The sequence below is a fragment of the Cannabis sativa genome, chromosome 3 (assembly GCF_029168945.1).
Source record: "Cannabis sativa cultivar Pink pepper isolate KNU-18-1 chromosome 3, ASM2916894v1, whole genome shotgun sequence".
Lineage (NCBI taxonomy): Eukaryota > Viridiplantae > Streptophyta > Magnoliopsida > Rosales > Cannabaceae > Cannabis > Cannabis sativa.
In genome coordinates this window covers 48,295,198-48,583,555 of record NC_083603.1, presented here as the reverse complement: position 1 = coordinate 48,583,555, position 288,358 = coordinate 48,295,198, and the positions used below count along the sequence as shown (strand labels likewise).

Genomic DNA, 288,358 nt, shown 5'->3' with positions numbered 1-288,358 from the left:
ACATAGTCTACACAGAGTTATTAGAATTATCAAGTTCAAACTAATTTGAAGCAATAACCCCATACTTATTTTTATCTATGCCTTTACTTGGGCTTTTTGAACTAAGATGAAATGAACATTTTTAAGTGTATCACCTTTTTTGAAGTGATAATCATCTTATAATGGAGTTCACTATTTTTTGGGCTTATTGAAAATATTTCGAACAGTAATAATATTTTTCTCTCAGTTATATTTGTTTAAAATTTTAAAATAACACCGATATAATTAAAAAAAAAATGTCACGCTTATAGTGTGTTTTTTAAAATAAAAATTAGTGCACTTTTTTTTGCTCAAGTTTTTTAAATGAATATTTAGTACTTACATGATAGTTACATACTACAGAAAAAAAAATAATAATTGAATGATAGTCCTAAAACATCGAGCAATTCGTAAAAAAAAAATATTTTTTAAAATAAATAAATAAATTAAATTAAAGAAACCCACCATACATGCATGAGGCATGTAAGGTAAGCCTCCACTTAATATTTATTTTTTAATAAAATTTAATCTGAAACAGAAATACATTACCTAAAACAGAAATACATTACCTAGAACAAAAACTAAATATAACAATACCTTCAAACTATCTTATTTACATTTTAAATCTTTATATATTAAAATTTAATTTGAAAAAACTTAAAAAACAAAAATAAAGTAAAAACGTAAGAAAAAGGAAGATTTAAATAAGATAGTTTGAAGATATTTTTCAATTAATAAATTAATAATAAATAATTATTAAAATTTCATATAATTAGAATATATATCTATTCTATCTATTTATATAAAGTGTCCCTATATAACAGAATTTTTGGTTTTTGAGAAATTTATGGACGACTTTTTATTTATATTAAAAATAAGATGGTTTATTATTAAAAATAAAATGGTTTATCAGAAATTCATGGGTCACTTTTTATTTATATATAATAAATTCCATTAAATCCAACAGAAAAATAGGGTTCTAGATTTTCTTTAATTACCATATTTCCAACCCTATGGTTTATTATTAAAAATAAAATGATTTATGAGAAATTCATGGGTCACTTTTTATTTATATATAATAAAATAAAAATAAAATAAATCCCATTAAATCCAAAACAAAAATAGGGTTCTAGATTTTCTTTAATTACCGTATTTCTAACCCTATTTGATTATTTATGCCTCTTTTATAAACCCTATTTGATTAAAGTTAAGATTATAAGATTAATTCAATTAATAATTATTTGTCACATAATTATTAAGTGTTTTCCCTTTAATTTTCCTTTTGTTGATGATGCTAATTTATTCATATTTTGATTTCTACAATTTTTGTGTTCAGATCATTAAGGTAGTGTTCTACTAGGGGATCTTACGAGTTTCGCCCCTTCGCTAATGACCTCTAAGAGTTCAAATTCCAGTATTGTATAAATCTTCAATTTGTTCTATTTCTTATATTAACTGAAATTTTGCTACTTTCTTTTTTTTTTTTTTTAGTTTACAACTTTATTGTTTATATCTTATTAGGGACATTCATAGAAATTTGGATTTCTTTAAAATATGCAATTAATGAGCATTACTTTTTGATCATAGTGTGTTTTCCATGGCTGAAAACCTCAATAGTCTCTATCATTTGATATCAAATAAAATAAAATTATCATGATGTATACATTATGGTTATTTAATGAGTAATTAGTGTGTTAAAATTGTCAAGCTGATATTTAGAATTGTTTATAATTGAATTGTTTCTTTGTCAAAATTAATATTAAGTATATTTATATGTTTATAGGTTTATCTATTTTCTCTTAGATCAATCATGCTCATATAGCAAAAAAATCATACTCATATAGATATGTTATTTTCATTTTGTAATTTAAATCTTCTTAGTCATTATAGTTCACTTAAACTTTTTCCGATTATGGTAACTGAAGTTTTTTTTCTTTTAGGTACTCTATTACAAAGATCTGTATTACATGTATTATTTATTTTTGACTATGAGGAGGTGGATTTCTTTATTGAGAAACATATAGCGTGAGAAATTATTGTTCATAAATTGAATAATTATTTTTGATTAATGAGATTCATATATATAATTGTGTATATTGAATTCTTTATTCGAATAATTATTTTTGATTTTTACGTGATTATTTATTGTTCATATATCTAGAACCCTATTTGATTAAAGTTAAGATTATAAGATTAATTAGTTTGTGATTTCTTCCTATACACATAATAATAATCTCACCTAATAACTTATAATATTTTTTCTTTAACTTTTAATTGTATCACTTTCAAATAACATAGAAAAAAACTAACATAAAATTTAATATACGTGCCTCGCACGTAACTATTTACTAGTAATAGGATATATGTTAGAAATTTTTATAAAATAGATTAAAATTTTAAAAAAAATTTACAAAAATACAACAACATGGAAGTTTTTTCATTTTTACTCTTTGATTTTTTTATTTAAAAAATATCTTTTGTAGTAAAAACAATAAACTATTTTTTAATTATTTTGTAGTTTATTTATAGTTGTATTATTGTTATCATAAAATAATTTTTTTAGTTGTTTTGGTTGTTTTATAGTTGATTTATAGTTATCGTGAGGTTGATTTCAAGTTGTATTCGTATATTTTGCTGATAAAAGTATATTTTTGTAATTTTAACACTTCAAAAGACTATTTTTATAAATAAAAAATTTAGGTCGTAAAATTGTAAATAACATTTAAATAAAGAATATTTTTGAAAATTCCTCTTAAAAAAATATATAGCACAATCACTTTATAAAATAAGTATTTTGGTAGATCCCCATCTATTTAGGCATCTAAGAAAAATAAAAGTAATCCAATTTTTTCATAATCATGTACATTGTAGTTATTTAGAACTATTTGTAAAAAAATATAAATATTTTACAGAGTCGATATAGAAAAATATAGTCACACTTATAACAAAATATTTAAATCTTATTTTTTTAAAAATTTATAGGTAGCTCTAAATAACTACATCGTATGCAACTATAAAAATTACTTAGACACTTATAATAAAACGTTTAGATCTTATTCCTAACTCAGAATTCTGTTAACATAAATGAGGTTTTTAGAATAAACATATAAAAATAATTGTCAAGGTTTCGATTTCACCCTAAATTAGTTATGATTTTAATTATTAATGTGCCTAGATTATTCAAATATTTTTAAGAACCTAGAGCAATATTGTATAGCTTTCGAGTACCGCATAAAGAATGTGTAAGTGAATAATAGCTTATATATCTATACCACCATTACACCTCACATTCATCAAGTTGTTGGGTTTTGTGCCCTAAATAAAACCCTTTACAATCTGATTAGTTATCAATATAAGAAATTTGAAGTGATTTATGTTTGCATGAATTTTACATGCTAATGGTTTAATATGTTTATTACATATACACACAAAATCAGTTAAGTCCAGATCATATGTTTATTCACAATTACAGTATCGTCAACACAGTGGAATGTGATTGTGATAATATGAATCAAAAGACTAAGTCCCTGTTTCATCAGTGTTTTGGATTTACACTAATGTGATAATCAGCGATGATGTGTACTTACACTTGGAGTAAGTGTTATGTTCTTTCCAGGACATTGGTAAAGTATACTAGTTTCGAATGTATGGAGTATACATTGGACTGGACCGATATTGCAACTTAGTTAAGATATTATAAACTTACCGTCATATCTTTCCAAGTCAATATCAGTAGTTGATCTTAAGATTAAAAGAATCTAAATCCTGATATGCTTAGGCTCAACTCAGGAGTGATATTCATGTTCTTTGATTTATTAGTTAAGCCTACTTTTGGGTCAGGGTGATACGTATATTTTGGGAACATGATAGTATGATTGAGTGGGAGTGCTGAACATAAATATGGAATCTATAGCTTCTACTGGTGTATAGAAGTCAAGTGATGATTCCCTTCGAGCTTAGCAAATAGAAGTAAATGGATGAGCTCTTGTTTAACTGACTAATTATTAGATCACTAAACACCATTTACAGGTAGCTAAGTGTTTTAAGGGGCAAAATACATTGAGGGGTGAGAACGGTAAAGAAATCCCTTCCCTTCGAGCTTAGCAAATAGAAGTAAATGGATGAGCTCTTGTAAATATGTTTTTAAAACCATAAAATATTGTAATTAATGAAGAAAAGATTGTGAGTGGGAAGATTAAAAAATAAACGCAACTAACTAACAGAGAAAATGTTTAGCAAAAAGTGAGCAAATGATGTAGAAAAAAAAAAATAGGTGGCAATTAATTATTGGAGGGACAGGAATGGGATAGAAAATTGGGGACAGGTGATTTAAATGTTTCTATGAATTCAACGGTAAAAAAATTTCAGTTGACTGGTATATTTGAATTCATTATCACTGTTTCCTTATTTCTTCCCTCCTTTACAACTTACAACAGCTGTATATATATGTACACCAACAACACTCTTCTTAGAATCCATTATCAAGAGTTGTTTCCTTAATTTCCCTCCCGCCTCCTCTTCCATTTGAAATCCCCCAGAAAGAAAGTTGTTATCTTTGGCTTCCTAGTGACCGTTAATTTTGAATTTTAATTTTACAATGGCGGCACTGCCTCTGTTTGATTGTCATTACGACATAAACGTGGTCTGTAACGATGGAGAAGCAGTCTTACAGCAACAACAGCAGCAACAACGGCGGCCAATAGTGACGACGAATGATAAATTCATAGCCTTTCATGTCAACTTTCGCCACATACTCCTTGATATCCACCGCCTCATCGACAGTCGTCACTACTATACGGTGGTTCCTTTTGCCCAATACTTATCTGATTATTTAGCAATCACTGAATATATTCTGGCTGGAGTAATGGGCACCCCTTCCATCCAAATCCCATCTTCATTAACTTCACGAATTGCTACTGCTTACGTTTTGCCCATAATTCATGATTATTATTCTAATAACTCCCAAGCTTTGGGTCTCAATATCTGTCTCGATATCACTGCCCTAACTGCTAGTATTGAATACCAACACCAACACCAACACCAACAACAACAAGAGCAAAATCAGGAGAATATAAATATTAATGTCAATATTCCTGCAGCGAAAGACTCCGTAAGGGCTCTCAAGGAGTTAAACGATGTGGGTTTGATGAGTAGTTGCAATTGTACCATATGTTTCGAGAAGATGGTGCCGTCGTTGGGTGATTCGTGTGATGATGATGATGATGATGAGATTGAGATGAGCAGCAGAGTGGTTGTTGAGATGCCTTGTTCTCATGTGTTTCACAAGGATTGTATTGTTCGATGGTTGGAGACCAGTCATTTCTGCCCTTTGTGCCGTTACTCAATGCCCACTGCCAATTGATTTCATCCTCTTCATCCTAATCCTAATCCTAATCCTAATCCTAATCATAATCATAATATTACCGTTGTCTATAGCTACCTACTATACATACTGATCAATTTTCAATACTATATCTTTGTGTAATTTTCAATTTTGTCATGATTAACACATGAATTGTTCTAATATTAGTCCTCTTCTAAAGGGAAAATGATAGTGATATCTTTTATTGGACAAGAATGTATGTGTTCACTTACTCATTTGAATATAAGTTTGATTTGTTATGATTCATTTACTCTGTTCTTGTACTTTCAAGGTCCAGAATTAAGAAATTAATGTCTGTTGTGTGTGCAAATTTCAATGATTCAATGTAGTCTTTTTCTTAGTTAGAAAAGGGAAGATGATAGTGAAAGCTTTTCTTGGCCGAGAATGAGTTTATTTACTCATTTGTAATGAGGAAACAATCATGATGGAGAAAAGTTTGAATGGATAAAGATAGGGTAATGAATAAAGGTTTTGTTTTTTCTATAATTGTGTTGATTATGATTAGTTTACTCTGTTCTTTCACTTTCAATAAAGTTTAGAATTAAGAAAACAATATAGTCCTTTTCTTAGTTAGAAGATGATACTAAAATCTTTCCTTGGACAAGAATGTGTTTATTTACTCATTTGTGAGGAACAAAAGTTTGAATGTAATAAGTTAGATTGGATGAAGACAAGATGATGAATAAAGTTTTGTAGTTTTGTTTTTCTACGACGACCACAACGACCCTCGAAACCTCTCTCTTCTCCGCTTCAGCGCTCTATGGGAAGCCTATTACTGCCCTGACTCTCTTCTGGTTTTTTCAACTGGAAGATCGCCCAATTCTTTACCAACTTTTAAGGGCCGAGAAATCCTTGTTAACCCCTGATATCACTGTTATGTCTGTGGGAACTGAGATTGCATATGGCGAATCTATGGTGCCCGATGTTGGGTGGGAGAAGTTGCTGAGTCAGAGATGTTGTGGAAGAAACCTCCAAGTTTCTTGAGCTTCTTCCTCAGGTTAATTTCTTCGTTTGATTAAACATGTCAAAGATTTGTGACCACTAGAAAGATTGTTAAAATTTCAGCACTATTTTACTCAATTGCTCATTGCATTGTAGCAACATAAATTGAATTTCAGCAATATTTTCTTCTTATATGAAATATTGGCAAAACAACTTCTGCAAGGAAGAAATCTAAGAAGACTTGAAATGAAATATGAGATTTTTGTTGTAATGGTTTGATTGATTTTTTTTTATATTTGGAACTATTTCTTGAAATGAAATAGTGTTATTTTTTCTGATTTTGATCAATTTTCGGCTTAGTTAGATGTAAAGATAATCCATAGTAGTTGGATAGCTTTGGACGTTTTACCAAAAACTTCCTGCCAATAATGCTTGTTTGTGGTGATTGTGACAATGATGCCGAACTGTTGAGAATTCGTCAAGTTTATGGAGTAATGGTCTGTAGACATACAATCTCATGTTTCCTGAGTTCATTATTAGTTTTTGTCATAGTTCTAAATTGAATTATTACGATTCAAAGCTTTCTTATTTCTTGGGCATGTAGGTCAGTAATGCACAAGAAGAACTGTTAAGAGTGTATTCGGAAAATAGGTCACACATTTCTAGCCTATAGTCTTTCATGATGTTTCAATCATTTGAGATAAATGTATGTTGAATACAGTAATTGCTGTAAAGTTTTGTTAAGGGTTGATCACAAAGGAATATAGATAAGCCCCCCCCCCCCCCCCCCCCCCCCCCCCTCTCTCTCTCTCTCTTACTAAAATCTCTGTTTTTATCGATGGCGGCTTCCCCATCTCATTCTCAGTCCGATGCTCAACAGATCAAAGCTCATCCAGAACCTGAATCTCAGCTCTCATCTCTCGTCTACGGTCAGTTCTTCTCGCTCTTACTTAGAATCTTGCGCAACTCGATTCTTAAACTTTGTAATTCAATTCATTAGGTTTAAATGTTAGATAAATTAACAATTAACCCAAGATCATTTGTATATAACATAGAACACAATAGTAGTATATGATAATTGAGTATGTGTACCTGATTGATCCATAGCAATTATCTATGTTTGATCCACAGCAGTTACTCCAATTTGATAGTGCAATACTATCAACTAAGTCTTCCTCCCTAGATCTCTAAATCAGAAGCAGTTTATTTTCTCTGATTATCAAAAGGTATACAATTGTGATGAGACAATATGTATTTATAGAGTTAGGGAGGGGACTTAGCTACAAAACCCTAGTTGGGCTGGGCCTGCTCATCAAAGGCTTCAGTCAACTAGAAAAGCCCACACTTCTGCTTCACCTAGACTTTACTCACAGATGCTAAGCCCATTAACAATTGATCACCAACAATGTAACGCCCTAATGCTAAGGCACGCTACAGTGCTTTTTCAATAATTGTGCAATCTTTGCTAATCAAAGAAATTTCTCGAAAAACGTGTCAAATTAAAACTTTTGCATTAAACATTAAACTTTGAAATTTAATAAAATATTTACAAGTGCCGGGATCCCGATTTTTAAAACTTTACAAACTTTACTTTTTAAATATACATTCCAAAATATACAGATTTACAGGTCGCACAGCGACTTTCAAAATACAACTCCCAGATGTCCCGAGACCGAACACTCGGAGTCGCGCCGCGACATGTACAATCTCACCCGAGCTCGGGTTCACTCTGTTCGGCTTTCGCCTTTCCTTTACCTACACATGGAAGCGAAACCGTGAGTCAACAGACTCAGTAAGAAATGCATATAACATACCATATAATTTCCGACCTGTAAATAGGCGCCCATACACCTATTTACAGAGCTTAACAGATGAGCATGAACGTTCAATACCAGGGTACAACCACTATACCACATACACAACGTACCTCGCTGTACGAGTGTTGGTAGGGTTTATCCCGATCACTGAGTATCACTGAGTGATGTACCACACACCTTAGCATTTTCTATACTTGTGTTGGTATCACTGTATCGTACTCAAATTAACAACAATCACTGTACCAATACACTCACACAAGTGTTGGTAGTGTTTAACATAATTCAAGCATGCATATATAAACACATATACACACATTCAGATAATCACATCATACATTATACACAGTTCTTACCTGTTTTCCGAATTCAAGTGTCTTTGGCGACACGAACGGAATTTACGTGCTAGATGGATGCCCTAATCACAAGAATGATAACACAGATGGGTGACTCGCCAAATCACTTTCCGGGACTTAAAACCCGAAACTAAATGTTCCCCTAACAATAAACCTCATGGCAATACCCTATATTACTCAAAATTGGCCAAAACTAGGGTTCAGGAAAAATCCCCAACAGGCGAGGCCGGATCCAACGGCATCCGGTTACGGGTCACCAACCGGTCGGCCAGGTTGGTACAGACCACCCGAACGGAATTCGGTTCATGCGAAATCCAAAAACTTTCCCCCTTTGATTCAAATCAATCCCAAACTTTACCAAACTTTCCAGTATACCTATACAATGTATAAACATCCATTTCCAATCAACAAATCACAGAACAAACCAATAATTCACATTATGCCATTAAAGCTCAAAGCTTGAGTTTCAAAACTCAAGCTTGCTTAAAATCATTCTCAAGCATTAAAAACAGCAGCTAGGGACTTCAATCAACTCAAAATAACTCTAGAATTCGAACCCTAAGCAATTCAAACCTTAACAGCTCCTAACACCCCAAAATACCATTTCAACCTAACTTAAAAACTTAAAAACTAAGAAGGGTTCATTGAAGCTTACCTTAGATTGATTATCTCCTAAGAAATCCTTGCTGAAATCCAACAAATCACAACAAACTCCCTTGGTTTGTCTCAGCCGAAAGCAAGAAAGAGAGAGAGATTCATGAACAAAGTAATTTTCTAATTTTTTTCCTTTTCCTTGGTTTTTTCTTCAAATGAGACAAAAGGGTTAAGTTAATCCCTTGCTGAAATTAACTAGATTAGGTGTCAAAAACCTAGGGCAGCCACCTATCACTTATTATTTTTAAATGACAAAAATGCCCTTTAACTTAAAACTAGGGTATTTTCAAAGCTAGGGGTAAAATGGTCAAAATCCATAACCCCGCTCAATCCCGATAATTATTTTCTCTAAAATATTCCCCACTATGAAATAGGGTTCTAAACTTACCCATGTGATCAATCTAGCCATCCATCGCATTTTCCGTTGTCGCCGAGCAAAAATTACAAAATTAACATATTTCACATATAAGCTAAATAATACCCCTAGAGTTTAATAAAATCTCCAGAATTGAGAAATTATAACTCTAATATTTATTTCTAAATATTGGGGTCCATATTCAAAATTAATTCACAAATAATACTAAAATAATAAAATAATAAAAATTAGTGCTAATTGCCTTTTCTAATCCACATTACTAGAGCGGTCATTACAATTATCCCCCCGTTAATAGGATTTCGTCCCCGAAATCTAACCTGAATAGCTCTGGATGTTGAGTCCTCATATCTGACTCCAACTCCCAGGTGGCTTCTTCCACCTTACTATTCCTCCAGAGCACCTTAACCAGTGCAATAGTCTTGTTCCGAAGAACTTTTTCTTTTCTATCCAAAATCTGAACAGGTTGCTCTTCATAGGATAAGTCTGGTTGAAGTTCAAGGGCTTCATAACTCAAGACATGAGTCGGGTCTGACACGTATTTCCTTAACATAGAAATGTGAAATACGTCATGAACGGTGACAATCTTGGTGGTAAGGCTAAGCCGATACGCTACTGCCCAGACCTTCTCAAGTATCTGAAATGGCCCAATGAACCTAGGGCTTAACTTACCCTTCTTCCCGAAGCGCCGAATACCCTTCATGGGTGAAACTCGCAGGAAAACATGTTCCCCTGCCTGAAATGTGACATCTCTACGCTTCGGATCAGCATAACTTTTCTGCCTGCTTTGAGAAGCAAGCATCCGAGCCTTGATCTTATCAATAGCTTCGTTGGTCCTCTGCACTAACTCAGGACCCAGGTACTTCCTTTCTCCTGTCTCGTCCCAATGAATAGGAGAACGACATTTTCTACCATATAACATCTCATAGGGAGCCATCCCTATTGTACTTTGGTAACTGTTGTTGTAGGAGAATTCAATTAAAGGCAAGTACTTAACCCATGAACCCTCAAAGTCCATGACACAGGCTCGTAATAGGTCTTCTAAAATCTGGATAGTTCTTTCTGACTGACCATCAGTCTGAGGGTGAAAGGCTGTACTAAACTTTAACTTGGTATCCATAGCCTTCTGAAGACTCACCCAAAACTTCGACGTGAACTTTGGATCCCTATCTGACACAATAGATTTAGGGGCTCCATGGAGACGAACTATCTCCTTCACATACAATTCAGCATACTGATCCACTGAATAGGTAACTTTCACTGGTAGAAAGTGAGCCGACTTTGTAAATCTATCCACAATGACCCATACAGAATCATACATCCCTGTAGTTCTAGGTAACCCAGTTACAAAGTCCATTGTGATGTCCTCCCACTTCCATTCTGGAAGGATTAAAGGCTGCAATAACCCCTGTAGGCCTCGATGTTCGACCTTAATCTGTGGCCGGAGTTAAACACTTGGACACATAGTCCACCACATCTCTTTTCATCCCATACCACCAGAAGTAGGGTTTCAAATCCTGATACATCTTGGTGGTTCCCGGATGCAATGAATATGGAGTGGTGTGAGCTTCATCCAGTATTTCTTTCTTAAGCTCATTCACACAAGGAACACAGACTCGAGCCTTATATAACAACATTCCACTGTTCGAGACTGAAAAACCTCTAGGCCGACCGGCCACCACTTCATCTCGAACTTTAACTAGCTCGGGATCTTCCAGTTGCGCCTTTCTGATTCTTTCCAACAGATCAGATTGGAGTGTTAAATTATGTAATTTCCCAACCACGAACTCAATTCCCGCACTAACCATTTCTGAGGCTAGTTGAGGAGCTATCATAATCGTAGTGCACACTTGCCCGGGACCCTTTCTGCTCAGAGCATCGGCCACAACATTGGCTTTCCCGGGGTGATATAATATTTCGCAATCGTAGTCCTTAACTAACTCCAACCACCTTCTCTGCCTCATATTCAAATCTTTTTGGGTGAAAAAGTATTTAAGACTTTTATGATCAGTATAAATTTCACACTTCTCGCCGTAAAGATAATGTCGCCAAATCTTTAAAGCAAAAACCACAGCAGCGAGCTCTAAATCATGAGTTGGATAACGCTGCTCATAATCCTTCAGTTGACGAGAGGCATAAGCTATGACTCTGTCAGCTTGCATCAGAACGCATCCCAGACCCTGTCTGGATGCATCACAATACACAGTAAATTTCTCTTGATCTGATGGCAAAGCTAACACCGGAGCTGTTATCAAACGCTGCTTCAACTCCTGAAAGCTTGATTCACACTTGTCTGACCACACGAATCTCTGATTTTTCTTAGTCAATTCGGTTAGGGGCATAGAAAGTTTAGAAAATCCTTCGACGAAACGTCGATAATACCCTGCTAACCCGAGAAAACTTCGAATTTCCGTCACAGACCTAGGCCTCGGCCAATTCTTCACTGATTCCACCTTGTTTGGATCGACCATAATTCCATTCTTTCCCACAATATGACCCAGAAAAGATACCTCGGACAACCAGAATTCACACTTTTTGAACTTGGCATACAGCTTATGATCTCTAAGTCGCTGTAACACCATTCGAAGATGATGCTCGTGCTCCTCTTCTGACTGAGAGTACACAAGAATGTCATCGATAAACACTATAACGCAGTTATCGAGGAAATCCTTGAATACCCTATTCATGAGATCCATAAAGGCAGGGGAGCATTAGTCAATCCGAATGACATTACCAGAAACTCATAGTGCCCATATCTGGTTCTAAAAGCAGTCTTCGGTATGTCCTCCTCCCGAATTCTGAGTTGATGATAACCAGACCGTAAATCAATATTCGAAAACACCGTCTTTCCTTGAAGCTGATCGAACAGATCATCGATCCTAGGCAACGGGTACTTGTTCTTAATCGTCAGCTTGTTTAGTTCCCGATAATCAATACACATTCTGAGGGAACCATCTTTCTTCTTTACAAAAAGAACCGGAGCTCCCCAGGGCGATACACTGGGTCGAATAAACCCAATATCAAGCATCCCCTGAAGTTGTAACTTAAGCTCCTTGAGTTCCGCTGGAGCCATTCTATATGGAGCTTTAGAAACAGGTTCGACTCCAGGTGCCAGATCAATTACGAAATCAATCTCTCGCTGTGGCGGCAATCCCGGCAATTCCTCGGGAAACACATCAAGAAAATCTTTCACCACCCGGACTATCTCAGGCCCAAGTGTTTCAGGTCTGCTGGAGTCAAATACTACCGCTAGAAATCCTATACAACCATTGCATAGTAAATCCCTAGCTCTCAACACAGAAATAACTGGGATCCGAGACCCCTGAATCGATCCAACATAAACAAAGGGATCTTCACCTTCCGGCTGAAAAATCACCATTTTACGTCTACAATCTATACTGGCCGAATACTTGGATAGAAAATCCATTCCCAGTATAATATCAAACTCAGTTAATTTCAATTCTATAAGGTCAGTACTCAATTCCCTATCTTCGATCCTAATCGGCATAGACCTAATGCGCCTATTAGAGATAACCAATTCCCCGCTAGGCATTAGGGTTCCAAACCCTCTTTCTAAAATGTCACAAGGTCTACCCAAAAGATCGATCACCCTTGTAGCCACATATGAACGTGTAGCTCCCGAATCAAATAATACTGTAAATAACAAGTTGTTGACGGGAAGCTGACCTGTCACAACAGAAGGACTGGCTGCAGCATCAGCTTGGGTGATGGCAAACACACGAGCAGGAACCGGTTTCACCTCAACTTTTGGCTCCTCTTTCTTAGCCTGGGGGCAATCTTTCTTGAAATGTCCCACCATGCCACATAGGAAGCATGTCTTCCGGTTACACTCTCCCGGATGGTGTTTCTTGCATCTTGGACACTCAGGATAAGAGTAACCCTGGCGTCCTCCCCTGCCTTGGTTCCCACGGAACCGCTTGCTTTGCCCCGAGCCACCAGAAGCTGGAACAACCTTTCTTTTCTGCTCAGTGGTGGAGTCACCACCATCCCTACCATAAACAGGGGTAGGAACAGTGGGGGTTCCACCAACACTCGGAGTCACCCGGGGCTCCTGAAGAAATTTTACTGCACCCTCGGCTCTCAAAGCCTTTTCAACCATATCTGCATACGTGGTTGCTTCGGTAGTGGTAATAACCAGATCATGCCGGATCTTTGCACTCAAGCCCGCTAAATATTTTTCTTTCTTACTGAAGTCCGTGGGTACAATTCCTGCCGCCAACTTAGCCAACCGATCAAACTTCGTTGTATACTCAGTGACTGACATACCCTCAGTCTGAACTAGATCAGTGAACTCTTTCCGCTTTGCACTGCGGACCGCTTCATTGTAATACTTGGAGTTAAATAACTCCCTGAATTCTTCCCAAGTCATCAGCGTGACGTCCCGTGTGAGGGTTATCAATTCCCACCACACAAGGGCATCTTCCTGAAACTGGAAAGTGGCGCAGGTCACCCGATCATTTCCAACCACTCCCATAAAGTTGAGAATACTCTCAATCATCGAAAGCCATTGCTCGGCCTTCATCACATCAGGGCCTCCCAGAAACACTGGAGGTGCCTGCTTCCGAAATCTTTCATACAACGGTTCCATACGGTTGCCAACAACAGGTTGTTCTGCTGGCACCGCTGGAACTGCAACGGCCTGAACTTGTTGAGGAGGCACGGCAGGAGGACCCTGCTGCCTCAACCTCTGAATCTCTTCATCTTGCTGACGAATTCTCTCTTGCATTTCAGCAAATCTTTGCTCCCAATCAGGAGGAGCTTGAGGTGGATTTACAGGGCGACCACCCTGAGCTCTGCCACGGCCACGGCCGCGACCACGGGGATTTTGAGGATTCCCCTGACCGCCTCCGGTCTCAACCATGCCACCCTGACTTCTTGTATTTCGCGGGGCGTCCATTTAATAGGACTTAGCCTGCGAATCCATAAGCCAGGCAGGTTAGACAGCGATCAAAATTAACACCGCTCTTTAATAACTTAAAGGCAACACACTTCTTTTCTTTTAAGAAAATATATTTAATTTAAATCTAATATGCTTCCTAACATGCTTTTACATCACATTTATTTAAGATACTAAACAAGTACAGGCTTACTGAACCGTGAACCGAGCTTTCTCTGATGAAGATTGTACATATCATAGCAAGCTTCGGTAGACAAACCTGGCGGCTCTGATACCAAAATTGTAACGCCCTAATGCTAAGGCACGCTACAGTGCTTTTTCAATAATTGTGCAATCTTTGCTAATCAAAGAAATTTCTCGAAAAACGTGTCAAATTAAAACTTTTGCATTAAACATTAAACTTTGAAATTTAATAAAATATTTACAAGTGCCGGGATCCCGATTTTTAAAACTTTACAAACTTTACTTTTTAAATATACATTCCAAAATATACAGATTTACAGGTCGCACAGCGACTTTCAAAATACAACTCCCAGATGTCCCGAGACCGAACACCTGTGTCGCGGCGCTTGACATGTACAATCTCACCCGAGCTCGGGTTCACTCTGTTCGGCTTTCGCCTTTCCTTTACCTACACATGGAAGCGAAGCCGTGAGTCAACAGACTCAGTAAGAAATGCATATAACATACCATATAATTTCCGACCTGTAAATAGGCGCCCATACACCTATTTACAGAGCTTAACAGATGAGCATGAACGTTCAATACCAGGGTACAACCACTATACCACATACACAACGTACCTCGCTGTACGAGTGTTGGTAGGGTTTATCCCGATCACTGAGTATCACTGAGTGATGTACCACACACCTTAGCATTTTCTATACTTGTGTTGGTATCACTGTATCGTACTCAAATTAACAACAATCACTGTACCAATACACTCACACAAGTGTTGGTAGTGTTTAACATAATTCAAGCATGCATATATAAACACATATACACACATTCAGATAATCACATCATACATTATACACAGTTCTTACCTGTTTTCCGAATTCAAGTGTGCTGGCCGACCTGAACGGAATTTACGTGCTAGATGGATGCCCTAATCACAAGAATGATAACACAGATGGGTGACTCGCCAAATCACTTTCCGGGACTTAAAACCCGAAACTAAATGTTCCCCTAACAATAAACCTCATGGCAATACCCTATATTACTCAAAATTGGCCAAAACTAGGGTTCAGGAAAAATCCCCAACAGGCAGACCGGATCCAACCGGCATCCCGGTTCTGGGTCACCAACCGGTCGACCGGTTGGTACAGACCACCCAGAACCGGAATTCCGGTTCATCTGCAGAAATCCAAAAACTTTCCCCCTTTGATTCAAATCAATCCCAAACTTTACCAAACTTTCCAGTATACCTATACAATGTATAAACATCCATTTCCAATCAACAAATCACAGAACAAACCAATAATTCACATTATGCCATTAAAGCTCAAAGCTTGAGTTTCAAAACTCAAGCTTGCTTAAAATCATTCTCAAGCATTAAAAACAGCAGCTAGGGACTTCAATCAACTCAAAATAACTCTAGAATTCGAACCCTAAGCAATTCAAACCTTAACAGCTCCTAACACCCCAAAATACCATTTCAACCTAACTTAAAAACTTAAAAACTAAGAAGGGTTCATTGAAGCTTACCTTAGATTGATTATCTCCTAAGAAATCCTTGCTGAAATCCAACAAATCACAACAAACTCCCTTGGTTTGTCTCAGCCGAAAGCAAGAAAGAGAGAGAGATTCATGAACAAAGTAATTTTCTAATTTTTTTCCTTTTCCTTGGTTTTTTCTTCAAATGAGACAAAAGGGTTAAGTTAATCCCTTGCTGAAATTAACTAGATTAGGTGTCAAAAACCTAGGGCAGCCACCTATCACTTATTATTTTTAAATGACAAAAATGCCCTTTAACTTAAAACTAGGGTATTTTCAAAGCTAGGGGTAAAATGGTCAAAATCCATAACCCCGCTCAATCCCGATAATTATTTTCTCTAAAATATTCCCCACTATGAAATAGGGTTCTAAACTTACCCATGTGATCAATCTAGCCATCCATCGCATTTTCCGTTGTCGCCGAGCAAAAATTACAAAATTAACATATTTCACATATAAGCTAAATAATACCCCTAGAGTTTAATAAAATCTCCAGAATTGAGAAATTATAACTCTAATATTTATTTCTAAATATTGGGGTCCATATTCAAAATTAATTCACAAATAATACTAAAATAATAAAATAATAAAAATTAGTGCTAATTGCCTTTTCTAATCCACATTACTAGAGCGGTCATTACAAACAACATGGGCTAACACAGCAAAGAACTATCCAATCAACCCAAGTTTTAATAAAACCAATAAAATTTAATGTAAGCCCAAATAAAAGTCTAACATTCTCCCACTTGGGCTACATTGATTTTAATACATATATATTATATATCAAAATAATTTTGTTTGAAAACGACTCATGGGTTGAACAACAGGAAAACATTTGTGGCCACTTTAAAAAATGATAGTTCTCTGATAGCATCTCAACATGTCTAATTTAACCTTTGATAATGAACTATGACAGTCATATTGTTTTTAGCTCAACAAAAGACATTCATAATCACAAATACCAAAGTATTAAATCGACATGGTCAATAAGTCTAGTAGTGTGGTAAGGAATTATGTTCAACATGTGATCAATTTAAAATAACATAATATCCTTATCAGTCCTCAATTTCACTGATACCGTGATGCTTAATAAATAAGCCAGTGAAATTAAACATACACCACTTAAAATAAGTAAGTGTCACTAAACTTGCTTAAATAATTAAGCCAACAACATATCATTGTCAATAAGCAAATAAATTTAAAAGACAATGATCACAACAATATGAACCACATGCTTTCAATTCAATCATTCTCGAGAATATAACAAAACATAATTGAAAACATATCCATTCAATAATAAAAAAATATTGAAACATAAAATGTAGTTCATAACTTTATTCAGAAAATTATAAATAATAATTTCTAAAAACAAACAGAAAACAAAACTCCCACTAACCCAAAAGATCAAAAGATTCTAAAATGCCCATATTAACAACATGTTTATTAAACAAAGACGGCACTTAACCCTTTGGTTAGAGGATCAGCTAACATCGACTCGGTCTTGCAATTTTCAATAACAATGTCTCCTTTCTTGACCAAGTCTCTGACAGTGAGATACTTTATTTCCATATGTTTAGAAGCACTACTAATCTTGTTATTCTTTGAAAAGAAAACAGCAGCATCATTATCACAATAGATTAGCATAGGTGTGGAAATAGAATCAACCACTCGTATCTCCGAAATAAAATTCTTCAGCCACAAAGCTTGCAAAGATGCCCCATAACATGCAACAAACTCAGCATACATAGTAGATGACGTGATCAAAGTCTGTTTGACACTCTTCCAAGAAATAGCAGCACCTGCCAAGGTGAAAATATAGCCAGAAGTTGACTTTAAATCATCTACACAACCACCAAAATCTGAATCTGAATAACCAACAACTCGAAGATTGTCAACATGCTTATACACAAGCATAAAACTCTTCGTTCTTTGCAAATATCTCAAAACTTTCTTGGCTGCAACCCAATGATCAAGGCCAGGATCAGATAAATATCTCCCAAGAACATTTACTACGAAAGCTATGTCAGGTCGAGTGCAAACCTGAGCATACATCAAACTCCCTACTACACTTGCATAAGGGATGTTCTTCATTGCTCCTCTTTCCAAGTCGTTCTTAGGACATTGCTGCTTAGTGAACTTGTCCCCTTTCAGAATAGGAACAGACCAGCTTTACACAAATCCATGTTGAACCTTTTGAGCACACGATTAATGTAAGCTTCTTGAGATAAGCCAAGAACTTTTCGATTCCTGTCACGATGGATCTCAATCCCCAAAACATAGGATGCCTCTCCAAGATCTTTCATATCAAAATTTGGAAGACAGAAAATTTTTGGTCTCATTTAGTAGTGACAAATCACTGCTGGCAAGTAAAATGTCATCTACGTAAAGAACAAGAAAAATATAACGACTCCCAACGATCTTCATATAAATACACTGATCAAACTTGTTCTCTACGAAACCAAACGATGTCACAACCTTGTCAAACTTCAAGTACCACTGGCGAGATGCCTGTTTGAGACCATAAATGGATCGTTTCAACTTGCAAACTAAGTGTTCTTTTCCTTTCTCCTTGTAGCCTTCAGGTTGAGACATATAGACTTCCTCATTCAATTCTCCATTCAGAAAAGCAGTTTTAACATCCATTTGATGCAACTCTAAATCAAAATGCGCAACTAAGGCCATAATAATTCTGAATGAATCTTTAGTGGAAACAGGTGAGAAAGTTTCAGTGTAATCAATACCTTCTCTTTGAGTAAAGCCTTTAGCCACTAAACGCGCTTTAAACCTTTCAATCTGTCCCTTTTTATCCCTTTTAGCCTTTAAAATCCACTTACAACCTATTGGTTTAAAACCATCAGGTAATAAAACTAGCTCCCATACACCATTTTTCTTCATGGAGTCGATCTCATCATCCGTAGCTGCTAACCATTTTGAAGATTGTGGACTATTAAGTGCTTCACTAAAAGTGACAGGATCCACAAAATGATCAATATCATATTCTCCTTCTCCAAGATAAACAAAATTATCATGACACTTTGTTGACTTCTTTTGTCTCTGAGATCTTCTTAGAGGAGGTACTTCTGGAATAACTTCTCTTTGTTGATCATTGTTTTGAATAACATCTTCCACAACTGGAATTTCTTCAATAACAGGATTCTCATTAACAATAGGAGCTTCATCATTAATAGGCCCTTCATCAATAATAGGACCTTCATCATCTTCGATATCGGGAGCAATATATTCATCAACAATGGGAGCATTACCAACTGGAGTAGGATGGAGACTACTGTTATCATATCTTGAAAATGACATAGGAATACAAATTCCTTTAGAGGACTCCCCCATTTCAAGAGATGTTGAAGGAATTTTTTCAGCAACATCAAATTCCAGAAATTTAGCAGTCTGAGATTCAAAAATTCGCGTACCACGAGTGGGACAGTAAAAGCGATAGCCTTTTGAGCGCAGTGGATAACCAATGAAATAACAGCGATTTGTTCTCGGATCTAACTTTTTCAAATTAGGATCATAAATCTTTACTTCAGCTGGACAACCCCATACTCGAAGATGATTAAGACTAGGCTTCCGCCCAGTCCATAACTCAAAAGGGGTCTTGGGAACAGATTTACTGGGAACACGATTTAAAATATAAGTTGCAGTCATAAGTGCTTCACCCCATAAAAACTCTGGAAGATTTGTTCTACTCATCATACTTCTAACCATATCCATGAGAGTGCGATTTCTCCTTTCAGCAACGCCATTTTGCTCTGGTGAACCAGGCATAGTGTATTGAGCAACTATACCATTTTCTTGTAAGTACTCTGCAAAAAGCCCCATGTGTTGTCCAGATTCTGTATAACGACCATAATATTCTCCTCCACGATCAGAATGAACAACTTTGATGACTCTTCCTAATTGTTTCTCAACCTCATTTCGAAAAATTTTGAGTTTATCAAGGGCGTCAGATTTTTCTTTAATTAAATAGGTGAATCCATAACGAGAAAAATCATCGATAAAAGTGATAAAATACTTGTTTCTGCAGAACGTGGTGGAATAAGGACCACTGATGTCTGTGTGGATAATTTCCAATAAAGATTGACTGCGGTTTGCAGTCTTCTTTCTTGTTTTAGTCAATTTTCCACGAGTACAATCAACACAAGTATCCCAATCAGAAGCATCAAGAGGAGGAAGTATTTCAGATTTAATTAAACGATCAACCCTTTCTCTGGAAATATGACCCAATCTTTTGTGCCATAACAATAAGGATGTTTCCTTAATATGAGGTCTTTTACCCACAGTATTCACAACATTAAAAGAGGAATCTAAAGGAGCCAATGACAACTTGTAAAGACCATCAGAATAAAAGCAATTTCCAATAATTCGAGAGTCAAGCATAATGTCAACATTATCATTTGCAAAATGAAAAGAATATCCTTGTTTAACCAAAAGCGGAAGCGAAACTAAATTCCTTTTAAAAGTAGGAACATAAAAAGTATTGTTCAGAATAATCTTATCACGAGACTGTAATTCAAGAATAAATGTTCCAACATAGATAACGTGAACTCCAACATCATTGCCCACTTTAAGCTTGGACTCCCTCTCACTTGGCTTCCTGAGATCCCTTAGCCCCTGTAAGGAAGCAGAAACATGAACAGTAGCACCACTGTCTAACCACCAAGAATCAATAGGAACATCAACTAGATTAGATTCAAAACAAACACATGCCAATGGATTACCTGATTGTGCTTGCTTCTTTTCTAACCAAGTCTTAAATTTGTGACAGTCCGTTCTCCGATGCCCCAATTTTTCACAAAAGTAACACTTCACATTAGAGTATTTGGACTTTCCATTGTTATTCTTCTGTTTATTCTTATGCTCCTTACCATTACCATTCTGTTTAGTAGCACCATCATTTTTATTCTTGAATTTTCCTTTTCCTTTGTTGGGCTTGAGGTGAGAAACATAGTTAGCAGATTCATTCTTCTCCCTTTTAAGCTTGCTTTCTTCAGCTACACACTGAGAAATTAGGTCGCTGATAGTCCATGTTTGATTGTAAGTGTTGTAGGCTGTCTTGATCACCAACAACATGGGCTAACACAGCAAAGAACTATCCAATCAACCCAAGTTTTAATGAAACCAATCAAATTTAACCCAAATAAAAGTCTAACATTAAATTCTTGAACATTTTGACGATTTTTTGTAAGATCGGGTTATCTAAATGTACGCTTTCAGATTTCAATTTGTTAAAACCGTGAATTCATTTGCGAAGTTGTTTGATCTGAAAATTTATTAAATGCAGATATGTCACAGCAAGTCCAAGGGGTCATGGAGAACATGCTTAAGATGATCAAGTACGAATACCGTCCATGTTTGTAAAAATGTGTAGTTTTGTGTAATGTGTTTACTTTCATGACCTGTTTTCGCAAGCATAGATAGTCCGTAGCTCTTGACTGCTAAAATATATCTTATGTTACTGGCTTCCACTCAACTGAATCTGCAGTGAAATTGACGAAAACTCTTCTGGGATAATGGAGTATATAGAGAAGTGCAAAGAGTGCTATTGATAGGAAGAGAGTCTTAGAGGAAGAAAGGGTACGTTTTCAGAAAGCTGCTTTCGCTGTCTTAGACATGCTCAACAACGGAGAATAGATGCGGTAAGCTTAATATTTTCTTGCCAGTAATTGGTATTTCACTCTGGATGTGTGGATTCAAGCGTTTTTTATTTTATTTTTAATTGCTGGTTACTTCTTCTGTTAATGATTACATGGTTTATAAGTTATGTTAGATTTTTGGAACCGGATGGATGGTTTACTTGCTATTGATCTAGTATATTTGTCCACCTTTCTACATTTAAATCTGTTCAAATATGCAATTACTGAGCTGCGAAGTGACGAAACCAAGGTCGGAAACAGCGGAAGCATTGGTCTTTAGAGAAACTCTAATGGATGATGATGAGTCCACTTTTGGGAAGAAAATTCGAGTGGAAGTGTTTCCAGAAAAGACTCCGAGAGTGGTGGAAGCAGCCCTTGTTGAGGTTGGTAATGAGAAGAGAGTGGTTGTTGTTATTGGTTATCTCTCAATTCTAAGGCCCATTTTAAATCACATTTATTACATAAATACACAATAAATTCGAAGTTTACAAAATTAAATTATGATAGTTTAAAATAATTAATTTTATTGAATAAGAAAAATCATTTGAAAATGATGTCGGTGAAATATCTATCTTTTTTTAAATAAAAATAAATTAAAAGTTAAATATAAATCCTAATTTGAGTATAATTATATTAATGATATTCTTTATATAGATAAAGCGTAGGTGTAAGTGTTAATTAGAGAAAAGAAAAAAATTATTAATATTTGAGTGTGTGTTGAAGTTGAATTAGTAATTAAGTATGGAAACAAAAAAGGCATCCTTTAGAGAAATCTTGATGGTGAGTAAAATGTTCTTCTTCTATTCTTCTTTTTTTCTTCTTTAATTCATTCATTCACGATTTCTTCATCTATTATTAGTGAAAGAGAATTAATTAACTTTAAGAGAGTGAAGTGATGATGAGTGAGATATATTAAGTTTAACATATATACCCCAAAAACAATTAAACCAAAGTAATAATTCTTGTTTTCTGTATAAGAAGGAAGAAGATGAAGAGGAACTGTGTCAATATGGGCTCCTCTCAATTCTAAGACCCATTTAACATCACATTTATTTCATAAATACCTAATAAAATCAAAGTTAGTGTAAAAATTTATGATAGTTTGAAATTATTATTATTATTATTTTAAAAAATCATTTGAAAATGATGTCGGTGAGGAGAAAATTTGATAAAATATCTATCTTTTTTTAAATAAAAATAAAGTAAAAGTTAAATATAAAACCTAATTTGAGTAGAATTATATTAATGATATGGTATATATAGATAAACCGTAGGTGTTAAATGTTAATTAGAGAAAAGAAAAAAGTTATTAATATTTGAGTGTGTATTGAAGTTGAAGTAGTAATTAAGTATGGAAACAAAAAAGGCATCCTTCAGAGAAATCTTGATGGTAACTAAAATGTTCTTCTATTCTTCTTCTTCTTTCTTCTTTAATTCATTCATGAATTCTTCATTTATTAGTGAAAGAGAATTAATTAACTTTAAGAGAGTGAAGTAGTGAGTGAGATATATAAAGTATAACATATATACCCCAAAAGCAATAACAAATTAAACCAAAGTAATAATTCTTGTTTTCTGTACAAATTAAGCTCATGACTTTATAATTACAAACGAAAATGGATTGATCATATATATGGCTACTTTAATTATGCTTTGTACAAAAAACTAGATTGGAAAACTTCTTATCAGTACAACTTAAAATTTGAGTTAATTAATTCAATAACTTGATTAAGCAAAATTATGACACCACCATTTTTTATTAATTATTAATCTTGTTATTTTAAGATTTTTTATTATTATTATTATTTTTTGACCAATGACAGTTCATTTTTTTTTTTTTGATTGGAAAATATATGATCAATTCATTGAAAGAGAGTAATTTATAAAAACTAATATTTTTTTTTCTTCTTTTGATATAGGGAACTCCATCAAACCAACTAAAGCAAATTACAACAGAAGAGAAAAATTACTCTCAACAAGATTTTATAATATGGGAAAGATAGGAAAATTTCAAGGTAACAAAAATTCTCTAAAAAATTTCTTGGAACATTATTTAAAATAAATACAATATTAATAATTTGTGCAAATCATGTCTTATAGTAACGTTTGGATTATTAGATTAACAATAACATAGAATTTTTTTTTTTTAAATGAAACTATTGTTATTGTATTAAATTCATAACACAACTAGCTAGCTATGAGATTCACATATATATATTTTTAATTATGTTATGTATATTTATGAATGAGTTTTAGAGTATATGTATAATTCATTAATAAATTTTTGTTAATGATTACAGGAGCAAAATTTAAGTGAGTGGTCATCACCACTAAAATTATTGAGTCAAGATAAAGAAGCATTGTTGAAAGTTCCAGTTTTATTTGCTTCCTTCGATCAAACGAGCCGATTAGCTTCTGGATACGGCGCTTGTTCCGTGATAGCAATATTCATTGCTCACTGGCTTCACTGCAACCCAAAATTAATGCCCACAAGGGTACAATTTGAATCCCTAATCCTCGAAGGCTCTTCTGAGTGACAAGCACTCAGCAACGAATCCTCTTATTGCCAGAACAAATTTTCTAACAATCACTTCGATATAGAGACTGTGATAAATGCTGGTATCAAACCAGTCTCTATTTGCACAGATAGATCAGTTACGGGGATGTTCGGGGTTGAAAAAATCAACTTGTTGAAAGATATGTTCTCTTTAGACAATATGTGGGAGACCATAACTAAAGATTTAACAACAGAGCCAAAAAATTTCGTCGTGGGTTGGAACGATCACTTCTTTGTCTTAAAACTAGAACTTCATGTTTGTTATATTATTGATTCATATGGAAGTAGATTATTTCGAGGGTGCAACCAAGCTTATATGCTAAAATTTGACGATTCAAGTGTAATTTACAGCACCGATCAACAAATTCTTTGCACAGGCAAAGATTGCTGCAAGGAATATATGAGAATGTTTTTAAGTAGTAATATTGTTATGAAACTGGAGAAGGAATACAAGAGGGGATACATTCAATTACCTTATCTATATGAGAAGTTGCAAGTAGACATGAGCTATATGTGCTTAAATGCTCCATCGCCAGTATCATCTTCATCGACGTCTTCCTATGATGCCCCATCTTCCCTTCAATTGTGATGATTGTTCTTTTATTAGTGATGCTCATCTTCCTAATGAAGAGCAAATAAGAGTTGTGTGTTATGTAAATGTTCAATTTATATGTAAATTTATTTATTTTATTATTTTGTGTTTATGTAAAGATTTGATTAATATGTAAATTTATTTATTTTATTAATTTTAATGGAAATGTTTAATAAATTTAAAATTTAATTATATGTGAGGAATTAAATTTAATTAGTACTTCAAACAGTCTTCAATAGTGACTAATGTACATCATCACTTTAATCTAAGAAAATAAATTAAAGTATATGTAAATAAATATTAGCATTTTGCCTCATAATTATAAATAAGTTAAGTTTGATATGATCATGCCTAATAACGAAGGCCATATTATATCTCCAAGGAATAAACATAGTAAAGTATTTTTCGATATTCAAAAGCTATTTATTTAGCCAATTAGTATACTAAAAAAATTTAATAAACCCAACATGTTCATTTTGAGTCTAACTGCCTTAGTATGGTAAATAACCTCCAATAAAAATTAATGTTAAGATATAAATTCCAGTTTGTAAATTACATGGATGTAAAACAACACAACAAAGATTTTTACAATAATTTACCTTAAGATCTTGATTAACCAACCAAGATTCTCTCTTAGATTCGAAGACAAACTTCCCTTGCTTCGATTGAGTTAAAATCCTTTTAGCTATTTGAACATTAGTGTCAATTAACTAAGGGCTAAATAAATAATTAACTACCAATTTAAAATTAAATTGCATACTACATAGGATATAAATCACTTTGGTGATAAGTGGAATAGCTCATGTTCTTATATATGTAGGACAATGTTCTACAATATTCCTCCTTAAGTTCCATGAACTCAAGCTTGCTTTTTCACAACCAAATTCTCAATTAATCCACTTACAGTAGCTAGCAAATATTAAGGATTTAAAACACATTATCAAGCATTAAAATCCAGCAACAAACCCTCAAGAATTCAGATAGCAAAATCACTTTAAAATCATGCATATTCATGGTACTTTAAGCTCTTGAACAAGAGCTTCAACTTCTATATTTCAAATAACTTCCAGCCAAGAAAACAACTCAAAAATACATGATTCTAAGTTAGAAACTACCTTGCAATTATAATCCATGCACAACATCACAAATTATGCAATTTATACTAAAACCCACCAAGATTACCATTCAAAACTATGAGCATGCAATCCCACTACTCAACAATTCAACATATGCTTTTCTAAGCTTTTAACACCATAAATTCAATAGGGAAAACAAAATTAAAAACAACAAGAGCTACCTCAAACAAAGCTTGAATTTTCTTAACTCTAAGCTCCAAAAATCTTCCAATCCCAAGCTTCAAATCAACGAATTACCAAAGCCACAAAAAGAAATTTTAAGAGAGGTTTGAGAGAGGGAAAGGGTCGGCCAAGAGAGGGGTAAACACAGCCAGAAATTAACATTTCATTTCCTCAAAAATCACATTTTCCAAACATAGTAATTAGGGGTCAAATGACCAAAATGCCCTTAGGGCTTAATATTCACACCTACACCCTCACAAGGGTAAATAAGTCATTTCATGCATAAATAATTCACAATAATTTTAGATTATCACTCATCAAATAAAATGCCAATTAAATCAATCCAATTTACATTTCGGGCCCGAACCCGGTTCCGCTCGAAATTCCCAGTTGTGACTATACCGTGCTAACCTGTCAAAACACACGTGAAAAGACAACATAGGCATACTATATAATAATATAGTTCTATTAAGTAGGTAATTAAATTAATTTCATCATTTTACCCTTCTCGGGTCATAATTACCAAAATGCCCCTGGCTCACCAACGGGGTCTTTAATATATTAAAATTCATATAAATCACATATATTGAACTATATAATAATATAATTCCTCCATTATACATAATTATCTAGTTAGGGTTTTGCTAATCCGTTTCTTAATTCCGGGTATTATAATTACCCCCTCCTTATAGAAATTTCGTCCCGAAATGTACCTGAACAACTCCGGATATTTCTGCTACATATCCGTCTCGAGTTCCCAGGTTGCCTCTTCTACCTTCTTGTTCTTCCACAAGGTACTTTCACCTGCCACCGTCACCGCTTCTCAAGACTTTCTCTCTCTATCAAGTATACCGCCTTTGGTTGTTCCTCGTATGACAAGTCCGGCTGAAGTTCCAATGCTTCATAACTCAGAACATGGGACGAGTCTGAGACATACTTCTGAAGCATTGAAACATGAAACACATTATGTACAGTTTCCAGCGCTGGGGGCATAGCCAACCTTTATGCTACTTGCCCTATCCTCTCAAGGATTTCAAAAGGTCCAATGAACCTCGGGCTAAGCTTTGCTTTCTTCCCAAAGCGTTTTATGCCTTTCATCGGAGATATTCGGAGAAATACCATGTCCCCAACCTGAAAATCAATATCTCTGCGCTTTGGATCGGCATAACTCTTCTGCCTACTCTGAGCCGCGAGCATTCGCGCTCTAATCTTATCAACTGCCTCACTTGTTTTCTGAACAGCTTCGGGACCCAAGAACTTTCTTTCACCCACTTCATCCCAGTGAATAGGTGATCTACATTTATGATATTCACATTTAAATTTACACAAAAAAAATATTATAAGGTGCTTTTACAATGTATTCATCTAAATAAAAGAGTCACGCAACAGAAATTTTGAATTCTATTTTCGGCATGTTAAATTTTTAAATTTTGCAGGATGTTTTAAATAACTATAATGTACACGACCATAAAAAAAAGACTAAACAAGTCTCCCGAATGCCGAAACAGGTAGGAGTAAATCAGTGGACCACTTTTAAAGAAGTGCATTATTTTCGGCGTATTAAATTTTTCTAAATTTTTTTAAATTTTACAGAATGTCTTAAATAATTATAATATACACTACTATATAAAAAAAAAATAGACTAAAAAAGTTTGTCGGTGCCGAAATAAATAGGAGTAGATTCGTACATCACTTTTAAAAATGTGTATTAAAAAATTTCTCAAAAAATAATTCTTAATTTACAAATATAATAATATAAATATTAATTAAATTATAAAAAAAACTAACAAAAAAAAACATGCCGTGACTACAGTGCACGGCATATATGTCGTGCACTGTAGAGAAACCTAGAAAATGATGCTCAATTTGCAGCCTCCTTGGAACAAATATATACACCATACTATCAATTTGCAGTCTCCTTGGAGCTGCTCTAATTATTTATTTGATGTCGATTTTTCTATTTTTGTTCCATCTTGCTGGAATTAATGGTTGTTTTCAAGTTTCTCGTATTACTGGGGTAGTTATGTATGTAGGTGTGGAGGATAGAGGCTTGGTATGTGATTTTTGGCATCTACAGTATAAAAGGAAAAGAAAAAGACAAAGACAGCATAAATGTAATTTTTACCGTGTGACAGTAATAATGTAAACAATTAATCTAAAATGTGTCATATCCCACAAAATTTAAATGTTATGTGTTTAGAGAAAAAATATTAGGTGTATGTAAGTATAGAAAATCAAATTTCTCTTTTAAAATTATTTGATCAAATTAAACAACAAAATGTGTATGAGAAAAAATTATCTTGAAATAATTTTTTTTAATAAAAAGTAACTAACTGATATATTATTTACATCAAAAGTAACTAAAATGTTGCTTTTTTAAAAAAAAACTTGCAAAATACTGAGCTTTCTGGAAGCGAGAATTTTTAAGTTTCTTCCATTTTCGATAATAATTTTGAATTTCGGTATTTATGCTGACGTGACACATCAGTATTTGTGCAAATAAATTTGTTAAAAGTATTTTTACAAATAAAATTAATTTTAGGGATAATATTGAAAAAAAACTCTTATATTTTAATGGAAATTCTTATTATAAATGTAGATATAGATTGATGAGGAATAGAATCAATCACTCTTTAATTAGGTTGAGTAATTACAGTTTACGTCATCTACAATGTATTATAATAAATAATAATAATAATATAATAATATAATAATATAAAAGGTTGTACAAAATACAACGGTAAATACAGAGAAAATAATAAATACATATAAATAAATTGATGAGAAATGGAATCATTTACAAGCCACGTCATCTACAACATATTAATTATTAAGTCCTAGTTATATCTTGTTTCCCTATTCTGTAATAAATAAAATAATAACATAATAATAAAATACAACTGTAAAAAAAATTATTGTGATATACACGCAGACAACTTACAACGGTAAAAAAATACAACGCTTCTTTTCAGTTGACTTGTATATTTATTGAAAGTATTTTTACAAATAAAATCAATTTTAGGTATAATATTTAAAAAAAACCCCTAATTTTAATGAAAATACTTATTATAAATATAGAAATAAATTGATGAGAAATAGAATTAATCTGTTTAATTAGTTTGAGTAATTACATTTCACGTCATCTACAATGTATTATTCTATAATTTGTAATAAATAATAATATAATAATAATAAAAAAAAGTTGTACAAAATACAATGGTAAATACAGATAAAAGTGTTAAATACATATAAATAAATTGATGAGAAATAGAATTACTCGAGTGATTACAAGCCACGTCATCTACAACTTATTAATTAATAAGTATAATATAATTAAGTCCTGGTTATACCTTGTTTTCCTATTCTGTAATAAATAAATAATAATATAATAATAAAATACAACAGTAAAAAATTATTGTGATAGAATAACGCTTCTTTTCAGTTGACTTGTATATTTAAATTAGTTTGAGTAATTACAATCCACGTCATTTACAATGTATTATTCTATATTTTGTAATAAATAATAATAATATAATAATAAAAAAAGGTTGTACAAAATACAACGGTAAATACAGAGAAAGTGGTAAATACATATAAATAAATTGATGAGAAATAGAATCATTACAAGCCACATCATCTACAAAGTATTAATTAATAAGTATAATACAATTAAGTCTTGGTATACATTGTTTCCACATTTTGTAATAAAATAATAATATAATAATAAATACAACGGTAAAAAAATTTCAGTTGACTTGTATATTTGAATTGATCATGACTATTTTCTTATTTGGTTTCCCTCCTTTACAACTTACAAGGGTATACAGCTGTATATATGTATATATATACACAGAGACACAATACAAGAGTACTGAACACCAACAACACTCTTCTTAGAATCCATTATCAAGACTATGGTAGGGAACTTTTGCTCGGTCCTACCATAGTCTTACCCTATATATCTATATATATATATTTAACTTTAGATACAAATTATTAATATTTTTAATATTAATTCTTATATAATTATGTTGATAGTTTTTTTTTTTTTTTTTTAAGAATGTTGCATATTAATTGGGTAGCTCAAACAAGTGAGTTTTACATAATTATATAATTATGTGTTTAATATTAGTTATTATATATTGATGGTTTCTTAAGAGTGTAGGATATAAATAAGGGAAGTTGAAAAGATTTTGAATTTTATGAAGATATATTGTAAATATGTTTTTAAAACCATAAAATATTGTAATTAATGAAGAAAAGATTGTGAGTGGGAAGATTAAAAAATAAACGCAACTAACTAACAGAGAAAATGTTTAGCAAAAAGTGAGCAAATGATGTAGAAAAAAAAAAATAGGTGGCAATTAATTATTGGAGGGACAGGAATGGGATAGAAAATTGGGGACAGGTGATTTAAATGTTTCTATGAATTCAACGGTAAAAAAATTTCAGTTGACTGGTATATTTGAATTCATTATCACTGTTTCCTTATTTCTTCCCTCCTTTACAACTTACAACAGCTGTATATATATGTACACCAACAACACTCTTCTTAGAATCCATTATCAAGAGTTGTTTCCTTAATTTCCCTCCCGCCTCCTCTTCCATTTGAAATCCCCCAGAAAGAAAGTTGTTATCTTTGGCTTCCTAGTGACCGTTAATTTTGAATTTTAATTTTACAATGGCGGCACTGCCTCTGTTTGATTGTCATTACGACATAAACGTGGTCTGTAACGATGGAGAAGCAGTCTTACAGCAACAACAGCAGCAACAACGGCGGCCAATAGTGACGACGAATGATAAATTCATAGCCTTTCATGTCAACTTTCGCCACATACTCCTTGATATCCACCGCCTCATCGACAGTCGTCACTACTATACGGTGGTTCCTTTTGCCCAATACTTATCTGATTATTTAGCAATCACTGAATATATTCTGGCTGGAGTAATGGGCACCCCTTCCATCCAAATCCCATCTTCATTAACTTCACGAATTGCTACTGCTTACGTTTTGCCCATAATTCATGATTATTATTCTAATAACTCCCAAGCTTTGGGTCTCAATATCTGTCTCGATATCACTGCCCTAACTGCTAGTATTGAATACCAACACCAACAACAACAAGAGCAAAATCAGGAGAATATAAATATTAATGTCAATATTCCTGCAGCGAAAGACTCCATAAGGGCTCTCAAGGAGTTAAACGATGTGGGTCTGATGAGTACTTGCAATTGTACCATATGTTTCGAGAAGATGGTGCCGTCGTTGGGTGATTCGTGTGATGATGATGATGATGATGATGAGATTGAGATGAGCAGCAGAGTGGTTGTTGAGATGCCTTGTTCTCATGTGTTTCACAAGGATTGTATTGTTCGATGGTTGGAGACCAGTCATTTCTGCCCTTTGTGCCGTTACTCAATGCCCACTGCCAATTGATTTCATCCTCTTCATCCTAATCCTAATCCTAATCCTAATCCTAATCATAATCATAATATTACCGTTGTCTATAGCTACCTACTATACATACTGATCAATTTTCAATACTATATCTTTGTGTAATTTTCAATTTTGTCATGATTAACACATGAATTGTTCTAATATTAGTCCTCTTCTAAAGGGAAAATGATAGTGATATCTTTTATTGGACAAGAATGTATGTGTTCACTTACTCATTTGAATATAAGTTTGATTTGTTATGATTCATTTACTCTGTTCTTGTACTTTCAAGGTCCAGAATTAAGAAATTAATGTCTGTTGTGTGTGCAAATTTCAATGATTCAATGTAGTCTTTTTCTTAGTTAGAAAAGGGAAGATGATAGTGAAAGCTTTTCTTGGCCGAGAATGAGTTTATTTACTCATTTGTAATGAGGAAACAATCATGATGGAGAAAAGTTTGAATGGATAAAGATAGGGTAATGAATAAAGGTTTTGTTTTTTCTATAATTGTGTTGATCAGGCTTGTTTATCTCTAACTTATGATTAGTTTACTCTGTTCTTTCACTTTCAATAAAGTTTAGAATTAAGAAAACAATATAGTCCTTTTCTTAGTTAGAAGATGATAAGATGATGAATAAAGTTTTGTAGCTTTGTTTTTCTACGATGACCACAACGACCCTCGAAACCTCTCTTCTCCGCTTCAAAGTTCTATGGGAAGCCTAATACCGCCCTGACTCTCTTCTGGTTTTTTCAACTGGAAGATCTCCCAATTCTTTACCAACTTTTAAGGGCCGAGAAACCCTTGTTAACCCCTGATATCACTGTTATGTCTGTGGGAACTGAGATTGCCTATGGCGAATCTATGGTGCCCGATGTTGGGTGGGAGCAGTTGCTGAATCAGAGGTGGGACAGAGGCATTGTCGTGGAAGAAACCTCCAAGTTTCTTGAGCTTCTTCCTCAGGTAAATTTCTTCCTTTGATTAAACATGTCAAAGATTTGTGACCACTAAAAAGATTGTTAAAATTTTCAGCACTATATTACTCAATTACTCATTGCATTGTAGCAGCATAAATTGAATTTCAGCAATATTTTCTACTTATATGAGATATTGGCAAAAGAATTGGCAAAACAACTGCTGCAAGGAAGAAATCTAAGAAGACTTGAAATGAAATATGAGATTTTTGTTGTAATGGTTTGATTGTTTTTTTGAACTATTTCTTGTTTTCAAGTGTTATATTTTGAATATCAATTTCTACAATTATTTACAACTAGTTAAAAAGGTTTACAAAACAAGGTTAGCTTTTAATGTAGAGAAGGTTAAAGCGCTCAAGATAATTGTTGTTCTATCAGAGCGTTTAAAGAAAGGAGGGGTAAGTTAAGAGATTCATTTTGTTTCTATACCTTATCACTCTATAGTCTATAGTCTTTCATGATGTTTCAATCATTTGAGATAAATATGTTGAATACAGTAATTGCTGTAAAGTTTTGTTAAGGGATGATCACAAAGGAATATAGAAAGCAGAAATAAGAATGACCTAAATAGTTTTACACTGGATGTGTGGATTCAAGCGTTTTTTACTTTATTTTTAATTGCTGGTTACTTCTTCTGTTAATGATTACATGGTTTATAAGTTATGTTAGATTTTTGGAACCGGATGGATGGTTTACTTCCTATTGATCTAGTATATTTGTCCACCTTTCTACATTTAAATCTGTTCAAATATGCAATTCATGCACACTTTTATTGAGTGATCTTGATACACACCAGAAGTGTATCGATCCAAACCAGAAAGATATATAGAGAAACAGAGAGTATTTACTGAAAATAAGAAATTGCCCAGACATTCGAGAGACCTGGTTTCTCTCCAAAAGTCTAACCTATTTTAATTCTCTAACTTTCCAAACAAAGCTAATCACAAAAACAGAAACAAATAATTCCAATTAAATCATTAGGCAAAACAAATCATAAACTTCCCTAAATAACTCATCTCAATTACTGTTAGATCTTCTAGCATAGGTATACGAATTGATGGCTTATTTTTACCTGCTGCCCAAACTTTCACCTTGTCCTCAAGGTGGAATTATGGGAATTGCTGTAGCAAGTTGTTGTAGTTTTCCCAAGTAGCTTCAAACATTGGCAGGTCCTTCCATAAGATTAAGACCTCCATTTCTCCCATTCCATTAGATTGAGTGTTTCGTACACCTAAAACTTCAGCTGGCTCAACTGTCATATCCAAATCAGGATTGAGTTATGGTGGTAGTAATGAAGAAGAGTGAGTCACCCCATGAGCACGCTGCAACTGTGAAACAAGGAACACGGGATGCACCGAGGAAGTGGCTGGTAGTGCAAGCTTATAGGCAACAGTCCCTATTCGTGCGAAAACATCAAATGGTCCATAAAAACAAGGTGACAGTTTCTCATTGCGTCGGGAAGCCAAGGATTTCTGTCGATAAGGTTTGAGCTTGACAAACACCTTTTTGTCAACTGAAAACTGTTCATCCCTTTTGTTTTTATCTGCCACATCCTTCATTTTCTGTTGAGCTCGAAGGTAAGTGCATTTTAAGGTCATCTAGCTGCGCATCTCGCTCTTCTAACATTTCATCCGCCGAAGACACCGGAGTAGCATTCTTTTGGTAACGAAGAAGCACTGGAGGATCACGCCCACAAGGTTATAAAATTCTAACTGTAACCCGCAATTAAGAAAAAAAAAAATAGTAACTCGCCCGAAATTAGTCGGTTTGGTCGGGTTAACCCGTCCAAACCGACCACTAATATATTTTTTTTATTTCTACATTCCATTGTTATATTTTAGTTAAATGTAATAATGAGACAAATATATATATATATATATATATATATTGAATTCAAAGTTCAAATCAATCACCATAAAAAATCATATTAGTTTCAACTTTATATTTTTTAAATGGTCATATAAATTATATGATATATAAATATAAATAATAAATATATATATATAAAAAAAACTCTCTTAATCGTGTTAGTCGGGTTAGCTCGGGTTGATTGGGAGGGTTAGTATTATTTTCAACCCGCCTAATATAAAGATTGGACGGGTTATATTTTTGTCGGGTTATCTCGATTTGGTTTGGACGGATTATTCGGGTTTGGTAGTTTACAAAAGTTTATGTACAACCCTAGTGTCCATGCCGTGTGAACGGGGTAACCCTTCTATGAAATCTATAGTCAGTTCATCCCAAACCAGCGAGGGTAATGCTATAGGCTACAACAAACCCTCAGGAGAAGTATTCATAGTCTTATGTTTCTGGCACACTTCACATTCTCATACCCAATCAACCACCACTTTTCTCATTCCCACCCAATAAAAATCAGAAGCAATCCTACGAAAAGTTTTATTCTCACTTGAATGTCCACCCAAATGGTGGTATTCTCGCAATATAGTAGGAATAAGTGAGCTATCTTTGGACAATATCAAATGCCCATTGTACATTAATTTCCCATGCTCCAAATAAAATCTAGCTGCTCTCGACCTCCCCTGTTGTAAATCAGCAACCATTATAGTTAAAAACGAATCTTTTTTCACTTCATGTTGCACTTCTACCCATTCAATACCTTGAGAAACAAGCAGATTTTTAAATTCAGCTGGTTGGTGAACTCCTGATAAAGCATCACGAACTCAGTTTCCCACCCCTGGCTTGTACTGAATCTCAAAATCGTACACCATGAGCTTAACCATCCAACGCTAGTATTCTGGGGCAACAATACGTTGTTCGAGTAGGAACATTAAACTTTGCTGATCAGTCCACACCACAAACTGTCTTCCCAACAAATATGGCCCCCATTTTTGGATTGCAAATATAATTGCCATCAACTCCTTTTCATAAATAGGCTTCAACCTTGCTTGATGTCCCAAAACTTGACTGTAATAAGCCACATGTCGCTGGTTTTGCATCAAAACAACCCCAACGCCGTATCTTGACGCATCAATTTCCACTACAAAGCGTTGGTCAAAATCGGGCAAAGCCAGCACATGCACCATGGTCATAGTTTGCTTAAGTGCTACCAAAGCGATAGTTGTAGCCTCATTCCATCCAAATTTGTCCTTCTTCGATTGCTCCCTCAATGGCCAAGCCATTTCACTATACCCTTTAACAAATTTGCAATAACCTATTAAGCCCAAGAAACCTCGTAACTCCCTGATGTTCTTGGGTTCAGGCCACTCTAACATAACTTGAATCTTGGATTGGTCCACCGCTACTCCTTCCCTCAAAATTATGTGACCCAAGTAATCCAATTTTTGATGAGCAAATGAACATTTTTTGAGATGAGCGTAAAGCTTGTGTTAGGACAAGAGTTGAAGAACTTTGGAAAGGTGTCGCACATGATTGCTTAAGCTGCTACTATACACCAAAATGTCATCAAAAAACACTAAGACAAATTGACAGAAATGGGAACGAAATACCTCATTCATCAATGACTGGAAGGTAAGGCTGAACATTAGGAGTGTTTACCGGGTTTCGGGTTCGTAGGTTTCGTGTTCACGGGTTTCGGGTTCAAAAAAATGAAACCGAACCCAGACCCGAATAGGGCACAAGTTGGCGGGTTAGCGGGTTGGCGGGTTTCGGTTGACTGGGTTGATCGGGTTGGCGGGTTGACCCGGTCAACTCGGTCAACTCTTTAAAAAATTAATTTTTTATTCAAATAATTATTTCTTTTATTTCTTTTATTTTTTTATTTATGAAATTAAACATATATAATATAACAACAAAATATTACTATTATAATATACAAAACATGCACAATATCAAATACTATTATAAACAACAATACCTTCATATATATATATATATATATATAATTTGGTGGTTTAATTTTGTAGTTTCTGCCAACAACTATTGAGTATTGACACATAAACAGAATAATGAGAATCAAATTCAAACACAAAAACTCACAAAAACTATATATAATAATTTGGTGGTTAGTGTTATCTTTTAGGTTTTGTTTTTTTTTTAATTAATAATTTAATATATATATATATATAAACTGTAATAAAAATAAATAAAAATATATATAATATATTTAAATTGCGGGATGACAGGTTCAACCCGAAGCCTGGTACCCATAAAAATCCAACCCGCACGAATATTTTTTTTTAAAAAAAAATTGCGAGTTCACCAGTTCAGGTTCGGGTCAATCCCGCTCAAAATGTTCATTCCTATTGGAAGGTGGTCGGGGTGTTAGTAAGACCAAATGGCATTTCTAGAAACTCATAATGTCCATCATGAGTCCGAAAAGCCATCTTAGGCACCTCGGAAGGCTTCACTCTGATTTGGTGATCTCCCGATTTCAAATCGAGCTTCGAAAAGATAGTGGCTCCATGGATTTCATCTAATAGCTCATCAATAACAGGAATTGGAAACTTATTGGGTACTGTCTCACAGTTCAAGGCACGGTAGTCCATACAAAACTGCCAACTCCCATCCTTTTTGCGAACTAACAACACCAGTATAGAGAACGGGCTGACGCTCGATTGAGCAATGCCTGTAGCTAACATCTTCTTCACCAATTGTTCAATGACATCCTTGTGGGCTTGTGGATACTGGTATGGACGAACACTTATTGGCGATGTACCTTCTCGTAAGACAATAGAATGCTCGTGGCCTTGAAATGGTGGAAGTCTTGTTGGCATTTCAAAGTTTTCTTTGGCCTCACTCAATACTTTTTTAATTTCAGTAGGTATTTCATCATTCCCGTTCTCAATGGAGGCAGCCCCTGTTGGAAATTATTTTACCAGGATCTTAGATCTACTCACAAGTATGTTGATTAACACCCTAAATATGAACTTTCTAAAACGATGAAATAAACACATATAAAGTTTAGTAAACCTTACATTGGGTGCAGCGGAATAATATGACTCCTTCCGTTCAGATCTCTAACCCTTGTATCCTTTCTGTCGCAGAGTATTATCAAGATCTGAACCTGGATCTCTTTTCTGATTCTTTGGTGCTGAAACTCCTTCTTGCTGAAAGTCTTTCTTCACGATCTTCCTCACTATGATTGAGGTATCACTTGCTGTGTGTGGGCACTACTCTAATCACTAAGTGTTTCGAAATCTTAAGGAAGAAGAGAGAGAGAGGAAGTGGTCGGCCAAGGTAGAGAGAGAGGCTCAGGTTTTTCTGAATGAAAAGTGTAATTTTCCTGAAGCCTTCACTGTCTATTTATAGCATTCCACTAGGGTTAGGTTTGAATTATTTGACATTAAAATAATGAAAATATCAGAGGATAATTCCTATAAAAGTGGTCGGCCATCGCAGTATGGATTTGGGCCTCACTTTTTGCAATTTTGCAGTTTTATCACTTTTGCATCTGATTTTCTCAAAAATGCCAATTTTCTAATTCAACCATTTAAATGCCAATTCTAACTATTTAATAACTATAAATAATTATTAAATAATATTGTCATTTATCATATTTATTAATTGAACCATACAAAGTATCATAATTAACAAATATGTCCCTATAACTCTTTCTTTACAATTTTGCCCTTACTTAGTGAAAAATTCACAAATAGACATAGTCTAATTTGAGAATTATAATTGATTAATCAAAACCAATTACATGAGTCTTACAAGCAATATTATCTCAACTAGTGGGGGGACCATGGGTCTATATAACCGAGCTTCCAATAAGCAGATCAAGAATTTATTACCTAAATTCACTGACTTATTAATTATTCGTTGAATCCACGCATAGAACTTAGAATTGCACTCTCAGTATATAGAATGCTCTATATGTTCCACCATATAGACACATCATTAGTTATCCATTGTTATAATCCTAATTTGATCAATGATCCTCTATATGAATGATCTACACTGTAAAGGGATTAGATTACCGTTACACCCTACTATGTATTTTATCCTTAAAACACTTGACCCCGTATAAATGATATTTCAGCTTATGTGAAATGAGTACTCCACCATTTATTTTCGTTTGGTCAAGCTCGAAGGAGATCATCCTTTGCTTACTATTCGCCAGATAGAAGCTATAGATTCCATGTTTATGTTAGCGCTCCCACTCAATTGCACTACCGTGTTCCCAAAGTGTACGTATCACCCTAACCGAAAAGTAGGCTTAACTAACAAATCAAAGAACACGAATAGCCTCCTGAGATTGAGCCTAATCATAACAGGATTAAGATCATTTGATCTAGGATCAACTAGGCGATATTGACTTGAATAGATTTTACGGTAAGTTTAATAAATCTAAGTCAAAGTTCAATATCGGTCTCTTCCGATGCATACTCCATGCATCCAACCTGAGCTTTACTTTAACAAATGTTCTGGAAAGAACATAGCATTTCTCCAAATGCAAGTAAACTCTTGTTGTAGATTATCATATCAGTAAAACCCTGTGTCTGATAAATCTAGGAAACTTTATTCACATAGTCATGTTTACTTTCCAAAGTGTTGACAACACAACAAATAGGATCAAGTATGTGAAAAGGGTTTCAGATGAATTTATAAATCAAATAGACAAGCAATTGATAAGTTGAACAAAAACATACACAAATGAATGAAAAATACTTATGTTTCTTTATTGATGTTGAATAAAATAGATTACATTGAAATGGAGTTTTATTTAGGGCATAAAACCCAACAAACTCCCACTTGCACTAATATAAAACTAATCAGTACATATCAATTAATCCTAAATTCTGACGGTGCTTTTCAAATGCAGTCACGGCCAAGACTTTGGTGAATGGATCAGCTAGGTTGTCCTCTGTGTCGACTTTCTCAACTAGTACATCCCCTCTTGCCACGTATTCTCTGATAATATGATTCTTCCTTTCAATGTGTTTGCTTCTCTTGTGGCTTCGAGGTTCCTTACTGTTAGTTATCGCTCCATTATTATCACAAAGTAGGACCAGAGGCTTTTCCATTTCAGGTACGACACCGATGCTGGTGAAGAACTTTCTTAGCCAGACAAGTTCTTTAGCAGCTTCAGTTGCAGCTATGTATTCAGCTTCCATAGTCGAGTCCGATATCGCGGTTTGTTTTGCACTTCTCCAAACCACTACTCCACCGCCAAGAGTAAACACCATCCCAGATGTAGATTTCCTGTCTTCAAGACTTGCCTGGAAATCTGAATCAGTGTAGCATATGGGACTTAAAGCACCACCCTTGTAGACTAACACAAGATTCCTTGTACTCTTTAAGTATTTCAGAATATACTTAACTGCATTCCAATGTTCCTGTCCTGAATTAGACTGATACCTGCTCACGATTCCCACTGCATATCAGATGTCAGGTCTAGTGCATAACATTACATACATTAGACTTCCAACTGCAGAAGCATAGGGAATTTTCGCCATGTCCTCTATCTCTTGAGGATCAGTAGGAGACTGTTCCTTAGATAGAAGAATACCATATCTAGAAGGCATGTTTGCCCCATTGGTGTTGTTCATGGAGAATCTCTCTAAAACTTTGTCAATGTAGGTTGTTTGAGAGAGAGCAAGAGATCTGTTCTTCCGGTTTCTGATAATCTGAATACCAAGAACATAGGCTGCTTCACCTAAATCTTTCATATCGAATTGAGTGTTGAGCCATTCCTTCATGTGAGTCATTTTCTTGATATTGTTTCCAATAATCAAAATGTCATCAACATAAAGGACCAGGAATACTACTACTTGGTCTTCCTTGAGTTGGTAAACACAAGGTTCATCTTCATTTTGAAGAAAGCCGTAGGTCTTGATGATTTCATCAAACCTTTTGTTCCATGAGCGAGAAGCTTGCTTAAGTCCATAGATAGACCTATTTAGTTTGCAAACTTTCTTTTACTGCCCTGGAAGAACATAGCCTTCTGGTTGCTCCATATAGATGGTTTCTTCAAGTACCCCATTAAGGAAGGCAGTCTTGACATCCATTTGCCAGATTTCATAATCGAAAGTAGCAGCTATGGAGAGAAGAATTCGGATGGATTTGAGCATGGCAATAGGACTAAAAGTTTCCTCATAGTCCACGCCTTCTCTTTGGGTATAACCCTTGGCTACAAGTCTAGCTTTAAAAGTTTCGACTTCGCCTTCAGCTCCTCTTTTCTTCTTGTAAACCCACTTGCATCCTATCGGATGATAGTTGTGAGGTGCGTCTACATATTCCCAGACTTTGTTCTTTTTCATGGAATCCATTTCTGAATCCATGCTGGCCGACCATCGTTTCCGTTGCGGACTAGCCATTGCCTGTTTATAGGTTAATGGATCGTCTTCAATACCGTCACCAACGACCATATTGATTTCACCATCCAAGCCATAACGAGCTGGTTTTGTTGAAACCCTCCCACTACGACGAGGAGCGGTGATCTTCTGAACAGAAACTTTAGCAGTAGTTCTCTCAGTTGGTTCGACTGAGGGAGTGGGATTGTCCTCTTCACGAGTGGAAGAGGACGGAACATTGGAAGGACTTAGATCTGAAAGCATTTCCTCCAACACTACTTTACTTTGTGATTTGAAATTCTTAATATAGTCATCTTCAAGGAAAGTTGCGTTTGTAGAAACAAACACTTTATCATCCTTGCGACTATAAAATAGTCCACCCCTAGTCTCTTTACAATTTCTGACAAACATGCAAACATCAGTTCGTGACTCAAGTTTGCCGTATTTCTTTCTTAAGACATGAGCAGGGCACCCCCAGATTCTATAATGGCGTAAAGTAGGTGTACGACCAATCCATAGTTCTAAGGGTGTCTTAGGGATTGATTTAGATGGAACAACATTTAAAATGTCGGTTGCCATCTGAATTGCATATCCCCAGAAGGACGTAGGTAGAGTTGAAAAACTAAGCATGGACCTAACCATTTCCAAAAGCGTGCGATTCCGTCTTTCTACAACTCCATTTTGCTGTGGAGTGCTAGGGACGGTTAATTGGGATTCAATTCCAAGTTCAATTAAATGATCTTTGAACTGCATATCCATATATTCTCCACCCCTATCAGTTCGCAAGATCTTTAATGATTTACCTAATTGGTTTTGAGCCAATGCATGAAATTCCTGAAACTTTGCAAATGTTTCAGATTTCTTATGCATAAGGTCAATATGTCCATATCTAGAGTAATCGTCAATGAAAGTGACAAAATACTCATAACCACCTCGAGCTTTTACATTCAAAGGTCCACAGACATCGGAATGCACTAACCCTAGGGGTTGTTTGGCACGCTCTCCCTTTGCAGAGAAAGAACGTTTAGTCATTTTTCCTTCCAGGCAGGACTCGCATACTGGCAATTCACCTAAGACGACATTTTTCAATGGACCGTCCTTGGTTAGCCTTTTGAGTCTATCAAAGCCTATATGACCTAAACGTAAATGCCATAGATATGTTTCATTATCATCATCGATCTTTTGCTTTTTGTGGTTTCTAGGTTTAACTACTTTAAAAAGTTCGTTATGTAGGGCAAATGGTGTTTCTGGTCTAAGAACATAAAGCCCCTGTTCCATGGATGCAACACAAATTTGAATGTCATTTCGAGAAATGGTAGAACCAGAACTCGAAAAATCTAATTTGTATTGTTGCAATTGTAAGCATGAAACAGAAACCAAGTTTCTACTGAAATTTGGAATGTATAAGACATTGTCTAATTCCAAAATTCTGTTTTGAAACTTGAGTTTGGCTTTTCCTCTAGCTCTAACCGAAACCATTTCGCCATTACCAGCTTTAAGTTTCAACTCTCCGGATTTCAAATGATTCCAATTCTCAAGCAATTGTAATGAACAACTTACATGGTTTGTAGACCCAGAATCAAGAATCCAAATGGATTTATCATTCTCTAACACACATGATTCGAAGACTGAAGCATTACTGCTTATTCGTTTGTGATTTGTTGTTCTTGATTGTACAATTTGTTGTGAAGTATACTTGAGGACGTGGAATCACTTTCTCTTATCTTCTCAACTAAGCTTGAAGTAGTAGGATTTATGGAGTTATGAACTATTTTCTCTTCAGAGTGAACAATTCCCAACTTACCTGCTTTTTGGAATTTAAAGTCCATCATGAGCATATGTGAAGTATTACTCTGACAAGGAGTTTATAACTTCAAGTTCAATTGCTAAGATATTAACTAGGAGTGGAATGGGAAGAGGGTTATTGGCACTACAACACATCAATAAAACAAAAGTAAGGTTTTGGTTCAAAATTCATACACAAGTTCAGAAAATAACAAATAATCACATATGTTATAAAAATACTAAATCTAACATAGTTTATTTTCCAAGGTTTCCAACATAATGAAATATAGTGTCCTAGTAGGCGAGAATCAAAGATAACATTAGTTGAATAGAGTAGTCAGCTCATCTAAAATTAAACATTTTAGCAACCTTTTATTCAATCAAAATGAGAATCCAACGTTGTCCCGGTAGGCGAGAGTCAAGGTTATTCTCATTTTATGAGCTTCCACCATTGTTTCATGTTTTATGAGTTTATCTCTAAGTAGTCACCGTAGGGGAGAGTCTAATAGAGACGAAAACTCACAAAACACTTATCAAATGAAATCTTACAGTGTTAAAAGTGTTCAACGAATAACCATCCATAGGGGGACGAAGTCTAGCGTCTCGAGGTTATATTGAAAAAATTTAACTATTGTAAGACCAACAATGGAGATCGAATATCTTTTGATTAAAGCTCATTATTTAAAAAAAAAATATGTATTTTATTTAATCATCTGTTCCATATTATAATAATGAAAAATTACAAATTAAAGTTGGTTTAAATAAAAAATCAACTTTAATTATTTAAATTCAAAAAATAAATTCGAATAAATATCGAACAAGTTCCATATTATAATAATGAAAAATTACAAATTAAAGTTGGTTTAAATAAAAAATCAACTTTAATTATTTAAATTCAAAAAATAAATTCGAATAAATATCGAACAAGTTCCATATTATAATAATGAAAAATTACAAATTAAAGTTGGTTTAAATAAAAAAATCAACTTTAATTAAATTTCAATTATTATTTAAATTCGAAAAAAAAATTCGAATATAATGGAACAAATTTGAAAAATATCTTGTTTAAGTTGTTTTAGAAGAATCTAAGAAATCAACTTAAATATTTTTCAAATTAGACTTAATTAAATTAAAATTAAGTTGTAACCACTTAATTTGAAAATATTCCATTTTAAGTTAATATTTGAAAAAATATCAACTTAAAAAAATATCTAAAGAATCTTAATAACCAATGCCTAAAATTCCTCAACTTAATTTGAAATTTTAAATCCAAAAGATATTCAGATTTAAGTTGGTTAGTTATAGATAACTAAATATCAACTTAAATAGGAATATTTAATGAAAAATTTAAATTAAGCTTCAGAAAGAATCTAGATGTTTATAATTCTATATCTAATTAAATACAAGAAAATACATATAGTTTAGCTTAGAATATAAAATTCTTTAAACTATGGTTTTCTTAAATTAATTTCAAAATAAATGAAATTAATTATGTTGCTAATCAATTTTATTAGGTTAAACTAATTTAATTAACCTAGTACAGTTATTCAAATGAGGCAAATGGGCCTTCACAATTGGGGTGGTTCATGTGAGGGGGTGCTGGGTTCAGAATGTCGTACCCACTGCTATGGCTCCCAACTCTCACACAAGGCCCAAAAGAGAGGAATTTAACCTTAAAATGAACAACTGTTATTAATTGAATAGGCCCAAAAACTAAGTGGGCCTAAATAAAATCTATCAAGAACTATGATATTTTATTTAGCAACAACAACCTATATGCATCTATAATAAAATTAAACACATAGCCTCACACAGGCACACCATTTGGATGGATCCTATCATGTTGCTAGGTCATACACAGATGAAAGAAGATTGTAAATATACCTGTTACAAATTATTTACTTGACCAAGGGAGCCATGAGTTAAAATCAGATCATTGGATCTGTCAACAAGTTAACCATGACTATTTGCAATCAAGCAGTAATAGGTTTTAAAAACTTACAAACAAGCTAAAACATATACTTCTCCAACAAGGTTAGCTGGATAGTTGGATGTAGGATTTATTTAATTTTAAATAAATAATTTTGAAAAATTAATTAAATAAAAAAAATTTATTTTCGAAAATAATAAAATAAAATAAAATTTAAATATTTTCGAAATTAATATAATAATATTTAAAATTAAACCTACAATTTTGAAAAATTATGTTTCAACCAACCTAAATATTATTTCAAAATTTGCTAACTACTTTTAAAAATTTAATGTTATTTTATAAATAAAAATTAAATAAAAATTAAAAAAGATAAATAAATATTTTTTTGAGATGTTATGATTTAATTTAAATATATAAAATAACAAAATTTAAAAGTTAGCAAAATATCTTACATCTATTTAAAATTACATGATTATAGTTATGTTATTTTAAATTTAAATAAGGTCAAATTATTTTTGAAAAAAAATTAATATCTGACCTTAAATTAAAAAATAAAATAAGATATAATCAAATTTAAAAATAAGATAGATAATTAAGAAAAAAGATAGATATTTAGTATTTTTCAAATTCAAATTACACTAAGATCATGAATTAATTTAAAAAATATTTATTAATTTAATTATGATAATTAGAATTGAATTAGGAATAATAAATGTATAAATACAGAACTACACAAAAAATCGGAACTTAAATCCATGAAATAGCATGAAAAAACGAAGAAAAAAAAATGTGAGCTGTACGGACGGTATGCTGTGCATACACGTCCGCGCGCTATAGGGTTGCTTGGGCGAGGGGACACAGCGAGGGAGGAGATTGCATGATTTCCGCGCGTGTCCCTTTTGCTCAATCTCGATATTTTTCAAAACTTTAAAAAATCATAACTAATTCAAATTAAATCGAAATTGAGTTCTGTAAAAAGTAACTTGCTTAATTTTTTCCACACTATCTAATAAAAATAATTCCAGAAGCAGATATTCAATTATTTTTCACGAAAATTCACAAACATCAATCAATCATCATATAACACTCAATACAACATGATACCATCCAAAACATCAAACAATCGTTTTAAAGTCCAAATTTATTGCAAGAAAATCAATTACCATGGCTCTGAGGCCAGTTGTTGGAAATTATTTTACCAGGATCTTAGATCTACTCACAAGTATGTTGATTAACACCCTAAATATGAACTTTCTAAAACGATGAAATAACATATAAAGTTTAGTAAACCTTACATTGGGTGCAGCGGAATAATAGGACTCCTTCCGTTCAGATCTCTAACCCTTGTATCCTTTCTGTCGCAGAGTATTATCAAGATCTGAACCTGGATCTCTTTCTCTGATTCTTTGGTGCTGAAACTCCTTCTTGCTGAAAGTCTTTCTTCACAATCTTCCTCACTATGATTGAGGTATCACTTGCTGTGTGTGGGCACTACTCTAATCACTAAGTGTTTCGAAATCTTAAGGAAGAAGAAAGAGAGAGGAAGTGGTCGGCCAAGGTAGAGAGAGAGGCTCAGGTTTTTCTGAATGAAAAGTGTAATTTTCCTGAAGCCTTCACTATCTATTTATAGCATTCCACTAGGGTTAGGTTTGAATTATTTGGCATTAAAATAATGAAAATATCAGAGGATAATTCCTATAAAAGTGGCCGGCCATGGCAATATGGATTTGGGCCTCACTTTTTGCAATTTTACAGTTTTATCACTTTTGCATCTAATTTTCTCAAAAACGCCAATTTTCTAATTCAACCATTTAAATACCAATTCTAACTATTTAATAACTATAAATAATTATTAAATAATATTGTCATTTATCATATTTATTAATTGAACCATACAAAGTATCATAATTAACAAATATGTCCCTAAAACTCTTTCTTTACAATTTCGCCCTTACTTAGTGAAAAATTCACAAATAGACATAGTCTAATTTGAGAATTATAATTGATTAATCAAAACCAATTACATGAGTCTTACAAGAAATATTATCTCAACTAGTGGGGGGACCATGGGTCTATATAACCGAGCTTCCAATAAGCAGATCAAGAATTTATTACCTAAATTCACTGACTTATTAATTCTTCGTTGAATCCACGCATAGAACTTAGAATTTCACTCTCAGTATATAGAATGCTCTATATGTTCCACCATATAGACACATCATTAGTTATCCATTGTTATAATCCTAATTTGATCAATGATCCTCTATATGAATGATCTACACTGTAAAGGGATTAGATTACCGTTACACCCTTATATGTATTTTATCCTTAAAACACTTGACCCCGTATAAATGATATTTCAGCTTATGTGAAATGAGTACTCCACCATTTATTTTCGTTTGGTCAAGCTCGAAGGAGATCATCCTTTGCTTACTATTCGCCAGATAGAAGCTATAGATTCCATGTTTATGTTAGCGCTCCCACTCAATTGCACTACCGTGTTCCCAAAATGTACGTATCACCCTGACCGAAAAGTAGGCTTAATCAACAAATCAAAGAACACGAATAGCCTCCTGAGATTGAGCCTAATCATAACAGGATTAAGATCATTTGATCTAGGATCAACTAGGCGATATTGACTTGAATAGATTTTACTGTAAGTTTAATAAATCTAAGTCAAAGTTCAATATCGGTCCCTTCCGATCCATACTCCATGCATCCAACCTGAGCTTTACTTTAACCAATGTTCTCGAAAGAACATAGCATTTCTCCAAATGCAAGTAAACTCTTGTTGTAGATTATCATATCAGTAAAACCCTGTGTCTGATAAATCTAGGAAACTTTATTCACATAGTCATGTTTACTTTCCAAAGTGTTGACAACACAATAAACAGGATCAAGTATGTGAAAAGGGTTTCAGATGAATTTATAAATCAAATAGACAAGCAATTGATAAGTTGAACCAAAACATACACAAATGAATGAAAAATACTTCTATTTCTTTATTGATGTTGAATAAAATAGATTACATTGAAATGGAGTTTTATTTAGGGCATAAAACCCAACAGCGCCAAGTTCAATAATTAATCCATGGCCCTCTCATTTAATTTTTCGCATCATAGCTTTTAAAGACACAAGGGTCCTATGTAAAGTTGAGTCTCCTTGTAAACTTACTACTGTGTTTCCCACCATGAGCATCATAGAGTGAGTCTTCCAGTTTGTGTGAGTCACACCAAAAGTTTCCAACCACTGTATACCCAAAATTATATCAGTATTGCCCAAATCCAAGGGAATAAAATCTTCAATTTTTTCCATCCCTTGCATAGTGAGTGACACCCCCTTAGATATGCCTCGAGTCTCAGTTGATTGTCCCGTACCCAATATGACATCGGGAGTTGTGGCTGAGATAGGTAGTTGCAAAGTTTGTAATAGAATATTCGAGATAAAATTATGAGTCGCCCCACTATCAATGAGAACCACCACCGACTGAGAACTAACGTGTCTCCGTAATTTAAAAGTTTTTGAGGATGTCAAACCAATAACAGAATTAAGGGAAACCTCTACGACATGATTTTCCAACTTGGTGTCTTCTTCTTCAACAACCTCGTCCAAGTCATCTATGTTTCCTTCTCTTTGTTTACTGAATTCTTGAACAATAATGACGTGGAGTTCAATTTTTTTTTTTTGCACCGATGACCAGGGGAAATTTTTTCATCACATTTGAAACATAATCCCCAACCTTCTTATGCTGAATTTCAGTCTCCTTGAGCCGTCAAAATCCATTCCCAGCTGGCCGACCTTCATCTTTAAAATTTGTTGAACATGGAACGAAGCTACTCACACCACTTCCAGTCAGCCCTCCCCGGAATCTTGAAATAGAGCTTCGTATAACAGATTTTTTACTTTTGTTGGGCCAACAACTTCAATTTTACATTTTAGACTAATTTCATAACTTGTTCCAGCCCACTTGGGCCCATTACGGTTACTTCATACCCTATTTTTTAGTTTAGCCCATTAATAAAAGAATATTCTAATATTTGTTCTGAAATCCCTTCTAAAGAAGAAGCAAGCAACTCAAAACTCTTACGATATTCACGTACAATACCTTCTTGTTTGAGGACAAGGAATTCTCGATACATTAATTCAACGGCAGAGGTCAAAACCTCCAATTCATCCGCATCTTCAAGTCCTCCCAATTCAAAAATGGTCGTCGATGATGTTCTCATTGAAACCAAATCAAAGCCTCTCCCTCCAAGCTAATTACAACAGTTTCCAAACAGTCTTGATTTGTCATACGATGAATGGAAAAATACCGTCCAGCTTTCAGTAGCCATCCGTCTGAGTTGTCACCGTCAAACGTAGAAAGTTCAATCCAATGAGGCCTAATATCCCATCGTGGGGTTACCTGGTTGTTGCGAGTCCCACTGTTGTCTCCACGACTTCCCCCAACATCCATGGACACTCCCCCAGTCATGAACGGATGACCACGTGTCATAAGTCGGGCGCCACCATTAGTTGTCGATGCCTGGTCTCGCTCCTCCTCTATGGGCGCCTTGTGCCGCTCCTCCTACTTCGTAGAAATTACCTAACCGATGTACCAGGGTAGTGATTCGTAATGATTTGTGATTAATTTGATAATACTTTACTAGATTATTTAGTAATATAATAATTATTTAAAATTAATAATATATATTTATTTTTCAACATGTTTTGTTTGTGTTTGCAAGTATACTACTACTATGGAGTGATTTTGAATTTTTATTTTTCTTCTTCAATTCATGTACTAAGTTACAGTAAGGTGACATTTGGTTGGAGATAATGAAATAGAATAGAATAGAAAGGAAACAATTTTTATTCCATTCATTTATTTAGTTAAAGTATTGGAATGTCATTCTAATAGAATATTTTTTCCATTATTTTGATGGAAAGACTATTCCATTTTGAAATTGAAAGAAAGACCATTCCATTGCAAGATGAATAAAATTTTAATATTTTTTTTTTCAATTTTTTTGAAGCATTTTAAACATAATTCTATTCCATTTTTATTCCCATTCTTATATTTTCATTCCTTCCAACTAAATATCACTTAAATTATTTTCTATTCCATATTTAGACGTCCCGTTTTGAAGAGAAGGGAAGTTTTAATTTAATTAAGTTACTATATTTCTGCTTATTAGTACCTTTTCCTTTTGAGGGTAATTTTTTTTTTTAAAAGTATAATAATATTGGATTTTTATGTCCTAAATAAATCTCATTTCAATATAATCAATAGAAGATTATAAGTCATTTAAGTTTACATGTTATTTTCATGTTTATAGGTTAATATAATTTTTTTGATAAATCTAGAACATATAGTTATTCACAGTTACAGTGATGTCATCTTAGTAGAAAGTAATTGTGATTGTATGCTTCAAAGTTTAAGTCCTATGATTTATCAGTGCACTGAATTTATATTGATGTGATAATCAGCGATTAAGTTTACTTACACTTGGATAAGTGGTATGTCCTTTCTAGTGCATTGGTAAAGTATACTAGTATCAGATGTATGGAGTATACATCGAATGGGATCGATATTGAGCTTGGATAAGATATCATAAACTTACTGTTATATCTTTCTAAGTCAATATCACTTAGTTGGTCTTAGATCAATAGATCTTAATTTTGAGATGATTAGGTTCTAGCTTAACTGTATTATTTGTGTTCTTTTGACTTATTCGTTAATGCTGACCAAATGAATCGGTCCAATACTTACATCTTGGAAACGTGGTAGTACAATTGAGTGGGAGCGCTAATCATAGATACATAATTTATAGCTTCTATAATGACATAGAAGTGGAATGATGATTTTCTTTGAGCTTAGCTTAACAGAGATAAATGGAAGAGCTCTTATTTCATGAATAATATTAGTTTACTAAAATATCATTTATAGGAAGTTAAGTGTTTTAAGGATAAAGTACATTGAAGGGTAGAATGATAGATTTGTCCCTACTCGATGTAAATTATCTATAGAAGATCTTTGATTATTTGGATTATAACAATAGATAATTAATAGCGTATCTATATTTGGAACATGTAGAGCGTTATATGTAATTAGGAGTACAATTCCGAATCCATAGTGGAGTAAGAGAGTTGTAGTATCTCGGAAAATAATATAGTATTTAATTGGGCATATTTTATTGTTCTTGTTGTTAACACATAGCAAACATCAGATTTATACTGTAAAGCCCGCTTAGTTAATTTGAAAATTAGCAGTTGATCATGATTATTTATGAAATTATTTATAGCTATTTAAATAATTTATTATACTGTTATTTATGGAATTCAGAAATGCATGGTTATGTTATTCAGTAGTTTGCATATTTTGCATTTCCGGTGCCCGGTATTTTGGAACTCGGCGTTTGGCTCAGTAGAAATCACAACTTAGCATGTTATTAGTTTGGGACGGTTTATTGGACATTGGGAATGTCGGGAATGGCCGGGAATTTAGAAGTTCCCAAAAATACCCTTTTAGTGATTTTTATGTGATTTTAGTATGGAGGGGCAAAATGGTCTTTTTGCCCCAATGACTTTTTGTCTTTTGTGATTTTATGAAATGGAAAATAAATGTTTATTTGATTATTAGTTGGCTGAATTAAATTGATAAGTGGATTTTATTTTCATTTATTCATTTTTACAAAAAAATACAAAGTTAGAAAATAGAAAACTCTCTCAAATTCTCTCTCTATTTCGGCTGGGTGCATGGGATTCAAAGGCTGGGTTTTTCATCAAATTTCTAGCTAGATTCTTCATAACTTTGGGTACTCTTGATTGTGGTATGTATTTCCTAATTGTTCTCCTTTGTTTTCTTGAAAAAAATAGTGAAATATTGAGTGAAATGCATGATGTTTTTGGTGTTGTTACTGCTGGTTATTGTTGTTGTTGTTCTTTGATTAAAATGTTGAAATAAATAGGTTTAATGAGATTGTATAGCATGCTTGAGTTCCTTGTTCTAGTTGGTTAGATTTTCATGTATAAAGTTATGAATTTTGAAGAAATTGTTGGGAAACTGTTGCTGTGATGTTGCTATTGTTTTTAATTGTTTTCAGAGGCTTAGTTAAGCTTGATTATGTAGAATTAAGTTGGTTTGATTGCATGCTAGGTAGTTTTGCTCAAGTTTGAGTTTAGAACTCAAAGCTTGAGCTTTAATGGCATTTTTCGTATTTGTGGTTTCTGGGTAGGTTTGATGCCTTGGAAATGTTATTTGGGATATATGGAATAGGTCTGGAAGGTTGGAATCAATTTGGGGTTGATTTGGGCAAGATATGAAAATTTGATTGTTGCTGCCTGCGAGGAACCGGAATTCCGGTTGTGCATCCGGAATTCGGATGAGGGTCTGAATTTCCCGTAACCGGAATTTCGGTTGGGCAACCGGTCTAACGGTTGGGGAATTTTCAGAACCCGTGTTTTTCCTCGTTTTTATGTTTTAGGGGGTATTGCCATGCTTTTTATCGATAGGGAAACTTTTAGTTCCTAGTTTAAGTCCCCGGGAAGTGATTTAGCGTGTCACTTATAGTGTTGTGATTTTTATGGTTTAGGAGCACATGTAATCCGCCGCTCGGCTAAAGTTCCGGTCGGGTTGGGCACACCTGAATTCGGAATCCAGGTAAGATTAGTATAACAGTATGCATATGTAGATTACATGTTTAGCGTGCATGTAGGAAGCCTATTAGATTACATTAGTTATGTATGTTGGCTTCGAACCATCCAACCCTGTCACGTCGGTAGACAGTGGAGTATGACCAAGACGGCGGAGTATGACCGGTTTTGACCGATCAGCCGACACTTGGTTGGTGGTTCCGTACTATTGACGTATCCCGTCGGTACAGCTGGAGTATGACCAGCGGCGGAGTATGACCGGTTCGACCGATCGGGAGGATATAGTAACACGTCGGTACAGCCGGAGTATGACCGACGGCGGAGTATGACCGGTTCGACCGATCGGGTTGTTACGTGTCAATAGTACCGTCCCTATGAACGTTCGTAACTCGGTACCATGTTGGACATGGCGGTAGTGGCTCGATGCCGTGTTGGACACGGCGGTAAGCGGGACTCGCATCGTGTTGGACACGGCAGTTAGGGTTATGATCAGGGGTATGGGCGTCTGGTCATAAGCGGGATTATGTATGAGTATTATTATGCTTTTCTTACTGAGTCTGTCGACTCACAGATCTACGTTTATGTGTAGGTAAAGGCAAGGCTAAAGCTGATGGACCGTGAGCGAGCTTGTGAAGATTGTACATGTCGGGGCGGTTAGGCTGGAGCGTACGATCATCGGGACAGCGAGGCCGATTTTAGAGCCGGTCGTTAGACGACTTTTATTTTTGTAACGGTTAATCAGTTAAATCTTTTTGCAAATGATTTTATAATCGGGATCCCGAGTCTTTTGTAATATTGTTTTATAAGTTTAATTAAAAAGCAAAATTTTAATTAATCACGCTTTTCCATAAACCTCGTTGATTAGCAACGAGCTGCACAAAGATGTTTAAAAATCACGTAATACGCCTATGTTAGTTAGGGTGTTACAATTTGGTATCGTAGCCGCGGTGTTGTCTTCCGAAGATCGTCACGACATGTACAATCATCATCGGCGGTTAGCTCGTTTCACGGTTCAGTAAGCCTTTATTGCTTTAGTAGTTTATTTTATTCAGTTATGAAAAAGAAAAGCCTGTTAGGAAGCATGTTAGTAGCCTGATAGTAGAATAGGCGCATGTTTCGTTTTTAAATTTCCAAATTAAGCGGCATTAGTAAGCTCTCCTTGAATACGACCTGATATGCCAACTCTTGGTTTCGCAGGCGGTTCTAATCAGATGGACGCCAGGCGGACCACCAGGAGTCAGGGCAACTCAGTGGGGTCGAATCAAGGTCAGGGAGCTCAGTTTCCCCCACCTGTTAGGGGCCGAGGTAGAGGTCCCCGAGGCAGGGCTCGTGGTCGGGGTGATGAGAACCCACCACAGGCTGCCCGAGCTCCCCGGCCGATCGGGGAGCCCGGGGTGGGAGTTACGGTTTGCGGAGATGCAAGCCCGGATCGAAGAGCAAGACCTCGAGATTCGAGAGGTTGAGACGACGGGGTGCTCCTGCGGTTTCGGTGCCGTAGTTCCGGTGGCACCCGCCCGCCGCCTGTGCCGAGATAGTGGTGGCGGCCCATAGATTGGAACCTCTGTATGAGCGGTTCCGGAAGCAAGCACCTCCAGTTTTCCTGGGAGGTCCGGACGTGATGAAAGTCGAGCAGTGGCTGACGGTGATTACCAAGATTTTGAACTTTATGGGTGTCACCGGTAACGACAGAGTGGTGTGCGCCACATTCCAGTTCCAGGAGGACGCTCTGGTCTGGTGGGACATGGTGTCTCAGATCCATGACGTCACCACCATGACCTGGGAAAGGTTCCAGGAACTCTTTAACGCAAAGTACTACAACGAGGCGGTCAGAAGCGCCAAGAGGAAAGAGTTCACTCACCTGACCCAGCGTGAGAATATGAGCGTCACCGAGTATACGACTCAGTTTGATCGGTTGGCGAGGTTAGCCTCGGGAATTGTGCCGACCGACTTCAGCAAGAAGGAGAAGTATCTGGACGGGTTGAATGCCAAGATCAGGCATGACTTGATGATTACCACGGACGACAGCACCACCTATGCTCAGATGGTGGAGAAGGCACTGCGAGCTGAGGGCGCAGTTGGGTGTATGTCGGGAATCGGCCCGGTACTCGGTGAGTGGCGGGGCTCCTACCCCTCTGCATCGGGCTTTAGCGGGGGAGTAGTGGTTCGGCCATTGATCGGAGGAAGAGAGCACCCACCGCTTCGGTGGCTCGAGTCGAACAAGAGGTTACGGGAACCGAACGAGAGGGAGTCGTCTGGTGGTGCCGAGACCCGATTCTCCTATCCCGAGTGCCCTAGCCGCAAGAGGCACCATCGGGGTGAGTGCAAAGGTCGGGGATGCTTTCATTGTGGCATGCCGGACACTTCAAGAGGGATCGTCCCCGCCTCCGATCAGAGGCACCGAGAGCTCCAGCGATACCCACTCCAGCCAGGGTGTTCGCTATCACTCAGGCTGATGCAGATGCCAGCCCATCAGTTGTCACAGGTCACCTTTCTATTAACAACTCGCTATATTCAGCGCTGTTTGATTCTGGGGCTACACATTCTTATGTGGCGGCCAGAGTCTTTAGTAAATTGGGTAGACCGTATGATAGATATGAATCAGGGTTTGGAACCCTGTTACCTGGCGGAGAATTGGTTATCTCCAATAGGTGGCTTAGGTCTATGCCGATCAGGATAGATGGTAGAGAGTTAAGTGCTGATCTGATAGAGATGAGTTTAGTCGAATTCGATATTATTTTAGGAATGGATTTCCTATCTAAATATTCGGCGAGCATTGATTGTAAAAGGAAGATGGTGATCTTCCAACCGGAAAGTGAAGAACCGTTTGTATTTGTTGGTTCAGTTCAGGGATCTCGGATCCCGGTGATCTCGGCTATGTCAGCTAGAGAATTGTTGCACGGCGGTTGCTTAGGGTTTCTGGCCGTGGTGGTGGACACCACTCGGCCAGATTCCATTCGGCCAGAGGACATCAGGGTGGTTCGGGAATTTTTGGATGTTTTTCCCGAAGAACTTCCAGGGTTACCACCTCAGCGGGAGATTGATTTCGTGATAGACTTGGCACCAGGGGTGGAACCGGTTTCCAAAGCCCCATATAGAATGGCTCCAGCTGAACTTAAGGAATTAAAGATTCAGCTCCAAGGGTTGCTTGACATAGGGTTCATTCGGCCCAGTGTGTCACCCTGGGGAGCCCCGGTTTTATTCGTCAAGAAGAAGGATGGATCTATGAGGATGTGCATCGACTACAGGGAGTTGAACAAGCTAACGGTGAAGAATAAATATCCATTACCTAGGATCGATGATTTGTTCGATCAGCTTCAGGGGAAGACGGTCTTTTCTAAGATTGATCTCCGTTCGGGTTATCATCAGTTGAGAATCCGAGAGGAGGACATTCCGAAGACGCCTTTCCGCACTAGGTATGGACATTACGAATTTCTGGTTATGTCATTCGAACTAACCAATGCTCCTGCAGCATTCATGGACCTGATGAATAGAGTATTCAAGGATTTCCTCGATATCTGTGTGATTGTGTTTATCGACGACATCCTCGTGTACTCTCAATCAGAAGAGGAGCATGAGTTACATCTTCTGATGGTGCTGCAACGGCTTCGAGAACATAAGCTTTATGCCAAGTTCAAGAAATGTGAGTTCTGGCTATCTCAGGTGTCCTTCCTAGGGCACATTGTGAGCAAAGATGGGATCAAGGTGGATCCCGGGAAGATTGAATCCGTCAGGGATTGGCCGAGACCGAAGACAGTGACAGAGATCAGAAGCTTCTTGGGTTTAGCTGGGTACTACCGTAGGTTCGTCGAAGGGTTCTCTAAAATTTCAATGCCCCTAACCGAGCTTACAAAGAAGAATCAGCGATTTATTTGGTCAGACAAGTGCGAAGCTAGTTTTCAGGAGCTAAAACAGAGGTTGATTACCGCTCCAGTACTAGCTTTGCCTTCGGACAAGGAGAAGTTTGTAGTATATTGCGACGCATCCAAACAGGGTTTGGGGTGTGTATTGATGCAAGCCGATCGGGTCATCGCTTATGCTTCCCGTCAGTTAAAGGATTATGAACAGCGATACCCGACTCATGACCTAGAGTTGGCCGCAATGGTTTTTGCATTGAAAATTTGGCGGCATTACCTTTACGGGGAGAAGTGTGAGATCTATACCGACCATAAAAGTCTCAAGTATTTCTTTACTCAGAAGGATTTGAATATGAGACAAAGGCGTTGGTTGGAATTAGTGAAGGATTACGATTGTGAAATCCTCTATCATCCCGGAAAGGCCAATGTAGTGGCCGATGCCCTGAGCAGAAAGGGTCCCGGGCAAGTAGCTAGTATGGTTCAGATCTCACCTCAGCTAGCAGAGGATATGGTTAGATCCAGCATTGAGTTTGTGGTAGGTCAGCTTCACAACTTAACGCTGCAATCTGATCTGTTGGAAAGAATAAAAGTCGCTCAGATGACGGATCCAGAGTTAGTAAAGGTCCGAGATGAGGTGTTGGCTGGTCAAGCCAAGGACTTTTCAGTGTCAGACAGTGGGATGCTTTTGTATAAAGCCAGGGTTTGTGTTCTGAATAGTGTGGAACTTAGGAATGAGATCTTTGAGGAGGCTCATTCTACCGCGTATTCTCTGCATCCCGGCACCACTAAGATGTACCAAGATTTGAAACCGTACTTCTGGTGGAGCGGTATGAAGAAGAATTTGGTAGAATTCGTATCCAGATGCCTCACTTGTCAGCAGATTAAGGCTGAACATCAGAGACCAGCAGGGTTGTTGCAGCCTCTAACCCTACCAGAATGAAAATGGGAGGATATTACGATGGATTTTGTGGTCGGGTTACCTAGGACCACGGCTTTATTTGATTCCATCTGGGTAGTGGTGGATCGATTTACGAAATGTGCTCATTTTCTGCCGGTTAGAACAACATTCACAGTGGATCAGTTGGCAGAATTGTATGTTAGGGAGATCGTGAGACTTCACGGAGTACCGAAGTCTATAGTTTCGGACAGGGATCCGAAGTTTACCTCCAAATTTTGGCAAAGTTTGCAACAGGCAATGGGTACAAAGTTGAAATTCAGTACAGCATTCCATCCTCAGACAGATGGTCAGTCCGAAAGGACAATTCAGATATTGGAGGACATGTTGAGAGCCTGTGTTATGGACTTTGAAGGCTCATGGAATAAGTATCTACCGTTGATAGAATTTTCTTACAACAACAGTTATCAGAGTACGATAGGGATGGCTCCCTATGAACTATTATACGGTAGGAAATGTAGATCCCCTATCCACTGGGATGAGACAGGGGAGAGAAAATACCTAGGTCCAGAGTCAGTGCAGCGGACCAATGAGGCAATAGAGAAGATAAAAGCTAGAATGCTTGCCTCACAGAGCAGACAGAAGAGTTACGCAGATCCGAAACGCAGAGATGTTGAGTTCCAAGTAGGGGAACATGTGTTTTTACGGGTATCTCCGATGAAGGGGATTAAACGTTTTGGGAAAAGAGGCAAGTTATGCCCTAGATTTACAGGACCTTTCGAGATTCTCGAGAAGATAGGTCAAGTGGCATATCGGTTAGCATTGCCTCCAGCCTTATCAGCAGTTCACAACGTATTCCATGTCTCGATGTTGAGAAAATACGTTTCAGATCCCTCTCATATACTCAGTTATGAGAGTCTTGAGCTACAGCCAGACATGACTTATGAAGAACAGCCAGTGCAGATCCTGGATAGAAAGGATAAAGTCCTTCGGAATAAGACCATAGCATTGGTCAAGATTCTCTGGAGAAACAGCAAGGTGGAGAAAGCCATCTGGGAGCTAGAGTCAGATATGAGAGCTCAATATCCAGAGTTATTCAGGTTAGATTTCGGGGACGAAATCCTTTTAAGGGGGGATAGTTGTAAAGCCCGCTTAGTTAATTTGGAAATTAGCAGTTAATCATGATTATTTATGAAATTATTTATAGCTATTTAAATAATTTATTATACTGTTATTTATGGAATTCAGAAATGCATGGTTATGTTATTCAGTAGTTTGCATATTTTGCATTTCCGGTGCCCGGTATTTTGGAACTCGGCGTTTGGCTCAGTAGAAATCACAACTTAGCATGTTATTAGTTTGGGACGGTTTATTGGACATTGGGAATGTCGGGAATGGCCGGGAATTTAGAAGTTCCCAAAAATACCCTTTTAGTGATTTTTATGTGATTTTAGTATGGAGGGGCAAAATGGTCTTTTTGCCCCAATGACTTTTTGTCTTTTGTGATTTTATGAAATGGAAAATAAATGTTTATTTGATTATTAGTTGGCTGAATTAAATTGATAAGTGGCTTTTATTTTCATTTATTCATTTTTACAAAAAAATACAAAGTTAGAAAATAGAAAACTCTCTCAAATTCTCTCTCTATTTCGGCTGGGTGCATGGGATTCAAAGGCTGGGTTTTTCATCAAATTTCTAGCTAGATTCTTCATAACTTTGGGTACTCTTGATTGTGGTATGTATTTCCTAATTGTTCTCCTTTGTTTTCTTGAAAAAAATAGTGAAATATTGAGTGAAATGCATGATGTTTTTGGTGTTGTTACTGCTGGTTATTGTTGTTGTTGTTCTTTGATTAAAATGTTGAAATAAATAGGTTTAATGAGATTGTATAGCATGCTTGAGTTCCTTGTTCTAGTTGGTTAGATTTTCATGTATAAAGTTATGAATTTTGAAGAAATTGTTGGGAAAGTGTTGCTGTGATGTTGCTATTGTTTTTAATTGTTTTCAGAGGCTTAGTTAAGCTTGATTATGTAGAATTAAGTTGGTTTGATTGCATGCTAGGTAGTTTTGCTCAAGTTTGAGTTTAGAACTCAAAGCTTGAGCTTTAATGGCATTTTTCGTATTTGTGGTTTCTGGGTAGGTTTGATGCCTTGGAAATGTTATTTGGGATATATGGAATAGGTCTGGAAGGTTGGAATCAATTTGGGGTTGATTTGGGCAAGATATGAAAATTTGATTGTTGCTGCCTGCGAGGAACCGGAATTCCGGTTGTGCATCCGGAATTCCGGATGAGGGTCCTAAATTTCCCAGAACCGGAATTTCGGTTGGGCAACCAGTCTACCGGTTGGGGAATTTTCAGAACCCGTGTTTTTCCTCGTTTTTATGTTTTAGGGGGTATTTCCATGCTTTTTATCGATAGGGAAACTTTTAGTTCCTAGTTTAAGTCCCCGGGAAGTGATTTAGCGTGTCACTTATAGTGTTGTGATTTTTATGGTTTAGGAGCCTGTAATCCGCCGCTCAGCTAAAGTTCCAGTCAGTTGGCCACACCCGAATTCGGAATCCGAGTAAGATTAGTATAACGGTATGCATATGTAGATTACATGTTTAGCGTGCATGTAGGAAGCCTATTAGATTACATTAGTTATGTCTGTTGGCTTCGAACCATCCAACCCTGTCACGTCGGTACGAGTGGAGTATGACCGACGGCGGAGTATGACCGGTTTGACCGATCAGTCGACACTTGGTTGGTGGTTCCGTACTATTGACGTATCCCGTCGGTACGTGCTGGAGTATGACCAGCGGCGGAGTATGACCGGTTCGACCGATCGGGAGGATATAGTAACACGTCGGTACAGTGGAGTATGACCGGCGGCGGAGTATGACCGGTTCGACCGATCAAAGTTGTTACGTGTCAATAGTACCGTCCCTATGAACGTTCAGAACTCAGTACCATGTTGGACATGGCAGTAGTGGCTCGATGCGTGTTGGACACGGCAGTAGCGGGACTCAGTATCGTGTTGGACACGGCAGTTAGGGTTATGATCAGGGGTATGGGCGTCTGGTCATAACCGGGATTATGTATGAGTATTATTATGCTTTTCTTACTGAGTCTGTCGACTCACAGATCTACGTTTATGTGTAGGTAAAGGCAAGGCTAAAGCTGATGGACCGTGAGCGAGCTTGTGAAGATTGTACATGTCGGGGCGGTTAGGCCTGGAGCGTACGATCATCGGGACAGCGAGGCTGATTTTTGGAACTGGTCGTTAGACGACTTTTATTTTATGTAACAGTTAAATCTTTTTGTAAATGATTTTATAATCGGGATCCCGAGTCTTTTGTAATATTGTTTTATAAGTTTAATTAAAAAGCAAAATTTTAATTAATCACGTTTTTCCATAAACCTCGTTGATTAGCAACGAGCTGCACAGCATGTTTAAAAATCACGTAATACGCCTATGTTAGTTAGGGTGTTACATATACGGCCCCACTGTCGGTTGATTAATTTTTGAGGTCAACAATGTACATTATGATTTAAAATGACATAGTTTCTCGTAAACTTTTATATTTATATGAATCTAGTCATTCTATTATATTTTGTCTCATTATTCCATTTATATGTTGACAAGTCTTTGTAAATTAGCTACTTTTCTCTCCGAAACTTTGATAACTATCGAATCGAACCTCCTCAAAACGAAAATGAAAAAAAAAATTAGTATTTTTTAGTAAATTTTAAAATGTTAATTTAGATCTTAAAAATCATTTGAATTATTAAGAAAATTAAAAAAAGAAATTAAATTTTAAAACTAATTATGCGAATTAAATATGAATTATTTTTACAAAAAATCAATTTAGATTAAAAAAAAAAAGAAGAAATATAACCTAACAAAAGAGCCTTATGTAATTGTTGAATTTTAGATAAATTTTTTAACAAACTTTATATTTTAAGGGTAAGATTAAGTAGTGTGGAACATTCATAAAAAAAATGTTAATTATTCAATTATAAAGTGTAAAGATATATATATATATATATATTAAGGATTTTTAGTAAGTGAGAGCATTACTTTTGCTCTCATCTATGAGAGCATTTTTTTTTTTATTTTTGATTGGTTAAGATAGTGAGAGATATAAAATTAAAATGAGTTCGTGAACATACAATACATACATTAATAATGTTAATATTATTTATTTTTTTTAAAAAAAAATTGACTTTATTAAAGAAGTTAGTGGGATTTTTTCCAAAATCAAAATAAACTTCTCAGATGCTTATTTTACAGAGTATAAGTTTATTTTATTTTGTTTTTTTCATCATCCCCAAAAGGCTCTTGATAGCCACCGTCTCCAACACATCATGATCATCAGAAAATTTTCATACTTACATTCAATGGAAAAGAGCAATACATTATCGTGTTGAGTCTAAATATCCCTATAATAAATGATAATTATTGATCCTCCCAATATAATTTATATAGCTTTCAATAAGTGCGGGTAATTATATAAAAAGGAAATCGTGAGCAAGTTTTTGTGTTCATCTTTGCGTATAACCTATCTGTACATCTGCAGGGAAATTTTATGTTATATATATGATAAATATCAATATAAAGGGATGAATATACATACATACATACATACATACATATATACATACATACATACATACATACATACATACATACATACATACATACATACATAAGTATAATTTAATTATAATAACTAGCCAGTCATAAACTTGAAGGACATTGATGCCATTTTAGCTATATAAATATTTTGTTGCTTTGAAACTACTAACATTCCCCCTTTTTTTATGTATTTACTTTTTTTGCTGGTTCGGTCGATAATCAACATCTAAATATTGAATGACTTTGACAGTGGTTTAATCCCACAAAGTTTGATATTTGAATCCTTCACAATCATCCACGTAGAAATCACTATTGTTCTCTGCTCCCAAAATAATGTAATTGTAGTGTCCTTGTTGGCAACTTCGGTGAATGAGGTGGTGGTGGCAGCAAAAATGAGTCTGGATTTTTTTTCTTTTCCTTACAGTTACCCAAAAATATCACGTGGGTAGAATATAGATGAGTTAAAAATAAATAACAATGTGATAAGATACTACAAAATTTTACTACAATTGGATTAAAAATTAAAGGCTATAAAAAAAAATGCTTTTACTTGTAAGAGCAAAAGTGATACTCTCACATAAGGAATACGCTATGTTTTAATAGAAATACTTACTGATGAGAAATGAAATCATTGTTAAATGAGCTTGAGTAATTACAAGCCACGTCATCTACAACGTATTAATTAATAAGTACAATACAATTAAGTCCTGGTTATACTTTGTTTCCCTATTCTGTAATAAATAATAATATAATAATAAAATACAACGGTAAAAAAAATTGTTGTGATGAGGAATACTTATTATAAATATAGAAATAAATTGATGAGGAATAGAATCAATCACTGTAAAATTAGTTTGAGTAATTACAGTTCACGTCATCTACAATGTATTATTCTATATTTTGTAATAAATAATAATAATATAATAATAAAAAAAGTTGTACAAAATACAATGGTAAATACAGAAAAAGTGGTAAATACATATAAATAAATTGATGAGAAATAGAATTACTCGAGTGATTACAAGCCACGTCATCTACAAGGTATTAATTAATAAGTATAATACAATTATTAAGTCCTGGTTACACATATTCTGTAATAAATAAATAATAATAGGGGCTTAATGTAAAACTTCACTTGAGTTTGAGGTTTCACATTCCTCATATGAGACAAATAAAATTAAATTGTAGCAGTAGGTAATATAACTTGCTAGAGTCGGTTTAATAACTTGATGGCAATTTGTTGTCAGAAAAATAATATTTTATTTTTATTTTTATTTATTTGAAATTAAGTCATCTTTTAGGGGTAGAAATGTAAATTAATCTTATTAGCTAGTTGTATTTGCATCTAATACATATATATCTTGATAGAAAGAGATTGTATGTTCTAACGTGTTGATAAAAGAAACGTTTTTTTTTTATTATTTTTTTGCTGAGCTAAAGAAGATTAAAAAAAGTCTCTCTGTTGTATAATAATTGGTATAGCTCCCCACAAAAAATAAATAAATAAATAAATAATAATTAGTATTTTTAAACTTTACTGATTTTTTTGTGAATAATAATAATAATTAGTATTTGTGTCATATCATATATATATATATATATATCTATTTTATATAAAGTGTGCCTATATAACTGAAATTCTTGGTTTATGAAAAATTTATAGGTGACTTTTTATTTTTATTTACTAAAATAATAAAATATTATTTATATATAATAAAATAATAATAAAACAAATCCTATTAATAGTTGAACTGATATTAAATATTCGCTTATACATCAAAATTTGCACTGCCGATGCAAAGCTTTCGTTAATATACTGATGTCGTTTGCGTCTGTCATCTTATACTGTAATAACCAAAATATATGTTACTATTCTTAGATATCTCGACCTGGACTAGTAATTTTCTTGCATGTCAATTCTTTGCTAGTGATAATAGAAAGTAGTATATTTCCATATTTTATATAAACAGGTGACATTTATTTAAAGTTTTGGCCTTTATAACTTTGTCTACATTGTTAGGTTCATGTTGGCATATTACAATTAAATTAGTAGCTCAAAATCCTAGAACATGTAACATGAAAAATTCAATTATTAACTTAGAAATTTTGAAGAGGTAGATATAGTTAGTGGACCACGTGGCAGTCAAGGGTATTAATGGACCATTTCTTGTAAGTTATATGTCATTTGCATTTAAGGAATAAATTATGTGAGGTAAAAGAAGTTATGGAGCAGTGTGCAATGTGTGCATGAAAAATCAATAAGTACATTCAAATTTTAAATAAACCAAACCTAGTCTAAAGGAGAGGAGCACGTGGGAATTTTTGGAGAGTAAATATCTCAACCAACAACAACTAAAGATGATAGGATAGCCTCTCACTAGGAAATTCTATTGACCGAGTAATAAGAGAAAATCATGGCTTTTTAGTTGAGTATTTAAATATTTTTTTTTTTGTGTGTGTTAACCCTGAGTACTACGGCTAGGTAAGGTTAGTAGAGGCCTATAAATAGAAGCTATCACTCACACATCTTCTCACAAAAAGCCAAACTAATTTTATTCTCTTTCTTGCCCAAGTCCTCTGCCGAAGTCACTTTTTTTATACTTTCCTTGCATTCATCTTAGACCAAAGCTACTACCCTCTAGTCCATAATAGAAGTTATAATCTTTCATACTTTTCATTTCAAATTGTCTTCTTATTTCATCAAAGACTCTCCAAGTCCTTGTTGTGTCTACCATCATTAATTATCTCTCTACAACATCAACACTATCATCCTTTCTCATATATATATAAATATATATATATATTTCATCACATCCGCATCGCCACTCCATTTTCACATTCAAGCTTTTTGGTGTTCTACTAAATTTTCTTTGGAGTCTAAGGTATCATTTTATTTGTAGATTTAAGATTAATGTTTTATATATATATATATATGTATATATGTAATACGTATACATATACCATTATCATAAATTCTAATTAATAAGTATGAAATTTAGGTATTTCATAAGATAATTATTTTTCAAGGATCATTCCTGTTGCAATCAAGGCTAGGACTCCACGTTCGAGGTAAGGAAATTAAGTAGAAAAAAATATAAGTTTTCTGTATGTAATAACATTCATAGGAAGAGTGGGAATAATAAAAGGGAAGTTAACTAAGGTCTTCTGCCTGACTCTTTATTGTTTGTTATTTATTGTACTGTATAATATATATTTAAATAATATGTTTATAAGATTCATGTTATTTATGTATGTTTACAGTATTAGAGCATGGCCATTGCTAAAGGTATATATTTAAATAATATGTTTATAAGATTCATGTTATTTAAGTATGTATGTAAATAGTGTGTTTATAAGATTCACATTATTTAGTTATGATTGTTATGTTATTTAAATAATGTATAGTAGTTTTGCATTATTTAAATTAGGCAGATTATAATTTATGTGACCCTCCGCCATTTAGTCCAATAGCTCGAGTTTATTTGCCAAAATTGGACTCGGGCATAATCATTATTATGTGATTTAGCTTAGAACCTAATTATTAGTGACTAGTGATATGATTAAGTTTATGTTTTGCTATCTGCCTAAATATTTACATGTGCATTTTAATTAAGTTTTGTTTTTATTTATGTGACTACCTGACACACATTTCCTTACTGAGTTTAGTAACTCACCCTTATCAAATTACCATGTGCAGACCAAGGTAACTGAAAGTTTAGAAAGCCGGTGGCGAGTGGAACTTTGGATGCTTGTGTGTGTGAACTCGGTGAGGGCCATATAACTGCGGGCGGTCTAGGGCGCTCTGTTTATTAATTTACGTTATTAAACTTATGTCGCAATTATTTTAGTTATTAATTATTATGTTTTATTTTTACGAAAACTGGCCAGTTGTGAACATTTTCAAGTATTAAATAAAAATGCGACATTATGATTTTCCGCGTTTAACGCTTGTAAATAAAATTAATATTTTAATAAAAGTACGGGCGTTACATATACCAGCGACCATGGTTGGTCAAATTAATGGTGATAAAATCAAACAGTATATAAAATCAAGTGATGATCCCGCGGCACCATTATGAGTATGTCTTTCTGCCTTTGTAATCGATTTTTTTTTACTACTTTGGTTTGAGTGTGGATCATTGAGCAGCTTATGATTTAGGGTTTATGAGTAGTTTGTTGTTTTCTTTTTTTCTTCCTTATACTTGTTTTCAATGGTGATTTGATTTTCATCATGTTTGTTTATATTTGGTGCTGATCGCTTTCAAATCATGATTTTCATCTTGTTTGTTTGTATGCATAATGTTCTTAGTCATATATGTTATTTCTTACTGTTTCTTTATTAATCTCTCTTTCTTGAACTTGTTACATTAACTATTTCATAATACTCTTCAATTACTGTTTTACTTAACTGCTATGAATCTTTAATCCTGTTTACTTCCTTAATTCCAAGATTATGAAGTTGTCTCTCTCCGTTTGTAATCGATTTCTTTTTTTCACTACTTTGGTTTGAGTGTGAATCATTGAGCTTTGTGTTTTTCATTCTTTCCTGATTTGATTTTCATCCTGTTAGTTTATATTTGGTGCTGGTCGTTTTCAAATCATGATTTTCATCTTATTTGTTTATATGCATAATATTCTTCGTCATATATGCTATTTCTTACTGTTTCTTTATTAATCTCTCTTTCTCGAACTTAGTACATTAACTATTTCATACTACTCTTTAAAGATTATGAGTCTGTCTCTCTTCGTTTGTAATCAATTTTTTCTTCACTACTTTAATTTGAGTGTGGATCATTGAGCTTTGAGTTGTTCGTTTGTAATGATAGGAATCATCATCCGGTACGTTGGTTTTTTATAGTAAGTTTCACAATATATAATATATACTATACTTTATAAACTAATTGAAAATTTTGAAAACCAGAATCGAGCCCTTCGAATCTCGGCCACAAGGACAAAACGCGGAGCTGAGCATAATTTGTGGTGAAGGTTAGGTTGTATTTTTTTTTTTTTTTTTTTTTAGTACTGTAACTCAAAAAATCTTAGAGAATAGTATAAGGAGGGTATTAATCCGACTTGTGACCACAGTTCAGCACGATAAGAACTACACCAAAAACATAGTCTACACAGAGTTATTAGAATTATCAAGTTCAAACTAATTTGAAGCAATAACCCCATACTTATTTTTATCTATGCCTTTACTTGGGCTTTTTGAACTAAGATGAAATGAACATTTTTAAGTGTATCACCTTTTTTGAAGTGATAATCATCTTATAATGGAGTTCACTATTTTTTGGGCTTATTGAAAATATTTCGAACAGTAATAATATTTTTCTCTCAGTTATATTTGTTTAAAATTTTAAAATAACACTGATATAATTAAAAAAAAAAATGTCACGCTTATAGTGTGTTTTTTAAAATAAAAATTAGTGCACTTTTTTTTGCTCAAGTTTTTTAAATGAATATTTAGTACTTACATGATAGTTACATACTACAGAAAAAAAAAATAATAATTGAATGATAGTCCTAAAACATCGAGCAATTCGTAAAAAAAAATATTTTTTAAAATAAATAAATAAATTAAATTAAAGAAACCCACCATAAATGCATGAGGCATGTAAGGTAAGCCTCCACTTAATTTTTATTTTTTAATAAAATTTAATCTGAAACAGAAATACATTACCTAAAACAGAAATACATTACCTAGAACAAAAACTAAATATAACAATACCTTCAAACTATCTTATTTACATTTTAAATCTTTATATATTAAAATTTAATTTGAAAAAACTTAAAAAACAAAAATAAAGTAAAAACGTAAGAAAAAGGAAGATTTAAATAAGATAGTTTGAAGATATTTTTCAATTAATAAATTAATAATAAATAATTATTAAAATTTCATATAATTAGAATATATATCTATTCTATCTATTTATATAAAGTGTGCCTATATAACAGAATTGTTGGTTTTTGAAAAATTTATGGACGACTTTTTATTTATATTAAAAATAAGATGGTTTATTATTAAAAATAAAATGGTTTATGAGAAATTCATGGGTCACTTTTATTTATATATAATAAATTCCATTAAATCCAACAGAAAAATAGGGTTCTAGATTTTCTTTAATTACCATATTTCCAACCCTATGGTTTATTATTAAAAATAAAATGATTTATGAGAAATTCATGGGTCACTTTTTATTTATATATAATAAAATAAATCCCATTAAATCCAAAACAAAAATAGGGTTCTAGATTTTCTTTAATTACCGTATTTCTAACCCTATTTGATTATTTATGCCTCTTTTATAAACCCTATTTGATTAAAGTTAAGATTATAAGATTAATTCAATTAATAATTATTTGTCACATAATTATTAAGTCTTTTCCCTTTAATTTTCCTTTTGTTGATGATACTAATTTATTCATATTTTGATTTCTACAATTTTTGTGTTCAGATCATTAAGGTAGTGTTCTACTAGGGGATCTTACGAGTTTCACCGCTTCGCTAATGGCCTCTATGAGTTCAAATTCCAGTATTGTATAAATCTTCAATTTGTTCTATTTCTTATATTAACCGAAATTTTGCTACTTTTTTTTTTTAATTTACAACTTTATTGTTTATATCTTATTAGGGACATTCATAGAAATTTGGGTTTCTTTAAAATATACAATTAATGAGCATTACTTTTTGATCATAGTGTGTTTTCCATGGCTGAAAACTTCAATAGTCTCTATCATTTGATATCAAATAAAATAAAATTATCATGATGTATACATTATGGTTATTTAATGAGTAATTAGTGTGTTAAAATTGTCAAGCTGATATTTAGAATTGTTTATAATTGAATTGTTTCTTTGTCAAAATTAATATTAAGTATATTTATATGTTTATAGGTTTATCTATTTTCTCTTAGATCAATCATGCTCATATAGCAAAAAAAATCATACTCATATAGATATGTTATTTTCATTTTGTAATTTAAATCTTCTTAGTCATTATAGTTCACTTAAACTTTTTCCGATTATGGTAACTGAAGTTTTTTTTCTTTTAGGTACTCTATCACAAAGATCTGTATTACATGTATTATTTATTTTTGACTATGAGGAGGTGGATTTCTTTATTGAGAAACATATAGCGTGAGAAATTGTTGTTCATATATTGAATAATTATTTTTGATTAATGAGATTCATATATATAACTGTGTATATTGAATTCTTTATTCGAATAATTATTTTTGATTTTTACGTGATTATTTATTGTTCATATATCTAGAACCCTATTTGATTAAAGTTAAGATTATAAGATTAATTAGTTTGTGATTTCTTCCTATACACATAATAATAATCTCACCTAATAACTTATAATATTTTTTCTTTAACTTTTAATTGTATCACTTTCAAATAACATAGAAAAAAACTAACATAAAATTTAATATACGTGCCTCGCACGTAACTATTTACTAGTGTTGACCGAGATTTTCGGCAACTAATAAAATATTATAAAATTATGGAGCTGTAAGAAAGTGAGAGAAAGATTTTTACGTGGTTGGGGCGTTAATGAGCCTTAGTCAACGAGTCTTTGTTATTTATGGATGTATTTAATACAGAGATTATACTTGGGCGAATTTCACTCTTATAAATACAGAGAATGTTCTTGGTGAGTATTTACTCTACTTGCTCATATGCAGCCTAAGATTCTCGATCCCATTTAATGAGCTTTGAGGGGGTATTTATAGTGTTTTTGGTGGGGTAATCCCTAGAATTGTCCTTACAAATGTATCTGTAAGTATCCATAAAGTTGGGCATTCCCAATGAATATACCATGGGTAATGCATGGTCAAATCCCTAGGTGCTGTAGGATTTTTATGTGGAATGTCCTTATTGCCTTTTGATTGACGTGACTCTTCACAGTGTAGCCGTCGCTAGACTTAAATGATCATTACTGTGGCGCTGCTGGTTGGAGGTTGTGCCGTCAGACTTTATTGCGTGTAGCAGTCCCAACACGCTTCCTCCCATGCGGCATTTAATGCGACTTGATTGCTCAGGAGAAACCTGACACCTCGCGGAGATGCCTTAGCGTTATGTGAGCTTCCGGGAGCATATTGAGTTCCATGTGCCTTCTCCGGGACCTACGTCCGGGACGTTACCTTATGGCCTAAAGACTTAGCAAATATTGTGAATTGCTTGATCCACGTGTCCCTGTCTGATTGGTCCACATATATTGGGCAAAATTAGGGGCAACATTTACCCCCCAAGTCTTGTTTATTTGAAAAATGAAACAATGCTTGCTCAAGTGCCTCCGGTTGACTCCTCGGTTTCCTGGCACGAGCTTTGAGCGCGTGAGGGTGTATTGAATGATGGCATTTAATGCAGCGATTCACTTTTTGCAGAGGTCGATTCGTTTCACGCCCATTGATTGATACGGCTCATTAATGGTGTCAGACGGATACTCAAGCGTTTCCACCGCCTTTATTGTAAATCAATCTGGTCCGTTGATCTTTGGGTATTTGAATCGTGCGCTTCCCTCACCGTTCGATTGGTAGGTGATGACGCCTGTTCCTCATGCATTTTTGCCTATAAAAGCCACCATCTTTTCTTCATTTCGGTTACTTCCCATTTCTTGCCAACTTTGCTCGAATTTCCTAGAAAGAAAATTCTCAGACCTAGAACAAGGCCTTCAAACACTTTACGATTTTCCCAGTTCTTCTTTGCTCGTTGCTACCAGTCTTTCTCGTCTTCACTCGACTTGCATCAGGACCCCCAGTTCAACACTTCATCGTAAGTTTTTTGCATCCTTTGCTCTATTACTGAATGGCATGCTATTACTTATTCTGTTTGTTCTTTTCTGGGTTTGCATTCAAAATTTCTGGGCATGCAAGTGTTTAAATCCTTCATGTAGTCTGTTTGAATTTACCGCTCTAGTGGTAGGGTTGCCATTGTCACGCCTCTGTTGTTATTGTACATTTTCTCTGTAGAAAGCCATACGTTCTTCGTTTAATGGTTGCTTAGGGCATAGAACAGACTCTTTTCTTTCTGTTTTCTTTATCGCGTAAAGCCGTCTTCTGTGAATTTACTGCACCCGACACTTGTCCAGGGAATTCTTCTAGGGTTTCCTGTGTGACACGTGTCCGGAGGGGGCCTCTTTCCAGCGGTTAGGGGACCCCCATTCCCTTTTTCTTATTTTAGGGTTTGGTATGGGGCCTAACTGCTGGAATCTTCACTCTTTTTACAGAATAGAAAAAATGTCTGCTTCTGGCTCGAAGTCATCAAAGAAAAGTGGTAAGTGCATGGCTACCCTTGAGGAGGTCTCCCTGGGACCCGTTGCCCAGGAGGGGTATAAGTCCCGGGCGACCGGATGGGAAGCGGCTGAGCTTCATTCCACCTTGACATGTCCCCACCAACTGGAGAACATTGTGGAGGTTGCTGGAATCAAGCCTTCCACCTCAGGAACCTACCATCGGCCACCTCGCGACGCGGAGACGCCCAACCATAATTACGGCGGCTTCGGGACCTGGAGCCAGACGCACCTGATGGCTGGTGCCATGCTTCCTCTTCAGGATTATTTTGTTAATTTTCTTGTTTTTTTCGGCCTTGCGCCATACCAACTCATTCCCCAAGCTTACCGCCTGCTTTCAGGCTTATTTATTTTTTATGCCGCCCGAGGATGGGGATCTCCCCGCCCGGCGGAAATTTTGTATTTTTATGAACTTGTTTCCGTTCCCAAGAAGGGGGACAAACTTAAGGACGATTTTTATGGGTTCCGGGCCCACCCTGCTAACGAAGGGGTGGTCCCGTATAATAGGTAGACTCACGTTAAGGAGTATCGCCATCGCTTTTTCTTTTCCTCCGGATTTAGGGCAATGGACCATCCGGAGCTCCTCACTGAGTGGGTGAGGATCCCTCCATATGAACGGACTGCCCCTACCCAGGCCTTTCTTCGGAGAGCCCAGGCCTTTGCCTCTTACAACCGGGCCGATCTTGACGTCGGGGGTCTGGTCATTACGGAGAACTGCAGGAAGGCCAAACTTATCCTTCCGCATCAATCCGTGGAGGACTCTAACCTCTCCCGGGTCATCTGTCCCAATGTGAGGGCGCCGATCGCGGAGAAGACCTTCCGGGACAAGATCATCGCCACGGCAGAGAAGAAATACCAGGAGTATCTCTACCGGAAGGCCCAGGAGATGGCGTACTCTAAGGCCCAGGCGGCTTCCGGGAGGGCGCTCCGTGTGGGGAGCCCGGTGGAGAGAAGAAGTCAGGCGATTGCCGGGAAGCCCCTTCACATTGGGGATTCATCGGAGAGAAGGGCTTCCAGAGCCAAACACTGGGGCTCCTGGTGCCAGCACTTCCGGCGCCGGCGGTAAGTCTCCTTTGGTAATTCATTATGTTCCTTCTGTTGGCGAATATGCCAGTCGTAGGCCCGTAGGGTTCGACGAGCGTCTGTATAGGTTTAGGATGCCCTCGACCCGGTGGGGGGATCGTTTGAAGGAATTTTATTTTTCAAACTTAGGAGATTTGCTAGGTCGGTCCCGGATGGGTTCTGGTCCTCCGGAGCCCGTTCCCTTAGGTCCTTCAGCTTACATTACATCCAGCTGGTTTCGGCCTTCGGACAGCTATCTCGGAGATGATGCTGCCAGCATAAAAGTTCGGAACTTTGCTAGGGCCGAATTAGGAAGTCCGGGTAGGACTAGCTTATTTGCCATACCTTGTGTTGGTGGTTTCCCACGGATGTTCTAACACTTGCTTTCTTTTATTGTAGCAGGTATCTCCATGGACGCCATCTTGGATCAGCTTGCTGGGGTTCACACTCCTGAGGCTCCTCCTGCCTTTACTTCTTCCCTAATGGCCCCTGCTCTAAAGATTTCTTCCAGCGCTCCTCCCGACACTATTGATTTAGTGGATGACGAGGAGGTGCTGCCGGGAGAAAGTCAAGAAAAGCAATGGGGCTTTTCTGAGGAAGTTAAAGAAGGTGCAGGAGGGCTCCGGGCTCTTCCTGAGGAAGTTGAAGAAGGTGAAGAAGAGCAAGAAATTGCTCTGATTTGCAAGCGTAAGGGCAAAATGATTGCCCAGGAAGAGCCCAAGCGGCCTCGGAGAGCTGACACTCCGGCCTACGGCCTTGATGGTGGGGTCTCTCCCATGGAAGAGCATCCTGCTCCTCCCAACATTGTGCTGACTCCGGTTCCTGGAGACGAGGCGAGGCAAGAGCTCCGGATAGCCAAGCATAACTATGCCATGGACGAATACTCCCGGGGGTTTGCCGAGGTGGAAGCCCTTAGGAGGGTTCTGCAGGTTGAGGTGCAAGAAACCATCAACAACCCAGAGTACCAGGATCCGTGGGACCTAAACTTGGACCCCCTATCGGACTGGTTCCGTCGCTTCCTTGGGCCCACCTTGGCTCCCTTCTCCGCGGAGATGACTGGAGAGTTTGCTTCTCAGCTTACCGGGTGCGCGCCTAAGCGGTTCGCAACTTGTGCCTCCCTGAACTCTATCTTCCAGGTCCAGGTGGTAAGTGCTTTGTAATTTTGCTTTTCCCTTTATTTTTCTTTTTTGGGGATTCTCTCTTACACTTGTATTGTTGTTCAGCTTGCTGCTGAGGTTGGCCGCCTTTCCAAGAACATAATTAACCATGGCTTTGTTCTGTCTGATTTTGGGGACATGAACGACGTCAGGAAGGTCCTTCAGGATCTCACTGCGGAGAGGCAGCTTTACTAGGAGGCTGCTGAGCACCGGGAGGCTGCTGCCAAGGCCAATGAGGAGGAGGCCAAGCGGAGGGAAGCCCAGGGGGAGGCCATGATCCGGGATGAGGCCCAGCGGAGGGACAGACTGGAGGCCAAGAATCAAGAGGAGCTGATGGCGGAAAGTGAGGCCGCTACAAAGGCCAAGCGGGAGCTCCGGGAGGCCAGGGAAGCCTTGGACGAGATGGTTGCCAAGGTGAGATCCTTAGAGGAAACTCACCAAGCAAACTTAGAGTCCAGGGCTGCTCTAGCCGTGGAGCTGAAGGAGCTCAGGGACCTCAAGGAACAAGCCTCCAAGAAGGCAAAAAGAGCCGAGCTTCTCTCTCCCGTTTCCAGCGGCCGGTGCCCTAAGCGCTTCGACGATGGAGTCTTCATGGCTTGGTCTACCAACGACCAAAATATCAAGCTTACCTTCTACCCCAAACCTGAGGAAATGATTGCCAAATTTCGGGAGAAGAAGAAGAAGCTTGATGCCATGGTAGAGGCGCGTATCGGACCTCGCCTTCCTCCGCGTATTGACTGAGCCGCTTGAGATTAACCTAGTACAACCAGGATTCCACCCACTTCTCTTATTATTTATTTTTTTTCGTTTTATATATATTTGCTGCTACCTTGGGACAATATATTTAGGTAGCTGTTTTTTATTTGAAGGGGAGATAATTTTTTAAGGCCTGTCCCCGGGCCACTTGTATATATTTGACCTGCCCTGTGGGCTAGGATATTTATATGTGATCTCTTTTGCCACATATTTCTCTTTTTTGACCTGTCCTTTGGATTAGGATTTTTATACTTATGCTTTTTATTTTTGTGCATACTTTTTGACCTGCCCTTTGGGTCAGGATATTTTACTTAGTTTGTTTTCTGTCTGTCCGTGCGGTATACCCTAGTACCCCCCTGAGTGGCATAGAAACTTTGTTTTTAAGGCACTCAGTTTTATTCAACATGTAGAGGAGGTATACATTTGGACGGTACAAACTCTTTGAACAAAGTCTAAGTTATATTTTTTGCTACTGGTAATATTTTCTGAGGTGATCGGCATTCCAGGCTCTTGGCACAATGGTTCCATCCATTCTTTTTAGCTTGTAAGTGTCGGAGCCGATTTCGTCCTCAATTTCATATGGTCCTTCCCAATTTGGCCCAAGTACCCCCACTCCGGGTTCCTGGGTGGCTGGGAAGACTCTTCTTAGGACCATATCCCCAATAGCAAATTTTCTGTTTTTAACCTTAGAGTTAAAATACTTGGTTACCTTCTTCTGATAAGCTGCCATCCGTATTTGAGATTCATCCCGGAGTTCTTCGACTTGATCCAAAGCCTCTTGAAGCAAAGCTTGATTCGTGGCTGGATCGTAAGTCGTCCTCCTGTGGGATGGGAATAACATTTCTACCGGGACCATCGCTTCACAACCGTACGCCATTGAAAAAGGCGAGTGACCGGTCGTGGTTCTGGGGGTCGTCCGGTAGGCCCATAACACCCTTGGCAACTCTTCAGGCCAGTTGTTTTTGCAAGCCAGCAACTTTTTCTTCAAGGTGACCTTTAGGATTTTATTGACTGCTTCCGCCTGACCGTTTGTTTGAGGTCTGGCCACCGCGGAGAAGCTTTTCACTACTCCGTGTTGGTTGCAGAAGTCAGTAAATTCCTCAGAATCGAACTGCTTTCCATTGTCAGAGACTATTTTGTGAGGCAAGCCATATCGACACACTATGTTTTTAATAACAAAGTCCAGTGCTTTTTTAGCAGTTATTGTCTTCATAGGCTCAGCCTCCGTCCATTTGGTGAAGTAGTCTACTGCTACTATTGCATACTTTACTCCCCCTTTTCTTGTTGGCAGGGACCCAATAAGATATATTCCCCATACCGCGAAGGGCCAGGGACTAGTCATCAGGGTAATTTCATTTGGAGGAGCTCTCGGTATGTTCGCGTACCTTTGGCACGAGTCACACTTTTGGACATAGTCTATACAATCTTTTTTCATTGTTGGCCAGAAGTACCCTTGTCTCAATATTTTCTTTCAGAGACTGGGTCCTCCCGTATGATCTCCACAGAACCCTTCGTGGACCTCTAGCATGATTTGTCTAGCTTCAGGGTCCGATACACACCTTAAATAAGGCATGCTGAGTCCTCTTCGGTAGAGAATCTGATCCATCATCACATAACGATGAGCCTGATACTGAATCTTCCGAGACAGTGCCCTTTCTTGGGGCAACTCACCTTTTGTTATGTATTTTATAATGGGGACCATCCAGCTGGGTTCTTGCCCAACCGTTAGCGTGGCCTCTTTTATTTTGATGCTTGGCTCTGCCAAGCGTTCCACTGGTACTACCCCCAGCTCTTCGATTTCGCTATCCGAGGCTAACTTAGCCAGACAGTCCGCGTGAGCGTTCTTTTCTCGGAGGATTCTTTCTATTTTGTAGTCCGTGAACTCGTGGAGCAGCTCTCGAACTATTGTTACGTACGCGGCCATTCGCTCGCCGCGGGTTTGGTATTCTCCGGATACCTGATTTACGACCAGTTGGGAATCACTATAGACTTCCACTCTTTTGGCTCCTACAACTTTCGCTAATTTGAGCCCTGCTATCAGGGCTTCATATTCGGCCTCATTGTTTGAAGCTGCGAAGTCAAACCGTAGGGCCGCCTGGAGTCGCAGTCCGGTTGGTGATATCATAGCCACTCCGGCTCCGGAACTGTTCTCATTGGAGGCTCTGTCTACAAATACCCTCCATGTGGGGATTGGCGGTACCGGCGTATTCGCGGTTGCCTCGGCTTCGTTGCATTCAGTAATGAAGTCCGCCAAGGCTTGGCCTTTTATAGAAATTCGAGGTATGTAGTGCAAGTCGAATTGACTTAGCTCCATTGCCCACTTGAGGAGTCTTCCGGACGCTTCAGGTTTTTGGAGGACCTGTCGGAGCGGGTGATTGGTCAGAATTTTGATCGGGTGTGCTTGGAAGTATGGCCTCAACTTCCTTGACGCCATCAGGAGGCAAAACACCAGTTTTTCAATGACCGGGTATCTTGTTTCGGCCCCTATCATGCGCTTGCTGACATAGTACACGGGATGCTGAGTTTTCTCTTCTTCCCGGACCAGGGAAGCGCTGACCGCGTGTTCGGAGACAGCCAAATAAAGAAATAGGTCTTCTCTGAGGACGGGTTTTGATAAGATAGGAGGCTTGGCCATGTGCTCTTTTAGCTTTTTGAATGCCTCCTCGCACTCGTCCGACCATTCGAACTTTTGGCACTTCTTTAGCACGTTGAAGAAGGGTATGCACTTGTCCGTGGACCATGAGATGAAGCGGCTTAAAGCAGCTACCTTTCCGGTCAGGCTCTGCACATCTTTATGTTTTTTGGGGGATGGCATGCTCAGGAGAGCCTGGATTTTTTCTGGATTTGCCTCAATCCCCCTTTGACTGACGATGAAACCCAGGAACTTTCCTGATTTGACCCCAAAGGTGCATTTCTTTGGGTTGAGCTTCATGTCGTATCTCCGGACCACTTCGAAGCATTCTTCTAAGTCGCTTGCATGGCAGTTGCAAGCTTTGGATTTGACGAGCATGTCGTCTACGTAAACCTCCATGTTTCGCCCCAGGAGGCCTTTAAACATTCGGTTAACCATCCTTTGATAGGTTGCTTCGGCGTTTTTTAGTCCGAAGGGCATGACTAAGTAGCAGTATACCCCCTTATCGGTCCTGAAGCTAGTGCACTCCTGGTCTGTCGTATGCATTTTTATTTGGTTGTACCCAGCATAGGCGTCCATGAAGGATAGCAGTTTGAATCCAGAAGTGGCATCTACCATCTGGTCGATCCTGGGCAGCGGGAAGCAGTCCTTTGGACAAGCTTTGTTTAGATCGGTGAAATTTATACAAACTCGCCAAGTTCCGTTCGGCTTGGGCACCAGGACCGGATTGGCCAGCCACTCCGGATAGTATACGTCGCGGATCATGCCGTTAGTCAAAAGTTTGTCCACCTCTTTCTCTAGAGCTTCGGCTTTCACCGAGTCGAGCGGGCGTCGCTTTTGCTGGACGGGAGGCATGTTCGGATTGACGTTGAGTACATGGGTGATGACATGAGGGCTTATGCCAGTCATGTCTTCTTGGCGCCATGCAAAGATGTCGATGGCGCCCTTCAGTGTTTTTATTATTTTTTCTTTTTCCTCCGGATCTAGGTTCTTCCCTAGCCGGAGTACTTTGGTGGAGTCGGTGTCGCACACTGATACTTCTTCGACGTCCTCCATTGGTTCCACAATTCTTTCGGACCCCACACGGGGGTCCAACTCATCCTCTTCAGCCACTTCTGGCTCAGCTAATTCCCAGACCATTAGCACGGGCAGGTGGGTTGCGACATTGTAACATTGTCTTGCTTCCCCCTGGTTTCCCCTCACAGTTCCGATTCCGGCCTCCCGGGTAGGGAACTTTAGGCACAGGTGCCGAATCGATGTGACTGCGACAAAGTCCACCAAGGCCGGTCGGCTGAGGATCGCGTTGTAGGCTGTCGGACAGTCCACCACTACGAAGGTGCAGTATTTGAATGTGCTCTGGGGGGTGTCTGGGCACAAGGTGACTGGGAGCCTTACTTTTCCCATTGGGATAAGTGTCGTCCCGTTAAACCCTGTGAGTTGGGACCCACTGGGTGAGAGGTCCCGGTCCGTCAAGCCTATCGCGGTGAAGGCTTCCTTGAAGAGTAGGTTCACGGAACTTCCATTGTCAATTAAGACTCTGGCCACCACTTTATTCGCGATGGGGGTCTCTATGACCAATGGGTCATGATGAGGGAAGCGCACCGTCTTGGCGTCTTCTTCTGTGAACGTGATGGGTTGGTCCATCAACTGGGGCCTTTGAGCTGGGAGTTGAGTAACTTCCCACACCTCACTGTGTTTCGCGGCCCCCGCGTATCACTTTAGCTCCTTGTGAGTAGTCCCTCCGATATGGGGGCCTCCGGAGATCATGGCTACCCTCCCATTAGGCTGGGGCGGCAGACCGGGGATATGCTGGGCGTCGCCCGTGGGAGCAGCTGGAGCCAATACTCCTGTTGTACCCCCCGGTGTTCCCTGAGGCATACCCACAGTCGCCCGACCCGGATTGAGGTGGGGCAACCTATTCTTGATCCACTCGTAGAGGTGGCCTAATCAGATTAGATTTTCGATCTCGTCCTTGAGATTCTTACATTCATTGGTGCTATGACCGATGTCGTTGTGGTACTCGCATCTCTTGCTCGGATCTCTCCGGGAGCTATCTTTGTACAACGGTTGTGGTCTCCGGTAGTGTGTATTTTGCCTAGTAGCAAAGTATACACACTCTTGGGATTCCGACAACTCCGTGTATTGAGTATACTGGGGGGTGTACCCCCTTTTCTGGCGCTTCTCTCCCGTCCGGGTGCTACCTTTGGAGGATCTTTTACTCCTCGAACCCTGGGAAGGGCCTGTTAGGCTAGCAGCCGGAGCAGAGTGTGAAGGAGCTTGTCCATTCACTCCGGATGGGTTGCAAAAATGGGATGATGCTGGTGCCAAGGCTTGGCCCTAGCTATATCCGGGGGTAGCAGAGAATTGTATGTCACTTGCTTGTGGAGTTGCGGTCGGGGCAGTACCCGAGGGCGATACTCCGGGCATGTACCCTGCTATTCCGGTGGGATAGTAGCCTCCGTAAGCCACGATTTGGGCTTCCTCGAGGTTGATATATTTTTGGACTCTCTTCTGGAAGTCCTGGAGGCTAGCAGCTCCTTCCTGCTGCAGCTCATTCCAGAAAGGAGTCCCAGTGCGGATTCCTGCTTGGAGAAGTGCAACCTGTTGTCCGTCGTCAACCTTCTTGGTTTTTGAGGCTTCCTCTCGGAACCTCTTTATATAATTCTTCAAGGTCTCGGTGGGCAGTTGCTTGATATTAGTCAAGGCACTGACCTTCAGATTGACCTTTCTTGCGGAGACAAACTGTCTCCGAAAGTTAGTCTGTAGTTTGTTCCAACAGCCCACGGATCCTGGTTCTAGTTTCTTGAACCATTCCTCCGCGGACCCACTTAGGGTAAGTGGGAAGCACAGACATTTGGCGTCATTGCTGACCCTCATGACCGTCATGACACGGTTGAACCGTGACAAGTGGTCGCTAGGATCGGAGTTCCCGGTATAAGCTGCCATTTCGGGCATCTTGAAGTTCTTAGGGAGCTCCGCCTCTAAGATGTATTTAGCACAGGGCTCTCGATCCTCGCTGTCCGAGTCGGAGTCATCTACTTTCTGTCTCCGGGAGACTCGGGCAATGTCTTTTCGAAGTATGGCGAGTTCCGCCATAATTCCTTCATTCAACGTAGCCGTGGAGACCGCGGGTCCGTATCTTTTTTGGTCAAGGTGATCTCGGAGATCACCTTGGTTCCCATTGATTTGATTTCTCAGATCAACGGGAGGACACCTCTGTCCTCTTCTCCCTCTACCCCCGGGTTCTTGGTGCACGGAAATGCTTTTTCGATCCCCCCGATCCTGAGGGCCAAAGCTCCCTTTTTGGGGCTTGCCCCTCTGCGGACCTTTCCCTTTAGGGAAATCTGAGCGGACCTTTCGCGGATCCTGTGCCCTTTTCTTTCGCCCTGGGGTAGAAGTAGGGTTTTTTGTTTGATTCCCTTCAGCAGGGTATCTTATAGGGCTAGGCTCCCTAGATTTTTGCTGTTGGGAATTAGGCAAAGATGTCGCTGGCTCCTTGTCGAGTCCAGCGGTCATTGCCTTGGGGTGCACGTGAATGCCAGCTGCCTCCATGGCTTTTTGCATGGCTAGCATCACTTCCTGCATTTTCTGGTTTTGCGCTTTCTGAGCTTCAACTCAGCTTCGTGATCGATAGCTTTTTGTCTGAGAAGCACCAGTTCTGAGTAACTACCTTCGTCATAGGCATACTCGTCGAGGTTTCCCTCGTAGTCATCATCGGGGACTATTACTTCTTCCTCGGACTCCTCTGCTGCTCTTGAGGCTACATCTTCCTCATTCGAGTCTTGAGCGTCTTCAAGAGGACGAGGCTGAAGAGTACTTCTAGTCTCCACCATGTTTGTGAAGTCAGATGTTTGTTTACAGTAGCTTTCTTCAGCTCTCAATGAAAGTACCAAAATGTTGACCGAGATTTTCGGCAACTAAGAAAATATTATAAAATTATGGAGCTGTAAGAAAGTGAGAGAAATATTTTTACGTGGTTGGGGCGTTAATGATCCTTATTCCACGAGTCTTTGTTATTTATGGATGTATTTAATACAAAGATTATACTTGGGAGAATTTCACCCTTATAAATACAGAGAATGTTCTTGGTGAGTATTTACTCTACTTGCTCATATGCAGCCCAAGATTCTCGATCCCATTTAATGAGCTTTGAGGGGGTATTTATAGTGTTTTTGGTGGGGTAATCCCTAGAATTGTCCTTACAAGTGTATCTGTAAGTATCCATAAAGTTGGGCATTCCCAATGAATATACCATGGGTAATGCATGGTCAAATCCCTAGGTGCTGTAGGGTTTTTATGTGGAATGTCCTTATTGCCTTTTGATTGACGTGACTCTTCACAGTGTAGCCGTCGCTAGACTTAAATGATCATTACTGTGGCGCTGCTGGTTGGAGGTTGTGCCGTCAGACTTTATTGCGTGTAGCAGTCCCAACACACTTCCTCCCATGCGGCATTTAATGCGACTTGATTGCTCAGGAGAAACCTGACACCTCGCGGAGATGCCTTAGCGTAATGTGAGCTTCCGGGAGCATATTGAGTTCCATGTGCCTTCTCCGGGACCTACGTCCGGGACGTTACCTTATGGCCTAAAAACTTAGCAAATATTGTGAATTGCTTGATCCACGTGTCCCTGTCTGATTGGTCCACATATATTGGGCAAAATTAGGGGCAACAACTAGTAATAGGATATATGTTGAAATTTTTATAAAATAGATTAAAAATTTAAAAAAATTTACAAAAATACAACAACATGGAAGTTTTTTCATTTTTACTCTTTGATTTTTTTATTTAAAAAATATCTTTTTTAGTAAAAACAATAAACTATTTTTTAATTATTTTGTAGTTTATTTATAGTTGTATTATTGTTATCATAAAATAATTTTTTTAGTTGTTTTGGTTGTTTTATAGTTGATTTATAGTTATCGTGAGGTTGATTTCAAGTTGTATTCGTATATTTTGCTAATAAAAGTATATTTTTGTAATTTTAACACTTCAAAAGACTATTTTTATAAATAAAAAATTTAGGTCGTAAAATTGTAAATAACATATAAATAAAGAATATTTTTGAAAATTCCTCTTAAAAAAATATATAGCACAATCACTTTATAAAATAAGTATTTTGGTAGATCCCCATCTATTTAGGCATCTAAGAAAAATAAAAGTAATCCAATTTTTTCATAATCATGTACATTGTAGTTATTTAGAACTATTTGTAAAAAAATTTAAATATTTTACAGAGTCGATATAGAAAAATATAGTCACACTTATAACAAAATATTTAAATCTTATTTTTCTAAAAATTTATAGGTAGCTCTAAAATAACTACATCGTATGCAACTATAAAAATTACTTAGACACTTATAATAAAATGTTTAAATCTTATTCCTAACTCAGAATTCTGTTAACATAAATGAAGTTTTTAGAATAAACATATAAAAATAATTGTCAAGGTTTCCATTTCACCCTAAATTAGTTATGATTTTAATTATTAATGTGCCTAGATTATTCAAATATTTTTAAGAACCTAGAGCAATATTGTATAGCTTTCGAGTACCGCATAAAGAATGTGTAAGTGAATAATAGCTTATATATCTATACCACCATTACACCTCACATTCATCAAGTTGTTGGGTTTTGTGCCCTAAATAAAACGCTTTACAATCTGATTAGTTATCGATATAAGAAATTTGAAGTGATTTATGTTTGCATGAATTTTACATGCTAATGGTTTAATATGTTTTTTACATATACACACAAAATCAGTTAAGTCCAGATCATATGTTTATTCACAATTATAGTATCATCAACACAGTGGAATGTGATTGTGATAATATGAATCAAAAGACTAAGTCCCTGTTTCATCAGTGTTTTGGATTTACACTAATGTGATAATCAGCGATGATGTGTACTTACACTTGGAGTAAGTGTTATGTTCTTTCCAGGACATTGGTAAAGTATACTAGTTTCGAATGTATGGAGTATACATTGGACTGGACCGATATTGCAGCTTAGTTAAGATATTATAAACTTACCGTCATATCTTTCCAAGTCAATATCAGTAGTTGATCTTAAGATTAAAAGAATCTAAATCCTGATATGCTTAGGCTCAACTTAGGAGTGATATTCATGTTCTTTGATTTATTAGTTAAGCCTACTTTTGGGTCAGGGTGATACGTATATTTTGGGAACATGATAGTATGATTGAGTGGGAGTGCTGAACATAAATATGGAATCTATAGCTTCTACAAGTGTATAGAAGTCAAGTGATGATTCCCTTCGAGCTTAGCTAAATAGAAGTAAATGGATGAGATCTGGTTTAAGTGACTGATCTTAGATCACTGAACATCATTTACAGGTAGCTAAGTGTTTTAAGGGGCAAAATACGTTGAGGGGTGAGAACGGTAAAATTATCCCATCTTGATGTAAATCATCTATATAAAGGATCTTTGATCACAATAAGATTATAAAAAAGTTAAATGAGATAGCATATCTATATCGTGGAACATATAATATGCTCTATATAAGTCTGAGAGTGCAATTCTAAGTTCTAAGAGTGGATTCAACGAAGAATTAATAAGTAGGAATTTACTTAGTAAATTCGGTTCACTTATTGGAAGCTCAACATATAGATCCATGGTCCCCATTCTAGTTGAGACTATACTGCTTGTAAGACTCAATAATTGATTGGTGATTAATCAATTCTAATTCTAAAGTTAGACTATGTCTGATTTGTGAATTTTCACTAAGCAGGGGCGAAATTGTAAAGAAAAGAGATTCAAGGTTTATTTATTAATTAATAAACTTTATATGTCTAATTAATAATTAAATTAAATGACAATATTATTTAATAATCTATTTTAGTTATTAAATAATTAGTTTTGGCATTTAAATGGTTAGAATTGAAAATTGGCGTTTTTGAGAAAATAGAAATAAAAATTGTGAAAACTGCAAAAACCAAGTGAGGCCCATTACACACCTTGGCCGGCCACTTAAGCATGATTTTCCAATTAATATTTTCATTATTTTAATGCCAAATAATTGCTAACCTAAACCTAGTAGTTGCCTATAAATAGAAAGTGATGGCTCAGTCAAATAATAAGTTTTCAATAAGTTTTGAACAACCTTTCTGTCAGAAAATTATTTTTTCAGAAAATTGAGCCTTCCCTGTCTCTCTATAGCCGAACCAACCTCTCTCTCTTTTCCTCTTCTAAATTTCGAAACCCTCAGTGATAGAGTAGTGCCCACACACAGCAAGTGGTACCTCAATCATAGATTGGAAGACTGTGAAGGATCACACACAAAGAGAAGGACATTCGGGCTCAAATCTTGATAATACTCTGCGACAGAAAGGATACAAGGGTTAGAGATCTGAGTGGAAGGAGACATTATTCCGCTGCAACCAATGTAAGGTTTTCTTAACTTTATATGTGTTTATTTATCGTTTTAGGAAGTTCATATTTAGGGTGTTAAACAACATACTTGTGAGTAGATCTAAGATCCTGGTAAAATAAATTCTAACACAAGTCTCACTCTAGAAACAATCTTAAATATTCTACCTCTCGATTTCACAATTTAGAACTATTTTGGTTACCTAAGTGATCTCACACCACCTAAGTTGATCTACCTGATGCCCAATTGTTTAAAAGTTTTCCTCTCGAGTAATAAATCTTACAATCTATCATTTTGTATATCACAACCTCTCCGAAACAATGAAGGAAACATGGTCAAAAATTAGCTTAAAGATCTTAGCACATCACAAAATTATCTTTTAAGCACAAACCTACACACTTGAAGAAAACACATCAAATCCAACTAAGAACTCAAGAAAAACTACCCAAAACAAGAATAAATAAGAGTTAATGAATATATAAAATACTCATTCATCAATGTGCGAGCCAACTTATCTTCAGAATTTAACACATTAGTCACAACCATATTTACTGATCGAAATATGGGTATAACACTTATTTTCGACACTGTAAATTATTCAAAAAAATTTAAAAAATTTATAGGTACTCTAAATAACTAAAGGTCAAACTAGATATGGGATGTCATCTTGATTCTGTGGGATCGGGTGTTAGAGGGCTACCACGTCATCCTGTACCAGGTTTCCAAGGTACTTTTTGGAATGCCCTCTCTTGATATGTTTCCCTAATGCGCATTCGAAGGGGTTTCAATTACTTCCTCCTGTGAAGGCTAGAGGTCCTTCCAGATTTGGATTAGTCCCCGTCATGGAGGTGCGCCCACTGGGCTTCAGACGGGCTTGGGCCCATCCTTCCGTATGGGCTGGACCTGCCCTTTCGGTAGGGCTTTTGGGTCGGGCCATAACAGACCGATCTTAAGTCAAAAGCACTATGTGTCACCTTTCCGAAAACGCGAATAACATTTTCAAAATATTACAATAATTTACGTTATATTATTTTTTGGTAGAAAAAATACTCAATATTTTTAAATTGTTGGACTTTTATACCCAAATTTAGTTAATTTACTCTGAAAAAAAATTAGGTATAAAGTGAAATATTTTGAAAATATTTGGTATATCTACTCCGAAAAAAAATTAAGTATAAAAGTGAAATATTTTGAAAATATTAGATATTTTAACCATACTTTAATCAAATATTTATTGTATATTTTAAGCTGTCAATTATATTTGGGGTTCTTTATTATACATTTTAAAATATATTTTTTTTTGTATTTATATGGAAATATACAGAGTAACCAAAACAGCAACCTAAATTGCAATGCACATTCACTTCGCAACCCATGCAACAGAGCATCCCAAATCGTAAAAAAAAATTAAAAAATAATATATGAGGTAATTTATTAAAAAATATTAATTATATATATAAAAAATCAACAACAAATATTAATATAATATAATTAATACTTGTTGACATTCTTTTTTTTTTATTATTTTTTTGAAAAGATACTTGTTGGCATTCTAACTATAGCTATTTTATACATGTGGCAAAAATGACATCTTCAAATAATGTTTCTATGAATTCAACGGTAAAAAAATTTGATTGACTTGTATATTTGAATTCATCATCACTATTTCCTTATTTCTTCCCTCCTTTACAACTTAGAACAGTATACAGCTGTATATATATATATACACCAACAACACTCTTCTTAGAATCCATTCCATTATCAAGAGTTGTTTGGTTAATTTCCCTCCCTTACCAGCTACTCCCGCCTCCTCTTCCATTTGAAATCCCCCAGAAAGAAAGTTGTTATCTTTGGCTACCTAGTGACCGTTAATTTTCAATTTTAATTTTACAATGGCGGCACTGCCTCTGTTTGATTGTCATTACGTGTTGGAATTGTATAAACTGTATAGGTGGTTAAAGTTAGTTAAAGGTCTAACTGTTTTTCTGGTATAACAGTTTCTGGTGTACTGTTATAACAGATCACTAGTTAGCTTTGTTTCTTTTTTTTCTTGCTTTGTAACAACCTGTTATGTAACTCCTAATACAGTATAAATAATAGCAATGCCAATCTAATCTGATTGAGCATCCATTTCATTCATTCAACTTCATCTTTCTCTCTTCTTCTCCCTTTCTCTCTCTGCTCCATTACTCTGTTTTTCAGAGTTCTTACATGGTATCAGAGCCATGTCTAACAATGGTGAACGCCGAGTTGATGCACCAGAACAAGAACGTGCACAACAGCAAAACCAGAGAATTGCACCACCTGCTCTACCAAACAACAACCTACTTCCCCTAAATCTGAGACTCGATCGAAACAACTACACAATTTGGAGATCTATTGCCTTAGCTGCTGTTCGTGCTTATGATCTTGATGGACATATCCTTGGAGCTCGTCCAGCACCTCCAGAAACTCTTGCAGGTAACACTCCTAACCCAGAATATCAACAATGGATGCGATTTGACCAATTCCTTATGCACTGGTTGATGAATTCTGTTTCTGACAATATGTTGGGTCATATCATTCATTGTCAATCTTCGGCTGAGATCTGGAATACTTTCTCTCAACTCTTTGCAACAAGATCCAGAGCAAGATTGCTCCAACTCAGAGGACTCCTTCAGTCGACAAAGAAAGGAAGCCAATCGATCGAGGACTATATTTTGAAAATGAAACAATATGCAGATAGCCTTGCTGCTGCTGGCCAACCATTGTCGAATGATGAACTTGTACTGTACATTCTTGGAGGTTTAGGATCTGAGTATGAAGCTGTCGTGGTTAACCTCACATCCAGATCTGAGTCTTTGAATCTTCAAGAAGTACAATTTATGTTACAAAGCCAAGAAATGAGAATTCAACAACTCTCGACTGACACGTTGACTAATATTCAAGCAAATCTTGCTAATACCAGTTTCAACAATGGAGGCCGAGGAACAACCTATAATCGTGGAAATCGTGGATCTACAAGGGGCGGTAGAGGTTCTTACAGAGGTGGAAGAGGAGGAGGAAATAGACCTGTTTGCCAATTATGTGGCAGAACTGGGCACACTGTGGTAAAATGTTATCACCGTTTTGATATCAATTTCACAGGTTCTCAACCCAATTCCTCACCCACCCAAAACAATGATGATTCACCTCAAGCCTTACTCACAGAAACAAACAGCAGCCATGACAACTCTCATGCTTGGTACTTGGATAGTGGAGCTACCCACCACATGACCAATGACACTCAAAATCTCTCCACTTCGGCTGACTACAAAGGAAAGGCCAAAGTTGTTGTAGGTAATGGCTCTTCTCTCCCTATCTTGCATATAGGTTCTGGTTCAGTTAATACAAACTTTCCTTCACAGTCTTTAGTATTACAAGATATACTCCATGTGCCAAGTGTTACCAAAAACTTACTTAGCATTTCCCAATTTACCAAAGATAACCAAGTTATTCTTGAATTTGATGATATTTGTTGCCTTATAAAGGACAAGAAAACCAAGCAGGTTCTTCTTCGGGGTAACCTGTGTGAAGGTCTCTACAAGCTACAAGTTCCTTCCCCAAGATCCAAGAATCCTACCACCAAGTCTACAAATCCTCAAGCCTTTAATTTCACCACTACAAGCAATCCTGTTCATGACAGCCAGCATTTTGCCACGGTTTGGCATCACAGGCTTGGTCATCCCTCCCAACCTGTTCTAAATAAAGTCTTGTCAACCATTGTTCCCACTCACAAACATACTCAAGTTGATTTTTGTAATGCTTGTCAAGTTGGCAAACTTCACCATTTCAGTTTTAAAACTACCAGAAATAAAACAACAAAGCCTTTTGAATTGATATTGTCTGATGTATGGGGCCCCTCTTTTTACACATCCAATGATGGATACAAATACTATGTAAGCTTTGTTGATGATTTTACCAAATTTGTTTGGTTATTTCCTATGAATACTAAGTCTGAAGTTACTTCAATTTTTTGTCAATTTAATGCCTTTGTTGAAAGATTTTTTCAATCTAAAATAAAAAGCATTCAAATTGATCTTGGAAAAGAATATGAACCTTTGTATAAATTGTTTGCCAAGATGGGCATTGTCAAAAGAAATTCTTGCCCTCATACCCATCAACAACAAGGTCGGGTTGAACGCAAACATAGACATGTCGTGGACATAGGCCTCACTTTGTTAGCACAAGCTGAAATGCCTTTACATTTTTGGTGGGAGGCTTTCACTTCTGCTGCCTATTTAATAAATCGCCTCCCAAATCCCACTCTCAACTATGTCTCCCCATATGAAAAATTGTTTCATCAACCCCCTGATTACAACCTTCTCAAAGTTTTTGGTTGTAGTTGCTTCCCTCTTCTTAGACCATATGAAAATCATAAGGTTTCCTTTCGATCTTCCAAGTGTATATTCATAGGTTATAGTATCACCTCTAAAGGCTATAGGTGTTTACATCCGAGTGGTAGAATATATGTTGCCCGAAGTGTCACTTTCAATGAAAAAGAATTTCCTTACAAGGATCTCTTTTGCACTTTGTCTTCCAACACTACACAAGTCCCCAAAGTTATTGATCCAAATATGTTTCAAATCCCATCCACTTTACCTCCTACTCTTAATACTGACACCCCCATTACTACCTCTCCCACCTGTTCCAGTCAACAACTCGAACATCAGTCCCCACATCAGCAAATATCTGATTCATTCCCCACACAACAACTAAACCAGTCACCATCTCCCACTACCTCTGCTACACCACAAACCCAAAATACCACAGCCACCAATGTCCATCCCATGGTCACAAGGTCCAAACTTGGCATATATAAACCCAAAACATATCTTGCTAATACTATGACTGAACAAGAACCTAAATCTGTCAAGGCTGCCCTTGCTAATCCTAAATGGAAACATGCTATGGACAATGAAGTTGATGCCCTCAAGAAAAACAAGACTTGGATTCTTGTCCCTCCAACATCAGAAATGACTATTGTTGACAATAAATGGGTATATAGAATTAAACTTAATGCAGATGGTACTGTTGAAAGATTGAAAGCAAGATTGGTTGCCAAGGGGTTCCAACAAATTCCTGGTGTTGATTTTTTTGAGACTTACAGCCCGGTCATTAAACCTTGCACAATTAGAATTATTTTTACATTGGCTGTCACAAATGGATGGGAAATTCAACAAATAGATGTCAACAATGCCTTCTTACATGGGGAATTACAAGAAGATGTATACATGAGACAACCACAAGGCTACATTAGTCAAGAATATCCTAATCATGTGTGCAAACTTCAAAAAGCAATTTATGGGCTAAAACAAGCCCCAAGAGCTTGGTTTGATAAGCTAAAAACATCTCTTTTACAGTGGGGATTCACCAGTAGCAAGTCTGATACAAGCCTATTTTTGAGGAAATTTGAAGGCAAACTCACTCTCCTACTCATATATGTCGATGACATTCTCATCACTGGTGAAGACCCAATGCAAGTTCACTCCATCATCACCAACCTGCAAACTCAGTATGCTTTAAAAGTCCTTGGTCCTGTCAGCTACTTTCTCGGGTTTGAAGTAACTAGAGATGGCCCGAACTTGCATCTTACTCAGCAAAAATACACAAAAGATCTTCTCAACTCGACTCAAATGCTGGATTCCAAGTTTCAAACAACACCAATGTGTTCTACCACAAAATTCTCACAGCATTCAGGAACACCAATGACCAACCCCACTCAATATCGAAGTGTGCTTGGTGCTCTCCAATACCTCACCATGACTAGACCCGATATAGCTTTTGCCGTGAACAAATTAAGTCAGTATCAACAAGCTCCTACTACAGATCATTGGAGTGCCTGCAAAAGAATTTTGAGGTACTTATCGGGTACCCTTGACACTGGTTTAACATTTAAACCATGCACCAGATTCGACATACAAGGTTACACAGATGCTGATTGGGCAGGGTGTTATGATGACCGCAAATCAACCTCAGGTTACTGCATCTTCTTTGGTGGAAACCTTGTAAGTTGGTGCTCGAAGAAACAAACTGTTGTAGCAAGGTCCAGCACTGAGTCCGAGTATCGAGCACTTGCCTTAGCCACTGCTGAAATTACATGGATTCAATCCCTCTTAACTGAAATAGGTGTTCACTTTTCTCACTGCCCCATACTCTGGTGTGACAATCTTGGGGCTGGCTCTTTAGCTTCAAACCCTGTTTTTCATGCTCGCACGAAACATATCGAAGTTGACTTGCACTTTGTTCGTGATAAAGTTATAGCCAATGAACTTGATGTGAGATATGTGGACACTTCAAATCAGCTGGCAGACATTTTTACCAAACCGCTTCCTGCTACACCTTTTCAGTATCTACAAGACAAGTTACTACATGGTCTTGACCAGTATAACTTGAGGGGGGCTGTTGGAATTGTATAAACTGTATAGGTGGTTAAAGTTAGTTAAAGGTCTAACTGTTTTTCTGGTATAACAGTTTCTGGTGTACTGTTATAACAGATCACTAGTTAGCTTTGTTTCTTTTTTTTCTTGCTTTGTAACAACCTGTTATGTAACTCCTAATACAGTATAAATAATAGCAATGCCAATCTAATCTGATTGAGCATCCATTTCATTCATTCAACTTCATCTTTCTCTCTTCTTCTCCCTTTCTCTCTCTGCTCCATTACTCTGTTTTTCAGAGTTCTTACATTACGACATAAACGTGGTCTGTAACGATGGAGAAGCAGTCTTACAGCAACAACAGCAGCAACAACGGCGGCCAATAGTGACGACGAATGATAAATTCATAGCCTTTCATGTCAACTTTCGCCACATACTCCTTGATATCCACCGCCTCATCGACAGTCGTCACTACTATACGGTGGTTCCTTTTGCCCAATACTTATCTGATTATTTAGCAATCACTGAATATATTCTGGCTGGAGTAATGGGCACCCCTTCCATCCAAATCCCATCTTCATTAACTTCACGAATTGCTACTGCTTACGTTTTGCCCATAATTCATGATTATTATTCTAATAACTCCCAAGCTTTGGGTCTCAATATCTGTCTCGATATCACTGCCCTAACTGCTAGTATTGAATACCAACACCAACAACAACAAGAGCAAAATCAGGAGAATATAAATATTAATGTCAATATTCCTGCAGCGAAAGACTCCATAAGGGCTCTCAAGGAGTTAAACGATGTGGGTCTGATGAGTACTTGCAATTGTACCATATGTTTCGAGAAGATGGTGCCGTCGTTGGGTGATTCGTGTGATGATGATGATGATGATGATGAGATTGAGATGAGCAGCAGAGTGGTTGTTGAGATGCCTTGTTCTCATGTGTTTCACAAGGATTGTATTGTTCGATGGTTGGAGACCAGTCATTTCTGCCCTTTGTGCCGTTACTCAATGCCCACTGCCAATTGATTTGATCCTCTTCATCCTAATCCTAATCCTAATCCTAATCCTAATCATAATCATAATATTACCGTTGTCTATAGCTACCTACTATACATACTGATCAATTTTCAATACTATATCTTTGTGTAATTTTCAATTTTGTCATGATTAACACATGAATTGTTCTAATATTAGTCCTCTTCTAAAGGGAAAATGATAGTGATATCTTTTATTGGACAAGAATGTATGTGTTCACTTACTCATTTGAATATAAGTTTGATTTGTTATGATTCATTTACTCTGTTCTTGTACTTTCAAGGTCCAGAATTAAGAAATTAATGTCTGTTGTGTGTGCAAATTTCAATGATTCAATGTAGTCTTTTTCTTAGTTAGAAAAGGGAAGATGATAGTGAAAGCTTTTCTTGGCCGAGAATGAGTTTATTTACTCATTTGTAATGAGGAAACAATCATGATGGAGAAAAGTTTGAATGGATAAAGATAGGGTAATGAATAAAGGTTTTGTTTTTTCTATAATTGTGTTGATCAGGCTTGTTTATCTCTAACTTATGATTAGTTTACTCTGTTCTTTCACTTTCAATAAAGTTTAGAATTAAGAAAACAATATAGTCCTTTTCTTAGTTAGAAGATGATAAGATGATGAATAAAGTTTTGTAGCTTTGTTTTTCTACGATGACCACAACGACCCTCGAAACCTCTCTTCTCCGCTTCAAAGTTCTATGGGAAGCCTAATACCGCCCTGACTCTCTTCTGGTTTTTTCAACTGGAAGATCTCCCAATTCTTTACCAACTTTTAAGGGCCGAGAAACCCTTGTTAACCCCTGATATCACTGTTATGTCTGTGGGAACTGAGATTGCCTATGGCGAATCTATGGTGCCCGATGTTGGGTGGGAGCAGTTGCTGAATCAGAGGTGGGACAGAGGCATTGTCGTGGAAGAAACCTCCAAGTTTCTTGGGCTTCTTCCTCAGGTAAATTTCTTCATTTGATTAAACATGTCAAAGATTTGTGACCACTAAAAAGATTGTTAAAATTTTCAGCACTATATTACTCAATTACTCATTGCATTGTAGCAGCATAAATTGAATTTCAGCAATATTTTCTACTTATATGAGATATTGGCAAAAGAATTGGCAAAACAACTTCTGCAAGGAAGAAATCTAAGAAGACTTGAAATGAAATATGAGATTTTTGTTGTAATGGTTTGATTGTTTTTTTGAACTATTTCTTGTTTTCAAGTTATATTTTGAATATCAATTTCTACAATTATTTACAACTAGTTAAAAAGGTCTACAAAACAAGGTTAGCTTTTAATGTAGAGAAGGTTAAAGCGCTCAAGATAATTGTTGTTCTATCAGAGCGTTTAAAGAAAGGAGGGGTAAGTTAAGAGATTCATTTTGTTTCTATACCTTATCACTCTATAGTAGTTTACTTTGGAAATTTGGCCTTGGCATGCTGTTATTCTATTTCATCTAAACTTTATGCCAATATGCTTGTTTGTGGTGATTCTGTCAAGTCTGTGGAGTAATGGTCTGTACACATACAATCTCATGTTTCCTAGAGATATCAATGACTTTCGAAAGTGCAAAGTGAATATCATCAACCCTGGTTATGAAGTCGTCAAATTTTATTTTTTGTATGCAGAATTTAAAATCAGTCTTTGTATGTTGTAACTCTTACCTTTTTTATTCTTATCATAAGAACAAACAACTCTTTTTCATTTACTTTTTCAATCTCTTTGATTTGCCATTTAGTCTATAGTCTTTCATGATGTTTCAATCATTTGAGATAAATATGTTGAATACAGTAATTGCTGTAAAGTTGACAGTTTCTCATTGCGTCGGGAAGCCAAGGATTTCTGTCGATAAGGTTTGAGCTTGACAAACACCTTTTTGTCAACTGAAAACTGTTCATCCCTTTTGTTTTTATCTGCCACATCCTTCATTTTTTGTTGAGCTCGAAGTAAGTGCATTTTAAGGTCATCTAGCTGTGCATCTCGCTCTTCTAACATTTCATCCGCCGAAGACACCGGAGTAGCATTCTTTTGGTAACGAAGAAGCACTGGAGGATCACGCCCACAAGGTTATAAAAATCTAACTGTAACCCCCAATTAAGGAAAAAGAAAATAGTAACTCGCACGAAATTAGTCGGTTTGGTCGGGTTAACCCGTCCAAACCGACCACTAATATATTTTTTTTATTTCTACATTCTATTGTTATATTTTAGTTAAATGTAATAATGAGACAAATATATATATATATATATATATATATATATATATTCAATTCAAAGTTCAAATCAATCACCATAAAAAATCATATTAGTTTCAACTTTATATTTTTTAAATAGTCATATAAATTATATGATACATAAATATAAATAATAAATATATATATAAAAAAAACTCTCTTAATCGTGTTGGTCGGGTTAGCTCGGGTTGATTGGGAGGGTTAGTATTATTTTCAACCCGCCTAATATAAGATTGGACGGGTTATATTTTTGTCGGGTTATCTCGATTTGGTTTGGACGGATTATTCGGGTTTGGTAGTTTACAAAAGTTTATGTACAGCCCTAGTGTCCATGCCGTGTGAACGGGGTAACCCTTCTATGAAATCTATAGTCAATTCATCCCAAACCAGCGAGGGTAATGCTATAGGCTACAACAAACCCTCAGGAGAAGTATTCATAGTCTTATGTTTCTGGCACACTTCACATTCTCATACCCAATCAACCACCACTTTTCTCATTCCCACCCAATAAAAATCAGAAGCAATCCTACGAAAAGTTTTATTCTCACTTGAATGTCCACCCAATGGTGGTATTCTCGCAATATAGTAGGAATAAGTGAGCTATCTTTGGACAATATCAAATGCCCATTGTACATTAATTTCCCATGCTTCAAAGAAAATCTAGCTGCCCTCGACCTCCCCTGTTGTAAATCAGCAACCATTATAGTTAAAAACGAATCTTTTTTCACTTCATGTTGCACTTCTACCCATTCAATACCTTGAGAAACAAGCAGATTTTTAAATTCAGCTGGTTGGTGAACTCTTGATAAAGCATCACGAACTCAGTTTCCCACCCCTGGCTTGTACTGAATCTCAAAATCGTACCCCATGAGCTTAACCATCCAACACTAGTATTCTGGGGCAACAATACGTTGTTCGAGTAGGAACATTAAACTTTGCTGATCAGTCCACACCACAAACTGTCTTCCCAACAAATATGGCCCCCATTTTTGGATTGCAAATATAATTGCCATCAACTCCTTTTCATAAATAGGCTTCAACCTTGCTTGATGTCCCAAAACTTGACTGTAACAAGCCACATGTCACTGGTTTTGCATCAAAACAACCCCAACGCCGTATCTTGACGCATCAATTTCCACTACAAAGCGTTGGTCAAAATCGGGCAAAGTCAGCACATGCACCATGGTCATAGTTTGCTTAAGTGCTACCAAAGCGATAGTTGTAGCCTCATTCCATCCAAATTTGTCCTTCTTCGATTGCTCCCTCAATGGCCAAGCCATTTCACTATACCCTTTAACAAATTTGCAATAACCTATTAAGCCCAAGAAACCTCGTAACTCCCTGATGTTCTTGGGTTCAAGCCACTCTAACATAACTTGAATCTTGGATTGGTCCACCGCTACTCCTTCCCTCAAAATTATGTGACCCAAGTAATCCAATTTTTGATGAGCAAATGAACATTTTTTGAGATGAGCGTAAAGCTTGTGTTAGGACAAGAGTTGAAGAACTTTGGAAAGGTGTCGCACATGATTGCTTAAGCTGCTACTATACACCAAAATGTCGTCAAAAAACACTAAGACAAATTGACAGAAATGGGAACGAAATACCTCATTCATCAATGACTGGAAGGTAAGGCTGAACATTAGGAGTGTTTACCGGGTTTCGGGTTTGTAGGTTTCGTGCTCACGGGTTTCGGGTGCAAAAAAATGAAATCGAACCCAGACCCGAATAGGGCACAAGTTGGCGGGTTAGCGGGTTGGCGGGTTTCGGTTGACTGGGTTGATCGGGTTGGCGGGTTGACCCTGTCAACTCTTTAAAAAATTAATTTTTTATTCAAATAATTATTTCTTTTATTTCTTTTATTTTTTTATTTATGAAATTAAACATATAATATAACAACAAAATATTACTATTATAATATACAAAACATGCACAATATCAATACTATTATAAACAACAATACCTTCATATATATATATATATATACTAGGTGATTGTTACGTGCCAAGCCACGTAGTGTTAGTTTTATTTAATATTTTAGTTTTTTATTTGAATTAATAATTAAAATAGTATAATTATTTGAACGATTTGTTTTATAAAAATAAAATATGTGTCAGTATGTTTAGTAAGTAAAATATAGTTGTGTTATAATAATGTATGTTATTAATAGTAAAATGTACATTAATCTTCTAATTGAAAAAAGTTCTATTATCTCATTTCATATCTAATAATAGCTACACAACTATATATTTATAGACTTTCACATTCTTTGCAAATTACTAATAAGCACCAATAATATTTTCATATTCTAATATTTTTCAACCTTCTCCTCTTGGTGGTAAAATTAAAAATAAAACTAAAAATAAGCACAAACATATAAGCTAAATACTAATTACAGCCAATTTTATCTTTTTTATTATTATTTTTTAAGCCCAAGCCCAAAAATCTCTAAGCCAACACAATTAATCTTCTTTTATATTATCTTTTCTAAATATTTTATCTATATTTTTCTTTTTTAAAAAATAAATAAAAAAATTATTAATATTCTCCCAAGATAAGTTTGTTAGAGAGATATGTGGCTAAGATGATTTTTTTAATTTAAAAAGAGATTATTAATATTTAAAAGATTGTTTAATTTTTTGGGTTTAATTTTTAACGGGAGATCAAACCTAATCGTTAAATTTAACAGAATATTCTTTTATTTTTAAGTATATTCTGTTAAACCAAAATGTTAAACCAAGAAATGCCGTTAGATAGACAATTTTAATATATAAAGATATATATATATATACTAGACAGAAAGTACGTGCAATACACGTGATCTTTGTTAGTTATTTAGATTTTTTATTTTGTATTTTAAATCACTTTGACCAAAGTTTTTATTATGAAAGTTCACTCTAGAGATTATTCGAAATGTCAATAACAACAACATATATTATACTAAATGATAAGGTACTTGTACTACTTAACAGCATATTGTTAAGTCTTTCATAATAACAAATTACATGGTTCCTCACCTTAGTCAATAAGAAGAAAAAGTCTTCTTTTCGTTGAGGAGGTCTGTTTCAGGCTCTTCAAGACCTTGCTTCAAACCTCCACTTCTTGATTTGAATTATCCTTCAGGAGAAAGAAGAAGCTAGATTCATTCCCGGCAGGACCTTAGTGAAGATCCTTACTCTTCAGCTGAAGAGCTATTCTCCCCAACAAAGATCCACTCTAGAAACCCATAAAGATTCATAAGAATAGGAAGAGAACTTAAATAGAATAGAGGCAGAACATAGAAAAACAGTTGGTCACACAACTATTTTGGTAAAACAGTTGCTAATGAAAGTATAATAGCAATGATTCCTAGAAAGGGTTCCTCCTGGAATCCCTGTCAACTTTGTTGGGATCAATTTAATGATGGAAATTTATTTATTTGGGACCACATTAATATAAAAATATGTGTTGGATCATCATATAAATAAATCAAAATTATGTAATTTATTTTAGAGCATAATTGTCATTAGTTACTGATTTTTTACTATTATTAATAAGTATTGGTCCTCATTTTGCATCATAACATTTCATATTCATAAATTCGCATCATTAAGACAATAAGGCTTGAGAAAAGAAGTAGCAAGAACTATACTATTTTGTAACACTGCAATCTTATCACCATTATTAGATTCTAATTTTATTGTAAAATCTACCAATAATTAGAAGAAGAAATAAAAGCATTTAGCATCCAGAGTAAAACAATATAATAAATAAAATTGAATAAAAGACATTCTATTTGTTATTTTTTAAGCCTCAAGGTGGTATTTAGAAGCAATTGCAAACAACACTACATAATAAAATTAACAAATATAATAATATCTGCTGCTACTCTTGCAGCCAAAACTGATGGAGTGACAACAAGGGCCTCCGAAATTGCAGCATAATTAATTGCTACCATGATATTAAACCATTTGAAAAAAAAAAGTTTTTTGCATCATAAATATTATTGTAAAGCCCGCTTAGTTAATTTGGAAATTAGCAGTTATTTATGTTAATCAGGAAATTATTTATAGCTATTTAAATAATTTATTTATGGAATTCAGATATGCATGAGTATGTTATTAGCAGTTTTTATATTTCGCATTTCCGGTGTCCGGTATTTTGGAACGCGGCGTTTGGCTCAGTAGAGATCACAACTTAGTATGTTAGTATTTTGGGGACGGGTTTTAGACATTGGGAATGTCGGGAATGGCCGGGAATTTAGAATGTCCCAAAAATACCCCTTTAGTATGAATTATGTGATTTTATGGTGGAGGGGCAAAATGGTCTTTTTGCCCCATTAATATTTTGTCTTATGTGATTTTTGTAAATGGAAATTAAATATTATTTGGTTATGTTGAGTTGGCTGAAATAAGTTTAGTTATATGACAAGTTTCTTTTAATTTCCCTCATTTCTCAACACTTAGAAAAAATAGAAAAATTTTCAAAGAAAACTCTCTCTCTTTCCTCTTCACTTTCGGCTGGGAACTTTGGGGTGCAAAGCTGGGTTTTTCCTTCAATTCTCAAAGCTAATTCATCCTAATTGTGATCCCTTGTTGTGGTATGTGCTTCCTTGTTCATTTCTCTTTAAATTTCTTGGAAAAAAAAATGATGAAAAGTGTTGAAAATGCATGTGATTGTGAAGTGTTCTTGCTGCTGTAATTTTGTTGTTAGTTTATGGATTCAAGCATGATTTTTGATGATAAATGAGTTATTTGAAGCATGAGTAGCTAGGTTGTTCAAGCTTTTAATTTATATGTGAAAATTGATGATTTTTGTGAGAAAATGCCATGTTTTGTTTCTGTATATTTGCTGGATGTTATTGTTAGTTTGCAGAGGTGTTTTAATGCTTAGTTAAGTAGAATTAACTAGGCTAGGGTGCATGCTAGTGGGTTTAACCAAGTTTGAGTTCTTGAACTCAAAGCTTGGTCTTCAATGGTGAAATTTGCTTGTGAGGTTTCTGGGTAGGTTTGAGGCCTTGGAATGGTCATTTGGGACCTTTGTAGGAGGTCTGGAAAGTTTGGGACCATTTGGGTTCGAAATGGTCAAGATTTGGGAATTTTTGGTTGTCGCTCGCGAGGAACCGAATTCGGTTGAGCATCCCAATTCGGATGGGGGTTCGCATTTTCCAGAACCGGAATTCGGTTGGGCAACCGGACTTCCGGATGGGGGATTTTTCAGAACCCTAGTTTTCCTCGTTTTTGGGTTTTTAGGGGTATTGCCATGCTTTTTATCGATAGGGAAACTTTTAGTTTCGAGTTTTAGTCCCCGGGAAGTGATTTAGCGTGTCACTTATAGCGTTGTGGTTTTTATGGTTTAGGAGCCAGTAATCCGCCGTTCAGCTTCGGGGCCTAAAGTTGACCGGCACACCCGAAATCGAATCCGGGTAAGATTAGTATAACAAGATGCATATGTAGATTACATGTTTAGCGTGCATGTAGGAAGCCCGTTAGATTACATTAGATATGTATTAGGCTTCGAACCATCCAACCCCGTCACGTCGGTACAGTGGAGTATGACCAGCACGGAGTATGACCGGTTTGACCGATCAGCCGACACTTGGTTGGTGGTTCCGTGCTATTGACGTATCCCGTCTGCAGACAGCCGGAGTATGACCAAGAACGGGAGTATGACCGGTTCGACCGATCAGGAGGATATAGTAACACGTCTGCAGACAGCCGGAGTATGACCCGGCGGCGGAGTATGACCGGTTCGACCGATCGGGTTGTTCGTGTCAATAGTACCGTCCCCCGAACGTTCAAAACTCGGTACCATGTTGGACATGGCAAGAGTGCTCGCACCATGTTGGACATGGCGCAGCGGGACTCGCATCGTGTTGGACACGGCAGTCAGTTTTATGTATGATATTATTATGCTTTTCTTACTGAGTCTGTCGACTCACAGTTTATTTGCATGTGTAGGTAAAGGCAAGGCAGTTGCTGATGGACCGTGAGCGAGCTTATGGGATTGTACATGTCGGGGCGGTTAGGCCTGGAGCGTACGATCCTCGGGACAAAGACGGCCGAGATTTTGTAATTGTCGTTAGACGACTGTGTTTTGATGTAAAAGTTGAACAGTGAAAACGTTTGTAAATATTTTATAAATCGGGATCCCGTGACTTTTTGCAAAATGGTTTATAAGTTAATGAAAAAGCAAAATTTTAATTAATCACGTTTTTCCATAAACCTCGTTGATTAGCAACGAGCTGCACAGTACGTTTAAAAAATTCACGTAATACGCCTAAATTAGTTAGGGTGTTACAATTTGGTATCAGAGCCGCCAGGTTGTCTTCCGAAGATCGTCACGACATGTACAATCATCATCAGCAGTTAGCTCGGTTCACGGTTCAGTAAGCCTTTATTGCTTTAGTAGTTTATTTTATTCAGTTATGAAAAAGAAAAGCCTGTTAGGAAGCATGTTAGTAGCCTGATAGTAGAATAGGCGCATGTTTCATTTCTAATTTCCAAATTAAGCGGCATTAGTAAGCTCGCCTTGAATACGACCTGATATGCCAACTCTTGGTTTCGCAGGCGGTTCTAACTAGATGGACGCCAGGCGGACTACCAGGAGTCGAGGCAACTCAGTGGGGTCGAATCAGGGAGAGGGAGCTCGGTTTCCCCACTGCTAGGGGCCGAGGTAGAGGTCCCCGAGGCGGGCTCGTGGTCGGGGTGATGAGAACCCGCCACAAGCTGCCTGTGCTCCCCAAACCCGATCGGGGAGCCCCGAATCGGGAGTTGCGGTTTGCGGAGATGCAAGCCGGATCGAAGAGCAAGACCTCGAGATTCGTAGGTTGAGACAGCAGGTGCTCCCGCAGCCCGGCCGCAGTTCCGGCGGCACTCGCCCTCGCCGCCTGTGCCGAGATGGTAGTGGCGGCCCACGATTGGAACCTTTGTATGAGCGGTTCGGAAGCAAGCACCTCCGGTATTCTGGGAGGTCCGGATGTGTCGAAAGCCGAGCAGTGGCTTACGGTGATCACCAGAATCTTGAACTTTATGGGTGTCACCGGCAACGACAGAGTGGTGTGCGCCACATTTCAGTTCCAGGAGGATGCCCTGGTATGGTGGGACATGGTGTCTCAGATTCATGATGTCACCACCATGACTTGGGAGAGGTTCCAGGAACTTTTCAACGCGAAGTACTACAACGAGGCGGTTAGAAGCGCCAAGAGAAAGGAATTCGTTCACCTGACTCAGCGGGAGAACATGAGTGTCACTGAGTATACTACTCAGTTTGACCGATTGGCGAGGTTAGCCTCGGGTATTGTGCCGACCGACTTCAGTAGAAAGGAGAAGTATCTGGACGGGTTGAATCCCAAGATCGTGCATGACCCGATGATTACCATCGACGACGCACCACCTACGCTCGGATGGTGGAGAAGGCACCGCGAGCCGAGGGCGCGTGGGATGTATGTCGGATGCGGCCCGGTACTCGGTTGGTGGCGGAGCTCCTACCCCTCTGCATCGGGCTTTAGCGGGGGGGAGTAGTGGTTCGGCCATTGATCGAGAGAAGAGGGCACCCATCGCTTCCGGCGGCTCGAGTCGAACAAGAGGTTCCCGGGGAACCGCAACGAGGGAGTCGTCCCGGTGGTAATGAGACTCGCTTCTCCTATCCCGAGTGCCCTATCCGCAAGAGGCATCATCGGGGAGAGTGCAAGGGGCGGGATGCTTCCATTGTGGCATGCCCGGCACTTCAAGAGGGAATGTCCCCGCTCGGCCGGAGGCACCGAGAGCTCCGGCGATGCCCACTCCGGCCGGGGTATTCGCGATCACGCAGCCGATGCGGATGCCGGCCCATCGGTTGTTACGGGTCGGATTCTTATTAACGACTCGTTTTATTCGGTCGTTTGATTCCGGGGCTACACGTTCTTATGTGGCGGCCGAGTCTTTAGTAAGTTGGGTAGACCCTTTGATAGATATGAGTCGGGGTTTGGAACCCCGTTACTCGGCGGAGAATTGGTTATCTCCAATAGGTGGATTAGGTCTATGCCGATCAGGATAGATGGTAGAGAGTTGAGCGCTGATCTGATAGAGATGAGCTTAGTCGAATTTGATATTATTTTAGGAATGGATTTCCTATCTAAATATTCGGCGAGCATTGATTGCAAGAGGAAGATGGTGGTCTTCCAACCGGAAAGTGAAGAACCGTTCGTATTTGTGGGTTCGGTTCAGGGATCTCGGATCCCGGTGATCTCGGCTATGTCAGCGAGAGAATTATTGCACGGTGGGTGCTTAGGGTTTCTGGCCGTGGTGGTGGACACCACTCGGCCAGACACCATTCGGCCAGAGGACATCAGCGTGGTTCGGGAATTTTTGGACGTTTTTCCCGAAGAACTTCCGTGGTTACCACCTCACGGGAGATTGACTTCGTGATTGACTTGGCACCGTGGGTGGATCCGGTTTCTAAAGCCCCGTATAGGATGGCTCCACTGAACTTAAGGAGTTAAAGATTCGGCTCCGGGGGTTGCTTGACATAGGGTTCATTCGGCCCAGTGTGTCACCTTGGGGAGCCCCGGTTTTGTTCGTGAAGAAGAAGGATGGCTCTATGAGGATGTGCATCGACTACAGAGAGTTGAACAAGCTGACGGTGAAGAATAAATATCCATTACCTAGGATCGATGACTTGTTCGATCAGCTTCAGGGGAAGACGGTCTTTTCTAAGATTGATCTCCGTTCGGGTTATCATCAGTTGAGGATCCGAGAGGAGGACATTCCAAAGACGGCTTTCCGCACTAGATATGGACACTACGAGTTCCTGGTTATGTCATTCGGACTAACCAACGCTCCTGCAGCATTCATGGACCTGATGAATAGAGTATTCAAGGATTTCCTCGATATCTGTGTAATTGTGTTTATCGACGACATCCTCGTGTACTCTCAGTCAGAAGAGGAGCATGAGTTACATCTCCGAGATGGTACCGCAACGACTTCGAGAACATAGACTCTACGCCAAGTTCAAGAAATGTGAGTTACGGTTGTCTCGTGTGTCCTTCCTAGGGCACATAGTGAGTAAAGATGGGATCAAGGTGGATCCCGGGAAGATTGAATCCGTCGTGGGATTGGCCGAGACCGAAGACAAGGATGTGAGATCGAAGCTTTTGGGATTAGCCGGGTACTACCGTAGGTTCGTGGAGGGGTTCTCCAAAATTTCTATGCCCCTAACCGAGCTTACGAAGAAGAATCGGCCGATTTATCCGGTCGGATAAATGCGAAGCTAGTTTTCGTGAGCCGAAACGAGAGGTTGATTACCGCTCCGTACTAGCTTTGCCTTCGGACGAGGAGAAGTTCGTGGTCTATTGTGACGCATCCAAACAGGGGTTTGGGGTGCGTATTGATGCAAGCCGATCGGGTTATCGCTTACGCCTCCCGTCAGTTAAAGGATTATGAACAGCGATACCCGACTCATGATTTAGAATTGGCCGCAGTGGTTTTTGCACTGAAGATTTGGCGGCATTACTTGTATGGTGAGAAGTGCGAGATCTACACCGACCATAAGAGTCTCAAGTATTTCTTTACTCAGAAAGATTTGAACATGAGACAGAGGCGTTGGTTGGAGTTAGTGAAGGATTATGATTGCGAGATCCTCTATCATCCCGGGAAAGCCAATGTAGTGGCCGATGCCCCGAGCGAAGGGTCCCGGGCGGTGGCTAGCATGGTTCGGATCTCACCTCGCCCAGCGAGAGGATATGGTCGTGTCCGCATTGAGTTTGTGGTAGGTCAGCTTCACAACTTAACGCTGCAATCTGATCTGTTAGAAAGAATAAAGGTTGCTCAGACGACAGATCCGGAGTTAGTGAAGATCCGAGATGAGGTATTGGCTGGTCAAGCCAAGGACTTTTCGTGTCGTATAATGGGATGCTTTTGTATAAAGCCAGGGTTTGCGTCCCGAACAGTGTGGACTTTGAGGAACGAGATCTTTGAGGAGGCTCATTCTACTCCATATTCTCTACATCCCGGCACCACCAAGATGTACCAAGATTTGAAACCGTACTTCTGGTGGAGCGGTATGAAGAAGAATTTGGTAGAATTCGTTTCGAGATGCCTCACGTGTCAGCAGATCAAGGCTGAACATCAGAGACCAGCAGGGTTGTTGCAGCCTCTAACCCTACCAGAATGGAAATGGGAGGATATTTCTATGGATTTTGTGGTCGGATTACCTAGGACCACGGGTATGTATGATTCCATCTGGGTAGTGGTGGACCGATTTACGAAATCTGCTCATTTTCTGCCGGTCAGAACGACGTTTACAGTGGATCAGTTGGCAGAGTTATATGTTAGGGAGATAGTGAGACTTCACGGGGTACCGAAGTCTATTGTTTCGGACAGGGATCCGAAATTCACCTCCAAATTTTGGCAAAGTTTGCAACGGGCAATGGGTACGAAGCTAAAATTCAAGACAAAGATTTCATCCTCGGACGGATGGTCACCCGAAAGGACAATTCAGATATTGGAGGATATGCTGAGAGCCTGTGTTATGGACTTTGAGGGTTCATGGAATAAATACCTACCATTAATAGAGTTTTCGTACAACAACAGTTATCAGAGTACAATAGGAATGGCACCCTATGAACTGTTGTACGGTAGGAAGTGCAGATCCCCTATCCACTGGGATGAGACAGGGGAGAGGAAATATCTAGGTCCGGAGTCAGTTCAGCGGACCAATGAGGCAATAGAGAAGATTAAAGCTAGAATGCTTGCCTCCCAGAGCAGACAGAAGAGTTACGCAGATCCGAAACGTCGAGATGTTGAGTTCCGAGTAGGGGACCATGTGTTTTTACGAGTATCTCCGATGAAGGGGATTAAACGTTTCGGGAAAAGAGGCAAGTTATGCCCTAGATTTACAGGACCTTTCGAGATTCTCGAGAAGATAGGTCAAGTGGCATATCGGTTAGCATTGCCTCCGCCTTTATCGAGCGTGCACAACGTATTTCATGTCTCAATGTTGAGAAAATACGTTTCAGACCCCTCTCATATAATCAGTTATGAGAGCCTTCACTTTCGCGGATATGTCCTATGAGGAACAGCCAGTGCAGATCCTGGATAGAAAGGATAAAGTCCTTCGGAATAAGACCATAGCGTTGGTCAAGGTTCTCTGGAGAAACAGTAAGGTGGAAGAAGCCACCTGGGAGCTTGAGTCAGATATGCGAGCTCAATATCCAGAGTTATTCAGGTTAGATTTCGGGGACGAAATCCTTTTAAGGGGGGGATAGTTGTAAAGCCCGCTTAGTTAATTTGGAAATTAGCAGTTATTTATGTTAATCAGGAAATTATTTATAGCTATTTAAATAATTTATTTATGGAATTCAGATATGCATGAGTATGTTATTAGCAGTTTTTATATTTCGCATTTCCGGTGTCCGGTATTTTGGAACGCGGCGTTTGGCTCAGTAGAGATCACAACTTAGTATGTTAGTATTTTGGGGACGGGTTTTAGACATTGGGAATGTCGGGAATGGCCGGGAATTTAGAATGTCCCAAAAATACCCCTTTAGTATGAATTATGTGATTTTATGGTGGAGGGGCAAAATGGTCTTTTTGCCCCATTAATATTTTGTCTTATGTGATTTTTGTAAATGGAAATTAAATATTATTTGGTTATGTTGAGTTGGCTGAAATAAGTTTAGTTATATGACAAGTTTCTTTTAATTTCCCTCATTTCTCAACACTTAGAAAAAATAGAAATATTTTCAAAGAAAACTCTCTCTCTTTCCTCTTCACTTTCGGCTGGGAACTTTGGGGTGCAAAGCTGGGTTTTTCCTTCAATTCTCAAAGCTAATTCATCCTAATTGTGATCCCTTGTTGTGGTATGTGCTTCCTTGTTCATTTCTCTTTAAATTTCTTGGAAAAAAAAATGATGAAAAGTGTTGAAAATGCATGTGATTGTGAAGTGTTCTTGCTGCTGTAATTTTGTTGTTAGTTTATGGATTCAAGCATGATTTTTGATGATAAATGAGTTATTTGAAGCATGAGTAGCTAGGTTGTTCAAGCTTTTAATTTATATGTGAAAATTGATGATTTTTGTGAGAAAATGCCATGTTTTGTTTCTGTATATTTGCTGGATGTTATTGTTAGTTTGCAGAGGTGTTTTAATGCTTAGTTAAGTAGAATTAACTAGGCTAGGGTGCATGCTAGTGGGTTTAACCAAGTTTGAGTTCTTGAACTCAAAGCTTGGTCTTCAATGGTGAAATTTGCTTGTGAGGTTTCTGGGTAGGTTTGAGGCCTTGGAATGGTCATTTGGGACCTTTGTAGGAGGTCTGGAAAGTTTGGGACCATTTGGGTTCGAAATGGTCAAGATTTGGGAATTTTTGGTTGCTGCCTGCGAGGAACCGGAATTCCGGTTGAGCATCCGGAATTCCGGATGGGGGTTCAGATTTTCCCAGAACCTAATTCGGTTGGGCAACCGACTTCGGATGGGGGATTTTTCAGAACCCTAGTTTTCCTCGTTTTTGGGTTTTTAGGGGTATTGCCATGCTTTTTATCGATAGGGAAACTTTTAGTTTCGAGTTTTAGTCCCCGGGAAGTGATTTAGCGTGTCACTTATAGCGTTGTGGTTTTTATGGTTTAGGAGCCAGTAATCCGCCGTTCAGCTTCGATTCCGGTCGGGTTGAAGCACACCCGAAATCGGAATCCGTGTAAGATTAGTATAACGGTATGCATATGTAGATTACATGTTTAGCGTGCATGTAGGAAGCCCGTTAGATTACATTAGATATGTATTAGGCTTCGAACCATCCAACCCCGTCACGTCTGGTACAGTGCCGGAGTATGACCAAGAATGAGTATGACCGGTTTGACCGATCAGCCGACACTTGGTTGGTGGTTCCGTGCTATTGACGTATCCCGTCCAGACAGCCGGAGTATGACCAAGAATGAGTATGACCGGCTCGACCGATCGTGAGGATATAGTAACACGTCTGCAGACAGCCGGAGTATGACCAAGAAATGAGTATGACCGGTTCGACCGATCAGGTTGTTCGTGTCAATAGTACCGTCCCCCGAACGTTCAAAACTCGGTACCATGTTGGACATGGCGGTAGTGCTCGCACCATGTTGGACATGGCAAGCGGGACTCGCATCGTGTTGGACACGGCGGTCGGGCTTTATGTATGATATTATTATGCTTTTCTTACTGAGTCTGTCGACTCACAGTTTATTTGCATGTGTAGGTAAAGGCAAGGCAGTTGCTGATGGACCGTGAGCGAGCTTATGGGATTGTACATGTCGGGGCGGTTAGGCCTGGAGCGTACGATCCTCGGGACAGCACGGCTGAGATTTTGTAATTGTCGTTAGACGACTGTGTTTTGATGTAAAAGTTGAACAGTGAAAACGTTTGTAAATATTTTATAAATCGGGATCCCGTGACTTTTTGCAAAATGGTTTATAAGTTAATGAAAAAGCAAAATTTTAATTAATCACGTTTTTCCATAAACCTCGTTGATTAGCAACGAGCTGCACAGTACGTTTAAAAATCACGTAATACGCCTAAATTAGTTAGGGTGTTACAATTATAGCTAAGAATAGTATAAATTGTGAGAAGCATTGATAAATATTGATTGCATAAGGGTCAATGCAAAGGGCAACAAATAGAAAAACAAGATAAGTATCTGTCTTTTTTTTATTATTGTTATTATTTGATGGAGCTAGTCCAACCAATTTCATGGTACTTTGTCATCATCAAAACAAAGTCACCAACTAACCCAAATACATAGTATATATGTAGTTCTGTATAAGGTATATAGAGACTATCCCAGGGTACCTATATTGTGTATATAATATACACAATGCCATTACCTTATCTTTGCTCACAAAATACACATCTTTTTCAATACATAACCTCACATATCGAACTTCAACCAATGTCAAGAACTGTTTAAGCATCCCTTTACGAAGACGGTCATAAGTCAGAAGCCTTTCAATGTCGGCCCACCGCGGCTCTTCCTCATCCTTGTTTTCTTCATGAAGGGTATTTCATTTTCAGTGGCGGCGCTGCTGATGCCAAGATCTCTCTAAAACTTCTCCGACTGGTCGTGGAAGATCTGGCCAATCGTCTCCCGCTAGAGTCGCAACGATGGCGCCACAAAATTATTTTCTCCTTTTTCCTTTCAATCATTAATCTACATGAATTCTTTCCTTGGGCAAACGGCTCAATTAGAAAAAATATATCAATTGCCAAATGTAATATACAAAGGTGATTTTATTTTGTTTTTAACTATCACTTATTTTTAGTGAATAGTTGTGTAGATCATACGGTACGTTCTAGTGAGGTGTCTATTCAAAGCTAATGGATGTAATTTTAAGTTTTTTATAAAAAAAGTGAATGGATACGACTGTTCTGATATTACCTTTAATAATAATTGATTCCGTTAAAGTTAACAATTTTATAAGTATGTTCTGTTAAAAACATAACAGAAGTTAAATGCACAACAAAAAGGGTTAGATAGGCATTTATATATGTAGGTAAGATATAATTTGGTGGTTTAATTTTGTAGTTTCTGCCAACAACTGTTGAGTATTGACACATAAACAGAATAATGAGAATCAAATTCAAACCCAAAAACTCACAAAAACTATATATAATAATTTGGTGGTGAGTGTTATCTTTTAGGTTTTGTTTTTTTTTAATTAATAATTTAATATATATATATAAACTGTAATAAAATAAAAATAAAAATATATATAATATATTTAAATTGCGGGATGGCGGGTTCAACCCGAAGCCCGGTACCCATAAAAATCCAACCCGCACGAATATTTTTTTTAAAAAAAAAATTGCGAGTTCACCGGTTCGGGTTCGGGTCAATCCCGCTCAAAATGTTCAGTCCTATTGGAAGGTGGTCGGGGTGTTAGTAAGACCAAATGGCATTTCTAGAAACTCATAATGTGCATCATGAGTCCGAAAAGCCATCTTAGGCACCTCGGAAGGCTTCACTCTGATTTGGTGATCTCCCGATTTCAAATCGAGCTTCGAAAAGATAGTGGCTCCATGGATTTCATCTAATAGCTCATCAATAACAGGAATTGGAAACTTATTGGGTACTGTCTCACAGTTCAAGGCACGGTAGTCCATACAAAACTGCCAACTCTCATCCTTTTTGCGAACTAACAACACCAGTATAGAGAACGGGCTGACGCTCGACTGAGCAATGCCTGTAGCTAACATCTTCTTCACCAATTGTTCAATGACATCCTTGTGGGCTTGTGGATACTGGTATGGACGAACACTTATTGGCGATGTACCTTCTCGTAAGACAATAGAATGCTCGTGGCCTCGAAATGGTGGAAGTCTTGTTGGCATTTCAAAGTTTTCTTTGGCCTCACTCAATACTTTTTTAATTTCAGTAGGTATTTCATCATTCCAGTTGTCAATGGAGGCAGCCCCTATTGGAAATTATTTTACCAGGATCTTAGATCTACTCACAAGTATGTTGATTAACACCCTAAATATGAACTTTCTAAAACGATGAAATAAACACATATAAAGTTTAGTAAACCTTACATTGGGTGCAGCGGAATAATATGACTCCTTCCGTTCAGATCTCTAACCCTTGTATCCTTTCTGTCGCAGAGTATTATCAAGATCTGAACCTGGATCTCTTTCTCTGATTCTTTGGTGCTGAAACTCCTTCTTGCTGAAAGTCTTTCTTCACGATCTTCCTCACTATGATTGAGGTATCACTTGCTGTGTGTGGGCACTACTCTAATCACTAAGTGTTTCGAAATCTTAAGGAAGAAGAGAGAGAGAGGAAGTGGTCGGCCAAGGTAGAGAGAGATGCTCAGGTTTTTCTGAATGAAAAGTATAATTTTCCTGAAGCTTTCACTATCTATTTATAGCATTCCACTAGGGTTAGATTTGAATTATTTGGCATTAAAATAATGAAAATATCAGAGGATAATTCCTATAAAAGTGGTCGGCCATGGCAGTATGGATTTGGGCCTCACTTTTTACAATTTTGCAGTTTTATCACTTTTGCATCTGATTTTCTCAAAAACGCCAATTTTCTAATTCAACCATATAAATGCCAATTCTAACTATTTAATAACTATAAATAATTATTAAATAATATTGTCATTTATCATATTTATTAATTGAACCATACAAAGTATCATAATTAACAAATATGTCCCTAAAACTCTTTCTTTACAATTTCGCCCTTACTTAGTGAAAAATTCACAAATAGACATAGTCTAATTTGAGAATTATAATTGATTAATCAAAACCAATTACATGAGTCTTACAAGCAATATTATCTCAACTAGTGGGGGGACCATGGGTCTATATAACCGAGCTTCCAATAAGCAGATCAAGAATTTATTACCTAAATTCACTGACTTATTAATTCTTCATTGAATCCATGCATAGAACTTAGAATTGCACTCTCAGTATATAGAATGCTCTATATGTTCCACCATATAGACACATCATTAGTTATCCATTGTTATAATCCTAATTTGATCAATGATCCTCTATATGAATGATCTACACTGTAAAGGGATTAGATTACCGTTACACCCTACTATGTATTTTATCCTTAAAACACCTTACCCCGTATAAATGATATTTCAGCTTATGTGAAATGAGTACTCCACCATTTATTTTCGTTTGGTCAAGCTCGAAGGAGATCATCCTTTGCTTACTATTCGCCAGATAGAAGCTATAGATTCTATGTTTATGTTAGTGCTCCCACTCAATTGCACTACCGTGTTCCCAAAATGTACGTATCACCCTGACCTAAAAGTAGGCTTAACTAACAAATCAAAGAACACGAATAGCCTCCTGAGATTGAGCCTAATCATAACAGGATTAAGATCATTTGATCTAGGATCAACTAGGCGATATTGACTTGAATAGATTTTACAGTAAGTTTAATAAATCTAAGTCAAAGTTCAATATCGGTCCCTTCCGATGCATACTCCATTCTTCAAATGCAAGTAAACTCTTGTTGTAGATTATCATATCAGTAAAACCCTGTGTCTGATAAATCTAGGAAACTTTATTCACATAGTCATGTTTACTTTCCAAAGTGTTGACAACACAATAAACAGGATCAAGTATGTGAAAAGGATTTCAGATGAATTTATAAATCAAATAGACAAGCAATTGATAAGTTGAACCAAAACATACACAAATGAATGAAAAATACTTCTGTTTCTTCATGATGTTGAATAAAATAGATTACATTGAAATGGAGTTTTATTTAGGGCATAAAACCCAACAAACTCCCACTTGCAGTAATATAAAACTAATCAGTACATATCAATTAATCCTAAATTCTGACGGTGCTTTTCAAATGCAGTCACGGCCAAGACTTTGGTGAATGGATCAGCTAGGTTGTCCTCTCTGTCCACTTTCTCAACTAGTACATCCCCTCTTGCCACGTATTCTCTGATAATATGATACTTCCTTTCAATGTGTTTGCTTCTCTTGTGGCTTCGAGGTTCCTTACTGTTAGTTATCGCTCCATTATTATCACAAAGTAGGACCAGAGGCTTTTCCATTTCAGGTACGACACCGATGCTGGTGAAGAACTTTCTTAGCCAGACAAGTTCTTTAGCATCTTCAGCTGCAGCTATGTATTCAGCTTCCATAGTCGAGTCCGATATTGCGGTTTGTTTTGCACTTCTCCAAACCACTGCTCCACCGCCAAGAGTAAATACCATCCCAGATGTAGATTTCCTGTCTTCAAGACTTGCCTGGAAATCTGAATCAGTGTAGCATATGGGATTTAAAGCACCACCCTTGTAGACTAACACAAGATTCCTTGTACTCTTTAAGTATTTCAGAATATACTTAACTGCATTCCAATGTTCCTGTCCTGGATTAGACTGATACCTGCTCACGATTCCCACTGCATAACATTGCATGTCAGGTCTAGTGCATAACATTGCATACATTAGACTTCCAACTGCAGAAGCATAGGGAATTTTCGCCATGTCCTCTATCTCTTGAGGATCAGTAGGAGACTGTTCCTTAGATAGACGAATACCATATCTAGAAGGCATGTTTGCCCCATTGGTGTTGTTCATGGAGAATCTCTCTAAAACTTTGTCAATGTAGGTTGTTTGAGAGAGAGCAAGAGATCTGTTCTTCCGGTTTCTGATAATCTGAATACCAAGAACATAGGCTGCTTCACCTAAATCTTTCATATCGAATTGAGTGTTGAGCCATTCCTTGATGTGAGTCATTTTCTTGATATTGTTTCCAATAATCAAAATGTCATCAACATAAAGGACCAAGAATACTACTACTTGGTCTTCCTTGAGTTGGTAAACACAAGGTTCATCTTCATTTTGAAGAAAGCCGTAGGTCTTGATGATTTCATCAAACCTTTTGTTCCATGAGCGAGAAGCACTACTACAATGTTAGCCTTTAGAGGCAGTTTTTTCAACCCCATTTATAAAAAGGGAAGCTAAAGGGTGTGAAAATACCCGCTATGTTCGAAATTGACATTTAGAGGCGGTTTTTTGATAAAAACCGTAGGTATAAAATTGCATTATACCATTTAGAGGCGGTTGGAAATTAATTTTTATTTTTTTTTTCTGAAATACCCTATGCCGTCGGTTCCTTCATAGGAACCGACGGCATAGGGTACACGAAAACCTGACACGTGTACCCTATGCCGTCGGTTCCTATGAAGGAACCGACGCCATAGGGTCGATCAGAGTATATCCCTTTGCTCGACCTTCCTTCTTCCTCCCCACTTCACTCAGCAACCCAGAAAAACCAGAGACCCCATTTTCTCAGCCAAAACCCTCGCCTCCACCACCTTCTCCCCACCCTATCTCCCTCATTTCTCAACCATTTCAGCCCATTTTTTTTTTAAAATCCTCCATTTTCGATACTTAATAACATACACCTAAAAAGTTCTGATTTTTTAGCCTCTAAAAGTGTCATCCGAACCCAAATAGTAAATTTTGGGTGTGAAATCCGGCCACCCATTTTTGTTGAGAAATTGTTCAATCTCAACCTCGTTTAAGGTATAAATATTGCTTCTATTCTTATTGTATTATGTATATTGTTTTATTTTTTGTTTTTGTAAATTATTATTTGAGTTTTTTTATTTTATTAGTAATATTATTGTGTTTTATGTGTATAGTGTCGGGATTTTTTACGGTGGTCGTCGGATTGCGGTTATTAGGTAATAATTTATACCACAATGTATAGTATATATATGTATTTGTATATTTTATTGAATATTTGTATATAATGTGTGTATATATTGTGTGTGTGTATATAGTGTGTGTATATTTTTTATGAAAATAAATTTTGTAATTGTATTTTATATATTTTTTGCAATATATATTTATTGTGAATAAAATGACATTGGAGGGATTTCATTAGTTTAGAAATAAAAATTTTAAAATGGAATTAGTGTGTGATATAATTTTATTTTTTTGAGATAATAGTGTGAGATATAATTGATTATATATATGTATGTATAATTTAGTAACTAAGTAACTTGTTACAATTTTTTATAACTAGTTATAAGTTATGAAATAATTAATTTTGTAATTTCGTTGTATTTCTTTATATTATAGGGGTTCGGCATAATTTTGTGTGTAGCGTATTTGGGCTTGCAATTATAGGTATATACTTTTACTAACTTTTTCTTAATATATAATTAATTATCAATGCATGTTAGTTGAGTTTGAATATCTTAAATATTCATCCGTAGTGAAGTAGGTTCTGCGAATACATGTACTGCGGTCGGATGGGTGGATTAATTTTGTATTGTTTATCTGTTTTGTTTGTTATTTTAGGCACTTGTAAAATTTTTGGGAACGTCCAATTACGGTAGTTATGCTGCCGAAATTTCGGTAGAATTAGGATAAATCTTACTAAAACCATTCATAATATAGTTAATTATAACATAGTAATAAGAAGTTAGGTCACATAAAAAATAATAATATTCACATTTATGAAAACTTTTTAATTTTACCAACATTATAATCAACTAAACAACCTAATAACATGAACTAATGTAAAACGAAAATTTGAGTAATTTTTAGATTAATATGAATAAATTGTGTGAGAGACTTAGTTAGTTACATTGTGTAATTAGTAACTAGATATAATTAGTTACTAAATAAATTAACAAAATAAACATATAAAATCCTTCTTTTTTTATTTTTTTTTTCTTTCATTTGAGAGGTTCAATGTGGATTTTTATTTTTCAAAGAAAATAAAGAGCAAAAGTTAATTAAAAGGGAAAAATATTAGTTAATACCTTTATTGCTTTACCAAAAATTTTTCCCCTCAATTTTATTTATTAAAAATATTTAACATTTTAATAACATTCTAATCAACAAAACAACCTAATAATATGAACTAATCTAAAACGAGAATTTAAGTAATTTATAAATTAATATGAATAAATTGTGAGAAACTTAGTTAGTTACATTGTGTAATTAGTAACTAGCTATAAGTAGTTACTAAATACTGAATTTTTTTGGATAGGATTTTTGTTATGGATAAATCATGGATGCGTGAGGAGAGAGACACACTGCGATTTCAAGTAGGGTTCGATGCATTTTTAGAGTTTGCCTTAAAGAATTCTACAAATCACGATCGTATTCATTGTCCGTGTGTAGATTGTTGTAATGTATCTAAAGGGAATATTACAATGATTAAGGACCATGTGTATTTACGAGGTTTCAATAGAAGTTATACTAATTGGTATTACCATGGCGAACATTTACCTAATGATCCATATCCATTAGGAAAGCGGGGGGTAGATGATATCGAGGGTAATGATTTCGATGATTATCCATTGGACTTGCTTAACGAAGCACAGGAGGAATTTCTTAATGATCCTGAGAAATTCGATAATTTTCTTAGTGATGCTGATAAACCTCTGTTCGATGGTTGTAAAAAACTAAGATTACCAACAATGGTAAAGTTTTACAACATAAAAGCAGAAAATGGAGTGAGCGATAAATGTTTTACTCAATTTTTAGCTGCTTTTAAAGATATCTTACCATTTGCCAACTGCTTTCCGGAATCTACTTATGAAGTGAAAAAAACGTTAAATTCTATAGGATTGAAGTATGAAAAAATTCATGCATGTCCGAACGATTGCATTTTATATCGTAAGGAATATGCAGACATGAATTATTGCCCGACTTGCGGTTTATCCCGCCATAAAGTAAACAAGAGTAAGGAGAATAGGAAACTTATCCCCCAAAAAGTGATGTGGTACATGCCTTTGATTCCGCGACTGAAACGATTATATCGTAGTGCAGAACATTCTGAAAATTTGATTTGGCATGAGACCAAGAGAGTGAAAGATGGAAAACTTAGACATCCTGCAGATTCCCAAGCTTGGAAAAAAGTGAACTACATAAACCCTGAATTCAAATCTGAACCAAGACACATTCGTCTCGGTACGTACGCGGATGGAGTAAATCCACATAGATCTCTAAGTAGTCGTCATAGTTCATGGCCTGTCTTCCTAGTTATGTACAATCTTCCTCCCTGGTTAGTGATGAAGAGGAAATTTAACATGCTTTCTTTAATGATATCAGGCCCGCAACAACCTGGACATAATATCGATGTATATTTGGAACCATTGATTGACGATTTAATAGAATTGTATGAGAACGGGGTTCAGGTCTATGATCTGGGACGACTGGCACAAGTCCCTGAAAAGCACCCGGAGATCGACGCTGCTGATTGGTGCAAATTTGTTGAAAGTAGACTAACTCCTGAATTTCTGGTACGCTAATTATATTAACACTAAGATAAACTCTTAAATACAAGTACATGTATCTAATGTATTTTTTTGGCATTGTAGGAATTGAGTAAGGTGCAACGTGAACGTTCCTCAAAAATTCAATCCAGACATCGAAGTGGTCGGAGTGGAATGGAGAACGTACGGGAAGCTGTGGTAAGTAATACTAAAAATTTAATGTGCTATAATGTGCTATACAATTTAATTGGTACTCATTTCATTGTTATAACGTTATGTAGAAAAAGGACCTCGAAGTTGCAGATCCTCCCCGCCACCGTGTTTGGATTAAATCTCACACCAAGAGTAGAAAACTTGTCACTGATTACGACAAGGAAATTGCCGAGAAGATAGTAAGTATATATTAATCCTTAATTGAGTTCTACTCATGAGTTAGTGTATATAATTCATATACTAATTGCTTGAATATATGCGTGCATTAGGCTCAATTAGAGGAGAAGCTTAGTCAGGGACAAATTCAGGTCCAGGGCCAAAACGATATCCTCACGCAGGCGCTCGGGACACCGCAGCATCCCGGACGTGTCGTGGCTGCCGGGTATGCTATTACTTCAAATGTTATTTATTTAGTTACACAAATGAAATCGTTGCTACTTTGCATTTTATGATTTGTAGGTTCCTGACCAGGGCATCTCAACTGTTCGGCGGGAAGAAAAGGGAAGTGTACCGATGTTGTGGCTCGGCAAGCGAAGGAGATTGAACAATTAAAAGCCGAAGTCCAATCCCTTAAGCAGCAGAGGAACGCTGCCGAACAAGAGGAAGAAGGAGAGGTGGCTGGTGAGGCGTATGTTCCACAACCATACTCTCCTCAGGATGAGGTACAACCACAAATTTATGCTGAGGAGTTCATTTCCCTCAACGACCAAGGTATCCTATACAATTTTGATGACCATGCGGCCCTTAATCAGCAAGTACATCTCTCGCTCGACAACATCGACAATATTGTGGCCCGAGGGTATTTGTACGAGCATGTGGGTAAGATCAAAGTTCACCGCCAGGGATTACGATGATTCACATGCTCGGATCATGGTTTCGGAAATCCTGCAAGAGGACGCTGAAATCCCAGTCCCAATTGAAGAGTTCAGATATGTTAGGGACGTGTACCAGATGTTCCTTCCTTGGCCTAAACACTTAATTTTAACAACCGAGGTAACTTCTCAACTCGAAATTAATTATTAATGATTAGTGGAGTTTGAATATCTTCAATATTCATCCGTAGTGAAGTAGGTTCTGCGAATATATGTGCTGCGGTGGGATGGATGAACAAACTACTGTTATATATGTGTTATTTGTCGTTATACAGCCATGTTCAAAATTTTTGGGGTCATTCAATTACAACCGTTATGCTGCCGAAATTTCGGTAGAATTTAGATAAAATTTGATATATATATATATTATGTTGTTTTGTTTAGGGTCCACTCGCTCAACCGCCCTCAAGACGTGATGCGTCAAAGGGGAAAGCTCCGATGCTTTCTCCACAAAGCCGTGGTGCACGGGAAGATGAGTTGTTCACGGAAGAGAAGATGGCGTTGATCCCTAATTCGCTAAAATGGATGATTCATGAATTCCTAAGGCTCAAAGATAAACGTGATATAATCACAATTTCTGTCCCCCGAGGATTCATTGCACCGCGTACCCAGATCATTTTATGCGGAGAGGATTTGCGACGCAGTTGCTACGTGTAACTACATCGGCAACCGGGGAATCTTGTTTGGAATGATGTATACTCTTCTTTAATCTAATTAACCTTATATCAAATTATAGTTAAATTATTATAAGGCACTAACACTTTTTTTGGCGAGGCACATATGGGAGAGCATCAACGGTACGAGAAAAATTTTCAAGTTTTACGACCCGCAGCTTCTCACAGTGCATGGGATCAGCGATGAAGAACAGAGTCAGTCTTTTGACGATGCGGCAAGACGATTGGCTAATTGGTTATCATTAATGAACAGCAACCACCAAATGTTCTTTATTCCTTGGAATATCGGGTAAACTTTATTAAATTCTTTAGTGCTAATTGTTCATTTCTATATTATGTCTTCAAATTATTTTTATACTATCTTACTTATATTCCAATATAATTTTCTAGGATGCATTGGACGCTAGTGGTGGTTGCGCCAAGGAAAATTATCCATTTAAACCCTCTAAAAGGCCGCCCAATTCCCGAAGAAATAGAACAAATGATCGGAAGGTAATTATTTAATGACTTCTTATGTAACGAATTTAAATTAACTAACGAATTGAAATGCTAATATAATTTTCCCAAACAGGGCATTCATGTATATAGGGGACGCACATCAGTATCTTGGCCCGTGGCAAGGAATTTCACAAGCACACTGTCCAAGACAACCTAAAAGCCAAGAATGCGGTTTTTATGTTTTGAAATATATCACTGACATCGTCGCACGTGCCAACCCCAACCGTTACATAGAAGATCAAAAAGCTGTAAGTTTTAATTATTGATCATAGTATATAAATTTTATAATAACAAATATATAATATACATATACATAAACTAATATAAATTTTTAATTTTTTTAACAGTTTGGGGGTAAGAAGCAATACGATCCAAAAACAGAAATTTTACCACTACAGCGAAAGTGGATCGAACAATTGATGGCGGTGATTCACGGTGACGATTGAGGTTCAAAGGTCGAAGAATTTTTCTTCATTATGTAATTTTTATAGATTAACTTGTAATTAGATTTATTAACTTATTAATATTTTTAACTAATTTTACATGTTTGTGTAATATTTAATTATTTTTATGAAATCAAATTATGTTTTTACCCAAATTTAATTAATATTTAATTTAAAATGTAATTAATATATAATTAAATTAAATAAATATGTAATTTAAAATTTAAATAAATATGTAATTTAAATTAAATATAATAATATATAAATTAATAAATATAAAATTAAAATTATATAATTAAATTAAAAAAAATGAAAAAAACTGAAATCTGCTCACTTTTGGCGTCGGTTCCTACGCCATATATGGCGTCGGTTATTAGCTAGGAACCGACGCCATATATACCCCTATGGCGTCGGTTCCTAGCTAATAACCGACGCCATAGGGGTATATATGGCGTCGGTTCATATAAACCCTTTAGCGTCGCCCTGATAGGCGTCGGTAGCGAATTTCGCGAAAACCGACGCCTAAAGGGCTTAAAAACTGCCTCTAAAGGGTGTTTTTGTAGTAGTGAAGCTTGCTTAAGTCCATAGATAGACCTATTTAGTTTGCAAACTTTCTCTTCCTGCCCTGGAAGAACATAGCCTTCTGGTTGCTCCATATAGATGGTTTCTTCAAGTACCCCATTAAGGAAGGCAGTCTTGACATCCATTTGCCAGATTTCATAATCGAAAGCAGCAGCTATGGAGAGAAGAATTTGGATGGATTTGAGCATGGAAATAGGACTAAAAGTTTCCTCATAGTCCATGCCTTCTCTTTGGGTATAACCCTTGGCTACAAGTCTAGCTTTAAAAGTTTCGACTTCGCCTCCAGCTCCTCTTTTCTTCTTGTAAACCCACTTGCATCCTATCGGATGATAGTCGTCAGGTGCGTCTACATATTCCCAGACTTTGTTCTTTTTCATGGAATCCATGCCGACCGACCATCGTTTCCGTTGCGGACTAGCCATTGCCTGTTTATAGGTTAATGGATCGTCTTCAATACCGTCACCAAAGACCATATTGATTTCACCATCCAAGCCATAACGAGCTGGTTTTGTTGAAACCCTCCCACTACGACGAGGAGCGGTGATCTTCTGAACAGAAACTTTAGCAGTAGTTCTCTCAGTTGGTTCGACTGAGGGAGTGGGATTGTCCTCTTCACGAGTGGAAGAGGACGGAACATTGGAAGGACTTATATCTGAAAGCATTTCCTCCAACACTACTTTACTTTGTGATTTGAAATTCTTAATATAGTCATCTTCAAGGAAAGTTGCGTTTGTAGAAACAAACACTTTATCATCCTTGCGACTACAAAATAGTCCACCCCTAGTCTCTTTAGAATTTCCGACAAACATGCAAACTTCAGTTCGTGACTCAAGTTTGCCGTCTTTCTTTCTTAAGACATGAGCAGGGCACCCCCAGATTCTGTAATGGCGTAAACTAGGTGTACGACCAATCCATAGTTCTAAGGGTGTCTTAGGGATTGATTTAGATGGAACAACATTTAAAATGTCAGTTGCCATCTGAATTGCATATCCCCAGAAGGACGTAGGTAGAGTTGAAAAACTAAGCATGGACCTAACCATTTCCAAAAGCGTGCGATTCCGTCTTTCTACAACTCCATTTTGCTGTGGAGTGCTAGGGACGGTTAATTGGGATTCAATTCCAAGTTCAATTAAATGATCTTTGAACTGCATATCCATATATTCTCCACCCCTATCAGTTCGCAAGATCTTTAATGATTTACCTAATTGGTTTTGAGCCAATGCATGAAATTCCTGAAACTTTGCAAATGTTTCAGATTTCTTATGCATAAGGTAAATATGTCCATATCTAGAGTAATCGTCAATGAAAGTGACAAAATACTCATAACCACCTCGAGCTTTTACATTCAAAGGTCCACAAACATCAGAATGCACTAACCCTAGGGGTTGTTTGGCACGCTCTCCCTTTGCAGAGAAAGAACGTTTAGTCATTTTTCCTTCCAGGCAGGACTCGCATACTGGCAATTCACTTAAGACGACATTTTTCAATGGACTGTCCTTGGTTAGCCTATTGAGTCTATCAAAGCCTATATGACCTAAACGTAAATGCCATAGATATGTTTCATTCTCATCATCGATCTTTTGCTTTTTGTGGTTTCTAAGTTTAGCTACTTTAAAAAGTTCGTTATGTAGGGCAAATGGTGTTTCTGGTCTAAGAACATAAAGCCCCTGTTCCATGGATGCAACACAAATTTGAATGTCATTTCGAGAAATGGTAGAACCAGAACTCGAAAAATCTAATTTGTATTATTGCAATTGTAAGCATGAAACAGAAACCAAGTTTCTACTGAAATTTGGAATGTATAAGACATTGTCTAATTCCAAAATTCTGTTTTGAAACTTGAGTTTGGCTTTTCCTCTAGCTCTAACCGAAACCATTTCGCCATTACCACCTTTAAGTTTCAACTCTCCGGATTTCAAATGATTCCAATTCTCAAGCAATTGTAATGAACAACTTACATGGTTTGTAGACCCAGAATCAAGAATCCAAATGGATTTATCATTCTCTAACACACATGATTCGAAGACTAAAGCATTACTGCTTATTCGTTTGTGATTTGTTGTTCTTGATTGTACAATTTGTTGTGAAGTATAACTTGAGGAAGTGGAATCACTTTCTCTTATCTTCTCAACTAAGCTTGAAGTAGTAGGATTTATGGAGTTATGAACTATTTTCTCTTCAGAGTGAACAATTCCCAGCTTACCTGCTTTCTGGAATTTAAAGTCCATCATGAGCATATGTGAAGTATTACTCTGACAAGGAGTTTATAACTTCAAGTTCAATTGCTAAGATATTAACTAGGAGTGGAATGGGAAGATGGTTATTGGCACTACAACACATCAATAAAACAGAAGTAAGGTTTTGGTTCAAAATTCATACACAAGTTCAGAAAATAACAAATAATCACATATGTTATAAAAATACTAAATCTAACATAGTTTATTTTCCAAGGTTTCCAACATAATGAAATACAGTGTCTTAGTAGGCGAGAATCAAAGATAACATTAGTTGAATAGAGTAGTCAGCTCATCTAAAATTAAACATTTTAGCAACCTTTTATTCAATCAAAATGAGAATCTAACGTTGTCCCGGTAGGCGAGAGTCAAGGTTATTCTCATTTTATGAGCTTCCACCATTGTTTCATGTTTTATGAGTTTATCTCTAAGTAGTCACCGTAGGGGAGAGTCTAATAGAGACGAAAACTCACAAAACACTTATCAAATGAAATCTTACGGTGTTAAAAGTGTTCAACGAATAACCATCCATAGGGGGACGATGTAACGCCTGTACTTTTATAAAAATATTAATTTTATTTACAAGCGTTAAACGCGGAAAATCGTAATGTCGCATTTTTATTTAATACTTGAAAATGTTCACAACTGGCCAGTTTTCGTAAAAAAAAAACATAATAATTAATAACTAAAATAATTGCGACATAAGTTTAATAACGTAAATAAATAAACAGAGTGCCCTAGACCGCCCGCAGTTATATGGCCCTCAGCGAGTTCACACACACAAGCGTCCAAAGTTCCACTCGCCACCGGCATTCTAGACTTTTAGTTACTTTGGTCTGCACATGGTAATTTAATAAGGGTGAGCTACTAAACTCAGTAAGGAAATGTGTGTCAGGTAGTCACATAAATAAAAATAAAACTTAATTAAAATGCACATGCACATATTTAGGCAGATAGCAAAACATAAACTTAATCATATCACTAGTCACTAATGACTAGGTTCTAGGCTAAATCACATAATAATGATTAGCCCGAGTCTAATTTTGGCAAATAAACTCGAGCTATTGGACTAAATGGCGGAGGGCTGGGTTAAGTAAAATCGTACCCACTACTAAATGGCCCCCTATCTACCATATAGACCAAACAGTCAAGTATTTAACCATTATCTTCTCGGTCAAACCATGTCACATAAACTATAATCTATCTAATTTAAATAATGGCAAACTATTATACATTATTTAAATAACATAACAATCATAATTAAATAATGTGAATCTTATAAACACACTATTTACATACATACTTAAATAACATGAATCTTATAAACATATTATTTAAATATATACCTTAGCAATGGCCATGCTCTAATACTGTAAACAACATAAATAACATGAATCTTATAAACATGTTATTCAAATATATATAATACAATACATTAAATAACAAACAATAAAGAGTCAGGCATAAGACCTTATTTAACTTGTCTTTTACTATTCCACTCTTTCTATGAATGTTATTACATACAGAAAACTAATATTTTTCTACTTAATTTCCTTACCTCGAATGTGGAGTCCTAACCTTGATTTCAATGGGAGTGATCCTTGAGAAATAATTATCTTACAAAAAAAAAAACCTAATTTTCATACTTATTAATTAGAATTTATCATAATATATATATACGAAACTTTAACCTTGAATCTACAACCCAAATCATAGAATGCTATACCTTAATTAGCTTCCAATGACATCTAGTTGAGCACTAAAACTTGAATGTAAAAATAGTGGTGATGATTGTAAAGCACGCTTAGTTAATTTGGAAATTAGCAGTTGTTTATGATTAATTATGAAATTATTTATAGCTATTTAAATAATTATTATACTGTTATTTATGGAATTCATAAATGCATGGTTATGTTATTCAGTAGTTTTCATATTTTGCATTTCCGGTGCCCGGTATTTTGGAACTCGGCGTTTGGCTCAGTAGAAATCACAACTTAGCATGTTATTAGTTTGGGACGGTTTATTAGACATTGGGAATGTCGGGAATGGCCGGGAATTTAGAATTTCCCAAAAATACCTCCTTTAGTGATTTTTATGTGATTTTGGTGTGGAGGGGCAAAATGGTCTTTTTGCCCCAATGACTTTTTGTCTTTTTGTGACTTTATTATTTGAAAAATAAATGTTGTTTATTTTATTAATTTTGGCTGAAATAGATTAAGGGAAAAAGCTTTCATTTTATTCTTTTTGTTATTCAAAGTTAGAAAATAGAAAAATTGCAAAAACTCTATCTTTCTTTCCTCTCACTTTCGGCCAAGCTTGGGCTGCTAGGGCTGGGATTTTTTCTGCTCAATCTTGTGATTTTCATCCTCTCTTTGTGTAATCTAATCAAGGTTTGATCTCTTAGAACTTTCCCTTTGTGTTTTCTTGAGTTTTATGAAAATTTGATGTAATGCATGCTTGAATTGTGGCTGTTGTTATTGTTGTGTTTTATTAGTAATTTCTGGGGTGTAAGCATGTTAAATTGAAGTTAATTAAGCTGTTAGAAACGCATGTAGGCTACCTTGTTTCAAGTTTGATTTTTCTAAGCAAAATATGTGATTTTTGAAGAAATGTAGTGAATCTGTTTCTGTGATGTTGTTATTGCTTTTAATTGTTTTCAGAGGCTTAGTTAGGCTTAATTAAGTAGAATTAGGCAGGTTTGAATGCATGTTTGTGGGATTTGCTCAAGTTTGAGTTTAGAACTCAAAGCTTGAGCTTTAATGGCAAATTTTGTATTTGTGGTTTCTGGGTAGGTTTGATGCCTTGGAAATGTTAATTGGGATGTATGGAGTAGGTCTGGAAAGTTTGAATCAATTTGGGGTCGAATTGGTTGAGATATGAATTTTTGAAATTATGTCTGTGAGGAACCGGAATTCCGGTTGTGCATTCGGAATTCCGGATGGGCTTCGAAAATTCCCAGAACCGAAATTCCTGTTGGGCAACCGGTCTGCCGGTTGGGGAATTTTCAGAACCCGTGTTTTTCCTCGTTTTTATGTTTTAAGGGGTATTGCCATGCTTTTTATCGATAGGAAAACTTTTAGTTCCTAGTTTTAGTCCCCGGGAAGTGATTTAGCGTGTCACTTATAGTGTTGTGATTTTTATGGTTTAGGAGCCTGTAATCCGCCGCTCAGCTAAAGTTCCAGTCAGGTTGACCGGCACACCTGAATTCGAAATTCAGGTAAGATTAGTATAACAGTATGCATATGTAGATTACATGTTTAGCGTGCATGTAGGAAGCCTGTTAGATTACATTAGTTATGTATGTTGGCTTCGAACCATCCAACCCTGTCACGTCGGTACAGGCTGGAGTATGACCAACGGCGGAGTATGACCGGTTTGACCGATCAGCCGACATTTGGTTGGTGGTTCCGTGCTATTGACCTATCCCGTCGGTACAGTGGAGTATGACCGGCGGCGGAGTATGACCGGTTCGACCGATCAGGAGGATACTTGTCAATAGTACCGTCCCTGTGAACGTTCAAAACTCAGTACCATGTTGGACATGGCAGCAGTGGCTCAGTACCGTGTTGGACACGGCAGTAGCGGGACTCAGTATCGTGTTGGACACGGCAGTTAGGGTTATGATCAGGGGTATGGGCGTCTGATCATAACCGGGATTATGTATGAGTATTATTATGCTTTTCTTACTGAGTCTGTCGACTCACAGTTTTACGTTTATGTGTAGGTAAAGGCAAGGCTAAAGCTGATGGGCCGTGAGCGAGCTTGTGAAGATTGTACATGTCGGGGCGGTTAGGCCTGGAGCGTACGATCATCGGGACAGCGAGGCTGATTTTTGTAACTGGTCGTTAGACGACCTTTATTTTGTGTATCAGTTAAACAGTTAAATCATTTTGTAAATAATTTTATAATCGGGATCCCGAGTCTTTTGTAATATTATTTTATAAGTTTAATTAAAAAGCAAAATTTTAATTAATCACGTTTTTCCATAAACCTCGTTGATTAGCAACGAGCTGCACAGTACGTTTAAAAAATCACGTAATACGCCTATGTTAGTTAGGGTGTTACAATTTGGTATTAGAGCCGCCAGGTTGTCTTCCGAAGATCGTCACGACATGTACAATCATCAACAGCAGTTAGCTCGTTTCACGGTTCAGTAAGCGTTTATTGCTTTAGTAGTTTATTTTATTCAGTTATGAAAAAGAAAAGCCTGTTAGGAAGCATGTTAGTAGCCTGATAGTAGAATAGGCGCATGTTTCGTTTTTAATTTCCAAATTAAGCGGCATTAGTAAGCTCTCCTTGAATACGACCTGATATGCCAACTCTTGGTTTCGCAGGCGGTTCTAATCAGATGGACGCCAGGCGGACCACCAGGAGTCAGGGCAACTCAGTGGGGTCGAACCAAGGACAGGGAGCTCAGTTTCCCCCACCTGTTAGGGGCCGAGGTAGAGGTCCCCGAGGCAGGGCTCGTGGTCGGGGTGATGAGAACCCGCCACAGGCTGCCCAGGCTCCCCCAGCCGATTAGGGAGCCCAGAATTGGGAGTTACGGTTTGCGGAGATGCAAGCCCGGATCGAAGAGCAAGACCTCAAGATTCAGAGGTTGAGACAGCAGGGTGCTCCTGCAGTTCCAGTGTCCGTAGTTCCGGTGGCACCGCCCCTGCCGCCTGTGCCGAGATAGTGGTGGCGGCCCATAGATTGGAACCTCTGTATGAGCGGTTCCGGAAGCAAGCACCTCCAGTTTTCCTGGGAGGTCCGGACGTGATGAAAGCCGAGTAGTGGCTGACGGTGATCACCAAGATTCTGAACTTCATGGGTGTCACCGGTAACGACAGAGTGGTGTGCGCCACATTCCAGTTCCAGGAGGACGCTCTGGTCTGGTGGGACATGGTGTCTCAGATCCATGACGTCACCACCATGACCTGGGAAAGGTTCCAAGAACTCTTTAATGCAAAGTACTACAACGAGGCGGTCAGAAGCGCCAAGAGGAAAGAGTTCGCTCACCTGACTCAGCGAGAGAACATGAGCGTCACTGAGTATACTACTCAGTTTGATCGGTTGGCGAGGTTAGCCTCGGGAATTGTGCCGACCGACTTCAGCAAGAAGGAGAAGTATCTTGACGGGTTGAATGCCAAGATCAGGCATGACCTGATGATCACCACCGACGACAGCACCACCTATGCTCAGATGGTGGAGAAGGCACTGTGTGCTGAGGGCGCAGTTGGGTGCATGTCAAAGTCAGCCAGTACTCCGGTGAGTGGCGGGGCTCCTACCCCTCCTGCATCAGGCTATAGCAGGGGGAGTAGTGGTTCGGCCATTGATCAGAGGAAAAGAGCACCCACTGCTTCCGGTGGCTCGAGTCAGAACAAGAGGTTCCGGGGAACCGAACGAGAGGAGTCGTCTGGTGGTGCCGAGACCCGATTCTCCTATCCCGAGTGCCCTAGCCGCAAGAGGCACCATCGGGGCGAGTGCAAAGGTCGGGGATGCTTTCATTGTGGCATGCCGGACACTTCAAGAGGGACCGTCCCCGGCTCCGACCGCAGGCACCGCGAGCTCCGGCGATACCCACTCCAGCCAGGGGTGTTCGCTATCACACAGGCTGATGCAGATGCCAGCCCATCAGTTGTCACAGGTCAGCTTTCTATTAACAACTCGCTATATTCAGTGCTGTTTGATTCTGGGGCTACACATTCTTATGTGGCGGCCAGAGTCTTTAGTAAATTGGGTAGACCGCATGATAGATATGAATCAGGGTTTGGAACCCTGTTGCACAGCGGAGAATTGGTTATCTCCAATAGGTGGATTAGGTCTATGCCGATCAGGATAGATGGTAGAGAGTTAAGTGCTGATCTGATAGAGATGAGTTTAGTCGAATTCGATATTATTTTAGGAATGGATTTCCTATCTAAATATTCGGCGAGCATTGATTGTAAAAGGAAGATGGTGATCTTCCAACCGGAAAGTGAGGAACCATTTGTGTTTGTTGGTTCAGTTCAGGGATCTCGGATCCCGGTGATCTCGGCTATGTCAGCTAGAGAATTGTTGCACGGCGGTTGCTTAGGGTTTCTGGCCGTGGTGGTGGACACCACTCGGCCAGATACCATTCGGCCAGAGGACATCAGGGTGGTTCGGGAATTTTTGGATGTTTTTCCCGAAGAACTTCCAGGGTTACCACCTCAGCGGGAGATTGATTTCGTGATAGACTTGGCACCAGAGGTGGAACTGGTTTCCAAAGCCCCGTATAGAATGGCTCCAGCTGAACTTAAGGAATTAAAGATTCAGCTCCAAGGGTTGCTTGACATAGGGTTCATTCGGCCCAGTGTGTCACCCTGGGGAGCCCCGGTTTTATTCGTCAAGAAGAAGGATGGATCTATGAGGATGTGCATCGACTACAGGGAGTTGAACAAGCTGACAGTGAAGAATAAATATCCATTACCTAGGATCGATGATTTGTTCGATCAGCTTCAGGGGAAGACGGTCTTTTCTAAGATTGATCTCCGTTCGGGTTATCATCAGTTGAGAATCTGAGAGGAGGACATTCCGAAGACGGCTTTCCGCACTAGGTATGGACATTATGAGTTTCTGGTTATGTCATTCGGACTAACCAATGCTCCTGCAGCATTCATGGACCTGATGAATAGAGTATTCAAGGATTTCCTCGATATTTGTGTAATTGTGTTTATCGACGACATCCTTGTGTACTCTCAATCAGAAGAGGAGCATGAGTTACATCTTCAGATGGTACTGCAACGGCTTCGAGAACACAAGCTTTATGCCAAGTTCAAGAAATGTGAGTTCTGGCTATCTCAGGTGTCCTTCCTAGGGCACATTGTGAGCAAAGATGGGATCAAGGTAGATCCCGGGAAGATTGAATCCGTCAGGGATTGGCCGAGACCGAAGACGGTGACAGAGATCAGAAGCTTCTTGGGTTTAGCTGGGTACTACCGTAGGTTCGTTGAAGGGTTCTCTAAAATTTCAATGCCCCTAACCGAACTTACAAAGAAGAATCAGCGATTTATTTGGTCAGACAAGTGCGAAGCTAGTTTCCAGGAGCTAAAGCAGAGGTTGATTACCGCTCCAGTGCTAGCTTTGCCTTCGGATAAAGAGAAGTTCGTAGTTTATTGCGACGCATCCAAACAGGGTTTGGGGTGTGTATTGATGCAAGCTGATCGGGTTATCGCTTATGCCTCCCGTCAGTTAAAGGATTATGAACAGCGATACCCGACTCATGATTTAGAGTTGGCCGCAGTGGTTTTTGCATTGAAGATTTGGCGGCATTACCTTTACGGGGAGAAGTGTGAGATCTATACCGACCATAAAATTCTCAAGTATTTCTTTACTCAGAAGGATTTGAATATGAGACAAAGGCGTTGGTTGGAATTAGTGAAGGATTACGATTGTGAGATCCTCTATCACCCCGGAAAAGCCAATGTAGTGGCCGATGCCCTGAGCAGAAAGGGTCCCGGGCAAGTAGCTAGTATGGTTCAGATCTCACCTCAGCTAGCAGAGGATATGGTTAGATCCAGCATTGAGCTTGTGGTAGGTCAGCTACACAACTTAACGCTGCAATCTGATCTGTTGGAAAGAATAAAGGTCGCACAGATGACAGATCCAGAGTTAGTAAAAGCCCGAGATGAGGTGTTGGCTGGTCAAGCCAAGGACTTTTCAGTGTCAGACAGTGGGATGCTTTTGTATAAAGCCAGGGTTTGTGTTCCGAATAGTGTGGAACTTAGAAATGAGATCTTTGAGGAGGCTCATTCTACCCCGTATTCTCTATATCCCGGCACCACTAAGATGTACCAAGATTTGAAACCGTACTTCTGGTGGAGCGGTATGAAGAAGAATTTGGTAGAATTCGTATCGAGATGCCTCACTTGTCAGCAGATTAAGGCTGAACATCAGAGACCAGCTGGGTTGTTGCAGCCTCTAACCCTACCAGAATGGAAATGGGAGGATATTACGATGGATTTTGTGGTCGGGTTACCTAGGACCACGGGTTTATTTGATTCCATCTGGGTAGTGGTGGATCGATTTACGAAATGTGCTCATTTTCTGCCGGTTAGAACAACATTCACAGTGGATCAGTTGGCAGAATTGTATGTTAGGGAGATCGTGAGACTTCACGGAGTACCGAAGTCTATAGTTTCAGACAGGGATCCGAAGTTTACCTCCAAATTTTGGCAAAGTTTGCAACAGGCAATGGGTACAAAGCTGAAATTCAGTACAGCATTCCATCCTCAGACAGATGGTCAGTCCGAAAGGACAATTCAGATATTGGAGGACATATTGAGAGCCTGTGTTATGGACTTTGAAGGCTCATGGAATAAGTATCTACCGTTGATAGAATTTTCTTACAACAACAGTTATCAGAGTACGATAGGGATGGCTCCCTATGAACTGTTATACGGTAGGAAATGTAGATCCCCTATCCACTGGGATGAGACAGGGGAGAGGAAATACCTAGATCCAGAATCAGTGCAGCGGACCAATGAGGCGATAGAGAAGATAAAAGCTAGAATGCTTGCCTCACAGAGCAGACAGAAGAGTTACGCAGATCCGAAACGTAGAGATGTTGAGTTCCAAGTAGGGGAACATGTGTTTTTACGGGTATCTCCGATGAAGGGGATTAAACGTTTCGGGAAAAGAGGCAAGTTATGCCCTAGATTTACAGGACCTTTCGAGATTCTCGAGAAGATAGGTCAAGTGGCATATCGGTTAGCATTGCCTCCAGCCTTATCAGCAGTTCACAACGTATTCCATGTCTCAATGTTGAGAAAATACGTTTCAAATCCCTCTCATATACTCAGTTATGAGAGCCTTGAGCTACAGCCAGACATGACTTATGAGGAACAGCCAGTGCAGATCCTGGATAGAAAGGATAAAGTCCTTCGGAATAAGACCATAGCATTGGTCAAAGTTCTCTGGAGAAACAGCAAGGTGGAGGAAGCCACCTGGGAGCTAGAGTCAGATATGAGAGCTCAATATCCAAAGTTATTCAGGTTAGATTTCGGGGACGAAATCCTTTTAAGGGGGGGATAGTTGTAAAGCCCGCTTAGTTAATTTGGAAATTAGCAGTTGTTTATGATTAATTATGAAATTATTTATAGCTATTTAAATAATTATTATACTGTTATTTATGGAATTCAGAAATGCATGGTTATGTTATTCAGTAGTTTTCATATTTTGCATTTCCGGTGCCCGGTATTTCGGAACTCGGCGTTTGGCTCAGTAGAAATCACAACTTAGCATGTTATTAGTTTGGGACGGTTTATTAGACATTGGGAATGTCGGGAATGGCCGGGAATTTAGAATTTCCCAAAAATACCCCCTTTAGTGATTTTTATGTGATTTTGGTGTGGAGGGGAAAAATGGTCTTTTTGCCCAAATGACTTTTTGTCTTTTTGTGACTTTATTATTTGAAAAATAAATGTTGTTTATTTTATTAATTTTGGCTGAAATAGATTAAGGGAAAAAGATTTCATTTTATTCTTTTTGTTATTCAAAGTTAGAAAATAGAAAAATTGCAAAAACTCTATCTTTCTTTCCTCTCACTTTCGGCCAAGCTTGGGCTGCTAGGGCTGGGATTTTTTCTGCTCAATCTTGTGATTTTCATCCTATCTCTTTGTGTAATCTAATCAAGGTTTGATCTCTTAGAACTTTCCCTTTGTGTTTTCTTGAGTTTTATGAAAATTTGATGTAATGCATGCTTGAATTGTGGCTGTTGTTATTGCTGTGTTTTATTAGTAATTTCTGGGGTGTAAGCATGTTAAATTGAAGTTAATTAAGCTGTTAGAAATGCATGTAGGCTACCTTGTTTCAAGTTTGATTTTTCTAAGCAAAATATGTGATTTTTGAAGAAATGTAGTGAATCTGTTTCTGTGATGTTGTTATTGCTTTTAATTGTTTTCAGAGGCTTAGTTAGGCTTAATTAAGTAGAATTAGGCAGGTTTGAATGCATGTTTGTGGGATTTGCTCAAGTTTGAGTTTAGAACTCAAAGCTTGAGCTTTAATGGCAAATTTTGTATTTGTGGTTTCTGGGTAGGTTTGATGCCTTGGAAATGTTAATTGGGATGTATGGAGTAGGTCTGGAAAGTTTGAATCAATTTGGGGTCGAATTGGTTGAGATATGAATTTTTGAAATTATGTCTGCGAGGAACCGGAATTCCGGTTGTGCATCCGGAATTCCGGATGGGCTTCGAAAATTCCCAGAACCGGAATTCCGGTTGGGCAACCGGTCTGCCGGTTGGGGAATTTTCAGAACCCGTGTTTTTCCTCGTTTTTATGTTTTAAGGGGTATTGCCATGCTTTTTATCGATAGGGAAACTTTTAGTTCCTAGTTTTAATCCCCGGGAAGTGATTTAGCGTGTCACTTATAGTGTTGTGATTTTTATGGTTTAGGAGCACATGTAATCCGCTCGGCTAAAGTTCCGGTCGGGTTGTGGCACACCTGAATTCGGAATCCAGGTAAGATTAGTATAACAGTATGCATATGTAGATTACATGTTTACCGTGCATGTAGGAAGCCTGTTAGATTACATTAGTTATGTATGTTGGCTTCGAACCATCCAACCCTGTCACGTCGGTACAGGCTGGAGTATGACCAGCAGCCAGAGTATGACGGGTTTGACCGATCAGGCTTACATTTGGTTGGTGGTTCCGTGCTATTGACCTATCCCGTCGGTACAGGCTGGAGTATGACCAGCAGCCGGAGTATGACCGGTTCGACCGATCAGGAGGATACTTGTCAATAGTACCGTCCCTGTGAACGTTCAAAACTCAGTACCATGTTGGACATGGCAGTAGTGGCTCAGTACCGTGTTGGACACGGCAGTAGCGGGACTCAGTATCGTGTTGGACACGGCAGTTAGGGTTATGATCAGGGGTATGGGCGTCTGATCATAACCGGGATTATGTATGAGTATTATTATGCTTTTCTTACTGAGTCTGTCGATTCATAGTTTTACGTTTATGTGTAGGTAAAGGCAAGGCTAAAGCTGATAGGCCGTGAGCGAGCTTGTGAAGATTGTACATGTCGGGGCGGTTAGGCCTGGAGCGTACGATCATCGGGACAGCGAGGCTGATTTTTGTAACTGGTCGTTAGACGACCTTTATTTTGTGTATCAGTTAAACAGTTAAATCATTTTGTAAATAATTTTATAATCGGGATCCCGAGTCTTTTGTAATATTGTTTTATAAGTTTAATTAAAAAGCAAAATTTTAATTAATCACGTTTTTCCATAAACCTCGTTGATTAGCAACGAGCTGCACAGTACGTTTAAAAAATCACGTAATACGCCTATGTTAGTTAGGGTGTTACAATGATGATGTCGATATGATGAAGGAGATATATATATATACGTATGGGAGAATGATAGTGATGTTTAAGAGAGGATGTTGGTGTTTAAAGCTTATAGTAATTATGATGGTGTGTATGGCTACCTTGGCTCTTGGAAAAACAAGTGATTGGCTACAAAAGATAGAATAAAATAACTTCAGTATAGAAGAGGGGCAAGAGAGAGTATAGTGGATAGCTATTTGGCTTTTAGTGAATGAAGAAATGTGAGAATGATAGCTCCTATTTATAGCCTCAAGGTTTAACTAAACTCACTAATTTCGAGCCTCTCATTTAGCTTGCTATAGTTAACTTAATTAAATACTAAATAAAATACTTAAATTCAAATCTTTTTCTCCCATACTTGGTCAAAAGGGAACTATAACTCCGATTTTTTTTATGTAGGTGATAATATACTTCAAACTTGAACTCCAACTCCACTCTCTCACTTCATTATACTCGGTCCACTTAGACTAGAGGAGTAGTTATTATTACAATTGAATCCTAGGCTTATTATTGGTCTCTAGTTGTTGTGTGGTTTGAGTGCTTCTTAAACCTTTCATCCCACGTGTGCTAAGTATTATTTAAATCAAATTGTTTCAAAAAAAAAAGTATCTACAACTATGCTTGTACATGTATCATGTTTAAATTTTGAAAGCTTCCCATATATTTCTCCAACAATGTGCCACACGTTTCTTATATGAACATTAGGGTAACTATATTTTGACACCTCATTCCATGAATAGTTCAAAACTACTCATCAAGACCCATTATTTAAGACTTATAAAATTATAACTTAACTATTTCTCAATGCTTCATATACAAACTATTTATTTCTTCAATTCCTCATGCCACACATGCATATATTTATGCAAAATATTTTATCACTAAATTTGTAGCATCCACCATAGTTATCTCTAATAGTCAAAGTAGTAACCAAAAATTAAAATTATATCCGACTTAATCTATAGTCCAACTATAATATCAACATAATTCCTATAGCTTGAAAGATACCATAGTCAATAACATATTTTATGAAATCACTATTTCCACATCGAGATATTAAGACTAATGTAATATAGAATATTTTGGTTATTACAATCTACCTTCCTTAAAGGAATTTCGTCCTCGAAATTTACTTACTTGAGAATAACTCGGGATACTGATTCTACATGTCCTTCTCCAACTCCCATGTCGCTTCTCTATCAGAACTATCACTCCACAGGATTTTGACTAAGGGTATAGTCTTATTTCGTAAGACCTTTATTCCTTTTTCTATCACGCGCACAGGGCGTGCCATATAACTCATGTCCTGCTGCAAGTACAAGTTCTCGTATTTAAGCACATGTGTCAGATCAGGTACATACTTTCGTACCATGGAAATGTGGAAAAAATTATGCATTTCTGCTAATGTTGGCGGTAGGGCCAAACGGTAAGCTACCTGACCAACTCTGTCCAGTATCTCAAAAGGACCTATAAATCTTGGGCTTAACTTTCCCCATTTTCCAAAACGCATAATCCCCTTCATAGGTGATACCTTCAAGAACATTAAGTCCCCTACAGAAAACTCAACCTCCCGTCTTTTCAAATCTGCATAACTTTTCTGTCTACTTTGGGCAGTGAGCATCCTTTGTCGTATCTTTTCAACTGCTTCTAAAGCTTCTCTTATTGCTTCTGGACCTAAGAAGCGTCTTTCTCCAACTTCATCCCAATGAAGCGGTGATCTACATTTTCGTGCATACAGCATCTCATATGGTGCCATTTTGATTGTGTCTTGATAGCTATTATTGTAGGAGAACTCCATTAGAGGTAAATACTTACTCCACGAGCCAGTGAAGTCCAGTGCACACGCTCGAAGCATATCCTCGAGTATTTGGATGGTGCGTTCAGATTGTCCATCTGTTTGGGGATGAAATGATGTACTTAATTTCAATCGCGTCCCCATTGCCTTATGTAGACTCTCCCAGAACTTGGAGGTGAATACTGAACCTCTATCAGAGACTATCGTCTTTGGAACTCCATGCAGCCTCAATATCTCGTGCACGTACAGGTCAGCATACTGCTCTGCGTTGTAAGTAGACTTTACTGGAACAAAGTGTGCTGACTTGGTGAGTCTGTCTATAATTACCCAAACTGAGTCGTGTTGCTTGGTTGTTCGGGGTAGTCCTGTCACAAAATCCATGGCTATATCTTCCCACTTCCATTCAGGGATTTCCAGGGGTTGCAACATCCCTGCTGGTCTCTGATGTTCAACCTTAACTTGTTGACATGTGAGGCATCTAGCTACAAATTCAGCTACATCCTTCTTCATCCCTGGCCACCAATACAAGGTTTTTAAGTCATTGTACATTTTGGTTGACCCTGGATGCATTGAGTAGGGTGTAGTGTGTGCTTCCATCATGATCTTTCTTCTAAGCTCTTTGTCGTTGGCTACACACACTCTTCCCTTATACCTCAACATGTTGTCTGTACCTTCGGAGAAATCTTCTGTCTCCTTCTCTCGCAAGCCTGATCTTTTCTTCTGTAAGAACTCATCAACAATCTGTGCATCTTTAAGTTCCTGTAGCAGCGTTGAGACAATGGTTAGGTTAGCTAGTTTTTGTGCAATGATCTCTATACCACTTCTTTGGAGTTCCTGTTGTAGGGGCTTCTCCATTTGTGCCAGTATTGCCAAGCTGGCATAACTGCGTCTACTTAGCGTGTCTGCTACTACGTTGGCCTTCCCTGGATGGTAGTGGATTTCACAATCATAGTCCTTAACAAGCTCTAGCCACCGCCTCTGCCTCATGTTGAGTTCCTTCTGCGTAAAGAAGTACTTCAGGCTCTTGTGGTCGGTATAAATTTCACATTTCTCCCTGTAGAGATAGTGCCTCCATATTTTTAGCGCAAAAACTACTGCTACCAACTCTAGATCGTGTGTTGGGTAACTTTGTTCATACTCCTTAAGTTGTCTTGAGGCATACGCTACTACTTTGTCATTTTGCATCAGCACGCATCCCAACCCTTGTTTCGATGCATCGCAGTACACCACAAACTTATCCTTGTTATTGGGAACACATAATACAGGGGCTGTTATTAGTTTGTCCTTAAGTGTTTGGAAGCTACCCTCACACTTTTCTGACCAGACAAACTTCTGTTTCCTTCGAGTCAAGTTGGTTAGAGGAGTTGCGATCTTGGAAAATCCTTCAACAAAGCGTCTACAAAAACCAGCTACACCCAAGAAGCTTCTTACTTCACTTGCAGTCTTAGGTGTTGGCCAGCTCTTAACCACTTCAATCTTTGTAGGATCCACCTCGACTCCATCTTTGGAAACTATATGGCCTAGGAATGCCACCTTCTCTAACCAGAATTCACATTTCTTGAATTTGGCATATAGTTGGATCTCCTTAAGTCGGTTTAGAGTCATCCTCAGGTGCTCCTCATGTTCTTCCATAGTTTTGGAGTAGATAAGAATGTCATCAATGAATACAACAAGTAACTTATTTAGGTACTCCTTGAAAACCCTATTCATCATATCCATGAAGGTTGCTGGGGCATTAGTTAGTCCAAAAGACATTATTAAAAACTCATAGTGTCCATACCGTGTTTTGAATGCTGTCTTGGGTATGTCTTCCTTCCGGACCTTTAGTTGGTGATACCCAGATCTTAGATCTATTTTTGAGAACATAGCCGAGCCTTGCAATTGATCGAAGAGATCATCTATCCTTGGTAAATGGTACTTATTCTTGATGATCACCTTGTTGAGCTCACAATAGTCTATGCACATCCTCGTGCTTCCATCTTTCTTCTTGATAAAGATTACTAGAGCACCCCAAGGTGAGAAACTTGGTCTAAAGATCCCTTTGTATAGGAGCTCTTGTAGCTATACTTTGAGTTTCTACAGCTTGTTAATCACCATTTTGTATGAAGCCTTCAAAATTGAACCACTCTTGGAGATAACACTCTACATCACTGTCTGAGGGTATCCCCAGTAGATCTTTTAGAAAGACCTTTTAGAATTCTCTGACTATGTGCATGTCTTTTCATTGTCAGTTTTGTCTCCACTGCTTGGTGCACTACATTGGCCAACAATGCTTGACACGATACCTTCCTTAGCTAGCTAGTCGGATGAGATTAAAGAAGCTCATAAGTCCATCTTAACTCCTGTGAAAGTAAACTAGTCCCTGGCCTTTGTTACCAAAAGCAACCCAAATACTTTTAGCAATTGATGAATGGATAGCCAGTCCATATCGAGTGCAGCGTCATGGTCCTTCATTTCCAGCTCTATCAAGTCATTTGCCAATTGTCTATTATTGAGTTCCATATATCCCAATATGGGTGCTACAATCCTTGGTCGTTCCTTCCCCTCCAATAGTTTAGAGCCCCCCTTCAAATATCGATGGTTTCTATTTTTATTTTTTTGATCCTTTTATATGGTGGCTCAAAGCAGTGTGTTGGCTGTTGAATTGAATTCCTCGTGCTTTACCGCTTATTGCAATGCAACTTTTCATCCTGAGCTTGGAGTCGTTCCCTAAGCTTGACATTCTCTTTCACCAACTACTCGCAAAAACAAGCGTCCTCTCAGCTCAGCTTACACAGGTGCCTCTTCCATAATAGTACAACTCGTTAGCCTTGTCCTCTACCATGACTAGCTTAGTCTTGTAGCTCGTCTCCTTTTTAAACTTCTTGTAGGTGTTGAAGCTTCTCCTTCTTGATTGTTTCTATTTAGCTAACTTGATCGTCTAAGCAACACTATCTCTTAATATTTAGTTCTAATTCTTCTAAAATAAAATTCTTAAGAAACGGGCCTAACTATTTCTCTATAATATATATTTAGTAGATTAAATTTCTAAGAAACTAGCATAACTATTCTCTATAATAGATAACAGTTCACAAAATAATTTCTATTTATTCTAAGATAAATAACTAAATAACTAAATAACAATAAATAAATACATAAAATAAAATAATAAAATATATATATATTTTTAATATTTTTACTTAAAGAAAAGAAAATTTCTAGGCTTTCTAGTAATGATTTTTTAAAAAAAAAATAAATAAAATATCTAGAAATATATTTGTACATATATATTAAAAAAAATATTTGATTTCATATGCATGGGTAGTACCTAAACTTGGTTATTGGTACTAAGGTCTCTGTAGTAAATGCAATTATAAAACTACACAAGTACAAATAATAATGCAAACATATAATATGAGACTTACATGGTAGCAAGCGGAGACTTTTTTTTTTAGCCGATGTGTGTAACTCGTGAGAACATTCTGGACCGATATAACTGTGGCTCTGATACCAAACTGTAACGCATGTACTTTTATAAAAATATTAATTTTATTTACAAGCGTTAAACGCGGAAAATCGTAATGTCGCATTTTTATTTAATACTTGAAAATGTTCACAACTGGCCAGTTTTCGTAAAAAAAAACATAATAATTAATAACTAAAATAATTGCGACATAAGTTTAATAACGTAAATAAATAAACAGAGTGCCCTAGACCGCCCGCAGTTATATGGCCCTCAGCGAGTTCACACACACAAGCGTCCAAAGTTCCACTCGCCACCGGCATTCTAAACTTTTAGTTACTTTGGTCTGCACATGGTAATTTAATAAGGGTGAGTTACTAAACTCAGTAAGGAAATGTGTGTCAGGTAGTCACATAAATAAAAATAAAACTTAATTAAAATGCACATGCACATATTTAGGCAGATAGCAAAACATAAACTTAATCATATCACTAGTCACTAATGACTAGGTTCTAGGCTAAATCACATAATAATGATTAGCCCGAGTCTAATTTTGGCAAATAAACTCGAGCTATTGGACTAAATGGCGGAGGGCTGGGTTCAGTAAAATCGTACCCACTACTAAATGGCCCCCTATCTACCATATAGACCCAACAGTCAAGTATTTAACAATTATCTTCTCGGTCAAACCATGTCACATAAACTATAATCTATCTAATTTAAATAATGGCAAACTATTATACATTATTTAAATAACATAACAATCATAATTAAATAATGTGAATCTTATAAACACACTATTTACATACATACTTAAATAACATGAATCTTATAAACATATTATTTAAATATATACCTTAGCAATGGCCATGCTCTAATACTGTAAACAACATAAATAACATGAATCTTATAAACATATTATTCAAATATATATAATACAGTACATTAAATAACAAACAATAAAGAGTTAGGCAGAAGACTTTATTTAACTTCTCTTTTACTATTCCCACTCTTTCTATGAATGTTATTACATACAGAAAACTTATATTTTTCTACTTAATTTCCTTACCTCGAATGTGGAGTCCTAACCTTGATTTCAATGGGAGTGATCCTTGAGAAATAATTATCTTACAAAAAAACAAACCTAATTTTCATACTTATTAATTAGAATTTATCATAATATATATATACGAAACTTTAACCTTGAATCTACAACCCAAATCATAGAATGCTATACCTTAATTAGCTTCCAATGACATCTAGTTGAGCACTAAAACTTGAATGTAAAAATAGTGGTGATGATGATGTCGATATGATGAAGGAGATATATATATATATACGTATGGGAGAATGATAGTGATGTTTAAGAGAGGGTGTTGGTGTTTAAAGCTTATAGTAATTATGATGGTGTGTATGGCTATCTTGGCTCTTGGAAAAACAAGTGATTGGCTATAAAAGATAGAATAAAATAACTTCAGTATAGAAGAGGGGCAAGAGAGAGTATGGTGGATAGCTATTTGGCTTTTAGTGAATGAGGAAATGTGAGAATGATAGCTCCTATTTATAGCATCAAGGTTTAACTAAACTCACTAATTTCGAGCCTCTCATTTAGCTTGCTATAGTTAACTTAATTAAATACTAAATAAAATACTTAAATTCAAATCTTTTTCTCCCATACTTGGTCAAAAGGGAACTATAACTCCGATTTTTTTTTATGTAGGTGATAATATACTTCAAACTTGAACTCCAACTCCACTCTCTCACTTCATTATACTCGGTCCACTTAGACTAGAGGAGTAGTTATTATTACAATTGAATCCTAGGCTTATTATTGGTCTCTAGTTGTTGTGTGGTTTGAGTGCTTCTTAAACCTTTCATCCCACGTGTACTAAGTATTAAAGGGTAAATAGCGGCATAAGTACCCAAAGTTTTAAGTTTGTAAGCGACATAAACCCAATATTTATTTTTAGTGGCATAAGTACCCAATGTTTATAAAACTGTAATTTTTCTTCAGTTTCGTCAGTATAGACTCCATTTTAAATTTACTAAAGGAACATTTAGAAGTAACTGATACTACATGTTTCTGTCTAGACCTACTGATCAAGAATCTAGACCTTATATGTGGCCTGTTTAAGAAAATAACAGGGTTTGTACGGACGAAATTAGAGAAAAATTACAGTTTTACAAACATTGGGTACTTATGCCGCTAAAAATAAACATTGGGATTATGCCACTTACAAACTGAAAACATTGGGTACCCTATTATTTAAATCAAATTGTTTCAAAAAAAAAAAAAAAAGTATCTACAACTATGCTTGTACATGTATCATGTTTAAATTTTGAAAGCTTCCCATATATTTCTCCAACAATGTGCCACACGTTTCTTATATGAACATTAGGGTAACTATATTTTGACACCTCATTCCATGAATAGTTCAAAACTACTCATCAAGACCCATTATTTAAGACTTATAAAATTATAACTTAACTATTTCTCAATGCTTCATATACAAACTATTTATTTCTTCAATTCCTCATGCAACACATGCATATATTTATGCAAAATATTTTATCACTAAATTTGTAGCATCCACCATAGTTATCTCTAATAGTCAAAGTAGTAACCAAAAATTAAAATTATATCCGACTTAATCTATAGTCCAACTATAATATCAACATAATTCCTATAGCTTGAAAGATACCATAGTCAATAACATATTTTATGAAATCACTATTTCCACATCAAGATATTAAGACTAATGTAATATAGAAAATAATAACTAAATATTTTGGTTATTACAGACGAAGTCTAGCGTCTCGAGGTTATATTGAAAAAATTTAACTATTGTAAGACCAACAATGGAGATCGAATATCTTTTGATTAAAGCTCATTATTTAAAAAAAAAAATATGTATTTTATTTAATCATCTGTTCCATATTATAATAATGAAAAATTACAAATTAAAGTTGGTTTAAATAAAAAATCAGCTTTAATTATTTAAATTCGAAAAATAAATTCGAATAAATATCGAACAAGTTCCATATTATAATAATAAAAAATTACAAATTAAAGTTGGTTTAAATAAAAAAAAAATCAACTTTAATTAAATTTCAATTATTATTTAAATTCGAAAAAAAAAATTCGAATATAATGGAACAAATTTAAAAAATATCTTGTTTAAGTTGTTTTAGAAGAATCTAAGAAATCAACTTAAATATTTTTCAAATTAGACTTAATTAAATTAAAATTAAGTTGTAACCACTTAATTTGAAAATATTCCATTTTAAGTTAATATTTGAAAAAATATCAAATTAAAAAAATATCTAAAGAATCTTAATAACCAATGCCTAAAATTCCTCAACTTAATTTGAAATTTTAAATCCAAAAGATATTCAGATTTAAGCTGGTTAGTTATAGATAACTAAATATCAACTTAAATAGGAATATTTAATGAAAAATTTAAATTAAGCTTCAGAAAGAATCTAGATGGTTATAATTCTATATTTAATTAAATACAAGAAAATACATATAGTTTAGCTTAGAATATAAAATTCTTTAAACTATGGTTTTCTTAAATTAATTTCAAAATAAATGAAATTAATTATGTTGCTAATCAATTTTATTAGGTTAAACTAATTTAATTAACCTAGTACAGTTATTCAAATCAGGCAAATGGGCCTTCACAATTGGGGTGGTTCATGTGAGGGGGTGCTGGGTTCAGTATGTCGTACCCACTTCTATGGCTCCCAACTCTCACACAAGGCCCAAAAGAGAGGACTTTAACCTTAAAATGAACAACTGTTATTAATTGAATAGGCCCAAAAACTAAATGGGCCTAAATAAAATCTATCAAGAACAATGATATTTTATTTAGCAACAACAACCTATATGCATCTATAATAAAATTAAACACATAGGCTCACACAGGCACACCATTTGGATGGATCCTATCATGTTGCTAGGTCATACACAGATGAAAGAAGATTGTAAATATACCTGTTACAAATTATTTACTTGACCAAGGGAGCCATGAGTTAAAATCAGATCATTGGATCTGTCAACAAGTTAACCATGGCTATTTGCAATCAAGCAGTAATAGGTTTTAAAAACTTACAAACAAGCTAAAACATATACTCCTCTAACAAGGTTAGCTGGATAGTTGGATGTAGGATTTATTTAATTTTAAATAAATAATTTTGAAAAATTAATTAAATAAAAAAAAATTATTTTCGAAAATAATAAAATAAAATAAAATTTAAATATTTTCGAAATTAATATAATAATATTTTAAATTAAACCTACAATTTTGAAAAATTAGGTTTCAACCAACCTAAATATCATTTCAAAATTTGCTAACTACTTTTAAAAATTTAATGTTATTTTATAAATAAAAATTAAAAAAGATAAATAAATATCTTTTTCAGATTTTATGATTTAATTTAAATATATAAAATAACAAAATTTAAAAGTTAGCAAAATATCTTACATCTATTTAAAATTACATGATTATAGTTATCTTATTTTAAATTTAAATAATGTCAAATTATTTTTTAAAAAAAATTTAATATCTGACCTTAAATTAAAAAATAAAATAAGATATAATCAAATTTAAAAATAAGATATATAATTAAGCAAAAAGATAGATATTTACTATTTTTCAAATTCAAATTACACTAATATCATGAATTAATTTAAAAAATATTTATTAATTTAATTATGATAATTAGAATTGAATTAGGAATAATAAATGTATAAATACAGAACTACACAAAAAATCGGAACTTAAATCCATGAAATAGCATGAAAAAACGAAGAAAAACAAAAAAAAAAATGCGAGCTGTACGGACGGTATGTTGTGCATACACGTCCGCACGCTATAGGGTTGCTTGGGCGAGGGGACACAGCGCAGGGAGGAGATTGCATGATTTCCGCGCGTGTCCCTGTTGCTCAATCCCGATATTTTTCAAAACTTCAAAAAATCATAACTAATTCAAATTAAATCGAAATTGAGTTCTGTAAAAAGTAACTTGCTTAATTTTTTTCCATACTATCTAATAAAAATAATTCTAGAAACAGATATTCAATTATTTTTCACGAAAATTCACAAACATCAATCATTCATCATATAACACTCAATACAACATGATACCATCCAAAACATCAAACAATCGTTTTAAAGTCCAAATTTATTGCAAGCAAATCAATTACTATGGCTCTGAGGCCAGTTGTTGGAAATTATTTTACCAGGATCTTAGATCTACTCACAAGTATGTTGATTAACACCCTAAATATGAACTTTCTAAAACGATGAAATAAACACATATAAAGTTTAGTAAACCTTACATTGGGTGCAGCGGAATAATATGACTCCTTCCGTTCAGATCTCTAACCCTTGTATCCTTTCTGTCGCAGAGTATTATCAAGATCAGAACCTGGATCTCTTTCTCTGATTCTTTGGTGCTGAAACTCCTTCTTGCTGAAAGTCTTTCTTCACAATCTTCCTCACTATGATTGAGGTATCACTTGCTGTGTGTGGGCACTACTCTAATCACTAAGTGTTTCGAAATCTTAAGGAAGAAGGAAGAGAGAGGAAGTGGTCGGCCAAGGTAGAGAGAGAGGCTCAGGTTTTTCTGAATGAAAAGTGTAATTTTCCTGAAGCCTTCACTATCTATTTATAGCATTCCACTAGGGTTAGGTTTGAATTATTTGGCATTAAAATAATGAAAATATCAGAGGATAATTCCTATAAAAGTGGTCGGCCATGGCAATATGGATTTGGGCCTCACTTTTTGCAATTTTGCAGTTTTATCACTTTTGCATCTGATTTTCTTAAAAACGCCAATTTTCTAATTCAACCATTTAAATGCCAATTCTAACTATTTAATAACTATAAATAATTATTAAATAATATTGTCATTTATCATATTTATTAATTGAACCATACAAAGTATCATAATTAACAAATATGCCCCTAAAACTCTTTCTTTACAATTTCGCCCTTACTTAGTGAAAAATTCACAAATAGACATAGTCTAATTTGAGAATTATAATTGATTAATCAAAACCAATTACATGAGTCTTACAAGCAATATTATCTCAACTAGTGGGGGGACCATGGGTCTATATAACCGAGCTTCCAATAAGCAGATCAAGAATTTATTACCTAAATTCACTGACTTATTAATTCTTCGTTGAATCCACGCATAGAACTTAGAATTGCACTCTCAGTATATAGAATGCTCTATATGTTCCACCATATAGACACATCATTAGTTATCCATTGTTATAATCCTAATTAGATCAATGATCCTCTATATGAATGATCTACACTGTAAAGGGATTAGATTACCGTTACACCCTACTATGTATTTTATCCTTAAAATACTTGACCCCGTATAAATGATATTTCAGCTTATGTGAAATGAGTACTCCACCATTTATTTTCGTTTGGTCAAGCTCGAAGGAGATCATCCTTTGCTTACTATTCGCCAGATAGAAGCTATAGATTCCATGTTTATGTTAGCGCTCCCACTCAATTGCACTACCGTGTTCCCAAAATGTACGTATCACCCTGACCTAAAAGTAGGCTTAACTAACAAATCAAAGAACACGAATAGCCTCCTGAGATTGAGCCTAATCATAACAGGATTAAGATCATTTGATCTAGGATCAACTAGGCGATATTGACTTGAATAGATTTTACGGTAAGTTTAATAAATCTAAGTCAAAGTTCAATATCGGTCTCTTCCGATGCATACTCCATGCATCCAACCTGAGCTTTACTTTAACCAATGTTCTGGAAAGAACATAGCATTTCTCCAAATGCAAGTAAACTCTTGTTGTAGATTATCATATCAGTAAAACCCTGTGTCTGATAAATCTAGGAAACTTTATTCACATAGTCATGTTTACTTTCCAAAGTGTTGACAACACAATAAACAAGATCAAGTATGTGAAAAGGGTTTCAGATGAATTTATAAATCAAATAGACAAGCAATTGATAAGTTGAACCAAAACATACACAAATGAATGAAAAATACTTCTGTTTCTTTATTGATGTTGAATAAAATAGATTACATTGAAATGGAGTTTTATTTAGGGCAAACTCAACAGCCCCAAGTTCAATAATTAATCCATGGCCCTCTCATTTAATTTTTCGCATCATAGCTTTTAAAGACACAAGGGTCCTATGTAAAGTTGAGTCTCCTTGTAAACTTACTGCTGTGTTTCCCACCATGAGCATCATAGAGTGAGTCTTCCAGTTTGTGTGAGTCACACCCAAAGTTTCCAACCACTGTCTACCCAAAATTATATCAGTATTGCCCAAATCCAAGGGAATAAAATCTTCAATTTTTTCCACCCCTTGCATAGTGAGTGACACCCCCTTACATATGCCTCGAGTCTCAGTTGATTGTCCCGTACCCAATATGACACCGGGAGTTGTGGCTGAGATAGGTAGTTGCAAAGTTTGTATTAGAATATTCGAGATAAAATTATGAGTCACCCCACTATCAATGAGAACCACCACCGACTGAGAACTAACGTGTCCCCGTAATTTAAAAGTTTTTGAGGATGTCAAACCAATAACAGAATTAAGGGAAACCTCTACGACATGATTTTCCAACTTGGTGTCTTCTTCTTCAACAACCTCGTCCAAGTCATCTATGTTTCCTTCTCTTTGTTTACTGAATTCTTGAACAATAATGACCTGGAGTTCAGTTTTTTTTGCACCGATGACCAGGTGAAATTTTTTCATCACATTTGAAACATAATCCCTAAGCCTTCTTATGCTGAATTTCAGTCTCCTTGAGCCGTCAAAATCCATTCCCAGCTGGCCGACCTTCATCTTTAAAATTTGTTGAACATGGAACGAAGCTACTCACACCACTTCCAGTCAGCCCTCCCCGGAATCTTGAAATAGAGCTTCGTATAACAGATTTTTTACTTTTGTTGGGCCAACAACTTCAATTTTACATTTTAGACTAATTTCATAACTTGTTCCAGCCCACTTGGGCCCATTACGGTTACTTCATACCCTATTTTTTAATTTAGCCCATTAATAAAAGAATATTCTAATACTTGTTCTGAAATCCCTTCTAAAGAAGAAGCAAGCAACTCAAAACTCTTACGATATTCACGTACAATACCTTCTTGTTTGAGGACAAGGAATTCTCGATACATTAATTCAACGGCAGAGGTCAAAACCTCCAATTCATCCGCATCTTCAAGTTCTCCCAATTCAAAAATGGCCGTCGACGATGTTCCCATTGAAACCAAATCAAAGCCTCTCCCTCCAAGCTAATTACAACAGTTTCCAAACAGTCTTGATTTGTCATACGATGAATGGAAAAATACCGTCCAGCTTTCAATAGCCATCCGTCTGAGTTGTCACCGTCAAACGTAGAAAGTTCAATCCAATGAGGCCTAATATCCCATCGTGGGGTTACCTGGTTGTTGCGAGTCCCACTGTTGTCTCCACGACTTCCCCCAACATCCATGGACACTCCCCCTGTCATGAACAGATGACCACGTGTCATAAGTCAGGCGCCACCATTAGTTGCCGATGCCTGGTCTCGCTCCTCCTCTATGGGCGCCTTGTGCCGCTCCTCCTGCTTCGTAGAAATTATCTAACCGATGTACCAGGGTAGTGATTCGTAATGATTTGTGATTAATTTGATAATACTTTACTAGATTATTTAGTAATATAATAATTGTTTAAAATTAATAATATATATTTATTTTTCAACATGTTTTGTTTGTGTTTGCAAGTATACTGCTACTATGGAGTGAATTTGAATTTTGTTTTTCTTCTTCAATTCATGTACTAAGTTACAGTAAGGTGACATTTGGTTGGAGAAAATGAAATAGAATAGAATAGAAAGGAAACAATTTTTATTCCATTCCTTTATTTAGTTAAAGTATTGGAATGTCATTCTAATAGAATATTTTTTCCATTATTTTGATGGAAAGACTATTCCATTTTGAAATTGAAAGAAAGACCATTCCATTGCAAGATGAATAAAATTTAAAAAAAAAATTCAATTTTTTCGAAGCGTTTTAAACATAATTCTATTCCATTTTTATTCCCATTCTTATATTTTCATTCCTTCCAACTAAATACCACTTAAATTATTTTCTATTCAATATTTAGATGTCCCGTTTTGAAGAGAAGGGAAGTTCTAATTTAATTAAGTTACTATATTTCTGCTTATTAGTACCTTTTCCTTTTGAGGGTAATTTTTTTTTTTAAAAGTATAATAATATTGGATTTTTATGTCCTAAATAAATCTCATTTCAATATAATCAATAGAAGACTATAAATCATTTAAGTTTACATGTTATTTTCATGTTTATAGGTTAATATAATTTTTTTGATAAATCTAGAACATATAGTTATTCACAGTTACAGTGATGTCATCTTAGTAGAAAGTAATTGTGATTGTATGCTTCAAAGTTTAAGTCCTATGATTTATCAGTGCACTGAATTTATATTGACGTGATAATCAGCGATTAAGTTTACTTAAACTTGGATAAGTGGTATGTCCTTTATAGGGCATTGGTAAAGTATACTAGTATCGGATGTATGGAGTATACATCGAATGGGATCGATATTGAGCTTGGATAAGATATCATAAACTTACTGTTATATCTTTCTAAGTCAATATCACTTAGTTGGTCTTAGATCAATAGATCTTAATCTTGAGATGATTAGGTTCTAGCTTAACTGTATTATTTGTGTTCTTTTGACTTATTCGTTAATGCTGACCAAATGAATCGGTCCAATACTTACATCTTGGAAACGTGGTTGTACAATTGAGTGGGAGCGCTAATCATAGATACATAATTTATAGCTTCTATAATGACATAGAAGTGGAATGATGATTTCCTTTGAGCTTTGCTTAACAGAGATAAATGGAAGAGCTCTTATTTCATGAATAATATTAGTTTACTAAAATATCATTTATAGGAAGTTAAGTGTTTTAAGGATAAAGTACATTGAAGGGTAGAACGATAGATTTGTCCCCACTCGATGTAAATTATCTATAGAAGATCTTTGATTATTTGGATTATAACAATAGATAATTAATAGCGTATCTATATTTGGAACATGTAGAGCGTTATATGTAATTAGGAGTACAATTCCGAATCCATAGTGGAGTAAGAGAGTTGTAGTATCTCGGAAAATAATATAGTATTTAATTGGTCATATTTTATTGTTCTTGTTGTTAACACGTAGCAAACATCAGATTTATACGGCCCCACTGTCGGTTGATTAATTTTTGAGGTCAACAATGTACATTATGATTTAAAATGACATAGTTTCTCGTAAACTTTTATATTTATATGAATCTAGTCATTCTGTTATATTCTGTCTCATTATTCCATTTATATGTTGACAAGTCTTTGTAAATTAGCTCCTTTGCTCTCCTAAACTTTGATAACTATCGAATCGAACCTCCTCAAAACGAAAATGAAAAAAAATTAGTATTTTTTAGTAAATTTTAAAATGTTAATTTAGATCTTAAAAATCATTTGAATCATTAAGAAAATTAAAAAAAGAAATTAAAATTTTAAAATTAATTATGCGAATTAAATATGAATTATTTTTACTACAAATCAATTTAGATTAAAAAAGAAAGAAGAAGAAATATAACCTAACAAAAGAGCCTTATGTAATTGTTGAATTTTAGATAAAATTTTTAACAAACTTTATATTTTAAGGGTAAAATTAAGTAGTGTGGAACATTCATAAAAAAAAAATGTTAATTATTCAATTATAGTGTAAAGATATATATATATATATATATATATATATATATTAAAGATTTTTAGTAAGTGAGAGCATTACTTTTGCTCTCATCTATGAGAGCATTTTCTTTTATTTTTGATTGGTTAAGATAGTGAGAGATATACAATTAAAATGAGTTCGTGAACATACAATACATACATTAATAATGTTAATATTATTTATTTTTTAAAAAAATTGACTTTATTAAAGAAGTTAGTGGGATTTTTTAAAAAATCAAAATAAACTTCTCAGATGCTTATTTTACGGAGTATAAGTTTATTTTATTTTGTTTTTTTCATCATCCCCAAAAGGCTCTTGATAGCCACCGTCTCCAACACATCATGATCATCAGAAAATTTTCATACTTAAATTCAATGGAAAAGAGCAATACATTATCGTGTTGAGTCTAAATATCCCTATAATAAATAATAATTATTGATCCTCCCAATATAATTTATATAGCTTTCAATAAGTGCGGGTAATTATATAAAAAGGAAACCGTGAGCAAGTTTTTGTGTTCATCTTTGCGTAGAACCTATCTGTACATCTGCAGGGAAATTTTCTGTTATATATATGATAAATATCAATGGGAAATTTGATTTTCTATACTTACATATACTTAATATTTTTTTTTAAAACACATAACATTTAATATTTGTGGGATATGACACATTTTAGAATATCCCTAAAATACCCCCATTTACATTACCGCCTCCCCACTCTCTTCTTCTCTCTTTGTTATAAAAAAAAAAATAAATTAAAGTGGGCATCGGGCCCTACATCGGGCCCATCGGGCCAGTCATCTGACCATCGGGCCCATCGGTCCAGTCCTATAAAATGAAAAAAAATTAAAAAAAATAAAGTGGGCATCTGACCATCGGGCCGACCATCGGGCCCTACATCGGGCCCATCGGACCAGTCCTATAAATAGAAAAAAAATTTTAAAAATCCAAAATGGGCATCTGACCATCGGGCCAACCATCGGGCCCTACATCGGGCCCATCGGGCCAGTCCTATAAATAGAAAAAAAATTTAAAAAATCCAAAATGGCATCAGACCATCGGGCCCTACATCGGGCCATGCATCGGACCATCGGGCCTTACATCGGGCCCATCGGGCCAGTCCTATAAATAGAAAAAAAAAATTAAAAAATCCAAAATGGCATCAGACCATCGGGCCCTACATCGGACCATCGGGCCATGCATCGGGCCTTCATCTTCAAGCTCATATCAAACTAGAAAATCGAATTTTCTTGCCCAGAAAGATCACAGACCCTAGATCTACTCCATCTAACCCTAGATCTAATCAAGAATGCACATATCCAACCTAAATCTATCAACTAACAACATTTTCACCATAATCAATAAGAAAAAAAAAATTAAAAAACCGAAAGGGGAAAAGCTCGTCGCGTGCTCAGTGGATGGGTTCCCTCCGTGGGGTGGTGGGTTCGGTGGGTTCTTCGTTCGAGTGGGGAATCGTGGTGGTGCAATTTCAAACGCTAGAGAGAGAGAGAGAGAGAGAGAGAGAGAGAGAGAGAGAGAGAGAGAGAGAGAGAGAGAGAGAGAGAGAGAGAGAGAGAGTTTAGAAATGAGGGGGGTAAAATTGGGTTTAAGTAAAAGTTATCTCATTTTACAAATTATGTATAGTTTTAGATTAGGATACCAATTTTAATCCCTAATATGCATATAATTTCAAATTTCCCATATCAATATAAAGGGATGAATATACATACATACATGCATACATACATACATACATACATACATACATACATACATACATACATACATACATACATACATACATACATACATACATACATACATACATACATACATACATACATACATACATAAATATAATTTAATTATAATAACTAGCTGGTCATAAACTTGAAGGACATTGATGCCATTTTAGCTATATAAATATTTTGTTGCTTTGAAACTACTAACATTCCCCCTTTTTTTATGTATTTACTTTTTTTGCTGGTTCGGTCGAATTAATCAACATCTAAATATTGAATGACTTTGACAGTGGTTTAATCCCACAAAGTTTGATATTTGAATCCTTCACAATCATCCACGTAGAAATCACTATTGTTCTCTGCTCCCAAAATAATGTAATTGCAGTGTCCTCGTTGGCAACTCCGGTGAATGAGGTGGTGGTGGCAGCAAAAATGAGTCTGGATTTTTTTTCTTTTCCTTACAGTTACCCAAAAATATCACGTGGGTAGAATATAGATGAGTTAAAAATAAATAACAATGTGATAAGATACTACAAAATTTTACTACAATTGGATTAAAAATTAAAGGCTATAAAAAAAATGCTTTTACTTGTAAGAGCAAAAGTGATACTCTCACATAAGGAATACGCTATGTTTTAATAGAAATACTTAGTGATGAGAAATGGAATCATTGTTAAATGAGCTTGAGTGATTACAAGCCACGTCATCTACAACGTATTAATTAATAAGTACAATACAATTAAGTCCTGGTTATACCTTGTTTCCCTATTCTGTAATAAATAATAATATAATAATAAAATACAACGGTAAAAAAAATTGTTGTGATGAGGAATACTTATTATAAATATAGAAATAAATTGATGAGAAATAGACTCAATCACTGTAAAATTAGTTTGAGTAATTACAGTTCACGTCATCTACAATGTATTATTCTATATTTTGTAATAAATAATAATAATATAATAATAAAAAAAAGTTGTACAAAATACAATGGTAAATACAGAAAAAGTGGTAAATACATATAAATAAATTGATGAGAAATAGAATTACTCGAGTGATTACAAGCCACGTCATCTACAAGGTATTAATTAATAAGTATAATACAATTATTAAGTCCTGGTTTCACATATTCTGTAATAAATAAATAATAATAGGGGCTTAATGTAAAACCTCACTTGAGTTTGAGGTTTCACATTCCTCATATGAGACAAATAAAATTAAATTGTAGCAGTAGGTAATATAACTTGCTAGAGTCGGTTTAATAACTTGATGGCAATTTGTTGTCAGAAAAATAATATTTTATTTTTATTTTTATTTATTTGAAATTAAGTCATCTTTTAGGGGTAGAAATGTAAATTAATCTTATTAGTTAGTTGTATTTGCATCTAATACATATGTATCTTGATAGAAAGAGATTGTATGTTCTAACGTGTTAATAAAGATAAAAGAAACGTTTTTTTATTATTATTTTTTTGCTGAGTTAAAGAAGATTAAAAAAAGTCTCTGTGTTGTATAATAATTGGTATAGCTCCCCACAAAAAATAAATAAATAAATAAATAATAATTAGTATTTTTAAACTTTACTGATTTTTTTGTGAATAATAATAATAATTAGTATTTGTGTCATATCATATATATGTATCTATTTTATATAAAGTGTGCCTATATAACTGAAATTCTTGGTTTATGAGAAATTTATAGGTGACTTTTTATTTTTATTTAATAAAATAATAAAATATTATGTATATATAATAAAATAATAATAAAACAAATCCTATTAATATTTGAACTGATATTAAATATTCGCTTATACATCAAAATTTGCACTGCCGATGCAAAGCTTTCGTTAATATACTGATGTCGTTTGCGTCTGTCATCTTATACCAGCGACCATGGTTGGTCAAATTAATGGTGATAAAATCAAACAGTATATAAAATCAAGTGATGATTCCGCGGCACCATTATGAGTATGTCTTTCTGCCTTTGTAATCGATTTCTTTTTTTTTACTACTTTGGTTTGAGTGTGGATCATTGAGCAGCTTATGATTTAGGGTTTATGAGTAGTTTGTTTTTCTTTTTTTCTTCCTTATACTTGTTTTCAACGGTGATTTGATTTTCATCATGTTTGTTTATGTTTGGTGCTGATCGCTTTCAAATCATGATTTTCATCTTGTTTGTTTGTATGCATAATGTTCTTAGTCATATATGCTATTTCTTACTGTTTCTTTATTAATCTCTCTTTCTTGAACTTGTTACATTAACTATTTCATAATACTCTTCAATTATTGTTTTACTTAACTGCTATGAATCTTTAATCCTGTTTACTTCCTTAATTCCAAGATTATGAGGTTGTCTCTCTCCGTTTGTAATCAATTTCTTTTTTTCACTACTTTGGTTTGAGTGTGAATCATTGAGCTTTGTGTTGTTCCTTCTTTCCTGATTTGATTTTCATCCTGTTAGTTTATATTTGGTGCTGGTCGTTTTCAAATCATGATTTTCATCTTATTTGTTTATATGCATAATATTCTTCGTCATATATGCTATTTCTTACTGTTTCTTTATTAATCTCTCTTTCTCGAACTTAGTACATTAACTATTTCATACTACTCTTTAAAGATTATGAGTCTGTCTCTCTTCGTTTGTAATCAATTTTTTCTTCACTACTTTGGTTTGAGTGTGGATCATTGAGCTTTGAGTTGTTCGTTTGTAATGATAGGAATCATCATCCAGTACGTTGGTTTTTTATAGTAAGTTTCACAATATATAATATATACTATACTTTATAAACTAATTGAAAATTTTGAAAACCAGAATCGAGCCCTTCGAATCTCGGCCACTGTGACAAAAACGCGGAGCCGAGCATAATTTGTGGTGAAGGTTAGTTTTTTTTTTTTTTTTAGTACTGTAACTCAAAAAATCTTAGAGAATAGTATAAGGAGGGTATTAATCCGACTTGTGACCACAGTTCAGCACGATAAGAACTACACCAAAAATATAGTCTACACAGAGTTATTAGAATTATCAAGTTCAAACTAATTTGAAGCAATAACCCCATACTTATTTTTATCTACGCCTTTACTTGGGCTTTTTGAACTAAGATGAAATTAACATTTTTAAGTGTATCACCTTTTTTGAAGTGATAATCATCTTATAATGGAGTTCACTATTTTTTGGGCTTATTGAAAATATTTCGAACAGTAATAATATTTTTCTCTCAGTTATATTTGTTTAAAATTTTAAAATAACACCGATATAATTAAAAAAAAAAAAATGTCACGCTTATAGTGTGTTTTTTAAAATAAAAATTAGTGCACTTTTTTTGCTCAAGTTTTTTAAATGAATATTTAGTACTTACATGATAGTTACATACTACAGAAAAAAAAAATAATAATTGAATGATAGTCCTAAAACATCGAGCAATTCGTAAAAAAAAATATTTTTTAAAATAAATAAATAAATTAAATTAAAGAAACCCACCATATATGCATGAGGCATGTAAGGTAAGCCTGCACTTAATTTTTATTTTTTAATAAAATTTAATCTGAAACAGAAATACATTACCTAAAACAGAAATACATTACCTAGAACAAAAACTAAATATAACAATACCTTCAAACTATCTTATTTACATTTTAAATCTTTATATATTAAAATTTAATTTGAAAAAACTTAAAAAACAAAAATAAAGTAAAAACGTAAGAAAAAGGAAGATTTAAATAAGATAGTTTGAAGATATTTTTCAATTAATAAATTAATAATAAATAATTATTAAAATTTCATATAATTAGAATATATATCTATTCTATCTATTTATATAAAGTGTCCCTATTTAACAGAATTCTTGGTTTTTGAGAAATTTATGGACGACTTTTTATTTATATTAAAAATAAGATGGTTTATTATTAAAAATAAAATGGTTTATGAGAAATTCATGGGTCACTTTTTATTTATATATAATAAATTCCATTAAATCCAACAGAAAAATAGGGTTCTAGATTTTCTTTAATTACCATATTTCCAACCCTATGGTTTATTATTAAAAATAAAATGATTTATGAGAAATTCATGGGTCACTTTTTATTTATATATAATAAAATAAAAATAAAATAAATCCCATTAAATCTAAAACAAAAATAGGGTTCTAGATTTTCTTTAATTACCGTATTTCTAACCCTATTTGATTATTTATGCCTCTTTTATAAACCCTATTTGATTAAAGTTAAGATTATAAGATTAATTCAATTAATAATTATTTGTCACATAATTATTAAGTGTTTTCCCTTTAATTTTCCTTTTGTTGATGATGCTAATTTATTCATATTTTGATTTCTACAATTTTTGTGTTCAAATCATTAAGGTAGTGTTCCACTAGGGGATCTTATGAGTTTCGCCCCTTCGCTAATGGCCTCTAAGAGTTCAAATTCCAGTATTGTATAAATCTTCAATTTGTTCTATTTCTTATATTAACTGAAATTTTGCTACTTTTTTTTTTTTTTAATTTACAACTTTATTGTTTATATCTTATTAGGGACATTCATAGAAATTTGGGTTTCTTTAAAATATACAATTAATGAGCATTACTTTTTGATCATAGTGTGTTTTGCATGGCTGAAAACCTCAATAGTCTCTATCATTTGATATCAAATAAAATAAAATTATCATGATGTATACATTATGGTTATTTAATGAGTAATTAGTGTGTTAAAATTGTCAAGCTGATATTTAGAATTGTTTATAATTGAATTGTTTCTTTGTCAAAATTAATATTAAGTATATTTATATGTTTATAGGTTTATCTATTTTCTCTTAGATCAATCATGCTCATATAGCAAAAAAATCATACTCATATAGATATGTTATTTTCATTTTGTAATTTAAATCTTCTTAGTCATTATAGTTCACTTAAACTTTTTCCGATTATGGTAACTGAAGTTTTTTTTCTTTTAGGTACTCTATTACAAAGATATGTATTACATGTATTATTTATTTTTGACTATGAGGAGGTGGATTTCTTTATTGATAAACATATAGCGTGAGAAATTATTGTTCATATATTGAATAATTATTTTTGATTAATGAGATTCATATATATAACTGTGCTTTATTCGAATAAATTATTTTTTATTTTTACGTGATTATTTATTGTTCATATATCTAGAACCCTATTTGATTAAAGTTAAGATTATAAGATTAATTAGTTTGTGATTTCTTCCTATACACATAATAATAATCTCACCTAATAACTTGTAATATTTTTTCTTTAACTTTTAATTGTATCACTTTCAAATAACATAGAAAAAAACTAACATAAAATTTAATATACGTGACTCGCACGTAACTATTTACTAGTAATAGGATATATGTTGAAATTTTTATAAAATAGATTAAAAATTTAAAAAAAAAAATTACAAAAATACAACAACATGGAAGTTCTTTCATTTTTACTCTTTGATTTTTTTATATAAAAAATATCTTTTTTAGTAAAAACAATAAACTATTTTTTAATTATTTTGTAGTTTATTTATAGTTATATTATTGTTATCATAAAATAACGTTTTTAGTTGTTTTGGCTGTTTTATAGTTGATTTATAGTTATCGTGAGGTTGATTTCAAGTTGTATTCGTATATTTTGCTGATAAAAGTATATTTTTGTAATTTTAACACTTCAAAAGACTATTTTTATAAATAAAAAATTTAGGTCGTAAAATTGTAAATAACATTTAAATAAAGAATATTTTTGAAAATTCCTCTTAAAAAAATATATAGCACAATCACTTTATAAAATAAGTATTTTGGTAGATCCCCATCTATTTAGGCATCTAAGAAAAATAAAAGTAATCCAATTTTTTCATAATCATGTACATTGTAGTTATTTAGAACTATTTGTAAAAAAATTTAAATATTTTACAGAGTCGATATAGAAAAATATAGTCACACTTATAACAAAATATTTAAATCTTATTTTTCTAAAAATTTATAGGTAGCTCTAAATAACTACATCGTATGCAAGTATAAAAATTACTTAGACACTTATAATAAAACGTTTAAATCTTATTCCTAACTCAGAATTCTGTTAACATAAATGAGGTTTTTAGAATAAACATATAAAAATAATTGTCAAGGTTTCGATTTCACCCTAAATTAGTTATGATTTTAATTATTAATGTGCCTAGATTATTCAAATATTTTTAAGAACCTAGAGCAATATTGTATAGCTTTCGAGTACCGCATAAAGAATGTGTAAGTGAATAATAGCTTATATATCTATACCACCATTACACCTCACATTCATCAAGTTGTTGGGTTTTGTGCCCTAAATAAAACCCTTTACAATCTGATTAGTTATCAATATAAGAAATTTGAAGTGATTTATGTTTGCATGAATTTTACATGCTAATGGTTTAATATGTTTATTACATATACACACAAAATCAGTTAAGTCCAGATCATATGTTTATTCACAATTACAGTATCGTCAACACAGTGGAATGTGATTGTGATAATATGAATCAAAAGACTAAGTCCCTGTTTCATCAGTATTTTGGATTTACACTAATGTGATAATCAGCGATGATGTGTACTTACACTTGGAGTAAGTGTTATGTTCTTTCCAGGGCATTGGTAAAGTATACTAGTTTCGAATGTATGGAGTATACATTGGACTGGACCGATATTGCAACTTAGTTAAGATATTATAAACTTACCGTCATATCTTTCCAAGTCAATATCAGTAGTTGATCTTAAGATTAAAAGAATCTAAATCTTGATATGCTTAGGCTCAACTCAGGAGTGATATTCATGTTCTTTGATTTATTAGTTAAGCCTACTTTTGGGTCAGGGTGATACGTATATTTTGGGAACATGATAGTATGATTGAGTGGGAGTGTTGAACATAAATATGGAATCTATAGCTTCTACTGGTGTATAGAAGTCAAGTGATGATTCCCTTCGAGCTTAGCTAAATAGAAGTAAATGGATGAGCTCTTGTTTAAGTGACTGATCTTAGATCACTGAACATCATTTACAGGTAGCTAAGTGTATTAAGGGGCAAAAAACGTTGAGGGGTGAGAACGGTAAAATTATCCCATCTCGATGTAAATCATCTATATAAAGGATCTTTGATCACAATAAGATTATAAAAAAGTTAAATGAGATAGCATATCTATATCGTGGAACATATAATATGCTCTATATAAGTCTGAGAGTGCAATTCTAAGTTCTAAGAGTGGATTCAACGAAGAATTAATAAGTTGGAATTTACTTAGTAAATTCGGTTCACTTATTGGAAGCTCAGCATATAGATCCATGGTCTCCATTCTAGTTGAGACTATACTGCTTGTAAGACTCAATAATTGATTGGTGATTAATAAATTCTAATTCTAAAGTTAGACTATGTCTGATTTGTGAATTTTCACTAAGCAGGGGCGAAATTGTAAAAAAAAAAAAAGAGATTCTAGGTTTATTTATTAATTAATAAACTTTATGTCTAATTAATAATTAAATTAAATGACAATATTATTTAATAATCTATTTTAGTTATTAAATAATTAGTTTTGGCATTTAAATGGTTAGAATTGAAAATTGGCGTTTTTGAGAAAATAGAAATAAAAATTGTGAAAACTGCAAAAACCAAGTGAGGCCCATTACACACCTTGGCCGGCCACTTAAGCATGATTTTCTAATTAATATTTTCATTATTTTAATGCCAAATAATTGCTAACCTAAACCTAGTAGTTGCCTATAAATAGAAAGTGATGGCTCGGTCAAATAATAAGTTTTCAATAAGTTTTGAACAAGCTTTCTGTCAGAAAATTATTTTTTCAGAAAACTGAGCCTTCCCTCTCTCTCTATAGCCGAACCAACTTCTCTCTCTTTTCCTCTTCTAAATTTCGAAACCCTCAGTGATAGAGTAGTGCCCACACACAGCAAGTGGTACCTCAATCATAGATTGGAAGACTGTGAAGGATCACACACAAAGAGAAGGACATTCAGGCTCAGATCTTGATAATACTCTGCGACAGAAAGGATACAAGGGTTAGAGATCTGAGTGGAAGGAGACATTATTCCGCTGCAACCAATGTAAGGTTTTCTTAACTTTATATGTGTTTATTTATCGTTTTAGGAAGTTCATATTTAGGGTGTTAAACAACATACTTGTGAGTAGATCTAAGATCATGGTAAAATAAATTCTAACACAAGTCTCACTTTAGAAACAATCTTAAATATTCTACCTCTCGATTTCACAATTTAGAACTATTTTGGTTACCTAAGTGATCTCACACCACCTAAGTTGATCTACCTGATGCCCAATTGTTTAAAAGTTTTCCTCTCGAGTAATAAATCTTACAATCTATCATTTTGTATATCACAACCTCTCCGAAACAATGAAGGAAACATGGTCAAAAATTAGCTTAAAGATCTTAGCACATCACAAAATTGTCTTTTAAGCACAAACCTACACACTTGAAGAAAACACATCAAATCCAACTAAAAACTCAAGAAAAACTACCCAAAACAAGAATAAATAAGAGTTAATGAATATATAAAATACGCATTCATCAATGTGCGAGCCAACTTATCTTCAGAATTTAACACATTAGTCACAACCATATTTACTGATCGAAATATGGGTCTTAACACTTATTTTCGACACTGTAAATTATTCAAAAAAATTTAAAAAATTTATAGGTACTCTAAATAACTAAAGGTCAAACTAGATATGGGATGTCATCCTGATTCTGTGGGATCGGGTGTTAGAGGGCTACCACGTCATCCTGTACCAGGTTTCCAAGGTACTTTTTGGAATGCCCTCTCTTGATATGTTTCCCTAATGCGCATTGGAAGGGGTTTCAATTACTTCCTCCTGTGAAGGCTAGAGGTCCTTCCAGATTTGGATTAGTCCCCGTCATGGAGGTGCGCCCACTGGGCTTCAGACGGGCTTGGGCCCATCCTTCCGTAGGGGCTGGACCTGCCCTTTCGGTAGGGCTTTTGGGTCGGGCCATAACAGACCGATCTTAAGTCAAAAGCACCATGTGTCACCCTTCCGAAAACGCGAATAACATTTTCAAAATATTACAATATTATACGTTATATTATTTTTTGGTAGAAAAAATACTCAATATTTTTAAATTGTTGGACTTTTATACCCAAATTTAGTTAATTTACTCTGAAAAAAAATTAGGTATAAAGTGAAATATTTTGAAAATATTTGGTATATCTACTCCGAAAAAAAATTAAGTATAAAAGTGAAATATTTTGAAAATATTAGATATTTTAACCATACTTTAATCAAATATTTATTGTATATTTTAAGCTATCAATTATATTTGGGGTTCTTTATTATACATTTTAAAATATATTTTTTTTTGTATTTACATGAAAATACACAGAGTAACCAAAACAGCAACCTAAATTGCAATGGACATTCACTTCGCAACCCATGCAACTAACAGAGCATCCCAAATCGTAAAATAAATTAAAAAATAATATATGAGATAATTTATTAAAAAATATTAATTATATATATAAAAAATCAACAACAAATATTAATATAATGTATGTAATTAATACTTGTTGGCATTTTTATTATTTTTTTGAAAAGATACTTGTTGGTATTCTAACTATAGCTATTTTATACATGTGGCAAAAATGACATCTTCAAATAATGTTTCTATGAATTCAACGGTAAAAAAATTTCAGTTGACTTGTATATTTGAATTCATCGTGACTATTTCCTTATTTCTTCCCTCCTATACAACTTACAACATTATACAGCTGTATATATATATGTACACCAACAACACTCTTCTTAGAATCCATTATCAACATGTGTTTCCAACAACTCAAAATATGGTTTAAAATTGCTAAAAAATAAGTAATCTCGAGGTATCTTAAATAATAAAATAACATATAATATAGCTTAAAATTTTAAAAAAAAAAATCATAGTTTTAAAATATTTGATCAAAATAAGCAACTAAATATGTATAAGAAAAAATTATCTTGAAATAATTTTTTTTAATAAAAAGTAACTAATTGATATATTATTTACATCAAAAGCAACTAAAATGTTGCTTTTTTTTTTAAAAAAAAAAAAAAAACTTGCAAAATACTGAAATTTCTGGAAGCAAAATTTTTAAGTTTCTTCCATTTTCGGTAATAATTTTAAATTTCGGTATTTATGCTGACGTGGTACATCGTTATTTATGTAAATAAATTTATTGAAAGTATTTTTACAAATAAAATCAATTTTAGGTATAATATTTAAAAAAAAAAAACCCTAATTTTAATGAAAATACTTATTATAAATATAGAAATAAATTGATGAGGAATAGAATCAATCACTGTTAAATTAGTTTGAGTAATTACAGTGCACGTCATCTACAATGTATTATTCTATATTTTGTAATAAATAATAATAAAAAAAAGTTGTACAAAATACAATGGTAAATACAAAAAAAGTGGTAAATACATATAAATAAATTGATGAGAAATAGAATCACTGAGATTGAGTGATTAGAAGCCACGTCATCTACAACTTATTAATTAATAAGTATAATACAATTAAGTCCTGGTTATATCTTGTTTCTCTATTCTGTAATAAATAAATAATAATATAATAATAAAATACAACGGTAAAAAATTGTTGTGATAGAATATGCGCTTCTTTTCAGTTGACTTGTATATTTAAATTAGTTTGAGTAATTACAGTCCACGTCATCTACAATGTATTATTCTATATTATGTAATAAATAATAATAATAATATAATAAAAAAAATTTGTACCAAATACAACGGTAAATACAAAAAAAAATGGTAAATTCATATAAATAAATTGATGAGAAATAGAATTATTATAAGTCACGTCATCTACAATGTATTAATTAATAAGTATAATACAATTAAGTCTTGGTATACATTGTTTCCACATTTTGTAATAAAATAATAATATAATAATAAATACAACGGTAAAAAAATTTCAGTTGACTTGTATATTTGAATTGATCGACTATTTCCTTATTTGGTTTCCCTCTTTTACCAAGGGTATACAGCTGTATATACACACAGACACAGTACTCAACACCAACAACACTCTTCTTAGAATCCATTCCATTATCAAGAGTTGTTTGGTTAATTTCCCTCCCTTACCAGCTACTCCCGCCTCCTCTTCCATTTGAAATCCCCCAGAAAGAAAGTTGTTATCTTTGGCTACCTAGTGACCGTTAATTTTCAATTTTAATTTTACAATGGCGGCACTGCCTCTGTTTGATTGTCATTACGACATAAACGTGGTCTGTAACGATGGAGAAGCAGTCTTACAGCAACAACAGCAGCAACAACGGCGGCCAATAGTGACGACGAATGATAAATTCATAGCCTTTCATGTCAACTTTCGCCACATACTCCTTGATATCCACCGCCTCATCGACAGTCGTCACTACTATACGGTGGTTCCTTTTGCCCAATACTTATCTGATTATTTAGCAATCACTGAATATATTCTGGCTGGAGTAATGGGCACCCCTTCCATCCAAATCCCATCTTCATTAACTTCACGAATTGCTACTGCTTACGTTTTGCCCATAATTCATGATTATTATTCTAATAACTCCCAAGCTTTGGGTCTCAATATCTGTCTCGATATCACTGCCCTAACTGCTAGTATTGAATACCAACACCAACAACAACAAGAGCAAAATCAGGAGAATATAAATATTAATGTCAATATTCCTGCAGCGAAAGACTCCGTAAGGGCTCTCAAGGAGTTAAACGATGTGGGTTTGATGAGTAGTTGCAATTGTACCATATGTTTCGAGAAGATGGTGCCGTCGTTGGGTGATTCGTGTGATGATGATGATGATGATGAGATTGAGATGAGCAGCAGAGTGGTTGTTGAGATGCCTTGTTCTCATGTGTTTCACAAGGATTGTATTGTTCGATGGTTGGAGACCAGTCATTTCTGCCCTTTGTGCCGTTACTCAATGCCCACTGCCAATTGATTTCATCCTCTTCATCCTAATCCTAATCCTAATCCTAATCATAATCATAATATTACCGTTGTCTATAGCTACCTACTATACATACTGATCAATTTTCAATACTATATCTTTGTGTAATTTTCAATTTTGTCATGATTAACACATGAATTGTTCTAATATTAGTCCTTTTCTAAAGGGAAGATGATAGTGAAATCTTTTATTGGACAAGAATGTATGTGTTCACTTACTCATTTGAATATAAGTTTGATTTGTTATGATTCATTTACTCTGTTCTTGTACTTTCAAGGTCCAGAATTAAGAAATTAATGTCTGTTGTGTGTGCAAATTTCAATGATTCAATGTAGTCTTTTTCTTAGTTAGAAAAGGGAAGATGATAGTGAAAGCTTTTCTTGGCCGAGAATGAGTTTATTTACTCATTTGTAATGAGGAAACAATCATGATGGAGAAAAGTTTGAATGGATAAAGATAGGGTAATGAATAAAGGTTTTGTTTTTTCTATAATTGTGTTGATCAGGCTTGTTTATCTCTAACTTATGATTAGTTTACTCTGTTCTTTCACTTTCAATAAAGTTTAGAATTAAGAAAACAATATAGTCCTTTTCTTAGTTAGAAGATGATACTAAAATCTTTCCTTGGACAAGAATGTGTTTACTTACTCATTTGTGAGGAACAAAAGTTTGAATGTAAGATATAATTCCTCTTGGTATTTCACTTTGGATGTGTGGATTCAAGCGTTTTTTACTTTATTTTTAATTGCTGGTTACTTCTTCTGTTAATGATTACATGGTTTATAAGTTATGTTAGATTTTTGGAACCGGATGGATGGTTTACTTGCTATTGATCTAGTATATTTGTCCACCTTTCTACATTTAAATCTGTTCAAATATGCAATTACTGAGCTGCGAAGTGACGAAACCAAGGTCGGAAACAGCGGAAGCATTGGTCTTTAGAGAAACTCTAATGGATGATGATGAGTCCACTTTTGGGAAGAAAATTCGAGTGGAAGTGTTTCCAGAAAAGACTCCGAGAGTGGTGGAAGCAGCCATTGTTGAGGTTGGTAATGAGAAGAGAGTGGTTGTTGTTATTGGTTATCTCTCAATTCTAAGGCCCATTTTAAATCACATTTATTACATAAATACACAATAAATTCGAAGTTTACAAAATTAAATTATGATAGTTTAAAATAATTAATTTTATTAAATAAAAAAAATCATTTGAAAATGATGTCGGTGAAATATCTATCTTTTTTTTAAATAAAAATAAATTAAAAGTTAAATATAAATCCTAATTTGAGTATAATTATATTAATGATATTCTTTATATAAATAAAGCATAGGTGTAAGTGTTAATTAGAGAAAAGAAAAAAATTATTAACATTTGAGTGTGTGTTGAAGTTGAAGTAGTAATTAAGTATGGAAACAAAAAAGGCATCGTTCAGAGAAATCTTGATGGTGAGTAAAATGTTCTTCTTCTATTCTTCTTCTTTTCTTCTTTAATTCATTCATTCACGATTTCTTCATCTATAATTAGTGAAAGAGAATTAATTAACTTTAAGAGAGTGAAGTGATGATGAGTGAGATATATTAAGTTTAACATATATACCCCAAAAACAATTAAACCAAAGTAATAATTCTTGTTTTCTGTATAAGAAGGAAGAAGACGAAGAAGAACTGTATCAATATGGGCTCCTCTCAATTCTAAGGCCATTTAAAATCACATTTATTTTATAAATACATAATAAAATCAAAGTTAGTGTAAAAATTTATGATAGTTTGAAATTATTATTATTATTATTATTTTAAAAAATCATTTGAAAATGATGTCGGTGAGGAGAAAATTTGATAAAATATCTATCTTTTTTTAAATAAAAATAAATTAAAAGTTAAATATAAAACCTAATTTGAGTAGAATTATATTAATCATATGGTATATATAGATAAACCGTAGGTGTTAAATGTTAATTAGAGAAAAGAAAAAAGTTATTAATATTTGAGTGTGTGTTGAAGTTGAAGTAGTAATTAAGTATGGAAGCAAAAAAGGCATCCTTCAGAGAAATCTTGATGGTAACTAAAATGTTCTTCTATTCTTCTTCTTCTTTCTTCTTTAATTCATTCATGAATTCTTCATTTATTAGTGAAAGAGAATTAATTAACTTTAAGAGAGTGAAGTAGTGAGTGAGATATATTAAGTATAACATATATACCCCAAAAGCAATAACAAATTAAACCAAAGTAATAATTCTTGTTTTCTGTACAAATTAAGCTCATGACTTTATAATTACAAACGAAAATAGATTGATCATATATATGGCTACTTTAATTATGCTTTGTACAGAAAACTAGATTGGAAAACTTCTTATCAGTACAACTTAAAATTTGAATTAATTAATTCAATAACTTGATTAAGCAAAATTATGACACTACCATTTTTGATTAATTATTAATCTTGTTATTTTAAGATTTTTTATTATTACAGTAGAACCTCTATCCAAGAATACACTTGGGACCAAGTAAATTATATTCTAATTGGGAGGTTATAACTAAATAGAGTTACACTAGAAAAAAAAAATTAAAAAACCAAAAAATATCAATGTAATAATAATAACAATAAATAATCATTAATACTATATCGTAATAGAAATATTTTAGAGTAAATATAATTTCATACATGTAATATAATTTAAAATAAAATTATTAATTTTATATAAATAAATTTACAAAATACATGTATATATTTTATTAAGATGTAATTATTCTTATATAGAGGTATACTTTGTTAATACAGGACTTAGAAAATGTATAACTAATTACAATTTAGAGGTTATTCTTATTTATAACTGGCCCAAATCGGAACTTGATTTTTTTATAACAAATTAGAGGTTATTCTTGAATAGAGTATTCTTAAATAGAGGTTCTACTGTATTATTATTTTTTGACCAATGACACTTCATTTTTTTTTTTTTTTGATTGGAAAATATATGATCAATTCATTGAAAGAGAGTAATTTATAAAAACTAATATTTTTTTCTTCTTTTGATATAGGGAACTCCATCAAACCAACTAAAGCAAATTACAAGGAAGAGAAAAGTTACTCTCAACAAGATCTTATTATATGGGAAAGACAGGAAAATTTCAAGGTAACAAAAATTCTCTAAAAAATTTCTTGGAACATTATTTAAAATAAATACAATATTAATAATTTGTGCAAATCATGTCTTATGTAACGTTTGGATTATTAGATTAACAATAACATAGAATTTTTTTTTTTTTTTTAAATGAAACTATTGTTATTGTATTACATTCATAACACAACTAGCTAGCTATGAAATTCATATATATATTTTTAATTATGTTATGTATATTTATGAATGAGTTTTAGAGTATATGTATAATTCATTAATAAATTTTTGTTAATGATTACAGGAGCAAAATTTAAGTGAGTGGTCATCACCACTAAAATTATTGAGTCAAGATAAAGAAGCATTGTTGAAAGTTCCAGTTTTATTTGCTTCCTTCGATCAAACGAGTCGATTAGCTTCTGGATACGGCGCTTGTTCCGTGATAGCAATATTCATTGCTCACTGGCTTCACTGCAACCCAAAATTAATGCCCACAAGGGTACAATTGGAATCCCTAATCCTCGAAGGCTCTTCTGAGTGGCGAGCACTCAGCAACGAATCCTCTTATTGCCAGAACAAATTTTCTAATAATCACTTCGATATAGAGACTGTGATAAATGCTGGTATCAGACCAGTCTCTATTTGCACAGATAGATCAATTACGGGGATGTTCGGGGTTGAAAAATTCAACTTGTTGAAAGATATGTTCTCATTAGACAATATGTGGGAGACCATAACTAAAGATTTAACAACAGAGCCAAATATTTTCGTCGTGGGTTGGAACGATCACTTCTTTGTCTTAAAACTAGAACTTCATGTTTGTTATATTATTGATTCATATGGAAGTAGATTATTTCGAGGGTGCAACCAAGCTTATATGCTAAAATTTGACGATTCAAGTGTAATTTACAGCACCGATCAACAAATTCTTTGCACGGGCAAAGATTGCTGCAAGGAATATATGAGAAAGTTTTTAAGTAGTAATATTGTTATGAAACTGGAGAAGGAATACAAGAGGGGATACATTCAATTACCTTATCTTTATGAGAAGTTGCAAGTAGACATGAGCTATATGTGCTTAAATGCTCCATCGTCAGTATCATCTTCATCGACGTCTTCCTATGATGCCCCATCTTCCCTTCAATTGTGATGATTCTTCTTTTATTAGTGATGCTCATCTTCCTAATAAAGAGTAAATAAGAGTTGTGTGTTATGTAAATGTTCAGTTAATATGTAAATTTATTTATTTTATTATTTTGTGTTTATGTAAAGATTTGATTAATATGTAAATTTATTTATTTTATTAATTTTAATGGAAATGTTTAAATAAATATAAAATTTAATTATATGTGAGGAATTAAATTTAATTAGTACTTCAAACAGTCTTCAATAGTGACTAATGTACATCATCACTTTAATCTAAGAAAATAAATTAAAGTACATGTCAATAAATCTTAGGATTTTGCCTTATAATTATAAATAAGTTAAGTTTGATATGATCATGCCTAATAACGAAGGCCATATTATATCTCCAAGGAATAAACATAGTAAAGTATTTTTCGATATTCAAAAGCTATTTATTTAGCCAATTAGTATACTAAAAAAATTTAATAAACCCAACATGTTCATTTTGAGTCTAACTGCCTTAGTATGGTAAATAACCTCTAATAAAAATTAATGTTAAGATATAAATTCCAGTTTGTAAATTACATGGATGTAAAACAACACAACAAAGATTCTTACAATAATTTACCTTAAGATCTTGATTAACCAACCAAGATTCTCTCTTAGATTCGAAGACAAACTTCCCTTGCTTGGATTGAGTTGAAATCCTTTTAGCTATTTGAATTTGAACTCCTTTCAGATGAAACGACTTCCATTATCACTTCACCACAAAAGCTTAAACTTTTCAACATTGAAGGAAACTAGAAGAAGAAGAAGAAGAAGAAGAAGAAGAAGAAGAAGAAGAAGAAGAAGAAGAAGAAGAAGAAGAAGAAGAAGAAGAAAGAATTCTATCCTAACAAAGAAAAAATCTCTATCAAAGAATCAAATGAGTGATCGTTAGATTGACAGCTCACATGCCAACACACGACAGCTGTCCAACCTGTCAAAAATAAAATATAAACCAGTAGTATGCATGCTCAGATGAAACTACCGAGTGTCCATATAACACAAAACTCATAAATTTTCTATACACAAAAATATTGTTCTTACAATCTCCCCCTAGCTTGAAAAATTATGATGAATGAATTAACCACAATGCATGAAGATAAGCAACATAAACTACAACATACACCGAGTATGACCAAATAAACAACCATGAGACACACACAAAGATATGGTTCCTACATTCTCCCCCTTAAAAATTTATGATCAATGCAACAACAATATAAGAAAGCATGACTAATGGCTAATGACAAACTAACAAAAACCAAAAACACCAGAGATGCTAAATTGTCACATAATAATCACCAATACAATTAATATACAGTACCTTTCCCTCATTAAGCATAATGAAACACTCCCATTATAGAAACTCCCCTGGTAGATGGTCTGTAGATGGAATAACAAAAGGACCAGTGTGTTCGTTCTTGTTTACACCAAGAGTAGCCTTGATGACTTAAACATCAATGTTTGACTAGTGGCAAGAAAGATGACATTTTGGAGTTAATTAGTCCCGAGTCATAGCAAGTCGACCTGGTAAGGGTCCCTAGCCCTGCGCCTAGGCTGACTTTGAGAACTCCAGAATGGAAGTTCGGACTTCAATAACTTGAATCCAACTCACTATATATCTTTCATTATTTTACATCATGAAGACATGGAGCAACCTAATCCAATCCCCGACAGCTGAAATGATACGAACATGCAGCCCAGAAGCAAAGCTGGGCACCTAGGGTTTCACCTGGCACCCAAATTGACATCATAAACTAGGGTTTTAGTTTTTCAGACAGTCTTAATGTAAAAGGGTTAAAACTTGCATTCGGACATCAACTAGACATACCATAGACAAATTCGAATTTCCCAAATTATATATGTAATTAATTATCATCAGCAACAACAAATTGTACAAGGTGTCATGTCGTTATTAGTGTAATTAGTATTGGATCTCATATAGCATAAGAAAATAATTTTTAGGAAATATCACTAATAGTACTGCCCAATAACAATGCTCTTCTTTAAACATTAGTGTCAATTAACTAAGGGCTAAATAAATAATTAACTGCCAATTTAAAATTAAATTGCATACTACATAGGATATAAATCACTTTGGTGATAAGTGGAATAGCTCATGTTCTTATATATGTAGGACAATGTTCTACAATATTCCTCCTTAAGTTCCATGAACTCAAGCTTGCTTTTTCACAACCAAATTCTCAATTAATCCACTTACAGCAGCTAGCAAATATTAAGGATGTAAAATACATTATCAAGCATTAAAATCCAGCAACAAACCCTCAAGAATTCAGATAGCAAAATCACTTTAAAATCATGCATATTCATGGTACTTTAAGCTCTTGAACAAGAGCTTCAACTTCAATATTTCAAATAACTTCCAGCCAAGAAAACAACTCAAAAATACATGATTCTAAGTTAGAAACTACCTTGCAATTATAATCCATGCACAACATCACAAATTATGCAATTTATACTAAAACCCACCAAGATTACCATTCAAAACTATGAACATGCAATCCCACTACTCAACAATTCAACATATGCTTTTCTAAGCTTTTAACACCATAAATTCAATAGGGAAAACAAAATTAAAAACAACAAGAGCTACCTCAAACAAAGCTTGAATTCCCTTAACTCTAAGCTGCAAAAATCTTCCAATCCCAAGCTTCAAATCAACGAATTACCAAAGCCACAAAAAGAAATTTTAAGAGAGGTTTGAGAGAGGGAAAGGGTCGGCCAAGAGAGGGGTAAACACAGCCAGAAATTAACATTTTATTTCCTCAAAAATCACATTTTCCAAACATAGTAATTAGGGGTCAAATGACCAAAATGCCCTTAGGGCTTAATATTCACACCTACACCCTCACAAGGGTAAATAAGTCATTTCATGCATAAAAAATTCACAATAATTTCAGATTATCACTCATCAAATAAAATGCCAATTAAATCAATCCAATTTACATTTTGGGCCCGAACCCAGTTCCGCCCGAAATTCCCGGTTGTGACTATACCGCGCTAACCTGTCAAAACACACCTGAAAAGACAACAGATGCATACTATATAATAATATAGTTCTATTAAGCAGGTAATTAACTTAATTTCATCATTTTACCCTTCTCGGGTCATAATTACCAAAATGCCCCTGGCTCACCAACGGGGTCTTTAATATATTAAAATTCATATAAATCACATATATTGAACTATATAATAATATAATTCCTCCATTATACATAATTATCTAAGTAGGGTTTTGCTAATCCATTTCTTAATTTCGGTTATTACAATTACCCCCTCCTTATAGAAATTTCGTCCCGAAATGTACCTGAACAACTCCGGATATTTCTGCTGCATATCCGTCTCGAGTTCCCAGGTTGCCTCTTCTACCTTACTGTTCTTCCACAGTACTTTAACCAGTGCCACTGTCCTGCTTCTCAAGACTTTCTCTTTTTTATCAAGTATCTGCACTGGTTGTTCCTCGTATGACAAGTCCGGCTGAAGTTCCAATGCTTCATAACTCAGAACATGGGACGAGTCTGAGACATACTTCCGAAGCATTGAAACATGAAACACATTATGTACAGTTTCCAGCGCTGGGGGCATAGCCAACCTGTATGCTACTTGCCCTATCCTCTCAAAGATTTCAAAAGGTCCAATGAACCTCGGGCTAACCTTTCCTTTCTTCCCAAAGCGTTTTATGCCTTTCATCGGAGATATTCGGAGAAATACCATGTCCCCAACCTGAAAATCAATATCTCTGCGCTTTGGATCGGCATAACTCTTCTGCCTACTCTGAGCCGCGAGCATTCGCGCTCTAATCTTATCAACTGCCTCACTTGTTTTGTAAACAGCTTCGGGACTCAAGAACTTTCTTTCACCCACTTCATCCCAGTAAATAGGTGATCTACATTTATGATATTCACATTTAAATTTACACAAAAAAAAAATATTATAAGGTGCTTTTACAATGTATTCTTCTAAATAAAAGAGTCACGCAACAGAAAGTTTGAATTTTATTTTCGGCATGTTAAATTTCTTTAAATTTTGCAGGATGTTTTAAATAACTATAATGTACACGACCATAAAAAAAAGACTAAACAAGTCTCCCGAATGCCGAAACAGGTAGGAGTAAATCAGTGGACCACTTTTAAAGAAGTGCATTATTTTCGGCGTATTAAATTTTTTTAAATTTTACAGGATGTCTTAAATAATTATAATATACACTACTATATAAAAAAATAGACTAAAAAAGTTTGTCGGGTGCCGAAATAAATAGGAGTAGATTCGTACATCACTTTTAAAAATGTGTATTAAAAAATTTGCCAAAAAATAATTCTTAATTTTACAAATATAATAATATAAATATTAATTAAATTATAAAAAAAAAAAGTAACAAAAAAAAAACATGCCGTGACTACAGTGCACGACATATATGTCGTGCACTGTAGAGAAACCTACAAAATGCTGCTCAATTTGCAGCCTCCTTGGAACAAATATATACACCATACTATCAATTTGCAGTCTCCTTGGAGCTGCTCTAATTATTTATTTGATGTCGATTTTTCTATTTTTGTTCCATCTTGTTGGAATTAATGGTTGTTTTCAAATTTCTCGTATTACTGGGGTAGTTATGTATGTAGGTGTGGAGGATAGAGGCTTGGTATGTGATTTTTGGCATCTACAGTATAAAAGGAAAAAAAAAAAAGACAAAGACAGCATAAATGTAATTTTTACCGTGTGACAGTAATAATGTAAACAATTAATCTAAAATGTGTCATATCCCACAAAATTTAAATGTTATGTGTTTAGAGAAAAAATATTAGGTGTATGTAAGTATAGAAAATCAAATTTCTCTTTTAAAATTATTTGATCAAATTAAACAACAAAATGTGTATGAGAAAAAATTATCTTGAAATAATTTTTTTTAATAAAAAGTAACTAATTGATATATTATTTACATCAAAAGTAACTAAAATGTTGCTTTTTTTAAAAAAAAAACTTGCAAAATACTGAACTTTCTGGAAGCGAGAATTTTTAAGTTTCTTCCATTTTCGATAATAATTTTGAATTTCGGTATTTATGCTGACGTGACACATCAATATTTGTGCAAATAAATTTGTTAAAAGTATTTTTACAAATAAAATTAATTTTAGGGATAATATTGAAAAACACTCTTATATTTTAATGGAAATTCTTATTATAAATATAGAAATAGATTGATGAGGAATAGAATCAATCACTCTTTAATTAGGTTGAATAATTACAGTTCACGTCATCTACAATGTATTATAATAAATAATAATAATAATATAATAATAATATAAAAGGTTGTACAAAATACAACGGTAAATACAGAAAAAATAGTAAATACATATAAATAAATTGATGAGAAATGGAATCATTTACAAGCCACGTCATCTACAACATATTAATTATTAAGTCCTAGTTATACCTTGTTTCCCTATTCTGTAATAAATAAAATAATAATATAATAATAAAATACAACTGTAAAAAAATTATTGTGATATACACACAGACAACTTACAACGGTAAAAAAAATACAACGCTTCTTTTCAGTTGACTTGTATATTTGAATTCATCATCACTTTTTCCTTATTTGGTTTCCCTCCTTTACAACTTACAAGGGTATACAGCTGTATATATGTATATATATATATACACACAGACTGCAAGTTACCTCATTAACAGATGCCCCTCAACAGCTCTAAAATTCAAAACACCACAAGAATTTTGGACAGGAGAAATGCCAATGTATGATCATTTGAAAGTTTTTCGCTGCACAGCATATGCTCACATTAGACAAGATAAACTAGAACCAAGAGCCATCAAATGCTTGTTTCTAGGATATCTAGATAGGGTTAAGGGGTACAAAGTATGGTGCCTAGAAGATGGATACAAAAAATGCATCATTAGTAGGGATGTTGTGTTCAAAGAACATGAAATGGCAATGAAAACATCCAACATAGACTACAGTCAAGAGAAACAAAGTGTTGAGATACAAACTGACAAAGATAAAGTAGAGACTACTGATCAAGTGGATATTTTTGCAACATTAAGTGATCATAGTTCTGAAGAAGAAGAGGGAGGATCAACATCATCAGGAGCATAGGATTACCAACTGGTTAGAGATATAGTCAAAAGAGATATTAAACCCCCTGACAGGCTGGGATTTGTTGACTACACTGTTTTTGCACTTGCTGCAGCTGAGGAAATTGAAAATGGAGAGCCTACTACTTATGCAGAAGCAGTTCCCAACAAAGACAGAAAGAAATGGCTAAGAGCCATTGATAATGAAATGGGTTCACTTGAGAAAAATAAAACCAAGATTAGAGTACCAAGACCAAGGGGACAAAGGGTTATAAGCTGCAAATGGATCTTTTAACATAAGGAAGCTCTGCCAGGAGTGGAATTAATATATAAGGCAAGATTGGTAGCAAAGGGTTCAGCCGAAGAATAATGTAATCATAATAGTTACAATAAAAATATAACTATTGAATAGTCGCGCATATATATATTTTAGAGAAATTTGCATTGAGTGTCGTAATATTGAAAAAATATCACATTTAACACAGTCTATTTAATTATAAAATACACCATTGGTTTATTAACTTTTTTTTTTTTGGACATGTGTATACTTAAGCGTTATTCTACGATGTACATGACTCTTTATTCCTTATGTATCATTTTGATAAGTATTGATTAATTTTTTCATTTCTTTTTTTATTTATTTATTATTTTCTAACATCAAATTATCTCTTTTGTTTTACTTTCTTTATTTATTTGACTCAAAATCGTTCTAGATTTTTTTTAATATATATAACAACAATAATCTCTCTCTTCTTTTTTTTTTTTCTATTGATGGGACACATTATATATACTTTTTTTTTCAAAAGTTTTAAAAATCTTTTTCAACTATAATGATAGTTCTTTGCTCACAAGAATCACACCATTACAATATACTCTTCAATATAATTTAATATTTAAACAACATATTTTTTACTGTCACTAAAAAAAATGATACAATCTTTTAGTTTCTTTTAATTTAACTAACAAAAAAAAAAAATTCAAAATTTGAGCCTAACCAAACTAAAATAGACCAACCAATTTTATTGGTTTTTTAAAAAATATTATCTTATTTATTACGTAAATTTATTTGAGCTTAAAAATTATGTCACCACGATCTATTTTTTAAAAAGATTATTTTAACATATGGAAAACATATATTTTATTATTGTTGTCGGAAAAAATAATTAAAATAAAAAATAACCTTTTAATTTCTTTACTAGAAAATTGAATATTTAAATATCAACTAATTTCTAAAATAACTTATAAGAAACGAAATTTTTAAACATGATCTCTTCTCTGCTGTATAGGATCTGTTGGTGTTACTTATTTAAAGTAAATTTATTTAGATACTAGCAAATTTTTAAATATAAAATATTACAATATTTATTGTGGTAACTCATAAAATTAGATAGTATACTTATTTTATTCAAAGATATTATTTAGTTACCTCTTTGTTAATAATTTATAAAAGAAATAGAAAAGTTACTTTTATCTTGTTCACCTTTTTTTATATCGAAAAAATTACATGTGTTTCCAACAACTCAAAATATGGTTTAAAATTGCTAAAAAAAAGTAATCTCGAGGTATCTTAAATAATAAAATAACATATAATATAGCTTAAAATTTTTTTAAAAAAAAAATCATAGTTTTAAAATATTTGATCAAAATAAGCAACTAAATATGTATAAGAAAAAATTATCTTGAAATAATTTTTTTTAATAAAAAGTAACTAATTGATATATTATTTACATCAAAAGCAACTAAAATGTTGCTTTTTTTTTTAAAAAAAAAAAAAAAATTGCAAAATAATGAAATTTCTGGAAGCAAAATTTTTAAGTTTCTTCCATTTTCGGTAATAATTTTAAATTTCGGTATTTATGCTGACGTGGTACATCGTTATTTATGTAAATAAATTTATTGAAAGTATTTTTACAAATAAAATCAATTTTAGGTATAATATTTAAAAAAAAAAACCCTAATTTTAATGAAAATACTTATTATAAATATAGAAATAAATTGATGAGGAATAGAATCAATCACTGTTAAATTAGTTTGAGTAATTACAGTGCACGTCATCTACAATGTATTATTCTATATTTTGTAATAAATAATAATAAAAAAAAGTTGTACAAAATACAATGGTAAATACAAAAAAAGTGGTAAATACATATAAATAAATTGATGAGAAATAGAATCACTGAGATTGAGTGATTAGAAGCCACGTCATCTACAACTTATTAATTAATAAGTATAATACAATTAAGTCCTGGTTATATCTTGTTTCTCTATTCTGTAATAAATAAATAATAATATAATAATAAAATACAACGGTAAAAAATTGTTGTGATAGAATATGCGCTTCTTTTCAGTTGACTTGTATATTTAAATTAGTTTGAGTAATTACAGTCCACGTCATCTACAATGTATTATTCTATATTATGTAATAAATAATAATAATAATATAATAAAAAAAATTTGTACCAAATACAACGGTAAATACAAAAAAAAATGGTAAATTCATATAAATAAATTGATGAGAAATAGAATTATTACAAGTCACGTCATCTACAATGTATTAATTAATAAGTATAATACAATTAAGTCTTGGTATACATTGTTTCCACATTTTGTAATAAAATAATAATATAATAATAAATACAACGGTAAAAAAATTTCAGTTGACTTGTATATTTGAATTGATCGACTATTTCCTTATTTGGTTTCCCTCTTTTACCAAGGGTATACAGCTGTATATACACACAGACACAGTACTCAACACCAACAACACTCTTCTTAGAATCCATTCCATTATCAAGAGTTGTTTGGTTAATTTCCCTCCCTTACCAGCTACTCCCGCCTCCTCTTCCATTTGAAATCCCCCAGAAAGAAAGTTGTTATCTTTGGCTACCTAGTGACCGTTAATTTTCAATTTTAATTTTACAATGGCGGCACTGCCTCTGTTTGATTGTCATTACGACATAAACGTGGTCTGTAACGATGGAGAAGCAGTCTTACAGCAACAACAGCAGCAACAACGGCGGCCAATAGTGACGACGAATGATAAATTCATAGCCTTTCATGTCAACTTTCGCCACATACTCCTTGATATCCACCGCCTCATCGACAGTCGTCACTACTATACGGTGGTTCCTTTTGCCCAATACTTATCTGATTATTTAGCAATCACTGAATATATTCTGGCTGGAGTAATGGGCACCCCTTCCATCCAAATCCCATCTTCATTAACTTCACGAATTGCTACTGCTTACGTTTTGCCCATAATTCATGATTATTATTCTAATAACTCCCAAGCTTTGGGTCTCAATATCTGTCTCGATATCACTGCCCTAACTGCTAGTATTGAATACCAACACCAACAACAACAAGAGCAAAATCAGGAGAATATAAATATTAATGTCAATATTCCTGCAGCGAAAGACTCCGTAAGGGCTCTCAAGGAGTTAAACGATGTGGGTTTGATGAGTAGTTGCAATTGTACCATATGTTTCGAGAAGATGGTGCCGTCGTTGGGTGATTCGTGTGATGATGATGATGATGATGAGATTGAGATGAGCAGCAGAGTGGTTGTTGAGATGCCTTGTTCTCATGTGTTTCACAAGGATTGTATTGTTCGATGGTTGGAGACCAGTCATTTCTGCCCTTTGTGCCGTTACTCAATGCCCACTGCCAATTGATTTCATCCTCTTCATCCTAATCCTAATCCTAATCCTAATCATAATCATAATATTACCGTTGTCTATAGCTACCTACTATACATACTGATCAATTTTCAATACTATATCTTTGTGTAATTTTCAATTTTGTCATGATTAACACATGAATTGTTCTAATATTAGTCCTTTTCTAAAGGGAAGATGATAGTGAAATCTTTTATTGGACAAGAATGTATGTGTTCACTTACTCATTTGAATATAAGTTTGATTTGTTATGATTCATTTACTCTGTTCTTGTACTTTCAAGGTCCAGAATTAAGAAATTAATGTCTGTTGTGTGTGCGAATTTCAATGATTCAATGTAGTCTTTTTCTTAGTTAGAAAAGGGAAGATGATAGTGAAAGCTTTTCTTGGCCGAGAATGAGTTTATTTACTCATTTGTAATGAGGAAACAATCATGATGGAGAAAAGTTTGAATGGATAAAGATAGGGTAATGAATAAAGGTTTTGTTTTTTCTATAATTGTGTTGATCAGGCTTGTTTATCTCTAACTTATGATTAGTTTACTCTGTTCTTTCACTTTCAATAAAGTTTAGAATTAAGAAAACAATATAGTCCTTTTCTTAGTTAGAAGATGATACTAAAATCTTTCCTTGGACAAGAATGTGTTTACTTACTCATTTGTGAGGAACAAAAGTTTGAATGTAAGATATAATTCCTCTTGGTATTTCACTTTGGATGTGTGGATTCAAGCGTTTTTTACTTTATTTTTAATTGCTGGTTACTTCTTCTGTTAATGATTACATGGTTTATAAGTTATGTTAGATTTTTGGAACCGGATGGATGGTTTACTTGCTATTGATCTAGTATATTTGTCCACCTTTCTACATTTAAATCTGTTCAAATATGCAATTACTGAGCTGCGAAGTGACGAAACCAAGGTCGGAAACAGCGGAAGCATTGGTCTTTAGAGAAACTCTAATGGATGATGATGAGTCCACTTTTGGGAAGAAAATTCGAGTGGAAGTGTTTCCAGAAAAGACTCCGAGAGTGGTGGAAGCAGCCATTGTTGAGGTTGGTAATGAGAAGAGAGTGGTTGTTGTTATTGGTTATCTCTCAATTCTAAGGCCCATTTTAAATCACATTTATTACATAAATACACAATAAATTCGAAGTTTACAAGATTAAATTATGATAGTTTAAAATAATTAATTTTATTAAATAAAAAAAATCATTTGAAAATGATGTCGGTGAAATATCTATCTTTTTTTTAAATAAAAATAAATTAAAAGTTAAATATAAATCCTAATTTGAGTATAATTATATTAATGATATTCTTTATATAAATAAAGCATAGGTGTAAGTGTTAATTAGAGAAAAGAAAAAAATTATTAACGTTTGAGTGTGTGTTGAAGTTGAAGTAGTAATTAAGTATGGAAACAAAAAAGACATCCTTCAGAGAAATCTTGATGGTGAGTAAAATGTTCTTCTTCTATTCTTCTTCTTTTCTTCTTTAATTCATTCATTCACGATTTCTTCATCTATAATTAGTGAAAGAGAATTAATTAACTTTAAGAGAGTGAAGTGATGATGAGTGAGATATATTAAGTTTAACATATATACCCCAAAAACAATTAAACCAAAGTAATAATTCTTGTTTTCTGTATAAGAAGGAAGAAGACGAAGAAGAACTGTATCAATATGGGCTCCTCTCAATTCTAAGGCCATTTAAAATCACATTTATTTTATAAATACATAATAAAATCAAAGTTAGTGTAAAAATTTATGATAGTTTGAAATTATTATTATTATTATTATTTTAAAAAATCATTTGAAAATGATGTCGGTGAGGAGAAAATTTGATAAAATATCTATCTTTTTTTAAATAAAAATAAATTAAAAGTTAAATATAAAACCTAATTTGAGTAGAATTATATTAATCATATGGTATATATAGATAAACCGTAGGTGTTAAATGTTAATTAGAGAAAAGAAAAAAGTTATTAATATTTGAGTGTGTGTTGAAGTTGAAGTAGTAATTAAGTATGGAAACAAAAAAGGCATCCTTCAGAGAAATCTTGATGGTAACTAAAATGTTCTTCTATTCTTCTTCTTCTTTCTTCTTTAATTCATTCATGAATTCTTCATTTATTAGTGAAAGAGAATTAATTAACTTTAAGAGAGTGAAGTAGTGAGTGAGATATATTAAGTATAACATATATACCCCAAAAGCAATAACAAATTAAACCAAAGTAATAATTCTTGTTTTCTGTACAAATTAAGCTCATGACTTTATAATTACAAACGAAAATAGATTGATCATATATATGGCTACTTTAATTATGCTTTGTACAGAAAACTAGATTGGAAAACTTCTTATCAGTACAACTTAAAATTTGAATTAATTAATTCAATAACTTGATTAAGCAAAATTATGACACTACCATTTTTGATTAATTATTAATCTTGTTATTTTAAGATTTTTTATTATTACAGTAGAACCTCTATCCAAGAATACACTTGGGACCAAGTAAATTATATTCTAATTGGGAGGTTATAACTAAATAGAGTTACACTAGAAAAAAAAAATTAAAAAACCAAAAAATATCAATGTAATAATAATAACAATAAATAATCATTAATACTATATCGTAATAGAAATATTTTAGAGTAAATATAATTTCATACATGTAATATAATTTAAAATAAAATTATTAATTTTATATAAATAAATTTACAAAATACATGTATATATTTTATTAAGATGTAATTATTCTTATATAGAGGTATACTTTGTTAATACAGGACTTAGAAAATGTATAACTAATTACAATTTAGAGGTTATTCTTATTTATAACTGGCCCAAATCGGAACTTGATTTTTTTATAACAAATTAGAGGTTATTCTTGAATAGAGTATTCTTAAATAGAGGTTCTACTGTATTATTATTTTTTGACCAATGACACTTCATTTTTTTTTTTTCGATTGGAAAATATATGATCAATTCATTGAAAGAGAGTAATTTATAAAAACTAATATTTTTTTCTTCTTTTGATATAGGGAACTCCATCAAACCAACTAAAGCAAATTACAAGGAAGAGAAAAGTTACTCTCAACAAGATCTTATTATATGGGAAAGACAGGAAAATTTCAAGGTAACAAAAATTCTCTAAAAAATTTCTTGGAACATTATTTAAAATAAATACAATATTAATAATTTGTGCAAATCATGTCTTATGTAACGTTTGGATTATTAGATTAACAATAACATAGAATTTTTTTTTTTTTTTTTAAATGAAACTATTGTTATTGTATTACATTCATAACACAACTAGCTAGCTATGAAATTCATATATATATTTTTAATTATGTTATGTATATTTATGAATGAGTTTTAGAGTATATGTATAATTCATTAATAAATTTTTGTTAATGATTACAGGAGCAAAATTTAAGTGAGTGGTCATCACCACTAAAATTATTGAGTCAAGATAAAGAAGCATTGTTGAAAGTTCCAGTTTTATTTGCTTCCTTCGATCAAACGAGTCGATTAGCTTCTGGATACGGCGCTTGTTCCGTGATAGCAATATTCATTGCTCACTGGCTTCACTGCAACCCAAAATTAATGCCCACAAGGGTACAATTGGAATCCCTAATCCTCGAAGGCTCTTCTGAGTGGCGAGCACTCAGCAACGAATCCTCTTATTGCCAGAACAAATTTTCTAATAATCACTTCGATATAGAGACTGTGATAAATGCTGGTATCAGACCAGTCTCTATTTGCACAGATAGATCAATTACGGGGATGTTCGGGGTTGAAAAATTCAACTTGTTGAAAGATATGTTCTCATTAAACAATATGTGGGAGACCATAACTAAAGATTTAACAACAGAGCCAAAAAATTTCGTCGTGGGTTGGAACGATCACTTCTTTGTCTTAAAACTAGAACTTCATGTTTGTTATATTAATTATTCATATGGAAGTAGATTATTTCGAGGGTGCAACCAAGCTTATATGCTAAAATTTGACGATTCAAGTGTAATTTACAGCACCGATCAACAAATTCTTTGCACGGGCAAAGATTGCTGCAAGGAATATATGAGAAAGTTTTTAAGTAGTAATATTGTTATGAAACTGGAGAAGGAATACAAGAGGGGATACATTCAATTACCTTATCTATATGAGAAGTTGCAAGTAGACATGAGCTATATGTGCTTAAATGCTCCATCGCCAGTATCATCTTCATCGACGTCTTCCTATGATGCCCCATCTTCCCTTCAATTGTGATGATTCTTCTTTTATTAGTGATGCTCATCTTCCTAATAAAGAGTAAATAAGAGTTGTTTGTTATGTAAATGTTCAATTAATATGTAAATTTATTTATTTTATTATTTTGTGTTTATCTAAAGATTTGATTATTATGTAAATTTATTTATTTTATTAATTTTAATGGAAATGTTTAAATAAATATAAAATTTAATTATATGTGAGGAATTAAATTTAATTAGTACTTCAAACAGTCTTCAATAGTGACTAATGTACATCATCACTTTAATCTAAGAAAATAAATTAAAGTATATGTCAATAAATCTTAGGATTTTGCGTTATAATTATAAATGAGTTAAGTTTGATATGATCATGCCTAATAACGAAGGCCATATTATATCTCCAAGGAATAAACATAGTAAAATATTTTTTGATATTCAAAAGCTATTTATTTAGCCAATTAGTATACTAAAAAAATTTAATAAACCCAACATGTTCATTTTGAGTCTAACTGCCTTAGTATGGAAAAAAACCTCTAATAAAAATTAATGTTAAGATATAAATTCCAGTTTGTAAATTACATGGATTTAAAACAACACAACAAAGATTCTTACAATAATTTACCTTAAGATCTTGATTAACCAACCAAGATTCTCTCTTAGATTCGAAGACAAACTTCCTTTGCTTCGATTGAGTTGAAATCCTTTTAGCTATTTGAATTTGAACTCCTTTCAGATGAAACGACTTCCATTATCACTTCACCACAAAAGCTTAAACTTTTCAACATTGAAGGAAACTAGAAGAAGAAGAAGAAGAAGAAGAAGAAGAAGAAGAAGAAGAAGAAGAAGAAGAAGAAGAAGAAGAAGAAGAAGAAGAAGAAGAAAGAATTCTATCCTAACAAAGAAAAAATCTCTATCAAAGAATTAAATGAGTGATCGTTAGATTGACAGCTCACATGCCAACACACGACAGCTGTCCAACCTGTCAAAAATAAAATATAAACCAGTAGTATGCATGCTCAGATGAAACTACCAAGTGTCCATATAACACAAAACTCATAAATTTTCTATACACAAAGATATTGTTCTTACAATCTTCCCCTAGCTTGAAAAATTATAATGAATGAATTAACCACAATGCATGAAGATAAGCAACATAAACTACAACAATCAAAAACAACATACACCGAGTATGACCACATAAACAACCATAAGACACACACAAAGATATGGTTCCTACATTCTCCCCCTTAAAAATTTATGATCAATGCAACAACAATATAAGAAAGCATGACTAATGGCTAATGAAAAACTGACAAAAACCAAAAACACCAGAGATGCTAAATTGTCAAATAATAATCACCAATACAATTAATATACAGTACCTTTCCCTCATTAAGCATAATGAAACACTCCCATTATAGAAACTCCTCTGGTAGATGGTCTGTAGGTGCAATAACAAAAGGACCAGTGTGTTCGCTCTTGTTTACACCAAGAGTAGCCTTGATGACTTAAACATCAATGTTTGACTAGTGGCAAGAAAGATGACATTTTGGAGTTAATTAGTCCCGAGTCATAGCAAGTCGACCTGGTAAGGGTCCCTAGCCCTGCGCCTAGGCTGACTTTGGGAACTCCAGAATGGAAGTTCGAACTTCAATAACTTGAATCCAACTCACTATATATCTTTCATTATTTTACATCATGAAGACATGGAGTAACCTAATCCAAGCCCCGACAGCTGAAATGATACGAACATGCAGCCCAGAAGCAAAGCTGGGCACCTAGGGTTTCACCTGGCACCCAAATTGACATCATAAACTAGGGTTTTAGTTTTTGAGACAGTCTTAATGTAAAAGGGTTAAAACTTGCATTCGGACATCAACTAGACATACCATAGACAAATTCGAATTTCCCAAATTATATATGTAATTAATTATCATCAGCAACAACAAATTGTACAAGGTGTCATATCGTTATTAGTGTAATTAGTATTGGATCTCATATAGCATAAGAAAATAATTTTTAGGAAATATCACTAATAGTACTGCCCAATAACAATGCTCTTCTTTAAACATTAGTGTCAATTAACTAAGGGCTAAATAAATAATTAACTGCCAATTTAAAATTAAATTGCATACTGCATAGGATATAAATCACTTTGGTGATAAGTGGAATAGCTCATGTTCTTATATATGTAGGACAATGTTCTACAATATTCCTCCTTAAGTTCCATGAACTCAAGCTTGCTTTTTCACAACCAAATTCTCAATTAATCCACTTACAGCAGCTAGCAAATGTTAAGGATTTAAAACACATTATCAAGCATTAAAATCCAGCAACAAACCCTCAAGAATTCAGATAGCAAAATCACTTTAAAATCATGCATATTCATGGTACTTTAAGCTCTTGAATAATAGCTTCAACTTCAATATTTCAAATAACTTCCAGCCAAGAAAACAACTCAAAAATACATGATTCTAAGTTAGAAACTACCTTGCAATTATAATCCATGCACAACATCACAAATTATGCAAAATATAATAAAACCCACCAAGATTACCATTCAAAACTATGAACATGCAATCCCACTACTCAACAATTCAACATATGCTTTTCTAAGCTTTTAACACCATAAATTCAATAGGGAAAACAACATTAAAAACAACAAGAGCTACCTCAAACAAAGCTTGAATTCCCTTAACTCTAAGCTCCAAAAATCTTCCAATCCCAAGCTTCAAATCAACGAATTACCAAAGCCACAAAAAGAAATTTTAAGAGAGGTTTGAGAGAGGGAAAGGGTCGGCCAAGAGAGGGGTAAACACAGCCAGAAATTAACATTTTATTTCCTCAAAAATCACATTTTCTAAACATAGTAATTAGGGGTCAAATGACCAAAATGCCCTTAGGACTTAATATTCACACCTACACCCTCACAAGGGTAAATAAGTCATTTCATGCATAAATAATTCACAATAATTTCAGATTATAACTCATCAAATAAAATGCCAATTAAATCAATCCAATTTACATTTCGGGCCCGAACCCGGTTCCGCCCGAAATTTCCGGTTGTGACTATACCGCGCTAACCTGTCAAAACACACCTGAAAAGACAACACATGCACACTATATAATAATATAGTTCTATTAAGCAGGTAATTAAATTAATTTCATCATTTTACTCTTTTTGGGTCATAATTACCAAAATGCCCCTGGCTCACCAACGGGGTCTTTAATATATTAAAATTCATATAAATCACATATATTGAACTATATAATAATATAATTCCTCCATTATACATAATTATCTAGTTAGGGTTTTGTTAATCCATTTCTTAATTCCGGGTATTACAATTACCCCCTCCTTATAGAAATTTCATCCCAAAATGTACCTGAACAACTCCGGATATTTCTGCTGCATATCCGTCTCGAGTTCCCAGGTTGCCTCTTCTACCTTACTGTTCTTCCACAGTACTTTCACCAGTGCCACTGTCCTGCTTCTCAAGACTTTCTCTCTTCTATCAAGTATCTGCACTAGTTGTTCCTCGTATGACAAGTCCGGCTGAAGTTCCAATGCTTCATTACTCAAAACATGGACGAGTCTGAGACATACTTCCGAAGCATTGAAACATGAAACACATTATGTACAGTTTCCAGTACTGGGGGCATAGCCAACCTGTATGTTACTTGCCCTATCATCTCAAGGATTTCAAAAGGTCCAATGAACCTCGGGCTAAGCTTTCCTTTCTTCCCAAAGCGTTTTATGCCTTTCATCGGAGATATTCGGAGAAATACCATGTCCCCAACCTGAAAATCAATATCTCTGCGCTTTGGATCGGCATAACTCTTCTGCCTACTTTGAGCCGCGAGCATTCGCGCTCTAATCTTATCAACTGCCTCACTTGTTTTCTGAACAGCTTCGGGACCCAAGAACTTTCTTTCACCCACTTCATCACAGTGAATAGGTGATCTACATTTATGATATTCACATTTAAATTTACACAAAAAAAAATATTATAAGGTGCTTTTACAATGTATTCTTCTAAATAAAAGAGTCCGCAACAGAAAGTTTGAATTTTATTTTCGGCATGTTAAATTTTTTTAAATTTTGCAGGATGTTTTAAATAACTATAATGTACACGACCATAAAAAAAAGACTAAACAAGTCTCCCGAATGCCGAAACAGGTAGGAGTAAATCAGTGGACCACTTTTAAAGAAGTGCATTATTTTCGGCGTATTAAATTTTTCTAAATTTTTTTAAATTTTACAGGATGTCTTAAATAATTATAATATACACTACTATATAAAAAAAAATAGACTAAAAAAGTTTGTCGGGTGCCGAAATAAATAGGAGTAGATTCGTACGTCACTTTTAAAAATGTGTATTAAAAAATTTCCCAAAAAATAATTCTTAATTTTACATATATAATAATATAAATATTAATTAAATTATAAAAAAAAAAACTAACAGAAAAAAAAAAAACATGCCGTGACTACAGTGCACGGCATATATGTCGTGCACTGTAGAGAAACCTACAAAATGCTGCTCAATTTGCAGCTTCCTTGGAACAAATATATACACCATACTATCAATTTGCAGTCTCCTTGGAGCTGCTCTAATTATTTATTTAATGTCGATTTTTCTATTTTTGTTCCATCTTGCTGGAAGTAATGGTTGTTTTCAAGTTTCTCGTATTACTGGGGTAGTTATGTATGTAGGTGTGGAGGATAGAGGCTTGGTATGTAATTTTTGGCATCTACAGTATAAAAGGAAAAGAAAAAGACAAAGACAGCATAAATGTAATTTTTACCGTGTGACAGTAATAATGTAAACAATTAATCTAATGTGTCATATCCCACAAAATTTAAATGTTATGTGTTTAGAGAAAAAATATTAGGTGTATGTAAGTATAGAAAATCAAATTTCTCTATTAAAATTATTTGATCAAATTAAACAACAAAATGTGTATGAGAAAAAATTATCTTGAAATAATTTTTTTTAATAAAAAGTAACTAATTGATATATTATTTACATCAAAAGCAACTAAAATGTTGCTTTTTTTTTTAAAAAAAAAAAAAAAACTTGCAAAATACTGAAATTTCTGGAAGCAAAATTTTTAAGTTTCTTCCATTTTCGGTAATAATTTTAAATTTCGGTATTTATGCTGACGTGGTACATCGTTATTTATGTAAATAAATTTATTGAAAGTATTTTTACAAATAAAATCAATTTTAGGTATAATATTTAAAAAAAAAAAAAAAAAAAAAAAAACTCTAATTTTAATGAAAATACTTATTATAAATATAGAAATAAATTGATGAGGAATAGAATCAATCACTGTTAAATTAGTTTGAGTAATTACAGTGCACGTCATCTACAATGTATTATTCTATATTTTGTAATAAATAATAATAAAAAAAAGTTGTACAAAATACAATGGTAAATACAAAAAAAGTGGTAAATACATATAAATAAATTGATGAGAAATAGAATCACTGAGATTGAGTGATTAGAAGCCACGTCATCTACAACTTATTAATTAATAAGTATAATACAATTAAGTCCTGGTTATATCTTGTTTCTCTATTCTGTAATAAATAAATAATAATATAATAATAAAATACAACGGTAAAAAATTGTTGTGATAGAATATGCGCTTCTTTTCAGTTGACTTGTATATTTAAATTAGTTTGAGTAATTACAGTCCACGTCATCTACAATGTATTATTCTATATTATGTAATAAATAATAATAATAATATAATAAAAAAAATTTGTACCAAATACAACGGTAAATACAAAAAAAATGGTAAATTCATATAAATAAATTGATGAGAAATAGAATTATTACAAGTCACGTCATCTACAATGTATTAATTAATAAGTATAATACAATTAAGTCTTGGTATACATTGTTTCCACATTTTGTAATAAAATAATAATATAATAATAAATACAACGGTAACAAAATTTCAGTTGACTTGTATATTTGAATTGATCGACTATTTCCTTATTTGGTTTCCCTCTTTTACCAAGGGTATACAGCTGTATATACACACAGACACAGTACTCAACACCAACAACACTCTTCTTAGAATCCATTCCATTATCAAGAGTTGTTTGGTTAATTTCCCTCCCTTACCAGCTACTCCCGCCTCCTCTTCCATTTGAAATCCCCCAGAAAGAAAGTTGTTATCTTTGGCTACCTAGTGACCGTTAATTTTCAATTTTAATTTTACAATGGCGGCACTGCCTCTGTTTGATTGTCATTACGACATAAACGTGGTCTGTAACGATGGAGAAGCAGTCTTACAGCAACAACAGCAGCAACAACGGCGGCCAATAGTGACGACGAATGATAAATTCATAGCCTTTCATGTCAACTTTCGCCACATACTCCTTGATATCCACCGCCTCATCGACAGTCGTCACTACTATACGGTGGTTCCTTTTGCCCAATACTTATCTGATTATTTAGCAATCACTGAATATATTCTGGCTGGAGTAATGGGCACCCCTTCCATCCAAATCCCATCTTCATTAACTTCACGAATTGCTACTGCTTACGTTTTGCCCATAATTCATGATTATTATTCTAATAACTCCCAAGCTTTGGGTCTCAATATCTGTCTCGATATCACTGCCCTAACTGCTAGTATTGAATACCAACACCAACAACAACAAGAGCAAAATCAGGAGAATATAAATATTAATGTCAATATTCCTGCAGCGAAAGACTCCGTAAGGGCTCTCAAGGAGTTAAACGATGTGGGTTTGATGAGTAGTTGCAATTGTACCATATGTTTCGAGAAGATGGTGCCGTCGTTGGGTGATTCGTGTGATGATGATGATGATGATGAGATTGAGATGAGCAGCAGAGTGGTTGTTGAGATGCCTTGTTCTCATGTGTTTCACAAGGATTGTATTGTTCGATGGTTGGAGACCAGTCATTTCTGCCCTTTGTGCCGTTACTCAATGCCCACTGCCAATTGATTTCATCCTCTTCATCCTAATCCTAATCCTAATCCTAATCATAATCATAATATTACCGTTGTCTATAGCTACCTACTATACATACTGATCAATTTTCAATACTATATCTTTGTGTAATTTTCAATTTTGTCATGATTAACACATGAATTGTTCTAATATTAGTCCTTTTCTAAAGGGAAGATGATAGTGAAATCTTTTATTGGACAAGAATGTATGTGTTCACTTACTCATTTGAATATAAGTTTGATTTGTTATGATTCATTTACTCTGTTCTTGTACTTTCAAGGTCCAGAATTAAGAAATTAATGTCTGTTGTGTGTGCAAATTTCAATGATTCAATGTAGTCTTTTTCTTAGTTAGAAAAGGGAAGATGATAGTGAAAGCTTTTCTTGGCCGAGAATGAGTTTATTTACTCATTTGTAATGAGGAAACAATCATGATGGAGAAAAGTTTGAATGGATAAAGATAGGGTAATGAATAAAGGTTTTGTTTTTTCTATAATTGTGTTGATCAGGCTTGTTTATCTCTAACTTATGATTAGTTTACTCTGTTCTTTCACTTTCAATAAAGTTTAGAATTAAGAAAACAATATAGTCCTTTTCTTAGTTAGAAGATGATACTAAAATCTTTCCTTGGACAAGAATGTGTTTACTTACTCATTTGTGAGGAACAAAAGTTTGAATGTAAGATATAATTCCTCTTGGTATTTCACTTTGGATGTGTGGATTCAAGCGTTTTTTACTTTATTTTTAATTGCTGGTTACTTCTTCTGTTAATGATTACATGGTTTATAAGTTATGTTAGATTTTTGGAACCGGATGGATGGTTTACTTGCTATTGATCTAGTATATTTGTCCACCTTTCTACATTTAAATCTGTTCAAATATGCAATTACTGAGCTGCGAAGTGACGAAACCAAGGTCGGAAACAGCGGAAGCATTGGTCTTTAGAGAAACTCTAATGGATGATGATGAGTCCACTTTTGGGAAGAAAATTCGAGTGGAAGTGTTTCCAGAAAAGACTCCGAGAGTGGTGGAAGCAGCCATTGTTGAGGTTGGTAATGAGAAGAGAGTGGTTGTTGTTATTGGTTATCTCTCAATTCTAAGGCCCATTTTAAATCACATTTATTACATAAATACACAATAAATTCGAAGTTTACAAAATTAAATTATGATAGTTTAAAATAATTAATTTTATTAAATAAAAAAAATCATTTGAAAATGATGTCGGTGAAATATCTATCTTTTTTTTAAATAAAAATAAATTAAAAGTTAAATATAAATCCTAATTTGAGTATAATTATATTAATGATATTCTTTATATAAATAAAGCATAGGTGTAAGTGTTAATTAGAGAAAAGAAAAAAATTATTAACATTTGAGTGTGTGTTGAAGTTGAAGTAGTAATTAAGTATGGAAACAAAAAAGACATCCTTCAGAGAAATCTTGATGGTGAGTAAAATGTTCTTCTTCTATTCTTCTTCTTTTCTTCTTTAATTCATTCATTCACGATTTCTTCATCTATAATTAGTGAAAGAGAATTAATTAACTTTAAGAGAGTGAAGTGATGATGAGTGAGATATATTAAGTTTAACATATATACCTCAAAAACAATTAAACCAAAGTAATAATTCTTGTTTTCTGTATAAGAAGGAAGAAGACGAAGAAGAACTGTATCAATATGGGCTCCTCTCAATTCTAAGGCCATTTAAAATCACATTTATTTTATAAATACATAATAAAATCAAAGTTAGTGTAAAAATTTATGATAGTTTGAAATTATTATTATTATTATTATTTTAAAAAATCATTTGAAAATGATGTCGGTGAGGAGAAAATTTGATAAAATATCTATCTTTTTTTAAATAAAAATAAATTAAAAGTTAAATATAAAACCTAATTTGAGTAGAATTATATTAATCATATGGTATATATAGATAAACCGTAGGTGTTAAATGTTAATTAGAGAAAAGAAAAAAGTTATTAATATTTGAGTGTGTGTTGAAGTTGAAGTAGTAATTAAGTATGGAAACAAAAAAGGCATCCTTCAGAGAAATCTTGATGGTAACTAAAATGTTCTTCTATTCTTCTTCTTCTTTCTTCTTTAATTCATTCATGAATTCTTCATTTATTAGTGAAAGAGAATTAATTAACTTTAAGAGAGTGAAGTAGTGAGTGAGATATATTAAGTATAACATATATACCCCAAAAGCAATAACAAATTAAACCAAAGTAATAATTCTTGTTTTCTGTACAAATTAAGCTCATGACTTTATAATTACAAACGAAAATAGATTGATCATATATATGGCTACTTTAATTATGCTTTGTACAGAAAACTAGATTGGAAAACTTCTTATCAGTACAACTTAAAATTTGAATTAATTAATTCAATAACTTGATTAAGCAAAATTATGACACTACCATTTTTGATTAATTATTAATCTTGTTATTTTAAGATTTTTTATTATTACAGTAGAACCTCTATCCAAGAATACACTTGGGACCAAGTAAATTATATTCTAATTGGGAGGTTATAACTAAATAGAGTTACACTAGAAAAAAAAAATTAAAAAACCAAAAAATATCAATGTAATAATAATAACAATAAATAATCATTAATACTATATCGTAATAGAAATATTTTAGAGTAAATATAATTTCATACATGTAATATAATTTAAAATAAAATTATTAATTTTATATAAATAAATTTACAAAATACATGTATATATTTTATTAAGATGTAATTATTCTTATATAGAGGTATACTTTGTTAATACAGGACTTAGAAAATGTATAACTAATTACAATTTAGAGGTTATTCTTATTTATAACTGGCCCAAATCGGAACTTGATTTTTTTATAACAAATTAGAGGTTATTCTTGAATAGAGTATTCTTAAATAGAGGTTCTACTGTATTATTATTTTTTGACCAATGACACTTCATTTTTTTTTTTTTTTTGATTGGAAAATATATGATCAATTCATTGAAAGAGAGTAATTTATAAAAACTAATATTTTTTTCTTCTTTTGATATAGGGAACTCCATCAAACCAACTAAAGCAAATTACAAGGAAGAGAAAAGTTACTCTCAACAAGATCTTATTATATGGGAAAGACAGGAAAATTTCAAGGTAACAAAAATTCTCTAAAAAATTTCTTGGAACATTATTTAAAATAAATACAATATTAATAATTTGTGCAAATCATGTCTTATGTAACGTTTGGATTATTAGATTAACAATAACATAGAATTTTTTTTTTTTTTTTTAAATGAAACTATTGTTATTGTATTACATTCATAACACAACTAGCTAGCTATGAAATTCATATATATATTTTTAATTATGTTATGTATATTTATGAATGAGTTTTAGAGTATATGTATAATTCATTAATAAATTTTTGTTAATGATTACAGGAGCAAAATTTAAGTGAGTGGTCATCACCACTAAAATTATTGAGTCAAGATAAAGAAGCATTGTTGAAAGTTCCAGTTTTGTTAATGATAGTGTTATTTTTTTGATTTTGATCAATTTTCGGCTTAGTTAGATGTAAAGATAATCCATAGTAGTTGGATAGCTTTGGACGTTTTACCAAAAACTTCCTGCCAATAATGCTTGTTTGTGGTGATTGTGGCAATGATGCTGAACTGTTGAGAATTCGTCAATATTAGTTTTTGTCATAGTTCTAAATTGAATTATTACGATTCAAAGCTTTCTTATTTCTTGGGCATGTAGGTCAGTAATGCACAAGAAGAACTCTAATATAATCCATGCTACTGAGAGATGTGCAGCAGGGATTATACAGGGAATTGGTATGTTGTTTCTCTCCTAGAGATATCACTGACTTTCAAAATCTACACATCATATGCAGAATTTAAAATCAGTCTTTGTATGTTGTAACTCTTACCTTTTTTATTCTTATCATAAGAACAAACAACTCTTTTTCATTTACCTTTTTAGTCTTTCATGATGTTTCAATCATTTGAGATAAATATGTTGAATACAGTAATTGCTGTAAAGTTTTGTTAAGGGATGATCACAAAGGAATATAGAAAGCAGAAATAAGAATGACCTAAATAGTTTTACACTGGATGTGTCGATTCAAGCGTTTTTTTTTCAATGCACTTTATTTTTAATTGCTGGTTACTTCTTCTGTTAATGATTATATGGTTTATAAGTTATGTTAGATTTTTGGAACCGGATAGATGGTTTACTTCCTATTGATCTAGTATATTTGTCCACCTTTCTACATTTAAATTTGTTCCGATATGCAATTCATGCACACTTTTATTGGGTGATCTTGGTACACACCAGAAGTGTATTGAGTCAAACAAGGAAAATATAAGAAAAATGTATATAGAGAAACAGAGAGTATTTATTGAAAATAAGAAATTGCCCAGATATTCGAGAGACCTGGTTTCTCTCCAAAAGCTACTGCTCTATTACAAATCAAAAGTCTGACCCTCCTCACATTCCCCTCTCTATTTTAATTCTCTAAACTTTCCAAACAAAGTTATTATCACAAAAACAGAAACAAATAATTCCAATTAAATCATAAGGCAAAACAAATCATAAATTTTCTTAAATAACTCATCTCAATTACTGCGAGATCTTCTAGCATAGGTATACGAATTGATGGCTTATTATTACCTGCTGCCCAAACTTTCACCTTGTCCTCAAGGTGGAATTGAGGGAATTGTTGTAGCAAGTTGTTGTAGTTTTCCCAAGTAGCTTCAAACATTGGTAGGTCCTTCCATAAGATTAAGACATCTATTTCCCCCATTCCATTAGATTGAGTGTTTCGTACACCTAAAACTTCAGCTGGCTCAACTATCATATCCAAATCAGGATTGAGTTATGGTGGTAGTAATGAAGAAGAGTGAGTCACCCCATGGGCACGCTGCAACTGTGAAACATGGAACACGGGATGCACCGAGGAAATGGCTAGTAGTGCAAGCTTGTAGGCAACAGTCCCTATTCGTGCGAAAACATCAAATGGTCCATAAAAACGAGGTGACAGTTTCTCATTGCGTCGAAAAGTCAAGGATTTCTGTCGATAAGATTCGAGCTTGACAAACACCTTTTCGCCAACTGCAAATTGTTCATCCCTTTTGTTTTTATCTGCCACATCCTTCATTTTCTGTTGAGCTCGAAGCAAGTGCATTTTAAGGTCATCTAGCTGCGCATCTCGCTCTTTTAACATTTCATCCGCCGAAGACACTGGAGTAGCATTCTTTTGGTAACGAAGAAGCACTGGAGGATCACGCCCACAAGGTTATAAAAATCTAACTGTAACCCCCAATTAAGAAAAAAGAAAATAGTAACTCGCCCGAAATTAGTCGGTTTGGTCGGGTTAACCCGTCCAAACCGACCACTAATATGTTTTTTTTATTTCTACATTCCATTGTTATATTTTAGTTAAATGTAATAATGAGACAAATATATATATAGATTGAATTCAAAGTTCAAATCAATCACCATAAAAAATCATATTAGTTTCAACTTTATGTTTTTTAAATAGTCATATAAATTATATGATATATAAATATAAATATATAAAAACTCTCTTAATCGGGTTGGTTAGGTTAGTATTATTTTTAACCCGCCCAATATAAAGATTGGGCAGGTTATATTTTCGTCGGGTTTTTCGGTTTGTATTTTTTGTCGGGTTATCTCAGTTTGGTTTGGACGGTTATTCGGGTTGGGCAGTTTACAATAGTTTATGTACAACCCTAGTGTCCATGTCGTGTGAACGGGGTAACCCTTCTATGAAATCCATAGTCAATTCATCCCAAACAAGCGAGGGTAATGCTATAGGCGGCAACAAACCCGCAGGAGAAGTATTCATAGTCTTATGTTTTTGGCGCACTTAACATTCTCATACCTAGTCAACCACCATTTTTCTCATTCCCACCAAATAAAAATCAAAAGCAATCCTTCAAAAAGTTTTCTTCTCACCTAAATGTCCACCCAAATGAGAGTTGTGGTATTCTCGCAAAATAGTAGGAATAAGTGAGCTATCTTTGGACAATATCAAATGCCCTTTGTACATTAATTTTCCATGCTCCAAAGAAAACTCAGCTGCTCTCGACCTCCCCTATTGTAAATCAGCAACCATTCTAGTTAAAAACGGATCTTGTTGCACTTCATGTTGCATTGCTACCCAGTCAATACCTTGAGAAACAAGCATATTTTTAAATTCAACTGGTTGGTGAACTCTTGATAAAGCATCAGGAACTCGGTTTCCTACCCCTGACTTGTGCTGAATCTCAAAATTGTACCTCATGAGCTTAACCATCCAACGCTGGTATTCTGGGGCAACAATACCTTGTTCAAGTAGGATTTTTAAACTTTACTGATCAGTCGGCACCACAAACTGTCTTCCTAACAAATATGGCCTCCATTTTTGGATTGCAAATACAATTGCCATCAACTCTTTTTCATAAAAAGGCTTCAACCTTGCTTGCTGTCCTAAAACTTGACTGTAATAAGCCACGCGTCACTAGTTTTGCATCAAAACAGCCCTGACGCCGTATCTTGACGCATCAGTTTCCACTACAAAGGGTTGGTCAAAATCGGGCAAAGCCAGCACAGGCACCATGGTCATAACTTGCTTAAGTGTTACAACAGCGATAGTTGTAGCCTCATTCCATCCAAATTTGTCCTTCTTCAATTGCTCCGTCAATGGCCAAGCCATTTCACTATGCCCTTTAACAAATTTACGATAATAACCTATTAAGCCTAAGAAACCTCGTAACTCCCTGATGTTCTTGGATTTAGGCCACTCTAACATAACTTGAATCTTGGATTGGTCCAACACTACTCCTTCCCTCAAAATTATGTGACCCAAATAATCCAATTTTTGACGAGCAAATGAACATTTTTTGAGATGAGCGTAATGCTTGTGGTTGGACAAGAGTTGAAGAACTTTGGAAAGGTGTTGCACATGGTCGCTTAAGCTGCTACTATAAACCAAAATGTCATAAAAAAAACACTAAGACAAATTGATAGAGATGGGAACGTACCTCATTCATCAATGACTAGAAGGTGGTCGGGGTGTTAGTAAGACCAAATGGCATTACTAGAAACTCATAATGTCCATCATGAGTTCGAAAAGCCGTCTTATGCATATCAGAAGGCTTCACTCGATTTGGTGATATCCTGATTTCAAATTGAGCTTCGAGAAGATAGTGGCTCCATGGAGTTCATCTATTAGCTCAAAAATAACAAGAATCGGAAACTGGTTGGGTACTATCTCACGGTTCAAGGCACAGTAGTCCACACAAAACCGCCAACTCCCATCCTTTTTGCGAACTAACAACACCAGACTAGAGAATGGGTTGACCCTCGGTTGAGGAATGTCTGTAGCTAACATCTCCTCCACTAATTGTTCAATGACATCCTTCTAGGCTTATGGATACTAGTATGGACGAACACTTATTGGCGATGTACCTTCTCGTAAGACGATCGAATGCTCGTGGCCTTGAAATGGTGGAAGTCTTGTTGGCATTTCAAAGATTTCTTTGGCCTCATTTAATACTTCTTTAATTTCAGCAGGTATTTCATCATTCTCGTTCTCAATGGAGGCAGCCCCAAGCTAAATAATTAATCCATGCCCCTCTCGTTTAATTGTTTGCATCATAGCTTTTAAAAACACAAGGGTCTTATGTAAAGTTGGGTCTCCTTGAAAACTTACTGCTGTGTTTCCCACAATGAACTTCATAGTGAGTGAAATCTTCAATTTTTTCCACCCCTTGCATAATGAGTGACACCCTCTTACATATGCCTCTTGTCTCAGTTGATTGTCTCGTACCCAGTATGACACTAGGAGTTGTGGCTATGATAGGCAGCTGCAAAATTCGTATTAGAACATTTGAGATAAAATTATGAGTCGCCCCACTATCAATGAGATTCACCACCGACTGAGAACTAACGTGTTCCCATAATTTTAAAGTTTTTGAGGATGTCAAACCAATAACAAAATTAAGGGAAACCTCTACGAATTAATTTTCCATCTTGGTATCTACTTCTTCAACAACCTCATCCAAGTCATCTATGTTTCCTTCTCTTTGTTTTACTGAATTCTTAAGCAATAATGACCTGGAGTTCAGTTTTTTTGCACCGATGACCAGGGGAAAAATTTTCATCACATTTGAAACATAATCCCCGAGTCTTCTTATGCTGAATTTAAGTCTCCGTGAGTCGTCGAAATCCATTCCCAACTGGCCGACCTTCATCTCTGAAATTTGTTGAATGTGGAACAAAGCTACTTGCACCACTTCCAGTTAGCCCTCCTTGGAATCGTGAAACAAAGCATCGTATTACAGATTTTTACTTTTGTTGAGCCAACAACTCCAATTTTACATTTTAGGCTGATTCCATAACTTGTTCCAGCCCACTTGGGCCCATTACGGTTACTTCATACCCTATGAATTCAGCCCATTAATAAAAGAAGATTCTAATATATATTCTAAAATCCATTCTAAAGAAGAAGCAAGCAACTCAAATCTCTTACGATATTCATGTACAGTACCTTCTTGTTTGAGGGAAAGGAATTCTCGATACATTGATTCACTGGGCAGGGGTCGAAACCTCCAAATCATCTGCATCTTCAAGTCCTCCCAATTCAAAAATGGTCATCGACGATGTTCCCATTGAAACCAAATCAAAGCCTCTCCCTCCAAGCTAATTACAGCAGTTTCCAAACACTCTTGATTTGTCATACGATGAATGGAAAAATACCGTTCAGCTTTCAATAACCATCTGTCTGGGTTATCGCCATCGAACATAGAAAGTTCAATCCAATGAGGCCTAATATCCCATCGTGGGGTTGCCTGGTTGTTGCGAATCCCACTATTGTCTCCACGGCTTCCCCCAACATCCATGGACACTCTCCTATTCATGAACGGACGACCAAGTGCCATAAGTCGGGCGCCACCATCAGCTACCATTTTTTTTCCAGTTACTGATGCCTGGTCTCACTCCTTCTCTATGGGCACCTTGTGCTGCTCCTCCTAGCTTCGTAGAAAATCATCTAACAGATATACCAGGGTAGTGATTTGTAATGATTTGTGATTAATTTGATAATACTTTACTAGATATATTTAGTAATATAACAATTATTCAAAATTAATAATGTATATTTATTTTTCAATATGTTTTGTTTGTGTTTGCAAGTATACTACTACCATGGAGTGAATTTGAATTTTATTTTTCTTCTTTATTTAATTAATTTTGGAATAAGATTCATGTACTAAGTTACACTAAGGTAGAATTTGGTTAGAGATAATGAAATAGAATAGAATAGAAAGGAAATAATTTTTATTCCATTCCTTTATTTAGTTAAAGTATTGGACTGTCATTCTAATAGAATGACTTTTCTATTATTTTGATGGATTGACTATTCTATTTTAAAATTGAAAGAAAGATCATTCCATTGCAAGATGAATAAAATTTTAATATTTTTTTTTCAATTTTTTAAGCATTTTAAATATAATTCTATTCTATTTTTATTTTTATTGTCATTCTTATTCTTATGTTTTCATTCCTTCCAACTAAATATCACTTAAATTATTTTCCATTCCATATTTAGATGTGCCTTTTTGAAGAGAAGGGAAGTTCTAATTTAATTAATTTACTATATTTCTGCTTATTAGTATCTTTTTCTTTTGAGGGTAATTTTTATTTTTATTGTTTTTAAAGTATAATAATATTGAGATTTTATGTCCTAAATAAATCTCATTTCAATATAATCTTATTTTCTATCAATAGAATATTAGAAGTCATTTAAGTTTACATGTTATTTTCATATTTATAGGTTAAAATAAAAATTTTGATATATCCAGAACATATAGTTATCCACAGTTACAGTGATGTCATCACAGTGAAAAGTAATTGTGATTGTATTCTTCAAAGTTTAAGTCCTATCATTTATCAGTGCATTGGATTTACACTGACGTGATAATTGATGATAAAATTTACTTACACTTAGATAAGTGGTATGTCCTTTCTAGGGCATTGGTAAAGTGTACTAGTATCGGATGTAAGAAGTATAAATCAAATTGGACCGATATTGAGTTTGGATAAAATATCATAAACTTACCGTTATATCTTTCTAAGTCAATATTATTTAGTTGATCTTAGATCAATAGATCTTAATCTTGAGATCGTTAAGTCTAGCTTAATTGTATTATTTGTGTTCTTTGAGTTATTCGTTAAAGCTGACCAAATGAATTGGTCCAATACTTACATCTTGGGAACATGGTAGTACAATTAAGTGGGAGCGCTAATCATAGATATGAAATTTATAGCTTCTATAATGACAAAGACGTGAAATGATGATTTCCTTTGAGCTTGGCTTAACAGAGATAAATGAAAGAGCTCTTATTTCAATAATAATATTAGTTTACTAAAATATCATTTATAGGACGCTAAGTGTTTTAAGGATAAAATATATTGAAGGGTAGAACGATAAATTTGTCTCTACTCGATGTAAATTATCTATAGAGGATCTTTGATTATTTGGATTATAATAATAGATAATTAATAGCGTATCTATATTTAGAACATATAGAGTGTTTTATGTAATTAGAAGTACAATTCTAAATCTATAGTGGAGTATGAGGAATTAATAAGTTAAAGAATTTACTTGGTAAATTCTAGAATTGCTATTGGGAGCTTGATTATATAAGCTCATGGTCTCCGCACTAGTTGAGATAATATTAGTTTGTAGGCTTAGTTAATTGATTTTAATTAACCAATTAGAATTTAAATTAGACTATGTCTTATTTATAAATTTTCTCTAAGATGGACTTAATTGAGAAGAAAGAGAAGATTTAGGGTTTATTTATTAATTAAGATATTGTATAAGGTCTAATTAATAAATAAATTAAATAGAAATTTTATTTTATAATTAATTATTATTATTAATTATATAGATTTTATATTTATAGGATTAAAATTAAAATATGACATTTGTGAAAGAAAAAAATAAGCTGTGAGATAAACAAAATTAAAACTACTGGAGTCCACTTGTATGGTCGACCACTTAATGGTTTATTTGGCTATTATGTTATCTTTTTTAATTATATGTAGTTTGAATCCTAACCCTAGATTAAATTCTATAAATGGATAATGATAGGCTCCTATTTTGATATGCATCATCAGATTATTCTGTCAGATAACTGAAAAGTTAAGAGCCTCTCTATTGATTTCGAATTCCTCTTCTATTCTCTTCTAGAATTTCAAACGCTATAGTAAAGAGTATCTTGCCCACACAATTCAAGTCAATACTCAATCGTAGTGTAGAAGATTGTGAAGAATTTCATCACTTAAGGAGATTCAGGTTCGGAACTTGACAATACTATGTGACAGAAACAAACAAAGGTTAGAGATCTGAACAGAATGAGCCATAATATTCTACTGCTATCAATTTAAAGTTTTCTAGAACTTTATATGTGTTTATTTCATTGTTTTAAGAAATTCATGTTTAGGATGTTAGATTATAGAATATAATCAAACATACATGTTAGTAAATCTAGATCCTAGTAAAATAAGTTCCAACAAATAATTTGTAAAAACATTTTTTTTTTCAAATTGGGAAAGTTTAAAATAAATATAAAAAATATGGGGAAGAATAATTAGAGTTAATTGGTTCGCATTTTTTAATTTTTTGTTGACTTTGTTTTTGATAAAATAACATTTTAAAAAAATTCTATATTTTTATACATATTGTAATGATCGCTTAGCTTTAATATAAGATTTAGTAGATAATTTGGGTTTAAGTTTAGAATTAGACTTTTGATTACTATTTATGAAATTATGGAAATATATTGAATTCTAGGTGTATTAATCATGATGTATGTAAAATTTTATGATTTTCATATTTTATGCCTGGTAACAGTGGAATGCGACGTATGACCTATAGAGTCACTTTGTTATGGTTTAGTACCTTAGAAATAGCACGACAATTTAGTTAGACATTTAATTTCGGGTTATCATCAGGGTTATAGTTTAAGACAATTTTACTCCTAAATAGGTTATTTATTTAATGGCTAAGCTAAGGGTTTTTGGTCATTTCCTTAGTTAATTATTAATTTTAGTTAGTGGAATTTATAGTATATCCCTAATTGATTTTTTAAGCTAAATATTAGTTAGATTATTTATCTTTGTCTTAAAAATAAAAAAAAAAAATTACAAAATCAAGCAAACCTCTTTCTCTCCCTCTTTGGTGTGTTTGACAAGAAGAACCAGCAATTTCTCCTCAAATCAGACCAATTCTTGAGGGTTTGAGTTGTTGTAACTCAAGTGTGTGGTGAGGTAAGCTTCCCCCTTCTTTGTTCCTTTGAATTTCAAGTTTTAAGGTTAATTTTCATGCAAAAATCTGAGTTAGGGTTGATGTATGAATTGTTTAGGTTTGTTTCTATTTTTTGGTGTTAGAAATATGTTGTAAGAGTAGTTTTTAGCTGTTTTGGTTGCTTGTGGTTAAGATTAGACAAGGTTTGAGCTTTTGAGCTCAAACTTTATTCTTTAATGGTAGATTTGATTTCAAGAGCTTATATCTATTTTATTGCTTGGATTATGTTCTTTGTGACTTAATTAGGTGGTCTAGAGAGTTTGATACAATTCGAGATAAAATTGAGTTGTTAATGAAGTTTTTAGAGTTTTTTTACAGGAAACCGGTTAACCGGTTCAGGTAGCCCTGTAGAACTGGTTAACCGTTCCCTTAGGTAGAATCCTAGAAACCGGTTATCCATTTTATGAATCTTATTTACCAGTTCTAGTAGTTTTGGAGCCCTAGTTTGTCGTGTTTTAACGATATTTTAGGATATTGCCACACTATCCATCAATATGAAAACTTCTAGTTTTTATTTTAAGTCCCCGAAAAATAATTTAGCGTGTCACTTATCAATTTTATGAATGTTGTGACTTAGGGGCCTGTAAATCATCGAGCAGCAATTTCCACTCATGGTTGGCCGACACACTTGAATTCAAAATTAAGGTAAGATTAATATAATGATATGCATATATGATTACACATTTAGCATGCATGTTTATAAATGCATGTTAGATAACGTATTAGTAGTAGCAGTATTAGTGTACATAGAGTTGCACTGAATATTGACGATTATATGTTTGGCAAAGTACTAATTGACGCTATCACATCGGTACAACTAAAGTATCGAGTATCAGTTGATATTATGGTCAATGATACTGTCATACGAACATTCTAGACTCAGTACGCGTGGGACGCATGATAGGGTTATGATTGGGTGTATGGGAGCCTAGTTATAATCTGGTTTAAGTTTATGTTATGATTATACTTTTCTTACTGAGTCTATCGACTCACAGTTATTCTTACATGTGTAGGTAAGGGCAAGACTAAGCGGCAGTGAGTGCGAGCAGATTAATATTGTACATATTGGGGCAGTTAGACTTGGAGTGTTCGATCTTCGGGACAGTAGGCTATATTTTGATTAGTTGCTAGATGACAACTTTTGTAACTAATGTTTTGTAATACAATTGTAACTTTTTGAAAGACGGGATCCCAATTTTTGTAAAATTTATTTATTTAAATTTTAAAGGTTAATTATTTAAAGTTTTAATACGTTTTCCAACAAACTCATTGATTAGCAACATATTGCACAATTAATTAGTATTAAATCACGATAACACGCCTAATTTAGTAGGGTATTACACATATTGTATAAAAGTCTATAAATTTGTAATTACCTATTCTTTTAGGGGTATTTTGGCATAACTTTTGAAAAACTTTAAATCTTCAACCTGAAAAAATTGTACTATAAAGATGTTTAGTAATCTGTTAGAACTCAGCATATTGAAAAATTTATAGAAAAATTACAGCTAAAATTTAAAATTAGTACAACTCAACTTTAAGAAAAAGCTGTATGATAAGTTTGATTAAAATACTGTAATAAATTTATTTATACTAAAATATATTTACTTATTTATTATATATTATTAAAAATAAAAATATTTGAAATAAATTAATATTATAATAAAATAAATAATAGTTTTTTTATTTTATTTTTAAAAATATTTTAGATATTTTTTAGTTTCATAATTTTATATTAATAAACTATATAAATTTAGTGTTTACTATCTATTCTATATAAAGTGTGCCTATATAACAGAATTCTTGGTTTATGAGAAATTCATGGGTGGGTTATTTTTTTATTTATATATAATAAAATAAATCCCATTAAATCAAAAAAAAAAATGGGTTCTAAATTTTCTTTAATTACCGTATTTCTAACCTTATTTGATTATTTATGCCTCTTTTATAAACCCTATTTGATTAAAGTTAAGATTATAAGATTAATTCAAATTATTGTTCATATATTGATTAATGGGTTTAATCAATATCTGAACAATAATTTGAATTAATCTTATAATCTTAACTTTTTAATTCAATTAATAATTATTTGTCACGTTTAATTATTTGAATTCTTAGTTTATGAGAAATTCATGGGTGAGCTTATTATTAAAAATAAAATGGTTTATGAGAAATTCATGGGTCATTTTTTATTTATATATAATAAAATAAATCCCATTAAATCAAAAAAAGAATAGTGTTATAGATTTTCTTTAATTACCGTATTTCTAACCCTATTTGATTATTTATGCCTCTTTTATAAACCCTATTTGATTAAACTTAAGATTATAAGATTAATTCAAATTATTGTTCATATATTGATTAATGGGTTTAATCAATATATGAACAATAATTTAAATTAATCTTATAATCTTAACTTTTTAATTCAATTAATAATTATTTGTCATGTTTAATTATTAAGTCTTTTCCCTTTAGTTTTCATTTTGTTTATGATGCTAATTTATTCATATTTTGATTTCTACAATTTTTGTGTTCAGACCATTAAGGTAGTGTTCTACTAGGGGATCTAACGAGTTTCGCCCCTTCACTAATGGCCTCTAAGAGTTCAAATTCCAGTATTGTATAAATCTTCAATTTGTTCTATTTCTTATATTAACTGAAATTTTGCTACTTTTTTTTTTAATTTACTACTTTATTGTTTATATCTTATTAGGGACATTCATGGAAATTTGGGTTTCTTTGAAATATACAATTAATGAGCATTACTTTTTGATCATAGTGTGTTTTCCATGGCTGAAAACCTCAATAATCTCTATCATTTGATAACAAATAAAATAAAATTATCATGATGTATACATTATGATTATTTAATGAGTAATTAGTGTGTTGAAATTGTCAAGCTGATATTTAGAATTGTTTATAATTGAATTGTTTCTTTGTCAAAATTAATATTAAGTATATTTATATGTTTATAGGTTTATCTATTTTCTCTTAGATCAATCATGCTCATATATATAGCAAAAAAATCATACTCATATAGACATGTTATTTTCATTTTGTAATTTAGATCTTCTTAGTCATTATTTAGTTCACTTAAACCTTTTCCAATTATGGTAACTGAAGTTTTGTTTCTTTTAGGTACTCTATTACAAAGATTTGTATTACATGTATTATTTATTTTTGACTATGAAGAGGTGGATTTCTTTATTGGGAAACATATATCGTGACAAATTATTGTTCATATGATAATTATTTTTGATTAATGGGATTCATATATATAACTGTGTATATTGAATTATTTATTCAAATAATTATTTTTGATTTTTACGTGATTATTTATTGTTCATATATCTAGAACCCTATTTGATTAAAGTTAAGATTATAAGATTAATTAATTTGTGATTTCTTCTTATACACATAATAATAATCTCACCTAATAACTAATGATATTTTTTCTTTAATTTTTAATTGTATCACTTTCAAATAACATAGAAAAAAAAAAGCATAAAATTTAGTATACGTGCCTCGCACGTAGCTTTTTGCTAGTCTTTATATATTAAAAGTGCCTATCTAACGGCATTTCTTGGTTTCTTGGTTTAACAGAATATACCTTAAAAATAAAAGAATATTCTGTTAAATTTAACGATCTTAATAGGTTTGATCTCCCATTAACAAATAAATCCAATAATTAAACCCAAAAAATTAAACCATCTTTTTTTAAATTAAAAAAAATCATGTTGAGATTTCTGTTAGTTTAAATAATTAATATTATTTAATTACTCATTTCAATTAATCCGTAAACGAATCTCTCATCACTCAACCCTCTCTCACTCACTTTCCAATTCTAAAAACCCTAATCGCAGCAGCTACAGATACAATGGCTTCCAATCGTCGTCATTCTTCAACCTCAAACCCAAACTCATATTGCTATGGACTTGTATTCGCGCCTCACCTATTTTCTTTGATCTTCTCGTTGTTTCACAACATCTCCGCTGTGAATCGTCGCCTCTTCTCCACGATTATAAACTTTTCATCGATTTAGGTATATGTGATTCTCACATTATATATTTTGTTGTTTCGGTATGGCTTTTCTTTTTATTTTGAATATTGAGTTGAGATGAAACACCCTACTATGGGATTAAATTCTCAATTCATTGTCTTCAAGGTTTAGCCTCTGTCAAATTCGTATTTTTTTTTTCTTTCTTTAATTAGGCGGTGATGGCCGCATTACTGGCAATGATGCTTTGAAGTTCTTCGCTTTGCCGAATTTCTCTCGACAAGATAAAGTTTCATGAGTTTGTTGTCATGAGCTTGGATGCTTCTTTTACTTGAACTATTTTTTTTTTTCTTTAGTTTCCTGAAAAGTACGAGATGGTTTTTTTGGGGTTAAAACAGAAAGAATTTATTTGATTTTTTGGGTTGTTTTTGGGTGTTAACAGAAAGAACTTTTTTCTTATTTGAGAAGAAGATTTGTTTGTGGATGATTAATGTAGAAGCAATGTAGGAGTTATAGTTGCTCCTTTTAGTTGAAATTTATAGTGGCATAATCATTATAGATAGGTGAAACTATATCTATGGAAGCTTTTCATTTGATTGCTTGGAGATTTATATCAGTCATAATATCGATTTAGATCGATTCGGCTTCATAAATTTTCTTGAGTTTGTTGTCAAGAGATGGTTTTTTTGGGGGGTGTTAACAGAAAGAACTTATTAGATTTTCTATGTTTTCAGAACTTTGCATTGACTGTTAAGGTTGTTTGGGGAATGGACTGGCTGAATTTGACCATATTCAGTCTTTGTGAATGATGTTCAGTGGGTCAAGGAGTGCCAATTCTAACGGTGTATTCAAGTGGAAGTGGCGAGATCAAGGCACTACTACAAACTGTACTTTTGGTGTCGGTTTTAAACTGACACTTTTACTTTTAGTGTCTGTTCATAAAACCAACACCTATTCTACGTGACAAAAAGTCAAATTTTTGGTGTCGACTCTAAATCGACACTATTGAGTTTTGGTGTCGTTTTAAAACCGACACTTAATGTATACATATATGTTTTTTCTTTTAGTGTCAATTTAAAACCGACACTTCAAGGGACTAAAAAATTAAAAAAAATAAACTAAAATCAACAAAACAAAAAATTCAAAAAAATAATAAAAATATTATTTACAGTAAATTAAATTATAAAAATATTATTTATTACATATAATTAAAAAAAATACTATCATTCTACATAAAATTATAAACATATTTATTCACTACTACAAAAATACATAACAAACCTAAATACTCAAATTAAATCAATTATATAAAGAAAACTATAGTCCAACACTTAATCAAATGACAAATCATAATTCAATACAGTTCTAGAAAGCTACGACTAACTTTCCAAGCAATTCCTGCTCAAATGCCATGACTCCTTTCATTTTACCCCTAAGCGAGCCACGCTCACGGCTAACTTTCCACACATGGAGAGGATCATTCCAAAGATCTGGCTTATTCAACTCTGCTGATAGCAAATTCAGCCTAACCAGAAACTTCTTCCACTGCCACCATTAATGTCAAGTTATATGTACATCATAATAGGCTTAAATAACTCATAAAAGATCAACTAATCAAAAGATGATTCAGCATACATAAAAAAGTATTAATTAGTCATGCTTTGAGATTAGCATAATAAGATATTTTTAACAACTACTAGCTAGTTCTTTTGTTTTGCAAGTTTATTATATTTGATCAGAAAATCCAAGCCTTTCTCTCGAAATCTCATATGACATCCTGTTATCAAAGTAAAAGAATTTCACATTACATTGTGAAACAAAGAAGAATGTAAAATGGAAACAAAAGAATAAAAGTTCATAGATTGAAAAAATAATGTGAAAGAGAGAGTCCAAATTAGATATTAACATACATGTGATTTCACTAGGTAAAATCCAAGTCAATCAACACAATCATAATTTCAAGTGAAGAATGTTTAAAAGTTAAAATCCTCTAACAAAAGAAGCAATTATCAATTGCAAAGTAAATTTCATGTTGTTAATGGAGACACTTAGTTTAACAAATCAGAATTTTAATGAAAAAAAAAAACTATAATAAAACTCTTTGCAAGATGATGGCTTATGACTTGTGAAGATCCTAAGATACTATAATCAAAAAACAGCTATCAAATATCATAATCAGAAATAAATGACTAATGAACAACGATCTCGGAAACAAATTTCTGAACTGAAAAGAAGGCTCACCCAAAACAGAAAAACAAATCGAAACAATGCTATAGAATGAAACTTGAGAAGACATAAACGTTACTTTAATTATCAAAACAGAAACAGAGCATAGAAAACATTATCATGAAAAAAAATTAAGTCAACGCAACAAAGACAAACTATGCTAAGTTTACATCAAAGCAAGACAACGCGCAGACACAATCACATAACAAGAAAGGATCATTCAGGGAAATTTTATGACTTTTCTATTTTCAATGAAAAAGTATACAAAATTTATAATAAAAATAAGAAGAAATCAAATCTGTAAGTGATCTTTTATACCCCTTTATAGTATACATATATAGATATGACAATATCTTTCTTAAATATTAACATACACTAAAAACTGACTTTGTAGTATACATATAAAATCAAAGTTTCCCTTTGAACTTTCATACCTTTATTTAACATTCTTTTTTAACAGAAATGGAAGTTAAAGAACCTTGAGAGTTTTTATAACTTAGTGGAAAGTGAAAAACACCTATACAATGCAATATGTTGTCAAGTACAAATCAAGCATATCCAATAAATAAAAAAGAAAAACAAAATGCACACTTTCCTAAACTTTTTTTTTTTGCAAAGTTAATTGTAAACTTTGAAAGGGTCTAGTACTTTACTAAACTTAATTGTACTAGATTGCTTACTATTTACTGTGAAATGGTCTATTGACTCCCATTCCTACAACCAGTCACAAGTCACTAATAAAGCTTAGAGTAATCACTTTCCAACAACTATAAGCAATCTCTTATCACTTTACAGTCAAAATCTTTGTAATTTATGAAAGGTCAAATTTTAGTTATCAAAAGCATTATAAAATCAACTATTTCTAACATAAAAATCAAACCCAATGAATTTCAATTTTAATTCTCATCATTACCTTTACATTGTGTGTAGTCTCATCATTGGTGATAGTATTCTTGATCATGGTGTATCATTCTGCATAAGAAAGCACTACAAGAATGTGCACCCAAGCTATTTGGCGCATAGGCTAATTCAGATATAAAATTATTTGAAAATATACTCACCAAGAGTACGTATATGCATGGCAAAATAGGCATACAAATATGAAGCCTAGCTAGCTAAAAAGGAACGCTAATATAAATGTGCTATTATATATATACATATATTTGTTTACCTTAGTCTTTCTTTCTCTTTTCTAAGAATGTATATATAAAAATATATATAATTAATTAAGAGCTTTTGTGATCGATTTTCTTGGGATACAAATGATTGTGGGATGGAGTTCTAATGTTAGGACTCAGGTGTTGCCATTATAATACAATTAACAGTGTATCATGACTGTTTATGAATATATATAATATAAGATGAATGATGATATGCTTTATCGATCAATTAACATGATAATATTTTTCTAAAATGGAGACAAAGAAAAATCTCTCAAGTGCTAAAAACCTTTCCATTCAGTTCCTCCCAGTGCACCCAACACTTTGTTTCTTTTACCAATACCAATATTCACTCTCACAATTTTATTATTATTGTTATCACTTTCGATGGCCACAAACTCTTTGATTAATTTCTTGAGTGTGTAGATAATTATTCTACAAACATTAAGTATTTGCCTCGTTTCCATACAACACTAATACTAGAAAATAAATCACAAATAAATATGACTCTAGCTAGGAAAAAATGCTTTTTGAAAACTATACATTCTAATTGCAAACCCAAGAATTTATGATTCAACAGATTATAAGGGGGAAAAAATGTCAATTGGGTATGTCTAATTCTCTCAAACTTGTTTGCGGCACTATCCATTCATATCATATCATATATTCTTAGAAAAACAAATTGATAGTGAGATACCAAAAGCCACGAATCAAATTCCAAACCTTCCAACAAGTCCAGAGAAACACAAATTAAAGACTTAAATAGTCTAATGTCGTATCAATAACAAAGAAAAAAAATAAACCCTTGTCTGTCAATATATATCCAACCAAAAACTTTATTTTCTAACAAGCACTCTATCAAACAGTTTATAGGCATCATTCTTAAGCAAATATATAACAAATACTACTTCTTTCAACCTAGAAATTATACCGTACTAATAAAAAATTTCAGAAACAAACTTCAATAAGTAAAGAATCAAAACAGTAATTGGGGTAAAGAGTGAAGAAAATAACGGACAAAAAAATGGAGAAGAAGAAAATCAAACCTTTGCTGGTATTGATGGCAGAGTTGAACTCGGGGGAGTTGGAAAGCTGAGTTTGACTTGTTGGGAAACTGATATACCATTATAGGAAGGAAAAATAAAACTGAAGAAGAAGACTTGATGAAAGGAATAACAAATTCTCAATGACCAAAACACACACTCACTCAATACCTGAAGAAGGCTCCGTTTGGGGTGTCGGCGCCGTTTGGGGTGTCGGCGCCGTTTGGGGGTAAAACGAAGAGAGGGAGATGGGGAGAGGGACGACGGGGTGTCATCGCTGTTTGGGCATCAGCACCGTTTGGGGTAAAATGGAGAGAGGGAAGACGAGAGAGAGGCGTAGGGTTTGGGGTATCGGGGGTTTGGGGTTTCAAATGAGAAATGAGAATTATATTTTTGGTTTTAAGGTTTTGATTCTCTTTTGTCTCAGTTTATAACCGAGACTTAAAGAGCTCATTCCTTTGTTTTAATTTTCTTTGGCCTCGGTTTATAACCGAGACAATATAAGTATTTTATTTTTTTTAAACTCTTTTAAATCTCGGTTTATGCTTTAGTGTCGGTTTATTGACCGACACTATTAAATTTTTTCAATGTCAGTTTTAAACCGACACCTAAAACTAAGATTACTCTATGGTGTCAGTTTTTTAAAATAAGTGAAACTTGAACTGACACCAAAAGTATTTTTTGTAGTAGTGAGGTCAGTCTTGGGTTAAAATTGGTGATTCTGTTTTTAAATTCATTAACTTATGCCTATCATTGTTCTTATATATCCCTCCCTATTGATGTTTATTTGACTCATGAATTAGAATAAGATAATATAATTACTTTACTCAATTAGACTTATTTCTTTATTGAGATACCAACATGTAGGTGCGCTCCCATATTTTTCAAGTGTTCTTAAGGTAAACTTGGTGCTTTTTAAATCCAAAAAACAGAGAATTTGTTTTTTTTATCCTTTTAACAATTTAAAGTTTTTGTTTTAGCCCTACTCAGTGTGTTCAATGCTGCAATTGCAGTCACTGTTCAAAAACTTGCAACCGGAGATCAACTGTGTTCGGTGCCAAAAGTTGGATTGCTCCCCTGTATCGTAGGTCTGAAAAGACTTGGGTTCCTGCTATGCTGATTAAGGAAAAACTAAAGTAGATCATTATGATCATTTTAAAAGGTATCACCTTTAGCATTTATAAGTTTTTTTCCATGTAACTTTTTAAGCAAATTTGTATTTATTATTGTAGATTTAAAATAAGGAATTATTTGTAAATGTATATTTCATTAATTCCATCAAGATGTAGAGGACTTGGTGGTGTTTATTTTTATTGTGTTGCTTGTGTTGTTATACAAGAGCGCAAGTCACTGAAAAATCAACATTTTACACCTCAACTTTCTAATGTCATTCATCTTACCATAATTAGTTTTTACTTTGTTGGATTTTGCATTGCATGATCTTCTTCTTTTTCAGGTATGTTTGAGTCTTTTATTTTGCAATGTTGAATTTCAAATCTGTGTTAGTTTTTTTTTTTCTGAAGCAAATCTTTAATGATGCTTTTGTTTTCATATTATTATACTCATCTTCATTACCAAGAACTCTATTTAATTTATGCGGCTGTAGAAAGGAACTATATGAACTACATAATTTCTTTTGGAGAAATTCAATTATGAACTATAGAATTCTGAATAAAAGAAAAATAGATGAGTCTTTTATTTTGTAATGTTATTGAGTTTCAAATCTGTAGTAGTTTTCTATTTCTGAAGCAAATCTTTAATGATGCTTTTGTTTTCATATTATTATACTCCTCTTCATTACCAAGTATTCTATTTAATTTATGGTGCTTTTTTTATGCCCATCTTCAGCTGCTCAAACACGATTTATAGTGATTATAAATTGTTGGACATTTGGGATTGAATGCATATCTCTAGAAGATACAACTTTATGGCACAATTTGGCAAAGTGGTCAAGAAAGATGGAAATATCTCCTGGATGTTAAGAGAGTGGCTCTTAATTAAGGTACTAGATGGCTACTAGAAACATAGTTGACATTAGCTGACTTACTTGATGACTGGTTGTTGGTTTTGGCAGTGATTCATGTTCCATCTGAGTTATTTATTTATTTTTATATGTTCTGTTTAGGTAGTGATCCTGCTTCCTCTGTTCTAATTCATTTTTCTGTTATTATTTAGTCCATTTGTGTCTTGTTTTTAGCTTTACTGCATCAAGGATTGGTCTTTGGTTTTTATCTGCTACTCTAAATGTTAGTTTTGTATTATTTTGCTTAATGAAATGTTAGTTTTCCTTTTACATTTAATTTGAATCATACACGTAATTATTTTTCTACTTTTTCCAACAAAGTAATAAAGAATCATATTTATTGTGGAGTCATATATCAAGTACTTAAAAATTTTGTTCATATTTACTTGACTATTGTGTAATGGGAAAGAAAATAAAAGGTGTATAAAATATGCCCGTCTTTTTTGGAGGTTAGCTTTCCTTTACTTTTAACTATTTTGTTGTATGTTGTTTCTATTACTTTAGTTTGATTTTTTTTATCAATCATTCTGTATTTGTTTTTATTTTATAACTGTTGTATATCAATTTTCCTCGAACTTCCTATTCGAGACCTTTGTCATATGTTTTATGAATATGATGAACAAGATTTAATGCCTCCAAGCAACATGTTCCTTGCATATCCCTAAATTATTGAATATCTGAATAATTACTTATTCTTTTTAAAATTAATAATTGTGCAATCGATTTATCGTTGAATAATTTTTAAAGTGCAGGCCATATATTGGTTTCACCTGCCTCAATGAATATTTGGAGTCAAACTTTAGAGAATATACAAGGAAGTTGCACCAACAACACTTGCTTTGCTCGAACAACTTTGTAGTGAAGTCACCCCTGAATTGTCCTGAATGCAGTAAAAAATACAAGTTACTTGTGATGTTTCTCAACTCAGAAAATTCGCAATGTTGTATACAACTTCTATATACAATGATGTGGTGCGTAATGAACTTGATAATCATGAAAAATAATATAATTGAAAACTATCTTTAATTTTCGTTACATAATGTTTGCTTTAAATTTTGTAAAACACATAGTGTTCCTTTAAAGTTTCAATAAGTAAAAAATAAATATTATTTTCATATATTGTTATGACTTATATATACATAATTATATTTACTAACCAAATATAATAACACAAATATTACTATAATAAAACAAATCATTCACATAATTATTCCTTTAGTTAAAGAAATCTAAATTAAAATAAATAACTAAACTTTAAATAAAACTAATATTTACGTGTCTCAGCACATAACTTCTACCTAGTCTATTCTATATAAAGTATACCTATATAACTGAAATTCTTGGTTTTTGAGAATTTTATGGGTGACTTTTAATTTTTATTTAATAAAATAATAAAATATTATTTATCTATAATAAAATAATAATAAATATCCTAAATTAAATATTTGAAGCCTTATCCTCCAACCACACCCTCAACTGGAAAGGAGCCTGCTTTTACGAGAATAGCGCTTGGGTAGAGTTTCATAACAAGAGTGGCTCCGAGTTTGGGGGCGGAACGCTTCATATCAAGGTTTGAATGTCAATTTCAGATTTGGGCTGTTCTTGAACTTTTTATTAAGTATGGAGTAGTGACTATTTCTTATTTGCTTTTTAATTGAAGAAGTTTATCGCTCAATCAATTTTTTATTGGTGAGATTGATATTTGGTTGTGCGAGAAAAAAGTAGCTACTTTCATTTGAATTTTTTAGTTATAACTATTCCAGTCCTTTATATTTTATTTTCCCCTTTCTAATATGGAGTACTTTTGGAACTTTCTTTTTCCCTGAACTCAATATTTTTTGGTCGTTTTTGTTATTTGTATTGATGAGGTCTTTCAAGGTTTGTCATATTTGAATACATACCAGTTTTTAGTGTTTTGTCTTCTTTTCAGTTTAATTCTGTTTTGAATTTTGTAAAAGCAGTTCTATTGTACAACGTAATAATATGTAGACTACACATAAAATTTTAAGATCGCAAGACTCCCATCTGGGCTTCGATTCCAGCTATTGTGCTCTGCTGACCAGGAGCATCATTGTATATCTTCAATGCCTTCTCTAGCAATTTCAGTGGTTGCTCAAGCTCATCCATTGATTCGTAGATGGTAGATATATCTGACAAACCACTTGCTATTTCCTCTGCAGGGATCCCAATCATTGGCTTTTCATAAATTCAAAGGGCATTCTCACAGATCTTACATAAACGAGATCATATTAAAGAGTATAATTTGTGATAATCATACTTTGCCAACTCTATCATTAAAGAGTATAATTTGTGAGATTGAACATAGCTACGTGCCCTAAAAGAGTTTGCAAACAGATAAATTATTAAAGAGAAATTCAATCTAAAGTTTATTATAAACTTATTTTACTATCCTTATAAGTTGAAATTCAATCTTACCAGTTGCTTTAAATGATGTTTTTGTTTGCTGTATGTAGTATTCAGATTGATGACTTGAGAACCTATATGTTTGATGTTTTCTTTTGTAGTACAGTGTTTTAGAATGTTCAAGTTGAATGATCGTTGATAGTTTGTTATTTAAACATATGAGAACCAAAATAGAATTTAATTTAGAAGAGGTGAAACTGTTGGGCATTCTATGTTGTCAATCTCAATAATGCAAAGAGAAATTTTAAGAAAACTTAGTAAATTGAGACATTTAATCTGTAGATTTTAAGATCGCAAGACTCCCATCTGGGCTTCGATTCCAGCTATTGTGCTCTGCTGACCAGGAGCATCATTGTATATCTTCAATGCCTTCTCTAGCAATTTCAGTGGTTGCTCAAGCTCATCCATTGATTCGTAGATGGTAGATATATCTGACAAACCACTTGCTATTTCCTCTGCAGGGATCCCAATCATTGGCTTTTCATAAATTCAAAGGGCATTCTCACAGATCTTACATAAACGAGATCATATTAAAGAGTATAATTTGTGATAATCATACTTTGCCAACTCTATCATTAAAGAGTATAATTTGTGAGATTGAACATAGCTATGTGCCCTAAAAGAGTTTGCAAACAGATAAATTATTAAAGAGAAATTCAATCTAAAGTTTATTATAAACTTATTTTACTATCCTTATAAGTTGAAATTCAATCTTACCAGTTGCTTTAAATGATGTTTTTGTTTGCTGTATGTAGTATTCGGATTGATGACTTGAGAACCTATATGTTTGATGTTTTCTTTTGTAGTACAGTGTTTTAGAATGTTCAAGTTGAATGATCGTTGATAGTTTGTTATTTAAACATATGAGAACCAAAATAGAATCTAATTTAGAAGAGGTGAAACTGTTGGGCATTCTATGTTGTCAATCTCAATAATGCAAAGAGAAATTTTAAGAAAACTTAGTAAATTGAGGCATTTAATCTGTAGTCTGTTTTTCTGAAGGCCATATTGATACTTAGAAATCTCTACTTGTTGCAACACTTGTGTAATGCAGAGGCCTCCTCCTAAGTTGTAAGCGGTCTTGCAGGTTTTCACTTTTAAATTTTGATTGCTTGGTTTTTAACCGTGTGCAGACTTGTTGACCAAGGATTACAACTTTGATCAGAAGTTCTCTTTGTCAGTGATTGGATCATCAGGACTGGTATTATCTACTTTTTCTTTTTGAGCTATGTTCTTGGACACCATAAGTGTACTTCGGCATTTTTTTTTTAATTTTTTACAAAGTTTAACTTTTATGCAGATTGTATATTAATGTATTGCTAAATAAAAATATTTCTCGTGTAATGTATATATGAGAATATGGGTGACTATTTTCTCGTGTAATCTGTAATGTATATTTATTTTTATACTCTTATTATTATTGGAGAAGGGATGTTTTAATAGATATACAAGCCAGGTTTGACTATTTTTTTTTAAAAAAAAAATAATAAAGCATTGACTATTTATTTTAATAATATTAAAAATTCATTTAAAAAAATGAAATAAAAATTACGAACAATTTTTTTTTTTAAGAACAAAATTACGAACAATATTCAGTCTTATATGATTTTTAAAATAAAGACTAACTATGTAAAATTTGAAATTATAATATCTAATTTTATCATTTTAGTTTGATTTTTTCCATTTAATAAATTAATTTTCTTAACTGAATCGGAAAAATCTTTTAAAAAAATAATAATAAAAAACTATGAACAGTCAATAAAAGTCAAACTCACCTTAAAAGGAAACCTTTCTTTCCTTTTTTTTTTTTATTTTTTTATATATATATCTAAATTATACTATCAATTTGTATCGCGTATAATTTTGATTTTCTTAAATTTAAATATAAATACTGATAATTAAAAATCCAGTCTCCAAAAATAAAAAGATAATTAAGTAATTAAAACTAAACTAAATAAATTCTATTCCAAATGAAACTAGCACGAGACTATATGTCATCAACCCAAAACCTATTTATATTTCATCTCTTCTCTGTCTTTTTTCATTCCAATATATATAACAGAATCATATACCCTCTAATTTTTTTTGTTGGCCGTTACACCGCTTCTTTTCTTTTCCAGATTTTTTTTTTTATGTTTGACGATGTGGGGGCATAAAGTTCACGATGAATGCTTACAAATAGCAGAAGTAATCGAAGAAAGACCCATAATATTGGGATCAAAACTAATTGTTCAAACCAAGAGAGGTTTGCATTAATTAAACTACTGATATTTAAAAGCGAAAATTCAAAAATTCAATTAACACATACATTTTGATTTAGGGCTGTCTCTATCGTCACGCGACACGAGTACCTTCAAAATCAATCCTCAACTCCCCGAAGCAGAAGCACTAAAGGAATGGTAATACTCATAAAATCAAATACACATACTATTATAGCTACACATTTTACAAAAAAATTTAAATTTTTGTATACTATATTTATAATAATACTTACTCTATTTTAAGGGCGGAGAGCAACGAAACAGAAATTAAAAACGCAATAGCAAACTTCTTGACATACGAATCTTCTCCAAAATCTTTTGTTGGATTACACGAAATAGTGACTAACATCCAAATTTCAGAGTTGACGAAAAATCTGCAACTGAATGAGGTAAAAACTACTATAATATTTACTTTATGAAACTTTTGTTTCAATATCTTACTATTATTAACACCATTTGATTTGAATGTAGAAAAAATATTTTTGGATTGAGGCGGCAATAAAAATAACTGACACTCTCCAGAATTTTTATTACATGTGTCATGTGACGCATGTCATAAAAAAATAGATTTATACAATCGCGATGAAAAAATCATATGTGACAAGCCAACATGCGGCCAAGAAGGATTTCCTACACCACGGTATATTACAAAAAACATATGATGTTATTGAAATTAAGTTAAAATAAAAAAATATACTAACAATCTTATAATGCATTTTACAGTGCTATTGCATATGTTGAACTTGATGACAATACAAAGAGCCTATCTGCTATCATGTTCGCAGATATTGTCGAAAAAATATTCTCGTGTAATGCTGCCCAACTAATGAACTATACTGCAGAGGTGTAGTTTTTAAAAAATTAAATAGTTTTACATGCCTTTCATAAGTTGATTTTTTAATTAAATAAATTATGCACATCATGACTAATCATCTTAAATGAAAATACATCACTGTTTGCAGGAACACCGCCGCTTTGTCGACACTACCATAATCAATTTATCAAAGAAAAAATGGATAATCCGGATATATGCGGACCCGGCTAGAATGAAAAGTGCAAAATACAAAAATTACACTATTGTCTCTATCAAAGAAAATGAAGATTGAAATCCACCAATGACTATCATTAGTTTTCTTATCTACAATTTTAAGACTAATGCTATCTTCAATTATCAACAATTTAGAGATTGATTTTTAATTTTCTTTTTATCTTACCCCCATTTAAGTAATATTTCTTTAATTATTGGAACATCAATTTTTAGTTTATTTTTAGATTAACTTAAGAACATATTTAAATCATTAAGCCTTCTTAAATACTAATATAATGCATTCGATATTCACTTTTAATTGACAACATTATAAACTATAATATTTAGATACACATAATAATAATCTCACCTAATAACTAATAATATTTTTTCTTTAATTTTTAATCGTATCACTTTCAAATAACATAAAAAAACTAGCATAAAATTTATTATACGTGCCTCGCACGTTACTTTTTGCTAATATTATATATATGCATGTATATACATTTGCATGTGATAAAATAAAATTTTTTAAAATTATTTTTTATTAAATGCATGTAAATTTATATATTTTTTAAAAAATAATATAGATATAAACAATAAAAATTTTGTATAATATAATCTTAATAATTTATAGCATTTTAAAATTTATGATTTATCAAATATTTATGACAATTTTTTTAGTTGATTTATAGGGTTTCTCTTCATGCTACAACTACAATTATATTATATGTGCCAAACAATTGGCCTTAATATCAAAACGAATCAGAATTTTATGTTGAACTTTTTTTTTCCCTTTAATTCCTTCACTTTCAAATATTAATATCAAATAATTCCTTCACTTTTTTTCCCTTTAATTACCTTATATACTATTTTTTTTTTAATTTTTTCTTTAAATTTACGGTTTGAGTTTCTAAAGTGGTTGTAGCGCTAGTTGCAATAGGGGTTTCTATACGATTTTTTGTTATAATTTAGGTTGCAACGCTAGTTGCAAAAGGGATTTCCATGTAAAATTCCGTAAAAGTGCAAAAAAAAAATTATTTTGAAGTGTAAAAATGAAAAAATCTCAAAAATATATCGTTAATTAATTTGTCTTTATAGATTTGTTTTTTTTTTTTTAAAAAAAAAAAAAAAGTTACGTAGTGTTGTAAGAAGTGGTATGTCCAAATAATACATAGCTCTGATTTTCTTTTTTTGAAAGCAAATTAAACACTAATAAATGCGTACCAAACTTGAATCACATGGCTGGATGTATAACTCAACTACAATTGAACTTTTATTTATTAGATCAATTATGATCATCAATAATGGACACATATCACACCCATTAAATAAAGTAAGGGTCTCGTCCTCACCAAACAAAAAAAAAGAAAAAAGATACGAATGTATAAATATATATAAAATATTTATATATAAATGAATAAATATGTATTAGTGTGAGTTGTACCTAGCTAAACAGTAAAGATGTTATCTTCACAAAAAGTACTTTATAATATGTGGACTCATCAATATCTTTACATGCATCTAATCTCTAAATGTTTAAGACCCCAGGAAAACTTTGATTTCTTTGGACACGACTAGTGGGAGTAGAAGATAGTTTGGGTAACCTCCTCCCTTCTATTCTACAATGATAGAGATTTTATATATTAATAGAAGATTAATTAAGATAAATTATAATTCATTGTAAAAATAATACAAGAATTAAAATAAAAGATTGATTATATAAATATTAATATAAGAAATGTATGAAATACAATATATATAATATGAAGAATATATATATATATATATATATGCACTTACTTATAACTTTGAGTTTAGATTAGTAAGGATTACTACGGTATTGCACTTTTATCCAAAAGTTTATTTCTCTCTAGCTCTAAGACTCTCATAGAAATAACTTCAAGAATTATCTCTAAGGTAATAGTCAAGATGATATTAATTTGACAAAGTGTCAAGCGGATGAGATGAGAGCATCATGTTCCTTTTATAGTGTTTCAACTGGAGTTTAGGGTTGAATTATATGGATTAAAAAAACAAATATTGGGCAAAAATACTTAAGTGCCGTCCACTACAATGGACCACTTTCTAATTACAATTTTGCCACTTTATTTCAACAACTTATTCTTCATTTCAATAATACCATATTTTCCAATTCAACTCTTATAAATGTCAAAACTATTTATTTAATAATTATAATTAATTTCTAAATAAAATTGTCATTTATGTAATTTATTAATTAGACCATGCAAAGTCTCTTAACTAACAAACCCAAAATCTCTTTTCTTCACAATTAAGTCCTTGCTTAGTGAAAATTCTTAAATAAGACATATTCTAATTTTAGAATTATAATTGATTAATTAAAATAAATTAACTGAGTCTGCAAGCAGTATTATCTCAACTAGTGAGGGGACCATGGGCCTCTATAACCGAGATTTCAATAAGTAGATCTAGAATTCACCAAGTAAATTCTCAACTTATTGATTTCGCCTTGCTCCACTATAGATTTGGAATTGAATACACTCTCAGTTATATAGAACGCTCTATACGTACCACGATATAAATACGTTATAATTATCCATTGTTACAATCCTAATAGTCAAGGATCCTCTATAGATAATCTACACTAAATAGGGACAAATTTACCGTTCTACCCTTCAATGTATTTTATCCTTAAAACACTTAGCAACCTATAAATGATACTTCAGTAAACTAATATAATTACTGAAATGAGGCCTCAATCATTTATCTCTATTCAGCCAAGCTTGAAGGAAATCACTGTTTCACTTCTATGTCCAGATAGAAGCTATAGATTGCATATCTATGTTTAGCGGTCCCACTCAATTGTACTATCATGTTCCCAAAATGTACGTATCACCCAGACCAAAAGGTAGGCTTAACTAACAAATCAAAGAGCACAAATAACACTCTTAAGATCGAACCTAACCATGTCAGGATTAAGATCCATAGATCTAAGATCAACCATTTATATTGACTTAGAAAGATATAACGGTAAGTTTATAATATCTTATCTAAGATCAATATCGGTCCATTCCAATGTATACTCCATACATCCGATACTGGTAAACTTTGCCAATGCCATAGAAAGGACATAACACTTACCAAGGTGTAAGTATACCTATCGCAGATTATCATGCCAGTCTAAATCTAGTGCACTGACAAATCATGGGAATTAAACTTTTGAACATATAATCATGATTATATTCCCCTGTGCTGACGATACTATAATCATGAACAAATACATATATTTTGGACTTAATAGAATTTATACATTAAACAATCATGAAATAAATCATGTGAACCATGCAACATAAAATGCAGTTTCTGATCTTTATTAATTAGTAAATCTGATTATATTAAAATGAGTTTTATTTAGGGCATAAAACCCAATAGATAAAATTTGAGCCACATTCTCAATGGTCTGAGCACGCCAACAGAGTTTTCCCCAAAGAAATTACAAGTCTCATCCTTAGAATCTTCCTCCGACACTGATAAGACATCAACGCTCAAGATCTATGTCATGGATTTGGTTTTTAAAACTACACCATAGGAAGACGGATGTTTCTGCTTAGCCAGAATCTTCCATTTTCCTTCCAAATCGGATCTTCCTTCTTTCCCACCAGCTCTCTCTCCCTGAGTATCACTTTTTTGAGGTCGACCCCGACAAGCCATAGCACAAGTTCAAAGAACTTCAATTGGAACCCTTACATGAAGTATTTACTGGTGTTGAAGAAAAAGTTAAATTTTGGATAAATGTCCACTTGGTCGCATTATGTGTAAAATTACGTAATCGAGAAATCTTAATAAAGTTACAACTCACTAAAAGTTTAGAAAAATTAAAATAATTACTAATATAGCTATTAAGTTTCCATCTTAAAGTAATCTCCCTAAGCGCGTTAATGACTATCTCTAAGTTCTCTCCACTACCACAAAATTGTAGCCCATATTATTGAGATCTCAACAGAAAGCAAACAGCAGGGACTTTACAAATAAGGGGGTTAGAGAAAGGGAATCGTTTGGCAACTACCCCCACAATCATTGTTAGAGTTTCATGTTACTAAGATGTAAAAATATAATACCATATATAAGATGCATGAGCTACTCCTTTCATTGCCAATTAGTTTTGAAATAGAACTCCACGCACCTTAATCACATACTTTCTAAATTCTAATGTGGTATCGGAGCTAAACTAAATTCTAACGAGTATTCGATCCAAATCCAATAATTGTTCCAAGACAAGCCAAAAGAACCTCTTGTGATTTGTTGTGAGTTCAAAGTGCCGTTGGTCCAAAAATACAAGCCAAAGAGTCGCTTATGATTCGGGGATAGTGAGCTAAAAAGTGCCGCCAATCCAAAAAGATGAGCTAAAAGAGTTGCTTGTGATTCGAGGATAGTGAGCCAAAACTGCTGCCGGTCTTTAAGACGAGCTATAAAAGAGTCGCTTGTGATGCGTTAAGAGCCCAAAGTGTTGCCGGTCCAAAAAGACGAGCCAAAAAAGAACCGTTTGTGATCTTTTGTGAGCCAATAGTGTCACTTGTGATCGAGCCATCTAAGATTAGTAAGTAAAAACTTAGCCACCATCTTGAGGGGATGTTAGAGTCCAACATTACTAAGACCATCTCCAATAGGAGATATAAAAATTGTGTTCTATTTAGCACAAAAAAAGTTTTGTAATAAATTTACATCAAATTTTAGCTTTGTGCTCCAATGCACATTACAAAATTTCAATGCACAATTTACAAAATTTAAAAGTAAAATTTAATATCTAATTAATGTTTTATTAAAAAAGATAAAATCTAATAATTTTATAATCAATTTTATTATTATTTTAATATGTAAGACAATAAAAAAAATAATATAAATTTTTCATAATTTATAATGTGATAGTTAAATATATTAATAAAATAATAAAAATGACATAAATGTAAATGAAAAAGTAGTGCATTTATTGTAGTGTAAATTTTACATCATAGCAAATATTGTGCCAAATTTGGTACAAAATTTATTATGTGCCAAATTTGGCAAAAAATTTATTATGTGCCAAATTTACATCACTTTTTGGCACACTATTGGAGCACACTTTTTGTTAAATGAGCTATATTTTAGTATTTCACTACTTATTATCTCCGTTGGAGATGCTCTAAGAAATAAAAATATAACACCATATATAAGATGCATGAACTATTTTTTTCATTGTCAATTAGTTTTAAAATGAAATCTCATACACCTCAACAATTCATTCCTAAATTCTACCAATCATATGGTCACGAGCCATAATAATAATTGGTATTTGTTCAAAAAAAATATATATTATTAGTGGTAATATAAAAATTAGAATTATATGTATTGAAAAATGTTATCACTGAGCATTATAACAAAAATCCATATAGTACATATAAAATATTTGTAATTTATGTTCTATAAATGAGATTCGATTGTCTTCACTTTACCTAAATCTCCCATTTTAACTTTTGAGTCAATTGAAGACAGCAAATCAAGTTGAAAATGGAACAATAAAAAAATTCTTGGTTTTCCACATTCCCTGATCATGATCAGTTTCCAGCTTCTTTCTCAGACAGTAAAGAGCAAAGATATATTCCTCATTTTCACATTTTCCTAAGCTAATTTTATCTGATTTGCACTACATTTTACTTCCAGTACCACTGGGATTGTAATTAGTCGAAATAAACAGTATAAAAATAACAAAAAGTGAGAAGAACTAAAAGTTTCCATTTTTGCTGAATTTTTTATATAATAATTAGACTATAATTAATATCTTGGTAATTACCAGTCAATTATATAATATTTGGAATATAAAAGGCGTTTATATTGTGGGGGACCCAATTGAAGCAAAGGAAGTTGAAAGAATTGGAAGAGTAGTATAGTAGTACATCGTGAAGAGTGACATTCGCTTTTCCTAATTATGGAGACAAAAAATAAAGAACATTCATTCAACCACTCCTAAGAAAAGTTGATATTTTGCTTTTTCTAGATCGTTACAACAATTATATACATCATAATATAAAAATCTAGACGAAAGCTGTAGGAGAATATTGATACATTATGGAAGTGTGGATAACATTTTAATTTAATCTAAATAAATGGAATCCATCCAATTTAATTAATCTTTTAAAAAAAAAGATATTTAATTACAATTGCATGTAAAAATTTAGATTTTAATTAAATTACATTAATTATTGGATGTTAATATTAAAATTTAATTAAAAAATCTATCTAATCTAATTATATTAAAAATATATATATATATATATATATACTTGGGTAACTATTTAATGGTTACATTTTTATTGTACATTTTTCTTTGACATGTAATAGCAGGTTACTAATAGGTAGACTTTCCTTTTTTAGAATTAATTAATTATAATTAACTATTTTCTTAAAATAATTAATTAAATAGTAGACATTCTTTTTTTAAAATTAATTAATTATAATTAACTATTTTCTTAAAATAATTAATTAAATATTCAACAAGACCTCTTTTAGCAATTAATATTTATATTTAAATCCTTACTTGAATTATTTTAATAATTAAGCCCTTTAATTATAATATTTACAATAAAATTTATTTTTTTTACAAAAATTAAACTTCTTTTGACACAAATTAAAATGCTCTTCTTATAATAAATTTTTAAATAATTAATTATTTTTAAATGATATTTAATTATTTTGTTACAATTATATGAACTAAGTATGAGGCCTCAAGCTAATCAATCGATAACAAGTGCAGCCATTTTTTTTTCTAAAAAATTCTTCAACTTATTTTATTTTTTACTTTTTAAATATTTAAATAAAAAAATAATTAATTAAGTGAAATAATTTAAAATTAAGATTACAAGTATAATAAAATTTAAATTATGAAATTATATGTGTATAATTTTAAATTATAAAAATTTTTGCTATAAAATTTTAAATAATTTAAGTATAAAAAAATAAATTGCTAAAAGATCCTTATATAGTAATAAATTGCAAAAAATTAATTAATAATTATAATTAATTTAATTCTAAAATATAATTAATCTTAATTAAAGTTTTATAAGGAAATAAATGATTAGGTTATTTTTAGGTTACAAGTTATTTATTATTTATTTTTATTTAATTTTTAAATTAATCACAACCATTTAATAGTAATCCAATAGCTTAAAAAAATGTAACCATGATGGTTATAATAAAAATGTAACCATTGAAACCTCTTCCATATATACTTATATATTTATATACATTTTTTTTGAAACGTATAATAAAAATATACACTACAAAAAATCTTATTTTTAGTCACGACTAATTATAAATTATTATTCCTATGTTGTGACTAAAAGGTCCGTGGCTAAAAGTATTAGTCACAAAAATTACAATTTGTTGTGACTAAATGTATTTTTAGTCACAATACTTGTTGTGACTAAAACTAAATTAGTGACAACTTGTAGCTAATACTATGCTTTAGTCACAAGTAATATTTTATTGTGACTAAAAGTCACATTTAGTCACATTTAGTCACAAAAAAATTATGTTGTGACTAAAAAGTTGTCACTAAAAATAGCAGTTTTTTTGTAGTGATATAGAAAATAAAAATGTATATTTTAATTATATTTTTAGTGAGTTTTTTGTGTATTAAATTTGTAACACTGAAGTAATTTTATCTATTTATTTTGTTCTATTTTAACTTGGGAGTGTTGTTTGTTATTTTAAATTTTTAACCGCATTAAGTAATATTTTTATAAAGTATTATTTAGTTTTTATGGATTTTTAACATTAATGTGTAATTGAATATTTAATTAAAAAATTGATTAAATGGTACTGTTTAGTAGTATTTTTTTAATTAGTTTTCTGTTTTTAAAATTAAAAAAGTAAAAATATTTTTCAAAAACATGTTCTATAAAACTGTTTTTACTTTTCAAACTTTTAATTGAGAATCAAATTTTTTTTTTTTAAAAAAAAAATCACTTTCAATATCTTTTTAAACAGTTTTTTTTTTTCTTAATCAATATCTTGGACTTTGATCATGACCCAGACTCAAATCCCCCACGGTCCTGGCGCTGAACCCGACCTCTGACTTGAACCCAAATCCGACCCCGGACCTAGACCCGACGTAAATAAAATCAAAAAATAAAAATGAAAATGAATTTTACAGAACACACTTTTGTTTTCTGTTTTTAAAATTGAAAAATAAAAGTGGTTACAGAACGCATTTTTGTTTTTTAAAAGCAAAATTTTTAAAAACAAAAATTTTACTTTCATTTTGTGATTAAAAAATTAAAAAATAAAAGTGTTACCAAACGGCACCATAATTAAACTGAATTTAATTGTATTTTAAAATTTAATTAAATTGAAGTAGATGATAATAGTTTTTTTAAATTCAATTAATAATTAGATTAGATTGCATTACAACAAAAATGCATTTAGATTTTATGGGATGGCAGGACTATATATATCCATTATGCCATTCATATATCCTTGTTCTTTTCTTCCTTATGTTATTTATGTCAAATAATTAATATATATCTAAGAGTATTTTTGCTGTGTCGTTGTACATTTATGGTAGTACCTACGTACGTAGCTCCTCCTATATGATTCGAAGTTTATTATATATTCATGATGATGAACCATGCATTTATCAAAAATGATAGATTTCGTTTTAATGAATTTAAAAAAAAGTTACATTTGTCACGTTGATTTGTTTTTCTTTTTTCAATGAATTTTACCCTTTGGCTTGCATTCCTGCAGGTGTGATTTATAAAGTCATTAATTAAAACAGAAAATAGTCAGTTTCTTAAGTAAAATGTATATAAAAATATAATTAATTAATACCCCAAGTACATATATACCTCTTGATGACAAGTTAATTATATTGTATTGTAACTAATATATATATGATATATTTATAAACGTACAAGATAAACTAATCTAACTTATTGAGCTACATCGATTTATCAAGTGGTAATTTAATAATGGATATTGACTTTGTAACAAAATTATATTAATTTAAGGATATTTACGAAAAATTGAGACATTTTCGTATATATTGAATAATTATTCTATAAAAGTTAGGTTTCCCCACTTCAGTATAATTAGTAATAAGTAATTACGTATGACTAACTTTATTTTTGAGGGGATAGAGATAGTGCAACTTATTTGAATTAATTAATTATTTAAAATATATATAATACTAACTTTAACATTTATATTCCAAGCTATCCATTTGGAATCGGTACGGTTTTCAAATTATATATTATAACTATTATATGATATGTATTGGATTAAATGTTAAAATATCTACTTATATATATAAGAACATATCCACTTATTAATATTATAATTGATTTTGAAAAGATATTTTATAAAATTCTATCTAATCAAATTTAATCATCATGTCATTCGGACACTCCTTTCTTTAATCACATTATCCAAACTAATATAGATGCTGAAAGGTGTGAAAGATGCCATTAATTTTTGCAATTCTATATATTAATTGATCTGTCCTCCAATTAATCATATAAAATATAAGGAGAAATATTCATATTCGTTTTTGTTTTTTTTTTTTTTTTTGAGGAAAGAAAATATTTATACTCTAATTATTCTATTTTTCATATGTATACATAATTTAAGTAATATTTACTAAACACACAAAATTTGCACTTATCACATTTTCATCAATTAAGTAATTAGTTACACGTTACCGGTTATCGTGTGTATATAATACAATTTAAGAAAATTTCAATCATTTAGTCATATATTATACATTTATTTTACACATATTACCGCGTTATATATATACAATTATAATAAATATAAGAATAATTACATAAAAAATATAAATTGACATTTTATTTAGGCTAATTAGTAATTTTTTCTCCTGAACTTTGACATGTACTAAATTATGCCCCTGAACTTTTTTGGCCATTAAAAATTTCCCTCGAACTATTGAGATTATTAAATTTAAAGACTTTTGTCTAATTTCATTCAATTTATTGTTTCAATAATTGTTTATGTACTAAATCATGCTCCCCAAAATTTGATATTTACCAAATCATGTCCCTCAAACTTTGATATGTACTAAGTAATGCCCCTTGAACTTTTATCCATGTTAGAATATTTTTACTAAAATTAGACAAAAGTCCTTAAATTTAACAATTTCAATAGTTCGAGGGGAATTTTTAATGGCCAAAAAAGTTTAGGGGGCACGATTTATGTCAAAGTTCGGGGGGGGGGGGGGGGGGGGAAATTACTAATTAGCCTTTTATTTATAAAAATACCTTCATAAGGTAAAGTCAACATTTATACTTTTTATGTAATTTTAATTACCAAAATACAACTTACACTATCATCATTTACACAATCAGACGATGGTTGCAGAGTGGTGGCTGCGTGGTTGTGCGGTAGTTGCATCAGACGAAGGTTTCAATTAGACGATGGTTGCTAGGTGGTTGGGCGAAGGTTGCATCAGACGAAAGTTTTTGGGTGGTTGGCCGAAGGTTGCATCAAACGAAGATTTCAATCAGACGAAATAATTGTTAGCAAAATGTTTATGCAACTCTTGTGAAACATTAAAAATCATAACAATATTTTCATGTACATAACTCTATCTACATGTCTTTTTATAATTTAATATGAACAAATTCACCATTAGAAATTTGGAAAACAACAAAATACATCAGGATAAATATTTTACTATAGTATTGATGTATTTTTTGGATTATACTTGAGTTGGATTGTTTGGGAACTCCAATTCAACTTTTTGAGATCTGTCTTTTATGGATCTAAAAATTGAAGTCGGGACATTATTATTATGCAAATTAAACTGGATTTCCAGTTGAATTTTAGTTTCGTAGTAGTTTTTCTATACTTTTTTTTATGAATTTGAAACAACATTTGTTTTGATTGATTCTGGTCGTCTTCTCAGGTGAAGTCGCCAGAATTAATAGTGGTTATCTCTCTGATTGAATTTTCGTTTCGGTTGCGTTGGGTTGCTGTGTAGTTGCACGATGGTTGCGCGATGGCTGTGTGATAGTTGCCCAGGAAGCATAGATCCTGGGTTAAAGGTGTGTGTAAGTGGTATTTGTGTAATTTTTTTTAGTTGGGATGTATATTTGTTTATTTGGCCAACTAGAAATATTTTTGTGATATTGTTATTTTTTTTTGGTTGAAACTGAAAAAATTCCATAAATATATGTGTTTATCTCAATATATATCTATAAATAAGTGCTCGAACTTAAACAAAAAATGTCAAGTATGGTTTGCATTCATTACTACCTAATGCCACGGTCGGTCTTAAGGTATATGGAGAGCGAAATTAAATTTCGGGGCCCTTATATATAGTTTAACTATTATGAAAATAATAATTCTAGTACTTAGTGTAATGGTAATGTTTTTAAAAACTCTTAAGAGGTTGGAAATTGATGTCATGATCTCTTAATTTAAAGTAAGATCTTTTACCACTACACTAAATTTTTATTATATTTTCTTCTTATTTAATATTTTATCTATATATTAATATATTTTTTTTTAATTTTGGGCCGCACACCTAGCCCACCTACTCTCAGGGTCGGCCCTGTCTAATGGTTAATGCCATAAATATGTTATGAATCTCTTCTTCCTTTATTTTTATTTTTGCAGAAATTTTGTTTTTTAGGGTGGAGTTTTGAGTTTTTTTTGTTCTATCGAAAAATATATATATCATATATAAACGTATAATATTATATAATACTAAAAAAAACATTTTTTTTTTTTTTTGAACATATTTAAAGTACGTTAAACTATCAATACATAATATATATATTTTTTTTGGTAAAGGATCAATATATATAATAATATAATGTGATGATCATTTCAAATTTCATTTTGTTTTGAGTTTTATAAATTTGTCGGTTTTACTAATTGAATTTCATTTATACAATTCAAGGCTTACTTTTCATTTAGTATGATTAATTAGGATAGAATTTTCTTGGAAAAGTTTGCCTAGAAAATAATGGATTTCTTTTATAGCATTAACGTGTGAGACCCACACAAAAGCCAAACATAAAAAAAGAAAAAAAAAATGCAGATGTCATGCTATCGAGTAAGGATTACGCATTCACATATCTCCAATAATAATAATAATATTCCTCTTTCTCCAGAATTAAGAATCAAAGCACATATTATCTTAAATTTTCGCAAAATAGAAAAAAAAAAAAAAATTAAGAAAAATGAATAAGGCCAGCGTGAAAATTAGAAGAAATATACTTTTTCTTACTTAAACACACCAACTGATCACCTCACATAATAATAATTATCTTTTCTTTTTTTAATATTGTAATTAGTAATTTGGTACTCACATAATCACATATACAAATTTTGTTTTTTCTTTTTATCATAATTAAAATTGTACAAAGCTTTGAGATTAAGATTAATCATCACCTTAATGAACCCACCCAATAAATATAAAAAAAAAAATTAAAAAAAAAAAATCAAAATGGATGCAAATTCCTACTGAGACCATTAACATTAGCCAAAAACCCCACAAAATCCTGTTTGTACGTAGTTCTCTTCCTTTCCTCATCCTTATTCTTAATCTTCTCTCCTTCGTCGTTTTCAATGGAAACGGCGCCGTTTTTCAAATTTTTATTCTCCGCCGCAATCGCCGCCGACTCTTCTTTTCCGGTGCGTTTCGAACTTCCTAGCTTCTTAATCGATGGCGCAAACAGAAGCCCTTCCTTTCCGACACTCCTGCTCCGGCTCAAAATATCTCGAAGCTTCCACCGCCTCGACGACCCTGTCGAACGGCACTTTTTCCGCTGTTCGTCTGAAACCTCGACGTTTTTCGGCTTCCAAACGCAGTACGTACCTTGTTTCAAACCGTCGAGTTCGTCGGCCTCGGATGAAGAACAAGACGATGTCGTTGTTTCCCTCTCTTCGTCCACCATCAATTTCCTCAGCTGTGGCCGACGCGCACGACGCGTCGTTTCCTGAACATTATTATTCTTCTTTTTCGCATCGACGTCGTTCGTCGATGAAACCGGTTTTTCGAGCAAGGACTGGTCGAAGAGAGGGTAAACCGGTTTGATCTGACCATTATAGAAGATTTCGTCCGCAGATATCGGCGAAGAATCCGGTTCCGTTGCAACAAACGCGAATTCAAACTCACTCTCCTCCTCCTCCTCTTCTTCTTCTTCTTCCTCGCGATGAACATCAGGTATGGTGATTAAGGAACGGCTGCTCTGATTAACTTCCCCAAACTGATCCCACGGTACATAATCATATTCCTCGAGACCAAAAACGCTGCCGTTTGAACCATTCTCTTGTCGAAACTCGTTAACGACTCTAGCAGCAATATCAGCTAGATTTCCCGTACCAGATGATGAGTAGTCATTAAAACTCGGATTTACAGAGCGTAATGAATCTGTCTGCATTTTTTTTTGTTCAATAGAAATAAACCCCACAAATCTATAGATACACCCCTATATATTTATATATAGCTAAACTGTGTGTGTATAAATAAAATAAAACAATATCAAAGATAAATATGAAAGAGAAGAAGGAGGGAGGGAGGAAGAGTTAGGTGAAAATGACCGAAAGTGTGGGGTGTTTTTTAGGCAAAATATAAGGACTCTTCAGTCTTCTTTTCTCTCTCTCTCGAGGGATGTATATAATAGGTTTATAAGAGATGAGTGGTTGGTTGTGACTGGTGGTGGTGGTCCTGATCAGAAAAGTAAAATAAAAAACCAAAAATTAAATTAAATTGGAGAAAATAACATAACACTTGCTTATAAATATTTAAAAAGGTAAAAAGGTAAAAGAAAAATGGAAAATGGTAACGCGGCTTCGGTAAATAGAATTAGGATTGGGCTAATTTTACAGTGGTTATTTTTTTATAGTAAAAAAGAAATAGTCTGTGCGGGGGGACCGTGTAAAGACTCAAGTCGTTTTAGTTTTAATTTTTTTTTTTGGATAACCCGTTTTAGTTTAAATTAGTTAAACGGGAAGGAAAGAAATGGTGGACGAACTATTTTTATAGTATGAGAAATAATAGGTTGTTGAGGCTGGGATTATTATTATTATTATTATTATTATTATTATTATACAATATTTTCTTGCGTAATACGTAATATGTAATAGTGATTTATACGTATGTGGACACGTGTTCATATATTATAAAGCCAATGACAAGAGGGATAATAGACATCACTCGGTTCAGGTTATGTTCACATGTGTTAAAGTTTCCTCTCTGCTTTTTTAAGGTGGTTTAATAATGGTTCGTTGGTTTTTTGTTTTTTAGGCTATTATAGAAATACAAAAATTATACACCAGAAATACAAATTGATGTTGTGTGTGTAATTATATAATTCAAAATATAATGTGATTCCACTAACAAATATTAATGATTAAAATAATAATCTGAAGCAAAAGAACTTTTATATAAATATAAAGTGCACTAGAGGGTTTTGCAAGCTTATTGGTAGTTGTTTCTTTTCATATTTTGTATGGATTGCACAAATTTCGTTTAAGATAATTATCATATGAGTATCTCTACTCAAGAGCTATAAATGTGGTATATTATTATTTTTAGAACATTTTGTTAAAAATTAACTTTTTATAGTGATTTAAAATGTATGTTAAATTTGTCTAAACTAAAAATTGTATTAAATTTGGTAAAAAAAAACATTTGCCAAATTTTAGCTCACAATAAATAACACGTTTTTTAATTGCTTATTTACCACATATTAATACTATTTATTAATAAAAAAATATTTTTATATTTATAAGTTATTAAAATAATATAAATAAAGAATTATTTATATATTTTCAAAGAGTATTAATAATATTGACTTTTATAACTAATTTGTACTTTATGTATTGGAACACAAATATAAAAATTGGGTCAAATATAATTTTATTGTATATTTTAGATTAAATTTAACTCAAAATATATACACCATCCATTAGAGATGGTCTAAGATTGGAGAAGAAAAATTAAAGTATTTGTTTTAAAAAAATTGGTTTAGAAAGAAAAAAAGAAGGACGAACACAACTTTTTTTTAGTTTTAATCATGATAAACTAAGTAATAATAAGATAATTAGTTATACTTTATAGCAAGTTTATTAGTTATATTGTTTATAATATCTAAATTTATTTACTTATTTTAATATTTAATAAAATTAGTTAAATATATATTTTTTATAGAGTATTATATAGAATACTTAATATCTTTAACTGAAGATGCTCGTAGTTTGTAAATTAATTAATTTTTTTGGAGTAATGAAAACACTAGTTGATTCATAGAAAAAAAATTTAAACTATCGATTAAATTATAAATATAATATAATTAAATTGTATTAGATTTAATTAATTATTATTATTATTACAGTAGAACCTCTATTTAAGAATACTCTATTCAAGAATAACCTCTAATTTATTATAAAAAAATCAAGTCCCAATTTGGGCCAGTTATAAATAAGAATAACCTCTAAATTGTAATTAGTTATACATTTTCTAAGTCCCGTATTAACAAAATATACCTCTATATAAGAATAATTACATTTTAATAAAATATATACATATGTTTTGTAAATTTATTTACATAAAATTAATAATTTTATTCCAAATTGTAACATATGTATTACCATTATATTTACTCTAAAATAATTTTATTATAATATAGTATTAATAATTATTTATTGTTATTATGGTTAGATTGATATTTTTTAGTATTTTAATTTTTTTTTTCTAGTATAACTCTATTTAGTTATAACCTCTCAATTAGAATATAATTTGCTTGGTCAAAGTCTATTCTTGAATAGAGGTTCTACTGTATTATGTATATTAATAATTAAGTAACTCTAATACAATGTTATATCTTCTCATTGAGAAATATTTATGTATAATTGTTATGATGAATTAGAAATTTTGATATTATAATAGATATTTTAAAGATAATTTGGCTATAATATTAGAAATAAATTTGACTAAAATTAATTTAACTATTAAAATTTATAATGTATGTTTGTTGAAGCAAACAAGGGGGTGTTAATTAATATAATCTTCGTCAAAAATATAATATATATAAGTGATGTTTAACAGTAATATCCAAATTAATTAACCATATAATAATTCTTATTTTTATTTATTTCCTTTAAAATAAAATGGTCCAATACGCTATGTTATTTTATTTTTCCTGTTTTGATTTTTCAAACATTACCTAAAAACATCTTCCTCCGTACTGGTCGTACGTAGATATAATTAATAAAGTTTATTCTAATAATAAAAAAAAATCAGCTATTTAAACTCATGAGTATAACCTGCCGCTTAATGGATACATCTGTTTTTTTTTTTGTAGGGGTTATTACACCTCATATTAAAATATTAAGGTGGCATTTGGTAATACCTTTTTAATCAGTTTTCTATTTTCAAAAATGGAAAAGTGAAAATATTTTTGAAAAACATGTTCAATAAAACTGTTTTTACTTTTTAATTTTATAATTAGAAATCAAAATTTTAAAAACAACAAAAAAAAAAAATCACTTTCAATATTTTTTTAAACAGTTTTTTTTCGTAATCAATCTTTTGGATTACGACCAGACCCTGACCAAATCTCCTCCCCACGGCCCTGGTGCTGAACCCGGCTTCTGATCCGAACACGAATCCGACCCCAGACATAGACCCGACTTAAGTAAAATAAAAAAATAAAAATAAAAATGAATTTTACAGAACACACTTTTATTTTCTGTTTTTAAAATTGAAAAATAAAAATTGCTACAGAACGCATTTTTATTTTTCAAAAGTGTTACCAAACGACACCTAAATTAAAAATTGAAAAATTTTACTTTCATTTTGTGATTAAAAAATTAAAAAATAAAAGTGTTACCAAACGACACCTAAATTTTTCTCTTTTTTTTATTGCGGGGTGAAAATTTTTTTCAAGTATACTGTGTAAGTTTCATACTCTGTACTGTGTTAAGTTTACATTATTGTTTTACAGTTATTTTTTTAGTTATTCTACTGTTATTTTTAATTGTCCTGTTTTGTTATTTTGCGGTTGTTTTAGATTGTTTTATAAAATGTGGCAGTAAAATTGTAAACTTTGATCCAAAATTCAGTATTTTTTTGTAAAAATCCATTTTTTTAATAAATACATTTGTTAACACTACTCACAATACAAGAAAAAGAGTTTTTGCTGGCGAAATTGTGCTGGCACAAGTTGACTTTTGTCAGCACAGTTTACGAATCTCGTTTGTAAAAGATGGTAAATTTATCCCTCATTTTATTATGGAAAATACTTATACCGACGAGTTATTTCGCTAGTATAAGTGATCTAAGCCGGCAAAATGCAGTAGTTTTGCCGACAAAAGGTGGTAAACTAACCGTCAAAAGGAGCCAACTTTTGGTGATTCAATTCCACTTTTAATGGTAAAATAAGTGCGCTGGAAAAAGTTAATAAATATTTGGTAACTTAATTTTACTTCTGCTGGCGAGTAAATGCATCAGCAAAAGTGATAAAATTTTGGCCGTTTAATTTTCGCCCAGTAAAGATGTGCGCAAAAAATTGACGCACTTAAGCTCGTCGGCAAAACTTTTACAATTAATGAAACATTGTGTTTCATTTTTATTTAGGGAAATTTTTTTGCCGGCAAGCCTAAGTGTGCCAGCAAAAGTCAATGCTGAATAAAACTCAGTACCGTCCCCCTTTTTCCCATTTTCTTCTTCTTTCTCTTCTTCTTTCTAATCACCACCACCCTTCACCACCACCTTCCCCACTATCATCTCCACCACCCACATCCCCCCCCTCCCCCCCCCCCCTCTCTCTCTCTCTTTAAATTAAAAAAAAAAATTGAAAGGTAACCCACCGCCTACCTCCAGACCGTTGCCCGAGCTAATCCACACCGCCGGCTCTCCCACTCTCAGTCAAGGTAAGCTCTAATTTTTATTTGTGTATACTTTGATTTGGGTATAATTTTGTGTATATATGTTGAATCTCTTGGCCATAGCTAAAGATCAAACAGAACAAGAACAACAACAAGACTGAAAGAAAGTCACAAAGAGAAAACATAAAGAAAGCAAAAGAGGACTGATGAAGGAAAGAGCAATCTCATTGATTCAGTGTTAGAGATACAAGGTTATATAGTGAACAGATTAGAGCAAGAACCAGTAGTTGGTTGCAAAAGAAAACTAATCTAACAGAATAGATTGTAACAAACTAACTGATACAACCTGTCACTAACAGACATAACCGAATACCCTTAACACGACCCCTCAAGATTACAATTCGAGTCTTCTGTGGCAGAGGCAAGAGCTTGAATTGTAAGTGATAACTCTAGAAATTAGAGTTATTTTTCACATTTTTTTAGCTAAAATTGGCTTAGTTCTTAAGTTTTTAATTAATTGAGTAAGTTTTTAATTATTTTTGGATTTATTAGCCTTATATTTATTTTATAGTTTATTATATGTTTTTATAATTATTTTATGATAATATGTTATGTGTTATTTATTTTAAATTTTATTTTAGTTTCTAATTTACTTTATGTATTTTTAGGTGTAATTGGTGGTGAAGATTAGGAATAAATTGGAGAAATATTGAAGAAATGGGGTCAAAATACAATTTTAAAAGCAAAATCAAATCAGCCCAAGAAGAAGCCCACTCTCGGTCAGCTCTTTGACCCAATCTGAGCCGTCCGTTTGATGATCGGAGCGTCTGGATGGGCGCGTGTGTCTCACCCCGACAGCAGGAGCGTGAGCTCCTTTTCTCTTCTCTCCAGCCTGCACGCGTGGGGCCCGCCTGTAGTCCCTCTTTCCCAGCTGGTCTCGCCTCGTCAGCCTTCCCAGCCAGCCAGCAAGCGCCACGCATGCACCCAGTCAGCTGCAGCAGCCAACCAGCCCTCGCCAAGTGTACCTGCAGAAGAAAAAGAAGAAGAAAAAATTGACTTGTTATTTGCTTTTCTCTCAGCCCAAAAAGATTTAGAAAATATAAAATACCAACATTTTCTCCCACACATTACACATAAATACCTATTTACTCTTCCCAATTTATTTCACCTAAATAAACATTCCTAATTTATTTTTACCCTATCTTTTCACTATTTTTCCATCCAAACAAATATTTATTTTTTCCAATACTCTTACACATACTCTATTTATCCATTCTCTTCCCAACCCTAATTAAATTAATCATTTTATTTATTTTATTTTGATTAATTTAATTCTCTAATTTTGCCTATAAATATGGTGTTGGAAGACCATTTCAAAACACATCTCTTCACCCCCTAAACATCTCTTCACCCTCCTAAACACCTCTTCAACCCAAAACACTTCTCCATTCCACACTCTTCATTTTTACCATTTTTACACTTTGAAGAGCATGTCAAGTATGTTTATCTTTTGTAATTTTTATCTAGTTATGAGCTTCTAATCTTTTTTCAAGATTATTAAGATAATGATGAAGCAAAATGTAACTAGATAGTGTTTATGTTTGTATGTTGATTTCCCATTTGTGCTATAAAGTTCATGGATTTTTCTATCAAAAATATGTCTTCTTCATCTTCAATATCATGTATTTTTGATTGTTAAAGCATATTCCTACTTAGTTCTTCATTATGCAAAAATATAATACTCTTTGATTAAATGTCTTTCATTAAATTGTTTACATCTAATTCTTAGAATATAAGTGTTATATTTTGCCTAAACATAGTTTCTTTGATTTTGTGTAGTTTCATTAAATTATAACACATTTAATGCTTAGAAATTATACATTTTATAAGTGAAGAAAAATCCTACCTTTTTGAAAATAACTTGTACTTAAATGAAAAATATATTTTGGAAAATATGGTGAGATTTATTTCAACTACATCTAAAACTTGGGAATCAATATATTTATAAATATTATTGAACTTGCATTTTGTGGATTCTAATATCTTAATAATCTTATTTTACACATCTTATTTGAAAATCATTTTCATACTCACTCATCTTTAATCTTAAGTATTTTAGTTACTTGTCTTTTATTTTCTTTTGCAAAACCAAAATCCTATCAAATATTTGGAGCTAGGTTAGAATATTCTTATTTTGTTTGAAATAGTTTCTTTTGATGTTAGTCAACTCCCATGGGTTCGACCTTGCACTTACATGAACACTATATTCCGAAACGATTCGTGCACTTGCGAGTATAAATATTAAAACACTCACTTTTGAGGACAACAGTAAGCTTGGATCGAAAATGGGGAAATCGTTGAGTAGAGATTGCTTTAGTTAAGCCATCAGCAAGTTGCTCCACAGCGGGAACATGTTTGACATGAACCTGATTTTGCATAACCTTTTCATGCACAAAGTAGAGATCAAGTTCGATGTGTTTAGTTCGGGCGTGAAGAACAGGATTTGCCTTGAGAAGGATGGTGCTTAAGTTGTCACACCACACAGTAGGTGGTCTAGGAAGCTGAATATGTAGTTCTGTAAAGACGGAATGGATCCATGTAAGTTCAGCTACCGTGCTTGCCAAGCTGCGATATTCAGCTTCAGTGCTTGAACGGGATACCGTTTGTTGCTTTTTGCATTGCCAAGCAACTAGATTTTCACCAAAAAATATGGTGAAACCAGAGGTGGACCGTCTTTCATCAGGATCCGTGGCCCAATCAGCATCACAAAATGCAACTATGTCATGATCTGTAGGCCTTTTTAGATGCAAACCGTAGGAGACTGTGCCACTTAGATATCGTAGGATGCGTTTAACAGCTAACCAGTGAGTGAGTAAGGGGTTGTGCATAAATTGACACACCTTATTCACACTAAAGGATAGATCAGGTCTTGTGATGAGCAAATATTGTAGTGCACCTACAATTGATCGATAGAGTTGAGGGTCTGACATTGGTTCACTGCCATGAGCTGAAAGTCTTACACCAGTGGTCATTGGAGTGGGAGAAGGTTTTGCTTCTTGCATTTGAGCTTTGATAAGCAAATCTCGAGCATATTTTGCTTGAGAGAGATGTAAACTAGATGGTGTAGAGTTAACTTCGATGCCCAAAAAATAATGAAGATCACCAAGCTCTTTTAAAGAGAACCTGTTGTTTAGAGCAGTAATGATGTTGGTGACAACTTTCAGGTCACTGCCAGTGATGAGGATATCATCCACATAAACAAGAATTAATGTTGTGGATGTGGATGTGTGTTGAATAAACAGTTAGTGGTCTGATTTTGATGGATAGAACCCCAATTGAAGAAGACAGTGATGAAATTTATCGAACCATGCCCGAGGAGCCTGCTTGAGTCCATATAATGCTTTGTGAAGTTTGCATACAAGGGGAGGAGAGGCTTGCACTTCAAAGCTAGGAGGTTGTACCATGTACACTTCCTCTTTGAGATCACCATTTAGAAACGCATTATTGACATCTAATTGCTTGATGCACCATCCATGAGACAAGGCTAATGTAATGACAATACGTATGGTGACTGGTTTAACCACAGGACCAAAATGTCTCTGTGAAATCAAATCCCGGTTGTTGGTGAAACCCCTTTGCTGTACGAGCTTTAAACTTGTTGTGAGTACCATCAGAGTTCTCTTTGTGTCTAAAGATCCATTTGCAGCCAATTGGTTCTCTACCAGGTGGTAAGGGAACCAATGTATAAGTGGCATTCTGAATTAAGGCAAGCATTTCATCAAACATTGCTTTGTTCCACTGCTCATCTTGTAGTGCCTCCTTAACTGTTTTGGGAATTTTAATGGTCATGTAGACCTTTGGTTTGTGTATCCCTGACTTTGCCCGAGTCTGCATGGGATGAGAATTGGCCAATTGATTCGGAGTAGCAACAACATTGTGAGAGCTAGTGGTGGCAGTTGGCTCAGGAACAGTTGCAAGTAGGTTGAGTTCCAGCAGAGTTTGTCACACCAGAGGCATTGATCACACCAGACATTGGTGAGATCTTGAGTTCCAGTATTCCCATGTATAGATGCAGCACTGTTGGTTGTAGTTGTGGGAATTTCAGATATTGCAGCAGGCACAGAAGAACTTGCAGCCTCAGTGATGCTTGTGTTGGAAATTATTTTACCAGGATCTTAGATCTACTCACAAGTATGTTGTTTAAACACCCTAAATATGAACTTTCTAAAACGATAAATTAAACACATATAAAGTTAAGAAAACCTTACATTGATGCAGCGGAATTAATGTCTCCTTCCACTCAGATCTCTAACCCTTGTATCCTTTACGTAGCGAGTATAATCAAGATCTGAGCCCGAATGTCCTTCTTCTTCAAGTTTGATCCTTCACAGTCTTCCAATCTATGATTGAGTTACTGCTTGCTGTGTGTGGGCACTTACTCTTTCACTAGGGTCACGAAAAAGATGAAGAAGAAAAGAGAGAGGGTTTCGGCCACGGTGTAGAAAGTGGGGAAGGCTCAGTTTTCTGAAGAGAGAAATTTCTGTCAGAAAGATGATCTGAAAACTTATAATTTGACTGAGCCATCACTTTCTATTTATAGGCTACTACTAGGTCTAGGTTTAGAATTATTTGACATTAAAATAATGAAAATATTAATTTGAAAAAACACATTAAGTGGCCGGCCATGGTGTAGTATTGGGCCTCACTTGATTTTGCAATTTTATCAAATTTTATCTCTATTTTCTCAAAAACGCCAATTTTCCAATTCTAACCTTTTAAATGCCAAAACTAATTATTTAATAACTAAAATAGATTATTAAATAATATTGTCATTTAATTTAATTATTAATTAGACATATAAAGTCCATTAATAAATAAATAAACCTAGAATCTCTTTTCTTTACAATTTCACCCCTGCTTAGTGAAAATTCATAAAATTAGACATAGTCTAACTTTAGAATTATAATTGATCAATCACGAATCAATTAATGAGTCTTACAAGCAGAATGTTCTCAACTAGAATGGGGACCATGGATCTATATGCTGAGCTTCCAATAAGTGAACCAAATTTACCAAGTAAATTCCTACTTATTAATTCTTCGTTGAATCCACTCTTAGAACTTAGAATTGCACTCTCAGACTTATATGGAGCATATTGTATGTTCCACGATATCAATATACTATCTCATTTAACCATTGTTATAATCTTATTGTGATTTAAAGATCCTCTATATAGATGATTTACATCGAGATGAGATTTCTTTACCGTTCTCACCCCTCAATGTATTTTGCCCCTTAAAACACTTAGCTACCTGTAAATGGTGTTTAGTGATCTAATATTTAGTCAGTTAAACAAGAGCTCATCCATTTACTTCTATTTGCTAAGCTCGAAGGGAATCATCACTTGACTTCTATACACCAGTAGAAGCTATAGATTCCATATTTATGTTCAGCACTCCCACTCAATCATACTATCATGTTCCCAAAATATACGTATCACCCTGACCCAAAAGTAGGCTTAACTAATAAATCAAAGAACATGAATAGCACTCCTGAGTTGAGCCCAAGCATATCAGGATTTAGATTCTTTTAATCTTAAGATCAACTACTGATATTGACTTGGAAAGATATGTATAACGGTAAGTTTGTAATATCTTAACTTAGTTGCAATATCGGTCCAGTTCAATGTATACTCCATACATTCGAAACTAGTATACTTTACTAATGTCCTGGAAAGAACATAACACTTACTCCAAGTGCAAGTACACATCATCGCTAATTATCACATTAGTGTAAATCCAATAACACTGATGAAACAGGGACCAAAACTTTTGATTCATATGATCACAATCACATTCCACTGTGTTGACGATACTGTAATTGTGAATAAACATATGATGTGGATTTAACTGATTTTGTGTGTATGAATGTAATAAACATATTTAACATATTAAACCATTAGCATGTAAAATTCATGCAAACATCAATCACTTCAAATTTCTTATATTGATAACTAATCAGATTGTAAAGAGTTTTATTTAGGGCATAAAACCCAACAAACTCCCACTTGCACTAATATAAAACAAACTGTGCAAATAGGTCAATCTGATGTCTTGATCTTCAGATCAAGTGTAGTATATTTGAATCCATCCAAACTTCTGGAAACTAGTTCATAAATACTCTTATGAAACATCCTTTACTATATGCTTTACTCATCAAGGGATACTGAAATCTTTACTGTTTTAAAAGTACATCTGAATTAACAGAGGACATATCTCTCATATTTTAAAATATGTAATTGAGATAATACAGTGTAGACTTTTCTTCAGTGATATAACTTTCTGGTATTTTCGAATAGACCAAGTTATAGTTCTTCTCTGGTAGAGCTTGAATTATTATACAATAATTCCTCCACCCCCAAAGTAAGCACCATCTTATAGAAATCGAAATTAGATGGTGAGATACAAGGACAACTGATACACAGTTCCTTAATATCTGAGATATAGATCACTTTTATAAATCCTTCTTGAATATCTTCTAATGTTCCCTATTTGATTACATCTCAGATAGCTCCCACTCAATAGCAGATGTCTGGTTAAATAATACTTTTAACCTCTGATTGTTTGGAGAGTTACCTAGTTGTGACTTTTGTATTAGTCTGAAACTTTAAGTCAAGACTAAGTCATCAACATAGGAGACTAGTATTTGAAGTGAAAAATACATGCCAGAGATAAAGTAATCAAAATTAAGATAGCATCAAATTTTATGAGGATTAAGAATTCTTGGTTCAAGTCATTCGAATGGACTGAACTAGAGTTCTTTATCTTATTCTCATAATTCTGATAAGCTATTCCTATCCATGTGAATGGTTAGATTTGCTTTTCAGTATTGTTCTTAAGTACCTATCACAAGTATCAACCTGATGAAGATGGGTATAGAATTTTAAAATTCTCCCACTCAATTAAGGTAGTGTGAAACTTTAACAAAGAACTTTCAAAGGTATCAAACTTTTACTTACAACAGTAAAAACGAAATGGAACATACAATCAAGATCAAGAATTTATATTGACAATAGCTGACTCATTATATTACTTCTATGTTTAAACAAGATATGTGTTTCATAGGGAATTGTGGAATGGACTCCTCCACCCCTAAGAATATACATATAGGGTACTATGGATAACCTCCACCCCTAAGTATATAGAGATTATGATCCACCCCTAAAGGTAGTAAAGATCATGATTCTCTTAGTGTGATAGAGTTTATGTGGAGTTGAATACTATCCAGAGTTCATTAGATATAAAAGATCGTTGAACTGCATAGTTTTCTTAACTTTTCTCCACCCCTATCAGATCATAAGATCCTTTTATTAAACAAATTCTTAATAATTGTATGAGAATGAACAATTATTGATAAACATAGAAATAATTTCTAGTATTTATTTAATATAACTCTATGAAGAGTTGTAAATATTATAGAATTTGCATCAATAATAAAAACACTTACACATACAAACATACAAATATAATGTGGTAATTGTTGATGAAGATAAAATAAATGAAGCTCAATCTCATAATTTGCAATAGGGAATTTCGAAAAAATAAAATTTATTAATAAAAAAATGTATTGCAACAATATGAGAGAAACAGGGATAAATATCCCTAGCTAAAATTTGAAATCCAAATTGTTTTTAAACTAAAACAATTAATTCAAAAAATTGAAGAGATTCATCTTCATCTGGACGATTTCACCCTTGGTCCAGCTTTCTGATCCAACTTAATTGAGTTCAAGTAGCTTGGCCTATAAGAAGAAGAAAACAAATAAACAAAGTTAGTCCAGAATCATAAATCCAATTGGATAACAATTCACTAAACTCTTAAAGTTTATAATTTGAAATACCTTGTTTCTTTGCAAGAAGTTTAGGACACTGGGGTTTCCAATGACCTTTCTCATTACAGTAGAAACACTTTCCTTTAAGTGTAGCATCACCAGAAGGAGCAGCCTTTTTCATGGATTTTGTTCGCTTCTTGGTGTTCTTCCACTTCTTCTTCGATTTGGGCTTTGAAGCAGAGGCAACATTTGCTTCAGGTTTTATCGTCCCATTACCATTACCAGGATTGTGAGGTTTACTCCCTTTCTTCTTGGGTCCTCCAATCAAATTTTCATAAGTTTGAAGGTCATTGACTAATTCATGAAAGTCAATTTCCTTCTTATTCATGACATAATTTGATGTATATGGTAGAAATGCTGGAGTCAGGCTATTCAAGATAAGACTAACTTGAGTAGCACTGTCCATTTCAGCACCATGATCCTGGGCTTCTTGTAAATAACTGGACATGAGGAGAACATGATCACGCACGTTTTGATGAGGTTCCATCCGTGCATTAATGTACTTCTTAGTCACGTCAAAGCGTGACTGAAGCGATGCCTTACCGAATAGTTCATTTAACTTCGTCATAACTTCAGCAGCCTTCTCAGTTTTAGAAAACCGAGTTTTGAGGGTGTCAACCATGCTAGAAAGCATAAAGTATAGAGCTTTGTCATTTGCTTTCTGCCAACGCTCATACTTTTCTTTCACAGCTTTGGAAGCATTGTCCCCAGGCACTTCAGGTGACGGCTCAGTTAAAACAAACAAGGCACTTTCTCCTATGAGAGCAATATTAATGTTCTTATTCCATTTATTAAAGTTAGATCCATTCAGCTTGTTTTCAGTCAACAGTGATAACATGGGATTCATTTTGACAAAACAGGATACTACAAAATAATAGAAATCAACAAATAGAAATTAAACAATGGTTTAACACACAAAAACTGTAACGCCCTAATGCTAAGGCACGCTACAGTGCTTTTTCAATAATTGTGCAATCTTTGCTAATCAAAGAAATTTCTCGAAAAACGTGTCAAATTAAAACTTTTGCATTAAATACTAAACTTTGTAATTTAATAAAATATTTACAAGTGCCGGGATCCCGTTTTTTTTTTAAACTTTATAAAATTTACTTTTCAAGCATACATTCCAAAATATACAGATTTACAGGTCGCACAACGACTTTCAAAATACAACTCCCAGATGTCCCGAGACCGAACACTCCAGGTCGCGCTGCTTGACATGTACAATCCCATCTGAGCTCAGGTTCACCCCTGTTCAGCCTTCGCCTTTCCTTTACCTACACATGGAAGTAGAACTGTGAGTCGATAGACTCAGTAAGAAATGCATATAACATATCACATAAATTCCGACCTGTAAATAGGCGCCCATACACCTATCTACAGGGCTTAACAGATGAGCAAGAACGTTCTAACTACTTGTGCTACTGACCATGATATCACTTCTACTAGCACTATAATCGTGTTGTAGGACCGGCACTATGTTCGTGCCGCTATGATAGCATCAATAACATCCAAAAGTATGATTGGCCATGATATCACTCTTAACCAGTACGATGCCTGCACTGCTGAACCGACACAATGGTTGTGTCGCTATGATAGTACCAAAACATACTTTCCAGGGTGAATAACACTCTTAACCAGTACGATGCCTGTCTTCTTTGAACCGACACAATGGTTGTGTCGCTATGATATCACCCAAACACATACAAGGATACACACAGCATGCATATATATATATATCATACATATACATACACCCAGATATTTATATCACACGTTATATTCAGTTCTTACCTGTTTTCCGAATTCAAACGTGCTGGCCGACCTGAACGGAAATCTCGTGCTAGATGGATGCCCTAATCACATTGTGAAACCGGGTAAGTTACATGATTCAAAACCCTAATCCCGGGAAATCCAAAACCAAAACCCTAGGTTCTGCTATGCTCTTAATGGGTTATTCTAACTTTGGAAATGGGGAAACACCCAACCGAGGCATCGAAATGGCAAAAATTGAGAAAATGAAAGGCCCGGGGAACCCTGCCAAAACCGGCTAGCCGGTTTTTGTGGCACTGCAAACCGGCTAGCCGGTTTGCACCAGTATTCCCCAAACTCTTCATTTGTTGCTCAATTCTTCACCAACTACCATGAAACCTTCCAGAGCTCATATTCAATGCATAAACAATAAAACCCAGCCAGTATTTCGCAGAACAAACCATCCAAAATTAATATGCCATTAATGAACAAAGCTTTGCATTCAAAACTTAAAATTGCATAAAATCATTAACACCAATCAAAACCAGCTGCTATGGCCTAAATTCTACTCAACCTAACCCTAGAATTCGAACCAAACCATCATCAAACTCTAACAGCTCCTATAACACCATTTCACTAATTTAACTACTTCAAAACTTGAAAAAAAAGAGAAGGAACCATTAGGGCTTACCTTAGATTGAGTTTCCCCCTTGAAACCTTGCTGAAAATCCAAAGAAATGAAAGCAAAACTCTGATTTTGCCTTTGATTAACCCCAGCCGAAAGCAAGAGAGAGAGAGAAAATGGTGAGATGAATTTCTAAGTTTTTCCTATTTTCTCAAAATGAATTAAGGTTGGGAAAATCCTTTTTCCTTGCTGAATAAAGTTTGCTAGGTGTCAACTAATCACAAAGCCACCTATCCATAACTTAAATAAAATGTCCAAATTGCCCTTTGACTCAAACTTAGGGTATTTCTAAAACTAGGGGTAAAATGGTCAATTTCCATAACCCCGCTCAATCCCGATAATTATTTTCTCTAAAATATTTCCCCCTATGAAATAAGGTTCTAAACTTACCCATGTGATCAATCTAGCCATCCATCGCATTTTCCGTTGTCGCCAAGCAAAAATTACAAAAATAACATATTACACATATAAGCTAGATAATACCCCTAGAGTTTAATAAAATCTCCGGAATTGAGAAATTATAACTCTAATATTTATTTCTAAATATTGGGGTCCACAAATAAATTAATTCACAAATAATAGTAAAATAATAAAAATTAGTGCTAATTGCCTTTACTAATCCATATACTAGAGCGGTCATTACAATTATCCCCCCGTTAATAGGATTTCGTCCCCGAAATCTAACCTGAATAGCTCTGGATGCTGAGTCCTCATATCCGACTCCAACTCCCAGGTGGCTTCTTCCACCTTACTGTTCCTCCAGAGCACCTTAACCAGTGCAATAATCTTGTTCCGAAGAACTTTTTCCTTTTATCCAAAATCTGTACAGGTTGCTCCTCATGGAATAAATCTGGTTACAGTTCAAGGGCTTCATAACTCAAGACATGAGTCGGGTCTGATACGTATTTCCTCAACATAGATATGTGAAATACGTCATGAACAGCCAATAAATAACGCTGCTAGCCGATATGCTACCTGCCCGACCTTCTCGAGTATCTGAAATGGCCCAATGAACCTAGGGCTTAACTTACCCTTCTTCCCGAAGCGTCTAATACCCTTCATTGGTGAAACCCGCAGGAAAACATGTTCTCCTGCCTAAAATGTAACGTCTCTACGCTTCGGATCAGTATAACTTTTCTGCCTGCTTTGGGAAGCAAGCATCCGAGCCTTGATCTTATCAATAGCTTCATTGGTCCTCTGCACTAACTCTGGACCCAAGTACTTCCTTTCTCCTGTCTCGTCCCAATGAATAGGAGAACGACATTTTCTACCATATAACATCCCATAGGGAGCCATCCCTATTATTTTTTTGGTAGCTGTTGTTGTAGGAGAATTCAATTAAAGGCAAGTACTTACTCCATGAACCCTCAAAGTCCATGACACAGGCTCGCAGTAGGTCTTCTAAAATCTGGATAGTTCTTTCTGACTGGCCATCAGTCTGAGGGTGAAAGGCTGTGCTAAACTTTAACTTGGTATCCATAGCCTTCTGAGGACTCACCCAAAACTTCGATGTAAACTTTGGATCCCTATCTGACACAATAGATTTAGGGGCTCCATGGAGACAAACTATCTCCTTCACATACAATCAGTGTACAGATCCACTGAATATGTAACTTTCACTGGTAGAAAGTGAGCTGACTTTGTGAATCTGTCCACGATGACCCATACTGAATCATACATCCCCGTAGTTCTAGGCAAACCAGTTACAAAGTCCATTGCAATGTCCTCCCACTTCCATTTTGGAAGGACTAAAGGTTGCAATAATCCTGCCGGCCTCTGATGTTCAGCCTTAATCTGCTGGCAGGTTAAACACTTGGACACATAGTCCACCACATCTCTTTTCATCCCATACCATCAGAAGTAGGGTTTCAAATCCTGATACATTTTGGTGGTTCCCGGATGCAACGAATAAGGCGTGGTGTGAGCTTCATCAAGTATCTCCTTCTTAAGCTCATCCACACTAGGAACACAAACTCGAGCTTTATATAACAACATTCCACTACTCGAGACTGAAAAACCTCTAGGCCGACCAGCCACTACTTCATCTCGAACTTTAACCAGCTCGGGATCTTCTAGTTGTGTCCTTCTGATTCTCTCCAACAGATCAGATTGGAGGGTTAAATTATGTAATTTCCCGACCACGAACTCAATTCCTGCACTAACCATTTTCGAGGCTAGTTGAGGGGCTATCATAACTGGGGTACATATTTGCCCGGAACCTTTTCTGCTTAGAGCATCGGCTACAACATTGGCTTTCCCAGGGTGATAAAAGATTTCACAATCGTAGTCCTTAACCAGCTCCATTCTATGCCTCATACTCAAATCTTTTTGGGTGAAAAAGTATTTGAGACTTTTATGATCAATATAATTCTCACACTTTTCACCGTAAAGATGATGTCGCCATATCTTCCAAGCAAAAACCACAGCAGCGAGCTCTAAATCAAGAGTTGGATAACGCTGCTCATAATCCTTCAGTTGACGAGAGGCATAAGCTATGACTCTGTCAGCTTGCATCAGAACACATCCTGCACTCGTCCGGATGCATCACAATAAACAACAAATTTCTCTTGATCTGATGGCAAAGCTAACACCGGAGCTGTTATCAAACGCTGCTTCAATTCCTGAAAGCTTGATTCACACTTATCTGACCACACAAATCTCTGATTTTTCTTGGTCAATTCGGTTAGGGGCATAGAAAGTTTAGAAAATCCTTCGACGAAACGTCGATAATACCCTGCTAACCCGAGAAAACTTTGAACTTCTGTCACAGACTTGGGCCTCGGCCAATTCTTCACTGATTCTACCTTGTTTGGATCGACCATAATTCCATTCTTCCCAACAATATGACCTAGAAAGGACACCTCGGACAACCAGAATTCACACTTTTTGAACTTGGCATACAACTTGTGATCCCTAAGTCGCTGTAACACCATTCGAAGATGGTGCTCGTGCTCCTCTTCTAACTGAGAGTATACAAGGATGTCATCGATAAACACTATAACGCAGTTATCGAGGAAATCCTTGAACACCCTATTCATGAGATCCATAAAGGCCGCAGGACCATTAGTCAATCCGAATGACATTACCAAAAACTCATAGTGCCCATATCTGGTTCTAAAAGCAGTCTTCGGTATATCCTCCTCCCGAATTCTGAGTTGGTGATAACCAGACCGTAAATCAATCTTCAAAAACACGGTCTTTCCCTGAAGCTGATCGAACAGATCATCGATTCTAGGCAATGAGTACTTGTTCTTAATCGTCAGCTTGTTTAGTTCCCGATAATCAATACACATTCTGAGGGAACCATCTTTCTTTTTCACAAAAAAGAACCGGAGCTCCCCAGGGCGACACACTGGGTCGAATAAACCCAATATCAAGCATCCCCTGAAGTTGTAATTTAAGCTCCTTGAGTTCTGCTGGAGCCATCCTATATGGAGCTTTAGAAACAGGTTCGACTCCAGGTACCAAATCAATTACAAAATCAATCTCTCGCTGTGGCGACAATCCCGGCAACTCCTCGGGAAACACATCAAGAAAATCTCTCACTACCCGGACTACCTCAGGCCCAAATGTTTCAGGTCTGCTGGAGTCAAATACCACCGCTAGAAATCCTACACAACCATTGCATAGTAAATCCCTAGCTCTCAGCACAGAAATAACCGGGATCCGAGACCCCTGAACCGATCCAACATAAACAAATGGATCTTCACCTTCCGGCTGAAAAGTCACCATTTTACGCCTACAATCTATACTGGCCGAATACTTGGATAAGAAATCCATTCCCAGTATAATATCAAACTCAGTTAGTTTCAATTCTATGAGATCAGTACTCAATTCCCTATCTTCGATCCTAATCGGCATAGACCTAATGCGCCTATTAGAGATAACCAATTCCCCGCTAGGCATTAGGGTTCCGAACCCTCTTTCTAAAATATCCCAAGGCCTACCCAAAAATGAATTATTCTCATAGCTACATATGAACGTGCAACTCCCGAATCAAACAACACGATATAAAAGAAGTCGTTTACAGGGAGCTAACCTGCCACTACAGAAGGGCTTGCTGCATCATCAGCTTGAGCATTAGCATACACTGGAGTAGGAACAAATACCGCTTTCTGCTATTGTTCTTCTTTCTCCACCTGTGGGCAATCTTTCTTAAAATGCCCAACCTTGCCACATTGAAAACATACCTTTCGGTTGCATTCTCCGGGATGGTGTTTCATGCAACGTGGGCATTCAGGGTAAGAATAACCCTGGCGTCCTCCCTTGCCTTGAAACTTTCGGAAGCGCTTGTTCTGTCTTAAACCCACCACTGATGACGTAGGTTTCCTCTTTTGCTCAATCATGGAGCTCCTGCCACTTTCACCATAATCTGGATTCAGGCAGGTAATATTCTGACCCTCTACCATAATCTCGTGAGGTCTCATAATAATTTCCTCAGGGCTTTCAGCCCAAGAAGCATTCTTCATATTTGAACCTCCCTGAAAGTCTGAAGGTTCTTGGATCCAAATCTTTCCATGTAATGGTTCCACTTGATTACCAGCTATTCCATGCTTTGCTGGTAATACCGAATCAAAAATGATTGGCATATGTGGTAAAGATACTACAGGAGACTTCTGCTGTTTCAACCTCTGAATCTCTTCTTCATGTCGTTGAAGCACAACTTCCATCTTTGCAAACCTTTGCTCCAAATCCAACGGAGCCTGTGACGGATAACCATCACTCCCGTCGGAAGCCCTCCAAGGGATTTCACCTTGGTTACGGGGATAACTTGAACTCCATTCTCTCCAACCGTTACTAGCCCTGGCCACTTTATTTTGACTCTCCATAATGCACCAGGTGTCCATTCTATAAGACTAACCTGTCAGTTAGTAAGTCACCTTGGTCAGGCAACGACCTATTTACATACTTACTACCGCACTTATGGATTTTAAGGCAATGCACTTAACATAAACAGTTATAATCTAATATGCATCCTAACATGCTTTCATATTCGTAATTTTTAAAAGAAAATACTAAACAAGTACGGGCTTACTGAACCGTGAACCGAGCTTTCTCTGATGAAGATTGTACATGTCATAGCAAGCTTCGGTCGACAAACCTGGCGGCTCTGATACCAAAATTGTAACGCCCTAATGCTAAGGCACGCTACAGTGCTTTTTCAATAATTGTGAAATCTTTGCTAATCAAAGAAATTTCTCGAAAAACGTGTCAAATTAAAACTTTTGCATTAAATACTAAACTTTGTAATTTAATAAAATATTTACAAGTGCCGGGATCCCGTTTTTTTTTAAACTTTATAAAATTTACTTTTCAAGCATACATTCCAAAATATACAGATTTACAGGTCGCACAGCGACTTTCAAAATACAACTCCCAGATGTCCCGAGACCGAACACTCCAGGTCGCGCTGCTTGACATGTACAATCCCATCTGAGCTCAGGTTCACCCCTGTTCAGCCTTCGCCTTTCCTTTACCTACACATGGAAGTAGAACTGTGAGTCGATAGACTCAGTAAGAAATGCATATAACATATCACATAAATTCCGACCTGTAAATAGGCGCCCATACACCTATCTACAGGGCTTAACAGATGAGCAAGAACGTTCTAACTACTTGTGCTACTGACCATGATATCACTTCTACTAGCACTATAATCGTGCTGTAGGACCGGCACTATGTTCGTGCCGCTATGATAGCATCAATAACATCCAAAAGTATGATTGGCCATGATATCACTCTTAACCAAGACGATGCTCGTATCGCCGAACCGACACAATGGTTGTGTCGCTATGATAGTACCAAAACATACTTTCCAGGGTGAATAACACTCTTAACCAGTACGATGCCTGTACTGCTGAACCGACACAATGGTTGTGTCGCTATGATATCACCCAAACACATACAAGGATACACACAGCATGCATATATATATATATCATACATATACATACACCCAGATATTTATATCACACGTTATATTCAGTTCTTACCTGTTTTCCGAATTTAAACGTGCTGGCCGACCTGAACGGAAATCTCGTGCTAGATGGATGCCCTAATCACATTGTGAAACCGGGTAAGTTACATGATTCAAAACCCTAATCCTGGGAAATCCAAAACCAAAACCCTAGGTTCTGCTATGCTCTTAATGGGTTATTCTAACTCTGGAAATGGGGAAACACCCAACCGAGGCATCGAAATGGCAAAAATTGAGAAAATGAAAGGCCCGGGGAACCCTGCCAAAACCGGCTAGCCGGTTTTTGTGGCACTGCAAACCGGCTAGCCGGTTTGCACCAGTATTCCCCAAACTCTTCATTTGTTGCTCAATTCTTCACCAATTGCCATGAAACCTTCCAGAGCTCATATTCAATGCATAAACAATAAAACCCAGCCAGTATTTCGCAGAACAAACCATCCAAAATTAATATGCCATTAATGAACAAAGCTTTGCATTCAAAACTTAAAATTGCATAAAATCATTAACACCAATCAAAACCAGCTGCTATGGCCTAAATTCTACTCAACCTAACCCTAGAATTCGAACCAAACCATCATCAAACTCTAACAGCTCCTATAACACCATTTCACTAATTTATCTACTTCAAAACTTGAAAAAAAAAGAGAAGGAACCATTAGGGCTTACCTTAGATTGAGTTTCCCCCTTGAAACCTTGCTGAAAATCCAAAGAAATGAAAGCAAAACTCTGATTTTGCCTTTGATTAACCCCAGCCGAAAGCAAGAGAGAGAGAGAAAATGGTGAGATGAATTTCTAAGTTTTTCCTATTTTCTCAAAATGAATTAAGGTTGGGAAAATCCTTTTTCCTTGCTGAATAAAGTTTGCTAGGTGTCAACTAACCACAAAGCCACCTATCCATAACTTAAATAAAATGTCCAAATTGCCCTTTGACTCAAACTTAGGGTATTTCTAAAACTAGGGGTAAAATGGTCAATTTCCATAACCCCGCTCAATCCCGATAATTTATTTTCTCTAAAATATTTCCCCCTATGAAATAAGGTTCTAAACTTACCCATGTGATCAATCTAGCCATCCATCGCATTTTCCGTTGTCGCCAAGAAAAAATTACAAAAATAACATATTACACATATAAGCTAGATAATACCCCTAGAGTTTAATAAAATCTCCGGAATTGAGAAATTATAACTCTAATATTTATTTCTAAATATTGGGGTCCACAAATAAATTAATTCACAAATAATAGTAAAATAATAAAAATTAGTGCTAATTGCCTTTACTAATCCATATACTAGAGCGGTCATTACAAAAACAATTCAGAAATTATAAGCACATAGCAAGTAGGAATGATATGAGAAAATACTTAAAAAATTCAATCCTAAATAATTTCCAAGGTTTTCAACAAACTGATATCAGTGTCCCGTTTAGGCGAGAGTCAAAGCTACCATCCATTGAATAGAGTTGTCAGCTCATCTAAAATGTTAAACATTCTAGCAACCTTTTATTCGATCAAGATCAGAATCCAGCGTTGTCCCGTTTAGGCGAGAGTCAAGGCTATTCTATCTCATGAGCTTCTACCATTGTTTCGCAATTTGCAAGTCAAATATGGTCGCCACCATTAGGGTGATCTATACCATATAAAACACTTACAAACCACTTATCATGCGAGATTAACCGGTGCGAAATTGCTAATGAACGTTCCTCCATTAGGGAGGATTACTCACTAAAACAAACGCGGTGTAAAACCCACAATGGAGATCGAATATCTTAATAATAATAAAGCTCATTGTTTAAAATGTATTTTCTTTATTATTCTAATAAATAAATCTCATTAAATTCTATTTAAGAATTAAAATTCAAAAATAAGAATTTAATATAATATTTATAAAATTATACTTAGATGGTGATTGAAATAAAATTAATTATTTCTATCTTAGTAATAATCTTAAATATAAATATTAAGGAAATTAATTTAAGTTGAATTAAATAAATAATTAGCAACTTAAAAATTTCCTTTGAGATTATATTTATTGGGTTCGAAAATTTAAAGTATATAAAAATAGAATTTTCGAAAATAATAAAAATAGAAAAGAAATACTTCAAGCAAAAATATCACCTATCTAGACTTTCTTTTGACTAGTTAATTCAATTTCTAATAATATATATATATATATTTTAAATTCATTTATTTTAAATTTAATCAATTAAATGAAAAAATCATTGATTATAGTTGGTCCAAGAATTAATTAAAATAAATAATTAATTTACAACTCAATCTATTTTTCAAAATAAAAAATTCGAAAATATTGCATAAATAAAATGCAAATTTCGAAATTGATTAATAAAATAAAGAAAAATATATATATTGAAAATTATTTAAATTTAATTTGAAAAATTAAATTTCAACCTAAAAAATAATTTTCTATTTAATTAAGTGTCATGAAAAATCAATAAATATTTAAGTATCATGATGAAAATCAACTTAGATATTTAGATTTTTCAAGTTAATTAAATGTATTAAATTCAAGAAATAATAATTAAGTGTAGAGAAGGCTTAATTATTTATTTCTAGTTTAATACTAGGAAAAATATACTTAATAAAATTGTACCAAAATTAATTATTTAAATACTTAATTTCACAAAGTATAATTTTCCTATTTAAATATTAGAAATAATAAGTAGTCTAGATATTACTATCTAGAAAATATCTTATTTGACTAAGTATCTTTTCAAAAAATTTGAAAAATATCAAATTTAAGTTATATAGAAAAATCCTAAAACTTAAATAATTTCAAATTTAGATTTAATTAAATATCAAAAATTAAGTTGTAACCACTTAATTTGAAGATATCTTTTTAATGTTAATATTTGAAAAGATATTAACCAAAAAATATCTAAAATATTCCATTTTAAGTTAATATTTGAAAAGATATTAACTTAAAAAATATCTTAAGAATCTTTAATAACTAATGCCTAGGATTCCTCAACTTGATTTAAAATTTAAATCAAATATTAAAATTTAAGTTAGATAAGAAAAAGCAGTTGATACAACTAATTTATAACTTAAATAGGAATATTTAATTAAATAAGCTCCAGAAAGAATCTTAGTTAGTCAAAATTCTATATTTAATTAAATACAAGAAAAATACAAATAGTTTGTCTAGAAATAATATCTAAAACTAAAAGTGTTTTTCTTAAAATTAACTTTAAAATATTAAAATGAAAATAAATTTTCATATATTTTAAAAGTTAATTATGTTGCTAATTCAATTTTATTAGGTCAAACTAATATAATTAACCTAGTACAGTTATTCAAATCAGGCAAATGGGCCTTCACAATTGGGGTAGTTCATGTGAGGGGGTGCTGGGTTCAGTATGTCGTACCCACTTCTATGGCTCCCAACTCTCACACAAGGCCCAAAAGAGAGGAATTTAACCTTAAAATAAATAACTGTTATTAATTGAATAGGTCCAATAACTAAATGGACCTAAATAAAATCTATCATGGTGTGACATTTTATTTAGCAACAACCTATATGCATCTATATTAAAAAAATAAACATATAGGCTCACACAGGCACACTTTGGATGGTTCCTATCATGTTGCTAGGTCATACACAGATGAAAGAAGATTGTAAAATTTACTTGTTACAAATTATTAACTTGACCAAGGGAGCCATCAGATCATTAGATGTGGCAAAAAGTAACCATGGCTATTTGCAATCAAGTAATAATAGGTTTTGAAAAAACTTACACACAAGTTAAAACCACATACTCCTGCAACAAGGTTAGCTGGATAGTTGGAAGTAGGATTTATTTAATTTTAAATAAATAATTTCGAAAAAATAAATAATTAAATAAAAAAATTTTAATTCTCGAAAAAAAAAATAAAAAATAAAAAAAATATTTTAATTTCGGAAATAAAAAAAAATTAAAATTTCGAAAATTAAAAAAATTTTAAAATTAAACCTACTTTTTGAAAAATTAGGTTTCAACCAACCTAAATATCATTTCAAAATTTGCTAACTACTTTTAAAAATTAAATGTTATTTTAAAAATAAAAATTAAATAAAAATTAGAAAAGATAAATGAAATATCTTTTCAGATTTTAGATTTAATTTAAATAAATAAAATAACAAAATTTAAAAGTTAGCAAAATATCTTACATCTATTTAAAATTACATGATTATAAATATCTTATTTTAAATTTAAATAAGGTCAAAATATCTAAAAAAGATTTAATTTAAAAAAAAAAAAATATATATATATAAAATCTGACCTTAAATTTAAAAGTAAGATAAGATATAATCAAATTTAAAAATAAGATAGATTTTTAAGCAAGAAGATAGATACTAATTCTATTCAAATTCAAATTACACTAATATCTTGAATTAAATTTAATAAATATTAAATTAATTCAAAATGATTATTAGAATTGAATTAGGAATAGTAATAGTATATATACAAAACTATACAAAAAATCAGAAATTAATTCCATGAAAAAGCATGAAAAATCAAAGAAAAACGAAAAAATTGTGAACTGTACGGACAGATTTGCGATCGCAGGAAAATATCAGCACAGCCCCGATTTTTTTCAAATCTTCAAAAAATCATAACTAATTCAAATAAAATTCAAATTAAGTTCTGTAAAAGGCTAACTTGCTTAATTTTTTCCATACTATCCAATAAAAATAATTATAGAGATAAAATCGCAATTATTTTTCACGAAAATTTTACTAACATCAATCAATCATCAAATAACACTCAATACAACATGATTCCATCCAAAGAACATACAAACAATCGTTTTAAAGTCCAAATTTCATGTAAGTAAATCAATTACCATGGCTCTGAGGCCAGTTGTTGGAAATTATTTTACCAGGATCTTAGATCTACTCACAAGTATGTTGTTTAAACAGCCTAAATATGAACTTTCTAAAAGGATAAATTAAACACATATAAAGTTAAGAAAACCTTACATTGATGCAGCAGAATTAATGTCTCCTTCCACTCAGATCTCTAACCCTTGTATCCTTTCTGTAGCAGAGTATAATCAAGATCTGAGCCCGAATGTCCTTCTTCTTCAAGTTTGATCCTTCACAGTCTTCCAATCTATGATTGAGTTACTGCTTGCTGTGTGTGGGCACTTACTCTTTCACTAGGGTCACGAAAAAGATGAAGAAGAAAAGAGAGAGGGTTTCGGCCAAGGTGTAGAAAGTGGGGAAGGCTCAGTTTTCTGAAGAGAGAAATTTCTGTCAGAAAGATGATCTGAAAACTTATAATTTGACTGAGCCATCACTTTCTATTTATAGGCTACTACTAGGTCTAGGTTTAGAATTATTTGGCATTAAAATAATGAAAATATTAATTTGAAAAAACACATTAAGTGGCCGGCCATGGTGTAGTATTGGGCCTCACTTGATTTTGCAATTTTATCAAATTTTATCTCTATTTCAACCAATTTTGCTAAACTCTCCCATGTTTATTTCAACCAATTTTTGTCATTCACTCTCACCACCTACCCGATTCTATTTCTTTGTCTCTCTTGCTTGTTTGCTGTTCATTGTCTCTTTCAGATCAAAATGGTGAGAACAAAGAACCTAGGGCATCCCAAAAAGGAAAATGGTGGAATCTAAACAAGCCCGCTCAAATGCTCTTCTTGCTGCCATGGAGGAGGTTCAGCAAGAGATGTCCAAGCAGTTGGCCTCATTGATCAAGCTTTATGGGGCATAAGTTTTCTTTCTTTTTGTTTTTGTTGGACATATTTCTATATTTTCATTTCTTTTTGTCTTTGGCCCTTATAGATAAACAAAAAGGGGGAGTAATTGTATACTCAACTGTCTAGGGGGAGTTGAGGTTTGTGTTTGTGTTTGTGTTTGTGTTCATCTTTGGTCAAAGTTAGCTGTTTATTTTGGTTTAATGTTGTGCTTCTCAGGGGGAGTTTTTATGTTTATTTTGCTAACTTTGTTTTGTAGGTGTTTGTTAATTAATAATATTTTGATTATCTAAAGTGCCAAATGGGGAGATTGCTAGGTCCTTTTTTGGCAAGTTAGTTGTCAAAATATTTCTTAATTAATGTGCATTTTATTGAGCATTCAATTTGTTTTTATCAACTCTAGACCCTTTTTCCAGGGGGAGTTGTGTTTGGTACATGTGAACTATTTGGTTTAAAAGTTAGCATGTTTCTTTAGTTATTGTTGGTTTCGATTGTGTTACTCAGGGGGAGTAGTTATTTGTTATGGCTAACTTTATCTTGCAGGTACTTTGTGTTAAAAATTATTTTGTTCATCTAAAGTGCCAAAGGGGGAGATTGTAAAGTCTTTTTTTGGCAAGTTAGTTGACAAAATAATTTTTCCATTTATGGTAAGATTGTTGTGCATTCATATTCGATTTCTTACCTTATAAATTCGGATTGTAGTTGCCCTTTTCCTTGTTTGGAAAGTTGCACTTTCAGCTGAACTTTCCTTTGTTGAAATCTTCTCAAAAGAGAAGGAATTCTCTTTTGGAAAGTTGTCTTTTTTAGGGAAACTTTGTTTATTGCCTTTTCCTTATTGATTTCGATTGTATCTTGATACAATCAGAATATCTAATCTGTTTTTGGTAAGAATCAAGCATTGATAGAGGATCAGACCCGATTATAGCAAGTTTCCCGTTTCTGGTCAGATCTGTTGCGTCAGCATCCGAATCTAATGTAGCAGATCGTGTTTCTTTTGGAAAGTTTTTGTACAGCTGCTAATTCGAACTTGTGGTTGCCTCTTTGGTTTCTATGGTCTATAAATAGAGCCTAGAGAGCAACCATTCGGATCACCTCTTCCATTATTCATTTTCTACATTTATCTTTTGAGAGAAGATAGTCTTTCTTTGTTTTGTGAGAGCCTAGTTGTTCATCTAGGTTCTAGTTGTTCTATTTCTGTTCTTACTCTATCCTAGAGGTTGTGAAGAACTACTTGACTGAACAAGAGATTGGTCTTCGGGAGAAGACTTGATAAAGCCTTACTTCGGGAGGAAGTAAGCACTTGGTCTTGGGGAGAAGACTTGTTGAAGCCTTACTTTGGGAGGAAGTAAGCACTCACACTTCAAAGACGAAGGGAGTTCGGGCTTGAAGGTGTTTCAAGAAGTCAGATTCATAAAGTGGATTACAAAGGATTGCGGCAATACTTTAGAGGGAGTCTAAACTTGTTTAAGTCAATTGTCTTTGTAATTTTGATACTTTATTAATTGATTTCATTCTCTGGGCGTGGCCCCGTGGACTAGGAGTGTTCGGGAGAACACTGATACCACGTACAAATCTCTTGTGTCAAGTTATTTATTTTTCTGCAAATATTTTATATTCACTGTTCGGTTTTCTTTGTAGCAGAATTACTTTCTGCTGCTGCAAACTCTTACAGTTTTTATATTTTCTTATATACAACTAACATTTGCAAAAACACGGTTTTTCAATTGGTATCAGAGCGGGACACTAAACTCTTAGTGTGGTCCTATAACGTTTTTGTTAGAATGTCATTTTTTGCAGAAGGAAGTTCTATTTCTAGACCACCATTGCTTAATGACTCTAACTATCCTTATTGGAAAGTTAGAATGAGGGCCTTCATCAAATCTCAAGATGAGAAGGCGTGGAGAATGGTTCTATCAGGTTAATCTCCTCCAGTTGAGACAGATTCTTCAGGTAATACTACTATAAAATCTGAACTGGAATGGTCTATTGAAGATGATAAACTATCTGCCTACAATATCAAAGCCTTGCATGCTATCTTTAATGGTGTAGGTGAGGGTTACATTAAACTTATATCATCTTGTGTTTCTGCTAAGGAAGCTTGGGAGATTCTGCAAACTCAGTTTGAAGGAACTTCTGATGTGAAAAGATCTAGATTTATCATGCTTCAAACTAAATTTGATGAGCTTAGAATGTCTGATAATGAAACTTTAACTGAATTCTATGAAAAATTATCTGACATTGCTAATGAATATTTTGCTCTTGGAGAAAAGCTAGATGATTCTGTTCTTGTGAGAAAAATTGTTAGAGTTCTTCCAGAAAGGTTTGATACTAAACTTTTGGCAATGGAGGAAGCTAAAGATTTTAGCACTATGAAAGTGGAAGAATTGATGGGTTCCTTACGTACTTTTGAATTAAATCAACAGATTAAACAAAAGGACTAACCAAAATCCATTGCTGATAAAGGTAAAAGTATTGCTTTGAAAGTTGCTGATAATGAAAATTTTGATAGTGAATGTGATGATGAGATTGCTTTATTAACTAAGAATTTTCAGAAATATATGAAAAAGATGGGAAATAAAAAGAATATTTCGAAAGGTTCAAAAGGTAATACTTTCATTAAACCATCTGTCTCTAACAAAAAGGGAATTCAGTGCAGGGAATGTGAAGGTTTTGGGCATATTCAAGCTGAGTGTGCAAACACTTTGAAAAAGAATAAGAAAAGTTTCAATGTCACTTGGAGTGATGATGAAACCGAAAGTGATGAAGATATTGCTGAAAATGTTGCCCTAACCTCTGTTAAGACTAATGTGTTGTGTGATTCACAGGTGAAAGCTAGATTGGTATGTCTGAATAATACCACCAAACAAGAGGAATCAGATTCAGATGAGTCTGAAATCTGTGAAGAATCTCTTGTTGAATCATACAAAGTCATGTATGAAAAATGGATTCAGGTTGCTTCTGAAAATAGAGAGTTGAATAAATTGAATAAAAAATTGTCTCATCAGATTGAAATGTGTAATTTGAAAATAAAAGAATATGAGACAAGTTTTTTTGATAAAGATGAAAAAATCTCTCTATTAAAGAAGGAACTTGAAAACTTTAAGAAAAATGTTCAAATGCTTAATCCTAGATCTTCTATTTTTGAAAAAGCTCAGAATGCAGGTCAGAGAGGTTTCGCAGGCCTTGGTTCGAATGGAATGGAAAGTTCTGGAGTCACGAAGTTTGTAAAATCTAGTGTTCCAACGAATCACCTTGAGGCTACAAACCCTGCCGTAACAGTTTCATAGCCTGTTGCTGCAAGAACAGCTTCTGATGCTGCAAAATCTCCAGGATTTTCGAAAAGGGTAAGATCTCAGGTAAAAAGATTTGTTCCCATTTGTCATTTTTGTGGTAGAAAAGGACATATCAGACCTAAATGTTTCACGTTGAACAATCTGTTTAAAACAAATTATTTTGATAATTTGAAAAAATCTCATAAGAAACATAAAGGTTTGAAACAAATATGGGTGAAAAAGAAGTGTCTAGCTGGTTTTTCTGATAAAACTGCTGCATCTCAAATGTTGTATTTTGACAGTGGTTGCTCTAGACATATGACAGGTGACAAGGATTTTTCGACTAACATTCGGCCTATGCAATGTGGAGAAGTCACTTTTGGTAATGGCCTATCTGGAAAAGTTGTTGGTATGGGAACTCTAAATTTTGAAGGGTTACCTAGACTGAAAAATGTGATGTTAGTTGAAGGACTGAGGGCTAATTTACTTAGCATCAGTCAAATCTGTGATCAAGGGTTTACTGTTTCTTTTGATAGTGATCATTGTTATGTTCTGAATGATGACAATGAATGTATCTTGGAAGGATTTCGATCCAATGATAACTGTTACACTCTAACCCCTGTGTTTACTTGTCATTCAGCTATCAACAACACCACAGATCTGTGGCATGCCAAGCTTGGGCATATTAATTTTAAAAACCTGAAAAAATTGTCAAATGCAGGTATTGTTCGAGGTCTTCCCAAGCTTGGTAAGGAAAGTGAAGGTAAGTGTGAACCGTGTCAACTTGGGAAGCAATTAAAAATCACTCACAAGCCTGTGTCTGATATCAATACCTCAAAGGTATTGGAATTGCTTCACATGGATCTTATGGGTCCAATCCAAGTTGAAAGTTTGAATGGTAAACGATATATCTTTGTGTGTGTTGATGATTTCTCTCGTTTTACTTGGGTAGATTTCTTAAGAGATAAATCTGACACTTTTGATGCCTTTAAAACTCTTTGTCTGAGATTAAGAGTTGAGAAAGGTTGTAATATTGGGAAAATTGTTCGAATTCGAAGTGATCATGGTAAGGAGTTTGAAAATTCTGTGTATGTTGATTTTTGCAAGTCTACAGGTATAACTCATGAATTTTCAGCTCCCAAAACTCCTCAACAAAATGGAGTTGTTGAGAGGAAGAATCGAACATTGCAGGAAATGGCAAGAGTGATGTTAAATAGCAAGAAGTTGACAAAGCGCTTATGGGCTGAAGCTATTAACACAGCTTGCTACATAATAAACAGAGTGTTTATTCGTCCAGGTACCTCAAAAACATCTTATGAAATCTGGAAAGGTAAGCGCCCCAATGTAAGTCATTTTCATGTTTTTGGATGTGTGTTATGTCTATAGAGATCGTGAGCATATTGGTAAATTTGATGCTAAAAGTGATGTTGGTGTGTTTATTGGATATTCCTTAAACAGTAGAGCTTATCGTGTTTATAACATGAGAACTCAAACTGTTTTGGAATCAACTAATGTGGTTGTTGATGATTTTAGAGACTTTTCAGAGTTTTCCACAGAAGCAAAGATAGATAGTCTCATGGATACTCCTCCAGAAGTTGTAACAGCAGATCCTGATGCAGCAGAACCTATTGCTGATGATGCAAATGACGAATCTGCTGCTGCAACTGAGACTGGAGAACCAGAACCGTCTATCTTGACTCATCCAAACATCATCACTGACTCTATTCAGAAAGAACCAAGCACCAGAGTCAAACTGAATCATCCAAAAGATCTCATCCTTGGAAATCCTGAAGAAAGCATGGTAACTCGCAGAAGGTATATTAATTTAATCAGCTTTCTTTGCTTTGTTTCTCAATATGAACCGAAAAATGTGAAGGAAGCCATGACCTTTGAGGAATGGCTCAATGCAATGCAAGAGGAACTCAACCAATTTGTTCGCAACAAGGTATGGATTTTGGTCCGAAGACCAAAAGGTATAAATGTTATTGGAACAAAGTGGTTGTTTAAAAATAAAAGTGATGAGTTCGGTACAATTGTGAGAAACAAGGCTCGTTTGGTGGCACAAGGGTACACACAGGTAGAAGGTATTAATTTTGATGAAGCTTTTGCTCCTGTTGCAAGATTAGAATCAATTCGTTTACTTTTGTGTATTGCTTGTATTCTAAATATTAAATTGTTTCAAATGGATGTGAAATCTGCTTTCCTAAATGGTATTTTGAATGAGGAAGTTTATGTTGAGCAACCAAAAGGATTCGAAGATCCTCAATTTCCAGACCATGTATACAAACTTGAAAAAGCTTTGTATGGTCTGAAACAAGCTCCTCGAGCTTGGTATGAAAGGTTGACTCAATTTTAACTTTTGCATGGCTATCACAGAGGTAGTGTTGATAAAACTCTTTTTATCAAACATATAAAATCTGATTTTATCATTGCTCAAATTTATGTTGATGATATAGTTTTTGGTTCTACATCTAACCATGAAGTGCAGGTATTTGTTGATCAAATGAAAAGTGAATTTGAAATGAGCATGGTTGGTGAGCTTAATTTCTTTCTTGGTCTTCAAGTGAGACAAATGGAAGGAGGTACATTTGTATCTCAAAGCAAGTATGCTAAGAACCTTGTCAAGAAATGTGGCCTTGAATCGGCTAAGCAGGTAAGTACTCCAATGAGCACCACACTGAAATTAACAAAAGATGAGAATGGAGTAAAGGTAGACACTACACTCTATCGTAGCATGATTGGAAGTCTTTTGTATTTAACTGCTAGTCGTCCTGATATCTGTTACAGTGTGGGAGTGTGTGCTAGATATCAAAGTAATCCTATGGAATCTCATGTATCAGCTGTAAAAAGGATTATTAGATATGTTAATAGCACTCCTGATTATGGAATTTGGTACTCGAAAGATACTAATTCAAATCTTGCTTGTTTTAGTGATGCAGATTGGGCAGGAAATGCTGATGATCGAAAGAGCACAAGTGGAGGGTGTTTCTTTCTTGGGAATAATCTAGTATCTTGGCATAGCAAGAAACAGAATTCCATCTTTTTGTCTACTGCCGAAGCTGAGTACATAGCTGCTGGCAGTTGTTGTACTCAACTATTGTGGTTGAAACAAATGTTGATTGATTATGGGTTTGAATTAGGTGTTTTGACTATTTTTTGTGATAATACTAGTGCCATAAATATTTCCAAAAATCCTGTTCAACATTCTAGAACAAAGCACATTGACATAAGACACCACTTTATCAGGGAACTTGTTGAAAATAAATCATTGCAATTAGAATATGTTGATACTGAAAAACAATTAGCTGATATTTTCACAAAGGCCCTAGATGCAAGTCGCTTTGACTCCCTCAGAAAGTCTTTGGGAGTTTGCATTGTTTAATTTTATTTGTTCATAATTCGTGTACAATAGTGTTATGTGATTCATCTCTAGCTCTTAATCTTCTATCATATTATTTTGACAAATCATGTTTATGCTTTTGAAATATAATTAGTTAGGATCTCAGTCTGATCATACTTTGTGATGTTGTGTTAAAAGGTTCATGTTACTCTTTATTTGTGTCTAGGATTAAATAATGTACTTATACAGAGTTGAGCAATTTTTGTTTCAGTCTTGTCAGGCCCCTTGCTGGAATAGAGCTACCCATACTGAGGTGTGAAAGCCATCTGTTGAGTAAGCTGGAACATTGTAATTAGCAACTATGATGAGGATGCACTACCATAGAAAAGGGCTACCTTCAGTATGGTGTGAAAGCATCCAGTTGCGGGATCAAATTGAAAAAGGCGAAAATGAAAAATCTTGCCAAGGACAATGATCCTATTTTCACTGCACACACTTATGTCTGACAAGTGTGTTCAAATCTGTAAGTCTCCTCTATTAATTTTAAATTGATAATCCTGGTTCACAATTTTGAGTAACATGCATATCTTTTCCCTCAACATCAATTAAGTATGAGTATTTCCTGAGATACTAATTAGTTATTTTCCTTAAAAGCATAACATGTATTTTATTTTGTCAATTGTCAATGATATTTGATTTCTTTGCTTGATTCGAATCACATATATTTATTGTACACATTGTATTTTATTTTCGGTTTTAATTTAAAATAAAAAAAAATAAAAAATAAAATAAAAAAGAGGGAGGCGTGTGACTTGCTTCATGGGTTAAGGAAACCTTGTGCCTAAATGGTAAGTATCAACATTCATTCTTCTTTGATTTATTTTTGATATGTTTCCATTTAAAGATTGATCTTTTATATGGTAATGTGTCTTTAATCTTGAAAGATTGACTTATTTTTGGAAATATTGTTGGTAATTCTAGTTTCCTTTTATTTTTTTTTTAAAAAAAAGGGGAAAGAAGTTGCAAGGAGTGGGCAGTTTCCTTTTGTAATCGTGGGCTGGTGGTTTCTCAAATATGTTGAAATTGGTTTCCTTTTTGCTAAACTCTCCCATGTTTATTTCAACCAATTTTTGTCATTAACTCTCACCACCTACCCGATTCTATTTCTTTGTCTCTCTTGCTTGTTTGCTGTTCATTGTCTCTTTCAGATCAAAATGGTGAGAACAAAGAACCTAGGGCATCCCAAAAAGGAAAATGGTGGAATCTAAACAAGCCCGCTCAAATGCTCTTCTTGCTGCTCCAATCGTCTTGCTGCCATGGAGGAGGTTCAGCAAGAGATGTCCAAGCAGTTGGCCTCATTGATCAAGCTTTATGGGGCATAAGTTTTCTTTCTTTTTGTTTTTGTTGGACATATTTCTATATTTTCATTTCTTTTTGTCTTTGGCCCTTATAGATAAACAAAAAGGGGGAGTAATTGTATACTCAACTGTCTAGGGGGAGTTGAGGTTTGTGTTTGTGTTTGTGTTTGTGTTCATCTTTGGTCAAAGTTAGCTGTTTATTTTGGTTTAATGTTGTGCTTCTCAGGGGGAGTTTTTATGTTTATTTTGCTAACTTTGTTTTGTAGGTGTTTGTTAATTAATAATATTTTGATTATCTAAAGTGCCAAATGGGGAGATTGTTAGGTCCTTTTTTGGCAAGTTAGTTGTCAAAATATTTCTTAATTAATGTGCATTTTATTGAGCATTCAATTTGTTTTTATCAACTCTAGACCCTTTTTCCAGGGGGAGTTGTGTTTGGTACCTGTGAACTATTTGGTTTAAAAGTTAACATGTTTCTTTAGTTATTGTTGGTTTCGATTGTGTTACTCAGGGGGAGTAGTTATTTGTTATGGCTAACTTTATCTTGCAGGTACTTTGTGTTAAAAATTATTTTGTTCATCTAAAGTGCCAAAGGGGGAGATTGTAAAGTCTTTTTTTGGCAAGTTAGTTGACAAAATAATTTTTCCATTTATGGTAAGATTGTTGTGCATTCATATTCGATTTCTTACCTTATAAATTCGGATTGTAGTTGCCCTTTTCCTTGTTTGGAAAGTTGCACTTTCAGCTGAACTTTCCTTTGTTGAAATCTTCTCAAAAGAGAAGGAATTCTCTTTTGGAAAGTTGTCTTTTTTAGGGAAACTTTGTTTATTGCCTTTTCCTTATTGATTTCGATTGTATCTTGATACAATCAGAATATCTAATCTGTTTTTGGCAGGAATCAAGCATTGATAGAGGATCGGACCCGATTATAGCAAGTTTCCCGTTTCTGGTCAGATCTGCTGCGTCAGCATCCGAATCTAATGTAGCAGATCGTGTTTCTTTTGGAAAGTTTTTGTACAGCTGCTAATTCGAACTTGTGGTTGCCTCTTTGGTTTCTATGGTCTATAAATAGAGCCTAGAGAGCAAACATTCGGATCACCTCTTCCATTATTCATTTTCTACATTTATCTTTTGAGAGAAGAGAGTCTTTCTTTGTTTTGTGAGAGCCTAGTTGTTCATCTAGGTTCTAGTTGTTCTATTTCTGTTCTTACTCTATCCTAGAGGTTGTGAAGAACTACTTGACTGAACAAGAGATTGGTCTTCGGGAGAAGACTTGATAAAGCCTTACTTCGGGAGGAAGTAAGCACTTGGTCTTTGGGAGAAGACTTGTTGAAGCCTTACTTCGGGAGGAAGTAAGCACTCACACTTCAAAGACGAAGGGAGTTCGGGCTTGAAGGTGTTTCAAGAAGTCAGATTCATAAAGTGGATTACAAAGGATTGCGGCAATACTTTAGAGGGAGTCTAAACTTGTTTAAGTCAATTGTGTAATGACCGCTCTAGTAATATGGATTAGAAAAAGGCAATTAGCACTAATTTTTATTATTATTTTATTATTATTTGTGAATTAAATTTAAATGTGGACCCCAGTATTTAGAAATAAATATTAGAGTTATAATTTCTCAATTTCGGAGATTTTATTAAACTCTAGGGGTATTACCTAGCTTGTATGTGCAATATGTTATTTTTGTAATTTTTGTTTGGCGACAACGGAAAATGCGATGGATGGCTAGTTTGATCACATGGGTAAGTTTAGAACCTTATTTCATAGTGGGAAATATTTTGGAGAAAATAAATTATCGGGATTGAGCGGGGTTATGGAATTTGACCATTTTACCCCTAGTTTCAAAACTATCCTAGTTTTAAGTCTAAAGGGTATTTTAGTAATTTTGTTTGGGGTTGGGTGGCTGCCTAGAGGTGTGGCACGTGGCCACTTATATTCAGCCAAAGGAAAATCAAGTTTTCCCAATTTGGAATTATCCCTTTTGTAAAAAAAAAAGAAAGAAAGAAAAACCAAAAATAAGAAGAACTCTCTCTCCTTTCTCTTTCCCTCTTCGAACCAGCAAAGCCAAGGGAGATTGTTGCTGAATTTTGGAGTTTTCAGCAAGGGATTCAAGAGAAGTCTAGTCAAGGTAACCCTAGTTTCTTTTCTCCTTAAGTTCTTGAAGTTTTAGTTTAGTTTCATGATGGAATTTCTAGGTTTAGTGGCTGTTGGGTTTTGATATGCTTAGGGTTCGAATTCAAGGGTTAGTTTGAGTTGATTTAAGTCCCTAGCAGCTGGTTTTGAGGTTTATGGTTGGTTGTATGCAACTTTGAACATTGAGTTCAAAGCTTTAAGCTTTAATGGCAAGTTGTTATTTATTGTGTTTTTCTGTGAAATACTGGCTGGGATTTATTGTGTATGCATTGTTTAGGAGCTCTGGAAAGTTTGGTATCATTTGGTGGAAAATTGAGCAAAGAAGGAAGTGATTTGGGATTATCGGTGCAAACCGCAAACCGGTTTGCCATGCCCCAAAAACCGGCTTTGCGGCTTTTGGCAGGATTCCCGAACACTTCGTTTTCTCAATTTTTGTCCATTTCGGTACCTCGGTTGGGTGTTTCCCCATTTCCAGAGTTAGAATAACCCCTTTAGAGTATCGCAGAACCTAGGGTTTTGGTTTTAGGTTTCCCGGGATTAGGGTTTTAATCATGTGACTTACCCGGTTTCAAAATGTGATTAGGGCATCCATCTAGCACGTAAATTCCGTTCAGGTCGGCTAGCACACTTGAATTCGGAAAACAGGTAAGAACTGTGTATAATGTATGATGTGATTATCTGAATGTATGTATGTGTTAATATGTATACATGCTTATTTATTGTGATTCATACACTACCAACACTTGTACGGTTGTGGTACGGAGTGCATTGGTAAGGTGTGTGATGTTTGGAAGTACATCATAGTGTTACCAACACTTGTACGGGAAGGTACGAGGTGTTTGTGGTACAACACTAGATAGTACTCAGGGTGCGGTCATACCTTACCTATACTAATACGAAAGTATAATGAGTGTATGTGGTACATGGTACATGGTCGTGTCCCAGTTAGAACGTTCATACTCATCTGTTAAGCTCTGTAAATAGGTGTATGGGCGCCTATTTACAGGTCGGAAATTATATGATATGTTATATGCATTTCTTACTGAGTCTGTTGACTCACAGTTTCTGCTTCCATGTGTAGGTAAAGGAAAGGCGAAAGCTGAACAGGAGTGAACCTGAGCTCGGGTGAGATTGTACATGTCAAGCAGCGCGACCTGGAGTGTTCGGTCTCGGGACATCTGGGAGTTGTATTTTGAAAGTCGCTGTGCGACCTGTAAATCTGTATATTTTGAAATGTATGCTTAAAAAGTAAAGTTTGTAAAGTTTTAAAAATCGGGATCCCGGCACTTGTAAATATTTCATTAAATTATAAAGTTTAATGTTTAATGCAAAAGTTTTAATTTGACACGTTTTTCGAGAAATTTCTTTGATTAGCAAAGATTGCACAATTATTGAAAAAGCACTGTAGCGTGCCTTAGCATTAGGGCGTTACAATTTTGGTATCAGAGCCGCCAGGTTTGTCTACCGAAGCTTGCTATGACATGTACAATCTTCATCAGAGAAAGCTCGGTTCACGGTTCAGTAAGCCTGTACTTGTTTAGTATCTTAAATAAATGTGAATGTGAAAGCATGTTAGGAAGCATACTAGATTTAATTAAATATATTTTCTTAAAAGAAAAGAAAGTGTGTTGCCTTTAAGTTATCAAGAGCGGTGTTAATTTTGATCGCTGTCTAACCTGCCTGGCTTATGGATTCGCAGGCTAAGTCCTATTAAATGGACGCCCCGCGAAATACAAGAAGTCAGGGTGGCATGGTTGAGACCGGAGGTGGTCAGAGGAATCCTCAAAATCCTCGTGGTCGCGGCCGTGGCCGTGGCAGCTCGTGGTGGTCGCCCTGTAAATCCACCTCAAGCTCCTCCTGATTGGGAGCAAAGATTTGCGGAGATGCAAGATAGAATCCGCCAGCAAGATGAAGAGATCCAAAGGTTGAGGCAGCAGGGTCCTCCTGCCGTGCCTCCTCAAGAAGTCCAGGCCGTTGCAGTTCCTGCGGTGCCAGCAGAACAACCTGTTGTTGGCAACCGTATGGAACCGTTGTACGAAAGATTTCGAAAACAGGCACCTCCAGTGTTTCTGGGAGGCCCTGATGTGATGAAGGCCGAGCAGTGGCTTTCGGTAATAGAGCGCATCCTCAATTTTATGGGAGTGGTTGGAAATGACCGAGTAACCTGTGCCACCTTCCAGTTTCAGGAAGACGCTCTCGTGTGGTGGGAGTTGATAACCCTCACTCGAGACGTCACGCTGATGACCTGGGAAGAATTCAAGGAGTTGTTTAACTCCAAGTATTACAATGAAGCAGTCCGCAGTGCAAAGCGGAAAGAGTTCACTGATCTGGTTCAAACTGAGGGAATGTCCATTGCGAATATACGACGAAGTTTGACCGGTTGGCCAAGTTGGCGGCGGGAATTGTGCCAACCGACTTCGCAAAAAGGAAAAATACTTGGCGGGTTTGAGTGCAAAAATTAGACATGATTTGGTTATTACTACTACTGAGGCAACCACTTATGCGGAGATGGTTGAAAAAGCTTTGAGAGCCGAGGGTGCGGTAAAGTTCCTTCAGGAGGCCCGGGTGACTCCGAGTGTTGGTGGAACCCCCACTATTCCTACTCCTGTTTATGGTAGGGATGGTGGTGACTCCACCACCGAGCAGAAAAGAAAAGTGGTTCCAGCTTCTGGTGGCTCGGGGCAAAGCAAGCGGTTCCGTGGGAACCAAGGCAGAGGGGGACGCCAGGGTTACTCTTATCCTGAGTGTCCAAGATGCAAGAAACATCATCCGGGAGAGTGTAACCGGAAGACATGCTTCTTGTGTGGCATGGTGGGGCATTTCAAGAAAGATTGCCCCCAGGCAAAGAAAGAGGAGCCGAAAGCTGAGGTGAAACCGGTTCCTGCTCGTGTGTTTGCCATTACCCAAGCTGATGCTGCAGCCAGTCCTTCTGTTGTGACAGGTCAGCTTCCCGTCAACAACTTGTTATTTACAGTATTATTTGACTCGGGAGCTACACGTTCATATGTGGCTACAAGAGTGATTGATCTTTTGGGTAGGCCTTGTGAAATTTTAGAAAGAGGGTTCGGAACCCTAATGCCTAGCGGGGAATTGGTTATCTCTAATAGGCGCATTAGGTCTATGCCGATTAGGATCGAAGATAGGGAGTTGAGTATTGATCTCATAGAATTGAAACTAACTGAGTTTGATATTATACTGGGAATGGATTTCTTATCCAAGTATTCGGCCAGTATAGATTGTAGGCGTAAAATGGTGACTTTTCAGCCGGAAGGTGAAGATCCATTTGTTTATGTTGGATCGGTTCAGGGGTCTCGGATCCCGGTTATTTCTGTGTTGAGAGCTAGGGATTTACTATGCAATGGTTGTGTAGGATTTCTAGCGGTAGTATTTGACTCCCAGATTCGAAACATTTGGGCCTGAGGTAGTTCGAATAGTGAAAGATTTTCTTGATGTGTTTCCCGAGGAGTTGCCGGGATTGCCACCACAACGAGAGATTGACTTTGTTATTGATTTGGCACCTGGAGTCGAACCTGTATCTAAAGCTCCATACAGGATGGCTCCAGCAGAACTCAAGGAACTTAAGTTGCAACTTCAGGGGATGCTGGATATTGGGTTTATTCGACCCAGTGTATCGCCCTGGGGAGCTCCGGTTCTCTTTGTGAAAAAGAAAGATGGTTCCCTCAGAATGTGTATTGATTATCGGGAACTTAACAAGCTGACGATTAAGAATAAGTACCCGTTGCCCAGAATCGACGATCTATTCGATCAGCTTCGGTGGAAAGAGTTTGTGTTTTCAAAGATTGATTTACGGTCAGGTTATCATCAACTTAGAATTCGAGAGGAGGACATACCGAAGACTGCTTTTAGAACCAGATATGGGCACTATGAGTTTCTGGTAATGTCATTCGGATTGACTAATGCTCCTGCGGCCTTTATGGATCTTATGAATAGGGTATTCAAGGATTTCCTCGATAACTGCGTTATAGTGTTTATCGATGACATTCTTGTGTACTCTCAGTCAGAAGAGGAGCACGAGCATCATCTTCGAATGGTGTTACAGCGACTTAGGGATCACAAGCTGTATGCCAAGTTCAAAAAGTGTGAATTCTGGTTGTCCGAGGTATCCTTTCTGGGACATATTGTGGGGAAGAATGGAATTATGGTCGATCCAAACAAGGTGGAATCAGTGAAGAATTGGCCGAGGCCTAGGTCTGTGACGGAAATTCGAAGTTTTCTCGGGTTAGCAGGGTATTATCGACGTTTCGTCGAAGGATTTTCTAAACTTTCTATGCCCCTAACCGAATTGACTAAGAAAAATCAGAGATTTGTGTGGTCGGATAAGTGTGAATCAAGCTTTCAAGAGTTGAAGCAGCGTTTGATAACAGCTCCGGTGTTAGCTTTGCCATCAAATCAAGAGAAATTCGTTGTGTATTGTGATGCATCCAGACAGGGTCTGGGATGTGTTCTGATGCAAGCTGACAGAGTCATAGCCTATGCCTCTCGTCAACTGAAGGATTATGAGCAGCGTTACCCAACTCATGATTTAGAGCTCGCTGCGGTGGTTTTCGCTTTAAAGATATGGCGACATTATCTTTACGGTGAAAAGTGTGAAATTTATACTGATCATAAAAGTCTTAAATACTTTTTCACCCAAAAAGATCTGAATATGAGGCAGAGAAGGTGGTTGGAGTTAGTTAAGGACTACGATTGTGAAATACTGTATCACCCCGGGAAAGCCAATGTCGTGGCCGATGCTTTAAGCCGAAAAGGTCCCGGTCAAGTGTGTACTACGGTTATGATAGCTCCTCAACTAGCCTCGGAAATGGTTAGTGCAGGAATTGAGTTCGTGGTCGGGAAATTACATAATTTAACACTCCAATCTGATCTGTTGGAGAGAATCAGAAAGGCACAATTGGAAGATCCCGAGCTAGTTAAAGTTCGAGATGAAGTGATAGCTGGTCGGCCTAAAGGTTTTACAGTCTCGAGCAGTGGAATGTTGCTATATAAAGCTCGAGTTTGTGTTCCTAGTGTGGATGAGCTTAAGAAAGAGATACTTGATGAAGCTCACACCACACCTTATTCGTTGCATCCGGGAACCACCAAGATGTATCAGGATTTGAAACCCTACTTCTGGTGGTATGGAATGAAAAGAGATGTGGTGGACTACGTGTCCAAGTGTTTAACCTGCCAGCAAATTAAAGCTGAACATCAGAGGCCGGCAGGATTATTGCAGCCTTTAGGTCTTCCTGAATGGAAGTGGGAGGACATCACAATGGACTTTGTAACTGGTTTGCCTAGAACTACAGGAATGTATGATTCTGTTTGGGTCATCGTGGACAGATTCACAAAGTCAGCTCACTTCTTACCAGTGAAAGTTACATATTCAGTGGATCAATATGCTGAATTGTATGTGAAGGAGATAGTTCGTCTCCATGGAGCCCCTAAATCTATTGTATCAGACAGGGATCCAAAGTTCACATCGAAGTTTTGGGTGAGTCTCCAGAAGGCTATGGGTACCAAGTTAAAGTTTAGTACAGCCTTTCACCCTCAGACTGATGGTCAGTCAGAAAGAACTATCCAGATTTTAGAAGACCTATTGCGAGCCTGTGTCATGGACTTTGAGGGTTCATGGAGTAAGTACTTGCCTTTAATTGAATTCTCCTACAACAACAGCTACCAAAGTACAATAGGGATGGCTCCCTATGAGATGTTATATGGTAGAAAATGTCGTTCTCCTATTCATTGGGACGAGACAGGGGAAAGGAAGTACCTGGGTCCAGAATTAGTACAGAAAACCAATGAAGCTATTGATAAGATCAAGGCTCGAATGCTTGCTTCTCAAAGCAGGCAGAAAAGTTATGCTGATCCGAAGCGCAGAGATGTTACATTCCAGGCAGGGGAACATGTTTTCCTGCGGGTTTCACCAATGAAGGGTATTAGACGCTTCGGGAAGAAGGGTAAGTTAAGCCCTAGGTTCATTGGGCCATTTCAGATACTTGAGAAGGTCGGGCAGGTAGCGTATCGGCTAGCCTTACCACCAGCATTGTCAGCTGTTCATGACGTATTTCACATTTCTATGTTAAGGAAATACGTGTCAGACCCGACTCATGTCTTGAGTTATGAAGCCCTTGAACTTCAACCAGACTTATCCTATGAAGAGCAACCTGTTCAGATTTTGGATAGAAAAGAAAAAGTTCTTCGGAACAAGACTATTGCACTGGTTAAGGTGCTCTGGAGGAATAGTAAGGTGGAAGAAGCCACCTGGGAGTTGGAGTCAGATATGAGGACTCAACATCCAGAGCTATTCAGGTTAGATTTCGGGGACGAAATCCTATTAACGGGGGGATAATTGTAATGACCGCTCTAGTAATATGGATTAGAAAAAGGCAATTAGCACTAATTTTTATTATTATTTTATTATTATTTGTGAATTAAATTTAAATGTGGACCCCAGTATTTAGAAATAAATATTAGAGTTATAATTTCTCAATTTCGGAGATTTTATTAAACTCTAGGGGTATTACCTAGCTTGTATGTGCAATATGTTATTTTTGTAATTTTTGTTTGGCGACAACGGAAAATGCGATGGATGGCTAGTTTGATCACATGGGTAAGTTTAGAACCTTATTTCATAGTGGGAAATATTTTGGAGAAAATAAATTATCGGGATTGAGCGGGGTTATGGAATTTGACCATTTTACCCCTAGTTTCAAAACTATCCTAGTTTTAAGTCTAAAGGGTATTTTAGTAATTTTGTTTGGGGTTGGGTGGCTGCCTAGAGGTGTGGCACGTGGCCACTTATATTCAGCCAAAGGAAAATCAAGTTTTCCCAATTTGGAATTATCCCTTTTGTAAAAAAAAAAGAAAGAAAGAAAAACCAAAAATAAGAAGAACTCTCTCTCCTTTCTCTTTCCCTCTTCGAACCAGCAAAGCCAAGGGAGATTGTTGCTGAATTTTGGAGTTTTCAGCAAGGGATTCAAGAGAAGTCTAGTCAAGGTAACCCTAGTTTCTTTTCTCCTTAAGTTCTTGAAGTTTTAGTTTAGTTTCATGATGGAATTTCTAGGTTTAGTGGCTGTTGGGTTTTGATATGCTTAGGGTTCGAATTCAAGGGTTAGTTTGAGTTGATTTAAGTCCCTAGCAGCTGGTTTTGAGGTTTATGGTTGGTTGTATGCAACTTTGAACATTGAGTTCAAAGCTTTAAGCTTTAATGGCAAGTTGTTATTTATTGTGTTTTTCTGTGAAATACTGGCTGGGATTTATTGTGTATGCATTGTTTAGGAGCTCTGGAAAGTTTGGTATCATTTGGTGGAAAATTGAGCAAAGAAGGAAGTGATTTGGGATTACTGGTGCAAACCGGCAAACCGGTTTGCCATGCCCCAAAAACCGGTTTGCCGGTTTTGGCAGGATTCCCGAACACTTCGTTTTCTCAATTTTTGTCCATTTCGGTACCTCGGTTGGGTGTTTCCCCATTTCCAGAGTTAGAATAACCCCTTTAGAGTATCGCAGAACCTAGGGTTTTGGTTTTAGGTTTCCCGGGATTAGGGTTTTAATCATGTGACTTACCCGGTTTCAAAATGTGATTAGGGCATCCATCTAGCACAGAAATTCCGTTCAGGTCGGCTAGCACACTTGAATTCGGAAAACAGGTAAGAACTGTGTATAATGTATGATGTGATTATCTGAATGTATGTATGTGTTAATATGTATACATGCTTATTTATTGTGATTCATACACTACCAACACTTGTACGGTTGTGGTACGGAGTGCATTGGTAAGGTGTGTGATGTTTGGAAGTACATCATAGTGTTACCAACACTTGTACGGGAAGGTACGAGGTGTTTGTGGTACAACACTAGATAGTACTCAGGGTGCGGTCATACCTTACCTATACTAATACGAAAGTATAATGAGTGTATGTGGTACATGGTACATGGTCGTGTCCCAGTTAGAACGTTCATACTCATCTGTTAAGCTCTGTAAATAGGTGTATGGGCGCCTATTTACAGGTCGGAAATTATATGATATGTTATATGCATTTCTTACTGAGTCTGTTGACTCACGGTCTTACGCTTCCATGTGTAGGTAAAGGAAAGGCGAAAGCTGAACAGGAGTGAACCTGAGCTCGGGTGAGATTGTACATGTCAAGCAGCGCGACCTGGAGTGTTCGGTCTCGGGACATCTGGGAGTTGTATTTTGAAAGTCGCTGTGCGACCTGTAAATCTGTATATTTTGAAATGTATGCTTAAAAAGTAAAGTTTGTAAAGTTTTAAAAATCGGGATCCCGGCACTTGTAAATATTTCATTAAATTATAAAGTTTAATGTTTAATGCAAAAGTTTTAATTTGACACGTTTTTCGAGAAATTTCTTTGATTAGCAAAGATTGCACAATTATTGAAAAAGCACTGTAGCGTGCCTTAGCATTAGGGCGTTACAAATTGTCTTTGTAATTTTGATACTTTATTAATTGATTTCATTCTCTGGGCGTGGCCCCGTGGACTAGGAGTGTTCGGGAGAACACTGATACCACGTACAAATCTCTTGTGTCAAGTTATTTATTTTTCTGCAAATATTTTATATTCTCGCCCGTTCAGCTTTGTCCGTAGCAATTACTTTCACGTCGCAAACTCTTACAGTTTTTATATTTTCTTATATACAACTGACATTTGCAAAAACACGGGTTTTCAATCTGGATTTAACTTATTTTGTGTGTATGAATGTAATAAACATATTTAACATATTAAACCATTAGCATGTAAAATTCATGCAAACATCAATCACTTCAAATTTCTTATATTGATAACTAATCAGATTGTAAAGATTTTTATTTAGGGCATAAAACCCAACAGCTTGCTGGTGTAATAGGAACCTGCACAGGCACAAAAGAACTTGCCAAAATTGGCACATTATGGTTAGTGGTTACAGGTCTGATATCGGGACCAACAGATTGAGACTGATTTATTGTAGGAATAACAACAGAGGGGTAAAAGTCTGAATATGAGTAAGAATCTGTGGTCTGTCTAGGTAGTGTGGAAAATGGGAAAGATGTTTCATCAAAGATGACATCTCGAGATATGTATATGCGGCCAGAGTTGTCTAGACATTTGTAACCCTTATGATTTAAGCTATAGCAAAGAATGTATAAGGAGATGACCTGAATTGCAACTTGTGTTTATTATAGGGTCTAATGTTTGGAAAACACTTGCAGCCAAATGTCTTTAGTTGGGTATAATCGGGTTGTATAGAAAACAATTTTTCTATAAGGGAGACATTTTGCAACACAAGAGTAGGAAGTCTATTAGACAAGTATACAGAGGTTCGAAAAGCCTCATCCCAGAATTTGAGAGGCATTGAAGCTTGGGCAAGCAAAGTAAGACCATTTTCCACAACATGTCTATGTTTTCTTTCGACTAAGCCGTTTTGTTCATGAGTGGTTGGGCAAGGATGTCTATGCACGATTCCAAACTGTTTGAGAAGGTCAGTAAAGGGTCTAAACTCACCTCCCCAATCGGTTTGAAGACATTTAATAGGCTTGCCTAATTGAAGTTCAGATTCAGCCTTGAATTGAGTGAAAGTTTTCAAGGCACGTGATTTTTGTTTGAGCATGTATATCCATGTAAATCTTGAGTAAGCATCAACAAATTGGATGTAATATTTATATCCATTAGTTGAAGTATGTATAGCAGGCCCCCATAGATCAGCAACAACAAGTTGCAGGGGTTCGGTATAGACAGTAAGAGAAGCTTTGGGAAATGGCAATTTATGAATTTTGCCTAAACAACAAGCAGTACATATTGAAAAAGGCATTTTATTATTGATTTGGATATTACACGACTGAAGTACAGATTTGACAACCCTTTCTGAAGGGTGTCCGAGCCTATTGTGCCACAACTCATAATTGGAAACTTGAGATTTATTACAATTTGAACAAACAGAAGCATTGTTCTCATGATGTTGGGACAGTGTGGCTGTGTTGACATTGGGGGAGACATCTGTTGGAGTGAGTTGAACTTGGAACTGGGATGGATTAAAGATATAAAGGCCATTCTGGTGTTTCCCAGTAAGAAGGATTGCTCGAGTGACCTGATCTTTGACAAAACATTTGTCAGCATGGAATTCAAAAAATACATTGTTATCATAAGCAAACCGAGAGACACTCAACAGATTTTTTGTTATTTCAGGTACATGTAGGAGATTGTTTAGGACAAGAGGATGAGAAGAATTGGAATTAATAAAAGATTTACCAATATGTTCGATTGACAGACCTGAACCATCTCCAACATAGAGTTGATCTTGCCCTTCATATTCTGTGTGTAGTCAGATTTTGCACATTTGGAGTGAAATGATTCGTTGCACCCGAGTCTGGATACCAGCTTGTGTCCTCAGTTTGTGTTGTCTGTGCAAGATTGGCTTGGTTTGTAGGAGAATTTATGCCTGGAAACACCCCTGTGAAGCTTTTATCAAACCTGTAAAAACAATCGAGTACTGTGTGCCCAATTTTGTGGCAAAGTTGGCACTACACACGATTGACTTGTGTTGGAAATCCGCCTCCTCTGTTGACAGTAGAAACACCACGACTGTTAGTGAAGCTAGGTAATCCATAGTTGTTACCTGTAGGAGTTCCTCGAGTTGGATATCCACGGCCTCCACCACGAGTTGTGGGATAAGGAGAGGGAGTACGATTGAAGTTTGGGAATCTGGTGCCACGATTTGGATAGTTCTGGTATGCGATATTGGCCTCAGATGATTGATCAAGATCAATAGTTGCAAGATTTGCACTTAGATCAGCATCTTGATCAAGATCAGTCTTCTCAATCCGAGATTTAGAGGCCAACAATAAAGCTTCGATTTCTGAAACAGAATATTCCTCAATTCTGGTGTTAGTAGAGATAATAAAAGTATCATACTCACTGGGCAGTCCCTTGAAGATAGCAGCAATATGATCCCTTGAGCTTAGAACTTCTCCAACAGAGGTAAGGAGGTCAACGTGCTGCTTAACTTTCAGGAGATAGTCATTGAGGGACATAGAACCTTTTCGAAGCTTCTGCAACTTGGTTCGAAACTCCAAGATCTTGGAGGAGACTTGTAATGTGAAGTGCTTTTCAAGAGCATTCCAGATCTGTCGTGCCGTATTGCATCCCACCATGCGAGTAAGAAGGCTTTCAGACATTGAAGATAACAGCCAGCTTACCAAAAGCTGATCCTGTACTTCCCAATCCAGAAAATCTGGGTTGAATATGTTCGAGACTTGGTCAGAATCGCTCAAGAACTGCGGTAGTGGAGCTGGATCTTCAATGTATTTCATCAATCTATTTCCTCGGATTGCAGCTAACACCTGCTGTTTCCACAAAAGGTAATTGTGATCATTTAATCTGATAGACATATTATGATTGAAATACACAGGATTAAGATCGGTGGAGGTGTTTCTCGATCGGTTGAATGCAGGGGCTCCATTTTGCTGGTTTTGAACTCTGCTGGTGTTGGAGTTAATTGGATCGCCATTGTTGCCGACTCCTGTGCTCGCCATGTTTGTTATAAGGGGGAATTTCTCTGATACCATGTTGAATCTCTTGGCCATAACTAAAGATCAAACAGAACAAGAACAAGAACAAGACTGAAAGAAAGTCACAAAGAGAAAACAGAAAGAAAGCAAAAGAGGATTGATGAAGGAAGGAGCAATCTCATTGATTAAGTGTTAGAGATACAAGGTTATATAGTGAACAGATTAGAGCAAGAACCAGTAGTTGGTTACAACAGAAAACTAATCTAACAGAATAGACTGTAACAAACTAACTGATACAACCTGTCACTAATAGACATAACTGAATTCCCTTAACAATATATGTATATATATCTATATATTTTTTTTTATGTTTATAACTTTTTAAATTAAATCTATATATATGTATAGAGTACGTATAAATAATATATATGTATTTTTATGGTTGTGTGTATACTTATATGTGTATGTGTGTATAAAAATATGTGCATTATATATATAAAAAAATTATTCAACAGTAATTTTTTAAAATATCTATTCATAGGTAAAGTATAAATAAGAAAAGAATTATTATTTTATTTTATAAAAAATAAAACTAAAAATTAAGATAACTTACTATAGTAGGTAATTGTTATTTTTTTTTAATAATTAATAATAAGAATAGGAATCAAAATTAGCTTATTAGAATAGTTGTCTAAAATTTTTATGCTGACTCAAATTAAGTATTACTAATATACAATATAATATAATACAATACTTTATAATGTGTTATTCCACATTTCAAATTTTTTTAATTTATATCCTCACATATACTCATCTATAATCTATCTATTATCCATATTAACTATTAAAAAAATAGACAATTCATGTGACAAATTTCCTTAAAATGTTACAATGGTAGACATCACTACTACAAAAATGATTTTTTCCAATATTTTTAAACAGTCGTTTAAAGTATTTCCGTCAGTTTCTATAACCGTCGCTTATACGATCATCGCAAAACGGGCAGAATAGGCGATGGTTCAAAACCGTCACTAATGTGGACTTCCCAACGGTTTAAACCATGCCCTATACTATAGGCAACGGTGCCTTATAGGTTGGTTACGTTTTTTAGTTTTTTTCAGCGACAGATTTTTTTCAGTCGTTACATTAGAAATATAGGAAAAAAATAGATTTTTTTGTAATTTTTTCCACTGCATTAATTTTTAAATTTTTTACAAATCTGTATAGTCATAATAATTAGACTAACGCTAGTATCGTCTACATATATTTAAAATTCTATTTAATCACAATAATTAAACTAACACTAATATCATCTAAATATATTTAAAAATTTATAATTAAGTTAACGCTAATTATAATAATCTAAATATATTTACAAATCTATATAGAATAAATCGAGATATATACACACTTATTAACACAACAACTATTGTCGCTCCACTTCTACTTTCACGTAATGAATCCACTGATCACGCATAACATTTATCTCATTATTTGTGTATGCAGTGGAGAACCTATCATGTCGGGTCAATAGTTGTATTGGATCTTCTACGGTCATAAAACTTTCAATGAATTTCATGTCGTAGTATCCACATTATTTATCGTCTGGTTGTTTAGGACAAATAGGAGTCATCCACTAGATAGGTCGATCAGGCCGTCCTATCATTTGATTATATATAGTGAACGATCTACACAAAAAGTAAAGTTAATTAGCATATATAAATTTATAAATATAGAACATGCTTGCATATTGGGATGTTTGATATAGGACTTACGTGAATATGATGAAGTTTAGATCATCCAGCATGTCGTCGTTGCCTGAATCCAAGTATGCCAATGTCTGCGTACTTGGCTGGATGAGTACAAGCATCAAGTGAAACATCTTCCTGCACGAACAAATATGTGTAAAACTGTTAATATATAAATAATAATAAATTTTATGAAGAGTTATAAATACTGAAATTATTTATATTAAATTTACATATAACGATTATTATACGGGGCAATAAGCTATTTGTATGAATTAGTCATCCTAGTCATTCGAGTGACTAGTGCTTGACAACGATTACTATCAGCCCTTGCATCAATCGCACCTATATTCAGAAATTCATATACTCGATTCAGCCCACCAATGTCCAACAATCTTTCTTTCATGTTCCAGATAAAAAGTCATAATTAATAATTTTTGCTGTTAAAAAAACATTATCAAGTTTATTATTAAGAGTTCAAAATCATACTTGCACCAGACTTCTATTGGTTGGGCTCCCATGTATTGCATGGTGTACAATTCCTGAATGTCACTTTTAACAAGGACGACATATGGACGACTCCTATCTGTCTAGTGGATAGGTCGATGAGCTATTTGGGTCGAAGATGAGCTCATAAGCAACTTGGAATTGGATTATGGACGACTTGGGCCACCTTTTGATGGAGTTCCAAAAGGTAATGATTGAGGAAGTTTGGCGTGGTTGGACATAACAACCATGACCTTTTGCCTTACTCGACCTCCTAGGGTGTTTTGGAGGTTGTGTTGGTGGGTGGCGGTGTCTATATATATGGAAAAAATAGTAAAGTTAGCAATGTCATTAAAATAAACACAATAAGTTAAGTAAACAAATTGAAACATAACAAATATTTTCCAATAGGTGTAAGATTGTCTTTCAGCCATGCTACATAATATTTTATAGCTTGACCTACTATTGTGAATGAATCATCGGCTATGGGACACAAGAGCTAGCAGTGCGTTCTCCACATTCACTTTTTCGATAAATACCCGACGATAATCTTTGTGAAGGTATTCATCCATGTTAATGGAAAACTTTCCATCTTTCAAATATTTCTCCTTGACAATGTGGCCTGAAGCAAATGTTATCCCAATTTTTGCACTTTGATGTGGCATCACATGATGGTGACACGTGGAATCAACTTTGAGTATCCGCTCTGAGGGTATAGTCCGAATAGGATGCCTCATAGGCATGCCTGGAGCAAAGCGATCAGCAATCCGCGCAGAGCGATCAACACTTAGTGAATTTAGCTTTCGCATCGTGAGTCATCAAAGAAATCCCTATAACTTGGGGATCAGATCACAGAGATATGACAAGCTGTCCAAATCCCACGATCAGTGTATTCTGCATTTATCATGCAATCTTTCTGCTTATATCCATTGTAACGAGAAGGGAAATACTTCCTCTCCAAGTTCATAGCCCTATACATAGTGATGCATGCTCACTTGGCAAAGGAGGAGAGATTTTACCCTAGAGATATTATCTAAGAATTCATATTCAAAGATATTATTGTAAGAGCTATAAGAAAGGGAACCTTTCTCCTTATTGTTGAGTCAATACAAATAACGAGGATTAGGCCATTACCGAACTGCTCGGGGTTGAACCTCTATAAAATTCTCGTGTCTTTACATTGCTTTCCAATATATCAATTGCTATAAATCACTTATCGCTTACTAAATAAGACTCACTGTCGTTGGCTAAAAGCGAGGTCAACAATAATATTTTTACTTCTTTTGCAGAGTTACATGATTCTTTCTTGCCTGCTCCTACTCTGATCACAAGGGAGATTTGGAATCCTGGATTGGATCAAACTGAATTGTGATGTAAGAGTGGGCTTAGAGACTATGTGCATTGCAGTTGTAGCGAGGAATCATCTGGGCAAGGTGGTTCGGGTTGATACTTCTCAGTTGGACTTCTTGGATGCGTTATGTGGAGAAGCTGCGACCTGCTGTTTGGCTGTTTCGCTGGCTTTAGATTTAGGGTATAAGTATGTAATTATCGAGAGTGACTCGAGACAAGTAATCAATGCACGACTCTTGAGAACTATGTCTCATTTTGTATCAAGTCATCTCCCTCTTTTATTTGTTGTATATTTTCTAATGTTAGTAGGTATTGTAACTTTGTTGCCAATAATGTGACAAAGTGGGCCTTCACCCACCAACTGTTTGGCTCTATTCCGATTTCCTCTTTATTGGGGAATCTATTTTGTAATGACCGAAAGGTCTAACTGTTTTAATTTGATTAATGAATGTTCACGTTTATTGTCAAAAAAAAAAAAAAAAACGGATCGATATAGCTTACTTTTTACTTTATAAGACCAAATGATATGAGTCTAAAAAGGTAATTTATAAATTACATATAAGTAAATATTTAATACAGTAGAGTTTTATTTACACCTCAAAAATTTATAAATACATCTATTTTAATATTTTTATTTTACATAATATATATCATTAATTATATTAATTTTTTTTCAATTTATTTTCTTAAAAAAAATATATCTATTAAGTAAAAATAAATTATATTTCAAATATTCTTAACAAAAAGAAATTAAAATAAAAATTATGTGAAATTTTATTAGAAAAAACATGATTTAAAAAAATTATGAACATAAATTGAAGCAAGTATTTAAATTAATACAAAACAATATAAGAAAATAATTAAAAACATTAAAAGTGATTTCTAAAAAATATTTTAAATTTAAATTTTTTAAATATTGTGGTATATTTATTCTTTTATAGGGCGTAAATAGAATCTTCCTTTAATATGAATGAAATGGGGCTGGCTCTCCTGGGTGGGTTTAGACGTAGATATTATGTTATGATTATATTATTGACACTTGGTGAGGGATGCTCATAGAAAAACTTCGATATGAATTTGATAATGTAAATCCAGCTTACAAGCTTTAAAAATAAGACTACAACTAACTACCCTTATTATTAGAAAATAGAAAATAATAAGACAGTTTTGATAAAGTCACAATAATTTTCAATTAAACAATGATTTAATGGGGAAAAAAAATAAAAATGGAATGGAGTTTTGATGTTTTGGGTGATGTTATATACCTACAACTAATGTATTATTAATGTTAATTACAAGACAGGCTGTTATCCATTTATATACAAATCTAAAAAGATCCAATTAATTGTATTTGATTAACATGACATTTCTAAATTACTAATTTTTCAATTTACTTATTCAGTACAATTAATGGGAACAAGAATCTCAGCCGACAGTCCCCAAAGTGCTCTCTCTCTCTAATGTTTTTTTTTGGTATGCAAGACACACAAGTATTCATTAACATTTTAGCCAAAAAAAAAAAGTATTCATTAGGATTTTCTTACTTTTAGTACAAGGTTCAGATTTTTCTTTTTCTTATTTTTTTTTTTCAACTCGAGATAGTGAATTTCAGAGAGTTTAACTTTTTATTATTTATTTATTTTTACTTTTTTTTTGTAAAGAATTTTTCCTTATTTTTTGTTCGAGTGAAATTAACCCACTCAGGCTCCCATAAATTTGATTTTGTTATAAAATAATATAAAATAGAAAAAAAAAAATAAGAGAACAAAGAAAAGAACATAATGAGAGAGTGAATGAGATTTTTTTCAGTAGTTTATTCTAATGGGATAAACTCTTATTTATACAAAATATAGCTAAGAAAATAGAAACTAAATCAATATATTTACAAAATACATTCAGACTTTAATGATGATAATTAATTTAGTGATTTAGACAACCATATATAATATTTCATAACACTTGCTCTTAGATGTCCATAAAAACTGGCTCATTAAAAATATTGCCAGAAAACCTAATAGGATAAAAACTCAACCAAGGGAAAAAGAGTCCAATATAAATTAACTCTTTATTTAAGCATTCGTGGAGATCTTTTAATCGACGAATTCTAATCTTGTATGCCATCTTCTGAAATGTGGTGTTGGTAACGATTTTATGAATAAGTCTACAAAATTGGCACTTAGTTGAATATTTTGGACACCAATATAGCTATTCTCCTTAAGATCACGAGATAAGAAGAATTTGGTGAAAATGCCTTTGGCGTTTTCTTCATCATAGCTTTAGTTGATCAATACATTTCGCGTTATCTTCATCGAGAATTGCTAATATTGATATTGCGTTACAAAGTACAATCTATATGTTTCTCGAATATGCTTTGTCATGATCTCACTCCCACACATTCTCTACTTGCTACATAAAGTACAAATATATTAATTAGCATGATTTAAAGTTGCATCGTTAAAAACTTTATCAGGAAAACTCAGTGGGACAAAACCTAATCTAAGGGAAAAAGAGTGCAACATGAATATGTCTCTCTCTCATACACATACGATCTACAATTATTTTGGTGATAAAATATCTCATAAGATCATTGTTATCGCTTTTAAAATATCACCATATATTATTTATGATCATATATTACCTACAACTCTCTGAGAGTGTATGTGTGGGCTTCTAAATTATAGATGAGGAGTTTTAGGAACTTCAATAATTATCCAACTTATTAAATCATGTGTGTGTGTATATAACGTTGTTCTTAATTCAAAGTTCAAAATTTTAAGTAGTTATGAACATCACACATTGATAATATAAATTTTTATTTGTGATAATGATGGTACTCCAAGACCATATATTTATTTCATTCTTGTTGTTTGATCTTAATTTTCATATCAAATGATCAAATATCTATAATTCCTTATGTGAAGTACCTCTCTATTTATAAACAAACTATATACATTTAATATTTCACAATATACAAAAAGAAATAAAAGTTTGTTGTTCAATCATTCATAATATAATTAAAACTGTAACACCCTAACTAGTATAGGTGTTGACGTGATTTTAAACATACTGTGCAGCTCGTTGCTAATCAACGAGGTTAATGAAAATCGTGATTAATTAAAATTTGCTTATTTAATTAAAAACTTATAGTATTACATACAAAATATTTCGGGATCCCGTTTACAAAATACTTTACAAAAGTTTGCTATTCATTTACAAATATTTGTCGCCCAACGACTAACATCAAAAGCCTTGATGTCCCGAGGATCGTACGCTCCAAGCCTAACCACCCCAACATGTACAATCTTCATCTGCTCGTCCTCACGGTTCCTCAACTTTAGCCTTGCCCTTACCTACACATAAACATAGCACTGTGAGTCGACAGACTCAGTAAGAAAAGCATAAATCATATAACATACATATATCCCGGATTATGATCAGACGCCCATACCCCTGACCATAATCCTAATCCCCGTGTCCCACACGGTACTGAGTCTAGAACGTTCGTACGATGGTACCATTGACCATAATATCAGCCTATACTCGATACGCTAGTCATACTCTAGCCGTACCGATGTGATACTGTATCAGCCTATACTCGGTACGCTAGTCATACTCTAGTCGTACCGATGTGATACCGTCAAATAGTACGATGCTATCCACCATAATATTAACCTATACTCGGTACGTAGTCATACTCTAGTCGTACCGATGTGATACTGTCAAATAGCACGAAAGCCAACATACATATCTAATGTAATCTAACAGGCTTACTAACATGCACGCTAAACATGTAAATACACATGCATACTGTTATACTAATCTTACCTCGATTCTGAATTCAGGTGTATCGGTCAACCTGAAGGGAACAATCTGCTCGGCGAATTACAGGCTCCTAAATCACATCAATCACAACACTGATAAGCGATACGCTAAATCCCTTCCCGGGGACTTAAACTTGAAACTAAAAGTTTCCCTATCGATGAATAACATGGCAATACCCTAAACAACACAAAAATGGGAAAAACTAGGGTTCCTAAAATTGCCCGAACCGGTAGACCGATTCCCCAACTGGAATTTCGGTTCTAGGAAAAATTCCTAGAAGCCAACCGGAATTCCGGTTCCTACAGGCCTCTCTGAACCGGAATTCTGGTTCAGTGCAGGAAAGACCAAAAATTTCATAATTCGACCAAATCAACCCCAATTCAAACCAAACTTTCCAAACCTGTTCTATACACCCTAGAGAACATATTCAAGGTAACAAAACATCCACCCATATACAAAATCAAAACTTGCCATTAATGAGCCAAGCTTGAGTTCAAAACTCCAAAGCTTGCTCAAACAACATAACAACCACTAATTCAAGCATAAATCAACATAAGAAACCATAATTAAACCTCTGAACACAACAACAATCAACTACAGCAACCACAACAAGCAAAACCTCAAAGCATGCAAAATATCATTTCTTTAAAAGCAAGAAACTAAGGAGAGGTTGCATAAGACTTTACCTAGAGTTTGAGACCACCAAAACTTTGAGAAAACAGCTTGAAATCCACAGAAAAACTCCCAACCCTAGCTGCTCTAAGGGGGCCGAAAGAGAGAGTGAGATTGAGAGAGAAAGTGTGATTTTTTTCTAACTTTGCTAATTTTGAATAAAATGAATAAATGATGTTTTATTAACTTAATATCAGCTAAAGATAACCATAAAAATCTAATTATAAAATATAACTAAGTCCACTAGAGGACAAAATACATATGGGGCAAAATGACTATTTTGCCCCTCCACACTAAAACAACATAAAAGGGGTACTAAGGGTATCTTGGGAAATTCTAAATTTTCGACTAAATCCGACATTCTCAATGTCTAACTATACTGCCCCGCTATACTGAAATACTAAGATGCGATTCTACTCAGCCATACACCGTGTTCCAATGTTGTCGGGCACTGAACAGCAAAATTATGAAATTTCTATATATGACATATAAAATGCATTCTGAATCCAAATAAATCGTCATAAATAATTAATTTAACATTAATAAATAATTTTCATAATTAAACCCTAATTATCTGCTAATTTCTAAATTAAGCTAAGCGGTCTTTACAAAAACTTTTCAAGAGTCTATCACGACATATAATTTACGAATTCATATTGCATAGACAATCACACGTATTTTTTAAGTAATAATTTACTTATATGTTTTTATATTTCATACAAAGATCTTTGTCATATAGTGTGCGCGACTTTAAATTTATGTCACTTAAGACATGTATTAAAATTTTTTTAGAATTTTCAGATATGACATATTTTAAATTCTCAATATATTAGGAGCTCCAAATAAATAACTTTTTGTTACAATATTTATGTGATGCTTATAAATCATCATAAAATATATTCCAGGCTATAATCAACTCATGATTATATTTTCTTAATATTTAAGCTTTATTTCAATCAATCTCATGTCTATGCAAATTGTGTACAACAATTCATTTTATGTACAAATACATATGTGCAAATTTCTCATTTGAAATATTTATTTGTACATCCTATAGGTCTTACTTCACTTTATGCGAGTAAACTTGCCTGGACTGTGTCATAATATTTTAGCCAAAAATAAAATATATTCAATAATTTTTGAAAAATCTAATACCATGATTCTTGCTATCTCATGTTAGTTTATTTCATAAGCAAACATTGAACATCTATTGTCGACAAAAATTTCATTATATGATAATTTCTTCCCATATTGACATAACTTATAGAGATCTCTTTAAATTTTATATTTTTTAAATATGTAAATCATTTATAGGTACCTATATAGAACCACTTCAAGGGTTCAGTCATGATCAAATATGTTATGTCTAATTTTTCTAGGGAGTCTCTTCTAGAGTACCATTTTTATCACGGTTATTAGTTTTAAATTACCAATACTTTACAAAATTAAGGTGTATCTCCATGAGTGCCTCTAGATTTAACATCTTCAGAGCAAATTAAACGAAACATATTTATAATTTCTACATTGTTTATTGACGCTTTGGGCATTTTCAACTCATTGTAACTCAACTTTAAATAATATTGATTTGTAGTTGGTATATATCATTTTAAACTATATCGTTCTTATATACTTTGTGCAAGGATTATTTTTTGAAAATCATCATCGATCCCAACTGTATTTCTCTCTCCCTGATCAAGAGACTTTTAAAAATTGTGATATCTAATAATATTATACACCTGTAGAGATTTCAATACATCACAATAAATTAATATTTGTTTAAATCTATTTATGTATGACATTGAACTTTAGGTTCAATAAATATAGTTATGAACCTATTTTATTTTTAAGAATGAATCATTTGTGTATAATTAGAAATATATAAATTTATAAATCTTGTAAATTCATGATCATATGATCTTATTATATCGATAAGAATTTATGCAATAAAAATCTAACAATACTCAAGATTGCTGAAGAAATATAATCCAAACATTTTCGTCAAAATAATTTAATATATATTTTCTAAAAAAAATAAATAAATTCACATATATTTAAATGAATTATCAATAAATTATATTATAATTTTACTTTTAAAATGAAAAAATATTAAAATATACTTTCACTTTTTCTATATGCAAAATAGATGCACATTCTTCTTTTGAGCCTTATAAATTAATAATGAGAAGAATCTTCTGATTCTTCAATAAAATTTAGTCAGATTACTTGAAAATTTATTGTGTTGATTGATCATGTTAAAGTAACTCAATTTATGAGCTTCAGGTTCACTATAATTTGTATTTCAATAAAATTTAAGTAGGATAATTTATAAAATCAATACATATAAGTAATCATTACAAATTTTATTTTTGTATACACGAATAAAATAATTATTCCAAAATATATATACTCTTCAGGAGTTACTTTTATATTTATCAAACTTTATATTTCTTCCAGAATTACTATCTTCAATTCAATGATGTGTATAATTTAAAAGGTACAAGAAAATTTCATATGTTGTTGTAATGGTCAAATATATAGAATCATAATATATCATTTATTTTTTCTCGTATCTTTCTAACAAGTTGTCTAATTTATCAATAGACTATTTAGCAGTCTAATTATTGCGACTTGATAAATTATATACTTAAATGTACAACCACTACATATGATAAGTCATTACTTGTCACTTTCATGACTTGATAAAAACTATCCGTCTAGATACAAACAAAAAATTTTAACTTTTTTTAAATAAATAGTATGTAAGACTTATTAGAGCAACCCAAATCGTAAATTAAAAAATAGTATATATATCAATTAATAGTGTTTGGTTGTGACAACGTAAGATCCAAAAATCATTTTTGTAACCAAACTTAAGTACCAATATCCTAAAATGAAAACATTATAATATTCATGAATATATCGATTTACTTACATAATATAAAATATTTGAATGTTGTTTAATTAAGCAAAGTCTAACACCCTTTCTTCAGTAATCATTTTAAGTTACTAGAAGAGTACGTAATTAAAAGGGAAATTTGATTTTTTATGCTTACAT

At 34.2% G+C, this 288,358-nt stretch overlaps 8 protein-coding genes, 1 long non-coding RNA gene and 1 pseudogene across 10 annotated transcripts; all 10 read left to right on the top strand.

Moving 5' to 3' along the window:
* The first annotated feature begins 4,211 nt into the window (after positions 1-4,211).
* On the top strand, positions 4,212-5,648 carry LOC133029085 (E3 ubiquitin-protein ligase SGR9, amyloplastic-like). The gene has a single exon (XM_061112011.1). The coding sequence runs from the start codon at positions 4,616-4,618 to the stop codon at positions 5,378-5,380; it is 765 nt and encodes a 254-aa protein (XP_060967994.1). The 5' UTR covers positions 4,212-4,615; the 3' UTR covers positions 5,381-5,648.
* Positions 5,649-7,135: 1,487 nt separating this feature from the next.
* Positions 7,136-21,820, top strand: LOC133035469 (uncharacterized; annotated as a pseudogene).
* Positions 21,821-22,037: 217 nt separating this feature from the next.
* Positions 22,038-24,968, top strand: LOC133036126 (uncharacterized). The gene is made up of 3 exons (XM_061112620.1): positions 22,038-22,205; positions 24,123-24,317; positions 24,393-24,968. The coding sequence occupies exons 1-3, from the start codon at positions 22,038-22,040 to the stop codon at positions 24,966-24,968; spliced, it is 939 nt and encodes a 312-aa protein (XP_060968603.1).
* Positions 24,969-30,950: 5,982 nt separating this feature from the next.
* LOC115708808 (E3 ubiquitin-protein ligase SGR9, amyloplastic) lies at positions 30,951-31,706 on the top strand. The gene has a single exon (XM_030636824.2). The coding sequence runs from the start codon at positions 30,951-30,953 to the stop codon at positions 31,704-31,706; it is 756 nt and encodes a 251-aa protein (XP_030492684.2).
* A 58,913-nt stretch (positions 31,707-90,619) lies between these two features.
* On the top strand, positions 90,620-191,299 carry LOC133035779 (E3 ubiquitin-protein ligase RDUF2-like). The gene is made up of 2 exons (XM_061112010.1): positions 90,620-92,301; positions 190,948-191,299. The coding sequence occupies exon 1, from the start codon at positions 90,852-90,854 to the stop codon at positions 91,338-91,340; it is 489 nt and encodes a 162-aa protein (XP_060967993.1). The 5' UTR covers positions 90,620-90,851; the 3' UTR covers positions 91,341-92,301; positions 190,948-191,299.
* On the top strand, positions 116,306-117,021 carry LOC133036125 (uncharacterized). Its single transcript, XM_061112618.1, has 2 exons — positions 116,306-116,485; positions 116,749-117,021. Exons 1-2 carry the CDS (start codon positions 116,306-116,308, stop codon positions 117,019-117,021), a joined length of 453 nt encoding a protein of 150 aa, XP_060968601.1.
* Positions 161,143-161,895, top strand: LOC133036124 (E3 ubiquitin-protein ligase SGR9, amyloplastic-like). Its single transcript, XM_061112617.1, has one exon. The coding sequence runs from the start codon at positions 161,143-161,145 to the stop codon at positions 161,893-161,895; it is 753 nt and encodes a 250-aa protein (XP_060968600.1).
* On the top strand, positions 175,216-175,968 carry LOC133036123 (E3 ubiquitin-protein ligase SGR9, amyloplastic-like). The gene has a single exon (XM_061112616.1). It carries the CDS (start codon positions 175,216-175,218, stop codon positions 175,966-175,968), a length of 753 nt encoding a protein of 250 aa, XP_060968599.1.
* LOC115710715 (E3 ubiquitin-protein ligase SGR9, amyloplastic-like) lies at positions 186,255-187,411 on the top strand. Its single transcript, XM_030639069.2, has one exon. It carries the CDS (start codon positions 186,452-186,454, stop codon positions 187,202-187,204), a length of 753 nt encoding a protein of 250 aa, XP_030494929.2. The 5' UTR covers positions 186,255-186,451; the 3' UTR covers positions 187,205-187,411.
* A 17,392-nt stretch (positions 191,300-208,691) lies between the features above and the next one.
* On the top strand, positions 208,692-211,046 carry LOC115710040 (uncharacterized). 2 transcript variants are annotated; one of them, XR_009686873.1, is made up of 2 exons: positions 208,692-209,995; positions 210,769-211,046. It is a non-coding gene; the product is annotated as an uncharacterized LOC115710040 (long non-coding RNA). The 2 variants fall into 2 exon arrangements; XR_009686874.1 differs by having other exon boundaries at positions 210,764-211,046.
* Positions 211,047-288,358: the final 77,312 nt, after the last annotated feature.

Bases quoted from the DNA above. Each gene is read 5' to 3' on its own strand.
- LOC115708808 (XM_030636824.2), top strand. From the start codon at position 30,951: ATGGCGGCACTGCCTCTGTTTGATTGTCATTACGACATAAACGTGGTC.
- LOC133036126 (XM_061112620.1), top strand. From the start codon at position 22,038: ATGCAATTACTGAGCTGCGAAGTGACGAAACCAAGGTCGGAAACAGCG. The intron at 22,206-24,122 runs GTTGGTAATGAG...TAATGATTACAG, and splicing joins TGGAAGCAGCCCTTGTTGAG to GAGCAAAATTTAAGTGAGTG. The intron at 24,318-24,392 runs GTACAATTTGAA...TCTTATTGCCAG, and splicing joins CAAAATTAATGCCCACAAGG to AACAAATTTTCTAACAATCA.
- LOC133036125 (XM_061112618.1), top strand. From the start codon at position 116,306: ATGTGGGTAAGATCAAAGTTCACCGCCAGGGATTACGATGATTCACAT. The intron at 116,486-116,748 runs GTAACTTCTCAA...TGTTTTGTTTAG, and splicing joins ACTTAATTTTAACAACCGAG to GGTCCACTCGCTCAACCGCC.
- LOC115710715 (XM_030639069.2), top strand. From the start codon at position 186,452: ATGGCGGCACTGCCTCTGTTTGATTGTCATTACGACATAAACGTGGTC.
- LOC133035779 (XM_061112010.1), top strand. From the start codon at position 90,852: ATGGGCACCCCTTCCATCCAAATCCCATCTTCATTAACTTCACGAATT.
- LOC133036123 (XM_061112616.1), top strand. From the start codon at position 175,216: ATGGCGGCACTGCCTCTGTTTGATTGTCATTACGACATAAACGTGGTC.
- LOC133029085 (XM_061112011.1), top strand. From the start codon at position 4,616: ATGGCGGCACTGCCTCTGTTTGATTGTCATTACGACATAAACGTGGTC.
- LOC133036124 (XM_061112617.1), top strand. From the start codon at position 161,143: ATGGCGGCACTGCCTCTGTTTGATTGTCATTACGACATAAACGTGGTC.